At 43.9% G+C, this 288,358-nt stretch overlaps 3 protein-coding genes across 13 annotated transcripts; 1 reads left to right on the top strand and 2 right to left on the bottom strand.

Moving 5' to 3' along the window:
• Positions 1 to 68,283: 68,283 nt before the first annotated feature.
• CDCA2 (cell division cycle associated 2) lies at positions 68,284 to 96,378 on the bottom strand. 7 transcript variants are annotated; one of them, XM_028708243.2, is made up of 16 exons: positions 95,998 to 96,378; positions 95,610 to 95,736; positions 92,246 to 92,713; positions 83,885 to 84,012; positions 82,887 to 83,001; positions 81,599 to 81,780; positions 80,226 to 80,310; positions 78,922 to 79,109; positions 78,667 to 78,742; positions 78,318 to 78,436; positions 77,415 to 77,478; positions 76,624 to 76,694; positions 76,041 to 76,151; positions 73,594 to 73,774; positions 71,356 to 72,182; positions 68,284 to 69,048 (listed from the first exon to the last, which is right to left on the bottom strand). In XM_028708243.2, exons 3-15 carry the CDS (start codon positions 92,634 to 92,636, stop codon positions 71,383 to 71,385), a joined length of 2,511 nt encoding a protein of 836 aa, XP_028564076.2. In that variant the 5' UTR covers positions 92,637 to 92,713; positions 95,610 to 95,736; positions 95,998 to 96,378; the 3' UTR covers positions 68,284 to 69,048; positions 71,356 to 71,382. The 7 variants fall into 7 exon arrangements, with proteins under 7 accessions (XP_028564076.2, XP_028564078.2, XP_077775813.1 ...); XM_028708245.2 differs by having other exon boundaries at positions 95,610 to 95,695; XM_077919687.1 differs by having other exon boundaries at positions 95,563 to 95,736; positions 95,998 to 96,377.
• A 287-nt stretch (positions 96,379 to 96,665) lies between these two features.
• KCTD9 (potassium channel tetramerization domain containing 9) lies at positions 96,666 to 116,961 on the top strand. Of its 3 annotated transcripts, XM_028708252.2 has the most exons (12): positions 96,666 to 96,818; positions 101,485 to 101,606; positions 103,697 to 103,740; positions 103,838 to 103,934; positions 104,497 to 104,555; positions 106,104 to 106,232; positions 108,801 to 108,868; positions 109,319 to 109,414; positions 110,595 to 110,744; positions 111,596 to 111,701; positions 112,582 to 112,715; positions 113,678 to 116,961. In XM_028708252.2, exons 1-12 carry the CDS (start codon positions 96,771 to 96,773, stop codon positions 113,792 to 113,794), a joined length of 1,170 nt encoding a protein of 389 aa, XP_028564085.1. In that variant the 5' UTR covers positions 96,666 to 96,770; the 3' UTR covers positions 113,795 to 116,961. The 3 variants fall into 3 exon arrangements, with proteins under 3 accessions (XP_028564085.1, XP_028564086.1, XP_028564087.1); XM_028708253.2 differs by lacking the exon at positions 106,104 to 106,232; XM_028708254.2 differs by lacking the exon at positions 110,595 to 110,744.
• An 8,861-nt stretch (positions 116,962 to 125,822) lies between these two features.
• On the bottom strand, positions 125,823 to 267,219 carry DOCK5 (dedicator of cytokinesis 5). 3 transcript variants are annotated; one of them, XM_028708237.2, is made up of 52 exons: positions 266,922 to 267,216; positions 232,160 to 232,243; positions 229,628 to 229,668; positions 223,793 to 223,848; positions 221,834 to 221,930; positions 215,868 to 216,016; positions 211,801 to 211,936; positions 210,844 to 211,001; positions 209,263 to 209,344; positions 205,697 to 205,826; positions 202,502 to 202,574; positions 200,651 to 200,793; positions 200,333 to 200,458; positions 199,139 to 199,263; positions 198,311 to 198,409; positions 196,787 to 196,859; positions 195,503 to 195,606; positions 194,771 to 194,957; positions 193,378 to 193,475; positions 192,265 to 192,354; positions 190,687 to 190,787; positions 188,802 to 188,936; positions 187,042 to 187,153; positions 185,498 to 185,568; positions 183,573 to 183,679; positions 180,089 to 180,225; positions 178,669 to 178,764; positions 176,767 to 176,865; positions 160,877 to 160,971; positions 159,214 to 159,292; positions 157,365 to 157,465; positions 155,461 to 155,519; positions 154,474 to 154,628; positions 152,299 to 152,384; positions 151,504 to 151,660; positions 151,382 to 151,422; positions 151,144 to 151,234; positions 149,722 to 149,841; positions 149,018 to 149,107; positions 147,979 to 148,083; positions 147,294 to 147,435; positions 146,944 to 147,025; positions 146,203 to 146,287; positions 145,234 to 145,320; positions 143,416 to 143,592; positions 139,590 to 139,673; positions 138,443 to 138,580; positions 137,073 to 137,239; positions 135,900 to 136,077; positions 134,130 to 134,268; positions 133,174 to 133,277; positions 125,823 to 131,350 (listed from the first exon to the last, which is right to left on the bottom strand). In XM_028708237.2, the coding sequence occupies exons 1-52, from the start codon at positions 266,962 to 266,964 to the stop codon at positions 131,249 to 131,251; spliced, it is 5,616 nt and encodes a 1,871-aa protein (XP_028564070.2). In that variant the 5' UTR covers positions 266,965 to 267,216; the 3' UTR covers positions 125,823 to 131,248. The 3 variants fall into 3 exon arrangements, 2 of the variants coding, with proteins under 2 accessions (XP_028564070.2, XP_077775789.1); XM_077919663.1 differs by lacking the exons at positions 125,823 to 131,350; positions 133,174 to 133,277; positions 134,130 to 134,268; ... (12 more) ...; positions 151,144 to 151,234; positions 151,382 to 151,422 and having other exon boundaries at positions 151,522 to 151,660; positions 152,291 to 152,384; positions 266,922 to 267,219; XR_013390903.1 differs by lacking the exons at positions 125,823 to 131,350; positions 133,174 to 133,277; positions 134,130 to 134,268; ... (14 more) ...; positions 151,504 to 151,660; positions 152,299 to 152,384 and having other exon boundaries at positions 154,568 to 154,628; positions 157,353 to 157,465; positions 266,922 to 267,219.
• Between the last annotated feature and the right edge of the window lie 21,139 nt (positions 267,220 to 288,358).

Genomic DNA, 288,358 nt, shown 5'->3' with positions numbered 1-288,358 from the left:
ACGACCAAGAAATATTAAATAAAGGTGCAGAAGTATTAAAGGATTGTTTTGATATAAAATTAAATCAAGAAACAGACTTAAATAGTATATGGGATGCAAGTAAATCAGTAATGAGAGGTTTCTTTATTCAGCAAAATGCTTATCAGAAGAAGAGAAGAGAGGAAAAGAAATTAGAAATAATGACTGAACTGGTTAAAAATGAGTGAGGATTGGTGAAGAGTCCAAAGTAAGAATCAGTAAAACAGAAATCAGGAAATAGAATGGAAAATTAAAATCTTGAAGCAAAAACAATTAAAATTTGCAAATAAAGCTAGAAAATTACTAACTGGGCAACTAAAGAAACAGCAAAAGACGAGTATAATAAACAAATGAATATTGACAGAAAGATGACAGATAATTCAAAAGAAATAAGAGACCAATTTGTAAGCTTTTATACAGAACTGCATTGATCAAAACAAGGAAATATAGAAGAAATGGGAAACATATTTAAAGGAAGTAACTTTATTTAAGATTCAAAGGGGTGGTGGAATTCAGCCTAAATAGACCTGTAACAATGATGGAATTACAACAAGTGATCAACCAGATGAAATTAGGTAAAACACAAGGTCAGGATGGATTACCAGCAAAGTATCAGGACTGTTTAATGCAACCATTAAAAGATACCATGAGTAGGATATTAAAAACTGGAAACATACCAGATACATGGAAGAATGTATATATTACACTGATCCCAAAACAGGACAGTGATTTGACTTTAGTGAAAAATTATAAGCCAATCTCCCTCTTAAGGTAAAGGTAAAGGACCCCTGATCATTAGTTCCAGTCGCGGATGACTCTGGGGTTGCGGCGCTCATCTCGCTTTACTGGCCAAGGGAGCCGATGTTTGTCCACAGACAGTTTTTCCAGGTCATGTGGTTAGCATGACCAAGCCACTTCTGGCGAAACCAGAGAAGCGCATGGAAACGCTGTTTACCTTCCTGCCGGAGCAGTACCTATTTATCTACTTGCACTTTGATGTGCTTTCAAACTGCTAGGTGGGCAGGAGCTGGGACTGAGCAACAGGAGCTCACCCCGTCACGGGGATTTGAACCGCCGACCTTCCGATCAGCAAGCCCTAGGCTCAGTGGTTTAGACCACAGCGCCACCCGCGTCCCTAATCTCCCTCTTAAATAATGACTGTTAACTCTATGCATTAATATTAGTGAATTGGCTTTAAAATATTTTGAAGGATTTAATTCATGAGGACCAAGCTGGTTTTCTTCCAGATAGTCAAATGAAGGACAATGTAAAAAATATAATTGATATAATTGAATACCTGAAGGTTAGAAATGAGAAACAAGCCGCGCTAATATTTTTGGTGATGCCAAAAGGAAGGTCATAGACACATTCTTGCTGATGGAACCCCACTTTTGAAACCCAGTTTTTATTTCAAACAGGGCTTTTTCTGTTTTGAAATGAAAATTTCTAGTTATCGTTAGAGCTTTTAGAAAGCCCATTCTAATACCTTCCACCTTTGAAACATTTCTTGTGGAGAAGCTACTAGGTAAAAGGTAAAGGTACCCCTGCCCGTACGGGCCAGTCTTGCCAGACTCTAGGGTTGTGCGCCCATCTCACTGTATAGGCCGGGAGCCAGCGCTGTCCGGAGACACTTCCGGGTCATGTGGCCAGCGTGACAAAGCTGCATCTGGCGAGCCAGAGCCGCACACGGAAACGCCATTTACCTTCCCGCCAGTAAGCGGTCCCTATTTATCTACTTGCACCCGGGGGTGCTTTCGAACTGCTAGGTTGGCAGGCGCTGGGACTGAGCAACAGGAGCGCACCCCACCGCAGGGATTCGAACCGCCGACCTTTCGATCGGCAAGTCCTAGGCGCTGAGGCTTTAACCCACAGCGCCACCCGCGTCCCAAGAAGCTACTAAGCTACTACTACTAAGCTACTAAGACCTCAATCAATAATTAAAGGAAACAGCTAGAACTTAGTAAGAAGCATACAACGTGTCAGTTAGAACTGGGTTTTGGCTAACTGGGTTGTTTTCATTAAAAATAAAAAGAACAGCTCAGTTCTTTCCAAGTCCAATTCTTGGACTTTGTCATGCTTTGAGTCAACACAATGGACAGGAATCCCTCCTGCAATCCCCCGTAAGTCCCCATATCTTCTTCATGCACCCCCGCCTAAGAGCCTCCATCTCTTCCCCAAGCCAGCCAAACCTCAGATGGCTGCAGTGGTGGAGGCACTGGGAAGACTTGGAATGAGAAGGCATCAGGGATCCTGGGAAAGTAAGCTTTCCTAGGGGCCCCAATTGGCGATGTGCTCCACCACAGAGTTATAACCTGTTTCTATAAACACAGTCCAGAATGATGAGCTTTTATAACCATGGAAGTAGAGATGAACAAATCTGTCAGTTTCAGTTGTTCTTAGTTTCTAATTTTCCCAACCTTAAATTCAGTTCTCCATATTTCTGCAGCAATTTGCATTAGGAAAAAAAAATCTCCTGAAAATTCAGGAGCGTCTTAATGTTAATTTTTACTAATAAGCATTTTTAACATGACAAATATAAGTCATGTTATGTTATTTTCAGGAATAGATACATTTTTATGCATACTTTTCGATAATGTTTGCACTTTTGTACATATTATTTGGTTGGAGAACTGAATAACAAAATTCAGAGCATGGCAAATTTTGAAGGATATCTCTGTTTCGGTTTGGGTATTGGTTCATTAAATAATTTTCATAAAAGTGCAGACAAAATTGATTTTCTCTCCTACATCTAAATGGAAGGGAAAGTTCATATATGCACACACACCAGGTACTGAAAAACAGGTATATGGTGTTGCAACGTGATATATGGTAGTGGCAAAAGTGCCAATCCAGGGGACAGGTTCAGACTCCATTCAGCCATAAAGCTCTGGACCAATCACTTTCTTCAAGCTAACCTACCTCATGGGGTTGTTGTGGAGATGAATCAAATGCAGTCCCTCAGCTCCTTGGAGGAAGGGTGGGATATTTTTTAAAAAGTGAAAATAAATCAAGAACAGATGTCGCAGGGTATTTATAAAGTCTCCAAATTTTTGTCCAACTTGAAGCCCTAGTACTTTTATAAGACAATAGTCAGCTTTCTGCAGGCTTCCTTCCCTTATTCTTTCCCCTCCTCTTTACAGATAGAAAGAGAGGAAAGATGGTGGGAGGTGATAGGAGGGAAGAACTGGAAGGAAGGCATTGTTCTATTGCATACATAAATGGATGAGCTATGGAAAGTTTTCAATTAAAAAATGAACAGATTTGTCACTGAAATGTGTGTTCTCGCAAGCAATTCTTGCCTCCCTTAACTAGAAGCAGATGTGCGTAGGAGGCATCTTACAGAAAAGACTCACACACTTTCTGTCCTCCCCTTTTGTAGGGATAATGTAAGGAACAGGCAAGTTCAGGGGCTCAAAAGGAGCATCTCAGGTGCCCTGTCCCAATAGTGTGGCTTGTTCTGAATGCAACAGACTATGCATCACATAGCATTTGCCAGCTGTAGTCACTGCAAAAGACGTGGCACTTTGAAAGAAAAGCTTGAATCAGGTTGATCCCAAACAGAATTGAGAACTTCTCAGGTAGCCCAGTTCAATGTTGTGGCTTTCTTGAAACTCAACAGGCTATGTTTGCTGGGTCCATGGGGCTGTCGAAAATGTTACCTGTAAAGCACTAAAGTGCTCTGGATTCTTCTTTGTGAAAACACAACATCGGAGGGTTGTGTGTGTAAAATTAAAAACTTCAAGTTCCGCAATAAGGGATTATAGGCAAAAGTGAATACTTTTTCCTTGCCCCACAGAAAGCCCCTGGACCTATATGTTTACCATCTGGCAGGCTTAATTATCTGTTCTATCTGTAATTTTCATACACTTTGGCCTAAAGGGGGAAGAGTTAAACCCATTTTCATACTCCCCATATAGTAAATGGGGACACACAATACTTCAAACACCCAAAACACAAATTGGCATAGAGAAAGCACTGAATGATTTGGAAACAGATCAGAATTTGAAAAAATGCACTGATGGAGATATAAGGTGACTCTTAGGGCCTGTGCACAGCCCAAAAAGATATCACATCCATGGAGCCTTGAAATTGCCATTGAGATAAACACAGGTTGTTTAAACAAAACTGGATTAAAGTTAGCCTGTCACCTAATTAAGATCATCTTAGTCAGTTCACTGTATATGTTTTCAGTGAATAATTCAAGGATGGGAAAACTGTTGTCTCTAGATATTGTTTGACTCCAGCTCTCATTAGACCCAGCCAGTATGGCTGATGGTCAGGGATGGTGGAAGCTGTAGACTAAGAATATCTAGAGGGCATAATTTTCCCGGTATTTGACTTATAAGTACTTATATTCATAATATATATTTTTAATAATATTAAAACTTTGCAATTGATTAATCAGGGTATCTATTAGTCATAACAACAACAACAACAACAACAACAACAACAGCAACAACAACAATACCCCGCCACTCTGGGGCAGCCTCCAGCACATATAAAATGCCTGTCGTGGATTAATTAACATAGTGTAGCAGCCCTAAAGTATTTGGAAATACGCTTTCTAAAAATATATTGGATTGTGTTCATATTAGTAGTAGTAGAGTTAGCAGCAGTAGTAAAAAATAAATTTTAAACATTGTGACCCCCACTTTCACCTGTTTTATTTTTAAAACCGAAGGTCACTAACAATAGCTCTCTCCTCCCAAAATATATTTTTACATTAAGGATCTCAAGGCAGTATTCATGAGTCTTCACTAGAATGTCAGAGAATTTCATCAGAAATGGAAATGGAAGCAGAAATTCATACAATTTGCATATTCGTAGGAGCTCAGGAGTGCAAGCAGTATTCACTACCTTTGTTTTTGTTTTTTACTCTGCCAATGTTATGGAAATAATTAAGTTATTTTTTATATCATTTTTGACATTTCCTTGCCATTGAAATGCATTATAATAACAAATTACATAAGTTTCAGCCATAGTGGGTGATGAGACAAGTAGCTTAGCTTTTAGCAGAGGCTGAAAGGTAATGGAATTGAACCAACACTGATTGTGATGAAGCCAGAACGGGATGGAAATCACTACCTCCTTAGAGCTGGATTTGTCACAAGCACACACACAAACCACACACAAACATGCACACTTTATTTTCACTTTATTCTTTAATGTATTTTTAATCTCTGTTGGAAGCCACCCAGAGTGGCGGGGTAGTGTTGTTGTTGTTTTGTTGTTGTTGTTATGACGATGGGCAAGGTACAAATATATTATTATTATTATTATTATTATTATTATTATTATTATTATTATTATTATTATTATTATCATCCTCCACCTGTGAGGCAGGGGTTCAGGAGGGGCGGGCCAGGAACTACCAAGTGAGCTTCACAGCTGAGTGGGGATTTAAATTTAGGTCTCCTGAATCTAACCCCAGGCCCGACATATGCTAGGGATGCTAGAGGATTCCCCCTGTTTTCCTTTAATCCAACTGACCTGATTCACATTTCCTGGAATAATATATAAATTATCTTTCAGTTTTTGCACCTCTCTGAATTTTGTAATACAAATCTTGGTTATAAGGTAAAATGTATTCAAAAGTGAGCATTTCAGGGTGAAAAGTATACAAAATGCATATTTTGTGGTCGGGGGGGAGAAACAAGTTAAAATTGTGTGAATTCCCAGCCAGTGTTTCTTTTTTTAAGTCACAGCTTGATGTGAAAGTTGGGCAAAACAGTCTTATGAATGAACACATGCAAAACTGACACAGAACAGAAACAGGCTGATCGGTCTATCCCTCTTATATGCTTGGCAACAGAGCTGGATGCTGGAGAGACTTACAGCAGGAAATCTGATCTTCTGCCAGCCAAAGAAATACATCTGAAGATTATTTTCTTGCATTTGAGATTTATATCTTTCTCCAGGGATGCCCATTTGCAGCCCATGGACTACAGCTGGATCCTGCCCTGGTTCTGATTGGCCCGACCCCTCCTTTTTGCCCACCACACCAAATCAGATTGAAAGCAGATGGCCTGGCAGTTCTTTTAGCTGTGGGCCATTCCTTGGGTGACCTCAGTCAGTGGGACAAGGATGCTGCCCTCAAAACCAGCACATGAACTGTCGCTTCTGACCTGGCACCATCTCACTGATCTCTCTGAGGGACACTCGACCAGTGCTGTGGAGTCTTCCAGAGAAGGGCGCTGCCCAAACTCCCAACGCAAAATGAGAAAGTGTTCAAAAAGGCATTTGCATTGCTACTAATCCCACCCCATCGTAGCCACACTGAAATCATCCCATCAACATGTAGCCAAGATGGAGAAGGGCCATTTCTCAGTGGTAGAGCATCAGCTTGTCATGCAGAAGATTCCTGGCTCATTCCTAGGCAGCTCCAGGTAAGATCATTGACTGCGTACAGGGAGAGTCACGGCCAGTCAACATCAACAATATTAAGATGGATATACCAACAGCCTGACTCACAACAACCCATAACCAATGGAAAGTAGTCAGTTATTAGCCTCAATTTGCAAATACCTATGAAAGAACTTGCATTAAATCTGCCCAGCGCTGTTCTCCAACTGATCTCTGTGCTCTGCAAGCAGGGGCAGCCCATCCCATTTCACCACCTGAGTTGAAACGGGAAGCTGCTGCTCCCATGCCAAAGCACTGCTTACCAGGGTTGTGATTTTGTTACTCTCCACACTGACTATCCAAATGCCAATGGCCTTAGAAAAAGAACTTGTAATTATGACTGAGAGAGCTGGGGGGGGGTCCTCTTTACTAGCAAGCTCTCTCTTTCTTTTCTTAGATGTTACTAATATTATAAAATAGAGTCAGCTTAATTCCAATCAATGGAAAATGTACTGTACTAGGGTGAGGTGGGGATCCTGGCATTGAGGTACGTAGAGTATACGGGAGACCCTAAAGGGGGGAAGGGGAAGGGGAGACACAGAGACAGACCTGCTAAGGAAGGTGCCAGCAGAGACTGCCTCAGGGAGTCTTTCCTGCTTACTGGACACCAACATGGCTCAGAGAGGTCCAGGTAGCAGTCGTTCAATCTGCCATTCGATGATGTGAGTGCACCATAGAGATAGGAAAAGGTTAAGAGTGATCCTCGCATGAACACATCCTGGCTCTGCTTGCAAAGCAAGTCTTTGTACAGAAAACAGGCACACCCATAGAGATAGGGAAAAGTAAATAGTGATGCTCACATGCACACTTCCTGGCTCTGTTTGCAAAAACCTGGACATTTTGGCAAATTCAAAAAATCTGCTTGGACTGAAATTTCATCCCCGAAAAGAGGACTTGTCTGGGAGAAACCGGATGTATGGCAACCCTGTACTATGTAGGACAAAGGCGCCTGCCCTTTGGAACTCCCATTCCATTCAGGCAAGTGCCATCTTGCTTGTCTTTTCAGCACCTGTCAAAGAAGGTGGGATTTAAAAAAAAAAATCCTAGTTGTGTATTCAATTTATTTTTACATATGACTTTCTTTAGTATTGTTTTCATATATAATGTTTTTCTAATTGTTTTTAATGTTGGTGTTTTTACTGTTAAATTACTTTGAGATATCTGATAGGAAGTGGTTCATAAATGGAATTGAATAAATAATTATGGGGAGAGAAATTGCATTCAAAAACAGACAAAGAGTGAAAATGTTGGTGAAATTCTCAAGGGTGTCTTGGGGAGCACTTTTTAGTGCCCTTTATTTTATCCTACAAATCATTTCACTGGTGGTCTGTACTCTGCATTTTGCAGCCTTCCTGGCTTCCCTTTCTTCAGTTAAGAGCCATGGGGAATAGGAAATAACTCCTCCCAGTGGGGCTTTTCCCGACCAAGAAGTGCAGGCAGCTGGCGAGGCTGCAGGGTAGTGATAAACTGTCTACTGGAGGAAAACACATATACTACTCACAGCCACCCTGCAAGAACAAAGTGAGCTCCACACCCACTAAAATTTCAAGGAAGAAAACAAAAGCTTCTTTTGTAGAAGAAACATTTGAGAAACTGGAGAGCAGATTTCAGCATAGCATGGGCAGGATCTATAGCTGTTCCCATGCTTCCCCTTGTGCAAGAGGCTTCACAGACCCTTGGACTTGGCATCACTTTTCATGCCCAATGTCCTAGCGCCAAGGTGGGGAACTTGCTTAGTATGAGGAACACATTCCATTTTGCGCCATCTTCCATGGGCAGCATATCAGCGGTGGGTGGGACAGAGGCAAAAGTGGGACAGGCAACAAATGTGAATGTCATTTTTGCACAGTAGCCTCACTCACACTCAGACATTCTCCTCTACCCTCCATCTAGACAAGCAAGAAGCACTCTCAGAGTTCAAGAACACTTTCCAGTCTAGTATGAAAGGTGAGTGAGAGGTGAGGCCTGGGAAAAATTCCAAGGGTCAATTAGAGAGTTCTGGAGGGCTGCCTTTCGCCTCTACACCTGAGGTTATCGACTTTCATTGTAGATGATACTGAGCTAGATGGACCAATGCTCTGACCAGGTATAAGGTAGTTTCTTACATTTCATATGTAACCATACCTTGCTTCTTCTATGCTCCAACCACTGGCTGCTGGCCTGGCTCCACCTCCTAGCCTCTCCCAGAGACCTGCATGTTTGAAATTAAGTGTTTGCGACTGCAACTCTGGGCAAGCTCTGACTTTTCACAGGGAAGGGCTGGGAAGAACCATACGAAACCGAGGGCAGGCTCCAGCTGCTGTCCATGAGCTGCCAGTTGGCTGCTGCCACATGAGAAGATACTGTAAGAGATGCAAAGAGAAGTCTCTAAGTTCCAGGATACAGAGAGCGCAAGTATGTATGAGCCATGCATCCTGGCAGAAAAAGCCCTTTCCGTGTGCTGCCAAGAAACTTTAGCTGATGCAGGTGCAAATAGTTTTCCAATTCTGGCTCATTAAAATATGAATTTTGCAAAAGGGGATTCAAGTCAAACATCTGGGAATCTGGGTTTGGGGGTGGGAACACAAAGGCTTCCATGTGCACACGGACACTTGTGTGTGCATGCACATCATGGGCTTTACGTCCAGGTCAAGCTGTCCAGTTTGGAGGGCCCCGGACTTCATCAGCAGTGGTAATTGTGGGAAAGTCTCCGAAGATGCCAAAGCAACAGGAAATGACCCACAGAGTCTGTCAGCACGATCAACTGCTATTTTCATTGTTCCTTGGCAAATTTATACACCGTCAGGAACACCTGGGCTGGCACGCAGCCCAGCTTTGACTAATTGCCAGGGGAGAGGAGCAGTCATTTGTCTTCGGTGGGGTTTCCTACGCTCGCTCTTCAAAACATGTGGTTTCACTTTTCCCCTCTCTCTGCAGGAAATGGCAGGACAGTGAAACGCAGAATAAATGAGTTTGATTCCAAGAGGTTGGCTCCTTGGAGGCCACTCCAAAAATAACTGTCTTGTGAGAGGCTGTTAATAACCGAGACTCTATATACTGTCTTCGGCAAACAACATTTCAAAGGCACACTGTTCCTTTTGCTCCCCAGGCCCCCATGTAAAGCCAAAACAAAGGGGGAGTAACTGAGAGAGATAGCCTAAATTATGAGGATCCTTCATATTTCTTTGGGTAGGGCGCATCACCATTTTTTTTAAAGGTGCATAGTAAAGCCACTTTCGATACAAGCAGAAACTGGACTGTGGTTGCATTTTGCTCTTTTTCCTGTGCATTGCAGCGTGAATTTAATGACAATTCCCATTTCCAAGTTTCTAGTCCTCATGGTTGCAATGCACTACCTGTTAGATGTTGCCTACTGAAACAAACCACAATAAATACTGGCCAAAACATCAGCGATTGGAAAACAGGACTTCAAGTTAGTGCCAAATAGGTTTCTAGAACTTCCTATGTTTCTATTTTAGCTGTAAGCCCCTTTGAGTCCCGGTCAGGGAAAAAGGCAGGATATAAATAAGTATAGGAAGAAGAAGACAGGACCAATTCAGAATGCAGGTGAGGGACTGCATATGCAATAGCTGCTTTTGCACAAATCTTTTCTCTATAAAATAAACAGTTATTGCCAAGCTTTCCCCCTAAGATACTAGTTCATGGCACACAAGTGTTTGGTGTGTGTTTCTTAATGTGCAGCCTGAGGTGGGGGATAAGGGATGATTTTGTGAAATCATCAAAACACTGTTTCCCCCCTTTTGGAGAAACTGAGGGTGGGTCCCAGTGGCTGAGCACCTCCTTTTTACATAGAAAACCCCAGATTCCATCTCTGGCACCTGCAGGTAGGCAGGGAATCTCCCTTGCCTGAAACACTGGAGAGCCCCTGCCAGCCAGTGTAAGCAATGCTGAGCTGGATCATAGATGGCCCAATGGTCTGACTCAGAATAAGGCGGTGTCCTGTGTACGTCTCCTACAGCCTATAAACAGTAGTTAAAGAGGCCATTGACAAAGGTGGGGCTCGTTCTGCCCTCCTCCCGCTCCCCATGTAATTTGAACAGTGGAGCAGACCCAGGACAGCTGTGTCACATGTTCTTCCTGCATGCATAGTTGAGCTCCAGCATATTACTTGGGAGTGTGGGCCGTGTCCCCAGAGAGGCAGGAACATTGACCCTGGAACACTATCGCACTCACTGATGGAAGCCAGCTGTCCCGACCACACAGACCATGCCACTCCCACACTGGTCTTTTTCAGCCCCTGGGTCAGCGTTGGACGACTGTGAGCAGAGCACTCCACATGTCTGGACTTGGAGGAAAGGAATGCCAAAGCTACACTTTCGATCTTAGAAATCCAAACCATATGGGCAGGTCTCTCACCTTTGTTCCATAACATGAACCCCTCTCTCTCTCTCTCTCATTTTCTGTTCTTTTCTTATTTTTCTGTTCTATTTTCTTTCATTTACATATATCATACTTTTCTCTCAACCACGGTTCCCAGGCAGTCTCTCATCCAAGCACTGACCAGACCCAGACCTGCTTAGCTTCAACAAGGTGGTGGCCTCACGGTCCTTCACATCATACCCTGAGACCAAATGGGCTTTGCCAAAATGTTCCCAAAGTTTTACAGGTTACTATGGTCAAAATAGGGACCCGGGTGGCGCTGTGGGTAAAAGCCTCAGCGCCTAGGGCTTGCCGATCGAAAGGTCGGCGGTTCGAATCCCTGCGGCGGGGTGCGCTCCCGTCGTTCGGTCCCAGCGCCTGCCAACCTAGCAGTTCGAAAGCACCCTCGGGTGCAAGTAGATAAATAGGGACCGCTTTCTAGCGGGAAGGTAAACGGCGTTTCCGTGTGCGGCTCTGGCTCGCCAGAGCAGCAATGTCACGCTGGCCACGTGACCCGGAAGTGTCTTCGGACAGCGCTGGCCCCCGGCCTCTTGAGTGAGATGGGCGCACAACCCTAGAGTCTGGCAAGACTGGCCCGTACGGGCAGGGGTACCTTTACCTTTATGGTCAAAATAACTGAGTTCGTCCCACATCTGTGACAAATGTAAGTCATAGAGGAGGCTTAGGAACCCCTGAAATTAGAAAACATCTGGCACATGGCATCTATATCTTCCATCGCAACACAACATGCATCTGTGTAAGGACAGCATGTCCAGAGTTAGTCAGTGTGCCCAGGATCTGCCCAAAACCCTTTGCCACCTAAGGTGAAGGGCAAGAAGACCACCCCCTCCCAGACCCACATGCAGAACCTGACCTGGCTGCCCGCAAATGTCTTATTTCAATATGAAATACATTCCATGGCACACATGAGACAGCAAGCCAGATTAGGGGCCCAGGAGAGGGAATGGCTGAGGGCTCAGGAGAAATAGCCAAAGACTGATCCATTGTCCATGAGCATCTTCTGCCTGAGGGTATGTGAGTGCTTTATGTGGCTGTGACCTAAGTTAGTGGCCATCACCACATCTCATAACAGGGAACTGCATAGTTTTATTTTGCATAGTGCGAAGGTCTAATTCCTTTTGTTTGTTTCAGTGCCCTTGGATCAGCCTTTACCAACATAGTGTCCTTTATATGTCATAGAACTACAACTCCCACCATCCCTGCCCTTTGGCTATGGGGTTGGTAGCAGTTGGAGTCCAAAGCATCTGAAGGGCACCACATTGTGGAAGGCTGAACTGAAGCATCTTAAGCACTTAAAAGGTTCTGTTACAAATTGCACACTTGTTCCCTTCAGTTCTTCCATTCATATGCAGATCAAATCAAAATTCATAAAAAGAATTGATTGATTGATTGATTGATTGATTGAAGGTTTCTTTAATTGTGAAACAGAGCTAAAATGTGTTCTGAAAACAATGAGATTACAGTTTGGAAGAAAAAGATGTAAGCCGGTAGAAAGGATTTTTAAAAAATCCATTTGTCAGTGGTTTTTATTTGCAAAGGCATCATAAGACAGGAATCATGCAAGAGGCTGTGGGGAGGTGGAGCCTGAAATCACCTTCCAAAGGCAAATTGTAAGACAAGACTCAGCACAAATCAATGGCAGATTAGGGCTAATTCACACCAAATGTTTCCATAGACTTATCTGTTTAGCAACAGAGTCGCAATGAAAGTAGGAAATGGCATATGTCCTGTGCAGCTCCCAGCCACTAAGGCTGAGAAAACTTTGCAAATGTCTGAGAGCCAGAATCAAGTGTTTAGGAGGGTGCTACAAATGTTCAAGGCTTTTCTTTTTAAAAAAATAACATTTTAAATTATTTTTCCCATTTATACATACCAAAATAAACTTTTTACTTAATACCATGTAACAATTGACTTCCCTCCTTCCCTTCATGGTTCATTTTACTTATCTATCATTCCTGCATATTTTACTATAGCCAATCTAATTGTTTCTCCATTTTACATCCTTCAAATATTTACCATACTATTGAATTTATCTCAATGCTACCAGCATTTTCAATTGTACACAATTATTTTCTAAATATTCAGCAAAAATCTTCCACTCCTCTTTGTATAAAAATTCTTCTTGTTCACTTATTCAGTAAGTTAAACTTGCTGCTTCTGCAAATTCTGTCATCTTAAGTTGACAATCTTCGATCTCGTTCAATTTCCATCTTTGAGCTAGCAAAATTTGAGCCGCCATGGTTGCATACATAAATACATTTTTCTGACAACTGGAAACTTCAGACTGAAGTATTCCTAACAAAAAGGCCTCATGTTTTTGGGGGAATGTCGTTTTAAACACTTTTAAAAACTCATTGTAGATCATTTCCCAATAGCCTTTAATCTTTTTACATGTCCACCATGTGTGAAAAAATGTTCCTTCTGTTTCTCTGCATTTCCTACACAGATCTGATCCAACTTTGTACATATTTACCAACCTACTCAGGGTTAAATACCATCTATGTTTCATTTTCATATAATTCTCTTTCAAAGTATAACATGTGGAAAATTTCAAATCATTCTCCCAGAGGTTTAGGTCTATGTTATGCCCTATATCCATTGCCCAGTGTATCACTGAAGCTTTGACTAACTCATCTTTCATTTCCCATTCTAATAATAAGTTATACATTTTTGACAATAATTTATCCCTATTCCATAATAATTCTCTTTCAAACTTTTGAGCTTTGATCTGGAAACCCATTTTTTAAATCTAATTTAAATGTATCATATATATGATGATCCTGTAACCAATTCAGAGTTTGGCTCCTTACTTCTTCCATTGGTTTCAATCTAGGTTCACTCCCTGTAAATTCCAACAGAACTCTGTATGTAGCCCATTGTCTATTCCATGAGATAATGGAATCCTATCTAAAGGACTCTACTGTATTTAAAGTACCTGAAGAAAAACGGAAGACCTTAAATATACCTATATCTTTGTTGGAGCTTCAGTTGGCGATAAACCAGAGGAAGATGGGTAAGGCACCGGGACCAGATGGAAATACTGCAATATATTATAAAAAGTTTCAAAATGTACTGATTGAACCACTCAATGACATTATGAACAGTATTTTGAAGGCCAGAGTGGTTCCAGGTTCATGGAAAGACACATTTATTACCCTGATTCCTAAACAAGACTGTGATTTAAGAATTACAGGCCCATTTCATTACTTAATTGTGGCTATAAACTATTTGCCACAATTTTAGCTAACAGATTGGAAAAAGTTTTGTGTGAGTCTACTCATAGGAACCAAGTGGGTTTTCCACCAGGTCAACAAATGAAAGATAATATAAGGAATGTAATTAATTTGATTGAATATCTAGAAGTAAGAAATGAGAAACAAGCAGTTCTAATTTTTCTGGCTGTTGAGAAAGCTTTTGATAATATTTCTTGGTCATTTATGATCAAGGTATTAGGAAAGATGGAGATAGGTACTGCTTTCTTAGCATGAATTAAAGCAATATATACCGAGCAGTTTGCAAGAATATTAGTAAATAATACATCTCTCAGACCAATGGCAAATAAGAAAGGGAACTAGACAAGGTTGCCCTCTATCCACATTATTGTTTTCTTATGACGTTGGAAATACTATTGCAGAATATAAGGGAAAACAAGGATATGAAAGGTATAGAAGTAGGGCGTAGAACTTATAAATCAAAGGCTTTTGCAGATGATGTGGTTCTAACAGTGGAACAACCTAAAGTAAGTGTTCCCAAGGTTTTAGAAGAAATTAAAGAGTTTGGAGAAGCGGCAGGTTTTAAAATAAATGTAGAAAAGACTAAAATGTTGGTTAAAAGCATGGATGAGCAGTCAAAAGAGATTTTGGAAAGGTTGTCTGGCCTAAAAATAGGTAAAAAAGTGAAACATTTGAGAATTTAGCTGACAATGAGAAATCTCAACTTATTTCAAAATAATTATACTAAACTATGGAAAGCGATTAAAAAAGAGATGGAGATATGGGGAAGAATGAAGCTTTCCCTATTAGGTAGAATTTCAGCCATTAAAATGAATGTATTATCTAAGATGTTGTTTTTATTCCAATCGATCTGATTTGTCAGCAACTTAAGCTGCCTCAGAGAATTGAAAAAAATATATTTCTAAATTTATCTGGCAGAGGGGAAAGCCAAGGATTAAATATAAAATTTTGATTGATAAAAAAAATAAAGAGGAGGCTTTGCACTGCCAGACTTATGAGGCAGCTTGCTTATGTTGGTTAAAATAATGGATTGTATTGGAAAATGCATCTATTTTATATTTGGATGACCATGATTTAAAGTTTGGCTGGTATCCATGTCTTTAGTATGGGAAAGCAAAAACATATAAAAGTTTTGCAAACCACACCATCAGGAGAAATCTGTATAGGGTTTGGGAGTAGCACAAAAACTTGTTGGAAAGGAAAAACCCCTTATGGCTATCCCCCATTGAAGCAATCACAATCAAGAGACAAATGTTCAAGGTTTTAGCTCTGGCTGGAATTGACACCATTGGAATCAGCTGCCACCATCCTATTTGAAAGTGTTTACGAAACATATTTCCAGGGACTTTGGCTACCCTAAACAACCTTATCATTCATTCATTCATTCATAAGCTCATTCATTCATTTGTGGCATTTATATCCCACCCTTTAGCCAAAAAGGATCTCAGAGTGACTTGCTAAAATCATAACAAGACGTTACACATGTGTGGGAGGGGAAAAGAAGCTCAAGGTGGAGTTCTTCAAGTTACAGATCTTAATATTGCAGTTGTGAGCAGCAAATCATATTTGGTTGGTGAACTGTTTAATCAAATCTGGAGAACCTGGAAATTCAGAGGAAAGCTGCATTTCGACCTGCAGGTTATTTTGGGTGACGTGAACTGAACTGAATTTCTTCTCCATCCCTAGGCAGCATTGAAATGGCAGTTTATTCCCTTTCACTGCCCCAACTGGTTAATTGCCACATTATATTTTAGCTTTCCAGAAATCTTGTGAAAGATAGCAGAAGTTTAGCTCTCATTTCCATTTCCATTGCTTCCAGGAAAAAAAATATGTTTCAGCCCCATTAACCCCAAAAATCGTGTGAGTAAAGTGACAAAATTTGAGGTGGTATACAAGCATATAGTTATTTCCTGCCATTTTCATGGGTGAATCATGAAGAAACAGAAGAATGCATGTATGGAGGGGGGGCAGCAACATTGTTCAATTATGTTTGTTGTGACACGACACACACACTGGTGTGAAGGAAATTTAGCACAAAGTGCCAGAATATTGGTCAAAAAGTCACAGTTCCATTGCTGTGATTTTTAAACTTTGCTGCAGTGTGGAAGTAATGTTAGAAAATGGGTCGAAAGCACTAGCATTATAATAAGAAAAACTTTATGTGAATGGACAAAATTATGGAATGAAAGGTTAAAATTTACGGCCTGCACTGCGTTAAAAGAAAATGTTATGAAAATGGTATATAGGTGGTATATCACTCCAGTAAAGTTAGCAAGAATGTATAAAGTGTGTAATAAATGTTGGAAATGTAAAGAAAAAGAAGGAACATTTTATCATATGTGGTGGGAATGTAAAAAGGTGAGAGGCTTTCGGGAAATGATATATAATGAAATGAAAAAAATGTTGAAATATACATTTGTTAAGAAGCCAGAGGCATTTTTGTTAGGAATGGTAGGAAATGAAATAAATAGAAAAGATTGTAAACTTTTTCTATATGCAGTAACAGCGGCAAGGATATTACTGGCTCAAAAATGGAAACAAGAAGAATTACCAACAATGGAAGAATGGAGAATGAAATTAATGGACTATGCAGAACTTGATAAATTAACAGGAAGGATCTGAAATCTACGGGACCACAGGTTCACCGAGAATTTGTAAGAATTTGCAAGATGCTCTGTGAAGGAATAATATTAGAAATATTGTAAAAAAGGGAGTAGGGAGGGGGAAAGTTTTCTATTAAAAGGCAATATTAATTGAGGAAATGCGTAAGAAAGAATTAAAAAATGGAGGATTCGCAGAAGAGCTGAGGAAAGTCTAAAAGAATGTTTCTGTGAAAAATTTTGTTATGTGTTTTTATAATTTTGTATTGTAAAATGAATAAAAATATTTATTTAAAAAAAGCATTATAATAAGAAAAACTTACGCAATCTTCCCTGCATCTGATTGCATCCCTCCTAAACATATGAACAAGTGAAAGTGGAACTGTGCCACACTGGCCCTGCATCTGTTGATTATTTAGCAGGAGATCTGCAAAGGTGCACTGAACCATGTACAGGTGTGTGCAAAAGTACTGTATTGGCCTGAATATAAGCCTGACTTTCCCCCCAAATTCTGTGAAAAGTTAAAGTGCGGTTTACATTCGCAACCTTATGGTATGCAGCCAGGAGCGCAGGGCAAACAGCGCCAGGAGCGCGGGAAAGCGGCGTCCGCCCCATGCGTGCGTAGTTCCCCGTCCTCTTCCCCAAGGCTGGGAAGGGAGAGAGCAAGGAGGGGAGCAGTTTATATTCGGGTATTTTATCTCCCCCCCCCCTCCATTTTTAAAGGTGCGGCTTATATTTGGGCCAATACGGCACCTCTTTGCAGATGTCACAATGCATGCGTGTACATCCAAGGGCCAGGCCAGCAGTGCATGTCACATGACAGGAGTGGAAGCAGCATCATGATCCTGCTCCTCCTCTTCTCCAGGCATTATGTGCACCCATGGAGGTCTCAGAAGAGCTACTGTCAACTCAGCCAGCGACAGCAACAATTTGATGCCTCTGTGTACCAGGCCTGCATGCCCAGGGAGAGATGGGAGAGAACACGGAGCAATGGATCCAAACTACAAGAAAGAAGATTCCACCTCAACATTAGGAAGAACTTCCTGACAGTAAGAGCTGTTCGACAGTGGAATTTGCTGCCAAGGAGTGTGGTGGAGTCTCCGTCTTTGGAGGTCTTTAAGCAGAGGCTTGACAACCATATGTCAGGAGTGCTCTGGTGGTGTTTCCTGCTTGGCAGGGGGTTGGACTCGATGGCCCTGGTGGTCTCTTCCAACTCTATGATTCTATGAACTTTGATTTCAGTTCACATTTAAAGCTGAACTTAGTAATTCACACTTTCCAAAACACTATGCAAACTGAAACACAGCCATCCTTTTAAATTCAGTCCTCCGGTCAGGTAAGGTGTAGAAAATGGCATGTACTGAGGTAAAATGTGCATATGTTAGCATACAATTACATACAAAAATGTATTATCTCTTGGAAAACAGACCTGCAAAACTATGTATATAAGCAAAATTGCATGCAAACGTGTGTAGTGGGAGACACCTACACACAAAATGGTGAAGAATCTTCATGAGGACTTTAAAAAAAAGAAATTCAGAAACTTGGAAAAACTTGGAAATGTGGACAAATGAATTTAAGGCTCAAGAAAGGAGAACCTGAGAGAACCTGAAATTGACAGATTCACCCATTCCTATGTGAAATGCCACAATCCCAACAGATGAAAAGGGGGCGGATGCTGCAGCTAGCAGGAGATATGACAATGCAACCACAATCATAGAATCATAAAACTGGTTTTAAACTTATTTTTACATTTATGGGGCCATTGGCCTAGTTGTCTAGTCAATGAACAACAATTTAGCCACAAAGTGAAAACACAAATCAAATAATACAATAAGATATCAGATAGAATAAAATAAATGCAGCCTCAAAAAGATAGAAGAAATACATTAAAAGGGCTACAGTAAATCATATGAGAGTTCAAATGTTTGGTCAAAATAGAATCCAATGTGCAGAGCAGAAACTAAAATCAAAATCAAATATCAGCTTAAAATGAAACTTACAGCACCATCCTAACCAAGTCTACTCAGAAGTAAATTCTATTGATTTCAATGAGACTTACTTCCAGCCAAGGATAGCAAGATCTGTCAATTTCATTTTCTTACCTTTTCAGTCTTAAGTTCAGACCGCCACATTTCCACATGAATGGGGGGCGGATTGACGTTCCCATGCAAATTCATCAACAAATTTATCCCAATATACACATGTGGTTATGCAATTTTGCTTCATATACACATTTTTGGCTAACCAATTTCCCCTGGAACAATACATTATTTTCATGAATAGATGCATTTTAATGCACACTTTCCCCCACTACAAAGGGTGGCTGTGTTTCAGTTGCTCATATTGTGTCAGAAAGTGTGTATTAGTCTAAATAATATACAAAAATGAATTATATTAGGAGAAATTGCTAGACAGATTTAGATATAGATGATATAGATATGGATGATACAGATACACACACACAGAGAGAGAGAGAGAAAAGTGTGGATTTTAAAAAATGGATGCAGAAACTGTGGGGGGATAAATCTGAGACCCACATGTGGATTAATTAGCAAAAGAACCAGTGGGACACCCAGATTCAAAACGCAGGGCTTTAAACGCAGCAGGAGAAAGCCCCCAGCAAAGTTTAAAATAGTCACAGATTTAAGCAGCAGTACAGCATAGGAATACAAATTGTTAGAGCCCTTTTCATATTTTCATATTCATTTAATCCACTTATAGCTCTTGCCCCTCTCTCTAACTCCTCCAGCAATGAACAAACCACATACTGTTAAGTAAGTTTAGAATGCTTTGCTTACAAAATCCAAAGGTCTGATACATGTGTTATTCAATGCAGCAGCCAGGAAAACTCAGGTAGAATACTCTTAGATACAAAATGAAGAAAGATGGTTTCAAACACGTAGTCTGGTTTTAGATTGATTATATGACACGTAGAGATGGTGAGGAAAAAAGTTTCACCTCCTCCGTCACTGGAGGTGAGGGGGCATGACATAACTGAGTCCAGGAACACAGCTCTGTAGTCTTAACACCTCCATGCACTAACTAGCACTCATGCATAGTTATGTTTACTGCAATTTCCTGCAGAAATGTGGCAAACTTAACTTCAGATTGGAAAAATGAGAAGCTGGGAGAAACTGAAATTGGCAAATTTGTCCATCACTAACTGTAAACGATAAAGTTGTGGGCATATTAAACACACATCAGTCTCTGGATAATTAATCACTCTTGTACATCACTTACTGCATGTGACTGACAAAAAAAACTTGTTTTGCATATTGCAATTCAAGTTTCTGGATTTTTGCTTTCAATACTTGCCACAGTTTGTAAAAAAATAAAACTAAAATAGAATGGTGAAGAAAAGATCAATTGTTCAAGCGCCATTCCAAAACTACATTTCCCTCTTTTATTTTAAAATCAAAAGTGCAAATTTACAAACCTGAATTACTTTGCAAATTCTGTTTTGGCTCTGCAAAAAAAAAAAACCACCTCGTGTCTTGCAGAAATCAAGGGTGGAGAACCCCCCTTAATCCTTTGCTCCTCCTAAAGTCCCAGGCTTGGACTGGAGATTTTGAAAGTCTATGAGAAAGAACAGAAGAAATGGTGCAATCACCTGCATTATAGCTATATCTCCGCTGAGACATACAGCTTTGACATTGCAAGACTTTGCAGTAAAAGATCGCCTCTTTACGAGAACCACCTGTCTAAAATGACAGCTTGTTCCTTTAACTTCAGAACATATTTTTAAGGTTAACATACCTCTAAAAATAAAAAATAAAAATAAATAAATGGGGGGAACAGCCATCCCTTCCCCTTCCCCAATCCTTAACAACAACGACTAAGATGCAGTTTCCATGCACCAAGCCTGTTTCAAATATACTTTTATTCCTCCATTCCACCAATTCTGCTCTTTCACTTAATTGTGCAATATTTTAAGATTTCAGATTGGATTCATTTATGGCAGTGGTATGGCTTATATCAAGATATTTCCAAAGGCGGCTACCTGATCTTGGGTTGGGGGGGGGGAGCAGCAGGAGGAAGCATGGGCCGGATGTGTGAGGGGAGACCAAAAAACCCCCCACCTAGTTGCAGTATTCCTGGCCTTCAACAAAAACCAGGAGACAGAATGCAAAGCATGAGACAATGCTGGCTGGCTGCAGAGCCCAGCAGAGGCCTTGAATGGGACTTGACTCTCAAGGAGCATGCAAAGGTACAGAAAACTTAGCAACCCTCTGCAGGGCAGAGAGAGGCAGTGGCTGAAGTGTCTGAGGGTTGAGCTGTGCAAGCGGCATGTTCTGCCCTACATGCCATATCCACACCATACATTCAAAACACTATCACACCACTTTCACAGACATGGCTTCCCCCAAAGAACTATAGTTTACCAAGGGTGCTGAGAGTTTTTAGGGGACTCCTATTTCCCTTACAGAGCTACAATTCTGAGAATGGTTGAACAATCAATCCTCACCAGGAACTCTGAGAATCATAGCTCTGTGAGGTCTGCTAACAACTTCAGGCACAGTTCCCAAGACTTTGCGGGGCAGGGAGCCAAGACTCTTAATGTGGCATAATATGGTTTGGATGTTTTTAAATACCTGTTTTTAACTGTATTTTATTGATTATTTTAATAGGGTGTGTGTGTGTGTGTGTGTGTGTGTGTGTGTGCGTGTGTGTGTGTGTGTGTGTGTGTAAACCACTTAGAAGTTTTATTACAACCCAGCAGTAAATATAAAAATATAAATGCATAATAAATAAATAAATGAAATAAATAATAGTGTTTGAAATGCCTGGTATGGATGTGTCCACGCTCTCTTAAGCTGCCGTCAGGTGCCCTGGAGGATGCAGTCGTGTCTCCAGTGTTGAAGGAAGGGGTAATTGGCTTCGATATGTGGAAGGTGGGGAGGGGGATCACCACCTTGTCCTTCACTTCAGCAATGAACCCTGGGAACTGTAGTTTGTTCAGCTGCTGACCCCACAGAGCTACAATTCTCAGCACAATTAACAAACTAGAGTTCCCAGGATTCTCTGTGACAGTTAATGTGGCATAAGAGTGCTTTAAATGCATCATGTGGCTGTGATCTCACTCAGCTGGTATGCAGAGATCACCAACAATTTCCTGAAGGGAAGTTCTGCAACACCGAGCACTGCCTCACAGTGACGTAGCGTGGGGGTGCAGGGGGGGCCGGCCGCACCGGCCGCAACATCTGGGGTTAGGGCAAATCCACAGGTTAGGGGGCGCAAATCCACGGGTTAGGGGGCGCAAATCCACGGGTTAGGGGGCGCAAATTACTTGCCTTGCCCCGGGTGCTGACAACCCACGCTACGCCACTGCTGCCTCATGGTGGAACTTTCTCCACTTGCATTTCACCCAGACTGTAAGCAGCCATGTGGCTGAAGCTCCCAAGACAATTTCCTTTATATAAAAACTGCCGGAGGGGGCATGTTTGGATCAGGGTTCTGATGTGAGGAGAATGGGTTGTTTTAATTTGCGTATAATTATAAACTGGTGGTTGTTGTTGGTTGTTGTTGTTGTTGTTAGTTTCTATTGATTTATTGGTTTATTTATAGCAGGGGTCAGCAAAAATTTTCAGCAGGGGGCCGGTCCACTGTCTGTCAGACCTTGTGGGGGGCCGGACTGTATTTTGGAGGGGGGGGGGGAATGAATGAAATCCTATGCCCCACAAATAATCCAGAGATAAAAGGACACATTCTACTCATGTAAAAACACGCTGATTCTCCTACCGTCCATGGGCCGGATTTAGAAGGCAAGTGGGCCGCATCCGGCCCCCGGGCCTTAGTTTGCCTACCCATGATTTATAGCCTGTATAAGATCTGTTCTTTAATGTCTGATATTTTATTATGTTTTTGTAAGTGCTATAAGCCACCCAGAGGGGCTGGGGAAACCCAGTCAGATGTGTGGGATATAAAAAAAGTTGTTACCATTGCTGCTGCTGCTGCTGCTGCTATCACCCCAACTGTGGCCCTGCTCTAGATTGCTCCCTACCAGAGCTGCTATTAGCAACCCAAGACTGGAGCAGTTTATGCACTGAGTATAAGGGGGAGATGAGCTGCAGTGGCGTAGCGTGGGGGGTGCAGGGGGGGCCGGCCGCACCGGGCACAACATCTGGGGTTAGGGCAAATCCACAGGTTAGGGGGCGCAAATCCACGGGTTAGGGGGCGCAAATCCACGGGTTAGGGGGCGCAAATTACTTGCCTTGCCCTGGGTGCTGACAACCCACGCTACGCCACTGATGAGCTGGACTGGCCACCTACCGGTAATTCACTGTCTGCAATGCATGAATCACTGCTAAAGACTCTCTGACTGTTGCCATCGAACCTCAGTTTAAAAACCTCCAATGAAGGAGGGTCCATCATGTTTCAAGGTTGTCCATTCCACTGTCGAACAACTTTTCCTCTCAGAAAGTTCTTCCTGATGTTTAATCAGAATCTGTTTTCATGTAATTTGAATCTCTTGGTCCGGGTCCTTCCCTCTGGAGCTGGAGAAAACAAGCTTGCTCCATCTCCCTATGACAGTCATTCAGACACTGTATTTGAAGAGGTCTGTCTCCTCTCAGTCTCCTCTTCTCCAGGCTAAACATCCCCAACTCCCATCTTGATTTCTAGACCCACGATCCTCTCGATCGCCCTCGACCACACGTTATGATTATGTTTAGCAGCAGTAGTAGCAGCAGCAGCAGCACTGTTGGGCTTGAATGTAGAATTTGTACCATACTGGTTATAGAAAATCCTTTTTGTTGGGATTTGTTGGGACTTTGAGATTTCTGTTGAAATGTGAAGCAGAATTATATTAACTAAGCGAAATCTGCTTGATTTCCTCCCATCCAATGATTTAAAAATGTTCTGGGAAGCATATTCCAACCAAAGGCCATATTCCACACAACTTCCAGGGGCCACAGGGGGGGACCAGAGGCAAAAGGGGACAGAACAATTAATATGATTGATTGATTGATTGATTGATTGATTGATTGGCTGATTGATTTACTTTTATGCTGCTTTACTGCTTTGTGCAGTAGGCGGGTTTCTGCACACACATTCACACAGACCCTTCTCAATCCTCCGTCTAGGCAAGCAAGGAGCACTATCAGAGTCTGAGGACCCATTCCAGCCAGGCAAAAACACTCAAGCCGGGTGAAAAGCAGGGCCAGCCATTGTGTGGCCTGAGAAGGGTCTTGAGGGCCAGATGGATAGGCCTGGAGGGCTGCACTTGGCCCCCAGGCCTGAGGTTCCCCAGGCTTGCTTTAAAACATGTGGAAGGATTGGTTTTATGCAACAGAAGAGGGAGGGAAAGGGGGGAGGGAAGCAACATTTGGGTTTGATTTGGGTTCATTTGCAGGCCCAAGCCGAACAGGACTGTAACTCTACCCCGACTCACCTTCCTTCGCCTTTTCTGCAGCAAAAGGTGAAGAATGCAACGGATCGTTTTACACTGCACAGCCCCCGCAGTCCTACCAACCACGCCGATAAGTGTTTGGTCTTGGCTCCTCTCTTTCCTATGTCTGAGCTGTTTTGACATGTTTATTTGTTTAATTTGTTTATTTTGACTAGCTCTGATGATAATTGGCAGCAAGGCGCAAAATTTACATCAGACACTGTCTTCGTCTTGTCGGTTACAATCATGCGAAAGGCATGCAAAGGCAACTCTTTGCGGCAAAGTGACAATACTTAGAGCAGCCTCTGCCTGGCTGGATGGCAGCATCCCGATTAGCTGGGGGGGGGGGGAGAAGGCCAGGGGGCAGGCTAACAGCCAGGCAAGGGGTGAGAATCAGATTTGGCTGGCAATTGATCCAATGGGGGGAGTTTGAAATAAAAGGAATGCATGAATTTGTACATTTGCTTGCTTGCTTGTTTTGCACTCAGCATACTGCTAACGTTTTCAAAAAATTGATCAAACAGAAATTCATCTTAAACTTTCGTTTATTCTTTGCATGATCCTCCTACAACAGCAGTCATGTAGTACCCTGCCTACATGTAATTGCCCTTCGCTGCAAGGCGGGATAGGAGCACAAGGAAGCTGCCCAACACTGAATCATACTGCTGGTCCACCTGGCTCAGTATTGCGCACGCTGCATGGCAGCCACGCTCCAGGGATTGAGGCAATTCCCCAGCCCTAGCTGAAGATGGAAGCATAGAATCTTAGAGTTGGAAGGGACCCCAGTGGTCATCTAGTCCAACCCCCTGCAATGCAGGAATCTCAGCTAAAGTGTCCATGACCTCTGTTTAAAAACCTCCAAGGAAGGAGAGTCCACCACCTCACAAGGAAGTCTGTTCCACTGCTGAACAGCTCTTACTGTCAGAAAGTTCTTCCTGGTGTTTAGTGGGAATCTCCTTTCTTGTAACTTGAAGCCATTGGTTCGAATCCTACCCTCCAGAGCAGGAGAAAACAAGCTTGCTTCCTCTTCCATGTGACAGCCCTTAAGATACAGTGGTACCTCGGGTTAAGAACTTAATTTGTTCTGGAGGTAACCGTTCTTAACCTGAAACTGTTCTTAACCTGAGGTACCACTTTAGCTAATGGGGCCTGCCGCTGCCGCCACGCCACCGGAGCACGATTTCTGTTCTCATCCTGAAGCAAAGTTCTTAACCCGAGGTACTATTTCTGGGTTGGCAGAGTCTGTAACCTGAAGCATCTGTAAACTGAAGCCTCTGTAACCCAAGGAACCACTGTATTTGAAGATGGCTATCATATCTCCTCTCCGTCTCCTCTTTTCCAGGCTAAACATACCCAGCTCCTTCAAGTGTTCCTTGTAAAGTTAGTTTCCAGATCCTTGATCATCTTGGTTGCCCTCCTCTGCACACCTTCCAGCTTGTCAACATCCTTCTTACATTGTGGTAATAAGACCTGGGACCCTTAGCATGCAAAGCAGATGCTTTGCCACTGAGCTATGGTTTTTCCTCTTATCTCGATCAATTAATAGCTCAAACTCACATGACTCTTAGGTCAATTAAAACTGCATGTATTTCTTCTGGTGTAAAAGTTCTGCACTAGGTGGGTGGTATTGGTTTGTTTTCCTTCTTGCTGCTTTCATTACATACTTTGTGTTCCCATTTTGTACTTTTTATGTTGTGAAGCACCCTGTGAACTTCAGGTAAAGGGCAGTATACACATTTAATAAATAAAATCAGAAATGATTGTTCTGAAGTGAGAAGCATGCTCTTCTCGTTTCATTCTGTTTTATCTTTTGTTTAAATCAGGGATGGGGAATCTGACCCTTCACCTGTTGCTGGTGGGCTCCAACTCCCATCATGACCAGTGATCAAGGATAATGGGAATGGTGGTCCTACAACGTTTGGAGGGCAACAGGGTCGCCATCTCTGGTTTAGATTATATACAATGTGGCATTTCATGTATCACCGTGTGTGTGTGTGTGTGTGTGTGTGTGTGTGTGTGTGAATGGGAATTGCCTCTTCCAAACAGTATATAAAGATAGACAGGCAGACATAAGCAGGCAGAGAGAGATAGGCACTTAAGTGGTCAATCAAATGTACCTGATTGATCAAAACTATTAATTTGTCAATTTGTTAATATAACCGATTACAGTGGAAATGCGTGCAAATTAATTGGCTAACCCTATACATTTGAATTAATCAAATAAAATTTCTTTTTAACTAAGTTCTTGAAAACACAGCTATTATGCCTGGTGCAAAATAAATAAACAAAAAGGCCTTGTATTTCACTTCCTTAAGAGCATTTTCATTGCTTCTGTTTCCAGGGCAACTCCGAATCCTTCTCCAGGTCAAGGTGCGTAGTACCCAAGTTCTAACATCTGTCATCTATGCTCTGGTAACCTCTAGGTTAGATTACGGCAACACATTATACATGGCCCTGCCTCTGAAGACAATCTGGAAACTTCAGCTGGTGCAGAATTCAGCGGTTAGGTTGCTCACCGGGGCAAGACAGTTTGAGCATAGAACGCAAATTCTGACCTGATTGCACTGGCTGCCTATTAGTTTGTGGGCCAGCACAGAGTGTTGGCTTTGACCTTTAAAGCCTTAAGCATCTCAGGACCACAATGCCTCAAGGACTGCCTCTCCGGATATGAACTGGCCCAGAGCCTGTGACCTTCATCTGAGGCCCTTTTTGCGTGTCCCTTCCACAAGAATTCCAGGGGGCAGCAACATTAGAACAGGCCCTTTCTGTGGTGGCTCCCTGGTTATGGAATGCTCTCCCAGGGAGGCTCACCTGGCGCCAATATTACAACTCTTTAGGCACCAGGCAAAAATGTTCCTCTTCTCCCAGGACTTTGGCTAATTAGACAATCAACAGCCTTTTAAATTTGGGGAGTGGGTATTTTGTTTGTCTGTTACTAGGTTATGTATTCTTGTGTTTTTATATTGTAAACTGCCCTGTAATGCTTGGATGAAGAGCAGTTTAGAAATTTAATAAATGAAATATAAATAAACTTATATTGCAAAACTGAAAGAAGTGCAAATTTTGAAGGGGGGCTGTATTTTGGTTTGGGATTTGGGAAGCTGCAAACGAGGTAAATTCACCTTGGGAAGGACTTGAGTCATTCTGCTTTGGAACTCCCTGCCTATTGACATTAGGCAAATGCCATCCACACACTCCTTTAGATAAAACAAAAAAAATTCCTTCCAGTAGCACCTTAAAGACCAACTAAGTTAGTTCTTGGTATGAGCTTTCGTGTGCATGCACACTTCTTCAGATACACTGAAACAGAAGTTGCCAGATCCTTCTCCTTTAGATACTTACTGAAAATTCTTCTGTTTCAGTGAGCCTATCCAGCAACATGATTTGGTTACATCTCTTCACAAATTTGTTCCAAATGTTTTACTGTTCTTGGATGTTTTAACAGTTTTTTAATGTTCAAAACACATTTTTATTGTTAATTATTACTGAAGCGTTTGGTGCCCTGGGCTCTTTTGGAAGGAAGGATGCAATATTATTTTAATTAATTAATTGAAACTTTATCAAATTTCTCCCACATCACTACTCATCAAAACCGAATGAAATGCACTTTTGAAAAAAAGGAAATCAAAGGTTCAGAAAAGAGCCACTAAAGTGATCAAGCGGTTGGCACAACTCCTCCATAGCTCAGTTGATAGGGGATGAGACTTACAATCTCAGGCTCGTGGGTTCAAGCCCCACATTGGGTGAAAGATTCATGCATTGCAGAGGGTTGGACTAGATGACCCTCCTTGTCCCTTCCAGCTCTGCAATTCTGTGATGCTACGAAAGGTTACAACTTGTGGGACTTTTCAGTCCAAAGAAAAGGTGTAGAAGTGGACATGATAGAGGTGTATAAGATTATGTATGGTGTGGGGAAAGTGGATAGTTTTTCTCCCTTTCTGTTAATACTAGAAACTAGTGTTATCTAATGATGGAAGATTCAGTGCAGACAAAAAGAAACACAGCACTTAGTTAAACTATGGAACTTGCACCAACGGCCAACAACTTGAAAGAGGATTAGACAAATTCACGGAGAAGAGGCTGTCAGTGTTACCAGCTATGATGGCTATGGTCTTCCTCCATTGAATAGTTGGAGTTTTTCACAGCAGGTCTCTAACTTGCAAGTGCAATGGAGTCAAATTTCTCATGTTCCATTCTCCCCACTGATTCATTCAGCGGAGGTTCAAACAGAGGTGCCTGAGCTCATACAACTGCGTGCACAATAGCCTTCAACACCAGCGGGAAGAATTCTGGTTGCTCGGGTTCTCACGGGTGGGAAGAACCTGCCCATCTTGTCCAGGTGTATAAGCAGCTGCACCTTTTCCAATGCTTCTCTTAGTGCACAGAGGCTAGAGATGATGCCACAGGGATTCTGGTTGTTCACTTGATAACTCGGTTGAGTTTAAAAAGGGGGGGTTATAAATTATTTGTGTTGCCCAGTTACTCTGGAGGAGACCACACACTGAGTGCATCAGGTAAATAATAATGATTAATTATACAAGATGCCTTTTTAGGTAAGCCACATAAACGATGCTCCTCAAATTTCAGAGGTAGGTGGGGAAAAATCATGTCATTGTGGCCCATATGTCAGCTAAATCAATTCTGAAAGTGAAATAAATTTGCACTTAAAGGTGTGGGCTCCCAAATTTGTTGTGTGTAGGACAAATGTTTAAAAGCCTGTTGTTAACAGGGATTTCAGATGGAATGGGAGGAAGAGATTAATGGGTAGTTGTAAATTTGTGGGGTTGCATGCATACATGAGGATGTGTCTCCCCCCCTCACCCTCCACAAGGGACTGGATAGCGGAATGGATGGTGTCATATTGGCTACCCTTGTTCTGATGGGACACATTACATCAGGGGTAGAAAACCTGTGACGCTCCAGGCATTGTTAGACTCTGACTCCCACCAGCCATGGCTGCATGGCCAGTGCAGAGGAGATGGGAGTTGTTTCCAGAACACCCAACAATATCTGGACAGTGCTATGTTCTAATGGATCTCTTTACATCGGGGTAGATATCCAGTGGTTGTCCAGATATTATCAGTCTCCTGCTGCCATCAGACCTCGATGGCATAACCAATGGTCAGTGGTGATGGGAGCTGTAATCCAACAACTTTTGGACCACAGTTCTGCCACCCCAATTTGTGTGCATATGCATGCACCTCCGTTGTGTCCCTGACAAAATGTACCCCCAAGATGTTTAATTAATATTTAACTATCTATATCTTGGTCTGAACAGTCTTTGTGAGTTTCTCCTCTCCCCACCGCCAGTCCCCATTAAACGCCGCTTTTTAAATGTTTGGCTTACAGTCAGTTAACAGTGTTGCTATAAACTGACAAAAAAGCTACAAAATTTCCAAGCCATCCCACTTGCGAGGCGAGCTCTTCTGATGTGATATTGCAGTCCATATGGTCCACAGCATCACACTTTTCATCAGCACCTAGGTAAACGGCAACGCTCACAACCCCTCCTTCTGTGCATGTAGACCATACAGCATGTGCCTGGGAAATCTGGGTGATTTTCTTCCTCTTATCTGCCATATGATCTCTTCTGCTTAGCCAGTTTCCTCACCAACCACCACCGTGGGCACCACTCTCTGCACTTCTTGGCATCCTCCGCCTCTGCGTCACCTCCACACTTCAGTTTCCTGAACTGCAAAGCCTTCTGGATGCAGGCAATGTTGTAAGGTATGGAACCAAGGAGACAATATCAAGGGCTACAATTTCACCCTTGTTTCCGAGCTGCCGGTTCCCTCTATAACCGGAGTCTAGTGGCCGCTGAACGATTCAGGAGGCAGAGCCTGGCTATGCCTGGTGACTCAGGGTGGAGCCTGGTGGACACGAGACCCTAAGCTTTCATGAAATCAAGCAGAATATATCCTGGTCTTGGCTCCAGTCCAGTCTTCATTCCAAGGGCCACAGTCCCCTCCAGGCAACTATCTGGGGGCCGCGTGCCAGTGGTGGGTGTAGCCAGAGGCAAAAGTAGGCAGAGCAGTACATGTAAAAATTGTATTTGTACCATGGGCTAGTTTCTACACACACTCTCACACCTCTCTCTTTCCTCCATCAAAGGAAGCAAAAGGCATTATCAGAGTTCAAGGAAACATTCTAGCCAGGCAAAATCACTCGGAGCATGAAGTAGGGGGTCTGGGAGAGCAGGTGTCGCCTGGGAGGGTGTGGCTGGGAAGGGGAGGTGGTCTTAGGAGGGTCCGGAGGGTCCGTCAGAGAAGCTATAATTCTGCCATTTTTTCCAGAAGGTGTACACTAAAGGTGAACGAATGCCTCAATCCTTAGACCAAATTGGGGAAAAAACTGGGAGCTGCCCTCTAGCTCCACCCTGGGGCTGCCCGCTCTGACTCGGAGAGCATCGCCACAGCCCCTTCCCCCGATGCCGAATGTTGCATTTCAAGAACTGAAAACTCCAGCTTCATTTCAGATGTTGTTAGGGCTAAGCTGGCCCAATCATCTGTTTCCACATCTTGTGCACCCATAAATGGATTTCAATACACACGTTTTTGTATCCTTTTTGAGATGTAAAAGTGACCGTAAGAGATGCTGTGGTTTTGTTTTGCTATTCATTCTTCATTGTAAAAGCTTTGAAAGTATTCTTTGAAGTTTGGCATGAATTTTACCTGCATTCTGAACACTCCAAATGACAATATCCGGAGGGGTTGTTTTTGTTGTTGTTGGGGTGTTGGGGGAGGGGTAGTTGGCTGCAGTTTGCTGCTGGAATCTGTGTATGTACCACTGCCCTGTGTCGTGAGCAATTGAACCTCAGGCCCTGGACTGTCTGGCCATTGGATCCTCTTAGACAAGAATGAGTGTTAAAAGGGGCTTCCCGTTCCAGATGAGCCTTGCTTGAGTAGCCCAGAGAGAGAATCAGACCCAGGGAAAACAGGATGTGCATGCATTGCATTGCTTCCCACTGAATGTGCACTTGCACCCTCTGAAAACAATACGAATCAGCTAACTACAAGTAGGTATATGGGATTGCTGGTCCTCTCCATCAGCTGGACTTAAAACTTAGCTCCATCAGCAATAATAATAATAATAATAATAATAATAATAATAATAATAATAAACCAATTGGACTAGGTTGCCCCAGCCACTCTGGGCAGCTTCCAACAACACGTTGTAACACAAGAAAACCTCAGACATTAATAACCTCCCTGTATTGGGCTGCCTTCAGATGTCTTCTAAAAGTCAGATAGATGTTTATTTCCTTGACATCTGATGGGAGAGCATTCCACAGGGCGGGTGCCACTACCGAGAAGGCTCTCTGCCTGGTTCCCTGTAACTTCACTTCTTGTAATGAGGGAACTGCTAGAAGGCCCTCGGAGCTGGACCTCAGTGTTTGGGCAGAACGATGGGGGTGGAGACGCTCCTTCAGGTATACAGGGCTGAAGCCCTTTAGGGCAGAGCTTTCCAAACTTTTCATGCTGGTGACACACTTTTTAGACACATATCATTTTGTGATGCAGTAATTCAGTTTTACTAGCAAACCAGGGGTTAAACTAACCCCTTTCCAAATAGAAAGAAAACCTACCCAAGTGATGCTGACACCAAAACCCCAAACTAAGGCCCTGGGGCCGGATCCGGCCCAATTGCCTTCTCAATCCAGCCCACGGATGGTCTGGGAATCAGCGTGTTTTTACATTCGTAGAATGTGTCCTTTTATTTAAAATGCATCTCTGGGTTATTTGTGGGGCATAGGACTTGTGGGGCACAGCCCATCTGAGTCCTTGAACTATTTTCTTTCCAGTTGGTCAATGCAAGAACTCCAACATTCGCCCAGGTTTTCTAAGATCAAGTGCCAGAGGCCTAGTTTCAGTAAACAGCCAGGGACTTGAACCAACATACCCCTTTTACTCATCACCCACCAAAAGCTACACTGAAGTATCAGTTAGGATTTCCCCCCTCAACTTCATTGGTTTTGGATGTTGATGTGCTATGGTGATGGACACACACATAGCTTTTCCGACTTCTGTCTAGATAAGCAAGAAGCATTATCAGAGTCAAACGCCACTCAGGCAACACACTCAAAGAGTGCACAGAGAAGTGTCGGGGGGCTGGGGGGCTGGGGAGAGGCATAGTCCCAGGGGACAAAGACGCCTGGGGAGCGCATCTGCCACAGCCCTCTGTCCCCCAGGCCTAAGGTTCCCCACCCCACCTTATGCACAGTGCCTTGTCACACAAGCCACACCTGCTCGGATTCACTCTTCCACACAACTATTAAAGGTTGGGCAACGTGTCCTCTTTTTCACCCGACTGCCAGAATCTGTCCTAGTTATCAACTTTTAAAACATTTGTAATCTTGGCTTGTTTTTTAAAGCTTACGTGAATATGTCACTTGGACACTGTCTATTTGAACAACAGATCTCTTTGTACCTAGCTAACATCACTACAAACTGTTTATGGTGGGAAAACTCATGGAAGACTGTGCCTTTAAATAAGGTCCTTTCCACCCAAGTTTGTCCTTAGTGGTGAGAATGGAAGGTGCCTTGTGTAGCTCTCTGTTGCCATCTTGTGGCTAAAAGCTGCACTAACCCCAGCATAGGAAACACCGACGGTCCGTTATTAGGCTATAGCAGTTTGTGTTTCAAACGCATGCTATGTACTAAGCAGCTTTTCTGGTGCCATTATTAGACCTTCTTCATCAGTTAGTGTTGCATTTACTCATTTCCATGTAGGAAATAACAGGTCAGCTGCGTGTGCAATTACATACTTGTGTCTGCATAGCAAAATATATTCTTGTGTGTGAGGCACAGTTTTTGAAAAACGTAATGTGTGAAGCAGCCCCATGCAAAACAAGGAAAGGATAATGGTTCTTAAAAGGTGGTGTTCCCCCACACCCAGAGAGCATGGTGTAGAGAAAGTGTACACAGTAAGCTGGGAATCCCCCCCCCCCATAAGACTACAATTCTGGGTCATCCAATGGACTGAAGCGTTGGAAGATTTGGGAGAGACAAAAGGAAGTACTTTTTCCACACAATGCACAGTTGATCTATGGAATTTGCTCTCAGCAATTGTAGCACTGACCACCAATTTCAATGGCTTTAAAAGAAAAAATCATGGAGGTTAAAACAATATGCCTTTGAATACTTCAGGTGAGGAGAGTGCTGCTGTCCGCAAGTTCTGCTTGTGGGTTCCCCAAGGGCACCTGGTTGGCCACTGTGAAAACAGGATGCTAGACTAGATGGCCCACCCGCCTGATTTAGCCGGGCTCATTGTATGTTCTTCACTGGAGCTCCTGTTGTATCCATGATCTTAAACCAGGTACTCAAGCCACAGTCTGAAGAGATGGAATGACACATATCAAATAGCTCATATCAAATCTTAATCTGATCCAAATTTTGAGTATTGCCATTAAATAAAGTTAGGAGGCCAGACTACTGCTTCAAGATTGAAACTGGGCAAATGGTGTGTGTAATGCATATGATTTAATTTCAATGTGGTTTGAAATGACTTGGGAAGGACTTGAGTTGGAGAACACAAGGAGACTGAGGCCATGTGGAGAGTACATGCACAAACACTTGGCGTTGTCCGCAACAAGGTCATCCCCTTTGCACAAGGACTTCTGTTGGTGTAACAGACCTTTCCCTTCTTTCCCTTCCCTCCCCCCACATGCTCCCAAATTTTGCTCTGGGGTTTCCCCCTAACTCTCCATAGCAGGGCGAAGGAGGATGTGTTGGATACAAGCCTTGGCATCTTAGAGCCCACGCTTTGCATGAAGAAGGTGCCCGGTCTGATTTGTGGCCTTTCCAGTTAAAAGATCTTAGGCACCAGGTGACAGGAAATACTTGCCTTTGTTTGAGACCCCAGAGAACTTCTGCCAAGTAGTACCAGTGTAAGTGTACAAATAGCCTGACTCCAGATTCTCCCAGGATCCCTTATTAAAAATTGGGGTTACATTGGCCACAAATGAGCACCAGCACCTCCTTTTTCTACCTTCCAAAAAGAAAACACTGGGGACATTACATGTTTTATTAGCAGACCAGCAATTTCACATTTAGAATTCATTGGTTGATGACATCCAGACCTAGTGATTTGCTATTTTTTTGTTAAATTCTTCGGATTCCTTTCCTGAAAATGTCAGTTCCACAAATATCTGCCCCTCGTTTAACATGGAGAAGACCAATGAAAATAATGCATTCAGCTTTTCTGCAATCCCCCTTTCCTCCTTTAGCATACCTTTATGTCTCTAGTGCTAGACTTCCTTGGCAGTTGTCTACTTACATGAGGAAAGACCATCGCTCCATGACAGAACATCTGGAGAACCACTGCTGGTCAGTGTAAACAATATTGAGCTAGATGGACCAGTGGTCTGAGCTGGTATAAGGTAGCTTCTTATGTTCATCTGCATGTTGTATAGCATTGTGGCCGCTGTTTCCAGTTGGTACCCCAAAACTGATGTGAGACATAAGATTATATCCTGGGTTGCCTCCTTTCTTGTTGGTTCCAGGACCCACTGTTCTAAGGCACAGAGTTCCTTTTCATGGCAAGAACAGACATCTACACAGCCAATGTAAGGGTCATTGAAGTCACCCATGTCACACCTTCTCTTTGCCTCTGACCCTGGAGTGAGCATATTACACACACAACTGCTAACCACTCTAATCTTATTCTCCAGGGCACCAGGTTGGCTAACCCTGATATGTGGTGTTGCATAGTTTTTAGAGGGGGAATGAGAGCCTGTGACCCTCCTGATGCTGTCGAACTACAATTCCCATCAGCCCCAGCTAGAACAGCCAAAGATCCAAGATGATAGACGCAGTGTCTAGAGGGCCACAGGTTTCTTACCTATGTTTTATGAGTGAGGTGGGGAGCCTGTTTCAGCCCGCATTCCTATCCAGACATCCCTCCAAGGGCCACATGCCAGTCGCGGGTGGAGCCAGAGGCAAAGGTGGGTGGAGCAGCAGATCTAAATTCTAGCTCTGTACAGCAGGCGACTTCCTACACACACTCTCTCCCTCCTCTCTGTCTTCTGTCCAGTCAAGGAAGAAGCATCATCAAAGTTGGAGGACACATTCCAGCCAAGCAAAACACTTGGGGTGTAAAGCAGGGTCAGGGGAGAGTGTGGCCATGGAGACTTACAAGGGCCAGATGCAGATGTCTGGAGGGCCACATTTGGGCCCCAAGGCTGATATTTCCCACCCCCATTTCAAAAGTATGGGGGGGGAATCCAATGGAAAATGCAACAAAAAGCAGAAGGAAAGCCTTTTCTGTCCCATTGCTTACCTCCCCCCCCCCATGCCTACCTCTTTTTCCCCCTGCATTGCATCATTTTAAAAACTAACAATAAAGGATTGAGCAGAGCTCACCCAGTAACTCCCCCCTCCTCCATTTTCTTTTAACGTACTGTAATTTCTCAGGGAAACACTTTGTGAAAAGTAAGCCATATATCGCAGCCCAGGAATATGTAACCCTCTTTCCCGCAGCCATGCAAAACATCTGTGACCTTGTGCAAAGGTCATCTGTGTAGTCATGTTTCTCTTTACTTTTAAAGAAATGTCAGGCCATTTTTTACACAAGACTTATGACAGGGTGCTGTTTATTGTATCACAAAGCCACTATAACTCCGCCATAAGGAAACGGCTATTATTTGGAGAATATATATCTTTCTGACTAGCAGTAAAGATGAAAATTAAGAAGAGTCTTTTTCACCGAGGTCAAGAGTGTCTCCTTTAATAATTCTGACATCTTCTGCGGAGCTACAAGCAGATTTGTTCCTCTGGGCCCTGGTCAAACCAATTAAAACTTCAGGACTCTTAGCAATAAGGGATGGGTCCCAATCAAATCCCTGACATTAAACTGTGACCTGCACAAACTTTCCAAGGTTTCAAATAAGAAAGCAGATCTAAGCTGCCTAGCCAATGTTGGGTGGTTGAAGTTTCCAGGACAAAAAACAGGTATCTGAATTCCTCTAAATGTTAAGATGAAGATGACATCCCTCTTGCACTCATGTCTAAATGTCAGGTCTTAACGTTCACATGACTGTTATCCAAATAAAACTGGGTTTGGATCAAATGCAGGTCATGTTGAATGCAGAATAAAAATCTGGATCCATAGGCGACTATCATTGATTAGCTTTGATCTAGAAAGACAAATGTTTGGCACTTGAAGTCTGCCACCAAATATTCAGCTGGCTCTTTCAAATCACTGTTGGATTATTTGCTTCTGTGCTTTACCATCAATAATTCACTGATGAAAGTAGGGAATCTCGTTATAACAGGATGCCCATAGATCCAGCGAGTCCAATAATTTCCAGAGCAGAGATGGGGAACTTCTCTATCTGGCCCTTGGGACTCTCCCCAGGCTACACACCCTCCTAAGCTGTGGCCCTGCTATGCACCTTCCTTGAGTGGCTGGACTGTGTCCTTGAACTTTGTTAATGCTCCTTGCTTGCCTGGATGGAGGATAGAGAGGGATGTGCGTGAGTGTGAGTAGAAACTAGCCTACTGTACAAAGGTAAAATCTGAATTCATCAATCTGCCCACTTTTGCCTCTGGCTCCTCCCACCACGTGCATGTGGGGGCCCCAGAAATTTGTTCAGAAGGGAATGTGTCTGTTAGGCTGGAAAAGCTTCTTCAGCCCTAATCTGCATTGGCTCTCCAGTATTTCAGGCAGGCGTCTTTCCCACCCCCAGCAGCAGATGTGGGGATTGAACCTGGGACCTTCTGCTTGATAGGCTGCTGCTCCAAGACTGAGCTAGACCTTCCTCCTGCTGAGCTGCTCCCCTTTGGTGACAGAGCTGCTAGGAAGGAGAGGCTGACTCCCAGGGCTTGATTGCCCTGCATTTGAATCCTCCTGAATTTTGGTTCAGCCAGAGTCCCCATCATGCATTATGCACATGAAATGAGCTCCATGGCTGGGCTGGCTGGTGCTGATGGGAGCTGTAGTCCAAAGCCTTTGGAAGGCACCAGGTTGGGGAAAGCTGCATTATTCATTTTCTTCAAAGGACCTTGCAGGGAGTCCCTTTGGGTCATGACATGTATTACTTCACACATGTCAACATGTGGCACCTGGGGCCCCTCCTACTGATTCCCCAGGACCCCTGTCCCAAAGTCCTGCCCTGTTGCTGCCTCCTTGCAGGGCCATTCTACATTTTCTACATTTTTCCACAATGTAACTCAATGTAGTGTACAAGGGTTTCTGGAACAGTCACTTTCCAGGCCACATCTGGACCTGCTTAGTTTCAGCAAGGTGACTGCATCGTCTGCCTTTAAACCACCTGTGGCTAACCAATGGGCCTCCAGATGTTGAACTCCAGCTCCCATTATCCCTGGCTGTTTGCCACATTGGCTAAGCCTAATGGGAGCTGGAGTCTAACAACATCTGGAGGTCCACAGGTTTGCTACCACTCCTTTAAAGCATAGGCATGGCTTGTTCTTAGCTGGTTCTGGCCAGACAGCTGGGTAAGCACTTGCCATAGACGCTTTAGAGAAAGGATCTCCTGCTTTGGCAGTGCATGAACTAGATTATCCATTGGGCGAATTCCAGCCCTGTGATTCTATTACACCTAATAATGTTGGCACATTTCTATAATTTAGCTTTCATATCTGCGTGTGTGAAGATGGAAGACTAGAGTGCAGCTAGCATATGCTATGCTCTCCATTGAGGGCAATTATTAATTTCCCAATGGACATCCTTTTTTTTTTTTTTTTTTTACAGCGAATGACAGAGTGTGGGTTTCTTTATTTGGGGGTTGGGGGGAGAGAGCCAGTTATTGCTCATTCCTTTTATTTAAGGCACAAGTTGATGTCTTTATCAAAACACACCTGCTGTTTCAGGAATTGCCCAATGCCTGGCAGAAGCTAGCCACAGGAGACTCAAAGTGGGCCAGGCAGGATGGTGGGGGATTCAGAATGAGGAAGGATGGTTTGACTTCATGGAGGAGAGTCCACTGTTTGAAGGGCTTCACAGCCAAGTTCAGTTTAAAGATAAAGAATCCTAAGAAAGGAGATCAGAGGTCTTGGTGTTGGAGTGGCCATAACAGCCCTCTTGGATCAGGCGAGTGGCCCATCTAGTCCATCATCCTGTTCTCACAGTGGCCAACCAGGTGCCTGTGAGAAGATGCCTGTCCATCAGCCAGTTATTAGGCAAATGAGGTCATAATCTCAGGTGGTGGCTGTTCATTCAACAACACCCTCCAGGGTGAAGAACAGAGCTGGATATGCCACATGACTTGTCCTGAGTCCCACATGACTTGTCCTAGCCTCATCACCATCCTCCATCAGTCCCATTGCTTGGGATTCAGCTACCAGTCCTGTCAGCTTCTGTAGATGGAATTGGAAAGGAGCACCATCATGCTCTTTGCCTTGGGCAGCAAAATGTGTTGGACAAGCCTTGCCATCAACAGTTAGCATCTGGACAGCAGACTATGCAGAGACACAGTCTGATCACCATCTTCCCCACCCTGCATTGTCTTTTATTTAAATTATAATTATAATTTCTAAATTTGCATCTATACAGATCGATCAACAAATGCAAAATGTTTGCAAATCTCTGCTATGTTTTGTTCTGTTTTTTGACAATGCATACCGTATGTGGCACCCAACACATGAGTGTCTATCTTTTAGACAGAATGGCTGGTCCTTTGGGAAAGTGATGGCAAAACGTGCTGGAAAGTGTGGGATGAATGAACGATTAACAGGAATATGCGTAAACGCCCCACAAGCAAATCAGGACTAATGTAGGATATAGAATCATAGAATCTTAAAGTTGGAAGGGACCCCAGTGGTCATCTAATCCAACCCCCTGCAAAGCAGGAATCTCAGCTAAAGCGTCCATGACAGGCGGACATCCAACCTCTGTTTAAAAACCTCCAAGAAAGGCGAGCCCACCTCCTGAAGGAGTCTGTTCCACTGCTGAACAGCTCTTACTGTCAGAAAGTTCTTCCTGAAGTTTAGTCAGAATCTCCTTTCTTGTAACTTGAAGCCATCGGTTCAAGTCTTACCCTCCAGAGCGGGAGAAAACAAGCTTGCTTCCTCTTCCATGTGACAGCCCTTAATATATTTGAAGATGGCTATTATATCTCCTCTCAGTCTCCTCTTTTCCAGGCTAAACATACCCAGCTCCTTCAAGCGTTCCTCGTAAGGTTAGTTTCCAGATCCTTGATCACCTTGGTTGCCCTCCTCTGCACACCTTCCAGCTTGTCAACATCCTTCTTAAATTTTGGTGCCCAGAATTGGACAGAGGATTCCAGGTGTGCTCTGACCAAGGCAGAATAGAGTGATACTATTACTTCCTTTGATTTGGACACTATACTTCTGTTGATGCAGCCTAGAATAGTGTTAGCTATTTTTGCTGCTGCATCACACTGCTGACTCATGTTTAAGCTTGTGGTCCACCAAGACCCCAAGATACTTTTCACATCCCTAGTTCCTTTTCACTCCTAGATCCTTTTCCTTTTATATGCTCATTGTCATATAAATGTCTTGTGAACAAATCAGAACAAATTTTCAATAAGGGCCACCCATGACATAAACTTTCTGCAAATCAGGATGAATGCTGAATAAGCAGGTCCTCATTAGGAGCCCTTATACAAGTCCAGAAGCTTCTTTCTCCTCTTGTATTTTTAAGCGGCATCTCACTGCATAAAAGGTCAGAGCAGCCACTAGCAGAAGTTAATTTGAGGCACCATATAGCAGTGGAAACAGAAAAGGAGGGGGAGACAATTTGGGGATCTTCATCCAATTTTCCAACCCAAATTAGATTAAGAACTTTCATAATTAGTTTTTACTCCAGAGACCTCTAAGAAGAAATTAAGGAACTGGAAGAGTCACAAACTGCTTTCCCTTTTTCATTAATATTTTCTCCCAAATGCAGGCCAAATAAATCTAGCACAAGACAGAAGAATCTTTTAAACCAATGGACTGGATAGTGTTTGGTTTAATTCACACCACCCATTCTGCACTCATTGTTCCTCTTTCACCTTTAGTTATCATGTGTGGTTTTTTTGCCAAAAAAACCCCTTTTCTTTCTAAAAATCAGAGCTATTTTTCTAGAAAAAGAGGTGCCGGAACTCACCATGAACACCTCCCTTGTTCTCTTAGAATGGCAATGGCACCCACCTGAGAGGTGCTGGAACTAAGTTATGGTGAGTTCACCCTGGGGTGGGGGGAAGCCCCACTAAAGATGAACCATGGCTGGTTAGTTGGGTGTCTTCTGTTGCTGCTTGGGGATGATCCACACCTCAAAATCCCGGTGCAGCCTACACCAACCTTTCCCAAGCTAGCACCTTCCAGATAGTGTTAGATTACAACTCCTATCAGCCCCAGTCAGCATGGTGAATGGTCCAGGATGATGGGAGATGTAGTCCAAAATATCTGGAATTTTCAAAATTGGAGAAGGTTGGCCTATACCACAGTTGGGGACCCTTGGCCCTCCAGATGTTGTTTTCTCTAACTCCCATCAGCCATAGCCAGGGGTGACAGGAGTACGGCAACATCAGGAGGGCAACAGGTTTTCCATCCCTAGCTTGCAGTGTTACTATTTAGTGGCCTATTTATTTCACTTGGAAGGCCTTGCAGACCCTCCAGTATTTCACTGATAAAAATAGGGACACACTTCTAATACTCCTATGGCCAAAACCTCTATTACATATTGCTGAAGCCTCTGCTTCAGAGATGGGGAACTTGTGCCCCTCCAAATGTTGCTGGGCTGTGCATGTAGAGCACAGGTGGAAAACCCTTGTTTAAGCTGAGGGCCACATTCCTTTCTAGTCTAGATGAACCAATGGTCTGACTCTGTTAGGCACCTTCCTGTGTATCTTCCTGTTCCACTGCCCTCTGCGGCCTGGTTTTCCTGGGTGGTGATGATGAAACTCCAAGAAAACAGTTGGATTCATAGAGTCAAGATGGAGATACAGCATCTATTCAGCAAGTTCAGAGCAAGGAGGTTTCTTGCCCTCTTCTATATTCTGTTGAGACTCATTTGCTTCAGCTAAATAAGCCACTCAGATCTCTGTGTGAGGGGGAAGAGGCCCAACATCTGCTTTTACAACTGAAAAACAGAGTTATAGTTTAAAAACCTACCGCCTCCTTACACACAACCCCCTGACCCTGGCATCAATGGGACTACTCATGATTAAATGATTTCAGGGCTGCAGTCAGCATATTGGAAGGACACACAGACACACACATTTCACTGGTGAGAATGACTAAGTTCCTGTCAGTTTCCAAAAGCAACAAACAAACAGAAGAATGCAAAAGAAAAGAAGAGGAAAGTTTGCTGCAACAGATTAAAGTCCACCTGCTGGAGGCAGGAAATGAATTAGATTCTTCTCTTGGAAAAGGTTCTTTTACAGAAGGGTTGATGATGTCATACATTTCCTCTGTCTGCTTTACAGTAGCAAATCTAGCTCACCCCTCCAGCTTAGAGTCTGGGCCTTTTTCTGTTCTTTTTTCCCCCAAAATTTTCAGGCGTCAAATAAGAAAAAAGAAAGCAAAGCAAAGCAAAGAAAAACTTCCCTCTCCCCCTTTTGTGGATCCGTGTGTTATAGTTATTCTTCCTGCATCTCCTTTATAATTCCATTTTTTACTAATCCTTGGTTATTTCTTATTTCAATTTCTAGTTACAAGTTTCACATCAATCCTGCTAATTAATTTAGTTGGTTACAATAATTTTTCAAATACATTATATACTTTCCCCATTCTTTATTAAAAGTTAACTCTTCCTGGTTTCTAATTCTTCCTGTGAGTTTTGCCATTTTGGCACAGTCCATTAATTTTATCTGCCACTCTTCCTTGGTCGGGACTGTGTCTTCTTTCCATCTCTGGGCTAGTAGCATCCAGGCAACAGTGGGCGCATACATAAGGAGTTATTTCTGATCTGTCAGTATCTCCGCACCTAATATTCCTATACATTTTCTTCAAAAAATATATTTTTGGCATTTTTTAAAGAATTTTAAGTCACTTCCCAGAAGGCTTTTACACCTCCAGCACATGTAATAAAAGGTGCTCTCTTTCTCCTTACCTTTCCAGCATATATTTGATTTTGATTTATACACTTTAGCTAATATACTAGGAGTTAAATACCATCAATACATCATTTTCATATCCTTTTCTTTCCAAGTATAGAATGCTGTAAATTTTAAATCTACAGTCCATAACCTCTCCCACGCTGCCGTTTCTATGTTAAAGTCTCTTGCCCAGCGTATCATCACTGATTTGACCTGCTCATCTTTTCTTTGCCATTCCAATAATAGTTTGTACATTTTGGAAATTAATTTATTTTTATTTTCTAGAAACTCTTTTTCAAACTGGGAGGTTTTATTCAAAAGACATTCTTTTTATCCAACTTAAATACTTCATTAAGGTTACTAGTCCTCTTATATCTTCAAACCTCCTTAATTTAACTTTTTGATGTACTTCCATTAATACATTTTTATAAGTTGTTTCTCGTATTTCTTGTTTTCACGATATTGCCTCTGTTGGGGAGAGTCACCATATTATTTTTTTGTTCTAATAAGTTTTTATATTTATCCCATACTTCATATACCGTTTTCCTTATAACATGATTCAAAAAGCCTTTATGGGCTTTAATCTTGTCATATTACAAATATGTGTGCCAATCAAATCTATTATCTTGTCCTTCTAGATCCAAAACATCAGTATTTTCTAACATTTTCCATTCTTTTAACTAGCAGACAGGGTGCCTCATAATATAATCTCAAGTCTGGCAGGGGAAATCTGCCTCTCTCTTTAGATCTATCTATCTATCATCTATCAACAATTCATATTTTATTCTTTGTTTCTTTCATTGCCAAACCTATGCAAATTCCACAGTGACCCCATCATGCTCAGTCTATAGAGTGGTGCATGAAACACGTCACAGAGGCAACAGGGAGATTTTATACCCATGAGAAATGTGAGGGCTACATCAGAGGCCGAGAAGCAAGGCGGTGGTTGATGTCCCAGAACAGATCAAAGCAAAACTTGAACGAACTTGTTAACTGATGCCATTACTTTCTAATGTTGTATGCTTAGTAGGCTACCTTTTATGCAGAGAAACTAAGAATTTTAGATCATTACCTGACATTTTCAGATGATAAAATTAAAATTCTTTTTTTTTATGTGCTCTTCATTCAAACATAGATTTGCAAATCTAAATATTGTCCTATCACAAAAAATTGAATTCTTCATACCCCGAAACACATTGTTAAGACAACTCTGTGAAGAAATTTGCAAAAATTTAGTTTCACCCCTTAAAATGGCATGCCCTGTTAGGGAGTGTTTCTTTTTTCGTTTGTTCTGCATTTTGCAGCCTTCCTTAGTGCCATTATTTCAGTTAAAGATTTAGGGATGACATCATGAGGTAATTCTGCCTCTTGGGGCTTTTTCAGATCAGGAATCACAGGCAGCCAAGGAGGCTGCGGGAGAGAAGAACACAGACACGCCACCCTTGGCCACTTTGCAACAGTTAAGTTCAGCTCAAGATGCTGCAGTGAAGGAAATTCTGACGAAATTATCAAGACATGCTCGGGAAAAATCTCAAGTGCCCAGAGAATGAGGTGGGGCTGGGGAAATGGAAACCTTTTTCACACAGTCTGCATCTCTGTTGGAATTGTTTTTAGACGTTTAAATGGCTTTTTCCACTTGTGTGTGTGCTGCCCTGGGCTCCTTTGGGAGGAAGGGCAGGATATAAATTTAATAAATAAAACAATAAATAAAGCTTGTGAGAAACTGTGAGACAGGTTTTGGCACAGAATGACTTCTAGTAATACACAAAGTAGGTCCCATAAGCCTGGCGCCGATAAATAGTGAAAACATTCTCCAAATTTAGCCAGACTCGCAACATCCACACACAAGCGGAGAGTATCGACTAGCTTGCGAAACCTCAAGGTTTGCAGAAATACAACAACAAACATCCCTTGAGAACTTTCCCCCAGTCCATGAGGGGACATAAAAGCCCTGTGAGAACTGAGCATGCTCAGTGTCCATAACAGCGATGAGTGTCCGTTGGGGACTGAGGGTGGGGGAACAGAAGTGAATATCCTCAAGAAGAGAGTGTGACTAGCTGGCTGGGACCCTAGGCAGGCCCTCACCACTCTGCAACAATTCATTGCAGTGTCTCACTTGTAATGTTGCTACAGGTTATTTTAATTCTATTGAACATCAGCAATAGCTTATCCTGCATGGACCAAGAATGTTGCAAAGAAAGAGCTGCACACAGCACGATTCCTTGTTTGCTAGAACAGATTACAGCCCCACAAAGAAGCGCCTGCTTCCCTCCATTTAACAAGCCATTTTTCCTTAATAAACCATCCCTAGCATTAAATTTCAGGCCCAGTGTTTGTGTGGATATACGGGCTATTTCCAAGCCCAGCCATTACCAGTGAATGCGGTGACATTAATATGAGTAAATGCAGGAAAAAGGATGAAATAAAACATATCCTATTGAAGGAAATGAGAGCTCCTTAAGAAAGGAAAACACACATAGGAAAGATGTGGGCATATCAGAATACAAATGGGACACAGGGGAGCTCCAAATTCCAGAAGCATGATGTTATTGAAGTGTTTGATACCAGAATAAGCACCTGCAGATATGAATTACATCCTTGTTCAGGACTGGAGTCCTGACATCTCAGGAACTGCTTATGTTATATTTCAGACCCCGCTGCCAAGTGCACTGGGATCAAATAAATCAATCAAAGTTACAATAGGCGCTATCGGACGGACTCACAAATCCTAGAATGAGCCACCTTTGTCCTAAACAATGGTGGGCAGATCTGTGGATATGGGGATGCTGTCAGATACTGTAGCACAGCAGTGGCCAACATGGTGCCCTCCAGATGCTGTTGAACTACCCTAGCTGCAGTCTAGGGGTCACCATGTGGGCTGTACAGGGATGTGCAAGGCACACACACCCCAACCTAGTGGGAAGCTTTAAACAGCATTATCTGAACATGCTTGGAAGACTCTTGAAAATGGCTTATCCTCATAAAAGGTTCCTGATTTTGGGGGGGGGGGTGGATGCTCCTAAGCACGTTTGGTCAAATTTATCTCTGGGGAACTTTGGGCTATGAAGAAAGTTGGGCAAAGACTTGCACAAGCGGTGCAAATCTTGCTTCAAGTGAACACATAATCATGCCTATTATGTGGTACTGTTGCTGCAAAGATGGACTATTGCCAAACAGTCCTTTTTGTCCCTCTCCCTACAACTGATGCCTGAAGCTTCCATCTCCCGAGGCAACCACTGAGTTTGCAATGTTTGTTTAGATTAAGCATAGCATTAGTCAAACCAATACCCAGGCTAATGCGTTGTTTCCATTTTGAACTTCATACTTGCTATTCCTCCACACACACACACACACACACACACACACACACACACAAATATATATATATATGTTATATTAGAATGTTGGGTTATTTTGATTGTTGTTAGCCGCCCTGAGCCCAGCTTCGGCTGGGGAGGGCGGGATATAAATAAAAAATTTTATTATTATTATTGTTGTTGTTGTTGTTGTTGTTGTTGTTGTTGTTATTATTATTATTATTATTATTATTATATCTGAACTTATTTGTTAAGTAAGATACTTGATGGTCAAGCAAAAATCACATATTCTGATTGTGGGAAATTTGTGATAGGCAGAGTTGTGAGATTTGCAATGGTTGCCCGAAAGCTGAGGAGAAATTTTTAATATGGAAAATTGCAAAAATTTAATTAGATGATTTAATTTTTTCTGTGGTTGAGGTGATCATGGTGGTTGAAACAACAACAAACAATACTACTTTTGAATAACTGCTTGGTTGAATTTCTGGGTTATACTGGTATCTGCACATGCTCAAGGGATGGTTAACCTCCCAGGTGGCCTAGACTATACTTCTGGTTGTCAAAGAGCAGGAATAGCAGAGGAGAAACAGGCTGAAGTCACCCTGTGGGAGTCTAGGATTTCAGATGGCTGTTTCTGTACTCTAGTGGACTAAGGCAGTGTGAATCCCAAGCCCTTGCCCTAAGTGGGTGGCAGCAAAAAGAAAGGACCAGGAGGCGTTCTCTAGGGAGAGATTTACAAAGTGTGAGAGCCACTACCAATAAGTCCACTTACCCCCTTTTAGGGGTGGGACGGCTTTGTGGGACGACCAGAGTCTCTCCCCCCCCCCCCCGATGATGCAGGACTGTGTGTCGGGGACCTGTTGCTGTCCAAGCGTGAGCCTTGGCTTGAAATCCTGCTCTGCATCAGTCTGCTGAACTGGCCAATGGCGGGGCAGGGCTCTCTGGGGGCAGGATTGAGGGAACACTCAGGCTTCCCTCAGGTCTGGCCCTGGGGGATTTAAATTCAGCCCCACACCAGTCCCTGGCACCCAGCTCTCCCTCGTCGGATCAACCCACCCACCCACTCCTGTAATTTTGCATTTGCTCATTGAATTGATATTGCCAAGGCTGCAGCAGTCGCTGTATTTTCAGGGCCAGGTAGGAATTTGCCTATCAGGCAAATTCACTATGACCTGGAGGTTTTGCCTACCTCGTAGCAGTTGTCACAACTTCAGCAGTTTAGGCATTGGGTAACCTTAGTCTTGATTTGATCTCATCCAACTGTGTGGTCTTGTTTATCTGGTAGATCATCTGAGCGGGGGTGGGTGGGGGGCATGGCCTGGGCCTGCAAGGCATTGAGAGTTGGCACTGGAACTGGGGACGCTCCTCTCACTCACTATTATGTGGGTGGCAGGGAGTCATTTCCTAGTCTTTCCATTTCAGCTTGATGATTCCATAAGACTTTGAATTTAAAATGGTTGTCATTTTCTGAACTCTTTAAGCAAGATGATTCATCTTGTTATTAGTATTTCAAGATGATTGGAATTTTAAAAATGATTATTTAACATAGCTTGGATGCAAAATTAAAATCAGAAGTAGCAAACCATCTAAAGGTAAAGGACCCCTGAGAGTTAAGTCCAGTCGCGAACGACTCTGGGGTTGCGGCGCTCATCTTGCTTTACTCGCCGAGGGAGCTGACATTTGTCCACAATTGCCCAGACTGGCACCATCAAGGCAATGCTATCTGCGCTTCAATCTGCAGTTCTATAACCCTTGGAACTGAGGTGGAAGGATTTCCAATTTCAAGTATCTTAGTTTCTCATTTTCCCAATCTTAAATTCAGTTCTCTTAAATTCAAAATTACAGTTCATTAACCAATGCTTACAAGAATGCATTTATTAGGGGGAAAGGTGCATAAAAATGAAGATATTACTGAAAATAAGATCTTTGTTTTCATGCAAACCTTCCTGTAATAAATGTATTTTATGTAACACTTTTCTCTTTTTTAAAAAGTGCATTTTTGTAAGAACTAGTTGGTTGGAGAGCTGTATCACAAAATTCCAATAAGTGCTAATTACAAAGGATAGTTATGTTTCTATTCCCATATTGTTTCAGAAAGTGTAGGTTTGAGATACAGTGGTACTTCTGGTTACATGCACTTCAGGTTACAGACTCTGCTAACCCAGAAATAGTACCTCGAGTTAAGAACTTTGCTTCAGGATGAGAACAGAAATCGTGCTCTGGCGGCGCAGCAGCAGCAGGAGGCCCCATTAGCTAAAGTGGTGCTTCAGGTTAAGAATAGTTTCAGGCTAAGAAGAGACCTCCAGAACGGATTGTTCTTAACCCGAGGTACCACTGTATTCAACTTTAAATGAGTACTGAATCAAATTTCTCCCCCATCATTACCTAGGGATAAGTCTTAATGGGACTCCAAGAAGACATTGACAGGATTGCTATGCTGGCTGGCGCTGGTGGGGAGTTGGAAGTCCCAAACACTGGGAGGGCACCAGGTTGGGAGAGGTCTACATTTAGCTACCTTTTCCTTTCAATGGATACAACTGTTCTGCAGCCACAAAGAGATGCAAGCAAGAAATCACTCCTTCCAGGGGAGCAGATGAGGAAGCCTTGGTCAGTGAGAGAAAACTCAGTACATACACTGACAATCTGAAACCAGTAGCAAGTCACTGGATTCGGCCTCTGACGCTCAACAGGATTGTAAGGTATCCTCCAGTACGTGCATGAGGTTGGCAGGGTTCACCCTTGCAGGTTCTACTGTGTCTTTAGCTAGACCTCCAAAGCCCTTTCTTATCCTCTGCCTCTGGACCCAGGTCCAAAATGGTGCACCCACTGGCAGAACTGGTGACCTACTGAATAGGGTTGCCATATGTCCAGTTTTCCCCAGAAACGACTTCTTCAGGCTTAAAATTTATGTCCAGGCGGTGCATGAGCACTCACCTCCCCATTGGTAGCAATGGCTCTTGGCGCACAAGTGATCATCTGTCCATCAGCATCCTCTCAGCCCCATCCCCACCATCCTCCAAGCCCTGTCCTTGGCACATGAGCGCTTGCCTGCCCATCACCAAGGGGGCTTAGCACTGCGCTTCCCCGAGCAGGAAAGTTTAACGCAGCTGGCTTGCTGGGCCTCAGTGCACAGTCCTCCTTCTCTGCTGGCTGGCCCTCCTCCCTCCTCAAGCCTTCACAGCTTGTTCTTCATTGTATATAAAGGTTGAAAGGGAGGGAGGGAGGGAAAAAAGAGGGGGTTTTTGTGTGTGTAAAATGGGTTATGGGCAGCCACCACTGAGTTGATTTAAAATGGGAGTCAGCATAGCAATCTGTAGTTAAAAGTAGAGGTCAGCAAATATGTCCTCTTTTTTGCTCTTCAAAATATGGTAACCCTACTACTGAACCCCTTGCACTCCTACAACATTGAGAACAACTGTGACACACACAAAAAAGTAATGTTCAGTGCTAATCATATTCAGAGTTGACCCATTGATTTTATTGGGTCTACTGTGACGGGCACCGCCCAGTGTTTTAATCACACATTATGCTCTTGAAAGCAATTCACCAGTTGGTGGGTTGATCTTCTGTTTTGCTAATAGCTACCGGCAAGCATGCAGCTGTTAATAGCGATATTACAATTTCTCTGTCATTTTGAAATCATTCTGGTAGGATAACCAGTGGGTCCATTGATCTCATATCCTGTTTTACTTCTTTTTTTCACGGAGCCCCAATATGTTGTGATTTTCAGACAGGTCCAGAACATATGAAGCATACAAGCTCCATTAGAGTTACACCTGCAACATTTTTCTTCAGCCTGGTTTAACTTGGAGTCTTGTTGCTGTTGCTGGCCAGACATCTCTTTCGTTAAGCAGTTAATGATGAGTTAATGGCTCAAAATGAGCAGCTGGTGTTTTCTCAGTGGGATCTCATGTTTGGGAGAGATCTAGCTGGAAAGTGAAGTCCATCAGCTTTGAGAAGCTGACTCATCCTTCCCACCCCCAGTTAAAAAGTGGGAGCTGATCTAAGGTCTGCATATGTTTGTTTGAACTAGTTTGGGGGCAGGGACAGTGAGCTAAGGCTGAAAGCATCTTGGCTGTCTCTTTAGGGCAAGCATAGCCAGGGTGTGTGTATGCTCCACATGTGTTTTGACTACAATCCCCATCAACCTTAGTTGCATGGTCAATGGTGAGGGGAACTGTGGTCCACAACATCTGGAGGGCTTTAGGGAACAAAAGTGATGAAATGAACCTGCTAACTGATGGGAGCATTGGTGCTCTTTGCTTATTCTCTACTTCTACAGAGCCGGAAGGGATCTTGGAAGTCATCTAGGCCAACCCCCTGCTTCTTACAAGAGCTGCAATGCAACATACAGGTGCAGCATCTATGCCAGATGGTCCTCCAGCTTCTGTGTGCAAATGGCCAGTGAAGGAGAGCCCTCCACCATCATCCACATGCACATCCTGGCAGTCTGTTCCACAGCTGAACAGCCCTTACCATTAGGACTCTCCTTCCCTGCAATTCTGAAAATTGTAAATATATCAGATATTGTACTGTCATGTTCTCTCCTCCAAAAGGAAAGGAAACCCTAGTACTCTTGCTACCCTGGAACATGCAGTGAGGGCTCTAGCTGGGCTTTACCCAGGCAACTGATTAGCTGTAGTGGGAAAGAGGCTTCTGGTCTATTCTTATGAAACCTTAGGCCCCATCTGCACTATATGTACATTTGGAGCAGTATCACACCACTTTAAACAGTCGTGCCCCCCCCCCCAAATAATCCTGTTAAGTGTCATTTGTGAAGAATGCAGAAAGTTGATGGGTGACTCCCTAATTCCCTCATAGAGTTATAATTCCAAGAGTTCCTTGGGAAGGCAGATTGGTTGTTAAACCACTCTGGGAATTGTAAGGTTTTCAACCTTTGTGAGTCCATGACCAACCACATTCTTTCTGCGGCTCCCCTGTGGGATACAGGGGACTCCCCACTTACACAAGAGTTCCATTGTGGGCCACCACGTGCATCACTGGGACGCTCCCCTTCCTTTCTTGGTTTTGAAGGTTGCTGAGGAGCTCTGTCTTGCTAAGCTCTAACCCCTGACTGGCTTCACTGAATGAATGACACCATCAGTCACAACCATCAATTTCAATGGGCCTACACTGAGTAAGATTAACTCTGGATACAACCCAATATAAATGAGTTTTATCCTACTCAGGGAAGAGCCACTGGAGGCCAATGACCCCTGAGTCAGCCACATCCATCAGTTTCAGCAGGTCTCCTCTTAGATTTTACTATTACAGTTTATTGCCCATCTATTACCCACCTATTTTAATGGGTTTCCCCATTGCCTACAATCCAAGAATAATGAAGATGAAGATGGGCTTTGCCTAGCAAAGTCCTACACAAGAGTAGAACCCACTGGGGTCAACAGGTTGAGGCTGCCCCACTTCCTTCCAATGGGTCTCCAGCCAAGTAGGGCTTGCACTGGCCACAGTCCTGGCAGGAAGACGTTGTCTTGCTGGGTTCAACCATTCCCTCACTCTTACCACACAGGCCCCATGAACCTTCCACTTCCCTCCTCTCCTCTTCCTCCTCGCAGGCTCCCCTCATGTCCCTCATGTCCCCCCTCAGCAGCTGGGATCATAGAGATGGGCTGCAGAGGCGCAAACCTGGGCAGCATTCTTTTGAAAGTGAGCAGCGTCACATAGCACAGTCATACATCAAAAAGTAAAGAAGTGCATCTCATTTGTCTGTTTGAGTAGGAAGCTTCCAGTTTTGTGTTGGAAGCCATGTTTTTTCCATCAGAGGTGGGAAGGGAGGAGGGCGGGACATGGGCCAGCGCTGCTCACGGTGCCACTGTCCATCATTCAAGTCACTCCAGGGTGCCACGGCACACTGGTTGAAAACCCAGAATTTAGGGGAATAGGGGTCTTCTAACAACTCTCAGCACTTTAAGTCAAAATCTTAATGGAGGAAAAGGCTTAAGCAGAGATAGGAAAATGGTGGCTTCCAAGATATTACTGGAGTACAGCTACCATCATCCCTAACCATTGGTAATGCTGGCCGAGGCTGATGGGAGTTGCCTAATTAAACAATTGGAATCTAGAAACACGTCCTTAATCATAAACTATAAATCATCCAATGGTAGATCCCAATCTATGTTCTACCCAACTCCGCTCCAACACATGTAGCGAAAGTCTTTGTGTCATAGTTCCAGCTTTAAATTTTCATGTTAATACAGTATTTCATCAGGGGAAGATGTAGTGTGCAATTTTTCAAATTAGCAAAAAGAAACCCCATGTTTTCTTTCCTGTGGAAGCGTTTCACAAATGAGGAGGTGACGTAAGCAAGTTCCAGAACATTTTTCATACATTAGCAGTTCCATAAATCCACTCCAGTCCATTGCTCCTTTGCAGATCTATTTCCACCTCCCTGCTCCAGTTTAAGGGTTTGCAGGGAGAGGAGAGAGGAACTGACACAAAATAAAGAGTAAATTCCATGTTCCCAATGAATGAACGCAGTGTAATTGTGATTTTGTTAACCATCAGTCCAGTGGCGTAGCGTGGGGGGTGCAGGGGGGGCCGGCCGCACCGGGCGCAACATCTGGGGTTAGGGCAAATCCACAGGTTAGGGGGCGCAAATCCACGGGTTAGGGGGCGCAAATCCACGGGTTAGGGGGCGCAAATTACTTGCCTTGCCCCAGGTGCTGACAACCCACGCTACGCCACTGCATCAGTCTGTCCAACATTACACACCTTCTGGTGTCAGCCTTACAATTCTATTTCATTTTCACAAGATGCGAGAAGAGGGGGAAACAGTGATGACAACCAAACGAGTTCAAGTTTCCTTTTGAGAGAGAGAGAGAGAGAGAGAGAGAGAGAGAGAGAGAGAGAGAGAGAAATACATCTTCAGCTGCAGTAATGTGAAAGGCTAAATGTGGACAGAATAGTAATATGTAAGCAGTTCCTAAGTTTTCTGAGGGGAATACTTAACAGCAGAAGTATGTTTCCTCAGGAGGACTTCTCCACCATTTGGTCCAATTTCCTACTCTGAGAACTGAACCAGTTCATGATGTAATGCTCAGGGGAAAACATTCCTCTCGAAAGTGTGTCTTCCTAGGGAGAAGGCTGCAGAAAACATCTTAATATTGCTTAAAGGGCTCTGGGTATTTGCTAGCCTGCTGCTTTGCATTTTAGAGCATGCAGTTTTCACTTAGATTTCAGTCAGTGATCTCTCCTGAGTTTTCACAGAGCTGATTTGTCCCTTTTTATCTTCTTTTTCTGGACTTAGTACAAGCCAAATCTATGGTTAAAACATAGAATAAAAGATATGGGTAAGGGTGGGAGAATATGTCGATTCTGGTTTCTCTCAGTTTCTCATTTTCCCCCACTCTTCAGCTCTCCACAATTCTCATAAGAAATTGTCAGCATGCTTACCCTGCCCAAAAAAGTATGAGAACCAAACCACAGCCAACCATCAAAATTTGCACTCCTCTGAATTTTCCAGTGCAGTTCTCTAGCCCAGGAATGTGCACAAAAATACAAATGCTAGGGTAAAGTATGCACATAAATATATTTATTAGTGAAAATAGCATATATATGCATCTCTTTAGTGAAGACAACATATAAAAATGCGCAATCCTTTCTACAGCATCTCACATCCATCTTTGGATATAGAGCTACCTCTTCAAATACTCTGTTTGCTTCCTTCATCCACATAAGCCCTGTTGTTAGTTTTAGATTGTTCACCCATCACATAGGTGGTCATCCCCACTGCTTTATTCCACTATATTAGAAGGAATTACTTTGCAAAAAAATTGAAAAAAGAAGTTCCATATTAGGGGGGAAAATGCACTAAAATGATGATGAATTTTCACATTACTGCTTTTTTAATTGCAAAGTGATATGGAAATATGGACAACTGAACTTAAGATTGGAAAAGTGAGAAACTGAGTGAAATTAATATATCTGCCCATCCCTGTCTATAATGCATATGGGCAGCAGCTCAGCTGATAAACATTAATGAAATCAACAAGTACCACGCCCCAACTCCCCTCAGTTTTGGCCAAATCAGGACCTCTGCCACGACCATTTCCAAAGCGACATACAAAACCAAAAAACCCCAGCAGCTCTGGTTGCTATCACAAAAAACAACAACAGCAACCTGCCCCACTATACTTGAAGCTTTGCCAACGAGACAGTCACTGTTACTTTCGTCACACCAGTAAGTGAGATGGATTTGAAGCTTGCAAACCCTTTCAGTTGTCAACTCCTGTGCTAGACAGGCATTTTAAAGTTTTAAGCAATACTCTGAGAAGCCAACCAGCCCTTAGCCAACATTTTTCACCAGGATCCCAAGATAGTCAAAGGGAGAACAGTTATAAATAAAAAGAAAAATAGACAACCTTAGGAGAATTTTAATTTTTCTAGTAGTCATTCTTTTCATCTAGTATTATCTCATTTTCTTCTCCTATGTTGTTTTGGTTTTTAAAACCCTGTGGACTAAAGATGCCTTTTTCTGTCCTCTTAAACAGCCTTTTATGAAGCAAAGGTCTTCCAAATGACAAGAGTGACCAGGTGAGAAGGATGTGTCTCCTGTACCTCAAATACAGGTATAGCTTATTGCACAGGGATGGATTGCGAATAGTTGTTTGTTAAAACTCCTTCCTCCACACAACTGTTCATAATATCATATAGCATAGAACATGCTCACCATAGCCTTCAACCCAAAGATTTCAAAGGTAATGACTTTAAGAGGTAGAGCAGGAGTGTGCCCCACCACTCTCCACATGGTTAGGGGGTTTAGGCTCTCCCTACCACTACAACCACCCATATGGTTGACTGCTTGTATAAGCTAAGCAGCTCCTGATTCCCTGAATTGGTTGGGGCTGGTGGGTGGCGCTGTGGGTTAAACCACAGAGCCTAGGGCTTGCCAATCAGAAGGTCAGCGGTTTGAATCCCTGCAACGGGGTAAGCTCCCGTTGCTCGGTCCCTGCTCCTGCCAACCTAGCAGTTCGAAAGCACCTCAAAGTGCAAGTAGATAAATAGGTACCGCTCCGGCGGGAAGGTAAATGGTGTTTCCATGCGCTGCTCTGGTTTGCCAGAAGCAGCTCAGTCATGCTGGCCACATGACCCAGAAGCTGCACGCCAGCTCCCTCGGCCAGTAAAGTGAGATGAGCGCCGCAACCCCAGAGTTGTCCACAACTGCACCTAATGGTCAGGGGTCCCTTTACCTTTACCGCTACAACGACCCATATGGTTGACTGCTTGTATAAGCTAAGCAGCTCCTGATTCCCTAAATTGGCTGGGGCTGGGGCTGGAGGAAACAAACCACAGCCCACCAGAATGAAAGAACTACATGGTGCCAAATTCTAAGGTCACTTTTTCTTCGTTATAGCCATTATAGCAGCTATAAACAGAACCACAGCAGCACCTGCTGACATGAAATAAGCATGACAATGTCAGTTGAAGAGAAGGGGGGGGGATTGCAAATTATCAAGGTATCCGCAGCTATAAAGGGAGGTATTTTGACAGCAAGAAAGAGGAGCAGGTAACAGCACTCCCCCTCTCAGGTGCCCAGTGCCTGCCACCCTGAGATGACTGCCTCAATGCACCTCATGAGAGGGCTGATCCTGTGATGCTTAACATTAGTCAACAGAGAAGTCCAGACTATTGATGCTGCCACACAGAATGCCCTGCTCCTAGTGGTCAGATACTGTACAAGACTTCCAGGAGGTCAAGATGGTGTACAACATGGATAGGCAAACTAAGGCCCGGGGGCCGGATCCAGCCCAATCACCTTCTAAATCTGGCCCACAGATGGTCTGGGAATCAGCATTTTTTTATATGAGTAGAATGTGTGCTTTTATTTAAAATGCATCTCTGGGTTATTTTGGGGGCATAGGAATTCATTCATTCCCCCCCAAATATATATATATATTCCGGCCCCCCACAAGTTCTGAGGGACAGTGGACCAGCCCCCTGCTGAAAAAGTTTGCTGACCCCTGGTGTACAAGGTTCTCTTCTCCTCATAATCTCTACAACCCTGTGAGGTGGGTTAGGGGGGTTAGGCTGTGAGGCAGTGAGGCAGTGACTCGCCCAAGGCCATTAAGTGGGCTTCATGGCTAAATGGCGATTTGAACCCTGGGCTCCCAGGTCCTAGTCCAATACAGACTCCTCAAGTGTCCCTATTTTCCAGGGACAGTCCTGATTTACAGAATCTGCCCTGGTTTCTGATTTGATCCCGGAATGTCCCACTTTTCCTTAGGATGTCTCCATTTTCATCAGAGAAATGTTGAACATTGTAAATACTACACCTCACTGGCTCTCAGTTGTAGAACATTCTGACAATAATTCAACGGATTATAGGATACCAACTCCCTGCAGTCCCCAAAGTAACCTTGTTCTGTTACAATATTATTAAATGCATTGATTGCATCTAGAATCATGCATTGTCTTGTACTAGAAAGCTTTGGAGACTGTAGATTGGTGGTGATAGGAAGAAAAACTACACTGTTAATTATTATTTTTTACAATTGAACAAGAAGCTATTATTCATCTCAAAAGTGGTCACTCTTTATTACTTTCTGAAATAAGAATTTTCATGATATTCTTAACCATGTGTTTTCTTCAACAGTGTTAAGAATTCATTTTTGTTCTCTTTATCTGGAAGCTATATTTAAATAAGAACACTTATGTTGCTGTAGTGACCTTGTAAACTGAACTCATCTAGTGATAAAGGAAATGGAAAATAGGAGCAATTTGCACAAATACTCATCCGTTTTAACAAGATTTGACCAGACAAGGGGGCTGATGAATTCCATCTAGGCTTCTCATATGTCATGAAAATTCCTGACATGTCCTCATTTTGAAGTGTAAAAATGGTGTCAGGGGGGAATTTTGCCAAATGTATTTTACCTGGGTGTCTGGCAACGCCAAAAAAGCTTAACAATTTTGCGGGTGTCAGCAATTTTACTTTTTGAAATCTGGCAACCCTAATTCCATCTCTTGTGTCTTTTCACCCTGACTGATCCAACAGGCCAAGTTCCTTTTTTTCTGTTGAATTTTATTGGTGAAATCATTTAGGATTTTTCATATTTTATTCATTCAAGCGGATCTTTCATAGAAGACAGATTGCTATTTTTTCCACCCTATTTTTTTGGCACAGTAACCATTTTGACAGTTAATGGATTCCCCTCTTTCTTACATTACCTAAAGGCCTTTGAGGCTTTGTGCCAATAAATTTAAACATTATTATCAATAAATACAGTTGTTATGCAATAAAACCTGATGTTGCATTACGTGATGCTTCTTTTTGAGACTGAAAAGTACAAGTGTTCACTAAATTGATTTATAGTGGCAGAAAACAGCAGTTACAACCATCATAAGGAGGGTATTTAAAACCAAACATTTGTGGGATTGGAAAACAGTCCAGGGAAAGCTTCTGTCAAAGGGCTTACTGCAAAGTTTGACTAAATTAAATGTGGTCTGCAGTTTTTAGCAGTATAGCAGAGTCCCTAAAATTTTAATCTTTGATTCTCCGCTTGATTTTATCACCCATCAGGGAGCAGCATTAAAAATGTATTTTGGCAAAGAGATGCCATTGGATGGGAGGCGCCCATTTTAGGAAGGGGGACAAAGATTATTACACAGTTTGAAAGCATTCTGAATGTAGGCAGTAGCATAACTAAAGTAGCTCTACCTTATCTTTAAAAAAATTTCACCTGCATGTTCTAAATATATTAAGCCTACCCACCTTTCCATGTTTACTTTGGCTTTAACATCCCAACTGCACATGGGGCTAAAAAATTGTCAACCCAAAACCTAGCTTGAGTGCTGAGCTGTAACTACTGCCAGTTTTGAGTGGAGCGCACATCCAGGTTTTGGGAATACGCTGTGTTTGTTTTGGCAACGATGCAGGGTAGAACAGTTTCCATTCCATCCGAACAGTCAAACGGTTTTGAAATATGGCACAATAAAAGCCATTCATTATATCTGTCTCCTCTGCCTTCCAAAAACAAAAAAATGACTGACCAGTTCCAAATCTGTGCAGGGGGCAGGAAGTTGAGAGTCAAGAGGTCATTGGAAATAACCCAAAACTAACACCAAGTTTTTGTAGGTTTCAGTTAGGGAATATGTTCCATGCCTTCATTTCCATCACACACTGGGTCCCTCTCCCCAACCCCACTCTCCAAAGACTGGTTCAAGTAGTTAATTGCTCGGTTATGCACAATTTACAAGGCTTAATTACAAAACTAATACATTAGACTTCTTGTCTAAGTGTCAAATACAAAGTTATGCCCTCCCTTAATGCCCAAAGTGCAATCAAATCCTTCTTTGTGCTTTGTAGTAATTGCAAATTTCACTATCTGGAAGGATGGAGAGTTGCATACAGGGCTTGTCTTGGCACCTGGCATCCTCAGGTAGTTCCCTGAAGCCACAGTATCCCAGCAGGTGTTTGCCTTGGTCATCCTCTCAGGTACTCCAGTGACCAAGTAAATTTACCAGGTCGTCACAGAGTGATGCTATGGTGGAGATGCACTGATGGGCTTCTGGGAAATATGAATAGCATCTCCGAACTGCTGTCACAGTTCTCCTGAGAGCACTGCCACTCTATCCGAGCCATTGCTGCCTACTGCTAGATAAGCCTCCCAGGGTTCACAGTGTTCAGGGGAGATAAAGGGCACTATGCCAAGCCCTTCCTTCCAAATCTACAGTCAGGTCTGGTTGTGCGCCCCACCCCGCCCTGCCTAAATACTCTAACCAGGGGGTGCTAACCTTCTTGGACCCATGGGCACATTTGCAAACCAGAGGTACTGTTGTGGATAGTATGCCTATAGAACCGGAAACCAAGCACAGCACCAACCTATTATATTGGGTAAAACAAAGCACTTATTTCAAGCTGGGACAGCAGATTCTGAAGGTGTTAGGGAAGACCTCTGCGGCCACGGGAACATGTGTGCCTGGTAATACCCCATAGCTAATGATTTACACACATTTGCGTAATTTATCTCAGTAGGCATGGAGAGGGCAGTTTTGAAGGACAAATACCCTGTCCTCATGTAGTTCATCTGTATTGAACATACACAAACCCATCATCCAGTTGGGAGCAGGTTCCACATCTACCCAGATCAAACAGTCACTACCTCTGCTGAGTTTCAGAAGAAAATGGGGGAAATCATGTTCTTTAACCCATGCATATTTTTTAAGCTAGAAAGTAAACCACAGGGCTGTTGGTAGAGCAGCTGGTGCAAAATATAGTAGGTAGTGAGCTGATAGCAGATGGCTGACAGCATGTGACACCTCCGCTGAAACATCTGCATTGGTTGCCCGTATACTATCAGGGTAGGTTCCAGGTTCCTGCATTGCAAAGCCCTGAACAGGTCCAGGATATCTTAAGGATCACCTGAGTCTTCATATCCCAGCTCAGTCATTGAAGATCATCTAAAGAGCACTGTCAGTTGTCCCCTGTGTTTCAGAAGTCTGACTAGCTTCAACTAGAAGTCACATATTTAGGATCACAAGTATCATGATGTGGAATACTCTTCCAGCAGAGATTCAGCAGATATCCTTGCTGCTAACTTTCAGGCACCTCATGAAGATTTTTTTTATGCTGACAGGCAAATTCAGTTGTTTAAAAGAGCCACTCAATTTAATGATCATTTTGTATTGCTTTTATTGTATCTCCGACTTCATTGCACTTGTACACCATCTCAATATCTTACATGGGAGGGAAGTTTACAACTGTTTTTTTATAAATTTGCCTGGCTTTAAATGAGTACATAGAGGATAAGGCTATCAATGGCTAGTAGCCACAATGGCTCAGTTCTACCTTCACGGTCGGGGGCAGACTGCCTCTGAATACCAGTTGCAAGGAATCAGAAGTGGAGAAACTGCTATTGCACTCAGTTCATTCTTGCAGGCTTTCCAAATGCATCTGGGTGGCCACTGTGAGAAAGCACAGAGGAACATCTTCTGTAGGCATCCAACCTAAAGCAGCAACAGCTATTTTGAGTTATTTAGACATAGGCACCAGCTCTGGGGGGGCCAATGCTCTTTGGGGCCCCTCAATTTTTTTTTGAGGGGGCCACACCCCATTGTTGAGGCTGAACGCAGATCCAGGAACAAAGCAACATGAGGACATTGTACATTGCACATGCAATGTCTGGACGTTGTGTCGGGCCCACTCAATGTTCTTTCGAAGATGGTGGCCCTGTATTTAGAGGATTGCTTATTATGGTTGAACAACCTGGCCAATGCAATAGCTCTGAGATGCAACCTGAACTTCTGTTTCAGCAGCAGTGGGAAACCTTTTGACTCCATGGCAGTGGCGTAGCGTGGGGGGTGCAGGGGGGCCGGCCGCACCGGGCGCAACATCTGGGGTTAGGGCAAATCCACAGGTTAGGGGGCGCAAATCCACGGGTTAGGGGGCGCAAATCCACGGGTTAGGGGGCGCCTTGCCCCGGGTGCTGACAACCCACGCTACGCCACTGCTCCATGGGCCAGATCCTTATCAAGATCAGCCTTGTGGGTCAAATTTGACAGGTGAGCTGTCTTCACAATGATCTCATGGGCAGCGAGGCACTGCTAAAATAGAAGCAAAAACATCCTGATTAGGGATTTACCCTGAATTCTGCTGAACTGAGCAGGAATTAACTCCCTCCTCCTTTACTGGTGTGGGGCGGGGGGGGGGCGTGTTAAATACAGCTGCATTGGATGCACACTCCAGTAACCTCCAGGGAACTGGCCTGTGCAATCAACAGCCAATTACCGGTAAACCTTACCCCTTTCCATCAGCTGACCTCATCTGCCTAATGGAGTGATGTCAGTCAGTGTGGCTTTATTAATTTAAAAAATGGCCTCACAGACCAACCTGGAACGCCTGGTGGTTCAAGATGTCTGTGGGTAAACTGTTCTCACCCCTGTTTCAGCCTTGGTAGTTAAGCGCCCACAGCCTGCACCTCAGCCTTGCACATATCATGGAGCCCTTTCCTCTTCCCCTCTACACCAGCTACAGGTGATTTGTTAAAGGAGTGAATTTTACAGTTGCTTCACACAAGGCAACCCGTTCAGTGATATGTCCAGTGTAAGAAATCTGCATGGAATCAGCAGCAATTTATCACACAAGGATATGCAGGTTTTCAAACTTGCAGTCAACAGGCAGCGTGAAATGGGACAACAGAGCATTTCTGGCCCTGAAAACATACAAGGAATCTGCTGTATTAAAGTGAGCTGTATTGTCACCACTTTGTACAACTGTTTGATGGTACTGAAAATGTCAAATATCCCATTAAAAAAGCCAAACCCTGATCTAATTTTAACGCATATAGAGTTATTTTGGCAGACAAGAGGCAAGCTACAGGACAGCTATAAAAACAGCACAATGCTGGTTAATACTAAGGGGTTAGTCCCTACAAAGACAGTCAAACATTGCAACAAGATCAGTCTTTCCCTCCCTCTGATCACATTGCCAGAATTCTGCAGCTGCCTGGGAATTTGCAAGAAAATCAGTGAGCTATTTATTTTTTTTATCATCAGGGAAAAAGAACTCTGTTGAGAGAAACCACAGCTCAGTGATAGAGCACATGATTTGTATGCAGAAGTTCTCAGGCTCAATTCTCAGTATCTCTATTTTAAAAAATAGCAGGTAGCAAATGATGGAGACAGCAGCAGCTTCCCAGCATCTCAGGTGACGTGGCCAATACTGTCAGATAGAAAAACAGACTGATTTGGTTTTAGGAAGCTTCCTATCCAAGCCCTTTAACTGGAAATGGCAGGCACTGAGTCTGGTACCTTCTGTACTGAACTATGACACCCCCTACCCTTTAAAAAAATGCAAACTGCAATCAGTATGAGCTTGTGCTCCCATTGAGAAATGCTGGTTAAATTGTTTCAAGTTCTTCACAACCGTTATCAAAGCAGTTTAACACAAAAGCTCAGCCTGTCCACTCTCTTAAAACAAAAGGCACTGCACACAAGTCTTTCATATTAAAGTCTTTTTAATATATATATATATATATATATATATATATATATATATGCAGGTTTTGGTGTCCTCGGGTGTCTTCCCGTGTAAAAGTTGGGGTGTCTAGGCGACGTTTCGACGAGGTCTCACTCGTCATCTTCAGGCTGGTGCTTTCGGCTTCTTGTTACTGGAACAGAGCAGGATCTCAGTGTTTGAGTTCCTATAAATACTGTTGAGGAGGTGTGGTGTATAGCCTCCAATGTTCTGGGCCGAGAGGAAGTTCCCAGGCTAGTGTGCCTTTTCTTCTTTTGTTCCTTAATTGCTTGAGGGATATCTTGAGTGATTTCTTGAGTGATATCCTGAGTACCACTTAGGTGGGTCATTAGGTGTGGATTAGTTGCTAAAGCCTTTGTGTCTTGACCTCTTGAACTTTGTGAAGAGTTTTTCTGAGAAGATGGCTGTACTGCACTTAGTTGTGCTCTGGCTTGGCTTCGTGTATAGGGGCGAGCTGTGGTTTTGTGGCCTGTGCCAGCCAGATCTGTGTAGGGATTGCAGGGGGGTGCAGCATCCGGAGGTGCCACCATGGTTTGGCTACTGGATGGTGTCTGTAATTTATCTGTGGAGAGGGTCTGGGTTTGGGTCTGGTGTGGTTGATTGGTGATGGCGTTCTGTGTGCCTCTGGATCTGGTGTCAGTTTTTGTGGGGAGGGCTAATTTCCAGATGTCTGGCAAGCGGGATGTGTCGTCACGCTTGTTCATGTTGTGAGGGTGTTTCTCTATCTCGATGGCTTCCATGATTATTCTCTTGTGGTGATGTTCCATGTTAGAGAGCAATTTGGAATCTGCAAAATTAATTTCGTGTCCTGTTTCTTTCATGTGTTGGAAAAGAGAGGAAGTTTTTTCTTCTTTTTTGACGGCATTCTTGTGTTCTGCGATACGTGCATTTATTCGTCTGTTTGTTTGTCCAATGTACGTGGCTGGGCAGACTTTGCAGGGTATTTCATAGACCCCTTGGTTTTCCAACTGGATTTTATCCTTGGGGTTTCTGAGGATATTGGCTATCTTTTGGTTGGCGCAAAAGGCTGTTTTGATATTGTGTTTATGGAGGATTTTGCTAATTTTATCTGTAGTGCCCTTGATATAAGGAAGGAGGGCCATGCCATTGTTTTCTTCTGTGTCTTGGTTTTTGGGGGGTGTTTCTTTTTGGATTAGCTTCGTAACCCTGTTTTGCTGGTATCCATTGGCAATTAACACATTTGAGAGATTCTGTAACTCAGTTGTCAAGTGGTCTTTGTCAGCCAGGCGTTTGGTTCTGGAGATGAGAGTCTTGGCTACGGAGTTTATTTGTGCAGGGTGGTGGTGTGATTGTGCATGTAAGTAGCGGTTGGTGTGTGTTTTTTTCCGGTAGATAGTGTGTCCTAGGGAGCCATCAGGTTTTTTGTAGATTAGGACGTCAAGGAAGGGAAGTTGGTTGTTGGCTTCTATTTCCATAGTGAATTGTATTTTGGGGTGTAGGCTGTTGAGATGTGTGAGGAAGCTGTCCAGTTTTTCCTTCCCGTGTGGCCAAATTACAAAGGTGTCGTCAACATATCTGAGCCAAAGTTTGGGTTTGTGTTCTGACTTGTCTAAAGCATTGGTTTCAAAGTGTTCCATGTACAGGTTTGCGATGACCGGTGAGAGGGGTGATCCCATAGGTGCTCCTTCTATCTGTTTGTATCTTTGTCCATTGTGGATGAAGTACGTGTTGGTTAGGCAGTGGTTGGTCAGGTCCAAGATGTATTCGGGGGGATTGTATTTGTTTTGAATGGCTGTCAAGGCTTCATTAATGGGCACTTGTGTGAAGAGAGATACAACATCGAAGCTCACAAGTAGGTCATTGGGATGTAGGTTTTGCTTCTTTATTGTTTCTATGAACTGGAAGGAGTTTGGAACGTGTGAAGAGATGGATTCTGCATAGGGCTGAAGTTGCTTGGCGAGAAATTTAGCGAGATTTTGTAGAGGTGAGCCTATGGAGCTGACTATTGGTCTGAGTGGTGTTCCCTCTTTGTGTATCTTGGGGAGGCCGTAGAGTTTGGGGCATCTGGATGATTTTTCTCTGGGGATGATTCTTAGCTGGATTTCTTCACTGATAGGAGAGGCTTTTATTTTGGATTTGGTGGTTTTTTCCAGATAGGTGGTGGGATCTGTTTTTATAGGTTGGTAGGTAGGGTCTTGGAGTAGATTTGATAGTTTTGCTTGGTAGTCCGATGTGTTCATCACAACAGTGGCATTACCTTTGTCTGCTGGGAGAATGATTATGTTGTTGTCTTTCCTCAGGTTGGTGAGTGCTTTCTGTTCTTCTTTGTGTAAATTGCTTCTGGGTGGTTTGCTGGAGCAGAGGATGTTGGTGACTTCAAGTCTGATTTTATTGGCTTCATCTGGGTTGATTTTGGTTAGGCTAGCTTCGACTCCGCATATGATGTTTTCCGTGGGGATGCGTCTCGGGGCGACTGCAAAGTTGAAACCTTTGGAGAGTACTTTGGTTTCAGTTGAGGTGAGGATCCTGTCTGATATGTTATGTACTGTTTGTTTCATGGGTTGTTGTGGAGGGTGGCTGGGCTTCTGGCGTTTCTCTAGTTTGTGGAGTTTGTTGGTGTGTGTGTCTGTCTTATGTGAGGTCTCCGTTTCAGCTCTCCAGACGGCTAGTTGTTTGCATTTGTCCCAGAGTGCAGGGTGGATTTTGTTACAGAGTTTGAGGTGAAGAGTGAGCAGATCTTTGTTGGTTTGGTTTAGTAGGTATCTTTTCTTGTGTAGTTCGTTTCTGATTAGGGATAGTTCAGTTCGTTTCAGGATCCTTTCGGTAGCTGGGGTTTTAGAGTGGAATTTAAGTTGGAAGCATGTGGGAATTAAGTTGTTGTCTCGGCAGTTGCGTAGGAACAAGAGATCACATAAGATGGTGGCTCTTCGGATTTCTAGTTTCTCGTAGGTTCTTGTCAGCTGGAAGGTTTCCTCCCCGTAGAGGTGAGATATTTGCTTTCGTAGATTTTCACGGGTACAGGAGACAGCAGCAGCTTCCTAGCATCTCAGGTGACGTGGCCAATACTGTCAGATAGAAAAACAGACTGATTTGGTTTTAGGAAGCTTCCTATCCAAGCCCTTTAACTGGAAATGGCAGGCACTGAGTCTGGTACCTTCTGTACTGAACTATGACACCCCCTACCCTTTAAAAAAATGCAAACTGCAATCAGTATGAGCTTGTGCTCCCATTGAGAAATGCTGGTTAAATTGTTTCAAGTTCTTCACAACCGTTATCAAAGCAGTTTAACACAAAAGCTCAGCCTGTCCACTCTCTTAAAACAAAAGGCACTGCACACAAGTCTTTCATATTAAAGTCTTTTTAATATATATATATATATATATATATATATGCAGGTTTTGGTGTCCTCGGGTGTCTTCCCGTGTAAAAGTTGGGGTGTCTAGGCGACGTTTCGACGAGGTCTCACTCGTCATCTTCAGGCTGGTGCTTTCGGCTTCTTGTTACTGGAACAGAGCAGGATCTCAGTGTTTGAGTTCCTATAAATACTGTTGAGGAGGTGTGGTGTATAGCCTCCAATGTTCTGGGCCGAGAGGAAGTTCCCAGGCTAGTGTGCCTTTTCTTCTTTTGTTCCTTAATTGCTTGAGGGATATCTTGAGTGATTTCTTGAGTGATATCCTGAGTACCACTTAGGTGGGTCATTAGGTGTGGATTAGTTGCTAAAGCCTTTGTGTCTTGACCTCTTGAACTTTGTGAAGAGTTTTTCTGAGAAGATGGCTGTACTGCACTTAGTTGTGCTCTGGCTTGGCTTCGTGTATAGGGGCGAGCTGTGGTTTTGTGGCCTGTGCCAGCCAGACCAAGGGGTCTATGAAATACCCTGCAAAGTCTGCCCAGCCACGTACATTGGACAAACAAACAGACGAATAAATGCACGTATCGCAGAACACAAGAATGCCGTCAAAAAAGAAGAAAAAACTTCCTCTCTTTTCCAACACATGAAAGAAACAGGACACGAAATTAATTTTGCAGATTCCAAATTGCTCTCTAACATGGAACATCACCACAAGAGAATAATCATGGAAGCCATCGAGATAGAGAAACACCCTCACAACATGAACAAGCGTGACGACACATCCCGCTTGCCAGACATCTGGAAATTAGCCCTCCCCACAAAAACTGACACCAGATCCAGAGGCACACAGAACGCCATCACCAATCAACCACACCAGACCCAAACCCAGACCCTCTCCACAGATAAATTACAGACACCATCCAGTAGCCAAACCATGGTGGCACCTCCGGATGCTGCACCCCCCTGCAATCCCTACACAGATCTGGCTGGCACAGGCCACAAAACCACAGCTCGCCCCTATACACGAAGCCAAGCCAGAGCACAACTAAGTGCAGTACAGCCATCTTCTCAGAAAAACTCTTCACAAAGTTCAAGAGGTCAAGACACAAAGGCTTTAGCAACTAATCCACACCTAATGACCCACCTAAGTGGTACTCAGGATATCACTCAAGAAATCACTCAAGATATCCCTCAAGCAATTAAGGAACAAAAGAAGAAAAGGCACACTAGCCTGGGAACTTCCTCTCGGCCCAGAACATTGGAGGCTATACACCACACCTCCTCAACAGTATTTATAGCAACTCAAACACTGAGATCCTGCTCTGTTCCAGTAACAAGAAGCCGAAAGCACCAGCCTGAAGATGACGAGTGAGACCTCGTCGAAACGTCGCCTAGACACCCCAACTTTTACACGGGAAGACACCCGAGGACACCAAAACCTGCATTCCTGTACCCGTGAAAATCTACGAAAGCATATATATATATATATATATATATATATATATATATATATATACACACACACACACCTATGTAGCAATTACAAAATACATGAATTTAGGATTTAATTCAGGGGTGTGTGTGCCTGTGTGAAGTGGATCCAATATTCCTGCACCCACCCTCCAAACCACTTTGACAGGTCGGATGGGTGGGAGATGCTCACTGCCAATCATCTGACATCAGGTGATTCAACTTCAAAGGAGGAATTGAGCATACACCTTTAATGCACTTCTGACTTACATTCCAGCTGCAATCCTGAATTTGGCATGTATTTCTGTTGCTGTAGTGTAAGGGTTTAGTTTTCCCACCCAGGTGTCATATGACATCATGTGACAGAGAAGCAAAGCCACATGGCAAGCCAAACAGGGCTGCTTAAAAAGTGTGCATGCACACAAAAGCTTATACCCAGAACAAACTTAGTTGGTCTCTAAGGTGCTGGACTATTTATTTCGACTGAGTCAGACCAACACAGCTACCTACCTGAATCTAGAGCTGATTATGCCCATGAGCCAGAGCTTCCCCAGCAATTTAATTGTAAGCCAGGAAGAACTTAACACCTCTCTGTCCATAAGGACTGTCTCACAATTTATAATTTAACACACAATCCGGGGGGGGGGGGGCTGTTTACTGTAACGTGAATACATGGATTGTAAAGTACTTGTGGCATAGCGAAAACAGGCTGCGGTTCACATAATGCACACATTTTCTTCTACGAAGACATCACTTCCATGTAGAAAAATAGCTGTGCAGAAAAGGTGGCGAGCGAAGCAGCCCTTTCAGTGTTGGACTAGAGCTCATCCTGGCAACTGTTTCAGATTTTCCAAACAGGAGGCAAGTGAGCCCCAGCTCTGCACTCCAACTGGTTGCATGATAGCCACTTTAGCCGAGAACTGTGCCAAAGCTACAAAGTATACTTTTCTTCACTCCTCAAAAGAACAGTGTTTTGCAGAGGCGTGTGGTCACTGGATGAAGTGTTTTACTTTACACACCGTTCAGAAGTGAGGAGCCCCTTGCCAATTCCTCTTTCCTCTCAAGTACAATGGTCCCAAATACCTCTTTCCCCTATAAGTGCTGAACGAGTCTCAGTTCACTCACTATTTACACTTCCAAGTCCTCAATTTAGATTCAGCCCTGGCTCAGGTTTCAGCTCCTAGCTTTGGATTACTGGAGTTGCAGCAACTACATGCTTGCTCTTAAAAAATTCCCATGAGCAACTTTAACCCTCTTCTGCATAAGCAACCAATTCCTATTAGCATCTGTAACCCAATCCATCACAGAGTAAAATCTGCCTGTTCCTCTCACCCCTCAAATGTTCTTTCTACTTACAAATAGGAAACCGGGGAGAAAAGCAACAGTGTCTATAAAACTGAAGCACACAAAGACAGAATGGCAAGGTACTGCAGAACGCCAGATAATAAAAAGACTGGAAAGCAAAACCATTTTAAAAGATGAAATTTATTTACCGGTAATTCTTATCCCATAGTATTAATAAAATGCTCTAGATTGGGTTTTTTGTCTTGATGTTTTTGTAAGCTAACCTCCACTTCACACAACCAATTAAAGTAAACTGAAACTGCAACCACCTTAAAAAAAAAACAGTCCTGAACAGGCAAAAATCAAAGGAGGGATATAAGAAATCTCTCAAGGCTTTAAGAAATAATTATGTCTGCACTGCTATGACATTTCTGAGCCTCTAGAACCCTAGGCAAACAGTTTCTTGGGCCACAGCTTGAGAGAGATCTGCTATGCCTCATACTCCTGATCTTATCACATGCAAACGGGCATTCAAAGTCACTCTTCTTCCATGGATCTGGAGAAACCAGAAGTTCCCATGAGGCTGAAGTTGGTTCAGGAACAGACAACACATTTTACCTCATCCTTCTGCTGAAATGTATTTGGCATCTTATGACAGAATTGCAATACCCCTACATTAATCAGTGGGAGAAAAATTGTGCACCTGGATGGTACAGAGGATTGGGGGTTGAGAATCGGGAAGGAGTGGAAAGGAATTGTCATGGATAATCAAATTACTCCCAGACTCAAATGTTATCCCATATTCATAGACAAGAAGCATCTATCCTTACCTTTTACAGGATATCCACTACATTTTGCACTACAACAGCCATGGGGTAAGAACAAGATTGAGGTTCCAATGTATTTTAATGACACATTATGAAAATAAAAACTTTACTTCTACAAAAATTTGTTGCACACTTCAAACATAATAAAATCATTTGAGGTGCACATTTTTCTACTTCATGTTTGCGAACAGGAATCAATTTCTACCAAGCCTTTTAAAGTCAAAAATTTAAGCTTATATAGGTTTATATTCTTAATTGTAATAATAATGTACAATACAAGAAGAGACACTCCTATGCATAGGTAAAAACACACACAACAGCACAATAAAGAATTCTTAATATTTTGAAGCATTTCATTCTATTTTACAACAAATTCCAATCTATAGCAAAATACAATCCTCCACACAGAAATAACTTTGTCAGGTTTATGTATGGAAAATGAGAAGCATCTGTACAAGACCACATGGGAAGAACAAGAACTGTGACACTGTTCCATGGAAACTACATGAAATAGTGACAGAGGGAATTAAACCATGTACTTATATTTCTCCCATGGAAACCAAAGGGGCTTGAACAGACTTCAAACCGGTTGGATTAGACAATGTAGCAAATTAGTTACAACTAATTTCCATTAATTTTAAAAGAACTAAAGTGAATACTAATTTAAAATGGATCAGGCCCATAGCATTTTATTTTTTAAAATGTTTCTGACGTGTCTTAAAGATCGAGCTATATAGTACACAAAACAAAAGGCGATCTTATAAAATATGCTCATTTGTAAGTTATGCCATACTGCCCTCTTCTGATACACACAGGATACGGTCTCTGAAAAGAGAAAATGTGATACATTATCATTACTTTGTTTCTAGAAAGAAACATGATGCCCATTTAAAAGTTTTAAAATGCTACAGAAGAATAAAATATACGGAATGAAAATTTGGAAAAACCAAGGAGTCAAGCCATTAGAAAGGGCAATGGGATTCAACTATATAGGATGCTGAGTCTTTTCAGCTTTCTTGTTATCCTTGGCTAGCAGGGGTTACAGGGACCTATTCTCTCTTGTCAGATGATGTCACAAAAACCATTAAGGCAAAAGACACAAAACTGACTAACGCACTCCTAGACAATGATGAAACTGACAAGCAGAGGGTCCTTATGAAGGACTGGACATCAGCACTCCTGGTAAAAGTGAAGGTATTTGCAGAGCTATTCGCTGACAGCACAAATACTGCTTGGAGAGCACTGTAATTATGTCGGGAGAGATCAGATTATGAATGGAGCAAGGTTTGGAAGAAACTTCCTGTGAAGTCAGTATCTGTTTGAATTCAAGAGGCCACACTTAAGGTTTTATTTAGATGGCAATGGAAAGCTTTCCCACTTGGTGAGCATGGGACTCTTTTATATCTATTGTGTGAGGAGTGTGCCTTAGGAAGGATCCATCCAAAATGGAATAAATGAAAAAGGCTTGGGATATAGTGTTCTCTGAGTATTTAACAAAACATAGGAATGTGGTTAGAGGACAGGTTAAACATGATCAATTTGTTATCACCCAATTTCCTTTTATCAGACAAATAATGGGTCCAACAGTTAAAGTGGTGCTGTAGAGGGGAAAATCTTTGGGAAAAGACAGGAGTTAAACTCTACACAAATCTGGAGCGGAGCCCCTAAGACAGTTGGATGGCACATTGTACGCCTCCTTCCGGTAGCTACTGCAGCCATTTGCCAAAAGGCCTAGGAGACGCTCCTGGAGCATAGATGGCCACAAGATTGAGCAGGTCTCCTGCTTCAAATACCTGGGGGGTAGTCTTCCATTTTGGGGACTATGCTGCTGAAATTGCTCAGAGAAGTTCATCAGAAATTCTTGTTTTTTAAAAAAACAAGAGGTGGTCATTATATACCAGCATCGCTTAAATTATTTGAAGCCAAGCCAATAGCATAACTTCTCTATGGTGCCCAGTTGGGTCCCTTTTCCAATTCTGCACCACTAGAACTTGTGCAATCCAAATCTCTAAGGTCAGTCCTTCAAGTCCCAAAATGAGTTTCTAATGCTACTCTGAGACTAGAGACAGGCTTCACAAAAGTGGAGGCTAGGGTGTGGGTGACCATACTCAATTATTGGCTTAAACTATCTTTTCCTGTGGCCTTGCCCCACTAACTATGAACGATGACTTTCAATCCACGTGGAAACAGGCAGCGGCAACTAAAATCTTTTATATATCAACCTTTTATGCTCTTCCACACCCGCCCAATGCTCCTATCCCTTTTTATAGTTTCTTTTAGCTGCTTCTAAATTCTTATAGACTTTTATATTCACCTTCTGTTTTAATACCTTTTACCTTTCCAAAATGCTTTTCAGATTTTAAATGACTGTATCCCACCCTTTTATGCTGGTCAATGACCGCAATACAGATTTGGATTGTAAATACAATGAAGCTTAAGTTCACTAGCCCTCCCAATGCCTTCTTAGCCTACAACTCAGTCCACTAATGCTTGGCAGTAACCTCAATTAAACACAGCAGGAGTAAACATGCATAGGATTGCACTGTAAATGTCATAAATGAAACTATGTTGGTTTCAACGCTTCCATCATCGTCTACCATCACTAGCCAAGGAGGTCAGCTTTCTGGCTGTGCTCCAGTGTGCAGTCTGAAATTTAGGGATTCCAAAAGCCAACAGTGGGTGGGGTTTACAAGCTTTATGCTGTCATAAACCATCTCTTTATATTTCCAATTACTTCTGAAAAGAACCTCCATCATTTGAATTTCCCTATTTTTGATTTTACATCAACCCACCTCCCTCAAAGTTCTCTATCATATTGTTTTTTAATTGTATTTATATTAGGTTCATTTATAGTAATTTATCAAATTATAATTTGAACTATATGGAAAGCTAATTGTAATGCACTATAAAAAATAAAAGCAAGAAAATACAATTAAATATAATATAGCATCTAGCATAGTGCATTAGAATTGCTACAACAGGCAGAAAAATTGGTAAGTGGTCCACGAAGACCATCAGCAGTTTTCAAGTGGTCCATGGGCAAAAAGTTTGGGAACCACTGATGTAAATCAACCAGCACATATAAACACTGTTTTAGCTTATATTCACTGAAGTGAAATCATAAATGTTCACCTTTCTAAAGGCACTTTAGTTTGACTCTCAAATAATTTTCTGATTTATGAGATCCTTTTGGTAGCAGCGATCACTTTTGTAGCCAAGGCTTCTTCTTCTGTTTCTCTGGTTGTGCAAGGTGGCATTTTGGTTTTCTTCAAGACTTGGCACACTGATGCTCTTCCTCCTGGATTCAGAAGGGCCCACTGCAACAGGGGTTTTCTTCTGCCCTTCCTTCATTGGCAAGAGCATTTGGTCCCTAGTCCCTTGCTTTGGAGGAAGTGGCTCCACTTCTGGACAACGGGAGGTGGACTTTCGTTTCTGGGCTTTGCCAGCAGAACCCAATATAGCTTGGCCTAGGACATTATCACCAGGCATCTGAATCCAGGCAAGCCCATCATTTTCCGCATCTTTAAGCAGTCTCATGCTACGTCTCACCCTTTTTTTATTACTTCTGGTTACACTCCTGAAAGATTCCTCTATAGAACACTGTAAATTATCTAGGAGTTCAGAGTCATTTACTGTCCAAGGAGGCAGTTTGTTCACATTATCTCTAGGAACACTGGGATTGTTTCCAGGTGCTTTAGACTCAAAATCCTCAACACTTGGAGAATAGCAGCTCTTTGGTTTCTCAGGAGAGCTCTTTTCAAGTGGGTTCCAAGGAAGAGTATCTTTCGTATCATTTGTAGCCGTGTCAAGAAGCTGCGATGATGAGCTAGATACATTATCAGGTAAAGCATCTTCCGTCACAATATTGAGGCTGGAATGCAGACAGCTGTTGTCCTTACTACTACTATCTTGCATGTTAGGTTGGTTTTCTGCATTCAGGACACTAGAGCTGGAATCATCTAAGATAAATAAAGTTTCAATTAGAGAAGAAACTTGTTTCTGTTTTAATCATCAGGTGTAAGGCAAAGACATAATATCAAACGGCTAAGAATACATAAAGTACGGTTTAGGGATGGTTTGGCATGAGAAATCACAGGCATGGCTTTGCACTGCCTCTGGAGGTGACTGCACAAAACCATGCAGTTTTAAACCATGGACAGCACAAACAGTAGCTCTGCATGATGTCTGAACAGTAAAGCGCTTTTCACAGGTCTTACTATTTTGAAGTCAGTGATATGCATTTTGTTCTAATGTTCATGAAATGAAGTACTAACAAGTATTTTTTCAATGCGTTATTTCTATCATGCAACAGCAAGTTATCACTCTGCTTTATAAAACATTTTTAAAAGAAAAGCCTGACTAGCTTTTCAGGTACCTTTTAACTGAATAACTTTTCAAAGAAATGCCTGCAGCAAATGATATTATAGTCTGAAGTCTTGTTTATTCTGTTATATTTTTCTCCAAGAAAATCCTAAATAGGATTAGCCTAAATAGAACCCAGTAAGGCAGATATGTCTGTACAATATAAATAATGTGATCCCATTGAAATCCCAAGATGAAATTTTGCAGGTAGCTCTTAGAAATATTAAATAATCAACACAATTTTTGAACTTTCTAAACATATTTTTAAATCACTTTTTAAAATTTTCAATTTTGTAACTTACATTTAAAATTTAAAGTAAGTCCATCATGTTACATATCATCCCAATCCAATCCATATCATATTAAAGCCCATGAAGTTCTGAAGAGATTGGTGTTTTTAGTTTTGATGTATCTCAATTCTGGGCGGAGCTTTAAGGTTTTGTGTAGTGTGGTAAAGCCAAAGTTGTCAATTTTTTGACATTTCAAAACCTCATTAACTCACAAAAAGGATGTGATAAAAAATAAAAATTTTAGATTTAAATTAGTTCTGATCATTCAACAAGTGTACAAAATATTAAGAAAATTGGACGACATGAGATAAAAAAGTTGGATCACTTGATATGGAATGACCCGAAAGTAAAACAGTGGCCAATTTGTGTAGGATTTATTTTTGGTCTTCCAAAAGACTTCCAACTTCTCTCCTGAAATATTCTCTTTGACCAATTTCTCTGCTTACCCTACCTCTTACTTAGCTGCTTTGATGCCACAGAAAAGGGCCAGGCTATTAAATGCTAAATGAGACTTTAGATTCAAATGTCAAGGTCTGCTAGCAATTTTTGGCCTAGCCATTAAGAAGATTTTAAGTGACACCTTCAGCAGACTGAGCCGTTTCAGAACCTGCTGATGGAGACAAAAAACCCTGCTGTCAGCATGCAAAACTAATTAAAATGAACTCTAAATCAGCTACTAATTACAGAAAACAGAAAAGCAAACAACAGTTTTACATACCGAAGATAGAAACTTCTGACTTTGGTGTGCTTTGATAAGATGACATAAAAGAGAAATCTTCTGTCATCTCTGGAATTGGGCTCAAGAGAGGTTTCTTTGAAACAGTTTGTCGCTCCCCATACAATGCTTTTTCCTTCTTTTTCCTTCTTCTCCTCTTTCCAAAAACCTTGCTTCTGACAGCCTGGTGATATTTAGAAGACACAATGGAACACTCCTTCTCCTGACAAATAATCAGTCACCTTTAACTTTACTTTAAGGGACGTGGGTGGCGCTGTGGTCTAAACCCATGAGTCTCCTGGGCTTGCCGATCAGAAGGTTGGCAGTTTGAATCCCCGAGACGGGGTGAGCTCCAATTGCTCTGTCCCAGCTCCTGCCAACCTAGCAGTTTGAAAGTGCCGGGAAGGTAAACAGTGTTTCCGTGTGCTGCGCTGGTTTTGGTATTCCGTTGCGCCAGAATCGGCTTAGTCATGCTGGCCACATGACCCGGAAAAACTGTCTGAGGACAAATGCAAACTCCCTCGGCCTATAAAGCGAGAAGAGCTCCGCAACCCCAGAGTCGTCTGCGACTGGACTTAAGTGTCAGGGGTCCTTTACCTTTTAGCGTACTAGTGAGAACTACACTGAATAAGGGTCAACAACACAGCACCCATGAAAATAAAATAAATAACTACCCTTGGAAAGTGAACAATTCTGCTAGAAGCTAGGCTTCTAATTTTTTTGCTGGGCCACATGTAGGCTGAGCAAACTCCCTTTCCAACATTAATCCTGATTGGATACCAGCTTCCCTCCCTTCCATTCAGAAAGGGTACAGGAGAGAAGAGGGGGACAGTGGCTAAAACATTTTCTTGTTTTCTTTGTGTGTGTAGGACAGGGGTCGGCAACCCGTGGCTCCGGAGCCACATGTGGCTCTTTTACACCTTTGCCGTGGCTCCGGGGCGGATACTAGAGCTACCCATGTACCCCCAGCAGCCAAAACAAAATGCCACAAAATGAGTGAATGATTTCCCCCCCAAAAAATTTACACAACAAACATAAAAAGAATAAATTGATCTTACATTACATATACATTACATTGTCGCTGCAAGAAGCCACATTACAGGGAACCAAGCAGGGGCAGAGGCGAGGGAGCGTCCCTCAATTTCCTGCTGGAGTGAGAGGCGTAGAAAGTACCCGGCCATCCCGTGAAGTCTTTTGCGGCGGTTGCCAGAAAATGCCTGTGAAAACGCAGCCTGCCGGGACTCGGTCCCTGAGCGCCGTGTCGGTCAGACAGGACTTTTTGCGCCCGCTTACGAAGCTGCCACATGTCGGACTCTCCCTCGCCCGCTTTGACAGGCGCCTTCGGCCAGCTCGAACCCGCCCCCCAGACCCGCCTCCTCCAATCGGCCCCTCCGGCGGTGGCTCGCGCGCCGGGCACTTCTTAGGTTAAAACCTTATTTTATTTTTTTAATGGTAGCACCTTATCCCTTTTGGTTTCTCCATTGCATTTCCTTCCCCTGACAGACAAAATCCTCTCCCTCTGAGGCATCCGCGTATCCCCCTCGGCACCCCCACCCCCCCAGCTCCATTACTACTACTACCTCTGTGAATTTCTTTAAGACCGTCCAACTTGTCGCCTGTGTGAGGGAGTTCCATGGTTCAATTGTGCGCTGGGTGAAAAATTCCTCTCTTTCCTCTGCCCTGAATCTTTGAACATTCGGCTTCTTGGGATGTCCACAAGTTCTGATGGTCCACAAGAGAGGGGGGAAAGCTTTTCTCTACCCTCTTTCTCCATTCCATGCATAATTTGCCAACTTTCCATCATGTCGCCTCTTCTCTAAACTAAGATTACCAGTTTGTTTTTTCAATGAATCCGGGGACACTTTTCAACTTCCTACTAAATAGATTTTGTCAGGGGACTGATTTGTAAATCTGGGGACTGTCGCAGGGAAACGGGGACGTCTGGTAACCTTCCTCAAAACTAAAAAGTCCCAAATGCTGCAACCTTTCTTCGCAGGGGAGTCCCCGGGATTCCAGTGCTATTTTTCTAGAGAAAGCGGTGCCCAAACTTGCCCTGAATGCCTCCCTTGTTCTCTTAGACTGGCAATGGCACCCACCTGAGAGGGTGGGGAGGAAAACCCTGCCTGGATCATTTCAATTGCTCTTTTCTGAAGTCCAGTTTGTTTTCTACTGTTTTGTAAGTTTTGCGGCTCCCAGTTTTTTTTTCCTTTGGAAACGGGTCCAAGTGGCTCTTTTTGTCTTAAAGGTTGCAGACCCCTGGTGTAGGAGAATACTGAGAAACACTGGGTTCACGCCTTCACAGCTGGGCTAGGATTCCACCAATGCAAGGAATGCTGCTTATAGGACACAATTACAGTAAGTGGCTTAAAAGTCTGTTTTTAAAAACCAACAATCTGTACCCTATTTTTAAAGCATATGGGAGCGGTTAGTTTTAAACCTGTGTAACTTACTGTTCTCTTTTCAGCCGATTTTGTTGCTGCTTCTGCCTTTTGGAACTTGGTGGATTTTGGAAGGGGTTTTTTTGTAGGGTTTAGAGCCATTTCTTCTGCTTTGTTGATAGACTGGAAGGAAACACCAATTTTAAAAAGTCAAGAGGCTGCTATACTACAAAAATTACATAGGGCAATGTGTATTTAAAAAATGCAAAGTAGTATTATGCGGCTACAAAACTTAAAAGAAAATTTTCATTTCACTGATAATTTTCTCTGCCAGTTTTTTTTAATTATGCAAGAGATAATAATTTATTACAAATTCTAAAAGTAACTAGCATGTACAAAATAGCTGATGGACTGAAAAACATTTCTCTGTAAATTCACAGGTGTGAGTATATCAAATCTAAACAAAGTGTCTTACACATATTTCTCTATGTATACATTTCTAAACTGTTCAACATTAAAATATACCTGAGTGATGTATGATATACAACAAATTATGAAATCATCAAGCACATAATAAAAAAAGCAATATATTCACTTACTGCAATGTTAATTCTTAAGAAAGAGTAACTCTGTGCTGATAAAGGAATAAACCCACCTTCCTTTTAGCAGATGACCTGGTGGTTCTAGTGGAAGTTGCCTGGAATGCCGGAGAACTATTTTTTGTTTCTAAAAATGAGAAAAAGACTCAAATTACATCTGCAGGCTTGACCCTATAGCTCAGCCACACTGATAGCTTGCTGCATATGCAGCAATGGGCTCCTTCCAAAAGTTTTAACCAGTAATTCAAACCTTTTCCGTTAGAATCCTTCCAGTGCTCATGCATTTATTATACACAAGGACTATGTTCTTAGGCATTTATTTTCTACTGAAAATATCCCAAGTCTATATCAACATGGTAATATACACTCAGGAAGTGTTGCATTTAATATTGGTGGGTCAGAACTAACTGGTAATCTCCAGTGTTTATCAGACTCAAGAGCAGATCAAATGAAATCAATTAATTTCAGTGGATCCATTCTGAGAATGACTTAGTTGGATATTCCCAATAATCTGGCAGCCTCACATTGTTTTTTAGTTTACCATTTATTGTCAAGACTGTCATGGTGTGGAAAATGCTTCACCCTAGTTGTGTCCCACACATCAGTAATATCTGTAAATGGAAACCTCACGAACCTATCAAATTACATAATTCCTTCACACAACAGTATTGCTCCTCTCCGTGAGCCAGCAACATGGGATGAGGTTCATATTTAACATTCTGCTGTAACACAAAACCACAGAGTGGCAACTCTTAAATTGCAGTGGTAATGTGTAATACATCAATTTGGTGAATTATCTCATGATGGTGAATAATTCAACTGTAAGAATACAGGAACAGAACTTCACCTTCCAGATCAGAGTTTACAGCATATTCAGAAGTGGATACACCAGGTGATTGTTGAAGAAGCTCCTGTAGTACAAAAGTAAAATTACAAACATGCTTTACAATAAAATGCAAATGTATACAGTGCTAAATATGGCAAGAGAAGGGTTAATCCAGACAGATATCTGGCACAACACAAAATTCTAAGACAGTCTCATTCAGACTTCATGTCAAACAATGGCTTGCACTAATGGTAGTGTAGAATTCAAATTATGGTTTGAGCATTCAAATGATCAGGTAAGTCATGGTCTAGAGTTGCTTGTTCACTTTTGAACCAAGTCTACTCAGCTCTAAAATGCAAGGGCTTTTGAAGTGCAGCAATTGCTGTAGCTATGTTTCCTCAATTCTGACAACAGATGAAACATGCTTTCAGATTCCGATATGCCAGCTGACTGCAAGCCCTGGTTTGTCAATCACACAAAACATAGTTAACCTTCATAAAACATGGCTTGGCATATTGTCCAATGCCCTACCTTCTGAAATCACCCCAATGTGAAATCAGGAGGTGCTCAAAGGATACAATAATTTCTAGTGAACATTAACTACAAGAAAGAAGATTCCACCTAAACATTAGGAAGAACTTCCTGACAGTAAGAGCTGTTCGACAGTGGAATTTGCTGCCAAGGAGTGTGGTGGAGTCTCCTTCTTTGGAGGTCTTTAAGCAGAGGCTTGACAACCATATGTCAGGAGTGCTCTGATGGTGTTTCCTGCTTGGCAGGGGGTTGGACTCGATGGCCCTTGTGGTCTCTTCCAACTCTATGATTCTATGATTCTATGATTCTATGATTCTAACTGAGTAAATTTATGATTAGGGAAAATCCAAGCACATAAACTGAAGAACTCATAACAGTGTGAAGCCAACTTACATCAACATAATCAAAGTTTGGCTGGGACGAGGGCTGCTTGTCAGGACTTATGATAGAACTCTTTTCTCTTGAACCTGATGCACTGAACATGGCTTCTCTTCGTCTACGTAACGGACGATCTACAGAAAGGTGTCAAATACGTCAGATTCTAGATCATTGCTGCATACCTTCATTTCAGCTATTGGTCTGGTACTTCTTTCTGTAATATTACTTGTACAAGATGAACGTTCAAGCTGTGTTGACAGATTCCTAAATAGTTTCATGCAACCAAGTTCAATTCATGTCTAAGGACTTAGGAATAAGTTTGAGTTCACGGTAGAGGGGTGGGAAGAGAGAAAGCATTTCAAACCTGTTTGCAGTGTTTCAAAGTTTTTGCAATCTGGTAGCACTTCACTTCCTTCCTCCGTCCTTTTATCAAGATGTCCCTATAAAAGAGTAGTGTTATCAATCTTCAGCTGCTGAATGGGTTTTCGTAGGTGGTCTGTTCTGTTTATTTAAATCTAAACAAATGTTGTCTTTCAAATATGTTTAGGTTTTCCCAATTTTAATGATTTTGCTACACACACAAAGCTTATACTACACAAATGATGGCCATATAACCAACCTTCATGTCTTCTGTGAACGTAGTTACTGGCGTTTTCTTCAAAGCAGAATGAAGAGAATTAGAAGGCAATTGTTCTTTTCGTTTGGGAGTGATGGGTGGCTTGTTTCCATCAAATATTTCCAAGCTCCGTTTTTCTGCAAATCTAACTTTCTTACAGCTTTGATTAGATGTAGCATTGCTGCTTAATTCTGCACAGGTAGTTTAAAAAAAAGTGGGGGGGAGACGAGTAAGCTATAAACTATTTGTATTGCTAAAATATATTCAATAATTCTATTGTGTACATGTGTATGTGGCCATGTGAAAAATTCTCTCTAGGATATACTAGTAGAACATTGGGTGGGGGGAAAGAGAGCATGTTTCTTACAAATCTACTAATATCACATTTGAGTCAACAGCAACACTGAAGTAGTATTTTCATGAAAGGCTACCCAACCCACACCAAAGGATCTTTCTTCACAGCAGTGAAATTAACAAGTCTGATTTTGGTTCAGGGGGACGATATAGATCCAATTCTATGCTTGCCAGAAAGACTTTCCAAGGGATGTGTGGCAGCATTAAGCCAATGATTTTTCAAGGCCTTCCTGTACTATGTACAATATTGCTAAAATATTGTGAGCATTTGTTAAGTGCTAAAATTGCCTACAATTTTCTTGTGTACTTCCCTATTTTATAAAGGATTAAGCCTGCAATCCTATACATATAAGTGTCACTGAACTAAATGAGACTTTCTTTCCATGCACAAGGGAGCAAGGAAAGATAACTGAGTTTTATTTTATCAAGAACCACCATATTTTTATTTTTATGTGAAAACAATACTTAGTGACTTGTGATTTTAGCTGGACTAATTTTAGTTTTCAACTACCAACACTGTATCAAACCATCACAAAACAGATGGGAATCATATGTAAAAACACCCCCCAAGTGGCTTTTTGTTCCTTCCCAGAATTTTTATAAAACCATCTATTTGATAAGCATAGTTGTTAAGCATCATTTCCTGGTAAGGTACACTACTATCTTTCAGAACGTCGCTTAATACACTTACTTGCATATTTGATCAGAAATAACAGTTTTAGATTACAATTTAAGAATTACACCCCACCCTTCTTTTTTATGATTATAATTATGATTAATCAGGGCAGCTTAAAGTAAGCTATTAAACCTTCCACTGCACTATTGCTATTGTCTTGTACAATATATATCAAAGTTACGATTTTAGTTCTATTTTCAAACATCACATTCAAAAAGAAAACACTTACACGTTTTTGTTTTAATAAAGCCTTAATAACATAGATGTTAGTACTCACCACACACAGCCTTTGACTTATCTGGAGTTGTTTCCAAAGGGATGCATCCAGATTCCCTAGTATCTGCCTGCAAGACTGGAATAACCTAGGAACAGCAGGGGATATTTGAAATGTCAATTTTTAAAGGACACATCACTTAGTTTACACAAGCCTCATAGTGTAAACTTGGTTTACCATGCCTCATACTTGGCATTGTTTAGGAATTCTAAGAAACCAAAATCAGGCTTCCCGTTCTGGTCTGTGGCAATGGCAACGCCCCTCCCACTTGTGGGAGAGATTCTGGCGGAGATGGAGGGGAGTAACCTGAGGCAGAGTTGCTTTCTGGACCCCCTCAAGGGTATCAAGAGGAAAGAAAAACGGGGCCACAGTCGGGAAAAGGTTGAGAAACATTGTAGATGACCAAATACTGACAACATTCAAAAGCTTGGGATACAAGCCGCCTAGAGTGGCTGGGGAAACTCAGCCAGATGGGCGGGGTATAAATAAATTATCATCATCATCATCATCATTATACATGCATACCAAAAAATGCCTTAGAAGGAAAATGGGGGTGAAATGGAGGTGGGACACAGACCATGGAGACTGCTGAGGCATCAACCAAACCACTGGTTTTGTCCAAGCGTGAACTAGTTTTCAGCAAAACACATCAAAAGCTGGAAGAGGAGTTATGGAGAAGGCATCATTACCTCCACTCCTGTGAAGAATAATGTGCCTTTTATCTAGCTTCAGTAGGGGAGAGGAGCCAGATCTTGCTGCTTTTGTGGAGTCCACAAAAGGAAAAATGCAGAATTTTCATCCTCTCTGGCAAAATTCCACGAGAGAAACAGATTATATCTGCTACAGCGGCAAAACCCATGGGACAGAGAAGGTTCCCCAAAATACAGGGTCTCAGAAGCTTCTTCACAGCAAACAAAGAAAACTCTCTCTTTGGCTTTCAGAAGGTAAGAGACAATGCAATTTTTACAAAGCAGCTATCATCTTCTCTGCTCTGAGGAAAAATTGTGGTAGAATGGGTTGGAAGAAAACAAGATCTTTTTCTGGCTGGTTTATATTGTGGCTTTCACGCCACCAGAAATTCCAAGTTCAGATAATTGGAATTGAAGCTATCAGTATACAAGTTGAAAAAGAACTTCAGACATAAATGTTTCTAAAAACATCTGGACACTACTCCAAAATATTTTCTTCTCTTGTCAGTAGAAGTTCAAAAAAAATACTTACTTCCTAGTATTTTATGGGAAATATTGTGAATAGCCTGATGCTCTTGATAGTGCTTTCAATTTTATTTATCTCGAACGAGAGACATAGCTAGAGAGGGAATTTAATGTCACCAGTTTCAACACACACACAAACAGAGAGAGAAAGAGAAAGAATACCTTAGAAACAGCAGTAGTGCTGATGCGATGTTTCTGTAATGAAGATACAGTACTGTCAACTTGAATATCAGCTGGGGTTCTTCCTCTACATACAGATTTCCAGTGTCGATTTCCCTCAAAATCCTTACATTCTGATAGGCCCACTTTAGATTGCTCATGAAGACTTGTTTCAGTTTTCATAGCTGCATTTAATTCATTTATATTATTTATTTAAAAGCGTTTCTTTACTGTTTTCCAGGTATATATCATATTTTTCCATGTATAACACGCTCCCGTGTATAAGATGCCCCCTATTCTTGGGGACTCAAAATTAAGAAAATACACTCAGCACTATCTGTGTATAGGATGACCCCAATTTTTAAACATTAACATAAAACCCTAGTCTTATAAATGAAAAACTACAGTAACCTCTCAAAGTGGTTTACAAGATTTCTGGCAGTTATTTCAAGCAGATGAGATAAAATATTGATGAAGACACTAGATACATCCTACTGAAAACTATCTAAAAAGTACCATATTAGCCTGAATATAAACCTCATTTTTTTTTTTCAAATTCTGACCATGAAAAGCTAAAGTGTGACTTAAATTTGTGACCTTACAAAAATTGGCTTTTATAATATCGCTGCTGAAACACATACGGTAAAAAGGGGGGGGGGGGAGCAATGTTTTATTGCCGATTTGTGAGCTTGATACTGTTCATTTGCCATTTACGGGTGTGAGCGCCTGTGAAATTGTAGCAATTGAAGAGCAATTTGCGGTTTTAGTGACCGTACAGTAACTTTTGCAGACTTGCAAGATCAAAGGCTTAAATTGGCTTGGAGTTACAATTACAGTGGTACCTCGGGCTGAGTACTTAATTCGTTCCGTAGGTCCGTTCTTAACCTGAAGCACCACTTTAGCTAATGGGGCCTCCTGCTGCTGCCACGCCACCGGAGCACAATTTCTGTTCTCATCCTGAAGCAAATTTCTTAACCTGAAGCACTATTTCTGGGTTAGCAGAGTCTGTAACCTGAAGCGTATGTAACCCGAGGTACCACTGTATACCAACCACAGTGATTTTCAGCCTGTAACCCAATTTTAAGGGAGCGGCTTATATTCAGGTATTGTCTTTTTTTCTTTTTCCCCCTTTAATTTTTAAGGTGTGGCTTATTTGCAGGTGCGACTTATATTCAGGCCAATATGGTATTCAGTTTGAATTACGGAATTTAAGTTGCTTTCTTGGACTTGTTTGTTACATTCAATAGCAAATATACATAATATAGGCTGAGCTTCGATTTTCCTTACTTACAGCTGCCAGTTATATGGATTGCACTCTCCTTGGATTCCTCAAGTGGTTTAAAGGAAAACTGGAAGGCAGCTATCTTGTCCTTTAGCCAAGTGTTTCGACATTGAAGAGGACTAGCCTGTTCAAAGATACCAGAAAAAAATCCAAACAATTTCACCATAAAAACAAATGACTGTCTCACAGAACAGCTTTGCTTTTCTTCCATATCAATCATAAAGGAAATGTCAAGTTTAATTGCACCTAAATTATATTTCCTACACTGATTACCAGTTCTGACAATCCAAAGGTTTTTATCATGTTGCACATGAAGTGTACTTTGCACATTGTTTTCATTGTACTTGTTTTATAATTTTTAAAGTGAATGTAAGTATTTTAAGAAATGGTTATTCAATTATGGCTTCCACCTGAAGAAGGGTGTGTGTGTCTTATTTGTAACCACCCATGCAATTTAACCCAATTTCCTCTGTCACCCCCTCTAAAAAACAAAAAACAAAAAAACAAAACTAATTTAGAAAGGCAAATCATAATTTAATTTTGTTGTGCTTCATTATATCTGACCTGGATATGGTCACTTTTTGTTCTCAGATTTTAAAAATCTGTTTGTTTAAACCCATAGGCCACAACAATTCAGTAACATACTTAAAAAATAATAAACATGATTTCCGTACAGGAACACTGACCCTCCCTATGCATTAGTGCCTCCAAGACTCAAGGTGACAGTGAGGAGTCCAAGCTCAACTTGGACCTGGGAAGGAGGCAGAGGCAGGATGGGTGCTGAGCAAAAGTTTGAACTGATTATCAAAGCTATGCTTTTGGCCCCTGCTATGGGCATCCATCAAAACTCTATAAAACCCAGCACCCTCTTTGTTTGGTCCCAGAGGCAACATCTACTTCACAACCATTGAGTCTGTAAGGCAGACTTTAGAAATGGATGTGCATTCTTTGCAAACATCTGCAATTAACTGCCTCCATGTCCACATTACAAATTACAACACACCTACCAGAGTATCTTGCTTCTTTATTCTCTTTTGGTGAGCAATGTATTGGATAAGAGAATTATTTTCTGGAGAACCACGCACTCCAATCGTAGACCGCCGTCTAAATTTTTTTAACAGGTTTTCTGAGTCCCCTAAAACAAAATGCAATCTATATTGAACATTCAATGAATAGAGAAGGAAGCGCAAGTGTCAAGTCAGTGGTTCCCACATCTTTCTGTTCCATAGATCACATAAAAATTGCTGAGGGTCTTGGCAGACAAATTCATGCCCCCCCCCCCGCTGCATTAATTTTAATTCCCTATCTTACTTGGTGTCTCTCAACAATATCATGTCAGGGCTGTTGAAGAGGAATGGCCTCTATTGCTTCAAGGGGTGGTCATTCAAGGGAGCACCATGCACCTGATTCTATGCAGAGGTAAGCCTCACCAAAATCAGTGGTAGACATGCATAGGGCTGCAGTCTTGGAAGCTTGATCCCATGCACCTTGGATCAAAAGGTAGTCTGTATTTTATACAGTACTTACTTGCAAGCATTGTGGTTCACAGCCTGGAAAGCTTTATTGGTTTTATCCCTACTTACCTGGTGTCTCTCAACAATACCACTCACATTGAGAATTTCCAGGCTGTTGAGGAGGAAAGGAGGCTTCTACTTCTGGGGTGGGGGACATGAAGGATGGAGGGAAGGAAAGGAAGCGTGACGGGTATTAAGAGGGGAATGACAGCACTTGTGATAGAAACGAAGGTCTGTCAAGCCCTCACTTGTCTGACTGGCTCCACACCTGGACAGACCCTTGGCATGCATGCACAAACAGCCAGAGAAAGCACAGGAAAGGCCCTCAGAACTGACATCAATCCTGACAAGAACACTGGCTACCTGCCTTCTGTATCTGGGTAAAATACAGCGAAAGGACAACAGAAATGCTGATTGCTTTGCTATATGGAAGAGAAACAACATATAGTGCAAAGCCCAGGCTTTGATAACAATAGAGCAGCACAGCCACTGTCTCTTCAAAGACACGTCACCAGTATAAAGCTCACAAACCACTGCTTTGGGAACCTCTGCTCCAAGTCTCTCCAAGCAACAATGCCAGTGTACTGTACCTTCATTTCCAGAGCCTCTTAAAAGTTGAAGACTGCCTTATTTACAAGTAAGCAAACATTTTACGCCTTTACATCATCTTTCAAAAAATAAAATAAAAAACCCAAGTTTCTTTATTTATATCTCTACTGAAAAAACAATAGATAAAATAACACATTACAGGGGAAAAAATGCAAATTTTTACTGGCCTTGGCAGCCATAACAAAACCTGTGATTCTAGATTCAGGTAGGTAGCCATGTTGGTCTGACGCTGTTGAAATAAAAAATAAATAAATTGTCCAGTAGCACCTTATAGACCAACTAAGTTTGTTCAGGTATAAGCTTTCGTGTGCATGCACAGTTCCGATTAACCTGCGATTATCACTGATACTGCTCTTTTTCTGAAGGGGAGGGGTCTTTCCTATGGTATCACCTTGTGTTTGGAGTACTTCCATAACTCTGTTGTGGGAGAAAATTTCAGTGCAATTACAGGAGTAGGTATCACCTGCAACTGGTAGTGGGAAAGGGGCTTGACCCTGCTCCAAGGTTTAGTGCGGAAGAGCAGCAAGAGAATCTTTGAGCACATTGGCTCAAATTATTTGTTATTTTTTTTTATAAATTTTTTTATTGCGTTTCTTTCCATAATTTTATAGGTTACAAACAAATAACATAATTGCAAGAAACAAATTTTCCCTTTTTTTAACAACAAAAACAAACAAAAACAACTTGGACTTCCCCACCCCTTCCGATTCTGCGTTATTTACATTAACAATGTCAGCATTTTGTTACCTTATTTCATGCCTTATTGTAACTTTCCAATGTTATGTACCCAAATTCGATATATTGTATCTCATATTCGATGCCTTTAAAATAAACATAACATGTTCGATTCAAATTGTCTCCTTTTCTCTTTTATCACTTATTTTACAATTTACTTAATCATAATTGCAGAAGCATAACTTTTCCTAATCATGCACTATCTTAAGATTCATACAGCTTGTAGTATTTTTGCAAATAGTCTTTAAATTTTTTCCAGTCCTCCTCAATTGTTTCTTTATCCAAATCTCGGATTCTGCCGGTCAGTTCAGCTAATTCCATGTAGTCCATCAACTGCGTCTGCCATTCTTCCAGCGTGGGTAAATCTTGTGTCTTCCAGTTCTTTGCAATGAGAATTCTTGCTGCTGTAGTAGCATACATAAACAACGTTCTGTCTTTCTTTAGCACTTTCTGGTCCACCATGCCCAGCAGGAAGGCCTCTGGTTTCTTAGGGAAGGTATACCTAAATACCTTTTTCAATTCATTATAAATCATTTCCCAGAAAGCCTTCACTTTTGGGCAGGTCCACCAGAGATGATAAAATGTACCTTCTGCCTCCTTACATTTCCAACATTTATTGTCAGACAGGTGATGTATCTTAGCTAACTTGACTGGGGTCATGTACCACCGGTATATCATTTTCATAATGTTTTCCTTCAAGGCACTGCATGCCGTGAATTTCATTCCGGTGTTCCATAACCTCTCCCAGTCTTCAAACATAATATTATGTCCAACATCCTGTGCCCATTTTATCATAGCAGATTTAACCAACTCGTCCTGTGTGTTCCACATAAGCAGCAAGTTATACATTCTAGACAAAATCTTGGTCTTTGGTTCTAGCAATTCTGTCTCTAGTTTCGATTTCTCCTCCTGGAAACCAACTTTTTTATCCATTTTAAAAACCTCTTGCATTTGAGCATAATGTAACCAATCTCGCACCTTGTTTTTTAGTTTATCCTGGCTCTGCAACTTCCAACTGTCTCCAATTTTTTCAATTAATTCCCAATATTTCGGCCAATAAGCCTCCATATTGGGTCTTTTTCCAGCCTTGGCCTCCACCGGTGACACCCACCTCGGTGTTTTACTCTCTAATAAGTCTTTGTATTTCGTCCAGACTGCAAAAATTGCTTTTCTGACAATATGGCTTTTAAACAATTTGTGAACTTTAACCTTGTCATACCATAGGTATGCGTGCCAACCAAAAGCATTATCAAAACCTTCCAGATCTAGGACATCAGTGTTTTCTAGCAAAAACCAATCTTTCAGCCAGCAGAAGGCTGCAGCTTCATAATACAATCTCATGTCCGGCAGGGCAAACCCCCCTCTTTCTTTTGAATCTGTTAATATTTTATACTTTATTCGGGGCTTTTTGCCCTGCCAGACAAACCTAGATATATCCTTCTGCCATTTTCCAAAACATTCCACTCTGTCCACGATCTGTAGGGTTTGAAACAAAAATAACATTTTCGGCAACACATTCATTTTTATTGCTGCAATCCTTCCCAACAAGGAAAGTTTCAATCTTGACCAAATTTCTAAATCCTTTTTAACTTCCGACCAACATTTTTCATAGTTGTCCTTAAATAAATTCAAATTTTTGGAAGACAAATAGATCCCTAGGTATTTCACTTTTTTTACCACATTCAGTTCTGTTTCTCTCTGAAACCCCTCTGTTTCTGTAAGTGTCAAATTCTTGGTCAAAACCTTGGTTTTTTGCTTGTTCAACTTAAATCCCGCCACCCGACCAAACTCAGATATAAGTTCAAGAGCTCTTTTTGTACTGGATTCTGGCTCCTGCAGTGTCAAAACTAGATCATCTGCAAAGGCTTTCAATTTGTATTGTTTCACTCCGACCTCTATCCCTTGTACCAACCGGTCCTTCCTTATCATATTCAATAGCACCTCCAGGACTGAAATGAATAAAAGAGGGGATAGAGGGCACCCTTGTCGTGTCCCTTTTTCAATTTTAAACTCCTCCGTCACCACATTGTTCACTATTAATTTAGCCTTTTGCTCTGAATAAATTGCTCGTAACCCATTTTCAAACCCTCGCCCCACTCCCATCCCTTCCAAGTTTTTCTTCATGAACCTCCAAGATATGTTGTCAAATGCTTTCTCCGCATCAATAAAAATTAACACCGCCCTTGTGTTCATGTTGGTTTGTAAAAGTTCCAAGATATCAATGATGTTTCTGGTATTCTCATATAAATGTCTACCAGGGAGAAAGCCTGCTTGGTCTTTGTGAATTACTTCATTTAAGACTTTTTTAAGTCTGCTTGCCAAAATGTCTGCAAATATTTTGTAATCCACATTCAGGAGTGAGATGGGGCGATAGTTCTTGAGCTGAGTCTTTTCAGATTCTGTCTTAGGTATCAATGTGATGAAGGCTTCTTTCCACGTTTCTGGTGCCCTCTTCCCATCCAAAATCTGGTTGCATACCTCCAACAAAGGTTGTATCAAATAATCCTTCAAAGTCTTGTAGTATTTGGAGGTAAGCCCGTCCGGGCCTGGAGATTTGCCTAGTTGCATGTTCTGAATGGCACCTTCAATTTCCTGAGTAGTTATTATAGAGTTCAAGATTGATCTTTTATCTTGAGTTATTCTTGATAATCCATTTATCTTTAAAAATTGGTCTATCTCAGATTCTTTCTGAGGCCCCTGTGTGTAGAGTTCTTTGAAATATCTGTGGAAGCACTTCCTAATTTCTTCTGGTTTCTGTACCATCCTTCCTTCAATCTCTAGATTTGTTATCGTATTTAGCTTTTGTCTTTTTTTCAGCTGCCAGGCTAGCAGCTTTCCGCATTTGTTTGCTGATTCAAAAGATCTTTGCTTCATCTGTTTTATTTTCCATTCAATCTCCTGGTTAGTCAATTTTGAATATTCTGCTTGATGGAATTTAATTTCTCTCAGCAGTTCCTTTGACTTTGGTTTGGTTCTCAATTTTTCCTCTCCCTGGCGTATTTTCTCCAATATTTTATCTTTCTTTCCATTCCAGAGCTTCTTCTTAATTGTATTCTGTTGTATCAGAAACCCTCTCATAACAGCTTTGCTTGCGTCCCAGATTGTTCTTTTTTCTACTGTAGTGTTCAGATTTATCTCAAAGTAATCCTTTAGTGTTTTTTGGGCCTTCTTCACGATCTCTTGATCTCTTAATAGTGTGTCATTCATTCTCCATCTGAAGGAACCGGGTTGAGTTAGTCTGAGTTCTATTTTCAGAGCGTTGTGGTCGGAGCATGTTTTTGGGCAGATTTCCACCTTTTTGGTCTTGGGTGCCAGCCCCCTGGAGGTCCAAATTTGGTCGATCCTTGACCAGGACAGGTGGGCCTCAGAGAAGAAAGTGCCTTCTTTACCTAGGGGGTTCTTTGTCCTCCAAATATCAATCAAATCCAGATTGTCAGTCATTTCAAAAAAAGTTTTAGGCAGTCTGCCGTCTGATGTTAAATTTTGGTTGTAAGACTTATCCATATGTGTAGACACCACTCCATTCATGTCTCCCATCATTATGATGTTAGCATAGTCCAGATAGTCCAACAAAGTCTCATGCAGCTTCTTGAAAAATTCCGATTTCCCGTCATTTGGAGCATAAATTCCTAATAACAATATTTTTTCTCCTTGAGTCTGAATTTCAATTGCCAAAATTCTTCCATGTTCATCTTTAAATAGAAATTTAGGTGACAGGCTCTCCTTAGCGTAGATCACCACTCCTCTTTTCTTCACCTTATCTGAAGAGATAAACTCTTGGCCTAGTCTTTTGTTAACCAAAACTTTCCTGTGGAGCCTGGTTACATGGGTTTCTTGTAAACAAATAATGTCCAATTGCTCTTTCTTCAATATATGAAATAGCCTCCTTCTTTTCTCCGGGGAATTTCCACCATTTATATTCCAACTTAGTAGCTGCAGAGACATCCTGAACTATTCTGTTACACCTAGAGCGGTGTGTCTTCTTTTTCCTCTGGTTCCGAGGGTATAGGCGTCCCTCCGCCTGCTGGCAGAATGGGTCCTGGTTTAGGTAGAGGCCAATGGGCTGCTGCTTCTTTTTGGAGATCTTCTCCGTGGTCGTGCTGGAACTTTTGTAGGTCCTCTGGCGTTCTTATTTTAACCTTCTTCTGTTTGTAAGTAAATGATAGTCCTTGTGGAAATTCCCACCTATAAGGAATTGTGTTGAGTCTCAACAGCTTGGCCAATTCTGAATAGGTGGTTCTCAAATCCAATAACTGTTTAGGGATGTCTCGGTAAATTTCCACCCTTTTCTCTTGTATCTCAATTGAGTTATTAAAATGTAGGCCTAATATTTTGTCTCTCTCTTCTCTTGATCTCAAAGCTATTAAGCAGTCTCTTGATCTATCTTTTCTTACCAATCTTCCCAATCGAAAAGCCGATACTATTTTAAAGTCACTATCTTCTTTTAGGCCCCAAAACTTTGAAAACTCTGTTGTCAAAAATCCAATCAAATCTCCTTGTTCGATTTCTGGCACCGCCCTCAGCCTGAGGTTGGTCTGGCGATTTTTCAATTCCACCAAGGAAAGGTAGGTTTGTTGGTCCCCTACCTGTTTGTGCAGAGGCTTGACTTCTGCTTTCACTTCCTCAACCTCTTTTTTAGCTGCTGTTGCAATTTGAACAGCTTCCCCTGCCAATTTACGATTCTCTTCTGTTGCTCCTTGCAATTTTTCAATTGCTTGGGTATGTTGGGAAACCTGATCTGTCAGTTTTTGGATCGAGGATGTAGCTTGGTCAATTTTTATTGATTGATTATCAATTTTTTGGTTTAATGCTGATAATTGTTCCAAAACTTGTTTCAGTACTGCCTCTGATCCTCCTGATGCCATATCTTCCTCCTCAGATTTTTCAGGCTTTTCACTTTCTACTTTTTGTATTGCAAGCACAGCTGGAACTGATAGTCTGCGTCCCTGAGTTAAAGTTGTTTGCAAAAGCTGTGCCTGCTTTTTCGCTTTTTCTTTTTCCTTAGCTTCCTTAGCTTTGGCTGCTCTTGTCTTTCCTGTGCCACTCATCAGTCAATGTTCAAGGTCAAATGTTGTAGTCCCATGGGAAAGACAAGCCCAAATTTAAAAACAATCTGGAGAGAGAAGGTAAACAGAAAAAACTTTTCCCAGGCCTTTGTTATCCCAATATCCTCTAGGGGGAGTGCCACCAAAATTTAGTAAGAAGAAGGTAACTTTTCCGCCATTAAAGTCCCTTTTGTTCCATTTTTGAAGACAGTTTTAAAAACAAGTTAGTTCCAAAACACTAAGAAGAGAGTCCTGCAGAGCACTTTAAAACACTTAACAAAGTTCCAGCAAGGTGCCTGCAATTGTATCCATTCAAACTAAGTAAGCTCAAAAGTTGCACTTCAGTTACAAAAGTATCTGGAAGTTTGTTACAGTTCCGCAGTTAAGCAACTTCACCCGGCCACCCAAAGATTTGGGGTTAGAGTCTTCCCTCACCCCTTGGGAGACCGCTCCAAGTCAGTTTTTAAACGATATTTTTGACTGTATCTTTAGCTGTATTTTTCCTTTAAAGATAGAGTTCAAATGTGCACGAAAGTCCCACTTTAAAGCCTTAAGGCTTCCCTGTTCGCAGCGCTTTCCGCTCTTTGAACAGTCTGCTTTGATCTTGAAAGCAGTGCCGGAAGACGGACTTCCTCTTTCTCGTCTCCCGGTTTCAGCCGAATTTCTTCAAATTATTTCAACAAATCTTAAATCCTTACTCACGGGTTTGCAGTTTCAAGCTGGTATTTTTGGAAGAAAGGTCAGCGCTCATCCGTGACAGCCGCGCGGCTTCGCCTCCGCAGAAAGAGCGATGAACTCACAGCACCGCTCCCCCTCCTTCACTCCGGAGCCCCTTACGGGGTCCCTTCTGCGAATTTGGGGTCGCTCCAGGTGCCCGCCGAGTCCCACGGCCACGAACTCACTCTGTCCGTGGTTTATCTTGATGGGTTGCCGCTGCGCCGTAGCGAAACAACCCTTTTCTGCGGTGCCCCTCTTCAGAGCTCGAAGAGGTCCGCCATCACGGTTTCGCGCCGCCTCCGGAAGTCGGCTCAAATTATTTGTTAGATAATGAGCTAAATCATGCTCATCATGGCAGAGAAGGACGCCCACCATGAGATAACAAGTTTGTTTATAGACTCCTGGCACATGTGTGCATGCATGCATACATGAACAGTTTCAAAGAATTTTTGTGACAAATGCCTGTCACCTGAACCTTTTCAGACCCAGTACCCATCCTTCAACCTAGACATGCATTTATGGATCAATTTTTTTACCTTACCTTATAACTGAATGGTAGCAGTGCTGCTGTTGCAACCAACCTTAGAGCAGATCATGGCAAAAACTGGGTCCTGACCCAACAGAAGACGACCGATGTCCTAACAATTCATGCCTACCATTTACATATTTATTGTAGCGTAAATGATTCAGAATGCTACATGCACAAGGAACATTGCATAAAAATATTTCTGACCTCCTCAATCCTTACCTTTATTTTGTTTCGTAAATGACTTTGGTGTGATTCCAAAATCAGCTGCTGTAAGAGCAGAAAAGTCTACAGGAGGTGAAGCATAGCTGCTTGATATTCCATAAGTTGAATCAAAACCATTCTTGTTTGGTGTCAAATAGTCTGTATCCCCCAAGGTGGTGGGGTGATCCTCTACCAGATGGCTTCCTGCATTGCTGTACATGGTAGACATGTCGACTGTTAGAGCATCTGATGAACAACTGTCTGCCTTCTTTGTACTGTCAATGCAGTTTTCAAGCCCCAAATGTAGGTTGGTTTGCACATTAGAACATTCAGAAAGCACCTTCCTATTACTCCGAGTTTCCATTGGAAATGTCTTAACGGCCTTTGATTTATAAGTGATGCAAATCATTCCTTTGCTGGGAACACAGATTCTGTCTCCAAACCACAACCTCTGCACCAAGATACCATTGCAAAGCCGGAGCTCTCCTGTTTTTGAGACAAAAGCAAGATATTAGCCAATTCCATGCTGGAATGAGGACTCAAAATAGTGTCTGATGTGAGAGAGGGCTCAGAGACTGGGGTGGCGGATGAGATTCAGACCTTGATGAGGAACCCCCTACAACAACAGATGTCTCTAGCACAGGGGTGTCAAACTCAAATTCATCGGGGGCCGCATCAGCAGTTTGGTCACCCTCAAAGGGCCGGTTCTATCTGTAGGACTATGTAAAGGACATGTAAAGTGGAGGTTTCCTGTGCAAAACGGGCGGCGCAGCTAGAGGGCAGACGTTCTCTGGCCTGTAGGCTGCCGTGCATGCGCTGAAGAGGTGGCTTTCTTGTGTCAAAAAAAAAAAAAAAAAAAGCGAGAATAAAAGGTGAAGGCTGGCGGCCGGTGGCGGCTACACGGGCCACATGACGAGGTCTGGCGGGCTGGATTCGGCTCGCGGGCCTTGTGTTTGACACCTGTGCTCTAGCAGAACAGCCTCATTCAGTGCCCCAACCCAGTCAAACAAGTGCCTGTTTGCTTGCCCAATCCCAGGACTCTTAACTGCTTGTCAAGCACCTGCCCCACTCTTCAAAAGGAAGGCCCAGCTGTGAGTGTGCCATGTGTTGGATGCTTAGCCATGTATCTTACCTAGTATTTACCTGCTAAATCTTGTAATGTAGTTTGCCTTATATAGCAATCTGATGTGAGCATTAAAGACTTTGGTAGAACAAGAACTGGAGTTCTTTGTCTGGTGTGTAGGGGTTCAGGATACAGATACATGCATGCCTCTTCAAAAGCCAGTCCAGAATTTAAGGCTTACCCCCAACCAAATGTGAAAAGAATAGTGGCCTTTATAAATTAAAGCTGTGAATATATGCACACTTCTCTGGGAGTAAGCCCCATTGAATGCATAGAGCTCAGAACTAAAACACACATTCAAGGCACACAATCACAATTCCACATGCATATTACTTACACAGAAATAAATCCCACTGACAACCATAAGGTTTACTTCAGAGTGAAGATGCAACCTGCTGGCTTACTTTTCTGGGTGCAAACCCCATTTGAATACTGTGGTACTTACTTCAGAGCAATTACATGCTAACCCTTCATCCCCAAGAAGTGTGGAAAGAAAACCAGCTTCTAATGCATCTGTTAAAAGCTGCAGTCCTGGGAGTAAGCCCCACTGAGTTTTCTGAATGCTTTAGTTCATAATAAACCTATGCAGGGCTTATAATACATAACTGCAACCCTTGAATTTTGTTTCCTTGCCAGTAAATTCTACTGAAGATAATGGAAAAATATAGTCAGAAAAATATAGTTATAGATGGGGGGGACCCACTAAACCCTAGAAATAAATGGTAGGATTTTGATGATTTGGGATATGAAGGGAGAAATGCAAACTGAAGAGGAATTCCTGGGCTAGCCTAGCCAAAACCTGGCCAAGCTAGGGCCATTAAGAAACAAAACACGGCCACTGAAAATGCAAGAGAACTGTCCCCTGTCCCCCCAAAGTAAGAACAGAGACAGGGGTTGGGAAGGTTGCCAGGGTAACTGTGTGTTTGAGGTGACAGGAAAAGGGAGCTTGGTAGCAAGGGGTTCTGGGAAGGAGAAAGAAGGGCTGGGATCCATATCTATGCAGAGATGCTGCACTGCTGTGGGGTACCAGCCCCTCTTGAAATGCAAACCAAAGATGTAAATAGGTGAATAAACCATATTTCTTAAAGCTACAACAGTCTCTGCCTCAAACTAGGACCAGAGACTCTGGGTGAATGCCTAGAACCCCATGGGCTCTTGCCATCATGCGGCGGAGGCACATAACTTTTGTAACAGTATATTGTTGAATGCCACCCTAATCTCCAAGTAGTGCAAGATTCCAGGCGCTTACCCAGGATTTGATTTCCTCAGAATGAGGGACAGTGAAGACTGTGGTGTCTTTAGGATATATGGTTTATTTACGCACACAGGCGGCAACAATTTTGCATCTGAGTTCTGTTCCTAGCACCCACGTGCACCAACAGTGTGCATATAAGTGGAGCACAGAACAGTGTCCCCTGCCCCGTTCTGCCGCCTTCTAGGTCCAAACGGACCCACCCATCAGCCATCATGCCTCAGTTGGATGTGCCTAAATGTTTGATGCCTGTACTGTATATACAACCTGAGCCTCCACTGTATATATAACCTGAGCATTAACACCCTGAGAGGGTCTTGCTTCTCTCATAGCCGCAGCCTTGGATTCCAGCAGAAATCAGGCATGGTGTTGTGTCCCAGCCTTGCTTCTAGCTTCTACCACCTACACACCTCAATTCTGGCCTTTACTCTTTCTAGCCACCAGCGAGTTGAGGTAGGGTTTATTACCTTAATAAACCACACATGAGAGGGCCATTACCTCCCCAGGAAACTAGAACTGAATCCGTCCTGGATCCAGGAATCAGAAGGGGACTCGGACACACTGCCTGTCTCCCCACAGTCATAACCAGTGCTTTTCTTCTAGAAAATACGGCGCCGGTACTGCATACCACTGAGTACCCCCAGAAAGGGAAAACTGATCATAACTAGAACTACATATACATATCATAGAATCATAGAATCATAGAGTTGGAATAGACCACAAGGGCCATCGAGTCCAACCCCCTGCCAAGCAGGAAACACCATCAGAGCACTCCTGACATATGGCTGTCAAGCCTCTGCTTAAAGACCTCCAAAGAAGGAGACTCCACCACACTCCTTGGCAGCATATTCCACTGTCGAACAGCTCTTACTGTCAGGAAGTTCTTCCTAATGTTGAGGTGGAATCTTCTTTCTTGTAGTTTGGATCCATTGCTCCGTGTTCGCTTCTCTATATACATACCATGGATCCGCCAAGAAGCAATACTTCAGGACTATTTTGTTTCTTACCAGATCCCAGAGATCCACCAACCACAGCTTCGAATTAAAGAATCGGGAGCCAGGGAATTTTGTTTGTTGGGAGTCTCCCAGGTCTCCTGCACAGAAATCAACTCCTGGTTGCCCCCTTCGCTTGGAGCTATAGAATAGGGGGCAGAAAGTGGGGAGTAGAGAGACTCGTTTAGCTGCTGCCACTGAAACAATTTGGGAATGACACATCGACTGCAATCACCCAGTAGATCCCGATCACCCCAGTAGATCTCGAGCTCCCCCCCCACCCCGCCAAAATTCAAAACTACTCAAGGAGCTCCATTTGAGGCACCATAGCAGAGACGCGTTGCTCCAGATTAATTAATTGGGAGAGTTAATAAGGGGCCCCTGCATTTCCCGGTCCCTTTACCTCCACTTCCCCTCAACTGCTGACCCAGTTCCAGGCAGGCCGAGCTGCCTCAGTGGCGCCTCAGCGGCTCCCCAACGACCGACCTGCTCTTGCCTCGCGCGCCCCATTCAAACCGACGACCAGGGCGAACCACGTATCCCTCCGCCGTCACCACACACTCTCCGGCTCCTTTTCTCTCCCGTCTCGGGTTGCAGCCGCGCTCCAGCCTCAGGCGAGAGGACCTAAAGAGCTGTCTGAGGGTCTTCTCAGCCCACGCAGGACAGAAACCGGCCGCATCTCTGGAACTATTTTCCGCCCCCCCCTCTCCTGCCGCACGGCGGAAGCTTTAAACGCTTAGTAAAGTTAATGGTGGAAAACTAGACACGGCCGTGTTTGCACACCACGTGGTACTAGCTTTGCCAATCAGGAGCCACGTTCGCATCTCCTGTATATGAAAAGCTAAAAATCTGAGGCCTCCTGCTCAGGGCGTGGTGCCCCGCCCCTCTCGTCCTCTCCCGCCTTTGATAGGTTCCTACTTGAGACTCCGCCCCGCTCGTTCTGAGGAGAGCAGCCGGGTGCCTTTGCCCAGACGAGAAGATCCGCCCATCGCGTCGGCTTTGGTTCCCATTGGATGAAAGGAGGGGAAGACAGGGGGGGGAATTAAGAATGAGTGGCGTGGATTGGTGGGTGGGCGTGCCAGTTGGAGAAGGGCTGCTTCCGGGTTTGTCGCTCGGCTGGCAAGAAGTCCCGGGCGCGGCTTCAGGCGCCTCAGTCCCTCCGGGGTGGGGGAGGCGATGAAGAGAGTCACCCTGTTTGTTAATGGCAGCCCCAGGAATGGAAAGGTGAGTGAGGCGCTTTGGTGAGAAGGGGCGTGAATAATGAGGAGATTGACTTTAATTTCCACCCTCCCAGTCATGATACAAAGCGGGGCAAGAGGCACGTAAAGCGACAGAGCCAAGTCTCTGCTCCCAAGCAGCTTACAATCGAGAACGGGCAGTGAAGTGGCTAGATCTCAAGGTCTGATTAGAAGTTTTCGGGTTTGGGGTCCCCTCCCCCCTTTCCCTACTGTCCTATACCAGTTTACCTAGGAGTAAGCCCCATGTAGACTTTCAGTTTTAGTCATCTGATTTATATGGCACCCTTTAGAAACGTTTCTAGGGCGAATTTACCCCCCGCCCCAAGATAATATACACAGATTAAAATTATACTGAACAGCAGCATTTATTTATTAAAAAATAATAGAGGTCACTGAGCAGGTAGATTCCAGCAGTGGAGTGCCACTTCTGAGAAGACATCTTGGTGATCCTCTTTCTTAGAACGTCACAGGGAATAAGTAAATCTTTTTTTAAAAAAAAAAAGTTAAGGAATTTATGCCCTGCCTATTTAACTATAAAAGCCTTAAAGCAAGAAGGCTCACCATATATATTTACTGATTAAATGAAATTAATCATGTAATTATATTCAGTAAAATCAATCACCCAAGATTGATCAGCTTGGAAAACTGGCAACAACTCTGTTTGACCCAAATATTTAAAATGAGTATTTGTTTAAGCAAGGCACATGTGTATTAGAATGTAATTTTATTTTATAGTGTATATTTTTAAAACTCTGAATCTTATTTTGAAAAGAATTAGGCTACCTTGTTCTAGACATTTGATTTTATTGATAATATACACATTAATATATAATATACACATACACAAATTTATGTAAATTGTTTTGAGAATTTTATTATTTAAGGGATATCCAAATAAAATAAATGCAATAAATATATGTGGGGGAGACAAAGGAAAGAGTGAGTGGGTGGGTAGGAAGTAGATAATAATTACTGTGGAAAAACAAGCTGGCAGAACGGATTAGACTTTGCTGGGTTGTGGAAAGAGAGCAGTAACGTTACCAGGTGAAAGTGCCTAGGGAAGCTGTTGGATTTGAGACTCATAAAAGCCCTGCTGGGTCAGACCAAAGGCCTGTCTAGTCCAGCATCCTGCTTTGCACAGTGGCCACACAGATGTGTAGCAACCCCACCAGCACCTGGAATGGAGAGCTCACCCAAAGTTGCTGAGCTGCTTTTGGGAGATAGCCCTGCAGCCCCCCCCCCCCATGCTGCCAGGTGCACCCTCTCACACTCTGCCTCCAAAGGCTTGCACAGCTGTTTGTTGCAGCAGCCCTTGCTTTAGCTGACCGGAGGACTCTCAAGGAGAGGAGGCTGAGGAAACACTCCACAAAGGAGGGTGTTCAAAAATGGGTGAGAGGCTGCCAGCTATGCAGGCAAGGGGTGCCACAGAAAGAACTTGGTTGGTTGAAAACTTCTGCCCTAAAGCAAAAAGGTTTCACCTGGTACCTAAGAGTGTGTCAGAAATTAACAACAGCTTAATATATAATAATTTATTATTTAGACCCCACCCATCTGGCTGGGTTTCCCCAGCCACTCTGGGCGGCTCCCAACAGAATATTAAAAACACGATAAAACATCAAACATTAAAAACTTCCCTAAACAGGGCTTCCTTCAGTAGTGATTCTGGGTGGAGGGCAGGGATTTCTACATTACCCCCAAGTATGGTGATGGGTTGCAAGTTGTGTCCAAAACAAAAGGTTGAGTAGCTTATTGCCCATCATAATTAAAAATAATAACACTAATAACATGACATCCTTCCAGTAATTACTGCCATCCTTTCTGAACTGGATGTATGCAAACAGCTGAATTTTCCAGTTTTCTTTTTTTCATGTTTGTAAATTTCACTCGGAGGTTTGTTTGTCTCTGAGACCTGTTCTTTTAAAAAATCCTTGATAACTGTACATGTAAATTGGTTCTGAAGACATAGCCATTAGCTGTAGACATAGCCGTTAAAAGCTCTAGGTGGCTTTGGAATTTAGTGAAACATATGTAAACATGGCATTCCAAAAATGGTTTTATTTATTGCCTTTGGAAATACTGAACAAGTTTAGAGATGGAGCAGATGAGTCATACAGTGCGGAAAATTGTTATTTGAAGTAGTTGTCTGTGAAACTAGTAAATACAGTAAAAATAGACGTTGACTGTGTCTCATGGTTTGTAAGGGGAGAGCTAAACCACAAGTCACAGTTAAGATGGCATGCTCAGCCAAACCTTGACTTAGCTAAGCATGGCTTGGCAGTGGATAGGACCAGGGGGGAGCAAAGCAGCTGTGAGTTTTTCTCTGACCCCACTTGCTTGCATGGTCTGGCAAAGGCATAGTTCGACTGACCATGTCATGTGAATCAGATCAGTCAGTATTGAATTTGTAACTTTTTTTGCAGGCAACTATACCCAAGAAAATCACATGCATAAAACTCTTGTTCTCTTAGTAAGCTAAAATTAGTATGCAGTGCCTTCATTCTTTTTGTTTAATGTTTTTAATACTGTATAAGGAAGTGTACACTATGGAAATGTATCTGGAAACATTTACAAAGGTCTTCCTAAAAAAAGCTCAGGGTGTCCTGGCTTTTACTTTTTGAAATATATCAGTACTATAATACAAAGCGGACTTTGTTTTTGTTGTTTTGTCTTAAGCAGTGCAGAAAGTTTGGCTATTGAGCAGAGGCTCAGGTGACTTTTGACATGTTAAAATCTACAATGGCACACACTGTTTTGTTGACTAAACTGAAGACAACCATGGAAAACCTGGTCTATTTTAGGGTTTTGGGTGGGAAAGTCTAAAAATCTTTCTAATTCAACATTTTCCAGAAAAGCCACTTTGCTGCCTTTCATTTACAGCACTGGCTTTCATACATCCACAGAGGGACAGAGTAGAAATAGCAGCATTAAGCATAAATTTAGCAGGTGCTCTTCCTGTTGCTGTTTCTGCTCATAATCAACAACAGGCAGCCGAGCTCTGATTAGGAACTAGTACAGGAACCATAAATAATAAACTGTGTGTGTTTGGGGCAAAGCATCTTTCCCCCCTTTTCATTCACCGGTACCCCATGCACCTGTAGCGTGTGTTTTGTGAAGCTGCTGACTATTCAAGATCTTGTTTGAGTTATGAATCTGTGCTTTAGCTCAGTGTTTCCCAACCGGTGTTCCGCGGCACACCAGTGTGCCGTGAGACCTTGCCTGGTGTGCCGTGGGAGGGAGGACGCCTTTTGGAGGACGCCCCGTGCTTCGCGCAGCTGTCCGCAAGCCTTGGGCGCCTGGGGGAACTCCCCCCCCCGGCGCGCAAGGCTTGCGGGCGGCAGCCTGCAGCGGGGAGCGCGGGGCGCCCTTTGGAGGACGCCCCGTGCTTCGCGCAGCTGTCCGCAAGCCTTGGGCGCCTGGGGGAACTCCCCCCCGGCGCGCAAGGCTTGCGGGCGGCAGCGCGGGGCGCCCTTTGGAGGACGCCCCGTGCTTCGCGCAGCTGTCCGCAAGCCTTGGGCGCCTGGGGGAACTCCCCCCCCCCCCGGCGCGCAAGGCTTGCGGCGGCAGCCTGCAGCGCGGGGCGTCCTTTGGAGGACGCCCCGTGCTTCGCACAGCTGTCCGCAAGCCTTGGGCGCCTGGGGGAACTCCCCCCCGCGTGCACGGCTTGCGGGCGGCAGCCAGCAGCGCGGAGCACGGGGCGCCCTCCGTAGGAGGCTGCGGAGGGTGGCACGGAGCTGCCCGCGCTCCAGGGCTTCTTGCAGCTCCGCGCCACCCCCGGATCCCGGTGCGAAGCCGCGCGGGGCTGCGGAGGGTGGCACGGAGCTGCCTGCGCTCCAGGGCTTCTTGCAGCTCCGCGCCACCCCCCGGATCCCGGCGCGAAGCCGCGCGGGGCTCCGGAGGGTGGCGCGGAGCTACCTGGGCTCCAGGGCTTCCTGCAGCTCTGCACCACCCTCTGGATCCTGGCGCGAAGCCGCGCGGGGCTCCGGAGGGTGGTGCGAAGCTGCCTGCGCTCCAGGGCTTCTTGCAGCTCCGCGCCACCCCCCGGATCCCAGCGCGAAGCCGCACGGGGCTCTGGAGGGTAGCGCAGAGCTGCCTGCATCCCGAAGCCTGGTGCGCGCTGAAGAGCGCCCCCGGGCTTCACGCACCTCTCCGCAAGCCTGGGGAGACCAGTGTGGCTCCCTAGGCTTGCGGATATCAGGCTGTTCTGGGGGCTAGGGTCGGGGGAAGCTTGGGCTTCCCCCGCGCCTGCCCCGTGCCTGGGGAGGGGAAATTTTTTTTTTTCTTTATTCTCCCCCCAAAAAATTAGGTGCGTCTTATGGGGCGGTGCGTCCTATGGGGCGAAAAATATGGTAGTCAATATAGGCACAGAGTTAAATTTTTTAACATTTTCTAATGGTGGTGTGCCTCGAGATTTTTTTCATGAAACAAGTGTGCCTTTGCCCAAAAAAGGTTGGGAAACACTGCTTTAGCTGAATGAAAACACATGACAGCTGCATTTGAATGTGCCATAATTCAAATGGTGGTGAGGTTTCTGGCATTTCCCCATCTATGTCTGCTATTCAGGTTGGACAAGGAATGTAGGTTCATAAAACAAAAGTTGGGGCCCTAAAACATTAAGCACTGTTGGGCTAAATACTCACCTTCTCTTTTTATAGGTTGTGGCTGTTTATGGGACACTGTCTGATTTGCTGTCTGTAGCCAGTAATAAGCTTGGAATAAAAGCAACCAGCGTGTACAATGGGAGAGGTGGGCTCATTGACGACATTGCTTTGATAAGGTAAGTTGGGCATGGATTTAATGTTCACATGATTGGAACTTTATTGCAGAAACTAAAAGGAACCAACAGCTGCTTGGAGGGAAGGGGGTGACTGTCAACTGTCTGTTAGGATACAGTGACCTCATTTCACTGGAATGTGCCATTGCTTTCTGACCTTCCAAAAGTGGGGTAGCTGCTCATGAGGACCAGTTCAAAACTGCTGGCTAAACTACACCTTGGTTTTGGGGAGCATGTTGTGGATTCCCTCCTTTTCCCTCCTCCATTTCCCGGTTTGGAGGAATCGGAGTTTGTCGTAAAGAGCACAATCTGCCTGTATACCAGAAATAAGCATCCATTTTAAAACAGTTTTCAGTTCTAGTAGGGTGGTGAGCCAGGGTTTGTAGTAATCATAGTTTGCCTGATTCAGAGATTATTGTGGACTCTGATTCAGCGTTCGAAATTACCAGGCACTAAGTGCATTTTGCAACTGGATGGAGATGTGCAGGCACTTAGCACCTCCACTTGCCTGGCTGCAGCCAGCTGGTCTGCCGGGCACTGCGGAAGCAAAAGGCACCAGGTGATTCACCCAGCAGCAAACTGTGTCTCTTTATATATAATTATTAATATTTGCTGTCGGACAAATCACCTGGTCTGTGGAGTAGTGTGGCAGCAAAAAAAAAAAAAGGCACACAGACATTTTTTGGCTCCCACAACCCAGGAGCCACATGGCTCCTTGCTTTCTAACACTGCTCTGATATAATTATTACCTTAAATAGTTATTGTTATGTATCGGTTTTGTCTGATGCCTTCAGAGGCTGGAATTAATTTGTTGGGAAATAGACCTCAAACAAATTCTCATTCAGATTTTCTTGCAAAAATCTGCATCTAACTTGAACTTTCTCCAGTGCCTCCAATTGTGAGTGTTGTTGCATTTGTTTGGTGACAGGATCAAAATGAGGTGTATAAGTATTGGATTGCAAAATTGAACACTTAACTGTTTACTGAAAGTTAGCTTTTAGAAAATACATTCTGCTATCAGTTTTTGAAGACAATTGAAACAACTATTCCATATTTGGCATTAACAAAATATTACTCTGCTCATAGAGTAATTGTGGCTTGTATTTCACCAGTGACTATGACGTGGCTGGGTGTGCCCAAAAAACTTTTCCTGTGAGCCCAGAAAGCCTTCCTTGTTTGTGGGAAGTAGTTACTTCAGACACACATGCAAAGGAGAGGGAAGAGCTTAAAATACTTGAGGGTGGGATCAGAAGGGGATGCTAGGTTTCTAAGAGAGGGTCTACACATTCAGAAAAGCATCATGGTACAACCCTCTTAGGACAATGCCCGAATGCAGGTAGGAAATAGCATGCCGAAATGCTCCCCTGCATACCTGGTAGGTTAGCTCATATGCACAGTGAGTTTTTGATGGAACGCATTCAGACATGCAGTCCTCTGCCTGCATTCTGTAGTACAGTGGTGCCCTGCAAGACAAATGCCTCGCAAGACGAAAAACTCGCTAGACGAAAGGGTTTTCCGTTTTTTGAGTCATTCCGCAAGACGAATTTCCCTATGGGCTTGCTTCGCAAGACGAAACGTCTTGCGAGTTTGTTTTCTTTTTCTTAAAGCCGCTAAGCCGCTAATAGCCATGCTTCGCAAGACGAAAAAACCACAAGACAAAGAGACTCACGGAACGGATTAATTTCGTCTTGCGAGGCACCACTGTAACACAGTCTTAGAAGGGCTTAACCAAATTATTCATTCATTCCTTTATTTCATAAAATTTATATACCATTTGATCGTAGAAAACCTCAAAGCAATGTACAAAAAATATTATTACATAAAATTATCTCTAAAATATTTACAACCATACTTTAAAGCATGCATAATTTAAAACATGATGGTGATTGTTTTCCACCCTCAATTATTTACTGCCTCTCTGGCACCCAGCCAATTATCCTGGAACAGTTCCTTAGCTTTTAACGCCCCTTAGTTTAAATTTAAAACCTTGGAGATTGAAGTTATGCTGCTGGTCACTATTGCCCTAAACCGAGTTATATACCGTCTCCTTGGACATGGAAACATTTGACTCTCTTTCTCTCTTCCCATTTCAGGGATGATGATGTCCTCTTTGTATGTGAAGGGGAGCCGTTCATTGGTAAGAATCCAGAATTTTGCTCTGTTGCATTTTGTCTTGTGAAATGGACAAGTTCACGGCGGCACTAAAAGTGTTCATGTACATTCCGTGCTTACAGATCCCCAGAATGATGTAAACCCTCCTGAAGCATTAACAGGCTCTCACTCAGACTGGATAACTCTCAATGTTGGAGGGCGGTACTTCACAACTACCCGGTAAGAGCCTGTCACTTTATTGCCACAAGGTGATTTATATTTGCAAAACGCTGCAACGAACTCAGTGAGTCAGCAGACAAAATCATTACCAACATTGCAGAAAATTACTCCATCCCACTAAAACACAGGCTCCAAATTCTAGGCCGTACCTCTCGGCTCCAACCCTCTACAGTCGAATGCCCTTTTAAAGTAAATAAATTGTGCTTGTTGGTTTTCTAAATGATGATTTTGCTGTTGGAGCAAAGGGAAGGAATGGCATAGGGAAAAGAGGAAGGCCATTGGTCCATCTGCCTCATGGTTGTCTGCACGGACTGGCAATGGCTCTCCAGGGCTTCAGCCCTCCCTGGGGATGTGGGGAAGTGAATCTGGGGCACATGACGTGCAAAGCATAAGCTCATCCACTGAGCTCCAGCCCTCTTCCACAAGGTTTACAGTTAAAAGTACCAAACACAGAGGGAAATATCTCTGCAAAACAAAACAAAAACCTACGCAAAACCTGAACAGCATTCTAAAAATCAAAGCCTTGAAATTATTTGTTAATACTTCTGCTTTTCCCCCCTAGGACCACATTAGTTAGTAAAGAACCTGATAGCATGCTGGCTCGCATGTTTAAAGATAAAGGTCAGTATGGACTAAAATTATTCTAAGTCAACCCCCCATTTTTTACGCTTTGTTATGGGAGCATCTCTCAAAGCAGACAAATAGTTTATCGAAAGGTGCATTGCATAGCTTCATTGGCAGCTGCCCCATTGTATGACAAGTTGGTTGTTTCTGCAAGCAAATACGCTTTGTGTCTTCTTGTTGGATTATTGTTCATGTGGTGTGATTGTCCATTTTTGCTTCTTCCCTGTATGAGTGAGAAGAAGAACCTAAGAAGCCAGATTCAAACCTGGCTTCCTCTAACAAATGAACTTGATTTTTTCCCTGTACAGCAGCAGAAAAAGATGCCTAATTAATCTGTCTTACAATACAGAGGAATAATCAGGATTGCAATCTTAATTATGCTTTAAATCACTGGCATGAATTCAGGTTGGCAAGACAAAGGTTAATTGCCCCCCTTGAGTCATTGTGACATCAATTGATTGACAAGTGGGCAGTCCCACCCACCCTTTAAAAATGGCCCACAGGGGCTGTGGAAGCTCAGGATCCGGCCCACCAGGTGGATTCTGTTTCACACCCCTGTACTATAGGAAAGCTCAGAGCAGTATTTGAAGTTAGCCCAGGCGCAGGGTAGAGGGCCTTCTCGGTAGTGGCCCCCTCCCTGTGCAACACCCTCCCTTCAGATGTCGAGGAGATAAACAACTATCTGACTTAGAAGACATCTGAAGGCAGTCCTGTTTTAGGAAAGTTTTTAAGGACTGATGTTTTTACTATGTTGCTAGATATGTTGTAAGCCGCCCGGAATGGCTAGGGAAACCCAGCCAGGTTGGTGGGGTTTTATTTATTTATTTATTTAGCAACTGGTGCAGGTCCCATTGTGACCCTGTGGAGATCTCTGGATGCCAGGCTGGCAACTGGGGAAAGCAGAATGTCACTTAGAGAAGTGTCTGAAATATTTTCCTTGAAGCTTGAATTAGTTTTATTCTGGATTGTTTTATTTGATGTTTTAGTGTGTTGTAAACCGTGTTGTGATTTTTTCTTTAAAATATAAAGTGGTATCAAAATGGAATTAATAATAATAATAATAATAATAATAATAATAATAATAATAATAATAATATCACATTGGGCAAGGGGGAATGGCGCCTAGACATTCCATTGTGGCAACATTAGCCCAGGTTTAATGTGCCGTTTGCCAATTAGATCATATAGCTGAGTTTCTAACACGGGGTCAGAGACTTCTCTGGAACCCTTAGTCCAGAATTTGAACTCTGGTCTAGCTGAAAGGCCATGACTGTAATCTGTAGCTCACCAATTCTCTTTTAAGTAGGATGGAACTGTTAGAACAGCCCCTATATTTGGTCTTTGGCTTGCTTTTTCCTTTATAACATTTTGAGTTGAAACTCTTAAGAGGACTTTTGAAAATTGCTCCCTCTCCCAAGCTGTCTGTTTTTAAATAACTTCCTTGAGCTAGTGCACAACTGGGTTATTACAATAATAAATCTGATTTTTGAAGGCTTTCTCTTTTTGTGCACTGAATTTTTGTGTGATACTTCCTGTTGGAAACAGATGCCTGGGGGAATAAGCGAGATCACCGGGGAGCCTTCCTAGTCGACCGTAGTCCTGAGTACTTTGAACCAATTTTGAACTTTTTGCGTCATGGACAGCTTATTGTAAATGAAGGCATTAATTTGTTAGGTATGTATTATTGGGGTAGCAGTCATGTTATCATTCTGTTGTTGTTTGCTGCCAAACTCTTGTTCTTAGATGATCCTAAAGAGGGTAGTGGATGGTGCTGTCAAAAAGCTAATTGTTGCTTAGTTTGGTTTTCCTTAGCAGGGGTGGGGAGGAGCGCATCCTGCAGACTTAAGAGCCAAACCTGTATGGGATTCAGAAGATTGATTATTGAAGTATTAAAACAAAATGGAACTAAAATAAATTGCAGCTGAGAGAGGTGGACTCTAGCTTGGGACATATCCAGCTAAGATCTACTCAGAGGAGATCCATTGAAATTAGTAGACCAAAGTTAGCTGTGCCTACCTATTGTTAGTGGGTCTACTCTGTGTAGGACTAGCATATTAGAATTTGAACATCCTGCCACTGAGGGAAGGGTTGCTTGTCCTCTTTTCCCCTCGCACTGTTTTCACACTCAAAATGCCACTCCTGAAGCTGTTAAATCATTTGGGTGGGAGTGCAGAGGTCTCTTTCCCAGTGGTCTCCTGGCAGCTTTGGAGAAGAAAAGGAAGAAAGCCAATCTTCTTTCTTTCTTTCTTTTTTGAAGGAAAATAATGATAGAAAAAAGGGGTCAAGTCTTCTTCCCTGACCTAATTCAGGGCCACTTTGGGTAATTCTTAGCTTTAAAAAAGAAGAAACATGTCAGAATATATTATCGTAGAGCTCACACTTTACATCCTAGCTCTTAATTGATTGGAACTAGAGAAACTATTAACTAACACGGAATACATTCTCAGTATAGCATGTCAAAACTCCCCTTGGCTCAAGTGGAACAAATACTTCACCCTAAATATATTGGTTGCTGTCAGCTTATTAAAGGCTGGAATAATCGCCATTTTATTAATCAGAAGTGTGTGAGAGTAATTTGGGGACATTGCATCCTGTGCTCTTAAATTTTATTCACCTCTTTGCATCCCCCATGGAAAAAACAGTACTTGTTTTGGAAGCATACGCTTCCGAAATTGGATAACCATGGGGCCCTTTTGGCTGGAAATCTAATTCTCCTTTCCTCCGTCCCCAATTACATCCAATATAAGATGTGTACGACCGACAGTTTTATTGGTGTGTGCTGCTCATAGGAGAGAGTTTACAACTTTTAAGCAACCTCGTTCTCTTCCCAAGAGAAGAGGTAACCTCAACCGGTATGAAGCTGAAACACGCAGTCTGAGTTGCTGCACTCACAGGACTGGACTTGGCCCTGTGCACATGTAATAGTCCAGTGCTTTGGCTGCAGAGAGACCTGAGTTCAAATCCTCCCCCAGCCATGAAGCTATTCTGTGCCATTATGAGCTCAACAGAAGAAAGGGGGATAGAATTGTGAATAATAATAATGTTGATCTAATCAGGATTTCACCTAATCACAGTTAATGAACCTTTGCAGGATTTTGTGTGCTCGCTGTCTCTCACTCACTCACTCATACCCCAATGCTGCCCAGGTTTAACCCCCTTATAATTTCAGTTAGTACTGATTAGAAATACTGTAGGGTTTTGGTTGTTTCTTTACCTTTTACTACTTATGACACTTCTTTTAAGAGTAATAGTTAAAATAACAACTTAAAAACACCTGCCGCACACCAAGGGTGGTGGGTATGGGTGTTTTATAAGTTAACGCTAACCATGGTGTGCTGTTGACCAGTTTTGAAACTGTCTTCAAACCCATATTTCAAGTCCTGCTTAACTGCAACTATGGTTAATTCTCATAATGGTTAAAATGGGTAGAAACATCTTCCCACCGGTGCAAGGGTTCCGTTACTGGATGCTGTGCAGCGTGCATGTTAGTGGGAGCCCACGTGCTGATCAAGTGGGGAGTTGCTTGTACTGACATAAGCCAGTTAGAGCATTCACTTTGGGGTAGAAGAATTTGTGCACAATCTTGTGACTGGCTCCTGTAACCCCGTTTAAGGGTCCAGGATGCTGAGCATGTCTGAAACTACATGATATGTCATTTCTGTGCAGCTTTTCACCATTGTTTTTTTAGCTGTTTTTATTACACAACCTTGGTTGTTGAACGCCTTGGTACTCGTATGTTTTGGCTCCCGAACGGCATGAACTTGGAAGTGAGTGTTCTGGTTTGCAACCGTTCTTTAGAAGCTGAATGTCCAGTGAGGCTTTTGCAGCTTCTGATTGGCTGCAGGACCTTCCTGCAGCCAATCAGAAGCCACACCTTGGTTTCTGAATGTTTTGGAAGTTGGACGGACTTCCAGAGCGGATTCCGTTTGACTTCCGAGGTACCACTGTATTGCATAGATTGCCTTGAGACATACACAGTGGTACCTCAGGTTACATACGCTTCAGATTACAGACCAGAAATATTACCTTGGATTAAGAACTTTGCTTCAGGATGAGAACAGAAATCGTGCGGCAGCAGGAGGCCCCATTAGCTAAAGTGGTGCTTCAGGTTAAGAACAGACCTCCAGAACGAATTAAGTTCTTAACTCGAGGTACCACTGCATGTGGAAGGTAATTAATTAAGAATAATGATAATTGTAATTTATAGCAAGGATACATTCATGTTCTTTTCTCTTGTGCTAGGGGTCTTAGAAGAAGCCAGGTTTTTTGGGGTTGACTCACTGATTGAACACCTAGAAGCAGCTATTAAGGTAATTACAGTTTTTGCAACCACCTCATTTTCTTGCCCAATAAAAATGTCAGTGATATTGTGCTGAACTTTCTATTCATGTCTACTCAGAAGCAAGCGTTATTAAGACTGGAGTTTAACTGGAGCACATCTCACTGAAAACAACTGAAATTCTGAGTAGACACATAGGATTGCACTGTAAGGGGGGTTTCTACCCTTCTACACTCAGATAATTTGCTTATTAGATCAATGTTGAAATAACTATGTAGTATGTTAGATTAATATGGGCATTTATTATTATTATTTTTGATCTTGGATTACAAAACAGATGTAAAAATAAATGTGCTAAATCACAATCCATATGCATCAGAAATTTTCTCCCAGTTCAGAATTTTTCCAAAATCCCAACATCACTGAAAACTCAACTAGCAGTTGAATGTCATCTCTTGCTGCTCTTCTTCTTTCCCTACAGAATTCACAACCAGCTGAAGATCATTCGCCAATCTCCCGAAAGGAATTTGTTAGGTTCCTACTTGCGACTTCAACCAAATCTGAGCTACGCTGTCAGGTATCAAGAACAAAGATTGTTCTTTGTTAGTTAGGGTTATTCTATAGGTTATCATACAACTCCTAAGGCAAAGTGGGGGATCTGTTTCAGCCTGAAGGTCAGGGCCAGAACTGGCCTATCTTTTGTGGGACATTTCAGGCCAATGGGCAGAGCCCACCCACCGGTCAAGTTTCAAGCTGCTAGGTGGCGCAGGAAGCTTTTGATGTGGAGCAGAATTTAAAAATGTGTCCCCATGTTTCTATCTGAGATGGTATAAGAGCCTGCTGGATGGCGCGTCTAGTCCAGCCTCCTGTTCTGGCAGTGGCCAACCAGGTGGCTCTGGAAAGCCCTGAGTGAAATAGCACTCACTCACTTTGGATTCCCAGCAACTGACATCCAGAGGCATATTGCTTTTGACACTGGATCTAGAAGAAAGCCATCATGAGTAATAGCCGTTGGTGGCCTCCATGAATTTTACATTCTTTCATTTCACTTTTGGACATTTCATACCGGTAGAAAGACTGGCACAGGTAGGAGTGGTCTGTGCAAGAATCCCTCTGTAAGAAATGCTAGTTTTTTAATTGAAGGAATTATTTTGTATTTTTACATGGGGAGCATGACAAATGGTGTTCCGTCATCCACCGTTTAATGTGGTATGGTCTACTCTCCAACCACATTCTACTGAATGTATAAATGAAGGCTGTGACTACTACCTACTGTTCCAGTAACTTAATGAAAACCTGATGAAACAAACAAGCAAACAAACAAAAATCATGATCCAGCCATATCCCACAATGAATTGGAATAATTTGATCTTTTGCCAGTGGGGAGACTCTTTGGAAATTCCCCCCATCTTTCTACAAAGCAGATAATTTGTCTGTTCTCTTGATCAGTATAATGCCATGATTAATTCATGTTCAGTGATGCTCTTTTTTGTTCATGGCCATGCAACAGCCAGTATTGTTAACCGGGTATTTCCAAAATTAAATCCCATCTCATCCCCACACACAGTCTGTGGCTTAAGGCTCTGGACACGTTTCTTAGTGCCAGTGCTGCATCTACAGTGTGGGGGTACCACCATCCTCCCCAATGGGCTTCGTTGTAAGGGGTTATTGAGATCATGTAGGCAAAATTTGTTGAGTGCTCTGAAGTGCTATACAGGCAGCAAGTCTTTCCCCCCTCCCTTCTCCCAATTTTTCAGGGTTTAAATTTCAGCGGGGCAGATCTCTCTCGTTTAGATCTCCGATATATCAACTTCAAGATGGCCAACTTGAGCCGATGCAACCTGGCCCATGCCAACCTGTGCTGTGCAAACCTTGAACGAGCAGATCTCTCTGGATCAGTTCTAGATGTGAGTGTTGTTTTGAGTGGGGCTAAAAACCAGCATACATTAGTCTCTAGAACAAAGTGGGTACATTTATGCAGCTGGCCTGATTAACTGAATAAGGTTTCTTTAATAGCATGACAACTTTGCCCTGAGTCTAGGAGTGGCGGACCTCAGGGCTGGAGGCCAAATACAGCCCTCCAGTCCTTCCTAGCAAATCCTTGGGGCTCCTGCAGGCCACACTCCCTTGCCAGCCACACCCCTTGCCCAGTACTTCGTCCTATTTGCATGGCAGGAATGTGTCCTTGAGCTCTGATAATGCCTCTTGCCTGCCTGGAGGATAGAGAGGGATGCATGAGTATGTATGGAAACTAGCCTAAGGATAACAGCTGCATTAGTTTTCCTGAAACCCCGGAGAGCTGTTGCCAGTCAGTATAGACCATAATGAGCTAGATGAACCGGTGGTCTGGCTTGGTATAAGGGCAGCTTCCTGATTTCCTAGAATGCCCATCCTATACATTCTTCAATACCTCCACCACCTGGATTCACCTGCAACAAAATACACAAGAGGCAGCGGAGCTGGAACAGAAGTGTCCTTGAACCTTTGCTTGAAGAGAATTGCAGGGATTTTTACCCATCCACTGGGACAGGACCAAAACCAGTGCTTTTGGAATACTAGAGGGTAGATGTAGGAAAGACTTTCGGAAAATAAGAGCATTGTGACAATTAATAGGCTACCAATGGGGGCTGTGGAATTTCCATAAGCAAAGGCTGGTCAGGCATGTCTCAAACATAGAATATTCACATCTGGACCAGTTAATACGTTGCACATCTTCTGACTCTGATTCATTTTAGCTCTCCCTCTCTCTCTCCATCAGTGTGCCAACCTCCAAGGAGTAAAGATGCTTTGTTCTAATGCAGAAGGAGCATCCCTGAAAGGGTGCAATTTTGAGGACCCCTCTGGCCTTAAAGCTAACCTAGAAGGTAAAAACAAAAACTTGGTGCCTTTCCGTTTTTATATGACACATGCTGTAGTGACAGGGAAATACTGAAATAGCTTGGAGGATTACAGGCATCTCCCCACTTATGTGGGGGTTACATTCAGATGCCCTGCATGCATAAGTGAAATTGCATAATATGGGGAGCATTCTTTAAATGCCCTCTCTGACACTCGCTCTTCAATTCATACAAAAAAGACTGTATCCAAGAGTATCCACAACTAGAATTGAAGCTCTGGGGCCGGCAGGAGGCTGGAGGACGCATGGGAAAGTGGCTGTGGCTGCTGCTGCCCTACCCTGCAAATCAGCTTTTAGGTGGGGAGGCTGAGCAGTGTAAACAAATCCCCACTGTGCCTCTGGCCTCTTTGGGGTTTCCTCCTCCCTCACTGACGTCCTCTTTGGGCTCCAGGGAATGTCTCCTCATGAGCCACAAGGACTCAGTTCTCCTGCCCTTTCCAGGTTGGATTGTATTATTTAAATATTTCCCAGCTCCATGAGTATATGCAGTCACACACGAGTCATTCGTGTGTAAGTGTGGGGGGACGGGACACCTGTACTAAAGCCAAAATGAGCTCATCTGCTGAACTTACAGTCTCCATATTACTCATGGATAATTCTGAAGATGGATTGCTTCATAAGTGTGTTGGTTTGGAGTGGGGAGGCATAGACGATGGCACCTCCATACCAGGCAGCTGACGATGGGAAAGAGCCTTGTCTGAGACCTTTAACTGCATTTCCTTAAGAAACCAGAGCATCAAGCTGCAGAACCAGTGTCGTGGTTCTCAATAAGAAGGTCAAGAGCAGACGATGAGAATGAACTCGTTCACATTTTTAAACTGGACTTAAAATGTTATTTCCTACTTCAGGTGCTAACTTGAAAGGAGTTGATATGGAAGGTAGTCAGATGACTGGAATAAATCTGAGAGTTGCAACTCTGAAAAATGCAAAGCTAAAGAACTGCAACCTGAGAGGAGCAACTCTTGCAGGAACTGACTTGGAGGTAAGCTACATTTTCAGCTTTTGATCAACAGCTGAGCATTTATAGGGTTTCTATTAACACTTTTCACAAATCTCAGGTGGCTTTTCATTTAAAAGGGTTCTCAATGCTACTGAATACACTTTTGTATCTTTCCATGGCTAGCTACCTTTTGGTTCACTGTTGTCTCCAACAGCCTTGCATTTGTAATAAATTATCAAAATGTTTGCCCATGAAGGTGACTCAGAAACTACAATTAATCCAGAATGCGGCAGCTAGACTGGTGACTGGGAACGGTCGATGGATCTATATAACACCGGTCCTGAAAAGCCTTTAATTGGCCTCAGCCCTGCATACTTGAAGGAGCATCTCCACCCCAATTGTTCAGCCCAGACACTGAGGTCCAGCACTGAGGGCCTTCTGGTGGTTCCTTCACTGTGAGAAGTGAGGTTACAGGGAACCAAGCAGAGGGCCTTCTTGACAGTGGCACCCACCCTGTGGAACCCTCTTCCTTCACTTTTAGAAGACATCTGAAGGCAACCCTGTATAGGGAAGTTTTTAAATGTTTAATTTTTTATTATGTTTTTATATATATTGGAAGCCACCCAGAGTGGCTGGGGCGCAGATAGGTGGGGTGCAATTATTATTATTATTATTATTATTATTATTATTATTATTATTATTATTTTATTAATAATAATAATATAAAAACACAATTAACAACTAAAAGGAGCGTCCTCTTTAATATCAAAATAAACATTGCACATAAAAAGCAGCTACAAAACAAAGAAAATTCACAAGCATAGTAAACGAATGTATAAAATATCCTCTGAGCATCAGGAAGTAAAATGCTGCAAATGGAAATCAACTAAGGTGAATAAATTCAACCTAACTTAACAAGATGGAAGCTGTTAGCTTTGTGTGTGCGTGTTTTAAACATATAAAAAGAGGAGACTTTAGTTACCAACGTCTCTCTGCCATTTCAGAATTGTGACCTGTCGGGCTGTGACCTGCAAGAAGCCAATCTGAGAGGGTCAAACGTGAAAGGAGCCATCTTCGAAGAGATGCTGACACCGCTACACATGTCTCAGAGTGTCAGATAGGCTGTCCAGAAGAATGGGAGCTTCTTGCTGCAGATCACCTTCGTTCCACCCTTTATCCTTAATAACGTAGGAGCAACAATTCTTCCATGGCTTTGAGTTTCTCTGTGGTTGACTAAGGAACTGCCTCAGATCACACATATGTGGGAATTTCCCTTTCATAGGCGTAGAAGTAGCTGTTGAACCAAACCAGGAAAGTTGGAGGGCTTTGGAAGCAGAGATGTTGCTGTTTGCTCTGAATACGTTGGCACTTGTGCACCACCTCACTCACTCCAGAATGCATTTTAAGAGATTTGTTAATTTATTAAAGCACAATATATGCAATTTATATTTATTAAATGTCTAGTAGCAGTCATACACAGTAGCCAAAAAATGAGGTTTTGATTTGTTCATGTTGCATATTAAATAGCCCACTTGCCCCCTTTCAGGTACCACTTTTGTTGTGACCAAATAGGTCCTTTTAATCTGTTTAGGTGTTTAGCATAAATAAGACCCAGTACACTCCAGGGAAGGTGCAAGTAAACCTCAGACAACCAATGTTGGATTTTGTCTGTAACATTGCATTATTGATTAACAAACGTGACAAGACAGGGAACATGCACTCAATCATACACACATCCATACTCCCCACTCTTCACTGGATTGATCAGACCCAGTAAGAGTCACGGGTGGCAAACGACAGCTGTCAATGCACACAACGTGAGGCTGGAGGGCTTTGATATACACCTTGTTCGTTCATCTGATGCCTGGCAACTCCTGATGCTTACACAACTCCTTGTCGTTGGCATGTTTTCGGCATCGCACATCCTTGTCCTTGACAACATCTCATCCTTGTCCTTAGCATCGTCTCATAACTCTTATCTTATCTGACTGTTTTATAAAGCTGTGCATATACCAAGCTGCCTTGTGCTGTTCCGTTCCCGCACACACTGTTTTTGCCAAAACATCAAGATGTTTTCCACATTCCATTAGCACTTATACAACACAGTTCATGAGCAGTTCACTGACAGTTCAAAGACACTGCATCCATTTTGTGGTGGTGTTCCGCCTTTCAGGCCCACGCAAACTATACCATTCGCTACACTCTCAATGTCATCTTTGTAGAACAAGAATGGCTGCTAACTAGAGTATCTACATGTAAGATAGGCTTCACTCCTGTGAGCTCAGATTAATTCATTCAGTGTTTCGAAATAATGAATGATGAAGGGCCATCTTGCCCCCATCCCTTAACTGAGAGTGGTGGGTGTAGCAAGAACTTCCTTCCATGGTGCAGACTCATTCATCAGTCACATTTGGAACCAGCAGCAGGTGAGAGAAGTTGTGGGCTCTGGTCTGAACATCCCCTGCTGCTTATTATAGCACACTTTGGAATTGGATACACTCAGGGTAGAGGCTGTCAGCCCCAGATCCCAGAGGTTTATCCATTAGGAACATAGGAACCTGTTGATAATATGGTAGACCCATTAGTCCATCTATCTCTGTAATGTCTGCATATGTCATATATGATACCAGGTGTGGGGCAGATGGGTGTGGTTTGGAGAAAACTGCTTTGCGGTTCAAATTGGGACCAATGCTGGGCTGAATTTTGACCACAGGCCCAGCTGCTCCCCAGAGTTTCAGACAGGGGATTGAACCTGGTACCTTTTGTAGGCAAACCACGTGCTCTGTCACTAGGCTATTACAAATGTAGCTGCTTCAAATGTTATGGAAGATAATTGCATAGTTTGTAAGTTACAGCTGGCTGGGTGTGTCTTGAAACCTGTAACAGGCCAGTACCTTTGCAGACTTCTACCACTATGATGAATGTACAGTGGTACCTCAGGTTAAGTACTTAATTCGTTCCGGAGGTCCGTTCTTAACCTGAAGCACCACTTTAGCTAATGGGGCCTCCCACTGCCGCCACACGATTTCTGTTCTCATCCTGAAGCAAAGTTCTTAACCCGAGGTACTATTTCTGGGTTAGCAGAGTCTGTAACCTGAAGTGTATGTAACCTGAAGCGTATGTAACCCGAGGTACCACTGTATCTCATTTCTGTCTGGCCCATTTTTACCTCCTTTCCTGTTAGTTTTTTCCAGGCCAAATAGAAAGTTGGATGGGGAAGCTAAGCTGCCTAATCCCAACTTCTGCTGTTGCTCAGAAGTCTCTTAGCAGGGGCTGATCAGAAACAGTGCAGCCTAAAATACCTCTTGCCAAAGATGCCGCAGAAAAGAGGTCCAGGCATCTGTACAACAAGCAGAACCTTGGGATCAGAGTTGCTCCCAGTTGCTCTTTCCCTGTTGTCCATTTCCCAGGAACTTTTCCATGTGTCTGCATCAAGAGATAGAAACAACCATAGCAATGCTCCACTGGAGCAACAAGGTTGTTTTTTGTTTTGTAACGCAGGAATGGTGAGACTCCCAATTTCCATCAGCTCCAGCCAGCATGGCCAGGAGCGATGGGACTCGGGATCCAGCAAAATCTGGAGGTAAAAGGTTCCTCATCCCTGCTTTGATAAAATGTAGGCACATACCGTAATGAGATTTACAATTCCCGTCTGCCCCCAGCAGCAACTGAAGTGAGACACACAGGGTCTTCAAGTTCTCCACTATTGCTCCTAGAGGAGGGGTAGCCATTGCACTGCTCTCCAGATCTTTTGGACTAAAACTCTCCTCATCCCTGACCAATGCCCATGCTGGCTGGGCCTAATGGGAGTTGAAATCTGCAACAGTTGGAGGCCAGCAGGTTGGCTTTCCCTGTGCTGCAGTTACATGTTCCAACTGTAACCTATGCAACTATCTAGCTCATTTATGAAAGTGGGGAGCTAAGGCATCATCCTTTGTGGGGGACCAAAATAGCTCTGGTTAAACCGGCATGGCAAATGTTGCAGAGCCCTTTCTCCTTCCTCATTGAGCTACTTGGGCTGAGGGAAGTTGTGGTCCAAAATACCTGGAGGACAGCAGGTTGGCAAAGTGTCTTGTACCAACAAGGACATCATGGACTGTAGGCAGCATGAGTACTGAGCAATTCTTCCCACCAACATGACTTTATCCTAATGAGACTTTGTTCCACTGTAATGACAATGCAAAAGCTTTTTCTCTGTATGTCTTTGTGTTATCTGTACCTACAATTAGTACAGGCACATGTAGAAACTTTCAATACCAAATAAAAGCTGGGTGCCAGCAAAAATGGATACCTCAGATGCTGACTTCTATGCAATTCAGAAGACAGAAATCAAAGGGGTGGATGCTGCCCAAAGGAGGTGGTGATCAACAACATTCATCTCTCTCCTCGGTGAGACTAAACAACTGTGCAGACCAGTGTTTGTATAATGAAGACGGCATGGTAGGAAGCTCATTCATTCCGTGTGGGAATGCTTCTGTCCACCATGTGATACAAATACTCACAAATGCACACTTCTTCACAAGTGAAAATGTCATATGCTGTTTTCTGACATGGTGACTCTCCCAGCAGGAAATAGCGTGTCTGAAACACCTGTAATGAATTTTAAGTTAATGTACCCACCCAAGCAAACAGACTCCAAGTGAACTCTAGTTTTAATGGTGAACTGGTTTCATAGATGAGGGTTTGAAGTTTCGCTTTAATGTGATAACTTGAACTTCATGCTGTAAGTGTAATGAAACCTTTGGCCTTCATTTTTGAAATTCATTTCCTTCTGCCGTTCACAAATAAAGTGCAACCACTCTTTGCTGTTTCACACAGTTGCAGTTTCAACTTCAGTAGATTATTTGCTTCTCCTCAATTCCACTCTTAACCAGGGAAATTGGGACCTTCAGTCACCTGGACGAGGTATGACAGGTAGAGTGCAAGTACATTGATGTGGGGTTGGGGCACCATGATACGTCTACTGCAGGAACATGAAGCAATATTCTTCTGTACCGATCTGGATTCTAAATCTAAGAACAGGAGTGGGGAACCTGGGCCCCTGCCCAGATGTTGCTATGCTTCAGTTCCCATCATCCTTGGCCTTGTTGACTGGGGCTGATGGGAGTTAGTGCCCATCAACATCTGGAGACACACAAATGATTGAGAATATTGAAGAACACCATGGGTGATTTCAACCAAGTATTGGCACAGAGGTTGGAGCAGAGCTATTTCATAGAAAGTGATGCTTGTTTCAGGGTGCCAAGCCAAGGACTTCCACATGGTCTTTCAGGTCTGAAGAAATCAGTTTAGCTTCTCCCCTCCCACCTTGTGTCTTAACATGTTTGTGTCAGGCAGTAGCAGTAAGATGACGTGCTGGAGAATTCTATTTTCCTAACTGTATAAATGATACTCATTTTGCTGAAGTCAAATTTCTTGAGAAATCACAGCATGGTTCACTTGCATAGAAAAGACCTCCGGTGCTGCAGGTGAGGCGCATCTGGCCTTGTCAGAGAGTGTGGGTCACACACTGCTGTACAGCTGCACCAATAAAGAATATTCAAAGCTTGCAAGAGTCCTGCCCCTGAATTGGAAAAACGAACCATGCAATGTCATTAACACTGGGAATCTTGATTTGTTATCTAAGCAAGGGACATCTAGTGTGGCAAGGTAGAAAGCCATATGAATGTGCCTCTGGCTCATGTGCCCACCCCCTGGTGCACATGCATGCACTCCTCCAGCACTGTTCGCTCATGCAATGCCACTGGCCCTGGTGCCTCTTCAGCTTCTGACACCTCCTCTTCTCCCTCTTTGTTGTCCCACCACCACTCCCAGGGCTCTGACCTTTCTTCTCTTGGTGGTTCCCCACCTGGTTCCTCCCACCGTTTCTTCATATCCAAACAGTCTATGACAAGTACTATTGTGCCAAAGTGGTTTTGCTTGGGATAGAGAATACAGAACAGGGGTGTGTGTGGATTTTAAGGAATCTCTGAAATTATATACAATAACCTGTGTGGAACATAGGAAGCTGCTTCATAGCATGTCAGACATGCGGTCCATCAAGCTCAGAATTGTCTACCAAGACTGGCAGCATCTCTATTAAGGTTTCAGGCAGGAGTCTTTGATCCGGGGACCTGCATGCAAAGCAGGTGCTCTAGTACTGAAGGGCATAGGGAGCACTACAGCAGGCTTCCTCAGCCTCGGCCCTCCAGATGTTTTTGGCCGACAACTCCCATGATCCCTAGCTAGCAGGACCAGTGGTCAGGGATGATGGGAGTTGTTGTCTCAAAACACCTGGAGGGCCGAGTTTGAGGAAGCCTGCACTACAGGAAGGGGAAATTGGAGCCATACCATGCCCTGTCATGCCTGCAAAAGTCCACCCACTTACTCAGCCAGTTTTTCAGTGTATAACGTGGCAATGATGACTTAATTTCTGATCATTTCACCTGCCTTGGAACATCCAGCCACCTTCCCCATTAACAATTGCTAATAAAAGTGCAGATCAGCTTGATTCCTGGCCATCTCTGCAGGAGGTTCACAAATATTCCTTCCCTCCAAGGCTGTTGCAACCGAGGAGACAAAAGCATCTAATCCTTGATTATTTTTAGCTTTAGCAAATGCTTTAGTTCACTAATATGCAGGGAAAGTGGGGAAGAGAATGTGAATAAGGTAACAGAAAGCTGTGTACACAGGAATGTATCCCATGTAAGCTCCTGTACACCATTTTTATACAGCTGTCTAATATTTGAGCAACCTTCTAATAGCTGAGGGTCAATAGAATCACCAGATACTGTTATTGTTGTTGTTGTTATATCCTGCCCAACTGGCTGGGTTGCTCCAGCTACTCCCCTTTCCTCCTCCCCTGCCCATTATAACTGCCACTCAGCAGCTTCTAGTCCTGAATAGATTCAGTTTGGATCACATTTAATGTGAACTCACCCAATCCATACTTCCTGAAAAAATATGCAAACCAAAATACAGCTATCCTTCAGAATTTGCTTTCTCTGAATTTCTCAATTCAATTCTCCAACCCAAAATTGTGTTAAAATTATATATATGGAGAAAATGTGAATGAATATATATATAGTGGTGAAAATTACACGTTGCTTTGCATTGCTTTCTTTGCAAAACACTGTACATTAGGCAAAACTGCACACAAAAACATACAGTGGTGTACACTAAGATGCTGAAGACTTTTTATGAATACTTTTTAAAAAGTGCTAACTCATGTGGAAATGTGCAGAACTGAATTTAAGATTGGAACAATGACAAATTAAGAAAAACTTGTCTATAAAACTATAGTAATACAGTCCTGCAAATAGGGAGATTATTAGCCCTGAGTGCTCACTGGAAGGACAGATCCTGAAGCTGAGACTCCAAGACTTTGGCCAGCTCATGAGAAGACTCCCTGGAAAAGACCCTGATGCTGGGAAAGATGGAGGGCACAAGGAGAAGGGGATGACCAAGGACGAGATGGTGGGACAGTGTTCTTGAAGCTACCAGCATGAGTTTGACCAAACTACGGGAGGCAGTGGAAGACAGGAGGGCCTGGCATGCTCTGGTCCAGGGGGTCACGAAGAGTCAGACACGACTAAACGACAATTCTTAATTCTGTAGTGATCTGCTGCTCAAAAGACCCAGATTGAACTTTGTGTTGTTTTTAGCGGCAGAAGAGATTGATATCCAAGACCTGAATAGGCCACCCTATGCTTTTTAGAGTTCACCAGTCTTCACTGTCACAGGCACTTGCAGTTAGGAAATCAGAAGCCAAATTAAATCTAAAAGCTTGTTCCAAATAAGAATATTTCAAAGCCATTAAAATTAGACAAAAGATTTCAATTCCTCCCTGCCCTCCCGGAAAATAGCAGAGTCACCTGGATCTTAATCTGCTTGTTTTTAATTTCCTCTTTCTAAAAAAGACCTGTTGCTACCTCTGAGGCTTTCAAAGGGAGGAAGATCAGCTGTGTTTATCCATTAGAGAGGAAGGCGCTCCAATTCCTTCCTTCCTTCCTCCCTCTCACTCATTATGACTTAAGACTGCAATTACAGTCAGCATGAGAGAGAGGGTTTGCGTGGTCACCTGGAGGAGATGCTTCAGTGGGGAAAATGGGCATCTATAAAAGGTGAGAAAGTACGACTCAAAGGAGGTGCCAGAGGCAAATGCTCTTCCTTTCCTTTCTTCTGCTGTCAATCAGGTAATGTACTTAAACAATAATTGCAGTGCATTTTGCATGCACAGGACTATTCTAGGTAGATTATTCCATTTTTAATTTAATTTTTATTTTGGATTTTTGCAGAATGGAGAAGATTGGGATGCTGTTTGCCAGTTCCTTCCTGCTCTGCCCAGCACTGGTCCTACGGCCTTCAACCTGGAGGAAAAAGGGATGCTGGAAATCTGATAGAATCCTTCCAAGAGGTAAACATGCTTCAGAAATGTGCATTACCGGTTGAAGATAAGGTCAGGTCCTCCGTAACTGTTTTGTTGTGTGTTTTCATGTGTGCACATGTAAAATGCATGCAAAATGAACACGTAAATCAGAATTCTGCACCCTGGTCACAGAAATTCTGCAGCAACAAAAAGCCAAATTCTGCAAGCTAAATAAAGCTACAGTCAGATACATACTTCTCTGGGAGTAAATCCTATAGAACTCAGTGGGATTAAGTGTTTATAAGATGTCTACATATAATTTCTGGGTGGATTAGTGTAGGATTGTGCTGTAAAATTATGCACCCCAAGAAAACTGCCATGATTGTTCTTACCCAACTGAAGCCAATAAAGCTCAGTGGACATGCATAGGATTGTGCTGTTGATATATATTAGATCCATACTTTGTCATTGCTAGAGTACACCTACTGACATCAATGAGACTTGTCAGTCATGACTTATTAGTAGTGGTTAGAGTATTGGACTAGAACCTAGCAGACCAGGATTCAAATTCCCACTTAATCCTGAAGCTAAGTGGGTGACCTTGGGCCCAGGAGTGCCAACTTGGTCCTATGGGTGCCCGGGGCTGTGGGTGCCATGCAGTGCCACCACTAGCTGCTTTTCCATCCCCTGAAGGTGGTGGCAAATAGAGAATGGTCCCCAGCAAAGAGCCCTAGAACTGTGTGCTGTGATGCTCTGAGACTCCCTGCCTGGGGCTCCTGCTAGCTGGGGATGATGGGAGTTGGAGTCCATCTGGATGGCTGCAGGTTCCCCACCCTTGGAGCGGACGATACTGGCTCACACAGAGTCCAGGGCCCCCAACAAGAAAGCTCCCATGAGGTCCTGCTCCAGGAGATTGCCCCTCCCCATGTTCCATTCCATTCCTTTTCCTTTTCTGCAACACAGATCACAAATGAGCTGGGTAAACTTGGAAAGCTGCAGTATTTTGATTGTAATGTGCCGCATCAGCGCCCAATATTCAGAAGCCTAAAAGCTGCCCTTGTAAGTATATTTCCCCCTCCTTTTCTCTCTTTCCCAGGGGTGCTGACTGCTAGTACTGACAAACGATTTCTCTTGCTAGCTAATCCTAACACCAACGCTAATAATGGGTTGTCTCCAGGGCTAGACATACTTAGAATAGACTCAATGAAATTAATGGACACGGCTTAGTTCCATTGGGTTACATCCAATACTAGTCCTACTCAGAGTAGAGCCTTTGAAGTAAATGGCCATGGTTACTTAGGTTCTTTCATTTCAATGGGTCTGTTCTAAGTAGAACATATTTGGTTGCAACCCATTAATTCCAATGGATCTACTTTGAGTAGAGCATATTTGGCTGCAACCCAATGCAAAAAAGCAATTAAAATAAATAAATGATGCAGCCTGGAGTTTAAAAGCCTGTCTTGTCCGTGAACTCTTGTTTTGCTTTGTATCTATGTACTTAAACCTTGATACTGAATTTGTATGTGTTGGTTTTTGTTATTTTTGAATTTACTAAATTTTCATTGTGGAAAAGCGGGCTATAAATAAACTTAATCCACCTAATCTGTAAATTTATACATTGAAGATCTTCCTAGTCTGCACAATGAATTTTTAAAAAAATTAAAGCATTTTTACTGTAATACAAATAATGCAGTACAATAATCATGTAACAAGATAGGTAAACCTCGAAACAATTAAATAAAAGAAAACAGAGGGGGTAAAAGAAAGAAAAAGCACAGACAAGTTGACAAATAACCTAAAGATTGGACAGGGAGAAGGGACAGAGGGATATCTGGAGGAGCAGAATGCAAACCTGCATTTTGAGTTTGTTGCTGAATAGAGTCTTTCCAGAGGCTCATACAAGAAGATGAAAGAAGCTGTTTCTCTTTGGCGTCATTGATGAGAGATAGAAGAACCAAGCTGCAGCAATAGCTTTGGCAGAGTCTGTAGCAAGCTGGATGGCGTGAGTCAGTTTCTCAAAGCAAAGCTGTGCACCAAAAGTGCCTATCAGCCCTCAAGGTTAAAGTCTGAGGCCAACAGCCCATTACTCCTACTGTAAATACAAGATGTTTGTGGTAAGGGAGCCTAAGGGCACACTGGGTGCTTGCAAGTCTTATAAAATCTAGAAAACAAATAAGGTATCAACAGAGTGCTGGGCTATGATCTGGGAGACCAGGGTTCAAATCCCCAATCAGCCATGAAGCTCCCTGGGTGACTTTGGGCGAGACACTGGCTCTCGGCCAAGCCTACCTCACAGGGTCATTGTGGGGATTAAATGTGCGTGTGTACACTGCATATACACCACCTTGAACTCCTTGGAAGAAAAGGTGGTATAGAAATGAATTCAGTATGACCATTATAATGTGAGGCGGGAACTGCCTTATCTTTTAATATCTGTAGTGTGTTTAAAAATGATGTGTGTTGCTGGGCTACCTAGCCTAGTAATTAGAGCAAGGAGCAGACAATAGGGTCTTTGGGGTATCCAGTAAATGGAGGCCAACAGGCTCTTAAAGTAAGGTTACCAGACGTCCCCGTTTCCAGGGGACAGTCCCCGGATTTACAAATCAGTCCCCTGACAAATTCCTATCATTCCTACTGAAGTTGAAGTGTGTTCCCGGATTCATTGGAAAAAAAATCTGGTCACCTTATCTTAAAGGAACAGGCAGAAGCTTTTATTACTTTAAGCAGAAACAAGATAAGCACAATAAGCAATAAGCAAAATAAGCAGTCTAACGTCTATGTTCCATACTCACTAACAAGTGGCACTTAAGATACAAGATCAAAAGGATATTAGGGACATAACAGCAAAGGTGAAGTTCATGGTTCATCTCATTTGCTGCGGAGTCCCTGGGAGAGGCAGATTCTTCGCTCAGTTGACAGGACCGACACTGACATTGACTGGTAGGACTTAGTGTGAAGACTCAGAAAGCTGCTGTTACCCAGCCCTTATATAGGGGCTTGTAAGCATGATCTAATAGCCAGTGTGCTCATTAAGTTCTGTCTTATCTCTGCAGTTGGCAGTGTGTCCATCCTCCCTCTATTCCCAGCGATGAATCAAAGTTAATTATCAGTTCCATCTTGGCTGGGCCAAGAGGAACATGTCCACTAGTTAACTCCTCTTCTCAGTTTGGCTGTCTAGACCTTCTGATGGGTGCCAAGTCTTAATTATTTTGACAGATGCAAGGTGTTAATCATACTGACAGATATATAGCTTTGATTATATTGACATATTTATAGCTGCAGCTAGCTCATTATAACTGCTCATTATAAGTTATATATAACAAAGCTGCGTTGAAACCAGGAAGCAACAGCCATATCTGGCCTGGCAATCCATGATGGTGATAGCTTTACTATTCAAGATGATCTGAACATTTTTATAAGTTGCTTAAAAGAAAAGCAGTTGTAAACTTATTGTGTCACACAGGCACGTCTGACTGAAGGAGAGAACGGGCCAAAGAAGATTTAGATATACAGAAGAGTCTTCACCAAGAAAAGATGAAATCACCAGATCTGTGGGCTTCACTCTGTTGCAGAACATGCAGAAGTATCAAACCGGGGTCCTGGGAGTGGGGGAAAGCACACCTATCAACATTAATGGAGCCACTGCATTGCTGAAGCCCCAATTAAAAATTAAAAAACCTTAATTGCTTGACAATAGCCTCATATGGCACATTGTTTCACACTGATAGGATGCAAAAAGAAAAGTGTGTTTTTGCTGGTTGGATTACTTTAACTACTGTAGCTTCCAAAAAAGCTTCTAGATTTTCTGGGGGGGAAACAATCCTGAACAGACTTTTGCAAACATACATAAAACTATTCACTTTTCTTTTGTGTCTTATTGCTGTTTTGATTTAAGAGCCACACTCAGCAATGGGTGAGTGTTCAAGGTGAGTGTATCTTCTCAGATTAAACACAACAAGCCAACCATATCTGATAGAACTTGGTTGCCAAAACCTCTCACCATCCTACTCATCCTCCTCTGACTTGCAAGTGATTCTGGTAATAATAATCTGGCATAAAAAGGAAGAAACAGCAACCCATGCAGAAGTAAAAGGGGGTGCTGCTAGGCCATTTTTATTGTGTGGGGGGGGGGGACAGTAGATGGGGCAGGGAGGAGTCTGCTAAGAAACAGAGGGTGCTTCCAGATAACCTGTTTACTGGGCATGCATACTTATTTTCTGAAGGGAAATTAGACAACTTTGGCTATTTATTGAGCATTCATTCTGATTTGTTGACAGTGAGGTTAGATGAAGCCAAAGCAGGTGTTCTCTTTCTCCCTTTCTTCCGGTCTCCTTATATGAAAATGTTCAATCTTTTGCAGAGGCAGGTTTGTTGCATATAACCTCCCAATCAGCAATAATTATGGAGCCTGAATTTGCCAGTATGTGATTGAATTCCACCCTTACAAAGTAACAGTCTGGAAGCTGCCATAGACCGCTGCAGCTTTCAGACATATAAGGATGCAATTTCTTCTAGAAAAATATATTATTTTCAAAACTGATGTGGAAAACTAATAACCTGCCCTAGGCTTGGGGATACTTAGGGGGGGGGGATCTACCTGTTAATTTCCTCTCTTGCCCTTGGCATGCACTGCAAACGGGGGAAAGGACCAAGTGAAAAGCAATGCACTGATTTCACCTGTGATTGCTTCCTCCTTCAAATGAATTCTGGAGCATGCCCCCTGGCAGAGGACTGGCTCCACATGTCTATGCTTCCAACCATCCAACAAAAAGTACAAAGGAAAGAGAGACAACACTTCAACATATAGATAATCATGGTTTTCTCTTTTAATATTTTCATTTACAGTTATAAAAATAAATAAGGCAGGTCAGTCTGGTGCAATAATTCCTGTACTGAAAATAAAGTTTTAACTTAACAATACTTCAACAGGTGTGATGATGTGGGGCATGGTGGGTGGGCAAACAAAAATGGGAACGGCATTTAGCAGTCATTAACAAATCTTTGGGTGTACCCTTTGCACAATAAAACATCTCTCAAAGGAAGTCCTCTCAACTCAAGTTGGCCTTCATACAGACTGCTTAAAAGGCATAACAGTTTGCTGGTGTACATATAACCGTGCAGAGAGAGAAACCACCTTTAGCAATAACACGATCATTCTGCAGTGTGGAATGCAAGATGTGCCACCTGCTGCTTTCCCAAAGATTCCCTCCACTACGTTAACACAGCAAAACCTAACTCACAGAAGATAATAAAACAGAGCCAACCCTGACGTGCCCAAAACTCCAAGTGCACCCCTGGAGAGCACTGCCTATTTATTGATACCCTGCACTTATTCCACGATGGGCCTGGAGTACATTAGGTTCCCAGGTGGTCTTCAATTCAGACCCAAACTTGATGCATCATCTTCAGAGCACAAGCCCTGCTTTATTCTTTTCATCATGCTCTCTATCACACATGAGAGGCTAGTCAGCAGGCAGTGCTGTGGTGAAACTGATGCAGGTGATGCATCAACACTGTTTTCTTTAGCTTGTGTTTCTTTTTAGAGGGACAGAGATTGAGTGAATTGGTTCAATGGAGTAATGGTTTAATGGGTTCTTTGTTTTTAATGCTCTTAAAAACAAAGGAGCTACGTGGTTCCTAAAAGAGGAGAGAAGGAAAACAGGCACAACGGATAAAAGATTCCAAGTAAGTTCATGAGAATGCAGAGAAGAGGGCTGCATCTTTGAGTCTGGGCTACAGTTTGATAAGGACATGTTTTGTGTGCTGAAGACCCCAAGTTCAATTCCCAGCATATCCAGTTAAGGTGGTGAGGGGGACACACACACCCTGGTTTGTTCCCTGGAGAGCCACTGTTGTTGCAGGCAAATACTGAGCTACAAAGACCAATTGACTGATTCAGTATAATGCAGTTTTGTGTGTGAAATGTTACAGTTTGGGATTAAGTATAGAATCCTGAGACTGAAAAAGATGCAGACTAAAAGTTGCCACAGAGGACAAACCTTAAACCATGCAAGGCAATATTGCACATTTAATGAAATGGAACCTTGCAGACAAAAATTGCTTTTCAAAGCTAGCAGTAAATTTCAGTTGGTGACGGTGGCTCAGGACTCTGAGCTTTTTCTGCCTTGTCCAGGGAAGACTGGAAGACAGCAATCAATAGGATCCAGGTTTCCAATTCAAGAACTATATATATCTAGGCACATTAACACAGGGTTGGCGCCATCTGTCATGCACCCTAAAAGGGGGAGTGAAACATGGCCAGGATGTCCCCAGGAAGATGCACCAAGCTTTCCCCATGGGGCTGGGGAGGGGGGCTCTTAAGATACTTCCATGTAACCAGCACAGCTGGAGCCTTATGCAGTGTGCCTTTGAAAACATCCAACACTTGCTTTGTGATGAGAATCTGCTATGAACCCTCCCATCCCCCAGCCAGCATATGCAATCTGTTTCCTGAAGGCACCTGGGCAGTAAAAGGAAGGCAGAAGTTGGAGAAATTCGCTGGGAAAAGATTAGATGTGGCAAGCTCAGTCAGTGAGGAGAAGAAGAAGATGCAAAAAGATTGCCACCTTATGGCCTTGGAAGGGTAACAGCTTTGCAGAATACACCAGCTGCATTTGCACCTGATGCGAGAAGCAGCCTGCTTATACTTTAGGCACAGTAAAAAGAAAAGATCCAGTTATGCAAATGGATAGTAAAGGTAAAGGTACCCCTGCCCGTACGGCCCAGTCTTGACAGACTCTAGGGTTGTGCGCCCATCTCACTCAAGAGGCCGGGGGACAGCGCTGTCCGGAGACACTTCCGGGTCACGTGGCCAGCGTGACAAAGCTGCATCTGGCGAGCCAGCGCAGCACACGGAAACGCCATTTACCTTCCCGCCAGTAAGCGGTCCCTATTTATCTACTTGCACCCGGGGGTGCTTTCGAACTGCTAGGTTGGCAGGCGCTGGGACCGAGCAACGGGAGCGCACCCCGCCGCGGGGATTCGAACCGCCGACCTGACGATCGGCAAGTCCTAGGCACTGAGGCTTTTACACACAGCGCCACCCGCGTCCCTTGCAAATGGATGCAGGTGCCCAATTTACATATCAGGTATAAATCTTAATCTGGTGACTGAATAGAGAATCAGACTTACATGAGGCATTATACCTGGTCAAACCTCAAGCTCGGTTGGACAATTGGTCCATCTGGCCTTTGGCATCATCTATCCTGATTAACAGCTGAGTCTCAAGCAGCAATTCTTCCAGTCACCTTCCAAATGTATTTTTAAAAAAGCTGAAGAGATACTGCGGAGAAAACCTGGGACCTCATGCTTGCAAGGTGTGTCACTGAGCTATGGCTCCTTTGCCCGGTTGCTGTGGTTCTTAAAAGAGGGAAGCTCTTTGGAGGAAAGGCAGAATGAAGGCTACATCTTTAAAAATGGAAAAATCATTATGTCCCCACCTCAGCTGTGTAGCCACTTTTCCCAGGGTGGATACATGGACTTGAGCCACTGAAGCTGAAGCAAATGCAAAGTGGCTTTTTGTGTTTGCGAGGAGAGATGCTGAACACAGTACACCAAGTTAGTCTTTAGAAGCAGAGCCTCTTAACTAACTGCTGGTGGTTTCTTGAACACACAATACAAAACTTAGGAATGAAAACTGATGCTGTAAACACACAAGCACACACCACTCCTTCCCAATTTGGATCCAAAACCCAATCATCATGCTTTTAGTGTCTGGAGTGACATCTGACAGTTCCAATTTGTTAATTACATGGATGTGCCCCCTGATCAATCAAGGGCACACATCTGTGGTCTTCTATCACAGACATTTTGAATTCTTACTCTTCCCTTAATTATTTTATACAATCTCTTCTTTGAAGGGCAAAGTGCAATCTTGGGCTTGACTATATGAGAAAGCCTTATGTCATATTCCTGGAAGTGGGAACTACACAGAGATCAATGCAACCAAATGATTAGGAGATCAGATTAAGGCTGCCCAAATGCACATAAAATAGAAAATGATCACTTACACCTTTGTTTACCCTGTGACTACAGGGTAAAGCTAAAGTGGATGAACATTAAAACTTTATTTGGACTTTCAATTCCTTCACACAATTAGAACTGCACAAGGGAGAAGAGACGGGGGCTGGTGACTGACCCTTCCCCCTCCAACCTGCCCTGCACTCACTCCAATCAGTGCAAGGAGATCTGCGCCAGCAGTGGGAAGAGGACTTACCCTCACTGCCGTCTTCAGCACTTCCCTTTGGTTCTCTCCCCTGGAGAAGACAAGGAGCAACAAGCTGTAAGCCATCTAGCCAGGTGAGAGGACCTCTTCCCTCCAAACTGTGTTTGCTGAGGCTCCTTGGAATGAAAGAAGACCTGCATAAGCAGGTAGGATTTTATTGTTAATTTTCTTTTTGCTCTGTACTTACTTGTTTACATCAACATTATTTCTTTTGTAATATTGAATTTATTCTGTGTTTGCTAAATTTATGGTTTTTGCCCTATTTTAATTTATTGATGTTTTGTAAACAGACTTCTCTCCTTCACCCCAATGCTTTGTTCTTGAACGTTTATTGCAAGCCACTTTGGGCAAAGCTCACTGTGGAAATGGAGCATGCAAATAAACTCAATCAATCAATCAATCAATCAATCAATCAACCCCCATGTATTGGAAGAGCCTGCAGTGGAGAGCTTGCTATATCCCGTGTGGTTTAGGATCTTGCTTGTCATGAATGGTCACCCTCCAGCACAGGATGTGAAAGAGAGAAGTAGTGTTAGCCAGCACCTACTCAACTCACCCTCTTGTAATTCTAGTTGCCGGGGGGAACGGAAAGTCTGAATATGACTAAACCAACAATTTGGATTAGTTCTGGAATATATCTGAGTCTCTCTCTCTCTCTCCCTCTCGGGTTAGGCGATGAGCCTCTGGTACAAAACATGGAAACACGGAAGCATTATTTTACAAAGTCAAAACAAAAAACCCATGAGTGTAAATACATTACAGGCCTAGACACGTGGCTATACATACATTTGCAGCTTAGCAAAGAGTTCAGTTGCTAACAGGTCTTCGTTTACAAATCTTGCTTTGGGAGACCAGGAAGCACCATTGTCCACAATCTGTCCTCTGAATTCTCAAGGATAATTACATCTTCAAGCCAGTCTTAAAGGCAACAAGCTATTCGACAGAGAAACCAAAAAATGTACACCAACAATTTCAGTAAAAGTAAGAAAAGAAGTTGTAGTAGTGTACTTAACCCTGTTTGTGTGCAAAAACTGGATATGTTAAGACAAAATGAGGAACTGACAGTATAAATGACAGCACTGGCAAAGTCCTGAGAGAAAGAAATACAGAGAATTTCTGCTCTATACCAGAACTGTACATAGTGGAACAAAATGGGTCATGGGGATGGTGCCCTCTCTTCATCGACAAGAATCTTCTGAATAATATCCATGTACTTGGCCAAGTAAAGCATCTAGGAAAGGCCACTTGAACTTGTGGAGCTTGTGTGGAAGGCTGCAGCTTGCTCTGTGGATACACCTGTCTGTTCCAGCATCGTCTTTGCCTGGGTGCAGATGAACTCCTCATGAGAATCCATTGCAGCCTTGATGGACGTCAAAGGACGCCTTCCATGCTACAGTGCTTCCCTCTTGCTTTAAAGAGGATTAGACAAAGTCACGGAAGAGAAGGCTGGCTGTAAGCGGCTGTGTTTTATCCTCCACTGCTGGAGGCAGCAGGATTCTTAAAACAGGTTGCAGGAAATCTCAGGGGGTGGGGAGAAGATGCTGTTGCACTCAGGCCCTGGCTGTGGGGTTCCCACAGGCAACTGGCTGGCCACTGTGAGAACAGGATGCTTTGGCCTGGTACTGCAGGGATCTTCTTATAATCTGTTTAAATCACCAATAAAGTGCAGAACTCCACAAAGGAAAGCAGCTTTAGCACAGCTGCTGCCTTACAGGCATCAGAAGAAGAGGGTTGGAACAGACAGATTATTGGCCGGCTGAACCTGTCCAAGCTCAGAAGCAGGCTGAAGGCCAACATGTTAATGCTTGGAGCCTTGATGTGCAATTGGGAAAATCAGAAGCTTGGGAATCAAAGAGCAAATCACTGACACAGATTAAACGGCTTATTTTTGTATGGCTGAAGAGGGTGCAGCTGTTTGTCCGGAAAGAGAAGAAAAACATATACATGAAGCAAGACAGCAGACATTTCATTCAAGGGTGGGTGGGGGGGTCTGGCCTGGAGTTTTCATTGCAGTCCTGGATCTGAAGAAATGACACTGGATTTCCTTGCTTTTGGAGGGGGAGGGGGAGGCCTGACTTCCCGCCTGTTGGGCAAAGGTGGAGCGACCTGTAACCACACAAACACACACATAGATTGGCAAGTAAACAACAAGCAAAGCCATTCTCTGTATTGCTTCCCAAGGTTAATAGGACCCTGCTGGATGTCAGGAACTTCTGGATTTGCATGCAGCTGCCCCATGTGGTGAAATCATTGAACTGCAGCCAGCAGCCTTCTTGGTAAAGAGCCTTCGGGACTGACTCCATCCACCCAGTCTGGCCAGCCACTGGATCCTTCTAGGAAGGAAGCAGGGGGGGCCAACTTGAATAAAAAATGGGGGGGGCAGATAAGCCCTGCCCCCACATAATCAATCACATGACAGAGTGCACCTACACCATTTGAATGGCAATAGCCATTAACTTTTTTGGGGCCCCGCCCCCTCAAATATTTTATTGGGGGGGACCTAAGGGACCTCAGAGCCTCTAGGAGCTGGCTGCTATGGCAGGAAAGAATATCAAGGGCTTCCTGTTCCAGCTTGAGCTATGCTAAGATATTTGCCCAAACACACAAAGGGTTAAACTGTGGACACATGTCCCACCCCCAACTGCTCTTCAGTTCTTCATGCAGTTAGACTGAGTTTGAAAAAGAGTTTTAAACATGTTCAATACAACGCACTTAGAAAGCTCCCCTCAAACAGGAGCCCTGGCTCATCAAGGTTTCCAGTCACAGGGAGAGGTTCCAAGTGTGTTCAATTAAATGTGCTTTAAAACTCTTTCCAGACTTTGATGTTTATTGTGCACAAGGGTTTCAGGAGCAGCTAGTGCACCAGGAAGCATTGGGAGCTGGAGCTTATGTTCATTACCCTCCTTCAGGTAAATGACTATTGTCTGCACCGACTGACAGCAGCTTTCCAGGGTCTCAGGTAGAGGTTTTTCCTCATTAGCTACTATCTCAGGAACTTGTGCTGCTTCAGATATTGTTAGGTTGCATCTCCCACCACACTGCCTGTTGGCATGCAAGGGGGATAAGGCTATCAATGGTTACTAGTCATGATAGCTATCTATTACCTCCAGGATCAGAGGCAGTTTGACCCTGGATACTAGTTGCTGTGGAATGTAAGAGTCCTGCTGGGTTAGACCACAGGCCCGTCTGTCCAGCATCCTCTTCTCCCAGGGTCCAGCCAGATGCCCATATGGGCAGCCTGCAAACAGGTCCTGAGTGCAACAGCTCTCTCCTCACTTAGGATTCCCAGCAACCGGTATCCTGAGACATACTGCCTCTGATGCCAGAGGGAGAACATGTCCTTAACGAATTCGCCCAATCCACTTTTACAGCTGCCCAAGGGGGTGGCTATCACTACTTCTTATGGGAGTGAATTCTATAGCTGGACTGCACTGTGCAAAGAAGTACTTCCTTTGGCCTGTCCTGACTCTTCCAACATTCAGCTTCACTGGATGTCTAACACTGGATGAAGAAGAGCAGAAGAAGAAGAGGGGTACTGCACAGGTGCCCTTGCTTGTGGATTTCCCAGAGGAGTCTGGCTGGCCATAGTGAGAACAGAAACCTGGACTAAACTGGTGGGATGGGAGTGGGGGAGAGACTCAATACAAGGCTGCAATTTTCAGCAGCAACCCCACATCTCCGCAACATTCAGTGCCCAGTGAGAGCAGATATTCCCTAGGCAAAAAAGAAAAAGAGAGAACTGTATACTACCATCCCCTTTCTGAGTAGAATATTTCCAACCACTCTGGTGGTTCCAGGAAATGAGCCAATGGCCTCGCCAAAGACACCTTTCCATGCAGTACCACCCTAAGAAGCCCCTGGGGAAATTGGCACTGCTGCCACTATATCACATAACTCAATCCAAAGTATGTCACTTTCCATTTCCTTACCTCTGCGGAGTTCCTTGAGCTGCTATTGCATTTGGGTGGAGGTGGGGGTGGAGTGCTCTGCAAGTTAAGAGTCGCTAATCCATCTGCCTGCAAAGAAGGAAAGCCTAGAGACAGAGAGAAGAAAAAGACAGGCGGGTTTAAAAAAAGGCAGTGGGCGAAAGACAGGAAACTGCCTTGTGCTTTCACACACACACACACACACACACACACACACACACACACACTAGCAGGTGATTCTGGACAGATGTGTCAATTTGGAATCCCACTTGCAATTCCCCAGCCCTAAATGTCTCAGAAGTTTTGTCTGTGCTCGTCAAATGAATTTAAGCGCATGTGAAAAATGCACACCTGGGACAATGGGAAAGGAAATCCAGAATGACACCAGAAATGTCCAGTGGGGGTTCCTTTCTCATTGGACTTCATCCCTCACAGTTTCCTGAACTCTAACGCCTAGTGATGGAATGAGAATGTCATCCAAACTTCAGAAAGAAATTATGAACTGAATCAAGTCTGGGCTGGCCTTTTGAGTTTATGGTTCATTTTAAGAACATTGGGATTAGGAAGGGCTGGGGGGGGTCCCTCTTCTATTTAGCTTTGGAAGACCTAGGTTTGCTGGTGGGGGAGGAAGCAGTTTCTAGCCCTCGTGGCTAGAGAAACATGTTTGAATTGGTGATAGTAAAACCATGCCAAAGTGATTCCCCGTGTTGAGCAACTTGGTCTGCAGACAGGGATGGGGAACATGTAGCCCTCCATGTGTGGCTGGACTGCAATTCCTATAATCTTGGACTACTGGCCATGCTGGCTGGAGCTGATGGGAGATGGAGTCCAACATCTCGGGGGCCACAGGTTCCCCATCTCTGGTACAAAGAGAAGAAATGTGTAAACCCCTTGAGGGGGGAAGCTCACTTTACCAACACTCTGCAAAATAAAACACAGATGCGATCTGCACAACGTACTTTGGGTTCTTGGCGTTTTGGGAGTCGTTGGCAGTGGGCTGAGAGGTGTGGCCTGATGCAGTGATGAGCCCTGAAGTAGCGACAGTCTGCTCTCCCCCAGCTGGAGACTCTTCGGCCTTGGTGCTTTTCCTGATGCATTCTGCAGTGGCGGAAACAGACCAAACAAGCAAGCAAACAAAAATTGTTGAAGGTGCTGGTGGCGACACTATGGGCATCATGATGTTAGCTACTCCCTGTCAGGAAGGTTTTGCAATGGTCTAGGAAGGCTCAGTGCACAAAAACGGGCTACTGAGGGGCAATATATCTTCAATAGGCTAAGGATTTGCAGCCTATTAATCAGGGATGGGGAAAGCTTTTTAGGCCAAAGTCCACATTCCCTTCTGGGCAATGTGTCATTGGTGGGTGAGGTTCAGTGTCAAAAAGTTGGTGCGGCAACTTCTTTAAATTTTTACATTTGTAGGGTAGACCAGTGTTTCTCAAAAGTGGGTCTCCAGTTTTTGTTGGACAACAACTCCCATCATTCCTAGCTAGGAGAACCAATGGTCATGAATGACAAGTTTGAGAAACACTGGTCTAGACATATTAAAGTGAGAGGTTTCTATACCCACCATCCTCTACCCAAGTAAGCAAGAAGGACTATCATAGTTCAAGGACACATTCCCATCAGGCAAAAGCACTTGAGTGGGACACAGAACAGGCCTGGTGAAGGAGTGGGGGTGATCTGGGGAGAGTCCTAAGGGCCAGACAGAAATGCCCCCACACCTGAAGTTGCCCACCTGCCATCCTACAGTATATTCTGTAGACAGTAACAAGTCTTCAGAACATTCAAAGCCAGGCAAATGAGGAACTAGGAACAAGGGAGCTATGGTCCTACAGATTTTTTGGACTCCAACTCCCAGAGGCCCCAGCCAGCTTGACTCATGATCAGGGATGATGAGAGTTGTAGTCCGGAATCATCTGGAAGGGCCACAGGTTCTCCATCCTTGGACAGCACCAAAGGGGAGAAACACAGAGAAACCACAAAAATACAGAGTATGACTTTTAACAAAAGTTTACATGGTTTTTCTTTTAACTCAGTGATATGACAGAGAGCAGCTCTGCATGCTGTAGGAAGTAAGGAGTGGGTGTTTGTCATGGGTAACTCATAAATGGGCAAAACTATATACTTCTAAGTGGGTACCACTTGTGCAGCTTCCCACATGGAAGGTGTGAAATTTCATCTTAATCTCAGAAGCTGGAAAGGCAGAGGTGTGATTCATTTGCACCTGCCTTTTGGGCACTTCCTGTCACACCCAAAAGTTACAGCCAGAGAGCTGGATTCTGATTGGGATTTGCACATCAGAGAGAAGGATGCTAACTTGTCCATCTCCCTGATGTACCAGAGTTCTGTGTGCAGAGATTTTTATTATTGTGCTTTTGTATAGAAGAACATTCAAGCATGCAAATTTCCCATCTGCAGGCTAAAGTGGTATAGTGCAATGTTAGTGAGAACTGAGCCTGAGTTAAGACTGCTGAAATGGTAATGGCGCTGCCTGATACTTAAGAGTGGTATCTGAGCGCAGGTCATGGTAATGTAATTTGCAGCCGTGTGCTCAGAGTGGCCAACACAATGTAACCAAATGGAAAGCCTTCCTTAATGTGATCATCAAATCTTCCACTATCTGAGCCTCTCCTGGTTTTTAACCATGACATAAGCAGCATGCACAGCTAACAGAAAATGACAGAAGCTCCCAGGGGGAATTTCATCATAATTATCACTCATTTATTTACCATGTTGGAAGTCAGCTCAGCCTCTGGCTCCTTCTCTGCAATGACCTGAGATTTGCTGAGGCTCCAGTCCTTCCGCCTGAATTTATTAGTCCGGTTCTCGCCATCATCCTTGGCCGGGAGCTCCTCCATCCTGGAGGATGTCAAATTCCTCCTTTCCACCAATGGTTCAAGAATAGATCTGTAGCCCATATAGGAAAAACAAGCACAGACTATCCCATCTCCTCTTGTCAGCCTGAGAAAACATCACAACTGTCCCCTGGAGACATGAAGCACTGGCAGTTTTGCCCTCCTACAGCCTAGACGGCGGCAGATTTGCCAAAGTTCCTTTCAAGGACAGAGGCTGTTCTTGCAACCACTTACAGCAAAAGTTGCTAATGTGGTGCCCATGGGTTTAATGGGACCCTTGAGGTCTTCCCCTGGTGCCCATCAACTATCTGACTCCCCGCCAATTCAATGCACTCTTTGTCACGAGGTGGCGAGAGGAAGGCAGCCGTTTAGGGAAGTTTTTAATATTTGATGTTTTATTGTATTTTTAACATTTTGTTAAAAGGTGGCTGGAGAAACTCAGCCAGATGGGCGGGGTATAGATAATAAATAATAATTAATATTTATCTATTTCTCCCTCTTAAAATATAGAACTGACAGACGAAGTTTGGAAGAGTGTAGCTCTTCCCTGCTTCCTTTTCCTTTGCTCTTCAATGCTCTAATTCTGTTGAATCCTACTTTAATGAAGATCCCTTGGGAAAGTGAATTGTGTGTGTGCACACTATATTCCCGTCTCTCGGGGGGCTGATCCTGGGAAAGGGGTGAAAGAAGTGACCTGAGAGGTGGTACCCATGGTAGTCCTAGAAAATCCAAATTTGCCCATGAGCCTAAACTTGTTGGTGAACCCTGATTTAGTGTACTAAACAGCATCTCAAGTGTTCTTCTGTCAAAAGATAGGAGAACACTTATTTTATCCTCTTATGAGGTGGTTTCCTGGTCGTCTTAGAGACCTTTTTGAGTTTCTTCCTTGAGGATAATAATAAATATATTACTAAATAGGTGAGTAAATATCTCACCACTGTTTATTCCAAGCTGGTCATTAATAAAAAATTACAATTCTGAAGCTGTTAATTTTGTATTTTATCTAATAAATACTAGATTGGATTGATTTCCTACACGTTCACTCACCCATCTGATCCTGGTCTGGAGGAAGTACTGTCTGATGAGGTAGAGGATGTTGATCCCACAGAGGAAGTCACAGAGGTAACCGAGAGCCTCCTCAAAGTGGAGGACATGATGTAGGGCAAAACCACTGACCCAGACCTGCTCTGCTTTCTCTCCGTCAGCGAAGAAGGCTGTGGTTGGAATATAAAGAGGAAAAGTGCTAACTGGGCTTTGGAAAGGAGGGAGGAAGGTGTCCTCCTGGCTCAGTGCCCTAAATCCACCTCTGTTGGAAAAGCAAGTCAAGTCCTAAGCACAGGAGAGAACTTAATTGCTCTTTTTGTGCTTGGGGCTAACTGGTATGAAAAGAGCGTTTAAACATTCTGCCTTGCTTGCCAGGCAAGACCTGCTCAGGCCGACTCTGGAATGCTCTTGTGGGAAAATCATCAATTTCCTGCAAGACTTTGTGCAAGCATCTTGAGCCTTAGCTGCCCTGTGCTCCTGTAGGAGGAAGGGTGGAATATAAACATGGTAAGTAGCTCTGCTTGAAAGGCCAGCTCCATTGGGCCTCCTATTCCTTGACTGTCGTTTGGTCACAGCTATTCCTTAGGCTGCCTCAGGGGGAGAGATGAGAAGCAGGGCCCTTCCACCAGCATGACTGAAAGACCAGCTCAACCAAGCACTTCCTGTCCCTGAACTATTTCCATTCCAGCTGGTTATTATAAGAACAACTATTTGACTTTTCAACATTGATGTCTGAGTTTGGTTTTTTCCTTTTCCCTCTCTGGCCCTTTCCCCTTGTGTTTCATGTCTTTTAGATGGAAAGCCTGCAGGCATGGGGTTGTCTTATTTTGACTGGTTGTGTGTTACCAGCCCTGCAAGCCTTTTTTGGCTAGAGAATGGGGTGCAAATTTTCTAAAAATAAATAGTTAATAAAAATAATAAAGAAATAAAATAATCCTGTTTTGGAATTACAGTGGTACCTCAGGTTACAGATGCTTCAGGTTACATATGCTTCAGGTTACACACTCCGCTAACCCAGAAATAGTACCTCAGGTTAAGAACTTTGCTTCAGGATGAGAAAAAGAAATCGTGCGGTGGCGGTGGCGCAGTGGCAGCAGGAGGCCCTATTAGCTAAAGTGGTGCTTCAGGTTAAGAACAGTTTCAGGTTAAGAACAGACCTCCGGAACGAATTAAGTTCTTAACCTGAGGTACCACTGTACAGCTTATTTGCACATCCCTCCAGTGGTAACTGAGCTATCTGGCTGAAGGCCTTTCAGCTGCACTTTTCTATAACTAAATTAAAAACAAACTGGTAGCTAGGCACTGGGATGGTGACTGCTTTCCAGGCAGACAGGTTTAAAGGTTGCCTTAATAAAACAGGATGAAACAGTTACCAGAGTTATCACACCATAGAGCTTCTCCACTTTCTCCCTCAGCTCCTTGAAGCAGGAGGTCAGTCTGTCATGAAGAGGCTTCAGCTGTTCTGTCAGCTTCTTCCCATGAATCCGAATCCCTTCAGCCAGCAAAGGCATCTGAAAGAGGGAACCAACACATTGGATGCCCACATTTTGATGTCAGGAAGGCCACTCTCATTTCTCAGCCCATACCTTTAAGCATATACCGAGTCAGCCCATTAGACTGGCAGTGACTCTCTAAGGTCTTCTCCAGCCTTAGGAAGCCTGGGCTGTAGATCAGTGGTAGAACACTTGCTTTACCTGCAGAAGGTCTCAAATTCAATTCTAGATGTCTGCAAGTGGGACAGGTGTCCCCAGCCTGAAATCTTGGGACAGCCAGTGCCAGGCAGTGTAGACAACCCTGAGCCAGATGGCCTGACTCAGTCTAAGACAGCTTCCTATGTTCCCAAGGTCCCAGGTTCAATCCCTGACATCTTCAGGTGGGGCTGGGAAAGAACTCTGTCTGAAACTTTGGAGAACCCCTACCAGTCAGTCCTGACCTGGGGTGAAGAACCTTTTTCTTATAAAGGGCCACTGATCTCCAGGGAGGACTGCAGAGCTTTCCCTCTCTTTGTGCCCCTACATCCCTTCTTTTTATCTTACACACACACACTTGCGCAAAGCAGAAGAGGAAGAGATTCCATGAAGGCCCAGACAACAAGTGTGTAGGAGAACCAAATTTTGCTTAAAGGTAAAGGTAAAGGGACCCCTGACCATTAGGTCCATTCGTGACAGACTCTGGGGTTGCGGCGCTCATCTCGCTTTATTGGCCAAGGGAGCCGGCGTACAGCTTCCAGGTCATGTGGCCAGCATGACTAAGCCGCTTCTGGCGAACCAGAGCAGCACATGGAAACGCCGTTTACCTTCCCGCCGGAGCGGTACCTATTTATCTTCTTGCACTTTGACATGCTTTCAAACTACTAGGTTGGCAGAAATTTTGCTTAGGACTGCATAAAATCAGGCCTAGGGGATTATGCAGCCCTTGGGCTGAAGAGACTCCACCCGATACATAGACAATACTGAGCTAGACAGAGCAATGTCCATGACTTGCTATAAAGCAGCTCCCTCACTGCTTCCCAGCAGGTACCTGTAAAGCAATCAGTTGCTTGAGCAGTTCAATCTTATCTTGATCTTCAGGGTGTTCTTGAATATATTTCTCTGTGAAAAAGGCCTGAAGGGAGAAAAACAAAGAACAATTGAGATGTGAATCTTAATCTTTTTTCCTTGGTTTAAGGCAACAGGCTTTCAAACTTTTTGAGTCCATGGCTCCACTGACCAACTACATTCTTTCTGCAGCAACCCTGTGGGGAAACACGCTCCAAGCCTCAGAAGCCCGGATATGTCACCCCTTGCCCGTAGAGTGGGCAGCCCCATACCTCTTAGAACACCCTCCCTGTGCAGTGTTCCCTCAGCCTCCTCTCCTCTCCCCTCTCATTGGGCAGCACCCTTCCCCCTGCCCCAGAGAGAGCTGCCTCCTCACCCCACCCCACAGGGGCCTGGAAAGAGGATGCTGCATAAAGAAATAAGTTGCATGCCTTCATAGGGATCTCATCCCCAGTTATCACTAATAGAAAAGCATTAGTTTTTGGAAATGTGATTTTAAGAACTCCATTGAGCTCATCATAGACCATCTCCCAGTATCTTGGGGCATGTTTGCAGTGCGACCACATATGTATGAAAGTTCCCTCAACCTCCAAACATTTGCAATACAGTTTGGACCGACTTTTGTACATTTTAACAAGTATACTGGGCATCAAATACCACCTGTAAAGCATTTTTTGTATATTTTCCTTTATCAAATAGCAAGCCAAGAAGTTGATATTTTTGTTCCATACTTTTGTCTCCCAAACTGAAATTTCAATGTTGTGTCCAATGTCTATAGCCCAGTGTCTCATTACGGCCTTGACTATTTCGTTTTTGGTTTCCCATTCTAGTAAAATTGTATAAAGTTTGGATATTATTATTTTTTGTTTCCCAATTTCGTTTCCACAGATTCTGATCCTCATTTCAAAAATCACTTTTTCTTTATCTTTTCTGAAAACCTCATTTAATTGAAAATATTGAAACCAATCTGAGATCCAGTTTTATACCTCTTCTTTAATTAGTTATATAGTGCCCTCTCTAAGCTCAAGGAGGTCCTTGTTTGTACCCGTTCTTATTCATGTTTAATTTTTTTTAACTGCCACTGCCCTAATGGGGGATATCCACCTTTCTAGGTGGTCTTCATATCTTGCCCAAACACTGTATAGGTTCTTTCTTATCACGTGGTTGTGGAATCACTTTAGTTTAGTTATAATATAGGTAAGCAAGCCATCCATACACCATATGAAATCCTTCTAAGTCCAGAGTATTTACGTTTTTCAGGTCCACCCAATCTTTCATCCAACACAAGCAAACTGCCTCATAGTACACTTTCAGGTCTGGGAGCCTAACCCCCTCTTATTTACATCTATCAAGATTTTGCATTTCATAGAATCATAGAGTTGGAATAGACCACAAGGGCCATCGAGTCCAACCCCCTGCCAAGCAGGAAACACCATCAGAGCACTCCTGACATATGGTTGTCAAGCCTCTGCTTAATGTCAAGCCTCTGCCTCTGAGGCTTTCCCCGCTCTACTAGGGAAGGGCTTATTGCTTGAACACAGAGCTTGAACACGGAGAGGCAGCCTGCAGACATGCTTAGAGAAATGTGTCCAGAGGAAGTGTGGTAACAACAGGGATCCACATGCATTTGCATTAGCAAAAGGATCGAAACTAGTTCTACTAGTGCCTTCTGTTGCTCCACCCATCAGTATTTCCCTGCTTTTTCCAACCCTCTTGGTACAGGGTTATTGCAAGCCAATCTAGAACAAAGTCCAGGAAGATCTAAAGTGATTTCTCACAGAGTTACCAGGGTCCCACAGCAAGAAGCAGCAGCTTAGCTCTTACTCCAAATGTACCCCTTTGAGTCCTCTTAGATATGGGGAAAATTTGCAATTTTCTCCTAGATAGAACAGTAAAGTATAATGTTTTGGGGCAATGTTGTCAAGGGCAATGTTACCTGCAAGATTCCACTGACTATAAACCCAAATTGGGGGCACCACAATGAACAATCCATCTTTAGACATGCATGTGATGAAAAAACTGGCCTTTTGCTATCGTTTAATGGTGAGCAAGGAGGGTGATCTGCTCCAGAGGTTGATTCCTTGTCCCCAACATTAAACAAAGGGTTTAGATTATGATGATTATGGCAGCCCACAAAAACCACACTCCCTCCACAGAGCGAGCTGAGAATAGGAAACTGTGAGCAAACACCCTGACGACTTCCAGATGTGGCCACAGCATTTCAAAGCCTTAACGGCTTTTCCACTTCTGCAAATCTAACTTCCATGCCTAAAATAGAGTAGAGACAGCTCAAAATACTCCTTGGTTGAAAATGGATTTTAATCCCATTTTAAGCATCTGAAGACTGTGTCTTGCAGCATTCTTATCCGAGGACATCTGTACTGACTCCAGCACATTGTAACTAGAAATAGCTATAGCTCTCATTGGGGACTATGGACTTTCACAATCTATGGAGCACCATCACTGCTACTTTTGATCCCTACAGTGGTACCTTGGGTAACAAGCACCTTGGGTGACAAACACTTCGGGTTACAGACTCCACTAACCCGGAAGTAGTACCTTGGATTAAGAACTTTACCTCAGGATGAGAACAGAAAAGGTGCACACTTTACCCTAGTATGTGCATTTTTATACACATTGCCTGGAGATCAGCACTGCAAAAACTGAAAAAGTGCAAGTCAAATGCAGCTATAATATAAGAGAGAACAGGAAAGTGCAAATTAGGTAAGTTTGCATTTGAATTCTAACTGAATTAAATTTCTTCACCATCCTACCCATGACTAATCTCTACACCTTTGTAGCTTCCATTATTTTTAGTTCTTGCCAGAATATTCAGAAAAACCTACAATACTCTATACTTATAGCCCACTAAGTTATTTTTATACTAAAGTACATGAGCTCTTTTGCTCTTCAAAGTGTAAATCTCATCCCTTGATTCTCACTCTAAGTTTTTTGGTAGTTTACACCATGGTCCCTTTCGAGTTAAATAGCTTTTTATCTTTTCTGCATTACTCTAATCATTCCCTCAATTTTCAGATGTTCCGGTTGTAAGTACCATTACTTATATAGCCAAAGGGCAAAAGGTGAAGTAATCCCAAGGTGTGCAGAAACACACAAAAAAACACTTTAGGAAAGCACTTATAAAGGGGAGCAGAAGACAAACAACCCAAAGAGGACTAAAGATGCTTAGTAGCCACATAATGTTGTTTGTTAGGTGTGGGGTTTTTTTTTGGGGGGGGGGTGGCATTGCAAAATGTGGGGAGAATTGAATGCAGCAGCTAGAATTCTGAACAGCAACATTCTATACTGCAACATTGTTGTTGTTACCCACAATAAGTGTGCATAGACCAAAAATACTATTTCTTCTCTCTGTTTCTTCTTCTTTCAATCAGACAGCGACATGGACAGATTCACCCATTCCTGCTGCAAGGAGTGGGCAATTTTGGTTTCTCTCACCTTCTCATTTTTAAAAATCTTAAATTCGGTTCCCCACATTTTCACACCTCTTTACTAGTCAAATGAAAGTCTTTATGAATATGCACCAGCATTTTAATGCAAATTTCTTCTTGCATATTTGTATGCAATCTTCCCTGCTGCACATTTCGGCAAAGCAAATCTCTCTGGATTAATGTGGTTTTGTAGACATTAACTGGGTGAAGAACTGCACTGCAAATTTTGGGAAGGTGCAAATTTTGAAGGATAGCTGTGTTTCAGTTTGTGCATTGTTTCAGAAACTGCAAGCTAGGTATGTTGGCTTTTAAATGCAAAATGCACTTCACACTAATCTCTACTCTGCAGCGACAGCTGACCTTCTCATAATTGGTGTATCCACCCATGACGGCCGGATCGACAATGCCATTCAAGAGCATAGAGAGAGGGTGAACAGGCAGGGTGCGGTCCCAGGCATGCTGCTGAACACAGTTGCTGATTTTCTCATTCGTCAGCTCCATCGTTTCAATGGCATTCTCCAAGGGACTTATTTCCTCCTGAGAAATGCAAATATAGGAGAGTTAAGGCCACATCTAAAAGGAACTCTTCAGTGCAGGTCAATGTGTGCCCAACTTTCCAGATCCATATAATACGCAATGACTTTTTCCTGAGTGGTGTTGTCCGCACTATGCACCATAACTGAACCTCTTTGACATGATACAGTGATCCATACAGGAAATCATCCCAAAGTAAAAGCTGCAAAAATTATCACATGGAAAAAGAGGGCAGTAATTTCAAGCCCAGTCTTTGGCATGGGGTTTTTGTTTTGTTTTGCACTTGTCACAAAAGGTTTCGATATCAGGAGAGGAAACACCTAATAATGTGAAACTTAGGCAGCATAGTTTCAGCTTACGGACTGTATCATCTCAGGAGGACATGCATGCACTGGTTCTTAAATGCGGTGGAAGGGTGGGACACAGGGTTGACACCGTTCCCAGCCCTGTTCCCTCACTCAAAGTGGTAGCCAGAATGCCAGATTATGGAGATGTAAATTCAAGTCCATTCTTAGACATGAAGCCCACAGGGTGATCTAGGGGCAGGCATGCTCTCTTTCTGCAATTCTCTTCTCTTTATCAGAGCCTACCTCACAGACTTGTTGCATTACTAAAAATGAGGGGGGGACCACTTTGAAGAGCAGCGCACAGGAGGTTCTGCTCCTAGTGCAGAGCTTTTTGCTGCATTCTGCATTCTGAAAGATATGGCTTTGATTTTCAGGACCACTAATCCTATGAAATCCTAGGTACAAAAATTGAACAAAGGTCCTGCAGAATGTATTAGAAATCTGATGTGGCAATTCTCTGCAGGCCACCTTATTTCCCTCACTTATTGAGTAGGATGGAACAATTGATCCATCATGACCATGATAAACTTTATGTATACACAGAAGACAGGGCTGACCCTGAGGTGGACCCTAAAATGGCACTCCTCCTTCCCATCAGAGAAGAAGGGGTAAGGGTAAGAAGATCTACATCAGGAGCAGGGGGGAAAAGACACTGGGATCTGCTGCCCCTGGGGATCCTGCTCCTTAGGCGGTCACCTCACTTTGCCTCATGGGTGGCCTGGCCCCTGATAGGGGAGATTAGTTAAACATACAACCAGGGAGAGGGGAGTTCCTTGTAATTTTCAGGGCAGCTGCCTAAGTTGCTGAGGACAATGACATAAACAGCAGGAACAAATGACAGGGGGCCTGATCTAGACCAAGACCACAGTGGGAGTGGGACAAAAGATTTAAGTCATCTAAATCTCCATGCCAGGGTTCCCATTCAGATCCAACTCACTCACCCCTTTCTGTGCCTACAATTTACTTTCAAAAAATTTGACTGCAATTGCCAGTTGTGTGAATAGTTTGGCCCTTGGATGAAGAGGGATGGAATCTTCCCTTCAGTTGCCGGTTGTGTCAACTGTCTATTCAGATCTGGAGTGCCAGGATGGCACAATGGCTTAGTGCTGGACTTGGTGCCTGGGAAACTAAGAGCCTGGGCCAATCATTAAGCTTTCCATCCTTACCCACTTCACTTAATTGCCACAAAGAGGATGGTGGTGGGGAGAAATCATGTGTGCTACCCTGAACCCCATGAAGAGGAAGGATAAAAATGCAGTGAGGGGGGAAATTAACACGCATCCTCTCAAAAGCTCACCACTGCAACCTGTTTGACTTCAAACCACTTGAGGATTCCTGGGAAGGAATAGGCAGTTGTGTAGGTGGTCCTCTCGATCCACATAGTCTGGAAAAAAGCGAAAGTCAAAGTGGAGGCAGTTACAACTTCTAGCTGGGTTTTTATGGAAAGGAATGTAGCTCAGGGGTAGAACATGCAGTTTGCATTCAAAGCACTCTAGGTTCAATCCCTGGCATCTCCAGGTGGGCCTGGAAACGACTTCTGACTTGGAGAGTCATTTGTAAGCACTGTGGACTTGGGGTGGACAACCTTTATTCTGTTGGGGGCTGTATGCTGGCTGTGAGTGTGGCGAGAGGTGGGTCCAGCTATCCCTTTCCTTCCCTCCTCTCTGTGCTATCCTTATTCTTCTCTTTCCGTCTCTCTCCATCCAGCAAACTGCTGGGGAAGGGACAGGTGGCTTTTGCCAGAGGTCTTTAGTTGATCACTTGCATAGGGCTTTGGAAGATGACATTAAGCTGAGAGCCACAGGCAAACCAGGGTTGCAGCTGGCCACCCCTGGCGAAGACAACACTGAGCTAGATGGACTCAGCATGGTCTGCCAAAGAATCACAAAATTTTAGAGTTGGAAGGGACTGTGAGGATCATCTAGTTCCACCCCCTGCAATGCAATGCTGAATATGCAGCTGTCTCATACGGGGACTGAATTGCAACCTTAGCATTATCAGTACCATGCTCCACACTTTCGCTTGCCCCATGCCTAGAAACCATGGGTCCAAACTTCTTTTCCATTTGCCCCACCACTTCCCCTGAGAAAACCCAGAGTTTTCCTCAGAAAAACTGACAGACGTTTGTTCTGATTCAGCAGTAAGCAGTGGGTTTTCCCAGGGAAAGCAGTGGGGAAAGTGGAGGTGTAGATGAGAACTGCAAGGTAGCAAAACCCAGAGAAAGAAGTAGAACCTCAAAGATTGCTCCAAAGGATGAAGGACTTACTGCAAATTCATTCTCAGGATCTTTTTCTCCTTTTCTGAATGGCCGGGAGTATCTGAATTGTTGCACTTCATTGGATCTATAGAAGCTAAAGCAGTAAACAAGCAGATCAGCTCAAATCAAACCACAAGCTGCATTTCTAGTCACCATCCAAAATCAGGCGGTCTGACACTATTATTTATTTTCATTATTGTAACAATTTATTTCTACATTATTATTCTGTTTATTTATATCCAGCCTTTTTCCGTGACAGGGACTCAAGACAGTTTACAGCATAAAATAAAAACAGTTAATAGCAACAACTTGGTACCAGGTTACCTCCAGGAACCTTATATACTCCTGCTGGGTCACTTCAATCATCATGAAGAACACTCTTAGCTGTGCCATATGCTCCAAAGTTTCACCTTATGTCCACTAAGATCAGGGTGTTTGCTGTGATAGCACCAGAGCAGGTCTGGATTAGCCCTAAAGCAGTGGTGCATTTGAACCAGGATTGGGGGAATGGAGGCATATAGCTCCACAGGTAAGAAGAGGAATGAAGAGAGGTTGGTGCAACTGGAGCTTTACACAGCATCACAATATGGCACGGGTCTTCTAAACCTGACACAAAAGTAAGTATTGAGCTGTTGCTGTACTTCAGAAAGAAATCAAAGTACAGGCAAGTCAACCCGTGACTGGAGCCCAGTAATAGTACTTGTTTCTAGATGTGCAGAAAGGGTTGATTAGTCAGGAAAAAGTGGTTACTTTAGAATCTGCTCTGGAACAGGCTTGTCCTTGTAGTTTGGTGGGAGGTTCATTACAGGTTTAACTATGAAGCACTGGACATCTGTGTGGTGTGCGTTAAGGAAAAGAAATAAGAGGAAATGTTTGCAGAGAGCATCGAGGTCAGATATCCAAATCATGCCCTAGCTTAATATCCATGTCGGGGGTGGAGAACCTCTTGCAGGCCAAGACTGCAAGGGTGTGTACAAATGATTGCTGCATTTTCAGCTGCTAATGTGTACCTAGCCTAAGACTCCTACCTAACTCCTACCCCTACCCACTGCTTTATATTGTCCAGCTTAGTCTCTAACCAGACTCCCCACAAAAGATACACTGCTTAAGAGACGTTTTGATCTCTTCTGTGGGTGGAGCAGTGCTGCTCAGCTTCTCAGCATTTGGAAACTGGGTCAGTAATTTCAGGTTGAAGTCTTCCCTCCTTTCATATTCCTTGCCACGGTAGATGAAGATCTTGTTCTGTGACAAGGATCAGACAGGAAATACAGCAGTGCTATTAAAGTTGCTAGTCTGGACAGGCCCTAAATTGAGAACAGAACATACCTGGCAAGCCAACAAAATGGACACAAACATAAGCAAGTCCACAGCCTGTCAATACTGCGGAAGGTCCAGATTTAAAGGAATTATTCATAGAGCATGGCCTATTTCAGTTGCTCCAATTTAAAAGAAGGGACCTTGGATCCAGCCCCCATCCCTACATCACCACTGGAACGCTCCTTTTCAGGGTCCCTCCACCAGCTAATGGTATCAAAAAGCTACCAGTAGTAGATCTACTTCTACAGATATATCTGCAGGCATAGCAGAAGCCTTTGTTGTGGACATGCCATTCCACTGGTGAAGTTCTTCTCTGTCAGGGAGATGCACCCCCCTCAATTCCAATTCCTTCCAGCCAGTGGACCTGAGGGTTAAGTCTGCTCTACTCATTGTAATCTAGTTTGCAGTCAGCAATTCAGATATCTGACATATTTTAAAGGGTTAATGAGACCCCCATATCATTCTTACCCGCAGAAAGGAGGGGAATCCATGGCCAAAATACCCAACAGCAAAATACTCTGGTTGGGGTCTCATTGCCTTCATGATGTTCTCATAGAATGTGGCCCGTTTTTTCTGTGTATTAAAAAGAAGAAGGGTGGGTGGGCGCTGTTATACAAAAAAGTAACCTGATCAAGGGAAAGTGTTCAACCACATTTCAAGTTTAAAAAGCCACAGTCCACAAAGCTGGAAAGATCACCTGCTCCTCTATGAAGCTGCCTGTCTTAACATAATCACAGGGACTACTGGCATGAACATTTAGGAGGGTGGCAACCAAGGTAAAGTTAACGGTATCCCAACTTTGAAATACTCTCCATTGGGTTGTCTGCCTGGCACCTAGTTTAACGACTTTGAGGGGCTAGGTTAAGGCATTTCATTCATTCACCCAACTTTTAGTGATTAAGAGATATATGCTGCATGCTATTCTGCTCTTTCTTATAAATTTATGGAATTAAAAAACACAAAAACCCAAACCCATCAAAACTGGTTAAGCAAATCGGACTAATTCTCAAAATGCCAGGTGCCAAAATGCACAGTATTCACAGCAGGGGTGAGAAACCTCTGGTCCAGGGTACAAATTTGGCTCTCCAATACTCTTTGTCTGGTCCTTTGGACTTTCCTCAGGCCACACCCCTTTAGAGGTCTCATCCTCTTTCCAGATGTGTTGCACACCCTTCTTTAGTATTTTCCTTTGGCTGGAATGTATCCAAATGCCTCTTGCTATTGTGCGGCCCTCAGAGGCTTGCCCAGAAGGGAACGCAGCCCTGAGTCTCAAAAAGGTTTGCCATCCCCATGCTAAAGAATGAAATGTGTGTGCGCACAAGCATTTTAGCTCTCTCTCTCTCTTAAAGCCTCAAGTACACTGACGCTTCCTGTGCCCTTAATCTGCAGCTGTTGTACTCAGTCAGGAGTACAAGAACTCTCCCAGATCTCCACCCCCCCCCCCAAAAAAAAATAACCCGCAGCAATCCTCCCAACCCAGCAGAGGACAAAAACCCAGCCATCTTACCAAGAGATTGCCAAGGCCCTCATAATCGAAAACTTTGTTCTCATACATGTCAGCAAGTTCCTTGCTTAGCTGGATTGCTTTCTCCCACATCTTCAGGAAAGATTTTTTTAAAAAATGAGAAGAAAGATTTATTAGCATAGATGATACCCAATGGACCAAACTTAATTCTTAGAAGTTAGGCTTCTAACAGATGCCAAGGATGCTAATAAGAACTAAAACCATAACACACACACCTTTGCCGTTGTTTTATTGATTGTAGTTTAGAAATTATTTATTGAAATTGTTAAGAGTGAATTTCTGTTTAATTTTTATATGCTGATATTATTATTCTATACTATTCTAGTGATTGTTGAATGTTACATTTTTTATGTAGGATGCTTATTTTAAAGTTATGTTTTATTATCACGTTTTTGTATTGCATTGATTGTTATAAGATGTACATTCCTTGTTTCTGCAGCTTGTAAACCGCCTTGAGTATTGTAAGATAGAAAGACGGTATACAAATTAAAAATGATGATGATGATATATGTGTGAACATCTATCTATCTGGCTTTTGGGTGGTTTGCACACAAGAGGCAAGTCATAGAAAGGTGAGAGTCACATCCATCATTTTGCACTTCTTGAGCCACACCCACCACTACCATGAGGCCAATTAGAAAACTGTCCTGGAAATTGTCTGCCTCATCCTGCTGTGACAGACTCACCTTGCCTTTGTCAAAGAACACAATGATTTCTTGGTAGAGTTTCTCTTTCAATTCCTGCTGCGAATAGACATAGTAACTGTCCCTCTGAAGCAGATGTGGAGCACATGGCTTATCAGACCACTAGGATAAAGGAAACAAATCAAAGAGTTAACATAGTCATTTTTCCTTTAATGGTTCCGAGGAGAGTACCTGAGGGAGGATATGACAGCACTCTTTAAAATACCAAGAGGCATGTCATACAAGGCTTGTTCAAAAGTTACACTGAACACAGGTACAAGCTGTTGCTACCAATGTACAACTGTTGTTGTTTTTTGTGTGAAAGGGTGTACAGTTTATAAATTCAGCTGTTATGTATGCAGACTGTACACTTGCTGAATGTAATGCTTGAAGGAGTTGGATATGTTTAGCCTGGAAAAGAGAAGACTGAGAGGAGATATGATAGCCATCTTCAAATATCTCAAGGAAGAGGGAACAAGCTTGTTTTCTCCTCTTCTTGAGGGTAGGATTCATACCAATGACCTCAAGTTACAGGAACGGAGATTCCAAATAACATACAGGAAAAGCTGACAGTAGGAGTTGTTCAACAGGGGAAGAGTCTCTCTCGGGAGCTTGTGGACTCTCCTGTCCTAGGAGGTTTTAAAGCAGAGGTTTGATGACCATCTGTCATGGATGCTTGAGCTGAGATTCTTGCATTGCAGGGGGTTGGACTAGATGACCTTTGGGTCCCTTCCAACTCTACAATTCTGTGATTCTATGAACGTTACATGTAAATAACTGTGCAAGTGTACAGCTCTAAAGTTGTGTATACAGGTTGTACACTTGTTAAATAGGAGGGCAGAGTTCTTATTTGCTGCCCCAGAAAGCAGAACTAGATCTAAAGGGTTTAAATTACAGGGCAGTAGACTTGAACATTAGAAGAACATTTTGGTGGTTGGTACACTTTGACAATGGAAACAATTAATGGATGTCTTCAGCAGAGCTATTGGGGATGCTGAATCTCTGGATCTTCTGCACTGTGAAAGGGGCAAGGCTGGGTGGTCAGCAAGACCCTGCCTAATCATTCTTCTTGGGAAGCAATTCCACAACATGATTCTTCTAAGCAATGAGAAGTTCCCTTCTGAAAGCTATAGATATAGCCGTATCTCTAAAACATTCCATTCATTGACACACATCCCACATAGAAACCCCAGACAAGATGAGGGTATTTGGGGGGAACTCACTGCTTCAGCAAGGAGGTGGGGTTCAATGGATTGGGTTACACTTCCCTTAAGGATCAAGTTTCCAATTTAGGGTGCTTTTAAGATCTCACTATTACTTGCGGCACCCAGGTGTCTTTGGACAGAGGTAGCTGGATTATGCATGCTAAAAATCCTGACTTGGCTACTGCTTACAATGCCACCCTTTAGCACTTAAGACACTTACCTGGAGCAACTCTGCATGAAGGAGAAGTGTGTATGCTGCCTCGGTGTAGTTTTCAGAGCCTGTGTGTAGGTCCCGGAGTTTATACAAGTATCTAGAAAGGGAAGAGAAAACAGATTATCATGGAATTACTTGCACAGAAGCTGTTCAAATATCATTTAATTCAGCCTGTTGATCTAAGGCAGAATTCTCTACACAATGATGCCTCATACCAAAAAGCAGTAAAGGTAACATGGCCTACCTGATGTAGATATCCTCTCTCTTCTTTTCTTTATAAAAATTCTACAAAAGTAAAAAAGTATGGCTGTGAATAACTGAACTGATTTTTACAAATAAGAATAATGCAAACCAAAAGGTGTATACCAGCACATTGACAGTGCAGCTCATGCGGTTTTCTTTACTCCCGTCATGCATGATGGCCCGGTAATCCAAGAGGTTTTCTAGCAGGCTGCTAACCAAGAGAGCAAAGACTTCGCCTGAGCTCGAGAGGTATTTGTGCTTCCGACAGTGCTCCAACAGGCTGCAGGGTCATGTGTGTGGTACAAGGGAAGTGGGAGACAAAGAGAGAGAAAATCAGAAGTTTATAATTAAGTTTTACAACAAATAAATAAAACATTATGGGTTTTATCCAATGCTGGTTATACCCTGAGTAGACCTTGAAATTAATAGAAATGGCTAACTTGGCTCCTTTACTTTCAAAGGGCCCAGCCTACTCTGAGTAGAGGTTAGTTGGATTCAATCCTATGTTGTGTTAGGGCCAAAGTTGCATTAGTGGAAGTCTGCACTGGAAGCCTTCCAGTCATGCAACTTTTGGATCCAAACAATTGAAGCACAAAAAGAAAATATCACATCTTAGTGGAACTTTATTATTGTTAATAATACCAATGGCAGACACCGCAACTGCAGAATATTTTCAAAAAATATCAATGAAAAAGCAGCTTTTAAAGCTCTTTAAAAGTTTTTTTAAATAATAAAAAAACTTTTTAAAACATTCACAGTCATTGATCTCAGGGTCTCCAGGAACAGTGCCTTTCAGCCATGAAATGCTAGGGTAAATACGGAAATACCTCCTGAAGGTTAATACCGAGGGAGACAGAGTCACCTCACCAGGGAGAAAAGGGGTTCTAGAAAGGCAAGCAAAAACACTCACACACTTACAGTTTCTCCAGCAAAATCTTGTATTGTTCATCCCCACGACCACCTTCAACTTCCTGATCCAGTTTTGTTATCAGCTCATTTTCAAACTACAAGTTGACAGACAAAAAAGCAAAAACACGAAAAGAGAGAAGGATCTATTGTTGTTCTACTGCAGGAGTGGACAGAGGATAGATTGAGATCTACTAGCCGATTGCTGGGTGATTTGCAAGATATTGGCAAGGATTTCTGACTCCGAAATGTTTAACAATAGTAGCAGCAAAATGCCTTGTTTTCACCTCAATTAGGCAACTGAAATAAAGAAAGCTAACTTGTGTGTGAAAAAAGGCCTACAAGTTCAGTTCTGTTCAGGTGACGGTGAAGGGACCCTGACCATTAGGTCCACTCGTGACCGACTCTGGGGTTGCGGTGCTCATCTCGCTTTATTGGCTGAGGGAGCTGGCGTAAAGCTTCCGGGTCATGTGGCCTGCATGACTTCTGGTGAACCAGAGCAGCGCATGGAAACGCCGTTTACCTTCCCACCGGAGCGGTACCTATTTATCTACTTGCACTTTGATGTGCTTTAGAACTGCTAGGTTGGCAGGAGCAGGGACCGAGCAACGGGAGCTCACCCTGTGGCAGGGATTTGAACCACCGACCTTCTGATCGGCAAGCCCTAGGCTCTGTGGTTTAAGCCACAGCGCCACCCGCATCCCTAATCTGTTCAGGTACTGAAACCAAATATCTAGGCTCGGAATGTGGCTCAAAAGGCATCCTGTTCTTTACTTCTAACAGGATGCCAGATGCAAACTGACTCAGTTGGATTTTGGGTTCTAGTAGAAAATGAAGCAAATCTGACAAGCCAGAAATCTGCCAATCCTGTTCCAACTCACACTTTTGCAACTAACAAACAATGGCAAATATGGCAGGCATTTCTGAACTTCCTACATTAAAATAGGTTTGCCCAGCAAGAATATTTCCAAATAATTCAATCAAAACACAAAATTATGCGTATTAAGGTATGTGTGATGCGAAACATTAACATTACAAAGAATAATTCTGTTTTGTCTGTCTGTTATGATTATTCCCAATATAATTTCCAACCCATTCTCATCTCTCTTTGCTCTGAAGTAGAACCACACACTTCCTGCTGGTCCCCATGCGATTTTAGACCAGGAAGATGGACGTTAAAGCTGGATCTGTGCCACAACTGAGGGTGAACTATGATGCCATCATACAGAATGGACCCTATGACGTCATCCCAGTATGTTGCCAGGTATGCAAGGAGACCTAAAAAAGGTAAAGGTAAAGGTACCCCTGCCTGTTCGGGCCAGTCTTGCCAGACTCTAGGGTTGTGCGCTCATCTCACTCTATAGGCCGGGAGCCAGCGCTGTCCGCTGACACTTCCGGGTCATGTGGCCAGCGTGACAAGCTGCATCTGGCAAGCCAGCGCAGCACACGGAAACGCCGTTTACCTTCCCGCTGGTAAGCGGTCCCTATTTATCTACTTGCACCCGGAGGTGCTTTCGAACTGCTAGGTTGGCAGGCGCTGGGACCGAAAGACAGGAGCGCACCTCGCCGCGGGGATTCGAACCGCCAACCATGCGATCGGCAAGTCCTAGGCGCTGAGGTTTTACCCACAGCGCCACCCGCGTCCCTTGCAAGGAGACCTAGAGCCTCTCAAAAGAGAAATGACTGGGACATACCAAGATGAGAGTGGAGGAGGTCCTGCAGAGACCACAAGATGATCCCAGCCACCTAGTCACTGCTGGGAGAGTTGGGCACCCCTAAATACAATATCATCTACTCTTGCCAACAAGCTCACTGTGTAACTTCTTTACACATATCAAACAAGTAAGGGACTAAAGAAGTCAAAGTAGAGAGCACTGGGCTAGATAGACAAAGTATTATGATCTGCCTTAGAGAACTTCCTATTTACTGAAATCCCTGCTAGGAACCTACAAGGGGAAACTCTTTCTTTCCTCTCCTCAATAATCCCACTTAGATCAACCTTCTGCTAGAAACCAGGCAGCCACCCAGTTGAGACAACCAGCTGAACCGTGGTTTGATGCTGGTTTGTTTATCAACTCTATCCTTTGTTGTAGATACTCTGCTTCAAAGTGCCCAAACCCAAATTCTCAATTTTCCATTGCCTCCACCTTCCCTTATTTTGCTTCCCCCTTACAAGCTGGTCCATACCATATGGAAGTTTCTGCTCCCACTGAAGTTAAATTCACATTGCATCATGTCAAAAAATATAGGGATGGTTGCTTTTCGCAATTCGGGTTCAGGTGTCAAGGTCACCTCCAGGATCGAGCCTACCATAGAGGGGATGAACTTGATCTTGTGAGGCCCTGAAAACAGAAAAAGGGGATTAGGGGCATAGCAGATGGCTGCTTTGCCTGCTACAGGTCTCCAGGGCAAACATGGGCAGCTGCTTCCCAACCACTAATCGTCTCCTAGTCTTTCATATGCAAAACACACAATGGAAGCATCTGCTGCTTGACCACTCCCTTTCCACCTCCCCTAGTTCCTGCAGGGGACTCTAGGATTAAATGCTTCTCTGACACAGATGCACAAGATGGGTGGGTGGGAGAAGGGGAAGGGGAAACACTAGGGGACACTGACCCCTGGAGACTGGATTACTTCTACAATTGCATTGATGTCAGAATTTGTTAACTGAGCTTTATTTCAATTATTTGGAGAAGTGCTGCAACTCAGTGGTACAGGATCTGCTTTGTCTTCAGAAGGCCCCATGGTCAATCTTTGGCACCTCCAGGTAGAGCTGGGAAGGGATTCCTTGCATGAAATCCTGGAGAGAGGATGCCAGTCTTATAAGGATATGAGAAGAGCCTGCTGGATCAGGCCAATGGCCCATCTAGTCCAGTATCCTGTTCTTACATTGGCCAACCAGATGCCTGGGAGAAACCCTCAAAGCAGTATTTGAGCACAAAGCAGTATCTCCCCGCCTGTGATGTGCAACAACTAGAAGCATTGCTGCCTCCCAATTGTAGAGTCACAGCACAGCCATCCTGCTCTGTAGCCTTCAGCAGCCCTCTCCTCCATGAATCTGTCTAAATTGTCCATGTGGATAATACTGAAAAAACCTCTGCAAACTCTCTGCAGTTGGTCTCTGAGATTCTCAGAGCTGCTTCTCCAGGTCCTTAGGTGATGCATGAAACTTACCTAGATTGTACCACATGTCCCTTATTTTGAAGCCAATGTCCTTCCTCATGTCCCCATATCTACAAGGAAAGTGTGTGTGAAAGAATGAAGGAAACATCCAGGGAAAATCAGTCAATTAATATATATTCAGAGAGCACATCATGACAGCTTCATTCTCCTGCGCTGAGGAAAGCCATGCCATAGTATGCTGTCTGAACTCATGCTTGTGCTATAGCTCTCTCCAGACTACTACTATTAATAGACTTATTATTACTACCACTACCACTAGAATTATTACCCCTCCCCTTCACAATAAGGCAGGTTACACCAGTATAAAATACAGTTTCAAAAACAGTTTGAAACAAATTGCAATCACAGCTACAGTGCTTTTACTTGTTGCTTTTACTTGTTGTTAAAAAAAGGGTGAGTAGAAAGAGAGCAGAAAGATAAAAGGAGAAACACTCCACACATCTGATGGAGGCAGATTCTAAGGGATAAGCTTGATATGATGCCAAGAGTCTCACTTGATAGAGACAAAGAATAATTAATAGGAAAGGTGCGGATGGTGGAGCAAGATACTTCCATTAGGACTGTGGTGCATGTGGTGTTTAATCTCTTCCTTGCCTGCTGTGGCTCTGAGACACCCCACTCCCACCCTATATAGCTTTCCTGACCACACCATCTAGTTATTCCCTGATATTTGAAAGCTCGCCCTGCAATAATTAGATAATCTTAAAGTGTCACGAGACACTTTGCTGTATCTTGTATTGATTATTATTTTTTTAAGCTAAAAGTGAACCCCAGGTAGCAGTTTGGAGTTAAAGGTAGGACTCCAGTTGTTGTTGGTCCCAACTCAGTCTCAGCTAGAATGGTCGATGGTCAGGCATGATGGGAGGTGTTGCTCAGGAACATCTGAAGAACCACAGGTACTCCAGCCCCACTTTAATCAATCTTCTCCTTCCTAGTCCCCTCCACATGTTTTGGGCAGCTTGCATCATCCCTGACAATGGTGTGTGCTGCCTGGGGCTGGTGGGAACAGGACCTTCAACACACCTAGAGGGCACCAGGTTGGGGAAGGTGGAGTTAATCAAATACGCCCCCCCCCCCCATTTTTGGATCAATTCAGATATGTACTATCTGCAGACAAGCCATTTCTAAAAACAAACAAACACTGTTTTTACTTGTAAAAACTGCAAGTGGCAGGTGGCATTTTAGAAGAAATATTACCCCTACTTCTACAAACACAGGAAGAGAATGCCTCTTCTAAGATGGCACTTGCTGCAGCATAGGCAGACACCAAAAGCAATGTGAGCATGTGTTTTTTCTTCAAAACTATTGCAGTCATATGCAAATGTAGACAGATTTAATCAGTGGTGGCTGGTTCATTAGCGGAAATGGGGCAGTGCCCCATCAACCTCAGCCTGTTCTCAGCCAGCTCCCTGCCTGTCTTCCTACTGCCAACCAGATAGCGGGTGGCCCTGCCTGGCAGCTTGCTCCTCATTCTCAGTTTTGCCCATTGTAAAACTCAGAAGGGAGGAGAATGGGGACCAAATGACACTGCCTATCAGTGGCCCAGGCTCCACCTACTGTTGGTCTCCCTGTCCTAAAAGTCCTAGTGAGCACCGGTCACTACTGGATTTAATTTTTAAAACTGATTTGATCAAGTAAGATTTGTGTATCCTGGATCCAGAGAGAGAGGAGCGGTAGAAAGTGGAAGGCAATTGCCATAAAGCCCGAAGGCATGACTTGTGCTTATAAAAACCACAGCGGATACACATTGGAGAGTGACAACTGGACAAAGCTCCCTGGGACATATTCGCCACACGTTTACAGATACCTCTGTCTCCTTCAATACATGCAGCTGAAAGTGCAAAATGTGTCCCCAGTAAGTTGAACAGTGGGGAGAAACTCACATGAAAACTTACTTCTTGACTATCTTGCTCCGTTTAGCCTGGGAGAAGCTCTCCAACTGGAGAGATTCGTGGGTAAGAAAGGCCACTGCCAAGTGAAAGTAATTATTCCACAGCTGTGGAGGAGAGGAAGAACATGGTTGAAAGACTGCACAGGACAGATGTCACAAGTCTCAGACCTTGAGCAGGGATGAGGAAACTGTCAGGGCAGCCATATGCCGCTTAAGCACAGCTCCCATCATTCCCAACCAGCGGTCATGCTGTTTGAGTATATTGGTTTATAGCTGGTTGCGAGTGTGTAGGGATAATGTGTAGGGATAATGTAAGGATATGCTTGAGTGGAACTGAGCAGCATTTTAGTTGTAATTAAATTGTGTTTATTGTTGTGTAGGGGCTTGGAAATATAAAGGGATTGGCTTGTTCAGCTGAGTGATTGGTGGGCCAAAAAGAGCAAGTTATTTTTTTCCTTTTGCCTAGTTGTTAATGGCATTATTTTAAAAAGTTGATATTTCAGTTGTTATTCTTTTGTGGATTTGTTATTTACATTGTGCTAAAATGTGGGGCTTCCACTGTATTTCTTTAGAATCAATTCTCATGTATATTCAGAGGTGGATTTAGGGCAGTGCGACTGGTTTCCCCACACAGGGCGCAGGGGCCATGGGGCGCCTTCCCGTCTCCTTCCTAAAGCCTAGTTAGCACTTACCCAGCTTTGGGAAAGAGGCAGGGGGGCTCTAGCACCCTGCCAGAGCCTCACACCTCCTTCCCCAAGCATGGTGCTTCCCTTAGTTTTGGAGAGGGGAGGGCTGGAGGGCATCAGATTTTGGCCTTGCACAGGGGGCCATATTACCAAGGTCCGGCCTTGTGTATATTGATTTTTTCCTGATGTTTAGAGGATACTCCATTTAGCTGTTATTGAGTTAAGAGTCAGTGTGGTGTAGTGGTTAGATTGCTGGACCTGTGAGAAAAGAGTTGAAATCTCCACTTGGTCATAAAGCTCACTAGGTGGCCTTGGACCAGTCGCTGTCTCTCAGCTTAACCTACCACACGGGACTGTTCTGCTAATAATATGAGGAGGGGTGGAGCCCCTTGGAGGAAAGAAGGGGTATAAATGTGGTAATAATAAATAAAATAATCATGGTTTTCCATTATGCGGACTTTTCCTGGTATTTTTTTATATTAGATCTTTAAATTTATGAAGTTTTAAAATAGGTTATATCCTGCTTTAAACACACACACACACACACACACACACACACACACACACAGATGTATATGCATAGAAACTGTCTAAATAAATACAATATAAAAATACACATTTTGCTATGTTTTTGAGCTGAAAACTGTATCACAAAAGTTAGAGGTATGAAATCAGAACTAGAATTGTAGAGTTGAAAGGGACCACAAGGGTCATCCAGTCCAGTGTTTCCCAACCTTGGGTATTCAGCTGTTTTCGGACTACAATTCCCATCATCCCTGACCACTTGCTAGCTAGGGATGATGGGAGACCCAAGGTTAGTCTAACTCCCTGCAATGCAGGAATATTTTGCCCAATGTGGGGTTGAACCCACAACCCTATGATTAGGGTACCAGCTGTTCAAAGTCATGTATTGGTCTGGTAGGTGTGAATTAGGTCAGTCCCATTTAAAGATCTGGACAAATCAAAGTTTTCCTCCATCCCTACCTTCAGGCAGGTGTTTCTTTCTGAGCCAAACAGCTAAATATCATCCAACCTTTCAACCTTGGCACCTTTTTTTGATTGAGAATCCAATTTCAAATGGCCATCGCCAACATCTTTTACAAGAGGTGTTTGCAGGTTCAGACTTTTAGCATTCATGATCAAAGCAGGACTGCATTTCATCCTTACCTGTAGTTCAAAGCTTGCCTGATCGAGAAAGAAACGGTTGAGCACAGACGTGTATTGGTTTATAGCTCGGAGGAAAATCCTGGAAAAGTAAAGTCCGTACAGATGAGAAAATGTCAAAAAGAGAGGCTCAAATCTCTCGCCCATCCTGGTAAAAAAAATAATAGGTGGTGGCCCACATGGCACTTGCAAGATATTTGATGTGATTTGCCTCACACATTTTCCCAAGTAATGGTGTCAACCAGTCATTTTTATTTATTTATTAAAGGATTCATATACTCTTATAAAATAGCAGTGTAGCATGCACAACCTGCTCACACTGCTCACCAACCCCACCTACCCCCCACCCTCCAGCTGAATGTCTAATCCCCCTGCGGCAATTCCACCTCCACCACCAAGTGCGGCAACCCTCTCTACACACTCCATAATCACCATGGGTCAACGTGTAGTTTTTGTGTGAGGTAAAACTTTGATACCTGGGACACTCAGGCAGATGAACATGTAACAAAGATTTATTATGTAGAACAAAGCTGGAAAAACAAATGCTGAGATAAAGTTATTTCAGGGAACAGTTAACTTACTAATAATTATACCAAATCTAGTGGATATTACAGGCTTCTAAATAAGGTAGTAAATGCACAACTTCTTTTAAACTTCAGTTGCTTATTTCAAGTTATTACACGTCAGATGTTACGGGTTTCTAGACTAGATCTAGACTAGACTAGACTCTGCATATTTCCAGTTATTTCACTTCAGTTTTTAACTTAGTTGTTGTGTAGATGTTACAGCATAATACGTTGGTTCTTAAAGAAGGTGGAACCTCCAGTCTGTTCCCCAAACTCTTCTCACTCCCACTCCTGAGGTTCCTCTAGAAGTATAACAGACCCAGGATCTCCCCCCCCCCCCTTGTGACTGGATTTGGATTCTTCTCTTCCTAGAAGATCTCTCTCCTCCTGAATGACATGAGACCCAAGGAGACGGTGTCCTCACAGCTTCTCCTTCTCCAACTCAGCCCCCCAGTTCACTCCTCTCTGAATACTCTCCCAAGACACCACACAATGTCTTCCTATCTAAGCTATGAGGCCCCTTTCTCTAGCTGGAGATATTTTCCACAGAGTGGCTGTCGCACACAGACCAGAACTGACTATCCCTGACTCTCCTTCTCTCTCTTAATCCACCTCCCCATCTAAATCCTCTCTCACAAACGGCTCCTTTTATTCTCTCTCCCAAAGCGCTGGCTCCACCCCCCTCTTGGTAGCCAATCAGAGAGAGGCTCCAGCCCTCTGGTGGAATTCCGAGCCACTGCATCACCAGACTCTGGCCTGGCTCAGCTGTCCGTCACACCATCTTCCAGTGGGGATAATCATGCTGCTTTTCACCTCACCTCACCCCCACCCCACTGGCTCACAGCTCCTTCAAGCCCCACATATACTCACAGCTCTCCTGTGCCCCTCCATCCCTGCCTTACTCAAACCTCTGTGAGATATATGAGAGTATTCTTAAGTTCAGGTTAAATCTTTAAGCATTTCTAACATGGCTTCTATGAATGTGAAAAAAGTCACAGCTTTATGCGCTGCGCTAAACGAATGAATTAAAGCCCCATTTTCCCATCTTGGGGGGGGGGGGGGGACGACGTCTAAATCAAGTATGGGAACAGACTTTTTACCTGCTCTGTGTCATGGTCATGACCATCCAGTCATTTGCATAGACATTCTTGCCAATCAGATCCTTAAACATGATGAAGGTTTCCATCAAGAAATCCTATAAAGCAAAGAAAACAATAAAAAAAGAATAGAGTTATATAAGCCCAGCATCTATACCAGCGGACAAATTCCTGTACATCTCAAAAGAACGGAGAGGAGTCCAAATCCAGGAAAAGACATCGTGATAGCAAATCTAGGGAAAGATGTCCTGTAAATCTCTAGGTTTTATTCCACAGACCTGTCTTTCGGTCGAAAATAACAAAATTACTTTTTAATAGTAGTGACATGCTTGTTGTTATGATGGGCTGGTCAATGTGCAGGAAAAAGAGCTTGTGTACTTCAAGGTCCCCCAAGGAGTGTGTGGGCTTTGTGGATACATTTATGTGTACTTAGGTAGTGGGGCCTACAGCAAAATGTTGCAGCATGGAGTGCTTCTGTTCAGTATTCTGGTCAGCTGCCCATGCTCTTATACAGGATAGTCCATTTTATTTCTCAACCTCAAGAACCTCAGAACAGCCGGACTTCCGGGTTGGCGCCATCGCCGAATGGCGGACTCCCTCCGAGCTCCGGAGGGAGCCTGCTCGGCAGGGGTTGGGTCCTCCCGCGCCGGCGACGCGGGGACCCTCAAAAACCATGGGCGCTGAAACCCATGGACATGGTGACTCGGCTGGCACCTTTTAAGCCCCCCCTCGACCCGCGAAGGAGCCTTTTTAAAGGCTACGGAACGGGTGACAGGGGGGGTGTGGTGCTTTGAGTACTCCGCTTCCCCTGCCGAGCGAAGCCGCATGCCATTCGACGGAGAGCACTGACTTCTTCCATTGGAAATTCGGACTTAAAGTATAACCCGTGAGTAATTGGAACTTGGATTAAAAAGGACAAAATTTATAAAAAATTTGGAACGAGCGGGGAGGGCGTAAAAAGGAAGTCAGCCCCCCCCCCCTGTTGTAGAGGAGTTAAAGCAAAGGACTTAACATCTAAGATCGAGTGCAACCCTATTTTGAAAAAGTTATTAAATTTCGCGATGGAAAATTATAAGACTGAGCTGGAGGAGAATAGTGGAAGTGAATTAAAAAGCAACCCCCCCACGGAACCTGGGAGCGTTTTAGCTAGAGCGCCCGGAAAAGACAAGGAGAGGTTTTGACAGCTGTCAAAGAGCTGTCAAAGCAGAAGAACAAAAAAGAACTTTGTTGCAAGGACTTTACCGGTTACATTTGTTATAATTTGGATTTAGAATGTTTAAAACAAGGAATACTAAGTTACTATGATTGCTGGTTGTGATCTGGAAGGGAACTGAGTTATTGCAATTCACCTAGAGGAGCTGAGGGATATTACAAGTTGTCAGCACTGAATTTGAACAGAACTCTTTATCTCCTGGGAAACTGCAGAAATGGAACACTATTTTGGCTACAGAGGCTTACACATGTAAAGCAGACAATGGACTTATCTACCGAAGAATGGAAGGGATTTGGCATCATGTTTGGTTCCTGAATAACAGAGCCTTTGCAGAGGAATTTAGAGACTTTTTGAATTGGAACATCTGTGCAGGAAAATTGGAAAAGAAAAGGAGGGGAAAAAGAGGAGACAGATCAACAAGAACAACAAGAACAATCGACAACTGGATAAAGCTGGAAGCGGGAACATTTGGAACATCCAGAAAAAGTATAAAGAAGTAAAACTGGAGTTTTCACTCCCAAGTATAAAAAAGTCTGGATGGGAAAAATGGGCCCTTTTGAGATAGACTCCTTCCAAGATTGGATATACAAAATTAAAAATGACTGGTAAAGGACTATGGTTTAAAAAAAAAAAATGTGGGAGCTACAGGAAGACATCAGATTCGAGAAATATTGGGGACGCAACCGGGGAAAGGGGGAGGGAAATTTGGAATCCAAAGGGTGTAAAACTACATTTTATTTTATTATATTTTAATCTATTATGTATATTAAAGGGGAGAACGCGTGGAAGGGACTAAGTCGATTTTAGGAGGTGGGCTAATATTTTTAAATTGGGATAATGACACTAAGTTTAAAATCTGGGATAAGAAATTGCTGAACTTATTTGTAAGAATTGGAATGCAAGAGGGGGAGGGGAGGGGAAGTCCTGGAAAGATGATATGGAAAATAAGACTCTAAATTGGGATGTTTTGTTTTTGATATTGTTATAATTGGAAATGCCTAATAAATATTATTTAAAAAAAAAAAGAACCTCAGAACAGCCAGTCCCTCTCAGCCAAAACTACACAAGAGTGTTGTGAGGGTAAAGGGAATGGGACCCTATACCCTCAGCAATTTGCCACAAAAGAAGATTTTTTAAAAGTCAAAGATTTTGCACTGCAAACTAAACTGGATTTCATGCCCTTAGGAAAGGTGACTGTCTTCAAAATAAGTTCTGCTTAGAGTAGCCTCACTGAAATGAATGAACCTAAGTTAGTCATGTCCATTAATTGCAAGGGGCCTATTCTGAGTATGACTAACACTGGATACTACCCAGAGACTCCAACAGTAGTAGGGACACTCCCTGTAGTAAACTGTCAATTTTGAAATAAGTCAAAAGAGAGCTGGCTGCCTTTGCCTACTCTGTGCCAACACAGGAAGATCACAAAAAGTCTCCATTGCGCTCCTTAAGATCCCCAGAGCAAGGGCACACCAAGCAGGATGCCTGTAAAAAAGGGAGGGTTGTCTCCCAACACTGCCAAGCGCCACACATTTGCAAAGGTCACACAGCTGTGTTCCAGCATGCTCCCTGGGCACCATCAACACCAAACATGGGACCAGGAAGGTGCCCGCCTCCTGCCAAGCAATTTCCCAATATTCCTTGGTCCGAGAACCAAGGAGGAAAGAGGAAATTGCTGCCTTATCTGTGGCACTGCACATCTGTGGGTCAAAACTCTTCAGTCAGGTCAGAGTCAAACATCTGCACTGCCACTGGGAAACTGTGGCGCATTGGGGGAAAATTTGCTTGGTTTTAAAACGCAGCAGAAGTGGGGCTGTGCATTGGTCCATAACAGGAGAACCTCAGCCAATTCCCCAGCCCTGACTCCTCTCCCCTTGGGTATGTGGGCACAGGCACCTGGGCAGGCACCATGCCAGGCCATTAGAGGAATGTCAGGCCTGTGTGTGCCTCCCTTAGATGTGTGCATCTAGCCAGCACAATCTGAGAGCTTATATTCCTTGACTGGAGAGAAGGACTGCATGGGAAGGCAAGAGGCCCCCACAAGCCCCTCACCCCCAATTCTCTCAAACAGCCTGGCATATGTATATGGAGTGAGCATGTGGGGGCGGGAAGAGAAAGGTTCTACTAGGCCCTATAGCATAGGGGTGTGTGTGTGTGTGTGTGTGTGTGTGTGTGTGTGTGTGCATGCATTGGGGGGGGGGGATGCAGTTTCTACCTGACCTTCAGGAATCAAGACATGAGAGCCATCTTCAGAAATCTAAAGGGCTGTCACATGAAAGATGGAGCAAACTTGCTTTCTCCTGCTCTGGAGGGTAAGAACCAAAACAATGGATTCAAGTACAGGAAAGGTGATTCCGACTAAACATCAGGAAGAACTCTTTGACAGCAAGAGCTGTCTGACAGTGGAACAGACTCCCTCACTGGATGTTTTTAAGCAGAGGTTGGATGGCCCTCTGTCACGGATGCATTACCTGAGATTCCTGCATTGCAGAGGGTTGGGCTAGATGACCCTCAGGGTCCCTTCCAACTCTACAACTCTATGATCATCCCTCCTCCCCAAGCTACACCATTCACAGGTTCTGAACTGCACCCTCCTCCAGTCCTTTTGCCTGGCTGGGAAAAGTCCTTGAACTGTGACAATGCTTTCTGCTTGCCTGGATGGCGGATGGGGAGTATTCAGTGCAGAAACCTTGCACTTTTGCAGCACTGCAATGTAGCCTACTGTTCAAAGGGTCACACCAGCAGTTTTTTCCACACACCCCCCACCCCCCGGCTGCACTCACAACTGCATTCAGCCCCTGGAAAGCTGCCTATGAGAGAATGCAGCAACTCTGATGGAGAAAAGTGCCTTTGTATACAGGGTACCTGTGTGTGGCTGGACTGAGCACACAGTGTCTGCTGTCAACATGCAGATCAACCAAAGGCCAGTCAACACAGTATGTTAAAAACATGACTAGATCCAACGCATTGGTTGGCTCATTTTTAAAGAGCAGCCCAACAATAAGGCTGCTGTCAGTGTTTGAGAGAGACAGGGGGAGACAGTGGCTGGGAACTGTTTCTAAGACCACGAGTGGTTTATTCTATTTAATTCTGTTTGAATATCTTACATTTGTTTATTTTTTTGTTACTGTAGTCATGCTGATTTACCTTATGATTGGATCATGACATTGTTGTTCTTTGGACCTGTTTACATGATTTTGCATACTGTTTTTCTCTGCTTATTACTTTGTTCCCCACTCTAGTATTGAAAATATTCAGTAAAGAGCAAGCTATAAATACTGTAAATAAACAATAAATAAGCAAGAGCGTAGATCCCAAGACAAGACACAGGGATCCTCATAAGGTGGTCATTCATTAAAAAGGTATATGGCTGGGATCAAAGCACTGCGACAGAACTGGAAAAGGAAATTGTTTCAGAAGGATTAATGGCTGCTTGCTAAGGGAAGTATTGCTAAGCCTTATCAAATCAATGCTTGATGTACAGAATTCCAGCTGACACAGGGCAACACAGAGATAAGAATTAACAGACTAATAATTCCAGTTACAGATAGGTAGCCGTGTTGGTCTGCCATAGTCAAAACAAAGAAATTCCTTCCAGTAGTGTTGGTCTTTAAGGTGCTACTGGAAGGAATTTTTTTTGTTCAGACTAATAATGTTAACCCGAAGACGTAGGGGACCCATGTCTGGACTAGAAGGCCTACAAGTGAATGGTTGTTAATTTTATATAGGAATGAAATTTTCCCAGAGATTTTTTTTAAAAAAACCTGTGTGTATATTGACTTGGTTACTATTATTTTACTGTGTCCAAGCTTGATTTGGAGAGTCAGCAAAGTGCATCTTGTCTTCCTGATAGAGTGAATTTCTTTCCCTGTCACATTGCCAGCAAAACAGCTTTTTTCAGAAAGCTGAGCTCAAAGCAACTAACAAAATCAAACGTTAAAAGCAAGTGTAAAAACAAGATTAGAATCTACACAAAATGCTCAATAACATATAGAAAGAATAGATCCAGTTCAGCCCCACTAAAAGATAAGCAGAAAAGGAAGGTCAAGAGGCCTGGTGATGGTGACACTCATGCTTGCCTGGGGAGAGAATTCACAAAGAGGGAGCCACCACTGAGAAGACCTGTTCTTGTGTTGTTACCCTCTGGGCCTCCCTTGGAGGCAGCACACAGATTAGGGCTTCAGCTGATTAATGAAGGATCTTGGTTAATGTGAGGAGAGCCAATCCTTGGGGTACTTGGTTCCTGAGTTGCATAATGTTTTATAGGTCAAAGCCAGCTTTGAATTTGGCTCAGAAACTAAATGGTTACTAGTGCTGTCTTCAAATGCAGCCCCGCATAAAACACATTGCAGTAATCTAATCTGGAGGCTGCCAGAATGCAGACAACAGAAATTAGGCTATTCCTGTCCATATAGGGTCACAGCTGAGCCATTAGTCAAAGTGGATGGAAAGCACTCCATACCACCAAAGCAATCCGAGTCTTAACTAACAGTAATCCCGAAGTGCCCCCAGTACACACACACCTATTCCTTCATAAGCTATTATTATTGTTTTTATTATTGCTAAAAATGGATTGTGAACGAAGTAGACTGGACCTGGTGCCTGCCAGATGTTTTGGACTCAAAACGTTTCTTTCGAAATGACCAACATTTAGTGGCTTGAGTTCAACTTTCCCCAACCTGATCCTCTCCAGTTGGACTCCAACTGCCACCAGCCCCAGCTAGCAGGGATGATGGGAGTTGGAGTCCAAATCATCTGGAGGGCACCAGGTTCCAGAAATCTGCTCTAGAATCATCACAGCTATTTAAGTCATGACTGGAGAAAGTACAGGCCACATGGCTGATTTAATGAACCATTCCCAGGTTCAAGACATGCCATGTATTGATGCTTCCAAAATGGTGACATCAATCAATGATCCTTCAGCCTTTCTTCAAAAGAAAATTGACCCAAGGAACTAAAGATTTATCACCTTGCTTAAGTGCAAAAGGATGAGCTAGACATTGGCCTCTCTGATCATGCTAACCCCTCACTGATAAAAGACAGCTGCTTGAAAAAGGTAGCTCTGCAAAACTTGCTTGGAGAGAATTTCTTAATCTGTAGTCACAATCCTATGCACACTGGCGAGGGAATAAGTCCCACTGGAGTGAGTGAGGTTTTCCTGCCCAGGAAACATGGGGTTGTAGCCAACTGATTTCTACTCAGAGTAGACTCATTGAAATTAATGGCCTAACTGAACCAGATTTCAATGAGTCTACTCTGAGTAGGACTGGAATCAGATACAACCCATGGGTAGGATCTGGATGTTACGCTGTTGATTTTTGTCTGTTCACCTGATCAGCACATGTGCACAAACACCACACAGCTCAAGCATTCAGGAATTCCTGCTTCCTGCAGATGGCAACATTTCTCAGCAGATCTAGGGTGCTGGAATCAAAGGAACAACTGCCAAATGTTAACAGCTCCTCTTGACCAATATGCAATTGTTATAAATATCCATTAAGGAACTACCCTCGCCCCAACAGAACAAATGTAATCTGAGCTATTGCTAAAAGAAAGAGGCATATAAACATTTTAAGCAACTAAGAACATTCCAAGAAGAAAAGTGACTAATGGAAACAGAGAGAGGTGTGGCAAGTGTGACAACCTAGGTACAAATTTTGGTTGTCAGTCAAGACTGAAGCCTTGCAGGGGGTCTTCAGCTGAAGATGCAAGAAATGGCAGAAGGGGATTTAGGCTTCACACCAGTACCCTGCTCTGGCTAAATAAGGAACTACAGGGAGAAAAGCAACATCAGCCAAGGAAACCTCCTTCTATCAATGGTCAGCACAGGTCAGATGACATACTTGACCAGTGAATGAAGGCTTCTGGGAAAGATTTGCTTGCTAGTCTGAGCAACAGGGAGACCTGCTTTGGTTGCAAATTAATCTGCACACTCTGGCCAGGTCTGGAAGCAGGGCTATAAAAACAGTAATTCCAAAAGTGACTCTGCATTTGTCCTTGGTTGATTCCCCACCCTTCCCTTATTACTCCATTTTTCTTAAAAAATAAAATCCTAACCTGTGTGGGAATAATGGGTGGGTGACCTGGAATTAGAATCATAGAATCATTGCGTTGGAAGGGACCCTGAGGATCATCTAGTCCAACCCCTGCAATGCAGGAATATGCAGCTGTCCCTTATGGGGATCATACCTGCAACCTTGGCTTTGTCACCACCAGGCTCTATCCAACTGAGCTATGGACATGTGTGACTCATACCTTTTATAAAATTGAGATTTGTAATTGGATTTTGTTGGTAACATGACCTGTATCTTGATTGTGGCAACTGTATGTTACTGCCACTGTGAGAAGTAATTTGCATCAAGTTACTTTTCTTTTTTGGGACATGGGTCGCGCTGTGGGTTAAACCACAGAGCTTAGGACTTGCTGATCAGAAGGTCGGCGGTTCAAATCCCCCCGATGGGGTGAGCTCCCATTGCTCAGTCCCTGCTCCTGCCAACCTAGCAGTTCGAAAGCACGTCAAAGTGCAAGTAGATAAATAGGTACCACTCCGGCAGGAACATAAATGGCGTTTCCGTGTGCTGCTCTGGTTCGCCAGAAGCGGCTTAGTCATGCTGGCGACATGAACCGGAAGCTGTACGCTGGCTCCCTTGGCCAATAAAGCAAGATGAGCACCGCAAACCCAGAGTCGGCCACGACTGGACCTAATGGTCAGGGGTCCCTTTACCTTTACCTTTTACTTTTCTTTTTACACCTTACAGCTTGACTATAATAATAATAATAATATTTATTACGGCCATAGGCCCATACAAGTAAAAACAACACATAAATAACAGCTTGTGTACGTGGGAGAAAAAGAAAAAAAAAAAAAAACAGCCGCTAAAACACCACAATAACACTAAAATACTATAAAATAGAATGGCATACTACGCCTTAGTTAGCTTGTAGTGCTCCTTGGCGTCGCTTTTGGGTAAGGACAGCGACCAGGAACCTTGCCACTTTCAGGGTCGTATGAGTATCCTTATCCTGCAAGATTTGGGCAAGGTGGAATTTTGGTGGGGTACCCTCTAGTTTCTGTATGATTGATCCCAACAAATTTGCCCGTGGCACATTGAACAGGGGGCAAGTGAACATGATGTGCTGGAGCGACTCCGGCGTCTCCTTATCGCATTCGCACGTGGCGGGAGCTTGGCCCTTTGAGAATCTATGTCTCAGGACGTTGGAGGGAAAAACGTTGAACCTCGCTTTGGTGAAGGCCAGTCTATGGGCAACAGTCGAAAGGGAGGAGAGGTATGATGGAACGCAGTAAGTTAAAGTGATACCAATGTTCTGGGGCGAACAAACACCTCCCCCCAGCATATAGTTTCGCTGTAGATCGATGTCATCCAGTCTTTGGCGGATCAGTCTTTGAGCAGTAATTTGGTCTAGTTTTAGGGAATCTGAAGGAGAGATTCCGTAACTCAGGAGTTTGGCATGAATTCTACTAGTCCAAAGGCTAGAGAATTCATCTCGCCATAAGCATTGGACAAGGTAGTGGTTTGGTAATCTATGCCACAATGATAACCAATAATTGAAGACTTGCTTCCACAGGCAAGTTTCTAAGGATGCGATCTTCAGTTCTAGTCGCATGGCTGCGTTACTTACGCACAGGGGGAGCATTAGGAGCCGACGCAGGAATTGATTTTGCAGTGTCTCAAGAGGAGCAAGGTCTGTCATCACGGCCCAAAGCGGGGCAGCATAGGCCAGCACGGCAACCACTTTTGCCTTGAACACCTTTAGGGCCGAGGGAACATGCAAAGCTCCATCCGAAAAAAAGAATCGGAGGAGCGCATATGACAGAGTTTTGGCCTTGTTAAGTAGGTGTTGAATTTGGGCTTTCCACCCCAAATTGTGTTGAAAAATAACTCCTAGGTATTGAAATTTTAGGACTTGCTCAATTTTTGCTCCGCCAAGCTTCCATTCGTATAATCTCCGGCTTCTGGAGAAAATCAGGATCTTGGATTTAGCATGGTTGATGGTTAATTGGTTGAGTTGACAATACGTGGCAAAGATCTTCAAAGCTCTGGTTAGTCCAACACGTGTATAAGATAGAATTACCGCGTCGTCCGCATATAAAAGGAGAGGGCAGCGGTAGTCCGCAAGTCTAGGCGCGTGTGTACTTGGAGATGAGTTAACTAGGGATGCTCGCATGTCGCTGATGAATAGGTTGAATAGACAGGGAGCCAATATACATCCTTGGCGCACTCCCTTGTTTATTGGTATCGAATTAGTGAGGTCGCCCGCAGGAGTAAGTCTCACTCTAGCAAGGTTACCTTCGTGGAGCTGACTTATAAGCCATAGGAGTCTTCTATCAATGCCCTGTTTCGCAAGTTTCTCCCATAGAATATTTCTAGGAACGCTGTCAAAGGCTGCCTTTAGGTCTAAGAAGGCAGCACAGAGGTAGCCCCGGGGGGGAGAGGAGTACTTTCGTGCCAGATGGTAAAGAACTATCGCATGATCGGTTGTAGAGCGTTTAATTCTGAACCCTGCTTGTTCGTGGCCAATCTGGTTAGTCTCATCTACCCATCGCAATAGTTTAGTCAGCAAAAAGCTGGCATAAATTTTCCCTATGATCGAAAGGAGGCTGATGTTACGGTAGTTTTCCGGCTCCATTGGAGAACCTTTTTTATGAATTGGTACTATAATGGCCTCCTTCCATATTTTGGGGATGAGGCCAGAAGCGTTGATTGCATCGAAGGTTTTGGCCGAGATGCCAGCCCACCATTTTGGGTGTAGTTTAATGGCTTCAGCAGGGATCAGATCGGGCCCTGGGGCTTTACCCGGTTTCAGCTGAGCTATTAGCTTGGCTATTTCGTCAGGATCAGTGGAGGGCCAAATAGGTAGGTGGGTAAACAGATGCGTCAGGTGGTCGGAGGGAGCATCTGCCTGTGAGAAGCATTTCTTCAGGAACAGTTCCCATGTCGGTGCAGGGATGACTGCCCTTGGGTATTTCCTCACCCTTCTGTTGATCAAAGACCAGAATTCCCTGGATCTGTGTGATTTTGAAGCAGTAATCAAAGCCTGCCATCGATTGTGTTGCCACTCACGTTTGGCAATTTTCTGCGTGCGTTTGTAAACTAGCTTGGCTTGTGCATAACTAGCTGGCAGAGTAACTGCATCAGAGGTCTTATATACATTATATATAGCACGGAGGCGCTGTCTTGCTTGTTTACACTGAGAATTATACCAGGGGGCACCGTAAGTATATTCATTTCGATTTAATGTTTTGGGTGGTAGCCTGAAGAAGGACGTAAGATCAGTCGTATGATGGTGGAAGCATTTCAGCACTATGCTATGCTCGTCTGAGGCAGAGCCTATGTTGGGATGGGGCCCGAGGATTACTTTTTGAAAGAATTCCTGGTACCTTTGAGCCTGGGTCTCCGACCATTTGATTCCTCTTACTTGGAGAGATTCGTTGGTTACCATCTGGGTCGCATGTCTATGAGCCTCCGACTGCCAGTTCAGGGAGAGCTTGGCTACAAGGGGAAGATGATCACTAGATTGTATATTCTCAATCTTAAAGGTGGAAATGCACTTAAGTAGATCCCTGGAGACCAACAGGTAATCGAGGACGCTGTTTGATTTAACGCTCAGGTGGGTAAAATCCCCAGGAATGTCAGGGAGGCATGTGCCATTTAAAGGGACCAGATTTAAACGGATGGCCATTTGATAGAGGAGTACTCCAGCCTCATTTGCTCTGTGGTCTTTAGAAGTTCTCCTCATGATATGTTCCAGATCATAATTATCAAGGTTTGGAGTAACCCACCATTTGGCTTTGGTCAGCGAGTCCCAGTTTGCTGCTGTGCGGGCGTTGAAATCGCCACCTATTATGGCCGGGGTATTAGGAAACTTAACGTAGCATGAGAGCAGATGCTCTTCTAGCGAGCCCCATTTAGAGCCCAGTTCGGGGGAAGAACCCCCAGGTGGCAAGTAGACATTTGTAACTAGAAGTGAGATCTTTTCCCCCGCAATGAGCCCGGTAAGGGCGTAAGGAGGCAAGGCCTGCACTAGGGTAAGTTTAGAATGAAGGTTGAGGGAGATGCCTATTATTAGGCCCCCTTTAGGGCGGCCTCCTTTCAGGGAGGGGCAGGCAGGGAGTTCTAGAAGCTCAAAGCCATTTAGGACAATTTTCTCTACTTCCCACGATTCTTGGAACAAGATGATATGAAACAGGTTAATATACTCCAAGAATTCTGGATCAAGTTTTTTCCCCCTCCAGCCCGCAATGTTCCAGCTGAGGACTGATAGGGGGGAGTTCCTGTTGTGTCCAATTCGCTGTCATTTCAGGGAGAGATGTGTGTCCTTAGGGGGCAGGGCAGACCCCACAAAAAAGTCAGTTATTTTACTTTGCACGGCTGGCACCTGCTGAGGGTACCTTGTCTTGAAGTTGGTAGTGAGGTGTTCTGACTGGTGTAACAGGACGGGTCTCCTGCTGGCTGACCCAAGGGCGGACACTTCAGTGGGAAACTCCACAGGATTTGCTGAGACTGCCCCACCGCGAGGTCTAAAGATCGCCGATGAGACCATTTGATTTATATGTCCGGTCGGGTCTTCAATCAAATCCGGGCCATTTTTTGATGTAGGTGGAACACTCCCCTGGCCTGATGCTAGCGAAGATATTGGTGATGCTTGGGGTACTGGTACCGTTTGTATGTCGGGTCTATGCCGCTCAGGGGAATATGAGGACTCCAGTTCCGGCATTGATGGATTAGTTGGTAAGGAATTGTTTTGGTGGACGGAACTCTGGGCTACACTCTTCAGCGGGGAACTCTTGGAGGGCGAGTCAAAGTTCATCAGGAGTAGAGATGAGGGGCCTACTTGTGAGACAAAACCAGGGTCTGCCAAGCATCTGTGGGCTTTGCCCTCAAGTGGGGGAGGCATGGGTTTAGGAACTGGACTAAGGTAAGGAAGACTTCCTGCTTCTTTAAAACACGGCTCCGAAGAGCTGGCAGGATTATCCAGAGAAGTGAGCAGGACTTTTCCGTTCTTCTGGACATGTATGAGCTGATGATTAAGTACTTCTAGTCTATCAATTATTTCTTGTTGTTCCCTCGGTGGGAGGTCGCCAAAGGTGGCTAAAAGCTCTCTTTCCTCCGGCGGGGTCAGAAGATTACTTGCACCAGTGAGTTTCTTTAGAGCTCGTGGGGGCGTAGAGTAAATCCGGTTTCGGTGCGGATGGATGTCCTCCGGGAGAGGAGGCTCGATGTCCCGGGGTACTCCCGACCTCTCCGACAGAGTCCGCTCCTTGCCGTGACCGGCGAGTAGAAGGGGGTGGATCTTACTATCCATAAAAACTCTTGTTGGGGTGATATCGTACCTAGCCAAGAGTGATTTCTGCCTGATGATAGCTGAAGGGATCCTTGGAGAGTAAAACGCAAGCATCACTTTCTGTGGCCTGAAGTGCTGGTTCAAAGGTAATACTGCAATGAGATCACATTGTGTGGTTTCTATGTTTAGGAGATTGCTTAGATGCTTTTTGACCCCATCCAGAGTGAGCCACTTTGCTGACCCTGCCCCAATGTTTAGGCAGATTTTCTTAGGTTGCAGGGATAATGCTTGATGTTTCAGTGCAGGATTTGGTCTATATTTAGGAATCACACTTCCTTTTTTGGTTGAGGGTAAGGTTCTCCGGAACTTCAATTCCCCCGTATCTACAGATGGCTTAGGCTTTAACCAGAGGTTATCAATTTTCTGTTCGAGGTTACATAGCTGGGAGGATAGCACATCAATCTTCTTGAATATGCAATTTAGGGTTCTGACCACAAGATGGAGATGTTCATGTTGTTCTTGTCTTGCGCAGTCCTCGGTTCCGGTGACCTGTACCACCTTCAGTGGGACACTCCTTCCTCCTCCATTTGTAGTTTTAATCTGAGGTGAAAATAATTCCTCTGGTGTTGACGTTGTATCTGGGGACATTAGAGGGTAGAAACGGTTCTGGGTTTTCACCCTATAGCAGTGTTCTGTGGGGTCACTCCATTTGCCAGACACGGGGGGGTCGGTTTTTGTTTGTTTGGCTCTTGGGGAGGGCAAAGCCTCGTCACAGTCTCTTAGGCGTTTGCCTTGACCCATCGTTATGAGTCGTTTAAAATGAGTCGTTTAAAATGGATCGTTAAAAATAGCAGTGGTTAAAAGGTAATGAAAAGTAATAGAAATAGCAATACAGCTGAATGTGAGCTGGCGGGAGACCAGTGAGTCGAAGGCTGCTTCCGAGGCTGCCGGAGAATACAATTATCTGCTCATTAAAGCTGATTTACGATGCAGGCTTCACAGTTATCAGCAATGTGAACTCCTAGCATGGACTCCAACACCCTGGTACAATCTTCAGCAAGAACTTGAAAGGCTGGGAGCCACAACACAAATTTAAGGAGGATTCAAGATGAGCTCCGGCAAATGCGTCTTACCTCATCGCCATCTTGGGACCCTGAGGATCATCTAGTCCAACCCCTGCAATGCAGGAATATGCAGCTGTCCCTTATGGGGATCATACCTGCAACCTTGGCTTTGTCACCACCAGGCTCTATCCAACTGAGCTATGGACATGTGTGACTCATACCTTTTATAAAATTGAGATTTGTAATTGGATTTTGTTGGTAACATGACCTGTATCTTGATTGTGGCAACTGTATGTTACTGCCACTGTGAGAAGTAATTTGCATCAAGTTACTTTTCTTTTTTGGGACATGGGTCGCGCTGTGGGTTAAACCACAGAGCTTAGGACTTGCTGATCAGAAGGTCGGCGGTTCAAATCCCCCCGATGGGGTGAGCTCCCATTGCTCAGTCCCTGCTCCTGCCAACCTAGCAGTTCGAAAGCACGTCAAAGTGCAAGTAGATAAATAGGTACCACTCCGGCAGGAACATAAATGGCGTTTCCGTGTGCTGCTCTGGTTCGCCAGAAGCGGCTTAGTCATGCTGGCGACATGAACCGGAAGCTGTACGCTGGCTCCCTTGGCCAATAAAGCAAGATGAGCACCGCAAACCCAGAGTCGGCCACGACTGGACCTAATGGTCAGGGGTCCCTTTACCTTTACCTTTTACTTTTCTTTTTACACCTTACAGCTTGACTTGATTGCAAGTCCTGGGGCTACTAAAAAGATTTCAATTGTTAAGGCTGTGTGAGATTTAGTATGAAACTGGCTTACAGTGTGGTATAGTAGTTCTTCAACGAGGACCAGGATTCCAGTCCCTACTTAGCCATGATCTCACTGGGCGACCTTGGCTCAGTCTCTCAGCCTAACCGACTGCATGGGGTTGTTGGGATGGTAAAACAGGGAGGTGGAGAACAGCATATACCACTTTGAGCTCCTTGGAAGAAAGGTGGGGTATAAATTCAATGCTAAACAAATAAAAAGGGCTCCAACGAATTTTTAAAACTGGTTTCTTGGCCAAAATACTTATATATGGTATATACAGTCATGCTGGCTGTGTCTGATGGGAGTGGTAGTGCAAAACAGCTGGAGGGCACCAAGTTGGGGAAGAGCGATATAAGGCAACTTTTAATAGTGCCTGATGGGAAAGTGAACCCAAACATTGCAGTTGACTTGAAGGGCAAATGTTGGGAGCCAAACTCATCAGATATATTTGTAAATGGTTGCAATAAAACACTCCTCGGCAGCCTTTGAGTTTTCCCAAGTGAGCTTCCCACACGGTTTTCTAAGACCTTCTACGCTAAAGGAGCTTTTGAGTAACTCGAGCTGAATGCGGAAATTCTGAAATGAAAACCTCAACAGACACAGCTTTTAAGATCTGAATGGCCTGGGGATTTGGTTGCAAACGGATCACATGGCCTTACAGTAATAAACACACAACTTCATTTTCTGGAAGCCAACCCTGATGGCTCAAAATTTGCCAGCTTCCCATCAGACCAAATAAAGTCAGAGCCCTTCGAGCTCTTGGCAGAGCTCCACGGTGGAAGAGACAGAACGCCACTCCCAGTTTCTGCCCCCACCCAGTGAACATAAACATATGCCAGTCTCCAAACTGCTCTCCTTACTGGTTTTTCCATGCCACAGTGCTCAGGCCCTGAGCCAGCCAAAGACTGAATGAAAGATACCCCAAAGGATCAGGAGGCAGGAAAGGAAGACCAGTATTAAACCAGAGAATGAAATCAGTCATATTTGCGTATTGCATTTTGCAGAGTTTATTTTGTTTCTGCTAGTTGTGCGAGAGGAGCTAGGAACACAAGAAGCTGCCTTCCTTATACAGGCTATTTATCCATCTAGCTCAGCACTGTCTGCTCTGACTGGCAGCATCTGTCTAAGGTCTTTCCAATCAGGGCTGAGTCTGGTATCTTCTGCTATTGCCCGCCCCGTTCTTGGCCTTTGGAAATCTTATTCAGCTATGCCTCCTGGTTCCTGCAATTTCAACAGGTGTGACTCACATACTTTCAAAGCCTATTTACATAACTTTAACGGATTAGAAACCTGACTTTAATCTTTTTCTATTTGTTTAAAGAAACCTGGGATTCTTAAGCAGTTAAACTCAACCAACCACCACACCGTGTATCTCTTAGAAAATATGCACCTCTGATCACAACTCAGGGCACAGCACAAAGGAAAAGGACCCAGCTTTCAAAAGACAAAGAATAGAGACCCACTACGCATGAGCTTCGTAACATCCTCCTCCCACATCAAAATGCAGTCAGACTTACAATAAGATCTTGTCTGGTTTTGAACGTGCTGATGTAGTGGGTATAATGGGAGTCGTCCATTTGTCTCAGGATGGCCGTCATGCAGGCGACAAAGCTACCCTGCAAACAAAAACAAACCCTTTGTCAAATGAGCACATGTGAGCAGATGAAGTGACTGAAAAGGGTATGAGGTTCTGTTTGTGGGCTTCACAAAAGCGTCAAGTTGCTGGGTAAGATGGAGCTTTCATTTGATCCAGCAGGGCTCTTTTTAAGAAGTGAAGCGATACAAGTCAGTTCTCAAAGCTGACTGGGGGGAAAGATGGGGTGGGGGGAGAAAATGCAAACCACTCACCACCCCAAACGCTTGGTCAACATCGGCCTTCACCACCCTGGGGCCCTATAGATGTTTGGACGAGAATTCTCCATCAACTTTGGCCAGCACTGTGCTAGATGAGAGTTGAAGCTCAAACGTCTGTATGGGGCCTGGCTGGTGAAGCTGCTCTGCGGACATACAGAACGTCCCCAGCAGTTTCTGTTCTGCCAAAGCTTACTTTTGTAGCCACTTTTAGGTTTGTTGGTTTTTTCAGCATGTGTTGTAACTTTGCTTCTTGAAAACTCAAAACTGTTGTCCAGGCCCCACAACTGTGTTATGAGAAGTTACCTGAGACATTTGGTCTCTTGGAAATCCAGCAACTTACCATATTTTTCGCTCTATAGGGCGCACCGGACCATAGGGCGCACCTAGTTTTTTTTGGGGGGGAAATAAAGAAAAAAAAATTTATTCCCCCCCCCCCAGCCCCCAGAGGCCTTCGCTCCCGGAGCTTGCCGGGCTGGGGGCGGGAGAAGCCCGAGCTTCCCCCGACCCCAGAACGAGTCTGGGAGCGGGGGCGAGGTTGTGCGCAACCTCGCCTTCGCTCCCGGAGCTTGCTGCTATCCGCAAGCCTTCTGAGCCCAGCGGGAACTCCCGCCGGGCTCCGGAGGCTTGCGGATAGCTGCCCAAAGCCTGGGGTGCGCAGCGCTGCACTCCCTGGGATTCGGGCTGCAGGCTGCTATCCGCAAGCCTTCAGAGCCTGGTGGGCACTCAGATAACTTCCTTTTTCTGCCTCATCCAAGCAGTGTAACCACTATTCCTTTAACTTTGAACTTGCAAACTATGCTTCCAACGGTGTCTCTTGGAACATTCAGTGCCTTTGCTATCTTCTTGTATCCTTCTCCTTGTTTGTGAAGGGCGATGATCTCTTCTCTTACCTTTTTGGACCATTCTCTTGACTTAGCCATATTTCTAACATGCAGCCAAGTCTGACACTTAGCAAACCCCTAGCCACCTCAGGTATTTCATGTGTTCCAGCTCAAGCACATCAGGTGTGCTTGAGAAAACACCTGTTGTATTTCTGCTGTTGTGAGAAATTCTATTCAGGGGGTTGAATAATAGTGAGACTGGAGAAGCCAGCCTAAGTTGCATTTTCAGCTGAATTTGGAGAAACCATGCATTGTGTTGAACTATCTCAATTGCTTTTGTTTGATTTGCTCCTGGCAAACATCTGAAAGTCTGTAAATTTTGATAATAAACCTGATTTGGAATGGGGGTTGAATGATTTCAGTTGCAACAATATATGCCACAGGAAACTCTATCAGAAAGGGAAGAAGGGCAGGGGGAGTGTGAGCCCAAGGTGTGTTTGGCTATCACGTCTGAACCAGCGATGGCCAACATGCATGATTTTCAGTGCTGTAATATGATGGGTTCATCAGAAAAGAAGCACAGGTGTGGGCCCACCATCACTACATCACAACAGGACAGTCACACATTGAGTAAAAGGTCTGCCCAGCAGTGTAGGCTCCAGACTGCTGAAGTTTCAAAACAAGGGACGTGCACATCAAAACAAAAGAAAACAAAAGCCACAGAGTCAAAAGAACTGCTCTCACAATGTGAGGAGACTGTCTGCTCATTCCAATCACTGTCCGGTTTATTCTCCTCAGCAGGCGCTCCATAATCAGCTGGATGTGGGCTGCCGTGGGTCCCTGAGGATATTAAACAAGCACAAACTGTTTAGACAGAATCTTGGCACAACAACTTCCACAGGGATTCTCCTTGCAGAGAAACAGACTGGCTGGACATTCATCACAAGAGGTTCTAGAGAAGTCTTCAGCCACCAGAAGAGATGGATGAATCAGACAATTTCATTCAGTTTCTCAATTTGGGATTTATTCATTCTTTTCAAAAGTCCTCATTCATCAACAGTTTAGTGACAGTTTCTCCAAATATACACATTTTTTGCATGTGTTTTTGCCCAATGCACACATATTTGCAAGCAAATCCCCCAAATTCAACACATTTCATATGTTATTCATTTCCACCAGTGTATGTACCAAGCATATGCACCTTCCCCTAATAGAAAAACTTCCATACATGTTACTTGGTTGAAGAACTATACTGCAAAATCCAGAGAAGTGCAAAATTCAAAGGACAGGTGTGCTTCGGTTCACACAGTGTATTGGAATGTGCAAATCAGGCAGATTCACATGAAAATCATAACTGAGTATCTCCCACATCCCTAAGGAACAAGACAAACAACCTTTGCTCCTGTCTTCTCTCTTATCCTCTCTCCTGTGACTTACCTGAAATGGGACTGAGGGAGAGTCCAGATCACACTGACAAAGGAATTTAACTTTTTTTTAAAGCCACATCTACACTGTATATTTAAAACACTATTATATCACTTTAAACAGCCATGGCCCTCTCACCCCAAAGAGTTATGGGAAGACTAGTTTGTTAAGGGTGCCAAGAATTGTTAGGAGACACCCTCCCCCATCACCCTCACAGAGCTACAGTTCCCAGAGTACTTTAACAATCAATCATTTTTCCACAGGGAACTCTAGGAATTGTAGCTCTGAGAGGGGAAAAGGGGGTTTCCTAACATCTCTCAGCATCCTTAATGAACTATACTTCCAGCATTCTTTGGGGGAAGCCATAACTGTTAAAGTGATACAACAGCACCTGAAATATATAGTGCTGACGGGTCGGTCCTTGATTGCTACAGTTTAATCTCATTTTTCACATTGCGTGTGTTGGCCTAATCCAGTGATGGGGAACCTCTTGCACAGGGGCCTAAATCGGCCCACCAGATGACTTAAGCAAGATCCTGTTCCCTCTCCATAGTCTGAGTTGACTTCTCTTCCCTGTGATCTTCTGCCCTCCCCTGCTGCACTGTTCAGCCATTCAGTGATTATAGCTAAGCTGCATAGAACAGCCTGTTCTATTAAGTTGTGGGCTCCTTCAGTATTGCTTTGGAACAATATTCCTTCTTCTGAAAAATAAAGAAATCATAGTCATTCAGATACTCACCACCTCCTTCCGATCCAAAACCTCCAGGATATTGCTAAGGAGCTGTGAACAAGCTTCATGATCAGGTTTGTTGGAATTATCATCCAGCTGACCACTTAACTGGTCCACAAGCAAAGGCAGGAGAACATCTCGGCATTCTGTGAAACACAATAGGGAAATATAATAGAGGATCCACACATCAGGTGGTGTGTGCTTGAACTTATGAATGCATTAACCTTCCAGAAATACATACATTTGTTGAGAAACATAAAAGGGACTTTATGGGTTATATCACATCAACTTCTACCGAGAATAGATCCATTTAAATTGAGTTAGTCTTGCCCATTAATTGAGCATTAATTTCAGTGGCTCAACTCTTGAGTTTAACCAATGCTGGATGCAACCCTACGCTAACATTGACCCGCTCCGAGTCCACTCCAGAAAGTCTAAGAAATGCAAGACAATTTGATATAGTCTATTATGCATCACACCTCATCACACACACACCTTGTCACTCATTATAAAAAGCCCTCATGCTGGACAAATTACATTTCTTTTTTTGATGGAGTTACACACTTGGTAGATCAGGGAAATGCTGTGGATATAGTGAATTTTGATTTCAGCAAGGCTTTTGACAGTCGCCCATGATATTCTTATGAAGAAACTGGTAAAATGTGAGTTGAATGAGGTAACATTTAGGTGGATTTGTAGCTGGCTGGCTGACCAAACGCCCAAAGTACTTATTAATGGTATCTCGTCATCCTGGGGAAAAGTTGGCAAGTGGGGTGCTGCAGGGTTCTGTCCTGGGCCCGTTGTTGTTCAATGTCTTCATAAAAGACTTGGATTAAAGAATTGAGGGGATGCTCATCGAATTTGCAGATGACTCCAAACTGGGAGGGGTAGATAATGCTACAGAAGACAGAATCGGGATTCAAAATGACCTTAACATATTGGAAACATGGGGCCAAACTAACAATTTCAATAGGGACAAATGTAAGATTCTGTGGTTAAGTGGGAAGAAGCAGATGCACAAATATAAGATGGGGAACACCTGGCTTACTAGCAGTACATATGTAAAGGATCTTGGGGTCTTAGTGGACCACAAGCTTAACACAAGTTAACAGTGTGATGCAGCAGCAAAAAAGCTAGTGCTGCAACAACAGAAGTCTAATGTCCAAATCAAGGGAAGTAATAGTGCCACTCTATTCTGCCTTGGTCAGACCACACCTGGAATACTGTGTCTAATTCTGGGCACCATAATCGATGAAGGATGTTGACAAGCTGGAATGTGTGCAGAGGAGGGCAACCAAGATGATCAAGGGTCTGGAAACTAAGCCTTATGAGGAGCGTTTGAAGCAGATGGGTATGTTGAGACTGGAAAAGAGGAGATATGATAGCCATCTATCTGGCAAATGGAAGAAGCTTGTTTTCTCCTGCTCTGGAGGGTGTAGGACTTGATCCAATGGATTCATGTTACAAGAAAGGAGAGTCCGACTAAACATCAGGAAGAACTTTCTGACAGTAAGAGCTGTTCAGCAGTGGAATGGTCTCTCTCGGCCCTCCTTCCTTGGAGGTTTATAAGCAGAGGTAGGATAGCCATCTGTCATGAATGCCTTAGCCAAGATTCCTGCATAGCAGGGGGTTGGACTAGATGAACCTTGGGTCCCCTCCAACTCAACAATTCTATGATTCGATGAGATGTTTTAGACCACAAACCCCAACATCCCCAGCCAGTATGGCCAACGGCTAACAGGATCTGTAGGGCATCAGATTGGGGAAGGCTGCTTTATAACAATTACATAACCAGTGCAGTGCATCAGCATCTGCATAACTCAGCCCAGTTTTCACAAATTTCTACTCAGTGCCTTGAGCTGTTCTGCATAGGATCTGCTAGCTTTTGCGTAACTGCAATGTGTCAATATTTACCAAAGTGTGGTTTTGACTACTTGCCTACATTTCAGAACTTTATAGGTCTATTCTGTTTTTGATAGGCTAAGAGTTAATTCGTGATCTGAAATGGCTCTGAGTTTTGCAAAGCTATTGCTCAAACCAATAGTCTACTCACAAATCTGAGTTTACTCAAAGACGACTCAAAAGCGATACAGTTTCTATGAGCAAAAATTCCTGCAATTCCTGGCTAATGGAAACTTGCCCTCTAACTGTCTCCATTATCACACGACTCATGCAAACAGACCACTGCCATGAGCCATTCAGATATAGCAGATGTGATTCATAACCTAATCATCAGTTAAAATAGAGCCTTCATTAACAAAATAAGAAACCAGAACACCAAACTACACAGGATACATTAATTCTGTATAAACAAAAAATCCAAATGGCAGAATATAAATGCTACAAATGTACCATTAAATATGAGCAACAGAGCATTTTGAAATAAAACAATGTGTGACAATTTACTATTGTTTGCGAGAATACTAGTCAGGCTGCAACAGGAAATATTTTTCTTTTTCATCAATTTACCAGCGCTGAACCATCAAAATGCTTTGTTTTCAGGCAAGCAAATGAGATAAACTTTATTAGCTGGGAGGCATAAGCCAGCATTGTGGTCTGCTCTGCAAGGCAAAGCAAACAGATGCAAGGTCACCCCAGGTGCTGCAAGGGAAAGGTTAATCTTGTTCCAATTAGATGTTATCAGGGAGAGGGCATTGCAACACCAAGGGCAATCAGATCACCAAGAAAAAACTCACCCTGTCCCCTAGTGTGGTTGGTGCCCATTGGGACTGGTGGGGCTTCAGAAGGCACAGAGCCCAACAGAAGGTGGAGAGCCAGTAGGTCAGAGCCAATGACAGGAAGAGCCAACCAAGGCCACATCTAAGGCTACATCGAAATGCATTCATCCTAACCCTTACTTGAGCATCTCAACACTGCATAACCTGCCAACCAGCTGAACATCAGAAATGAAAATGTATCAACAAAATGGCAAGAGGGCTGAAGGCAGGAGGGGAACCAGGTAGGGCAGGGAATACAAGGCTGTACTCTTTTACTGTCACAATGTGCAAACCCCAATAAACTATAGATAAAAAGTGCCATGATATCACATGGAGCTCCTGGGGACTGAACCTTCTGCATGCAAAGCAGATGCTCTACTTTCCCTCCAAGGAGTTCTGCAATGCTCCCTACATGTACTGGTCCCCTGGGTCTCAATATGTTAGCCAAAAAAACCTAAAAACTTCTTATGTGGCATCTATACTGTTGTTTCCAGAACCAAGTGAAGGCTGTTCTACATACCCAGGCTTTCCAGACAGATAGGGAGACACATAAATGCTTAGTGCTTTTCAGTATCTTTTGCATTGTTATCTTCTACTATGAGCTTTAATCTGTTTTTATTCCCCCCCCCCCGGCTTTATATTGTAAGTTTTATGTCCCTTTTTTTACACCTCTTTGTTTTTATTTGTGATATGCCCAGAAAACTGCATAGAAATGTTGCAGATAAAAATAAAGAAGTACCTGAAAACTGGGTGGGAAGTGAGAAAAAGAGACTCACCAGATTGACGGAATAGATCACTGTCCACAACCTTCGTCATGCAGTTGAGCTTCTGTCTGACAAGCTGGTTATCTGGGATGCTTTGGATGAACTTGCTAAAGAGGACACTGGGAAGCGGGGGGGGGGGGGGAGAGAGAACAGTTTTGGTCCTATTAACATTATAAGCACTCTCTTCAGCTGCAGATTTGCTTATTTATTACAGTGGTGCCTCGCAAGACGAAATTAATTCGTTCCGCGAGTTTTGTCGTCTTGCGATTTTTTTCGTCTTGCGAAGCACGGCGTCGGAAAAGTTTTGGAAAAGCTTCAAAAATCACCAAAGTCTTCAAAAACCTCAAAAAAGGCTATCACATCACGTGCTATGAGTTGCTCCTCGAAGTCAAGTTGCAACTGTATTAACGGTGTTAAGAAAAAGGAAACAAACTTGCAAGACGTTTCCGTCTTGCAAAGCAAGCCCATAGGGAAAATCGTCTTGCGAAGCAGCTCAAAAAACCCTTTCGTCTAGCGAGTTTTTTTGTCTTGCGAGGCATTCGTCTTGCGAGGTACCACTGTACAAGGATTTCTATCACATCCGTCAAACCATCTCCTGGTGGTCTTGCATAAATGAAAATCAGAACACACAGTAAAGACAATTTTAAACCAACATACATGTAATAAAAGCAGCAAGATGGTCTCAGATTAAGATTTTTGTGTGCCGTTTGTTTTGTTTTTAGAAAAATATTTAGACATTCTGACAAGTAACAGAAAATATTGTGATGCACAGATTTACAAAGAAAAAAGAAAGCACATGGTTTTACATTTCCCTCTCTTTTAAGTACATGGTGTTTTTACAACGTCCTGGACAGTGTACATGATTCTCCATTTATGTGATGCTTGGGGAAGCATCAGAAGGGAGAAGAGGGGAATGGGCTCTGCTGCCTTGCATAGCTCCTGCCCTTTTCTGATGACCACAAATGCAAAATTAGGCAGCATAAAGCCACACATGTAAAACTGCATCTATGTCACAGAGTACATTCAACCCATGGCAATTATGGTTGCTGAAGAGCTATAGCTTAGTGGTAAGTGCTTTGAACACAGAAGGTTCGGGGTTCCATCTCCAGCATTTTCAGTGAGATAAGAAAACTGGGAAAAGCTGGATTAGATGGACCAATAGTCTGACTCACTACAAGAAAGCAAAGAGTGAAGGAACAAGCAGGTGCTGCAACATTATGTTGCAGTGTATTGTCCTCCCCCTAAAAGGAGTGCTCTTGTTCAGGATTCCACACAGCCATCCCACCAATTAAGGCACCCCACTATTTCCTACCTGTTCTGTTGCCCCCCCCTTCAACATACACTCAATATTGCATGGCCAAGGGGCCATTTTGTTTCAGTGGGATGGTTTGTTTCCAGAGTGGCTGGAGCAACCCAGTCAGATGGGTGGGGTATGTTAATGAGGAGGATTCCTTACTAATTTACTAAAACATGGGGGGACCGGACATGTCTTTTAAAACATTTCTTGTGCTTTTGCAAGCCTGCATCCTTCTACCACAAATATGCAAATATCTCTTCCTTCTCAGGGGCACCATTTTAACTCTCCCATTGCCACTCACCACAGGTGTTCACCATTGGCGGGAGTGAGTGTCTGAAGGCAAATCCCCATGAGAATTCTATCCTGCATAATTCCAGCTACAGAGTGCTATGAAGTTAATCCTATAAGGGCTCATTAACAACAGAACAGGGCCAAAAACTGCTTCATCAACACACACACTCTTTGGTTTTTAGAAAGTTTCTTGACAACTTTGATGGATTTCCCATCCAATAGATTTTTTTTTTTTTTTTTAAATCCTATAATGCATGGCTATCACTTTGTCCATCTGCAACTACTAATCCATCTTGTTTGGCCTACAGCAGGAAGAGGAAAAGAGGAAAAGAAAATGTTTTATAGCTACCTGAGTTCAACAGGATCAAATACCAGTTTCACATCATTGATGATGTTCGGTAAATACTTCAAGGCAGCACCCTGCAAGATACAAGAAGGAAGTGGGGAAAGAAAGTTAATCCCTTCACTCTAAAAACTAGACACAGGAACGCGGGAAGCTGCCCTACACTGAGTCTGACCATTGATCTATCTTGCTCAGTCTTACCTACACTGACTCAAGTGTCTCTCCAGGGTTTCAGACAGGCCCCTTTCCCCAAGTCCTACCTGCAGACGCCAGGGACAAAACCTGGAGCCTTCTTCATGCAAAGCAGATGCTCTAACCCTGAGCTACACCTCTTTCCCATTCTCCAGGTCTTAATGTGGACCACAAGGCAGTTTTCCCTATGCCACCACCCCTGATGTCATGCATGATGTCAGTTGTGGGCAAGTAAAGACAGCTCTGCAAATGTGCTCCCAACAAGTGTCTGCCTGCATTCTGAGAAGTGAGCATGCTCAGTTCTCATTCAGCTGTTTGGGGCCTTGCTGATGCCTTCTCTCTTGTGTAGAGATGGTGTCATTTTGGCTAAAGCATGGGCAGCTCTCACTATTATCCCAGGAAGCATTTAAAAATCGTTCCTCAGCGTGAACCAAGAAATAGCCTGCCTACACAATATAACTCATCCTCCTTTCCAGACATTCCACTCAGTTCCCCTTCTCTTACCTTGTTTCCAGGAACTCAATTCCATTACCCCTTCTACCCAGTTTCTAGTTTTCCCCCTTTTTCATCGATCAGTTAGTTTTCCATGGGCACTCAGCATGTTCAGTACTGCCAAGGCTGGCTTTTTTTTTGGGGGGGGGGAGTACCCCTTAAATTTTTATTTCCTTAAACTTCTGAAAATGTCACATTTATTCAGAAGCTGCTGCTATCTTCCCTGTCCTGTATGAATATTGCTCCATTTTGGTTCCACAAGCAATGCATCTTGATAAACTGAATCAGATTAAGTGTATTGTTCTTTACCTATAAAAGCCCTAAACAATTTGGGACTTGTTTATGTACAGAAATGTCTCTACCCATGACGATCTGCTGGAGAGGCCATGCTGGTGGTCCCAAATGGAAAATAAATACGTGGGTTACTTAGACTGATGCCAACAGTGTATAGCTTCTGGTAGCAGCAGAAAAACAGCCTTTTTGTTCAGTTTTCTTTAGTAAAGTAGTCTTAATGATCTGTATAGTGCAAATTCACTGATAATTGAACATCATATGTTTGATGCAATCTGCCATTGCATCTTGCAACAAAGAGTGGGATGTAAATTGAAAAAATAAACATGTTTTCAAAATAGAGGGGACGGGGGAGAGAGAAAAACTGAATCAGAATACAGCAGGGGGGGCTAACCTGTGGCCATCCAGATTTTGTTGGACTACAACTCCCATCATAATTGTCCATGCGCCATGCTGGCTGGGGCTGATGGGAGTTGTAGTTCAGCAACACTGGGATGGCCACAGGTGAGCCACTCCTGGAATGCAGGAACTGAAGCCACGCCCGTTTCAGAGAATGGCAACAGACTCCGGCTAACCTTGATCTTGACAGCCTCCTCCAGAGGCCTGTCCATGAGGATGTTAAAAGAGAGGAACAACTTGCGGATGGCATTGTTAAACTCATCTCCATCTTCGCTTTTCCCGTAAAACCTAAAAGAGAGAGAAAGAAAATTGCCCTACTTATTCAATTGCTGATTATAGTTAAAAAATAACATTACAACAAAAGTGTCTCTTTCTATACATAATGTGCTTTTAGGCTGCAGACCTATGCAACCTTACATGACAGTAAGCCCCACTGAACACCACAGGATTTACTTCTGAGTAAACACGCAAACCACACTGTGCTGTTAGCTGTTAATTAGGATTACTGCCTAAGAGAAGCACAAGAGGGAAGTAGAGAAATATGATTCTATATTTAGTGTTGGTTTGAAGCAAAGAGCTTCTTATTTCCACTCACTTGACTTTGAACACAACTGGGCTTTCCTGAAATATGGCAATGATTCTCTGGAAATAAATTATGCATAAATAACATGGGGAATTCCTGTAAGCTCAGCTGTGTTGTTCCAGAAAGAAATCTCTGTGTGCTGTTCCTTGAACATTAAAACATAGAATCTCTTGGAATAATTACATTTCTTGATTAATAAAGGCAAATGGAGTATATACCAAGCAACTCAGTTCTTCAGCAACTATGACTTTATATGCTCAGAATAAAATCTTGAGCCTGAAATAGATGTTTGATGGCCGAGAACCTTTTTTTTAAAAAAAAAAAGTTAGCAGGCCTTGTGGCTGTGTAACTTATTTATTTTTTATTAAGGTGGGTTAGGGATGCTAAGCTTGCAGAGGTAACAAGCAGCCTAACTGAAGGCAATAACAGAATCCAAATAGTAACAGGATAATAAGATCCTAATAATTACAGAGAGGCTAATAACGTGCCTAGGTGCACAGAGAGTCAGCGTGTTGTAGCAATTATATTGACTTTCCCCCTTGGACTCAGAATTGGAAGTGGCACCATGATGGTTTGCTTTTTTAAAAACGTTTTACTGATGAAGTCAGTGCAGCATCCCCACTTGCGTTCACAGGTTACAAGCAAGTAAGGCACAGCATAGCTAGGCTTAGCTAAGATGTTGTTCCAACACTTGACACACACACACCCCGCACTCTCCTTCTGAAGAGAAGGGCAGGCACAGCTGATTTACGCAGTTGACACCCCAGGACTGAGCAAGCACACAGGGGCTGAGCATCACAATTGCGCAGCCCAACCTACTCACAGGGTTCTTGTGAGGATAAAATGGGGAGAGGAAGACGCATTATTCCACCTCAAGCTCCTTGGAGGAAAGGTGGAGCACACATTTATGAATAGTAGTAGCTGAACTGGAGAAGAACAAATTACGCCCACGTTTGCCAGTCATTAAGGGATGCGGGTGGCGCTGTGGTCTAAACCACTGAGCCTCTTGGGCTTGCCGATTGGAAGGTTGGCAGTTTGAATCCCCGCGATGGGGTGAGTTCCCGTTGTTCGGTCCCTGCTCCTGCCAACCTAGCAGTTTGAAAGCATGCCAAAAAGTGCAAGTAGATAAATAGGTACCGCTCTGGCGGGAAGGTAAACGGTGTTTCCATGCGCTGCTCTGGTTTGCCAGAAGTGGCTTAGTCATGCTGGCCACATGACCCGGAAGCTGTCTGCGGACAAATGCCTGCTCCCTCGGCCTGTAAAGCGAGATGAGTGCCGCAACCCCAGAGTTGTCTGCGACTGGACCTAACGGTCAGGGGTACCTTTACCTTTACCTTTCCAGCCATTGCTTACCCTAGGTACAGGACTCGCGATTGAACTATGAACCGGAACAGGTACTTCAAGGCTTTTAGAGCGGCAAAGAGCAATTCTGTCTTGCTGGAGTCATCTGCATTTCCGACGTAATAGTTTAGAACCTTGGTAAGTTTTCTGGGGCAAGAGAAAATAAGTAAGTGGGGGGCTACGTAGGGGTGGACAGATCTGTCAGTTTAGGTTTCTCCCCCCCCCAAAAAAAATTATTAAATTCAGTTCTCTACATTTCTGCACTAATTTGTGCAGACCTTAAAACAAAAAAGTCCCCATGACAATGTCCAGTCCTTGCAATGCACTTTTTCCTCATAAATACAATTCTGCAAACATTCCACTGTAATAAAATTCAAATTGCATTGCATTTCCACTGATAAAGGCATCTTCATGTGCACCTACTGCTAATATATACATTTTTGTACACATTGGTTGGGGAACTGCATTGCAAATCCCCGTTCTTCCATCAGCCTCCAGGTGGCAAGTGAGTGTGAGAGTTTCACGTGGCCTTCCATTCACACACAGACTAGCTTAGTGCCAGCAATATTGTTGCATCAGGTGTCTTCAGGCCCTGGGTTGTGTCCAATGCCATTCCTACTCAGAACAGACCCACTGAGGTTAATGAAACTAAGTCTTGACCATTAACATCAATTGGTCTATTCTGAATAGAACAAGTATTGCTAAGCCACTGAGTAAGTAACCTTATTTAGTCATTATATTTTCAACATGATTAAAACTGCATGTAGAAAGCATGAATGGGGCCACATATACTAGTGTCCTACCCCCCACTGTCCATGGACTAGGGCCATGAAGACGCATAGGCTGTTCCTGTGAGCGGGAACCAATAGGCCAGGGGTGGGAATCCTTAGCCTTAGGGACTGAATGTGGCTCTCACTTCCCCCTACTTTACACTCCACACACACACACACCCGCTGCCGCCTGACTTATATGTGACTTTGAACTCTAATAATGCCTTTTGCTTGTCTGGATGAAGGCTAGAGAGGGATGTGTGTGAACAGGTGTGGGAAACCTTTGGCCCTCCCAATGTTGCTGAACTGCAACATCCATTCTCTTTGGAATTGGCCGTGATTTCTGGAGCTGATGGGAGATGTGGTTCAGGAACATCCTTCCACCTGGTGCAGAGAACTATCCTATGTTTACTCCTCTGCCCAGTTTCACCTCTACCCCTGCTCATCACCGGCATGGGACTCTTCAAAAGTTGTCCAGAAGGGAAGGTGGCAAACAACTGAACAAATAAATATTGAGGTCCCCAAGCCATTTCCTTCATATCAAGGACCCAACTGCAATATACATTTTAAACAGCCATGGCTTTCAGAAAAGAATGCTGCTAAGTGTAGTTTGCTAAGAGAGTTTTTAGGAGCTCCCTCTGTTCCACAGAGCTACAATTCCTAAGATTCCCTGGGAAGAGAGACTGATTGTTAAACCACTCTGGAAGCTGTAGCTCTATAAGAGGAATAGGGGGTCCCCTAAGAACTCCCAGCACCCTAAAACTATACTTCCCAAGATTCTTTCGTGGAAGTTATGGCTGTTTCAAGTGGTATGATACTGATATACATGTACAGTGCAGATGGTGTCAAGGATTTCCACCTGCCTCCAGTAGGCTAAATGCAACTATAACACCCACCCCCACTGAATGTACTAACACATGAGGTTTAAATTCATAACCCTCTTCTTCCAAATAAAGGCTCACTATGCTGGATTATAGATTAGGAACTTGTTTTAATCAGAAATCTTGCTACCTTAACGCGTCAAGAGCAGAGAAAAACCACACAACTGAACCAAGTGACAAGCATGTAATAAGCCATCTCATGACAAAAATGCACAAGTCAGCAATGTAACAAAAGTGTATACTTACACATAGGCCAAGGTGGCACTGAAGTGTTTGTAAATGTAAGTTTCGAGTACTGGGTTAAAATGCTGGAATTTGATGTCTCCAATCAGTGAAATAATAAATACCTATTTAAAGAGGAAATATGCAAGATGTAAACAGCATGACATGGTTGGACTTTTGTTTTCAGTTTTCAACCATGTTGCGCTTTTGCAGCTAAAGCAGCAACAACAGGAGGGACTGCCAACCTTCCTAAAAGGAAGGTTTTTAAACACCTGTCAAGGATTATTTAGCAGTGATTCCTGGATTGCAGTGTGTTAGGCTATATTACCCCTGAGGTCCCTTCCAACTCTACCTCTACCTCTCCCTTCTGTGAGTTTGACTTTAACTCTGGCAGCAGTTTGAACACTGCCCACTGTATTTCCCATCGCATCTGGTGACTTTGTCATTTCTTTCTCAGGACTCACACATTCACGCTTCTCTGCAGAAAATGGAAGCATTTTAGAACAGGTGATCCATTCTTCTTTTTTCCAGTCACAATCATGAAGACTAGGAATCTCCTTTTAAAAAGTATTTAAATCCTAATAATTCTGTTGCTTATGCAATAAACACCAGCTGAAAACAATTTATGGCCCTGAGCTACTGGTTATCTTCCTCATTAATTCTTATAATAAATTCACCCGCTCAGCAACAACTTCCTGAAGCTTGAAACCATAAAAGCTATCATAAAAGTCTTTCAAATATTTGTTTTAGAAGGAGAAGAGACTCAGGAACTTGAACCCAAATCTAACTGGAAATAAAGGTTGTTCCGTAATGTAAAAAAAAAAAGGGGGGGTCCCTCCCAGCCTTTGGACCATCCCAGGTGAGCCGAATTTGTCAGATGGGAAGCCCTGCCCACTTGTCAATCACCGAAAGTTACTATGATGTCAGGTGAAGCTGAGCTTTGAAGCCCTGGTTATTGGGGACTGTCCAAAATGGCCTGGTGGGCTTAAATGGGAAAGGCTGCTGGGCCAAGCCTGGCCTGCAGGCCAGAGACTACCCACACTCTAAAAATAAGCAGCAGCAGCAACAACTCTACATTTGGGGGCAGTTGTTTACACATCTGCCTGTCACTGGGAAGAAACTGTAACCAGCCTGATCTGGAATTGTAACCAGCTTTCTTTTTGGTGACAGGGTTAATGAAGAGCTAAGGAGGGATAAAACGGGACACGGGCGGCGCTGTGGGTAAAACCTCAGCGCCTAGGGCTTGCCGATTGCATGGTCGGTGGTTCGAATCCCCACGGCGGGGTGAGCTCCTGTCTTTCGGTCCCAGCTCCTGCCCACCTAGTAGTTCGAAAGCACCCCTAAGTGCAAGTAGATAAATAGGGACCGCTTTATAGCGGGAAGGTAAACGGCGTTTCCGTGTGCTGCGCTGGTGCTGGCTCGCCAGAGCAGCTTCGTCACGCTGGCCACGTGACCCGGAAGTGTCTCCGGACAGCGCTGGCCCCCAGCCTCTTAAGTAAGATGGGTGCACAACCCTAGAGTCGGACACGACTGGCCCATACGGGCAGGGGTACCTTTACCTTTACCTTTTTTAAGGAGGGATAAACGGTCAGCAAAACTTACTAGTGCATCAAAAACAAGGAAGTCATAGGTTTCATTGTCAGACATCTCCATCATTATGCTGAAAAGTGCATCAAGTGTATCTTGTAAGAACTAGAGATGGAGGAGAAACAGAAATGGGTTGTGATTAATAAGGCTGTTGTGTTATAGCTCCATTCCCTTTTATCTCCAGGTCTTTTAGCAACAGAGTTACTCAAAGTCATACGGATTAGCATGACAGGAAATGGTTCATTGCCAGAGTCCCTCCTTCTGCAAACAGGGAGGGGCACTATTCAAGCATGCTGGAAGAAATGGGCAAATCTAGGGCAAATCTACTGCTGCAGGTTTGAGGCTGGTCCTCAGCATGAAGTGTTAAGTCTACCCCACAATTCTGTATTTCAGCCCTGCAAACAGATATTTTTAAAAATTGAAAAATTCATAGTTGGGCAGTTGAGTATTTGTTTCTCTCAACACTGCACAAAACTGGATGATTTGATTATAAAATTGCAAAAAGACACATAGGCCTCATCTGCACTATGCCTTTAAAGTTCAATTATACCACTTTAAACATCCATGCCTACTCCTGCCGGAGAATCCTGGGAACTTGTTATGGTTTCTGAAATTTGTTAGGAAACCCCTATTTTCCTAATGGAGCTACAATTCCCAGAGTTGACTGGGAGGAGGGATTGACTGTTAAATCCCTCTGAAAGTTGCTACTCTGTGAGTGCAATATGGGTTTTCTAACAATGCCAAACATCCTTAATGAATGACAATTCCCAGGATAGTTTAGTGGACACCAACAGCTGTTAAAGAGGTATTGTAGTGCTATAAATGTATAGTGCAGATATGGTGATAGATGAAAACAGTATAAAACATAATATGGACACTAACCATGCTAACTGTGCTGCTGCTGTAGCAACACTATGACAGATAATCTGGTGAGTTGCTCACCTCAACTTCTTTGAAATCTTGCCTGATGCTAACTAGGTCAGCTCTTTAAAATTATCAGCTCCCTGATCCAGCACATCAATAAGAACAAAATTTAAGCAGACATTCTGTTCTAATGAAACTCTCCAGGTGATAAGATAGATGCATGCACAAATTGTTTGCAAGCCTGTACGCTCAATCTTGTTATACCTTGACGATTTCTCCTCCTTCCACCTCCATCAGCTTCTTCAAGTTGTGTCCTATGTTTTGGGAGTTTGAACGCCAATTCAGCAACCCCAGTAGGTCAACTGACAAGGGCAAAATGAGGGTGGGGGAGTAAGATCACTATAAGCAATACAGCTCATTTCCTTTAGTGGTCACAGTACAAGACAAATATGGAAGCAATGTTTTATTTCTGGCATCAAACGATATGAAAAACAACTTCTCTGCACCTTGGCTGCATACTCTTTGGCATCCTGTTTCAACCTTAGTTCGCTCTGCCTGCCTCCCTGCTCATTTACTGAGCCGGCAGCAACCACATGATGGCAGATTTGATGTGTTTGATCAGCTTTGTTAGAAAGTGGTGGTGGGGAAAATTTACAGCACAATTCTACACTTGTTTACACAGAAGTAAGCCCTACCAAGCCATTTTTCAGCATCCTGTAAATCACAGCTTCAGTTATTTTGAAAAGCAAGTTTCTAATCCTTAAGGGCTGTGAAGATGGGCATGGAAGCAAATGGGCACTGCCAGGCAAAGTCTCAGGAGCCAGTAGGAAGGTCAAGCACATTTCCCAAAGTTGGGGGAAATCTTCAGTGCACTGCAAGTGTGGGGGTTTTTTACTCCTCCCCACAACTGTAAAAAAGCAAAGTAACAGAGCAGTCCTACTACAGAAAGCCAGCATAATTTACGCCAGTGTAATTTATGCTTATTCCAAATTCTATTCAGGAGGAATTTGACTTGCACCACCCTCTTCATCTGCTTAAGTTCCACTGGACTGCTAGATCACGTGGCTGAGCTGAAAGGGATTTGGAATAGGCGTAAGACTCTGCTGGCATCCCATCCCCCAGAACATGTGCTGGTGTGAATTACACCGACTTAAGGTATGCCAAAAAGGGACGCGGGTGGCGCTGTGGGTAAAACCTCAGTGACTAGGACTTGCCAATCGCATGGTCAGCGGTTCGAATCCCCGTGGCGGGGTGCGCTCCCGTTGCTCGGTCCCAGCACCTGCGAACCTAGCAGTTCGAAAGCACGTGCAAGTAGATAAATAGGGACCGCTTACTAGCGGGAAGGTAAACGGCGTTTCCGTGTGCTGCGCTGGCTCGCCAGAGCAGCTTCGTCATGCTGGCCACGTGACCCGGAAGTGTCTTCAGACAGTGCTGGCTCCCGGCCTCTAGAGTGAGATGAGTGCACAACCCTAGAGTCTGTCAAGACTGGGCCGTACGGGCAGGGGTACATTTACCTTTTACCTTAAGGTATGCCAACTGAGCCCGGACTGAGGGGTTCACAGTAGCATATCTCAGGTCCAGCTAGGCTGAGGAATTTAGGCCAGTGTAACCTCGGCTAAGGCAGGAAAGCTTGGATTGTACCAGCAGTTAAACATACCATTCTGTGTCAGCTTTGTGGAGCAGATGAGAGTTGCAATCTGAAAGCTATCCTTGGTACTGTCTTTGGTTGGGGCAAAGTTGGCTACATGATGTTTGGCTGGAAGACCATCTCTGTCCTCCATCTCCACTTTGGTGCCAGGCAGAGTTAGGTAAAACTTAGCATCTTCCATTTTCTTGTTTTCACCCTACGAATAACATAGAGAATATAACTTCAGACATCTATACTGCTGTAATATTAGCTATAACCCATCCAGATTCTATACTTTCTTCCTATACATTGGTGAGCTAGTTAGGGCAGGAAAAAACAGGCTGGATTTGAACATCATGCTAAACCATAGTTAAGTGTTATAGGAATGATCCTAGCCTCTCTCCACCATAAGACTTCCTCTCACCTCTCTCAGCTTAGATAAACCATAGTTTGTCATGTCCAAACCTATTGTGTCATCTTGATTACTCTTTCCTTGAAATCAGTCATGTTAACAGGGGTCAAAGTTCAGGGTTTAGATGAAATGTTAATCTGTGGCTAATCTAAATCAAGCCCTTCCAGTGCCCTCTTCAAATCCACATCTGAGAAGGAAGAAGCACACGAGCCCAGGGTTCACCACAGCTCATTCTTGTCACACTAAACTATGGGTTAGTGTGATGTCTGGACAGAGCCACTGTGTAAGGAAGAAATTCTGACAGGTTCAACAATATCACCAAGGTTTAAAAAAGAAAAAGAAAGGAGTACCTTGTAGACTATTAAGTTATGTCTGCCATCCTGCAGAGTGGTACCGTCTGCATTCATCAGCTTCACAAAAGCCATTCCAAAAGCCTTTTCCGATTTATCTCGCGCTGAAGCAGAAGGAAGGAAGGAAGGAGAACATATTGCTTGCTGGTCTCAGCTGAAGTGCACCCAGAAGCCACTGCAAGTGCTGGACTGACCTGGGAGACCCAGGTTCAAATCCCCTCTAGATCATGAAGCTCACTGGGTGACCTTCCTCTCAGCCTAACCTATTTCACAGGGTTATCGTGGGGATTAAATGGGAGCAGCATCTTGAGCTCCTTGGAGAAAAACGTGGTATATCAATGCAGTAAAATTAATTAATTAAATAAGGACTTTTCTGTGCAAAACCCCCCCCCCCGGCTGAATCATATCAATTCCAATGATAATCATTACAGTAATAACCATCTCAACGTTTATATTGAGTTGAAACAGTTAAAATTTCAGCAGTTTTTTCTGGGGCAGCGGAGGATGGCAATTTTTAGGCAATTTTAATGGTTTCAAGAGGAGGTGGTAAAATTCACCACCAATATGGGTGAGGGGAAGGATACCTTTAGCAGCAGCAATAATGGCAAAAGTTCCCACCTTGGTGGCCCAGTTACCATTTTCTTCTCCCAAGTGCCCCATCATTCAGGGCATATTGGGGGAATTACCCCCCAGGAGTGGTGCTTTTTTTAATTCATGAAGTCATCACTGCTTAGGGTGGGCCACCCTGCCATAAACCTGAACAATTTCACACTCACCCACCCTAGATAAAAGATATGTTAAATCCTTCCTGATTTGGAAAGGGGGGGCATCAGAAAAAGGCTGACCAGCCCTATTCCACATGCTGGTTCCCCATTAGAGCATGCACACTGCAAGCCACTTCTTTCTTTTACACCCACCTCAATGGGTTCAAGGGACATTTTTACCCTTCTGTGTTTAAGAGACAGCAGGGGCGCCATGGGGCGGGCAAGGGGCCACCAACATTTTCAAGGAGGGGCCGGGCCCCCTCAATATTGTGTGACGATATGTGCACATCACTCGCGCCTACCGTGTGACATGTCCGGGTCACTCGTGCATGCTGCGTGACACGCTCACGTCACGCATGCAAGCTGTGTGGCGTGTTGCATGGCCAGCACACATAACGTGAGCACATCGCTGGGCGTGCACACGTGACATAAGCATGTTGCGTAGCGCTGGCTCCCTCAATCGCGGGGGCAAGCCAGCATGCCTGAGAGACAGGCAGTTGCTCATCTCCCAAGTACTCACATTCCTGTGATGATCGGTGACGAAATGTAAACCTTAAGTGGTAGCGGCTGACCTCTTTTATTTCTATGGACACCTGCATGAATGACAGCTCGTTATAAAATATGCACATCAGAAACCAAGTTTACAGAACAAATATGGGATTCCTCTGTCCATTAAAAGGATTTACTGATTCCACCTGCAAACCTTCCCATTCATTGTGACCCCCACCTTAGAGTATTTGGGAATACCCAACAAGATTGACAGGAGGATTCCATAAAACTAGCAATTTATTGCTGATTGAAACCCTCCACCCATATGTTTCTAAGTAAGATATAATGTAGCCTAGTTTACTTGTCCAAAATCACGTCATTAATCACAGTCTCTGTAACGCCATCTAGGATTAGCTTTTTCTTCCATTACAAAACATTTTAGACATCAATGGAAATAAATATGATTTTAAGGGGGGTGATTGGTCTGTTATTTCCATCTTAAACATAAACACTTTATGATTTTAAAACACATTATGCAAATTCTAAGTCTTGAAATGTGTATAAAGATTGAGTTTCAGTTTCCTTGGCAAGATGTTTTACTCAACCACGTTCAGAATCTGCATTCTGCTTTTAGTCAAGAATGGCCAGCCCAGAGTATTATTTAAGTTCAGTTCCTAGCAAGTTCTAATATGAATTTTAATAATAATAGTAACAACAACAACAATAATGATGATGATGATGTATTATTTATACCCCGCCCATTCGGTTGGGTCTCCCCATCCACAATTCATTCAATTGAGTTAAAAAGAATCAGAACTCACAGCTTCCTATTCAGTCCCATGTATGCCTTGGGTTATATATCTGCCGCTCTGGGCTGGTCTCTTATCATCGGGCAGATCACAACAGGTTTTACCTGTTGTATACAACATGGCAGCTTTTTAGCTGGTGTGCAAGTGACACCCGCTCTTTAAGAATCTTAACTATTGGGATTTACACACCATATTCCCCACTCTGAAGACAAAATATACAAATGCCACTTTTAGACTTCTTTCTTACTTGGGATTTCTAGGTGGTATGGGCGATACCTGCCACAAATCATTGCTGCATTGAGTGCTCCTGTTCTGAGTTCTAGCTGGCCAGCCATTTTCTTTTCTGGGATATGAAGTCAACCTTCTGGTGCTAGCCTTGCTGCAGCTCAGCTAGGTGGGTCTGAGTCAGGAAAGGGTGGCAGTAAGGCTCTGTGGATTCCAGAGTGCCACACTGGCCATTGTAGCCAATATGGCACTCCTGCTGGTATATCTGCCTGCTCCTGGCCAGGTGTGCTGCAGCAATACCAATGTCTTGAGGGTGACTCCTGGCTCCACCCCACCAACCCAGCATTTACTGCTGCAAAGCTGGTGGCTTCCCAAGCCTGCCTATGCCTTTTTCTTACGACTTGGTGGTGCCAATTTGGCTACCCAAAGGACCACACACAGGGAATTGAGTTCATTTTTAGCAGTGAATTACAAGTTTGCAGCTCAGGGGAAAGAACTCTAGCAATGGTGCACAATCTCACCTTGACAGTTTCATACCAGCAAGGCTGCTTGACTTGGTAGTAGACAACTGATTTGTATTCAGAGATACCTTCATAACCAGCACCTGGATGGATAGCTTTCTTTGGATGACACGAGAAACAAATTAAAAAGCAGAACCAAATCAAAGAACGTGACAATCTTTGAAGGGAATGGCCATTTTTAAACCCGGATATAAGGAAACTCTTCACTACGTTTAGATAATTTGCACAGATAGGTGAAATGCTTCAGGGACAGTGAAGGGCCCTAAACACACCATGAAGAAGTGATGGAAGCCTTGGCACCAGCTTTTTCTGTGCGCCACATGTTTTGAACCACAACTCCCATAATACCTGACCATTGTCCATGCTGGTTGAAGTTGGAGTCCCAGCATCACAAATTTCCCATCCCTGATTCAGTTGACAAAACTCCCCCTCTATGAATTTGTTTAATCCTTTCTTGTAGTGACCATCACCACATCTCATAGCAGCAAATCCCGTAAGTTAACTATGCACTGTTTGAAACTGTATTTTCTACTGGAGAAAGGCTGTAGCTCAGTGGCAGAGCAGCTGCCTTTTATGCAGAAGGTCTCAAGTTCAATCACCAGTTAGGACTAGGAGAGACTCTTCTGCCTGGAACCCTGAAGAGTCACTATCAGTCACGGGAGACACTAGTGACATTAGATGGACCAATGGCATAAGGCAGCTTCCTAGTGGGCAAACTTTCCATGGGCAAAAGCCTCTCATTTAATCACTCTTCACAGCTGTTTAGGGGGAGAAATAGTAGAGGTTTTCATCATGATTCTGCCTCCCACCTACCAAGCCCCTTCCTACCTCTAAGAGATTGCCATCTTCATCATGCACAGACATAGTGACCTCGACATTCTTGGGGGTCTTCTTCTTCCCTTTGTCAAATTCCCCATGCATCAGGGTCACATAGATATCATTCCGAACTTCACCTGCAACCATCAAGACTATAGTAAAGTTTCTTTGTCCAGGTTGGAAGTTAGAACAAAGCCTGATTATTTCTGAAATTCAACAGCAAATGATTCTTCTTGTCTGGAGGGCATCTGCCCATGGTTTACACTTTTAGAAACCAGATAAAACCCCCTGCCCACACATGACCATGTCTATCGTGGGCAGGGAACCTCAGGCTTGGAAGCTGAATGCGGCCCTCTAGGCCACTCTGTCTGGCCCTCATGACTCTCTGCAACACACACCCCTTCCAAGCCCTGCTCTGCACTCTCTGCAAGCGTCTTTGTCTGATAGTAATGTGATCTTGAACTCTTATACTATGACCTGTTTGTCTGAATAGAGGCCAGGTGGCTAGGAACCTCTGGGTGGAATGTATTCTACTGTACAAACACAAGAGTCACAGCCACTGCTGTGCCCACTTTCGGCTCTGACTCACCCATCACTGGTATGTGGCCCCTAGTAGGTTGTCTCTGAGGCAATGGGGCCGTTCGGCTGAAAAAGGTTTCCTATCCATGATGGGATATAATACTGTGGAATGTAGGGGCAAGAAACTGTCAATTTCTTCCTACCCTCTGTAACCAGTTATTTTATCCTATCTGTAGAACGGGGAGCCTGTGGCCTTCCAGATATTCATGCAATCATAGACTTGGAGGTCCAATCCAATGCAGGAATCACAGCTGAGGAATCCCTGACAGATAGACATCCACCCTTTGTTTAAAAACCTCCTGTCTCCCCCACTTTCTGAGGTAGTCCATTCCAGTGTCAAAAAGTTCTTCCTAATGTTTAGCCAGAAAACAGCAGCAATTTCCATCAGCATCAAGCAATAGCCATGCTAGTTTGGAGTCCAACAACATTTTGTAAAACTTTGAATTTTATAAATTTTGTACACAGTATTGTGTATTTTATTATTGTGAGCCACTCTGAGGCTTAAATAAATAAACAACATCTGGAGGTGCACAGATTCCCTTCCACTGCCATGTCAATTGATCCTCTTATTCCATGACTGCTCTGTTTTCTTGGAAGCTATCACCATTAACATGGAACTACACACACCAGGCAATATAATCTCTGGGAATCCCATTTTGCGGGCCACAGCCGTAGATCTGTCAATGAGATGAGAAAAGTCCTTCTGAACCTGAGCTAAATCACCAGGCAGCAGTTTCAGAGAAACCCAGAGGCCTATGAAAGAAAAGAAACATTAATATATAAATACCATTGGGGAATGTTGCAATCTGAGCAGACTGGATAAAAATAATAATAAATCATTACTTTCATTGCATCGGGTGGGGGAAAATAGTAAAAATTATACACAGGTCCCATCCCATTATTCGTGCTTAAAAACAACAACACATTTCCACTTCTTTTGTGTACCTTGCCCTTTGTGATTCACTTCCTTGCCAGCAATGACTTTGTTGAAGACAGACGTGAGAGGCTCATTCTCTCCAATCACATGAGAGGTTATTAAAGGTGCCATGATTAACTGCCGCTGTCTGATGTACGTTTCCATGGCAATCCTGAGAATGGGGTGGGAAACAGAAGTTAACTTGCAGCTGCTTCCAAGCACCCTCCGTGTTATAAACAAGACAGGACTCTTCGGGGCAGGGGGTTGTTAACATTTTTTCCCTTTGCCACAATAACTTTTGGTAGAATGTCTGGGGGCCGCATGCCAGGTGTGGGTGTCGCCACCAATGCTCTCACACACATGCACCCAGCGCCCTCTCATCAGCTGAGGGAGTAGAATGCCACTCCCACCCCACTCATCAAACGATGGTGGCTCCCAGCACTCTGTCCACCATTTCCTTTTGGCCTCCACCCTCAAACTCGGTGGAGTCTATGACAGAGTTGTAGAGTTGGAAGGGACCCTGAGGGCCAGCCAATGCAACCCGCTGCAGGGCAGGAATCTCAACACATGGTCTCTCATCTAATCTGAAACCATAATGGACCCTGCTTAGCTTTGCAAATGTGCTAGCTACTCATGGAGGAGAGGCAGAAAGGTGCTCTTGTGGGGGCTAACCATGCCCTGGGACCTTGGCGCTTTTCCAAATCTATACGCAATGCATATTCAGTGAAGATCCTTGGCCAAATATTAAGAGTCATTAGCAGGGTTTCCTCTTCCTCTCTTCCTTTCAACTGATCTATATGGCAACAGCTGGGACAGGTCCAAAGTCTTTACAACAGAACTTCAGACTTACACACACAATAAGCTGGCACACACAAAACAGCAGAGGTTTCAGGTGTTGTTGGATTCCAACTCCCATCAGCCCTAGCAGTCAGCACAATCACGGTCAGAACTGGTGGGAGTTATAGTCCAACAGCATTTGGAGGGCCACACGTTCTCCATTCCTATTTAAGAGATTGGAATCAGCTATAGATTCATCTCCCTCTTTCCACAAGAGGATTTTCCCCCTCAGCTTAGGCCGCACTTAAAGGGTTTTTTGCCACTGGCTTCTGCCATGTCAACAACGAACATGTTCTCCACTCAACTTTGATTCATAACTCATACCTTAAACCCAATTTCTTCAAGACTAAGAGAGGCTCAGAGTTCTGTCTGTGCTGGACCCCAAAGCTGATGTTTTTACCAAGCATGTTTGCTCTATTCTAGGAGAAAACTCTGTTATACACATAAACTAATTGCAACATTTGAGTTATTTTATTCACGATGCTTTACTGTGTTCAACTCTGGAGCAGATAGTAATGATGAAAGCAATAATTATAGTAAGACTGAATATGGTTGAGTGCCTCCCTCTTGAAACCACAGCCAGGAAAGCCATTTGTTTGATTAACGATTTCTGAAATACTTTTCACAGTACAAAGAGGGTTGCCAGCCATTTTATTCTATTGAAATGCTAACTTTTAATCAAGGCCATCTATATATAGCCTGCAAGTTAAAATGCAGAAGCAATACAAATTTGTCAATGTTAGCAGAAATTCTGCATAAAATGATGCCAACTCTGCCTGTGGATCCTGTGTTCAAAGAAAGTGTAACTGTGCATGCAAACTGCAGGTAAACAAGCAATAAGAGAAAGCTATTGTCTCCTTGCTCTGTTTGTGGGTTTCTCAGGCTGGTCACTGTAGGGAGAGGGATGCAAGACTAGGTGAGCCATTGGTCTGATCCAGCAAAGTAATTATGGTGCCTTTAAATGTGCACAGATCTGCTGAATGCAAACACAAACAATGAATCCCCATAAAATGTTGCTTTCAAAACCTTTTCCCAATACTTACTGCTGAAAGGGAATAAAATGTTGCTTCTCTTCATCATCCACCTTTCCATGGATGATGTCAGTAACGTCCATCACTAGGATAAGACAGAAGTTAACCAATTACATCACCATAATAAAAGGGGCTTCAATGAAGAACTCACTAACTATATAAGATTATTTTATGTCAAGCCATTTAACCAGCTTTTCCCAACCTACTGCCCTCCAGCTGTTTGGGACAACAATTGCCATCAGCATCAGCCAAAATATTAGAGGTGAGTAAAAGCAACTTGAATTAGAAAGGCTAACTGTACAGCAGGCCTGGACCTCAAGTAGCCACATATAATGGGTGACCAGAGTCTACAGAAGTCCACTTTTGTTGCCTAATGGGACAGTGAAAGTGATTGTGTGGTGGGTGTTGTCCCATTCCAGGCGAGCCAGAATATGTGGTTCTGGGAGTGACTTACTGGCTATGGCAAGTTGTTACAAGTTGAGAAGGCATGGAATGGAGCGTGCGGGTGTATCTGTAATGAAAGAAGGCGTGTGGCAACTTACCTGTCTATATCGTTGTGATCCTGGCCCTTAAATTATGGAATTCACTCCCACAAGAGGTAGTGATGGCCATCAACGTGGATGGTTTTAAAAGAGGATTAGCCAGATTCGTGAAGTTTAAGGCTATTAGCAACTACTAGTGATGATGGCCAAGTTCTAACTCAACTGTCAGAGGCGGTACAGGTAGTGTTTGACTAAGTTTTACTTAGTCCATTGATTTCAATGGGTTTTCTCTGAGCAAAACTTGGTTACCTACCACCTCTGAATACCAGACACTGGGAATCACAAATGGGGAGAGTGCAGTTACACTCAAGTCCTGCTCGTGGGCTTCCCAGAAGCATCTGGTTGGCCACTGTAAGAACAGGAGACTGGAACAGATGCACTTTTGCACCCGATTGTGCTGGGCTCTTATGATGTTCAAAGAAGCTCATCCTTGACACTCACTGGGCAACTATCGGTCTCTTTCAACCGACCCTACCTCTCTCACCAGGTTGTTGTGAAAGTAAACTGGGAAGGCTTGAGCTCCATGGAGAAAGGGTACAGTATAAAATGTAACAGATTTAAACACTAGCTCTCAGTCCACAGAGAATCAAGCAGGTGCCAATCATCCCTCACTTCCGCTCACCAGACTTTTTAAAATCAACTCATTTTTGTTTCTTTAGCTGGGTGAAATGGAGCCACCAGAAAGGGATGTGAAATTGTGCTATGACAGAACTGGGAAACCACTGCTTCCTTGCAAGCTGACTGCTTTTGGATTGGAGCCCCAACAGCCGGGAACAGTAAGATACATTTCTCAATACATTCATTTTACAAAACGAAGAGCTGGTGTTACTAGGAGTGTTAAAATACAGAGCAAATATGGCAATAACATTTTTAGTACATTACTTAAACCACAAGCTCACTGAACGTGAAATCTTCTTCAGGTTCTGAGCTAACCATCACAACTTTACAGAGAGATCATAGCTAGGAACACAGAATGCTGCCCTATACCGAGTCAGACCACTGGTCAATCTAGTTCAGTATTGTCTACACTGACTATCAGCAGCTCTCCAGAGTTTCCAACAGGGATGTTTCTTGACCCCACCTGAATGTTGAACCTGGAACCTTTTGCATGCAGTGCCCATCAGAGGACCAGATGGTGGTGACACAGAAAGGAGAAGGGGCTACATTAAATGGGCCTGCTTTTTATATGGAAAGTCATTTCCTATGTTTGTAACATTTGTAACTTAAGTGCCATTTTAGCCTACTTTAATATTGCCTCACATCCCCAAGGAATGAAAGGAGATGGGTTCACAAAAACACTTGAAAAATAGGTGGCCCAAGGGGCCATGGCGGAGAGGACCTGTAGGGAACTGAAAATCCATCCCTGAAATGGTTCAGGTCCTACATGACTTTGGAGATTTCATCATAGGTTGCCCCTGGCTTACCATGTTTTTCTGTATATTCATAAGGACTAGAAATTTGCTTTTGTAATGAACAAGCCACTACAAAAGTGGCTCTGACAAATATTATACTTCATAATGAGACTTCATGCTCATCTACTAATCCCACATATCTGTCCAACAGACACAAGTTCTGCTTACAGCCTATAATCAGGGATGGACAAATCTGTCAAATCTTGGTTTCACATTTTCCTAAACTTAAATTCAGTTTGCTTCATTTCCACACAAGCTTTTGATTTATTTATTTTTTAAGTCAACATGAAACTTTGTATGCTTTCGCACACATATTCCTCCCAACATAATTTTTTTTGCAAACAATTTCCCCTAACAATTATGTGTGTGCATTTCCCAACTATATTCCTTTTAAAGGTAAAGGTAAAGGTACCCCTGCCCGTACGGGCCAGTCTTGACAGACTCTAGGGTTGTGCGCCCATCTCACTCAAGAGGCTGGGGGCCAGCGCTGTCCAGAGACACTTCCGGGTCACGTGGCCAGCGTGACATTGCTGCTCTGGCGAGCCAGAGCCGCACACGGAAACACTGTTTACCTTCCGGCTAGTAAGCGGTCCCTATTTATCTACTTGCATCCGGAGGTGCTTTTGAACTGCTAGGTTGGCAGGCGCTGGGACCTAGCAACGGGAGCGCACCCCGCAGCGGGGATTCGAACTGCCGACCTTTCGATCGGCAAGCCCTAGGCGCTGAGGTTTTACCCACAGCGCCACCCGCATTCCTTTTGGTACACATTATTTACATTAGAGAACTGCACTACATTATTCAGAGAAGCACAAATTTAAAAAGATAGCTACACTTCAGTTTGCATATTGATTCAGGAAGTGTTGATTTAATTTCTTGCACATCCCAACTTCTCATTAGGGACAAAATCAGAATTTGAGCTCAGGCCTTGGACTATTGCCCTACCCGTTTCATCCATTTTTTATAGGACTGCCTTGCAAATACAGTGGTACCTCGGTTTATGAACTTCATCTGTTCCGGAAGTCCGTTCTTAAACCAAAACTGTTCTTAAACCGAGGTGCGCTTTCCCTAAGAGGCCTCCCACTGCTGGTGCCCTTCCACCGTTCGGCTTCCGTTCTTAGACCGAGGTAAAGTTCACAAACTGGGACACAACTTCCGGTTTTGCGGAGTTCATAAATTGAATTATTCATAAACAGGACTGTTCTTAAACCAAGGTACCACTGTAAGATCTTTTGAGCTGCTATGGGCCTCCATACCTGCCACTCCAAAGGGTCTCCGGAGTCCACAGGTGTGTTTCTTGCCCTCTTTGAGCTCCATGTGGCCTACTCTCACAATCTGACACACCAAGCTGATTCGAGGCCGTATCAGGTCAGAACTGCTCAGGTCCTGAAAGGGCAACAGAAGTCATTACAGAAGGAAAAGACAGTCAAAATCACCTCAGACTAGTTTGTGAGTGAGAGGGCGGAAAGGAACATGGCTTTGTCAGTCAACCATCCAAAATCCCAGAACAGGGATAGGACTCTCCTCTGGCCACACACCCTCCTGAGCCACACCCCTCAAAAGCCCTGCTTTGCACCTTCCTGGAGTGTTTTTGCTTGCCTGGAATTTCTAAAAACAACAACCATATATTTAATATCAAAACAAATCATAACAATACATTTCCCACAAAATCAAGAAGTACACTACCACTTTGTCCTCTGCCATAATACCGCAGAATGATCATTCCAATCCTCAATCCCCCATCACTGTCGTGTTGGTTCACCTAACTAATGATCTGGTTTACTAGACATCTCTGGTAACGCTTTCTGAATACATGGTGCCCAGATATTTGTTAGACCACCTTCTACCATACCAATCTGCTAATGCACTGAGATTGTTATTGTCTTTCAGTGGTCTCTGGAGAGAGAGAGCCTTTTCTGTGGTAGCCCCACACCCTTGGAATGCACTCCTCAAGGAGGACTGCCTACATACTTCATTATTATCGTTTAGGCACCAGGGGGGGAAATATTCTGTTTTCTCAGATTTTAAGAATTTTCTCAGATTTTAAGAATAGCTAACGTAAACATTCCTTTGACTTTGGATTTTCACCATCTATTTAAGTCAGCTGTTGCTGTTTTAGTTTGTCATTCTAATTTGCTGTGTTAGTTTGTAAGCTTTATGGTTGGTTGGTTGGTTGGTTCCTTTCAAATTGTACTTTTGTTTCTTACTAGCCATACTGGGGGTGTAGCTCTATGTTGAAGGTACAGAATATAAAATACGTAAATAAATAAGTAAAATTTGCACAAATGTACCTATGAGAAAAATGCAGTGGGAAAACACATCTCCTTTGTTTTCATATGATGGGCACAGACATTGCAGCCTCCTTGTCTTAGAAGAGGCATCCCTTCTTCTCTCAACCACAGAGGAAGGAACGCTGCCACTGCATATTAACTACTTACATTAAAACTAATTTCTAAAAAGTAAAATTCTGCCATCACTTGAAATTTGGGGGCCTTTCTAAAAAGCTGGAAGTGTTTTAATGGATCCATCTGCCTGAATAAATTGCCACAACACTGCAGTCCTAATGAAAATAAATTGATATAGTGTTATCAGTGTACCTGGTACTCTATAGAGTAACAAAACCAAAAAGAAAAGTTAATAAAGGAAGGAAGGAAGGCAATGTTGGTGATACTCAGAATACACCCACCAAAATTAATGGAAATTGGGTGAATTCATTTCAATGGGCTTACTCTGAGTAGAACTTAGTGGGATACAACTTGCAGGTTCCTTTCTCCAAAGTGTTTAAAATCTAAATTCTGACAGTAGGGAGGAAAGGACAGCAAATTCCTACTGGGCTGCACCCTTAGTGAGCTTTTAAGTACTTGATACTACAGCTAGGTCAGTGATGTTCCAAGACTTGCTATGCCAGGTAAAAGGATCCTGTAGATAGTAACTCCTCCAAGTGAGAGATCAAATGAAAGTGGTTGAGATGAACCTATAACACAACCCTCCACCACTTCCTTGTTCTGCAGAAAACCTCTCTACTACTCGCCAGGAAGCGAGAGCCAATAATTAACCATTCCACCACTAAATAATGACATCATATTTCCATCTAATGCAAACCTGCCACTGACAGGGAAGTAGAGCAGAGTTATTTCTAGTTTTGAGATTGATGATCCAAGACTGGAAACCAATGCATATAAAATCAGCCTGCATAAAAGACCTCTCACTGCTTAGAGCTTCCGTATTATGTTACAGTTTGGGATTCTGGGCAAGTTGATGGAGAAAAGAAGTTCTGTAAATATGTAAGGTAAAGCTAAATGGACCACTGACCGTTAGGTCCAGTTGTGGCCGACTCTGGGGTTGCGGCGCTCATCTCGCTTTACTGGCCGAGGGAGCCGGTATATAGCTTCTGGGTCATGTGGCCAGCATGACTAAGCCACTTCTGGCGAACCAGAGCAGCGCACGGAAATGCCGTTTACATTCCCGCCGGAGTGGTACCTATTTATCTACTTGCACTTTGACATGCTTTCAAACTGCTAGGTTGGCAGGAGCAGGGACCGAGCAACGGGACCTCACCCCATCGCAGGGATTCGAACCGCTGACCTTCTGATTGGCAAGCCCTAGGCTCTGTGGTTTAACCCACAGCGCCACCCGTAAGAGCAGCCCCCAAATGCCTCTACAAATACATGCCTGCCTTGATAGCATAAAACATGCAAGCTGTCTCTTCACAGCTTGTCATGCCTCTTGACTCCTGACACAGGAAAATAAGCTACAATCCTTATTTCTGATTCTTCAGTAAAAACACCACCCCCTCTTTCAAACTCTATTTCTGCAGCAGAGGCTAGAAACTTAAACAAAAAGATACAAATACATGGGACGTGAACAATTCTATATACTGGCCTGGCTCATACATAATGCCAAGACAGGGTTTATTAAGCCATGGCTTATTTGGTTGTCCAAACCTGGCTCAGAAGCTTAATCATGGTTTATATTATCATGAACAAACCATGTTTGCAAGCCATGATTTGTTGCTGACTCCACCAAAAGATGGTCACCACAGTTTATCAAAATGGACTCTTTAGGCCTGTCGATGCTTCAGAGATCATAGCATCTTCTACGTTTCCATCACAAAGTTGAAATATGTCCCTTTGTCAATGGAACAGAGAGTGTTGATACGGGACAGGACTGAGATTATGGAATTTGATTCCCAGGGAGATACATCTCTTTTATTATTTTTTCAGGATCCAAGCAGGCATGATTGAATTTCCAATGGCATTTCAGTTGCAATAATTTTGTACTTCTTGAAAACATTCCTGTTTTATTTTTGGTTTCATTCTCCTTATTGGGAAAAGTCACTTTTAAGACACTTTTTAAATAAATTGAACAAACAAGCAAAGGATTTACAATCACTATTTTAAAATCAAAGCAGGCAAGACTTGCCTAAGTCACCAGTGATTTTAAGGGTTTAGGGCAACCTTACAAGGCACTTGTAATTCAGGTTTCACAGTTGTTCTTTGGTCAGAAGCTACAGAACCAAAGTAATGTCTGAAAATCCTGCAAAATCAGCAGAGCTTAAGTAATGAAGGTGAGCCAGCATGTCAAAATGACCTTTAAAAAATAAAAACTTGTTTGGCTTTGTATTGTGTTTGCCAGATGGCTTAACAACCTGCATTTAAACAGCAACCAGTCTGATGGCCTCCACTGCTTCCTGCAATGATGTAAAGGCCTATCACAACAAAAGTAATAAAGCAACAGTTATAAGAAGAGTGCCACAAATAACTTAGCTGCAGGCGGGGCAGGGAAGAACAAACTTTCTCAAGCGTAGAGCAACAGGATTTACCGTAAAGACGGCTTGAAGGTTATTAAGTTTTTCAATTTCCTTTGGCATTCCATTACTTCCCCAACGAACCAGGTAGTTTTCACTACAAAAAATAAATAAAACAAACATTGTTATAGCTAGGCTAGGTTAATTAGGTCACATCATCATACTTAATTATGCTAATTAAATCATGAATCACTTTACCCAGTGGCAAAAAAGGGGGGGGAAAGTTCAGAACTTCAGAGAGAAGCAACTGTTGTGTCCAGGTGAAACAAACTTTCAGGTGCTTTGGCATTTCACAGAAAGAAAAACCAGGTAATGATTTTGCTCAGAGTGTTAGGTCAGACATAGGGCCCTCCTGATGTTCTTGGACTGCAACTCCCATCATCACTGACTACTGGACATGCTGATGGGAATTGGAGTCCATCAACTTGTGGGAGGGCCCCAGGTTCCCCATCTAAAGGATTTGCCATATCAGGAGGCAGATGAAGGCAGAAGAGTGGAAACCTAACCCACCAGGAATTTTCCCTGCGCTACCCCACCAAAATTAATGAAGTTGCACAGCGGTTGGACATATGCATAGGATGGCATACCATGATGAGACAATGGACAGTACCATTTCAGACACCAAGTGAGGGAACATTTCCAGAGCTCAGGTTAAAAGGCACCCGCCATGCACCAAAGAGATTTGGGGGAAACCTCAAAGGTTCATTTCTCTTCTTATCAGAAACAGCAGGAGGGTGGAAGCAAGCAGAGCTGAATTTTGCCAGTATGTTCACCTGCCAATTCAGTTGTGAAGGTAGCCTCAATGTGTGGGTAAATGATGTCTTATGAACCTTAATTTATAGTGTCTCCACCCCCATCATTCTACCCGGACACTGAGGTCCAGCACCGAGGGCCTTCTGGCGGTTCCCTCACTGCGAGAAGCCAAGTTACAGGGAACCAGGCAGAGGGCCTTCTCGGTAGTGGCGCCTTCCCTGTGGAACACCCTCGCACCAGATGTCAAAGAGAACAACAACTACCAGGCTTTTAGAAGACATCTTAAGGCAGCCCTGTTTCGGGAAGCTTTTAATGTTTGATGTATTATAGTATTTTAATATTCTTTTGGAAGCCGCCCAGAGTGGCTGGGGAAGCCCAGCCAGATGGGCGGGGTATAAATAATAAATTATTATTATTATTATTATTATTATTATTATTATTAGCATAAGCAACAAGAAACAAATGCTTTTCATTCTAAGAACAAGCAGATACAAGTCTGGACTCACATACTCCCCATCCCTCCCTCCCTCCCTTGCAAGCAGGGGGTAAAGAAGAAAGTTTCTGTGTGTGGTTTTGCCCAGTTATGAGAAACACTGGTTAGGATATCCTGGCTTATGAACAAACTATGGTTTGCAAATGCCACAGTTTATTCTATCTGGGTGAATAGCAAATAGAAGCTTCACATCTCCCCCGCTCACATGTGAAGAGGAAGGGAAGGCAGAAAAGGAGACCAACCCTCCAAATCTAAGAACTATTCTATTGATGCCTAAGTCTGTATCACACTCTTTCTTTTAGTGGCATTCTTTTTCTTGTTTAGAAGAAAGCATCAGAATAACCACATACCTAATGAACTTGGATTGGTCGGGATCATAGAGGCTCATAAGCAGCTCCGCATCCTCACCGATGTTGCAGACGAAGTTCTTGAAATTGACATAAAGACTGTATGTGTGGGTTGTGTTGAAAATAGACTGTCCCCGCAGGTCTACATTCTGCTGCAAAGACTTGATGGAAAGAAGAGATGAACAAGAAAGTGAAACTTTAGAAGGAAGAGGACTGAGCATATGCCACAGTCAATCTGTCTTGAAAACTATCATTTTCTCAGCCCGCATCCAAATAGGACTGTTATAGATAGAGCCAGTGGCACAGCAAAACCGAGAGTGGCGTTTATGTAGAACAAGGACTGCAATTAATTGATTAATTGGTTAGCTCCTAGGGGCTTTTCACAACCACAGGACAAGCTTTTTCCATGACAGAGAACAACATTATCTGGTAAAATCTGTCTTGCAGATGTTAGCAATGTAAGAGTCCTGTTCTTCAAACATTCACTTAGGTCAGCCTTCCCCAATCTGGTGCCCTCCAGATGTTTTAGACTACAACTCACATCACCCTTGGCCACTGGCCACTCTGCCTGGGGCTGATGGGAGCTGTAGTTCAACAACACCTGGAGGGAACTAGGTTGGGGAAGGCAGCCTTATGGCAGTTTTTTCTTTGTTGCTTTGCCAGGGGTCGGGTAGCTACTATGAATCTGAATCTGTCCCCATTCAGATTGGCTCAGAAAGTGATTTGAATGTTTCCTGATTTGCAGGCAGAACTAGGAACATGTCCAAATTAATTTGATATGAGCAGGAGAGAGATCACCCATGTCTAATCTTAATAGGATGCTGAAATTATTCATTGACCTGATACTGTAATGCTGGAAAGGCAGCACACGCCATATTTGCTCACTCAAACCAAAACCGGGCTCATGGTGCTCTCTGCCAAGACACCCCTGCATCTCATTTGTGTCACAGATGCATATACCTTTTCCTCTTGGATCCTTTCATCTATTCGTTTGGATGCCGTCTCGTGTGCCTTAAAGAGCGCAATTGTGCTGGTAGCATCTGGATCCAGGATGTTGCCATTATCATCCCGTACCACCAAGTCCAGCCCCAAGATCCTTGCAGGAAAACAAGCAGTCAATGGTAAGTAAGGGAGATGGATTAACAAGGGGACTCATAGGAACCTGAACCTGAGGTGAGGAATGTGGTCTGCAGGCCTCTCTATCTGGCTCACGGGACTCTCCTGAGGCTAGGTCCCTCCCAAGGATGCCCCCCTCGTTCTCCCTGCTCTGTACCCCCGTCAAGTGTTTTTGCCTTGCTGGAATGTATCCTGGATGCTGTCTCTTGCTTGCTGAGAAGGAGGATGGAGTGATGTTGGGGAGGGGGGCAGTGTAAGCAAATCAACTTAACACAGATGGAGTCCCTAGCGAAGAGAAACACTCTCTGAGGAAACTGAACCAAAACAGTGTATAAATTTGAGGAGAAAGGAGCAGAGCGCTTGTCTTTCTAACTTCAGGCATTGCACATAGCAGGTTCGTTATTGATGGACAGGTGGATGGGCAGGACCTCCTCACAAACGGCAGAGAGAGAGAGTAGGATGCAGCCCCATAAGCAATGGAGAAACCTGAAGTGGTAGCAGCACCGCACATGAAAAGGCAGAGGTGGGCTGTCAGCAGCTGCCTGGTCATGCCACTGGACCTTGCAGCACACATAAGAACCTAGATATATTGCCAGTGGTGGCCGGTGCCCCTTGAGACTGGTGGGGCAGAAGGCAGGGAGGCCAACAGTAGGTGAAGCCGGAGTCAATGACTGGTTACAAGTAAGAGGGCAGGCAAGTGGGGGCAGGCCAAGGTAGGTGAGGCCATGCCCATTCACTCTAATGGACTAGCTTCCCATGCATATTGCTTCCTCCACTTCCCCAAGGTCACCCAAAACTCCTAACATGCCAGCATGGCAGCTGAGGAGTGCAACATGAAAGCGGGGAGGGGGAAACTGAGTGGAGGTATCCCAAATTGATGGAAAGGAGGAAAGACCTTTTGTATCTTGCTACTGCATGAAGTTCTGCATCCAGCTATGCTGCAATGCAGCAGAACGCAGTAAGCAATGTGGCGCACACAGGCACATGTCTGCTTGCAGAGGACCTCCCTGGTGCCAAGAGGGTCACCTCCACCCACTGAAAGTAGGCTCAAAAGAAGCATCCCACAGCGGTCAATAGAACAGGCTGCAGTGTGTGCTCAGTGTGTGCTCAGTTGTGTTGCTTCTGCTGCTTGCCAGTGTGCCCCAGAAGGTTGGTGACCAGACTAAGTAAAAGGGAACAAAAAATGAACAACTATTGCAGGGCAGGTAGAATTAATAAGGTCCATGGCTGAACCACAAGACACAATCAATTAAGGTTCTTTGGCACTGTCTGAGCATCTACTCAAATTTATGACATTTCCCCAATAAAGTTAATTTTTTAGCTTCTTGCTTTCAAGTGGCTTCTTAATTAGTGTATCTGAAAGAGAGGTGACATGATCAATGAGCCATGGAAGCAACCTACAGACAGGACAGAATGTCCAAAGCTTCCTTCAGCTGCAAAGAGAAGGTTACCAATTAACATGCTGAGTGTGCAACGTCTGTCGTGAGTCTCGGGCTCAAACAAGATGCAACAGTGGCAGATATATTTGTCTAAACCGCAACTGAACCAATCGTGTACAGAAAACTGCAACATACTGTGCTGGACCCTTGGTCCATCAGGCTCAGAATTGTGTGCCATGATTAGCAGTGGCTCTCCAGGGTGTCAGCCAGGAATCCCTCCCAGCCCTATGTCTACAGAGCCTGGTGATCAAACCTCCATCTTTTGCATGCAACATTTCTGTACAGTTCTTCCCCATATAAAGATATCGACAGATAAATAGACAGACAGATAGAAGTTTTTGTGTGTGAAGAAGAGTTTGGATTTGATATCCTGCCTTTCACTCCCCTTCAGGAGTCTCAAAGCGGCTAACATTCTCCTTTCCCTCCCCACCCCCCACAACAAACACTCTGTGAGGTGAGTGGGGCTGAGAGACTTCAGAGAAGTGTGACTAGCCCAAGGTCACCCAGCAGCTGCATGTGGAGGAGCGGAGACGCGAACCCGGTTCCCCAGATTACAAGACTACCGCTCTTAACCACTACACCACATTGGCTCTCCCCATGCAAAGAGTGAATCCCGTGTGAATCCTGCAGCCCCTCCCCATGCAAAGAGGCCTTGCATAGGAGCAGAGGAAATGGCCTTAGGACTCATCCACACTTCGTTTCTCCCCTGTGGTAAACAGCAGGTTTTCTTGGGGAAAGCAGCGAGGCAAAAGAAAAACCTACTGGACCCATGCCTAGAAAGCAGGGGACAAGTGGAAGAAAATACAGGACAAATGGAAGTGTGGATGAGCCCTCATGCTGAGTCAGACCACTGGGACCATCCAGTCCTGAACTGCCTGCCTTGACGGGCAGAGGCTCTCCAGCACTTCAGGCCCTTCCTGGAGATTCCAGGGATTAAACCTGGGACCTTCTGCGGACAAAGCAGATGCTTTGCCACCAAGCGGTGGCTCTTCCCAGGCAACGGAACCTGTCTCATATCCTCCACCAACCTCCCCATACTGCAGATATTTTATCTCTCTGCCACTCTCACTTCTAGTACTAGAGTTTCAGAAAGAGAGAGAGAGAAATATCTGAAGTGGGGGAACAGATTGGGGAGTGAGTGGTGACCATGGGGGAGATTCTGCCCCCCACCCACACTGCTTTGCTCTGAAAAGAACACACAACACAAAAATCAATGCCAATACCCTGCCCTAGAAATTGACCAGACCAGAAATTGACCATTCAAAGTCTTTAAAAATTGACCAGACTACACAGAGCCGTAGCTAGCTGATCTTGAGCACCTGGCAGAACCGTCCACATTGCACCCCCTAGCCATGAAAAATGGAGAAAAACAGGGCCCCCGCATATCATATAAAGACCCTCCATTTAAAACCTTTTCTTATGAGGCAATAATCAATATTTTTATTTATAGACATATTTATGGACATATTTTAAAGCCAATTTTGCATGCCCCCTTGCCTCCACCCCTGGTGGGGGCCTCCTTCACCCCCCCTAGCTACAGCCCTGAGACTACGTCGTGTCTTAGGGAGAGCTCATGCTACTAAAACTCACTTCTGCATGGTACCCTCCTGGTTTTTGCTAATTGCTGCTAAACCTTTGGAAGTGGGTTGCACTATTTAAGAAATTTCTGATTTTGATTGTGCCTCCCTTGCAAGCTCCTGCTTTCAGGACTTTTAATCGGGGGTGGGGTAGGATTCAACAGTAGAGCTAGAACGTGTATGTGTGCATGAGAGAGGGGGGGGATCCAGCCCTTTTTGGCTAGGTATAATAACATTTAGCACCACAGCAGTAAATCAATAAATCAATAATAAACACACAGAAGTTGCATGGCACATGCTACACATATATGCACACACATAAAAGACAGGCCAAAACATCGCCATAGAACAGAGCTTAAGAGTTAAAATATTCAGCACCTGTTCTTAAGGCTAGGGCTTAGCATACAAACAAAGCTGTGCTCATTTCCTGGATGTGCTGCTCATCACAGAATCGAGTGTGAAATCAGGTTGCCTGGACATTTCAGCTACAAGAGAATTTTAGAAGAATGCAAATTCTTTAGAAGAATCAAACCTGAGACTCCCCCCCCCCCGAGGTATGCTCCTTCCCCTACTACCTCCTCTGCTCTGTATCCCTGAACGACTTGTATTCAAAAAGTATTGGGGGGGGGGGAGAGAAAGAGAGCACAAAGAGAGCGAAATGGAGAAAATTAAAAACGGCACCTTTACTGCAGAAAGGAAACAGTTTGGCATGTCCAAACAAAACATTATTATCAAGGGTTATCCTGTTTCAAAAAGATGCTTCTTGTGCAAACACAATATCCTAAGCATGCTTCATCACAAGGAAGACCAATGGACAGAGTGACTCCTGAGAGCCATACATAACCAATCCGCTGTCCACATTCAGATCCCTTGCTAGGAGTGAAGCATCACCTACCTGTTGCCATAATCTATTTTGGCTGTGACTTTCTTCTTGAGTTCAGCCAGCTCATCTTTGGGAAGGGTGCCGGAGAGGATCTGGGACCGCCATTCAATTAGGCTATAGGTCATCTGCTGCACTTGGCGAAAGAGAGACTTCTTGTTCTCCTAAAGCAGACAGAAGGAAAGAAAAGGGGATTGGAAGAGATGATACTGGAGACGGGGCCTTTGCAATGGTGGCACCACATCTCAAGTGATGTACATCAGTGCTGGCTTTCAAATGGGCCTTGAAAACTCATTTACTTTGAGCTGTTTTTAGTCGAGATACTGAGCTTAATTTCCAAGCATTGATCATTTATATTTCTGCTGTTCTCTCTCAAGTCGCTTATGCTAGCTTTATAGCAGTGTACTGCTGGATTGTGAAGTGTTTTAAACATCTGTATTAAAGGACGGAATTACATGGAATGGGGTGTTAATAGTTCTGAATTTTATCTTTTGTATATAAGCTGCCTTGGGAGGGTTCTAAGAGATCAGAGACACCAAACAAACAAACAAACAAACAAACAAACAAGAACAATCCTAACTGCCTGTTACTGCTTGCTGGAGAGGGTCAGAATATGACAAAGGTGCCCCTCCGCTAGTGAAGAGGGGGCCACACCACCATTGGCATTGAAAAGCACTGCTGAAAAGCTGGGTTGGTGGGAAGTGTAGCCCTCTGCAACCGGGTGGACCAGGGATGGGACAGAAATGGCTATGGACATGCTGACTCCAGATCTGCTTCATTCCCATGATGGGTCTACTCTGGTCCTCTCAGCTACATCTGCCACAGATTATCCCCCTCCCTCCAACCCCCACAATTGCTTTCAATTAGGGAGATGAAAAATTAACCTGCCAGGTAGAAAAACTCATGGAAATGATCCATCAATGTTATTTCAATAAAGGAAAGGAGAAGACAGTGAATTTACTGTTAATGGTTGCAATCAGGGGAAATTTAAAACCCTGGCTTGGAGGCTAAAAAATGAGCCATGGGTTTTGAGCACGCCATCAACTTAAGATACCAGCTACAGCCACCTGGACCCAGGAATCTTCTCAACCATAGCTCAGATTAATGCAGAATGAATTCATTAACAAAGCTGACTTTGCTGGCAAATTTGTCAGTTGGGGTTTGTTTCAGTGTCTCATTTTTCCAACCTTAAATTCAGTTCTCCACATTTGCACATCACTTTGTGAACTTTTTTTTTAAAAAAAACTCCTCACGAAAATTCATCGGCATGTTACTGAAATTTTTCACCTAATATGCACATTCTTTTTTTAAAAAAACATGTTGACTTATTTTTAATGTATGTTTTTCTGGAATTTTTAATGAATGTTTTAGATTTCCCTCTGTAAACCGCTTAGAGCCTGGATAGGCAAACTAAGGCCCGGGTTTGGGGGCAGATCCAGCCCAATCGCTTTCTAAATCCAGCCCACGCACTGTCCGGGAATCAGCATGTTTTTACATGAGTAGAATGTGTCCTTTTATTTAAAATGCATCTCTGGGTTATTTGTGGGGCATAGGAATTCGTTCTCCCGCCCCTCCAAAAAAATATAGTCTGGCCCCTCCACAAGGGCTGAGGTACAGTGGACCGGCCCCCTGCTGAAAAAGTTTGCAGACCCCTGGCTTAGAGGGGTTTTGTGTTTTGTTTATTGAGTAGGTGACATGCAACTTTTGTAAAAAGTTTAACAACAGTTAGACCCTCCTCCCCTATGCGCAGCCCCAGTCCAATATGAGTTCCTTGCTGTAGCTTTCAGAAGAAGAAAAACTGCATGGTGAGCTCAAGTTCCCAGATCTCCCATGTAACCTCACATTAGGTCTTTAGGAAAGAAATTCATATTTATTTATTTATTTATTTAAAACATTTATAATCTAGACTTGATCATATTAGACATCAGGGCCCTGTACAATTTGAAATCAATTCAATAAACTACACAAAGAAAAATAAATGCACCAAAAGGAACCTTTTCCCACCGCACAAGAATGATGTCTCACCTTGTCTCTCATTGGGGAAATCATGCGTGGTTCTGTAAGGCTTACGCATAATCAAGGTCAAGTGGAAGGACGAAAGAAAGAGACCAATTTAAGGACCATTTGTCTTTCTAATGAGTGTGTCCCAGAGGACACATTGTGCAGCATATCCCAGAGGACACATTGTGCAGTTACTAATTAGTAACTAGGGAAAAACAAACCACTCAGTGTTTTAAATACCCATTTCACACACAAAATTTCCCTTGGCAATGCTTACGAAGGGGTGAACCTGTCAATTTAAGCTTCTCATTTTTCTAATCTCAAATGTTTCAGATCTCCATGTTTCTGCATCAGTTTGGAAGTCCTCATAAAAATCCATCAGCATTGTTGTGTGAATTTATCCAAACATGCACATTTTAGTAATTGATATTGCCAAATATAATGCATTTCTGTATGTTATTTTCATAAGATATCTACTTTTTACATACTTTACCTAGTACATGCATTTCTTTACACTTTAATTGGTTGAAGAATTCAAAGAATCATAGTTGGAAGGGACCCCGAGGGTCATCTAGTCCAACCTCCTGCAATGAAGGAATCTTTTTTGCCCAATCTCAAACCAACAACTTTGAGATTATAGTCTCATGTTCTTCTACAGTAGGTCTTGCCCCTACAAAGCAGTTGCTGAGACTGAAGGTCTTCCCATAGCTGCCTATGTTCCCTCCTTTCCCAGGTCTTTCCCAAGCAATCTGAGACTGTGTTGGTGTGTCTACCTTTGCTCCTCCCATTTAATGACTCTCCCGGTTCTGGAAGTCCAGGAAGGAGGGGAGCTTTTTGCAGTAAGAGAGGGAGACACCCTTGACTCCTCAGCAGCCTGACTCATCTCTGCTTCTTGACCTCTCTCCTCCTCCTCTCCTGCTTCAGTTTCTGCCTCTGATTCTGGACTTATCTCTGGCACACACTCGTATTTCTCACTAAGCTCTGTTACGTCTTCAGCGTCCGACACCTCCTCCTCTTCCCAGTCTTCTCCCTCTGACCACTCATTGTCATCCCAACACCAATCACCAGGCCCTGAGCCTTCTTCCCTTGTGGGTTCCTCAGCTGGTTGCACCCACCATTTTCTGCATCCAACCAGAACAAGAGTGTTGGCCTCCAACATCTGGGGACCCAAGGTTGCACAAAGCTGCTCTAAGGCACCACAAGACCTGGAGGGCCACTACCACCATACAAATATATATACCCTTTGGGTGCCCAAAGAGTCCACTGATGGAAACTTATTCCACAATACTTTGGTTGGTCTTTAAGATGCCACAAGACACTTCTTGTTTCTGAAAGCCCAGCTTCGTGGCAGACTTTGTGACCCATCAGCTGCCAATCGCTGCAGTGGATTCTAAGAGCCACTGCCCCAAGTGATTTGAAGCAAGTAATATGGGGCACTTTCACTTATCTGTGCTTTACTTCCTTCTTCTTATTCCTGTTGTGGGCAAAACACAAACCAGGGGAGGAAAAAACTAATCCACAATACAGATACTTTTTTCTTTCTTTTCAAATTTCTGGCTAAGATGGTCATTCACGGTTTCTGCAGGGAAGTTTACATGAGACACATTTCAGGGAGCTCTGAATGGGTTCCTGCCAGACAGGATATAAAAATACAAGGTGGTTTCTAAGGTGCCTAATCCTTGCATTTAAAATAATCCCCCACTGAGAAAGCCATTCTGTTGAACAAAAACACTGCCAGGTTGGGCCTCAGAGGGGTAGGAATGTTTGCAGATCTCGAAAATGTCTAGAGGGACACGGGTGGCACTGTGGGTTAAACCACAGAGCCTAGGACTTGCCGATCAGAAGGTTGGCGGTTCGAATCCCTGCGACGGGGTGAGCTCCCGTTGCTCGGTCCCTGCTCCTGCCAACCTAGCAGTTCGAAAGCACGTCAAAAAGTGCAATTAGATAAATAGGTACCACTCCGGCGGGAAGGTAAACGGCGTTTCCGTGCGCTGCTCTAGTTTCACCAGAAGTGGCTTAGTCATGCTGGCCACATGACCCGGAAACTGTACGCCGGCTCCCTCGGCCAATAAAGTGAGATGAGTGCCACAACCCCAGAGTCGGCCACGACTGGACCTAATGGTCAGGGGTCCCTTTACCTTTACCTAAAATGTCTAGAGTCTAGACCATGGGTAAGCAAACTAAGGCCCGGGGGCTGGATCCGGCCCAATCGCTTTCTAAATCCGGCCCGCGGATGGTCCGGGAATCAGAGTGTTTTACAAGAGTAGAATGTGTCCTTTTATTTAAAATGCATCTCTGGGTTATTTATGGGACATAGAAATTCGTTTAATCCCCCCCCCCCCGCCCAAAATACAGTCTGCCCCCCCCAACAAGGTCTGAGGGACAGTGGACCAGCCCCCCTGCTGAAAAAGTTTGCTGACCCCTGGTCTAGACTAACAAGATATTATGGTTTTAGGGCAGTGGTTCCCAAACAGGGGTCTGGGAACCCTTGGAGTCCACAGAACAAACACAGGGGGTCTGCAGCCTCATCTCTTGACTCCCACCCCCACACTAAATTTTGTCATTTTTGCATGGTAATTTCACAAATTTTATGGTCTGTTTTAGTGCTGTGCAATTTTTCAATATATTGGCCAAAATTGGTTTTGAAATCACACCATCATAACAATTTTGACCTGGCAATATGCAGCAATATATCGCTCTTCGCATGAGGGAAGGCAGGGCAGCCGATTTGAAGGCACCACCGATATTGCAGTATGGTTTCAGCTGATAATGCTGCTGATCTGAGCTGCCTTCCCTCATGGCGATGGAGAACAGGGCAGCTGATCACCCTCTTGTCAGGACACCATGCCACTACCTTCCCCTGGCCCTGAGGCGGAGCTTTTCTCAGTCCGCAGGAAAGCAGCAGCAGCCACAGAGGACGCGCATTTTCGCTGGCTGCCACCGCTGGCTGCCCCACTGATGGTGGCTTGATGCACCCCACATCCCTACCCCCTCCCACTCAAACCATGCGGTGGAGGTGACTTCACTTCCTCCCCTCCCCTCCCCCCCATCTCTGTAACGGCTTCTTTCCTGATCCCCATGTCTGATCTGACACACCCCACCCATGTGATTGTCATGACTGCTCCTTCCCTCATCCGCATGCCTGGTTAGGGGCTGTCATGGGCCAGGAGTCACCTTCATCTGCTGAGCAGCAGCCTGAAGAAGCAGACGGCGAAGTGACTCGGCTGGTTGGCTGGCTTCTCCCTCCACTGCCAGGGCTGGCAGCAAAGGCAAGGACAGGGGCTAGCCCACATTTTGTTCAAAAAATTCCTTGGCAGAGGTAACTACCATAAAGTTATCAAAACTTTCAAAAGCAGAGGGTCCATGGCTTGGCTTTTGGAAAACAGGGGTTCTTCAGTAATTAGCTAGTTGGGAACCACTGCTTTCGGGGAATAAAGAAAAAGAAAGGATTGGAGGCTAAAAGTAGCAAATGCAATTGAAAACAGTAAGTCACAAACAGAATATGCCTCTCTGGGTTTTTTTTGGGAGGGGGGTTAAGTCCCTAGAGTGGAGGTGAACAAAAGACAAATCATCATCCATTGGTGAACCACTGGATAATGGGAAGAGACCCCTGTTCAATGGAAGAGCACGAGTTTTGCATGCAAGTTCAACTCCCAGCATCTCCAGTTAAAAGTCTGCTGCTTTGTCAAATTACCTGGTGTCATTAATGACAACTTTAATTGGGCTGGCTTAACTGATCGGGGTGAAAGCAAGCCCACCTGGCTGCACTTGGGACTTCCCAATGGGAAACTCTCTTGTACAGCCAATCCCAGCAGGGCTCACTTTCAGCTCTCACTTGTCCCACACCTGATGTCACACGTGGAATGGCCTGGCAGGCAAATTCAGACACCTGCCAGACCTAATTTGGCCCATGAGTCAGGGCTTCCCCACACCTGCCAAAAACCTCCCTGCCCAAGAAGGAGAAGAGAATCGCAACTCACCACATACAGCCTGTGCCAAATCACAGCCCATTCCCTCAAAGTGGAAGTGAGTTCCTGGACCAAAGGCAGCTCACTAGGAATTACTGTCTCATGTTGTCTGCAGAAGGCGGATGGGGAAGAAATATTTAAATGATTACCAAAAAGGTAATGGCCATTAGATCATTTAATATTCTGTCTATGGAGTCTCTACTGGGGTTAGGAAATCAGAGAAAACTTATTCATGTACGTAGCTCACACCCAGATCGTACATTCAAAGCACATTGCTTCCCCAGAGAATCCTGAGGACTGTAGTTTTGTAAGGGTGCTGGGCATTGCTGAACTACGGTTCACAGGATTCTTTGGTGGAAGCCAAGTGCCTTAAAATGTGGCGTGGATGTGATAAAAGGTTAGGCAAGCAAGCAAGGCACAACATGGAGACAGCTTAAGGAAGGGTTGTAGCGAACCAGAAGAGCAGGTACTTTGCATGATAAGGGTCGTGGGTTCAATCCTTGGCATCCCCAAGTGGTGATAGGAAAGACTCCTGCCTGAAAACCCAGAGAGGCCCTGCCAGGAAGTGTAGACAGTGGCTGCCTTGGCATGTGACAATGTCAGTTTTTGGTTTTTTGTGGTTTACCACCAACGAGCAACATGGTCATGCATACTGTCCAATTCCTGCTTCACTCTTCTCCTGATATAAGCAGGACAACAATCCAGAGATCCAAAATGGTCCACAAGCCAAAATCAAAGCTAAAATTTGAGCTTGGCAAGGAATCATGTCTTTCTTGGGGAGCAACAAACCATGAGACCTGCTTCCAATGTAACGAGAAGCCAAGGCTTCCTGGCATGCCAAGTCTGCTTGTGCCAGGAGAAGGAGCAAAGCAGGGGCAACTGGGCAGCATGTATACCAGCCTGCTTCTCATTTATGCTGAGCCATGGTAAGCTCCAGCAGCAGCCTAGATACAACTGTGGCTGTCGTGCACCAGGCAGCATTCGATTCAATGAAATTCATTGCATCCTCAGGCCATCCAGCCTTGCTGAGAGAAGTTGGTAATGAAATAATAGCCAGTACTTCCCTATTAGAAGTAATACTAAAGAAACTGGTCAGATCCTCTCAAAGGTTCCTCTCCAATAAAAACTGTAAGAGCTGCACAGTATATTATCTTATATGATGTTATACACACACACACACACACACACACACACACACACACACTGTTTTTCCTGTTTTCTATATTCCCCTCCCCATTTTCCTAGGAGAATATTTTTACTGCTGTTTTTAATTGGATTTGCAACATTGGCAATGTTAAATAGTATTTAATAAAATAAACCAAACCAAACCACAATAAGCCAGAAACCCTGGTTTATTGTTGCATGCAGACGTTGCCAACAAATATTGAGTCGGAATGACCACTGGCTCGACTTGGTATAATACAATTTTCTACATACTCAGTAATGTGGGGTTTTGAGGAAATTTTCCTAAGCAGAGTGGGACAATATGGATCGAAAACTTTTCTGATGCTCTAGGGAGTGATCTAATTTAGCATGTATAATTTAGCATGTTTAGTTTACTTGTCTGTAGTCAACTGAGGGGTCATCCATCCTTCATCATTGACCCATGATTTTCAGACACGGGTCTGAGGGAAAGTGGCAGGACAAAAGAAAAACTTCTCAGAACTATGCCTGGAAATCATGGGACAAATGGAAGTACTGGATGAGCCCTGAGCTTAAAATCTTTGAAACTGCTGCACTTGCTTAGTAATCAATCAATTGGCAATCAATTCACTGTTACTAATGAACTAATGAAATGGAAAATTTTCTGCCCCACATCACTGTCTTTTCATTATGCCTCAAGCCACACAATGTGGCCTCTTTACACAAAAGCCTGCCGTCGCCACAGGACAGTGTGCTTTCTCCCTGCCGCCATTTTAGGAATTGATCATGTTTCTAGATCTCACAGGGAAAAAAGTCTTGGTGACCTACCCGCCATCTTGCACAGTTGCCTCTTTCAGATGGATGTACGTTGATGGAAAGATGCCCTGAGACAAAGGCAAAAGAATCCTTTTATCAAAAGGGCAAAGAGTTATTCAATCACTGAGTGGCAGAAGAAAAAGCAGTCACCATCACAAACAGGCATAGCAGGGGTTTGGGAACATAAATGTAACAATTCTCTACCATCAAAATAAGTACTCGATTGCACCAACATCTTGGGATTGGTGCATATTCTACAAGTAGTAATTAATAATGTGATAAGATAATAAATCAATCTATTATTATTATTATTATTAACATTTAAAGTGCCTAGATTTATCAACTGCTGCTCACATTTTAATAACCAAGACAAGGCTTGCAATCCAAAAGACCCAACACAAAAGGGGGAGAAATGAAGGGAAGGGAAGGGAAAACAGGTACCCACATATCCTAACCCTATCTACTCCAACCATATCTATTCCAAATTAAATCCCACTGAATTCAGTAGGGTATACTCCCAGGTAAACAGGTTTGGGATTGCAGCCTCTGGGTTGTATCCAATGCTAATTCTACTTAGAGAAGACCCAGAAGTTTATGGACATGACTAACTTAGGTTCTTTAACTTCAAGGGGTTATATGCAACTAAACCCTACTTAGAATAGACCCACTGAAATGAAAGAACCTAAGTTAGACATAACTTCAATATGTCTACTGAGAAGGAGTAGCATTGAACACCATCCAATGGGTCTACTCTGAGTAAAACTTACCTGGCTAATACCTGAAGACACTAGTTCTTATTTCCAAGTGAGCGCAAGACTACAAACCTTCATCAATTAATTTTGAAAGCTGAGTTTACTCTTACACTCTAAAAGTGCACCCTCTCATATGCATTACTGAACCATGCCTGCAGTGTTAATCTAGAAAGGTCTCCAATCGTCAGGCAGCAGCATTAACAAGTGGGACCTACAACAGAAAGTAGTGCTCTTTTTCAGTGTTTTAGTTAGTCAGTCATGCCCACCTTCACAAGATTCCATCTCATTCCTCCCTCCCCCTATTTTTCATCTCCTTCCCAAATATTCAGCACTCTGTGGTCACTGAACATGCTCAGTCCCTGATTGGGCTACTTTTGAGGGTTCCCAAAAGTGGTTTTTTTTAAAATTATTCTAAATATTTTTTTCTACTTTTGGAAGGCTTGGAGCTCCACTGCCGATACCTCCACCTACTAATTTGTGCCCCTTGAACAAGGGTGGTGCAACTTAGGCTAAGGAATGGCACTCACACCCTGTCAAGAGACTGGCTGGATGCTGAGGAGTGGGCACTGGGAGAAGGGGGTTGGAGACTGGCTTGGAAGAAGGGACGAGGGAACTTGGGGAGCCTGTGACAGCTGGGAGAGGAGAATCAGAGGCAGGAGAAGTTGCAGGATTGGAGAGTGAAGAGCAAGAGACGGAAGAGATAGAAGAGCAGAAAGTCACATGTGCCTGCTTGCGCATGGCTTAGAATGGGGAGATACATAAGCCAAGGTGGGGGCAGGGCCTCTGTTGCATTACTGAGTTTACACCTATGGGAGACATTAGTGTACTTTTGACAATGAAGAGTTGATTCCTCTTTCTGGACATTCCTTGCCTATCAGTACACCCTGAACATTGGAACTGGATGAATGATACAAATAAATGTGCTGGTTTGGAGGGGGTGGGGGAAAGAAGCACCTTCCCCATAAAAGTGCTATGGAATTTATGCTCAAACTTCTTCCAGACCTCACTCCTGCATAGATAATAATACAGGTGTCCCACAGGGAATAAGTATCTAAGTTGCCCCTCCCCCCCTTCTCTTAATTAACTTGGCCTTCAATTTATTTTCAATTTTTTTGCCAGTGTTCTGGTCAATGCAATCACAGATAAAGGAATCTCTCCAGTGACTACATAACATCTCCAGATCGATAGTCAATTGCTGAGTTGCGTTTTTTAAAACTTCTTTGGAATGAAGCACTGCTAGATATCCCCCCCCCCCAAAAAAAAATCACCTTCAAACTCAATGGCACCAGGAAATGAGTAACATGTCCATTCCACCACAAAGGGATTTTTAAACAGCTTGTTAGGGCTGGGGAAAAGCTCCAGACCTGGGCAAGAGAATGAACGGACCAAAACATTTCATTTTTTTAAAAGCAAAATGCTTCTCTGTGTTCAAAAACAGCAAAAAAAAATATACAAGAAGACCTAGAACAGCAAAGGGAGGGGTGAGATCTCAACCTCCTTCTCATCATCACTAGTTTGCAAATTGCTAAAACTGTACAATATCAGAAAACTTACAATATCAGAAAAATCATAAAGCACAACAGGAATACATTGAATTGCAATTGGGTTTAACAGAGACAATTCAGATATAACAGCAGTTAAAAATATACATTAAATCTTGATCACTAAAATATAACCTAAAATTGTCATTTAAAACCTTAATCATTTTGGTAGTACAGCCTGTTACCTAAGTTTTATGGCAGTCGCACAGAATTTGACCACCCTTAGCGTATGTTAGACAGTATATTGTGTGTGTGTGTGTGTGTGTGTCAGTGTGTCACTTGGAGACCTTTGGGTGCAGTGCTCTCTCCAGCTGCAATTACCAGCAATTGGTTTTCAGAGATATGCCACCTTCAGCAGTGGACTGAGAACACAGACACTGTGGCTAGCACAAGCAGTCCTCATTTTGCGCAGGGGTTATATTCTGGACCCACACATGCATCAGTGGAGCACACATAGGCCTGCTCCATCCTGTTCTCCCCCTTTTCATGACCTCTTTATGATATTTTGGGGCTACTTCCGGGTTCAGCGCCGTGTGCATGATCACAAGTGATTCAGATACACCTATATCAGTCGTCGCCTGTATATACTGATCAACTTTATAAGTCAATGAATTTGTCTAATCCTCTTCTTAGACACTTGTTTGGTAGAAAAGCAGCAGCATACAAAAAAAAATAGCTAAATATATGCACAAACTCAGTGCAATTCTCAACAACAGGTTACATTTTAAAGCAGGGATTGGCAACCTTTTTTCTTTCGAGGGCTACATTCCCTCTGTGAAAACCAGTCAGGGGCCACATACCAATGGTGGTGATGGTGGGGAGTAAAGACTAAGGTGGGTGGTACTACTCTCTCTTCCCTTTATTTCACTCCTTTTCTCACTCTTTTCCCCATTCCTAGCTACTGCATTAAATTTGCCCAAGCGCCACATGAAACTGGCCAAGGGCCAGAGGCAGCCCTAAGGCCACAGGTTACACCTCCCTGCTTTAAAAGAAGAGTTTTCATTTCTTCCACCATTCCTACTTCCTGATACTCTTGTGGAACTAATTGCTTACCATCCATTAACAGCTCAGACGCCAACAGCATTAAGCACAAATCCCACAGGAAGGAAGCCTTCCCAGACGATAAATGATTTGTGAACTGAAGATCTGAGAAGCACAGAAAGCTTAATCCTACGGCCACTCGCTAGTTTTAAGTTTGATGTTTGCCAATAATTTCCATAGAAGAGGCCCAGGGACACTGCATTTCGCAGAGAATGTCAATAAGCAAACAGTTCCAAAGCAGTTGAAGGCATTGATTATCCCACTTTGACACAGTGGACACACTCCAAGATAGAGAAGCTATCTTGTCAAATGCTGGCCTGCTTTTCATGGAAATTCAAGGGAACCTTTCCAGCCCATACACAGTTTGGATGCAAATCTTAGAAAATGGAATTTTAAAGCAGAAAGCTGTCCCACAATAAAAGACTGCTCCTTTTGCAATCTGGCAACTGAAAAACAAAGACCCAGTACAGTACATTGGGTTGTATCCAGTGCTAGTCCTACTCAAAGCAGACCTACTGGAATTACCTAATAGACAGGTCTAACTTAGGTACATTAAATTTCTATTCTGACTCATTTGTTGAGTAGAACCATTGTCAAGAAGCCAAAAAGTTAAGCTGAGCAAGTTTATGAAAGCAAGAAATATGTGTTCATTCGCCAGTTGCAGAAGAGAGGAGTTAGTACTCTAGAAAGGACATGGGCAAGTTCCATCATCTCTGAACCATTGAACTTGCTGGCTGGGACTGATGGGAGGTGGAGTCAAACAGCATCTGAAGGGCCAAAGGTACCTGTCATAAATGATCACCATGTACCAACCACTGACTGCTAGGGATGAACAGATCAATTTCTTTCCAATCTGTTCTGCCCTGTTTCTTCATTAATCTTCAGGTATCTTTTTTAAAAAAAATCCATATAAACATTTCTATTTTTAAATACATATGAAAATTTTGTCTTAATGTAAGCACTTCTAAGCACATTGGGTTGTAGCCAATGTTAAATATACTCAGAACACACCAAATGAAATTAATACATATGGCTAATGTAGGTCCATTAATTTCAGTGAGTCTACTCTGAGCATAAGCTAGTTGAATACAACCTATTTTATCTTAAAATCTGCAAGTCCTTCCCTCCATCATTTTGGTATGATGTTGAGCCGAGAATTCTATTGCAAAATTCGGAGAAGTGTGAAATCTGACAGAAAAATGCGTTCCATACTTGTGTTGGGAATTAAGTTGATTCCCTTCCAATGTGAACCAAGCAACATTCTTCTTCATCCCTACTGGCTGCACAGGCTTGGTTTTAACATTTTTCAGCTGCAAAAGCAAACAATGCTATCTTACAGGTTATACATTTATCCAACCAGGCCAGCAAGTCTGTGAAAGCCCGATGGTATTTTTTCTTTATCTCCTCATACAGAGTGTATCATAGACTATAATGAATTATATCTTCAATTACATTTTGCTGGCATACACACAACCACCCATCTACTGAAATTATATCTACCACCAAAATACCCACTGGCATGAACTGAAAATGCAATTATGCAAAAGCTTTCCTCAAGGAGCAGAATTCAAGATCTTGGAATGCTGTTGATGGTTGCGATTCCTTTAAAAAATGTTGACATGGCTGCATGACATGGATGTTCTGCATGGCAACCACATCTAACTCATTTTAGTCAAGAAAACAGGGAACCATGAATAAGTGGAAAGCAGGAACGTGGAAGCAGGGCCCACTCCAGACCAACATAACTTCAATTGGTATGCCCTGACAAACTGCCCAGAGGATTTTCTGTATGCCTGTCCAACTGTTTTTCTGGAGGATCCCAAAAACATGCATGCAGAGCTTAAATGCATACGATCTGTTCAGGAGACCAACCGGACAACCGTAAGATGCGGGCGCGGCCCACTGTGTGATCCCACTACATTGCATCCACCCGAAAAGAGCCTTTGTTTCTAATCAAAGGTTTGAAAGTCGGGGTGGACTCCAAGCAACATATCTGCCGTTTGTTCATCATGAAGTAACAAGGTTTTGCTTTGCTTAATCCAACAATGTGAGATTGTTCCATCACAGACTTAATTTATTCTGCATAATCTGTTTTCCTTCTCTGAGTCTTGAAGGCAGCTGAAGAGCTACGTGCGGCTCTGACATTCCACCCACTAACCACTGCAAATTGTGCTTCACTGCGTCCTGCCTCCTTCCAGATTCCACCCAGTGCCTCCCACAGAATATGAAGACTACTTTTGAAACAAGTGGGGGCTTCTAAATTAACACTGAAATTGGGCACCCTAATTCTCACAATGCTCATTTCATCACCCAGTATCAAATATTCATGTTTTTGCTATACGGCTACAAAACAGAAGAGCCCCCACCACTCAGGAAATATTTATTGACCATTGTCATCAAAGTTTGGAAGATATTAGAGAGAAAGGTGACAAAACTTTTACTAAGAGCATTTTCACAACAGATCTGATGCATTTTAATATAAACACATAACTGAATGGGGAAAGATGAAGTACCTTTTTGGATTTATTCCGAAGAGTGTATCCTCTGTACCAATCTGCCAAGAAGAAGGAGACAAAGAAGAAGAAAGATAGAAAATGTGCTTTTATCATCAGAAATCAAATGTTCAAATATAAATGATCCTTATATATAGTGGTCGTCAAACTCCCCTCCCACCAAACCACTTGAAAATGGCTGAGGGTCTTGGCAGACTACGTAATGATTTTTCTGCCTGTTTAGGAACTGTAATGTGCTGTGCATGGGCTCTCGTTAGCTTCCTTTACTCTTTCTTGATGCTTCCTTCATTCCCATGTATTGACTCTCAGTTCCTTTCAAATGCCTTGACTAGCTCTCTTCCCCACTTGTGACCATCTCTCACCATGCCTTCCTCTGAGGAAGGCCCAGCCTTCTCCTCCACCACCACTGTCACTTCCAGGGACCAGACGAATAAAGCTCATGAACTACTGGTGGTCTGTAGACCACTCTTTGGGATCCTCTCATGGTACAAATCAATGTATTGTTACTTGCAAGTAAGCCCTGCCATGTTCAATGGAGCTCATCCCAGGGAATCATGTATAGGAATCATGTACACAAAATAGGTTGCAATCCTGCCTACTCAAAAGTAAGCATCACTGGGGTCAATGGGGCTTACTTCCAAGTAGTTGTATACAGTGGACTTCTCCAACCTGGTGCTCTCCCAGTGATGCTGGACTACAAACAACCAGGGATGATGGGAGTTGTAGTCCAACAACCTGGGCTCCAAGATGGGAAAAGCTGGGGTACAGGACTGAAACCCTAAATGGCACAAGACAGCTGCAATGCTAGACATATCTGCCTCAGAAGCAGGCCCAGCTGAGTTCAGTGAGACCTACTCGCAGGGAAGGATGTTCACAAGATTACAGGCTAAGGGTTCAATTCACCTCCTGAAGAGGTGAATCAGAAAAAGCTATCAGCGTGGATTTATTAGACATTATTGAAACTCAAATAGATTAGTCAGGGCCTCTTGAAATAAATGAAATCCTCACTGAATTGAACAATGTCATAGGATCACTAGCTTGTCCAAACCAGAACCAGCTCACATAAATTATTTTGTTGCTGCTGTTATTTCTAATTATTTTTGTGATTGCTATTATTTTAAATAATAGTTTTTAAGCATTTGTGGAAAACTCTTTTGCTACAGAAAACCTAATAAGGGGTACAATCAATACTGCACATCAATAGGGTCAGGCGAAGTTAGAAATGAATGGAAATAAAATTCAATGACGAAGTCTCTGGGGTACATGTGTGATGTGCATAAATTGAACTAAAATAATATCCACATAGCTAATATGGCATTACATATGGTGACCCATAACCAAATGTCAAACTGTATCTGTAGCCTAGAATAGAAAGGAAAAATAAATCTGTTTAAGAATAATTTTTAAAATCTTTTTTGGAGGGAAAAGAAAAGACACATTCAATTTCCCAGAAAAACAGCGATTTATGTTCTCTCTCCCTCTCTCTTCCCCGCTTGCAAGGTCATCTAATGCTTTGGGCCCTTCTGCATTTCAAATCTTCTACAAAAACACTCCTCTTAAATACACCCATCAGCAACATAATCTCTTTTGACACAAAGGCTCTGTCTCCCTATCTCCAGTGTCAAGGTCAACGCAAAGTGAAAAGAAACCAATTTTCTTGCTGAAGTGCTAAGCAAGCAGCTGGTTTTCCTTGCTAGCATTACCAAAGGAGCTTTGTGTCAGGATGTTTCAGTTTACTGCTGCTAATGGTGATGACGGATGCAGAACTAAACCCTTTCCACTGAGCAAGGCATCACAGGTACAATCCCCAGCAGGGTTTGGAGAGACCTTGGTCTGAAACCCTGGAGAGCGGCTGCCAATCAGTTTGTAGACAATACTGATGCAGGCAATACAATACAATGTTGACCACACGAGCCATGGTGGCCATGCTCCAACTCCACTGCTGGAGGCAGTATCAGTTTCTGAATATCAGCTGCTGGAAACTGCATGTGGAGAGAGTACTGTTGCAATCAGGTCCTGCTTTCAGATGTCCAATGGGCATCTGGCTGACCACTGTGAGAACATGATCTCAGACTAAATGGGCCATTGGCCTGATCCAGCAGGCTCTTCTTATCTTCTTATGATGGATCAATGGCCTGTCTCAGCATAAGCCAGCTTCCTAAATTCCATCCCTGACATCTCAACTAGGGCTGCAAAAGACCGTTTTCTGAAATCCTACAGGACCACTACCAGTCATTCTAGACAACACTGAACTGAGGCACCAACAGACTCTGTATAAGGCCGTTTCCTATCTTCCCATATCTGAACAAACATGGCTGATCCAATATTTTTCAATCTACTTTGGAGCTTGCCAAACACATTTTTTGGAACTAACATAGCAAATCATTTGTATATGCATCAGCCTTTGGGCTTCTTTTTTGCTAGTTTTTAGGGCATTTCCCCAAAGATTAAACTCTTAAATCTGGAGTAAACGGAGAAGGAATATAATCGGGAACCCTCCCATCCTATCCCAGCAATCCAGCGCCTGCTTACCTTCGTACATCTCCAGGATGTGAACTGTATCACCAACCTGCAAGGACAGCTCGACATCTTGGACGGCATCATAATTGTAGATGGCTGAGAAAAGGGGGGGGGGGACAGAACCAAACAGTAAATAATTGGGATCAGGGCTGGCGTCTGTATCCAACATCCTAAGGCTGTTGCCAGGGGAAGTGCTACAAGCCACTATTTAAAAAATTCTCACCCTGTGGCGCTTCAGGGTATTGTGGAAATTTTTAGAGGGCCACCCCTCAACGTACACTGAAAGTTAGCTATGGCTGTTCCTGGACCATATTTATTTAAAAGGATTTCTTAACTGCTTACTGTAAAAACAACAACAACACACAACCTATGCAATATAGAAAAATGATATAAAAACAAATGGGTCCCTTCAGATTTGTGTCTTATTGCATGGGTCTTTCTTATGCAACAATAATAGTGCAGTAATTCTACTTTAGTCTGTCCTGTGATTTTTCTCTCAATGCTACCACATGATTGCTGTCCAGAGAAACGACAGCACAACAAGAATGAAATAAACATAAACCAGAATATTTGTGGTATTAAATAAATACAGGACTTTGGAAGGATATTCACTGACTGGGAATGAAGCAGTGGCACGACGCCCAAAAACTTTTATTGGAAGAGGGATTGCATATGACTATCCTGATAGCCATCATGAGCACAAATCATCATGAATGTGCAATAAGAAGCATAATGGGTTGTCTCCAAAGTTAGTTCTACTCAGATGTGGCTAAGTTACGTCCATTAACTTTATGGGTTTATTCTGAGTAACACTTAGTTTGATACAATCTTCTGAAAACTGAAAAGCAGCATTATAAAACCAGGGACAGGGAGAAAGAGGAATTCAGAAATATCAGGATTCAGTCTTGTGGGTCAGGGAAGGCATAAACAAACAGAGAGATGAATTCACAAGGCATTGGAAGCAACTAATAGATGATGCTTCATATAATGTAGGTATTTTTGTTTGTTCTGATATGCTAGAAGCTTGTAAGTGTATACAGTGATACCTCCGGTTACGAACTTAATTCATTCCAGAGGTCCGTTCTTAACCCAAAACCATTCTTAACGTGAGGCGCGCTTTCACTAATGGGGCCTCCTGCTGCCGCCATGCCGCTGGCACGCGACTTCCGCTTGCATCCTGGGGCAAAGTTCACAACCAGGAGCATCTACTTCTGGGTTAGCAGAGCTCGTTACCCAAAGCATTCATAAGGCGGACGGTACATAATCCGAGGTTCCACTGTATATGTTTGAGCAGTGTTTTATTGTATTTTCTTCACATACTTGTTGGTACATTGTCCTGGACTCATCTCAAGGGAGAGAAAGAAATAAGAAATAAAGAATAATCCCACCTGGTGGATACTAGGGAGAAAGCCCCCTGAAGTCTGGTGCCAGCTAAGCGCTCTGAGCTAAGAACAAAGCAAGGAGACAGAGGGTTGCAGTCAACCAAGTTTTACTCAAGAGTAGACTCTTTGAAATTAATGGACATGACTAAGCTAGGCTCATTCATTTCAGTAGGTCTAACTCTGAGAGAAACTTAGTTGAACACCACCCAGAGCATTTAATCCAGGGCACACAGCTGTTTGTAATCCATCAGGAGCCTAATGAACTCCCCAGATGTTTCCAAGACCTGCTACCGAGAGAAAAAGGAAAACGTTCTGCTGTGAAATAAAACTGGCCTTTTTAAAAAAAGGCTCAAGTGAGCATTTTTGCTCTTAGAGTTGTTATTGTAGGAGGGATTTAAAAGAAAAAAGAAAAATCAGCCTAAAGAGGTAACAGAGTAATTTTTAAAGCCTTGAAAGACCAGGCAGAATCATGAAGCTAAGACTTTGGGCCAGAACCATCTCTCAATCTAGCCACCCTAGACATGTTGTTGGGGTGCGCGCACACACAAACACACTCCCTCAGCCAGCTATGAAAATCATAAGGCCAGTTACACACACACACTCTCTCTCTTAGTCTCACAGGCTTGTTGACAGGATCAAAGTTATGAGTGAGCAATGCATGTGAGGTCCTTGGAGAAGACAGGCCAACGCTCTGACTCTACAAGAGGCAGCGTCCTATCTAGTTCCGTGTTGTCTGCACACTGACTGGCAGTTGCTCTCCAGTCCCAGCACTACAAGGAGATGCCAGAGACTGAACCTAGGACCTTCTGCAGGCAAAGGAGATGCTCTACCACTGAGCCCCTTGGAGACAAGGCAACACTTGCCAAGTTCAAGCCCCTCCTTGGGCACCAACTCTGTGAGCAAACTCAGTCAGGCCAGGTTTTTCCAGCATTCCTGGGGGAAGCCAAGCGCTCTGCACGCCTGGTGTGGGTGTTCCCTCCACTCCGCATGCATAAAGCAGGAATCAGATTGTACAGAAATAATTCTGACTGGCCTCTCCTCATCAGACAGGCTTTGACAATGATATATCCCCATGGGAGAAGAATAAAAACACATGCTTCTGAGGACATTTATGCACCAATCTACAAGAACCAGGTGCATTTATATTGAGGTATATTACTTCCTGGCCTTGAGCCAATATAAACAAATGGACTGTGGTTTACCACACAGGAAACAACACACTCAAGTTTCCTTTCAAATATGGCAACAAACAAGCGGCTTGGATTCTGCCGCTGGATGGGGCCTGAGTCAAAATGCAGTTATTTTAAGTTTCTACACTCCCATTTACTCTATGACCCAACATTGGTCTTAGAAGCGGTTTATACAGGGCATTAGCCACAACCTGTATCTATCTTGTTGTTTCTTATTAAATACTGCATTTTGCATTTTGATGCACTTTCCCCGAAACCAGCTTCAATCCAAATTAAGAAAAATAATGGCCTAACTGTGTTTTTAGCTAGTAATGCACACCCTGTTTCCTTCCAATCATTTTTATGCCTCATAGAATCATAGAGTCATGCATGTGTCTAAAATAACTCCAGTGTTAACAGAATTGTGTAGAATTGCTATCATTTATTATTTTCCCTTCCTTGGTTCTGGATATGCTCAGGGCAGATTCACACGGGAACACAAACAGTGGGGATCGATAAGAGTCATTTTAAAAAAATATATCCAAAAATATATAATAAAAGATAGCTGCACAAGTACAGATGGTTCCCAACACATTTCAAGGAGACCCTTTTATCAAGAAAAATGTCTGTAAAAACAATAGAGAATTACAGTCTAAACAGATACTGGCCTGGGTCACATGTCACATGGAAAGAAGCCAAACTACAGCTGGCTGCAGAGGTGGGGAAGCTCTGCTCCGGGGCTGACTCCAGCCCTCGCCACTTGACCCATGGGACTTTGCGCAGGTTTTGGCCCCACCCCAGGCCAAATCCTGCCCTGGGTGTGCCTCAAACCCTCCTTGAATGGTCTTGCCTGGCTGGTAAGGCCTCTTGCTTACCTGAATGGAGGAGTGTGTGTGTGTGTGTGTGTGTGTGTGTGTGTGTACACAGAGAAACCTCTTTTTTTTGCATCGCTGGAATGTAGGCTACGGTATAAAAAGGCACAAGGCATCTTCATTGTTCTGCCTATTTTTGTCCCTGGCCACAACCATGCCATGCCTCTGCCCCCCCCCCCCCCACAAGCCCCCATCAGTACACTAGCTGGGGCTGAAGGGAGTTCTAGTTCAAAACTTCTGGAGGGCACCAGCTGGTGAAGCCTGCCCCAAAGCAGTGGGTATTCGTCTGCACCAGGAACAGCTCATAAAAAAGTCCCCTGAACTGAACAATGTCCTAATAACCCGTTTTACAAGAATAAAATTATTGGGCTTTTTCATCTGCATATAACACCACATTCATTATTTCATTGCCCACCCTGCTCTCGTTTCAGCAGTGCATGCATAACTCCTTTCTTGTTAATGAAAAGCTGTGAATCTCAGAGGTTGTCATATCCACTTTGAATTGCCCCCCAAAAGCTACATGTTGAAACACAAAAGAAGTTAGATATCTCTTGAAATGTAGCACTTCTTAGTAGGAAACCCTGACAGGGAAGACATGTGGTTTTAATCAAGGCCGAGTTTCTGCAAATCCAGCAAAAATGAAAGGAAAGGAAAATATGTTAACCTGAAAAGAGACTTAGTGGGGACTGGTGCTCCCTGGAACGGGCTGGGCAGCAGGTAGGGAGGGTGACAATAGGCAGAGCCAGAGTCCACTGTGGGCTGAGTCAACAAATTCTGGCTTTGCCACAATCCTCCTCCCTGCTAAGTTCTGCAAGGGTTAAGAAAAGACTTGTAAAATGGGGCTGGTTGGAAGCAAGAAGGCAGGCAGGTGGGGAGTGGCTCAGGGCAGACTGAGATTGATTGATTGATTGATTGATTGATTGATTGACTGAGTTTATTTAAATGCTGCTTTTCCACAATGAGCTGTGCCCGAAGCAGCTTACAGAAAACATTCAAAACATCAAAATATAGGGCTTTGGAGATTCAAATATAAAGCACAGAACATGTCAGTAAATTGAAAAATGAGAAAAAGATCACAACAACAACAATCTAGGCTTAAAGCCTAGAGTTAAAAAACAATAACCTTTCTGGTGCCGGTCTTCCTGCTCTCCAAGGATCTGTAAATGGTCGGGCCCCATTCGCCCTAACAGACCAGCCTCCACTGAAAAAACAGGAACACCCCCCCCCCCCCATCTGCACGATCCATTTAAAAAACACTCTGATACCATTTTACACAGTCTTGGGTTCCCACAAAGAATCCTGGGAAGTGTAGTTTGATAAAGGTGCTGAGAACCATTAGAAAACCCCTATTCCCCTAACAATCAATCCCTCGTCCCAGAGTACTCTGGGAACTGTAGTTCTGCGAAAGGGACAAAGGGGTCTCCCAACAACTCTCAGCATCCTTAGCAGACTACAATTCCCAGCATTCTTTGGCTGAAGCCATGGCTGTTTAAAGCGGCATGATGCTGCTTTAAATGTATGGTGTGGATGTGGCTTTGTAACACTGAACTGGCCGTATGGCAGAAACCAGGCATGTGGAGGCTGGATGAGGGAAGACTGAAATTGGTGGGTGGCTGCCGCCCCATTTGCCCTAATGGATGAGCCTCCCCTGAGATGGGATTCTAAACATATACCCTCTGCAGAGAATCAGATATGATCCAAGATATTGGCTATTTCAGAGGAGAGAAAGCTTAAAGTAAAACAATGGAATTGTAACAGTGGAATTGTAAGCGAAAGAACTGCAAGCTCAGCTCAGGTCCTACAGCAACTTCTTTTGCTCAGCATGTGTTCAGACACACCCTTTTCCAACCCTGGGATATGGAACCTTTGACACGCCAGATATCGGGGGTCAATGGTCGTGGATGCTGGAAGATGCATTCCAGCAATATCTGGAGAGCCACATGTCGTCGTTGCCCCCCCGCCCCCGTTCTAACTGTAGAGATGTTCACACATTGCACTCAACAAGAGCGCACAAACAGTTGCACTGTGCAATTATGGAACTGTAATGTTCAGCGAGTGCACAGTCTGTGTACCCAATAGATGAGCTGTACAAATCAAAAAGTCCACAGTCACACAAATGCTTGGGCATCTGTAGAGGCAACTGTGCCTGTTTCCAGTGTAATGTGTGAGCAATCCATGTACATCCCTCACCCCAATCCATTATTTTGCACCCAGCAAACCTCAGGTTCACAGTAAAACAAAACAGATTAGGAGATCTAGCAGGCCAGTAGCCTGCCTACCCCTAAAAACTAGTTCACTTGTAAAACAGAGGAAGATTCCACATTCCAAAAGTCACTATCTGTGAGCAAACAAAACATAGTTTTGATGCAAGTCATTACTGGGGCAAGACACAAAGCAGTGAAGTTTCATCCATTTGATTGTTCCATGAGAACAGAGAGTCACTGTACATAAAATCCTTAAGGCAGCTAATAGCATGCAAGTTTATGAAAAACAAATTGCCAGGATTTCCCCCCGGGAGCAGCTTCTACTACTGGTGTCTGGTACACACCAGTCTCTTGGCAAATTCAGAGCTCTCTTCAGGTATTAAGCCTGCATGATGTTTTATGTGCATTACTGTATATCAGCTCTCTTGATTTTGTGTGTGAGAGAGAACAGAATTAAAAATGAAGTTTGGGTATTTAAGATCACATTTTTTGTGCCTAATAATAATAATAAGTTCTACCTATGGAATTCAGACAGTTTACAATAAAAAAGTCAAAACACAACACAACTAAATTCAATAGTCACCAACAAAAACTGAAAATAAAAAAATAAAAAAACCTGCAGCAGCATATACAACAAAACTATTCATTAAAAGCTAGGGAAAGTTTTTTAAACATCCTTAAAATCCTGACCTGATGGCACCAGATGCATCTTTCTCTCTGAAGGAAATTCCATAAGATAGGAGCCACCACTGAGAAGGCCCTATCTCTAGCATCTGTCAGCCAAAACTGATCTTAGAAATGGTCACACAATTAAGATCTCTGAAGCTGACTTTAAAACATGGGCCAGTGAATATGGGTGTTGACTGCCCTTCACATGGGAGTAGGCATCTTGGCCAGATTAGAAACATATTATTCAACTAAAAAGGTGTTACTGAACCTAAGGACACTCAGCAAGTGACAGAAGTGGGATATGTACCAGGAAGACCTCACACCTGCCACTCATTCAGTGAGCCACAGGGTTAGGCAAGAAGCTAGCCCAGGAGTAAGCAATGTGACAACTCATAGCCAGTACGACCAATGATCAGGGAAGACAGAAGTTGTGGTGCAAGAATATCAAGCGGGCACCACCTTGGCTATCCCTGTGCAACCCTCTCAGCCTTAAGCCACATCCACACCATATATTTAAAGCACATTTATATCACTTTAAAAGCCATGGTTTCCATCTAAGAATCCTCACAGGGCTACAGTTCCCAGCACCCTTAAATTACAGTTCTCAGGATTCTCTGGGGAAAGGCCTGTGCTTTAAATGTATGGTAAATGTACGGTAAGGATGTGACACAGGTGGCGCTGTGGTCTAAACCACTGAGCCTTGAGTTTGCCAATTGGAAGGTCGGCGGTTCGAATCCCCACGGCGGGGTGAGCTCCCGTTGCTCAGTCCCTGCTCCTGCCAACCTAGCAGCTCGAAAGCACGTCAAAGTGCAAGTAGTTAAATAGGTACCACTCCGGCGGGAAGGTAAACGGCATTTCCATGCGCTGCTCTGGTTCGCCAGAAACAGCTTAGTCATTCTGGCCACATGACCTGGAAAAACTGTCTGCAGACAAACGCCGGCTCCCTCAGCCAGTAAAGTGAGATGAGAGCCGCAACCCCAGAGTCGTTCGCAACTGGACTTAACTGTCAGGGGTCCTTTACCTTTACCTTTTTAAGGATGTGACCTAGCCTTCCAACTGCAATATGGGGATAATTTTGAATGCTGAAATGAGCCTAGCACCCACCGCTGTATGTTAGAAATGTCCACCTGAGAATTTCTGGTTCATATCTGAGCCACTGTGTCACACCATCTCTCCGTTCCACATTTCCCTTAAAGAAAATGCTGTGCACAACTTATTTGGGAGCCTAGATGATTTAATTTGGGGGGGGGGGCTGAGAAACTGGACACTCCCCAAACCTACCAACCCACAATCTTCTTTTTATTCACTTGTTTAGCTTGCAATTTGGGAGCTGGGAGAGCTGCTTTAAGTACATATACAGATTGTAGAATATATAGGCTTTGTGGAATTCCCTGATAGGGAAGGTCAAAGGGACAAACACTGCAGCTGGCCAGCAGTAAAAATTTATGACCTACAGCAACCACTGGGATTGCACAAGGTAAAGGCAGCCAAGGGGCACAGGTAGATTCCTCAGTGGGGTTGAATCAAGGAGGGTCAGTTACCTCTGGCTACACGCAGAGTTTTTAATTTGCAAACAGGAGAGGCACAGGCATAGGGAATCTTTAGCCCTCCAGATGTTGTAGGAGTACAACTCCCATCACCCTAGCAAGCATGGCCAATGGCCAGAAGAGGGTGGCAATTGGTCCCAGTATCTGGAGGGCCAAAGGTTGCCCACACCTGGTGTAAGGTGTTGTAAGTCAACTCAAAATAAGACTGCTCAGTGCTCTGGTTTAAGGCTTTGGCTCAGAGGTAGGGCATCTGCCTCACATGCGTAAGATCCTAAATTCAATCCCTGGCTTCTCCAGGTACAGCTGGGAGAGACCTGTTGGAAATTCTGGAGATACACTGCCAGTCAAAGCCAAAAATACTGAGCTCAATAATCTGACTAAGGTCTCATTCACACCATACATTTAAAGCACTGCGATGGATACCATGGTCGGCGGTATCGAAAGCTGCTGAGAGGTTGCACTCCTAGAAAGTCTTGCAAGATTGTGCTTGGTACGCATGAACACACACACACAAACATCTTTTGGAGCCAGTGAGGCTGTAGGGTATTGGTCTCTCTATTTATGGTGACAACCTTCCCAATGCCTTCCTTAGAGTAGTCCCTAGAGTTGTCCACCTTGCTCCATCTCTATGTTTTAGGTAAACAGAATAAAATAATTCATGAGAAACAAAAGAATTTCATAAAGAAACCACAACAGAATAAGTGGGACCTGCACAAGTGTGGAGTGTTGTTGCAGGATTATTGTCAGCCAGCCAGCCACACCCTCTTTCAGGAAACTGAATTCCACCCCACCAGCTGTCAGTCAGCATTCCATGGCCACTGAGCATGCTCAGTCCTCATAAGGCAGCTTAGGCTTCCCTCCTCCTTAGTTTTTCCATGCAGAAACTGGAGAGTAAAACATCAGAACACCACTCATGGTGCAGAGGCTTCTGGAAATAAAAGCATTCTGGCCAGGCATCAGAAGTACAGCAGGCACAATGTGATGCCTCTGATGGAAGGGAGACCCAGAGCTGGGTTCACCGCACTGAAGGCACCATTCTTTGTTGACATGAGTTGTGCTTCTGGTCCATAGAGGACCACCAAAAATGCTGCCCCAGATAATTATGGTGGCCAGCCTGGGACATCCCAGGCAAGGTGGTCCTTAAAGTATATTTGCAACTGGAGGCATGGTATCTTATTTAGAAAAGGGTTACTCCATTTAGAAGGGGTGGGGAATAAAAGCATGTCAGAATTGAAAATGCCTCTATTATACTTCTGGCACTTTTGGAAGGTTCCATGTGATTGTGTCTTTAAAAATGGAAACTTCCACATTCTCCAGGTTGAAGTGATGCTCCACAGAAAAACAGCCCTGTGACACTTTGAAGCTTATCAGATTTTATTTTTTTGTGGGCATGGGGCCCACAGTGGTGGAGTGTTATCCTGATGGGGCAGTGTGAAGTGTGAATGTACAAGGAACTCCTTTCCACCCCCATTCTTACCTGGTTTTCTACCCAACCAGCCCTCAACAGTCAGGCAGCATTCCATGCCCACTGAGCATGCTCAGTTCTCATTCAGCTGTTCTAGATTCCTTTGTCCCCCATAAGTTCCTCCATCATACCCCAGCGTTCTGCCAAACTTTGGTTTCCCTCCAAGGTGCATGGATCTTGTGCATGGATGGGGCCATTTGGCTACTTAGAGAACTGGGATCACTGTTGGTTGATTATGATACATAGATAAAAAGAGGAAAACCTATAGACCAGGGGTCAGCAACCTTTTTCAGCTGTGGGCCGGTCCACCATCCCTCAGACCATGCGGTGGGCCAGACTATATTTTGAAAAAAATATATGAATGAATTCCTATGCCCCACAAATAACTCAGAGATGCATTTTAAATAAAAGGACACATCCTAAAAAGGTAAAAACATGCTGATTCCTGGACTGTCTGCAGGCCGGATTGAGAAGGTGATTGGGCTGCATCCGGCCCCCAGACCTTAGGTTTCCTACCCCTGCTATAGACTGCTAAAAGGACACAAAATGCAAGAAGTGCTGAATGGCTATGATATTTCTGTGCAAAGTTTGGATGCATATGAGATGAGAACAGTGACTATTCACCAACAGCCATAACTAGGGATAGCACAATCTTCCTAGCTTTATTTCTGATTTATTGGGAAGCCAAGCAATCCATCCAAATGTACACAAAGCAGTTAAATGTCAGCCTCATCCACTGCTTAATTTCAGCTCCCTTCAAGTGCTGGGAACATCATTCAAAATTGCATGGCTTTGTATGTGTGTGTTGTCTTATTTTGTGTCTGACAAATAACCCCTTAGAAGGCTCCCTAGGTCTGGGGCACAGTATCCAAAAACTTTCCTCTGAAGATCAAAAGGCCTTTGTTACCAGCAAAGGACCATCTCCTTGGGCAATTCCTTTGGGGTTGTTTTTCTCTGAACTTCCCCCCTCCCCCAAAGAAAGTCACTCTTGTTTTGGCTGGAGCTTGGCAGTGGCCTGCATAGCAACCCTTTCCCCCAAAGTGGTGTTCAAATGCCAGCTTTAACTACATGGCTGAAAAGTGCATAATTCCCCCTGCCATACAGCAGTTCGTGACTCCTTTGCCTGAAAGATGTAATGAGGTTTGAGCTGCTGAGTGAGAAGGCCATCAATGCAGCCCATTGTTCTGAGAAGAAAGCCCCGGACAGTTCTTTCTCTCTTTCTCTCTCAGGGGCTGACGCCAAAATGCCAGTGGAGAGGCAGGGAGGCTTGCCCAGAAAGGAACTCTTATCACCCTTTGCTTGAAAACTCGGATGGGGTGGCGGCTGTGTGTGAACCAAGTGCAAATAGGATGCACGGTTTGGATGCATTTTACATTGGCACACCAGCCCATTTTTTCTTTTTTCTTTGCTTTAGCCCATGTAGAACAAAACCAACAGCTTTATGTCTCGTTATGTTGTTCTACTTCCAGATGTTTGACCATGCGGCTCATTGTTTTCTTTTTCTTTGCTTGTTGCCCAAAGCACCTAAAATAGGGGGAGGGGTACTAGGTGTTTTTATTTTGATTATGTATTTTGTGTTTTATATTATGATTTTATCCTGTGAACTGCCCTGAGACCTGTCATGTTCTTCCATTAGCCTGGATAGGTCAGTTGGTAGAGCATCGTGCTGCTAACGCCAAGGTTGCAGGTTCGATCCCCGTATGCGACAGCTGCATATTCCTGCATTGCTGGGGGCTGAACTAGATCAGGCATCCCCAAACTCGGCCCTCCTGATGTTTTGGGACTACAACTCCCATCATCCTTAGCTAACAGGACCAGTGGTCAGGGATGATGGGAATTGTAGTCCCAAAACAGCTGGAGGGCTGAGTTTGGGGATGCCTGAACTAGATGGTCCTCAGGGTCCCTTCCAATGCTACAATTCTATGAATCTATTATTCCTCCATTGTAAGAACATAAGAAATGTCTCCTGGATCAGGACAATGGTCCATCTAGTCCATCATCTTGTTCTCACGGTGGCCAAACAAATGCCCGTGGGAAACCAGCAAACAGGACCTGAGTGCAAAAACATCTCCCCTTCTGTTTTTTTTAGCAGCTGGTATTCAGATCCTGAAGCTGAGGCTCCAATACTTTGGCCACCTCATGAGAAGAGAAGACTCCCTGGAAAAGACCCTGATGGATGGCACAAGGAGAAGGGGGTGACAGAGGACGAGATGGTTGGATAGTGTTCTCGAAGCTACCAGCATGAGTTTGACCAAACTGTGGGAGGCAGTGGAAGACAGAAGTGCCTGGCGTGCTCTGGTCCAGGGGGTCACGAAGAGCCGGACACGACTAAACGACTAAACAACAACAACACAGAAGCATTCCAGCCTCCAACTGTAGAGGCAGAGCAGAGCCATCTTGGCTCCTCCTCCTCCGTGTATTTCTCTAGTCCTCTTTTCAAGCTACCTAGGTTGGTGGCCCTCACTGCCTCCTGTGGGAGCAAAATCCATCATTTAACTATGTGCTGTGTGAAGAAGTAATGCCTGCTTTGGGGGGTGCCACAGCTGGCACTCCCCATGAAGAGGAAACTTTCAAGCATGATCTAGGCTTTCAATATCTATTTGAAGTGCCAAGTTAGTGGACGGTTGTGGCATCTATCCAGCCATCCACAAACATGCTCAGTGGCAGCCAGAATCTCTTTTTTAAGTGGTGAACACACTTGTAGGCCCATGCATTCCCACACGCCACATGCAAACTCCAAGATGCAGATACTATGCTTGCAGCCTGCTCCAAGGACCAATCAAAGGGAACTTCTGAAATCCCGCTTGTTCTGCTTCTTTTTGTCAATGCACATTTTAAGCAGCACTGTTCCTCAAACAAAAAAGACCCTTATTTGCTATACCCTTCCCTCCTCCTCATAGCTATGCCAGTGGCAGGGGGGTGGGAGGGGAGAAGCCAAAAAGAGAACTCATTGTCCAGGAGAAAAACAGGCTCCGAGGAGAAGCAGACAATAGCTATTGTAACTTGTGGGTCAACGTGATAGAGTGGTCAAGTGTTGGACTTGAACGGGGGAAATCTCTCTCTCTCTTTTTGAGATGAAGTTCACATTTAGCCATGACTTCTAATGTGTGGCCTTGTCAAGTCATCGACCTCACAGAAGTATACGGCTGGGTAGGAAATTTGATTCAGTTTGGATTGAAAACCAGCTTAATTTGCAGTTTCCCAAACAATGGGAGAACTGAAATGCAGCCAACCTTTCCATTCCACGCTTCTCCAAATTTTGCAGTGCGGTTCCCTAACCAGATGACATAGGAGTCACCTCCAGGGGCCAAGGTCCCTTCGGCCCCCCAATAAAATATCTGAGCCAGCCCCCCCCCCAAGTTAAGGGGAATTCCCATTCAAATAGGGTGCATTTGCCATGTCGTGTGATCAATTATATCATATTTTATTCAAGTTGGCACCCCTGCCAGATGATACGCGCAAAAATGCATACTATACTTGGGGAAGGTGTGCATATAAATACAAACAAAAATGCATTATATTAGGCAAAAATGCGTAAATTAGGAGAAATTCACACCAAAATGCTGATGAACGTTGATGAAGGTTATATTAAAAATGCAATCTGATGTGGAGAAGTGAATTAAAAGACTGTAAAATAAGAAACTGAGAGAAATGGAAATTGAGAGATTCACCCATCCCAGCTGAAGTGAGATATAACATATATATTTAAACTAACAAATTTATGCTTAACGTCTACTGAATTTGTAGTTCACATATATTAATTACAACTTTCCACTTTTGTATAATTTAATATATGCTGAATTCAAATATAATATCTACTGATTTTGACGCATTTCTACTTTCTTAAGGGTTTTTCAAAGAATAAATAAGATATTTAAAATAAATAAAATAAAAATAAAACATCATTGATTATTTTAAGTAGGTTGTACCAAACAAGAGTCATGCTCAGAATAGACTCACTAAAATTAATAAACCTGGCTAAGCTAGGATCATTAGTTTCAATAGGTCTACTCTGGGAAGAACTTAGTTGGCTGGAATCAATAATTTTTACGCAAAACATCAAAATCAGCACATATCAAATTCAAATTAAGTAGAAATTAAATATGAGATCATTATTAAATATTGGTTAAATATTGCACCTAGACATACACACTTCACAAGGTTCATGGCTGGTTTCACTCAGTTTAAGGCGGCATTTTTAACTATTATATCAACATTACTAACCTATATTGGGTTTTATGTCCATTAACCCATCATCCCCCCAAACCCTGGGAGATTATTCACTCAGCATATTCCCAAAATTTATCAGACACTTATAATTTCTCCACAACAGAAAAATAGGCCTTGTAACTTCTGAGAATCTATCCTCCCACAACAGTGCCTTCCAGGTTTTTCTTTTCAGCCTACAACTCCCATCATCGCTCACCACTGACCATGCTGGCTGGGGCCAATGGGAGTTGCAGTCCCCCACACACAGAACCCCAGAGCATGCTGGGAAGCTTCAGTCTCCCTAGTGTAGCCTGTCTTCTTCTGAAATACACCAGCTGAGGGGAGGCTGCTTTATTATCCTAAATTCATTTTATGACACCTTCTTATGGCCTTAGTGCATTTTTAAATATATTTCTAATATGTTTTTAAAATAAAGAGGAGGAGGAGGAAACCAGTTAACATCTATAACACCTGCATTTTACACCTTAAGAAGGAGCACAGCTAGCGCTGCCTAATGAAGTTGTTACTGGAAAACTATGCAATGCACTCTCAAAAGGCAAAGTCAACTGTGAAGGGGAAAATATCCTGCAGCAAAAAAAAGGAGAAATACCTTGTTTCACAAGCCTTGATTAAGGGACAGTTCTGCTTTTATACCAGTTAGCACAAAGAGGAGGGGGAATCAAAAAGGCTGTTTCAGCTCAGTACTTTAAAAAAAAAAGTGCTACAGGTTAAGATCCGACTGCCAGCAATGCTACATTTTGAAGGTTTGCCCAGAAATGGGTCTTGAGGTCCTCATGCTGTTCCTTAATCATATATTGCTCTTATGTAGGACTGCCAACCAGTCAGAATTTTACAGAGCAAGGAGGGAGTTGAGCCCTTGCTCCACATGCCATAAAAGGAGAATGTAAAGCTTGAGAAAAATGTACAGAGTTTTAAAAACAAAAAGTGGGCAATCCTCATCTGTGCATGCCTGGGGTGCACAAATTTTGGCTTACCTTGCACCTTCAAAATGCAGCGCAAGGCCAGGAACTGCTCTCACCTCTAGCCAAGATCAGGCTGGGAATTGTTCCTACAAACATAGGAAACTGCTTTATACAGAGTCAGAACCCACCGGTTCACCTAGCTCAGCATTTTCTGCACTGCCTGACAGTGGCTCTGAGGCATTTCAGGCAGGATTTCCCCCCAGCCCTATCCAGAGATGTCAGGGATTGAACCTGGAACCTTTTGCATGCAGAGAAGTGTTGGGTTCTGCGGTGCTCAGAGGGCCTCAGAAGGACAACACAACTGTCTAAGATCATAAGGAAGTTTGGAGCTTGTCACACTTGATGGGAGGAAGAATGGTACACTTGCCACAACTAATGGCATTGTAAAATCTTTATGCATGGTCTAGATAAGGAAGGTGAAATCCATGGCCAGCATGGTCAATGGTCAGGCATGGTGCGAACTCCAAATGCTCTTGGACACAAAACCCTCAGGACCTGGGGTGGGCATCTACAATTCCTACCTGTGCGCTTCCTCATTCAAATTAATGCACACAAAACCCCAGAGCATGCTGGGAAGTTGCAGTCCCCCTAGTGCAGCCCGCTTCAGAGAGGACACACAGAGCAAGGCCCCTGAGCCTGGACTATCTCCACGTCTGAGAGAGCCAACAGCAAACTGCCCTCTGGAAACCACCTTCTATGACACTGCCCCCCCAGAGCTGCTAGCTTATCCATAAAGAAGTGCCAAGGATCAGCCCTCTGCCATTTTTAATTCTCCACATTGCTCCGACTTCAATAATGGGCATTGTGGGATATTAAAATGGTGGCTCCCTTTCCACATGGCAGGCCACTGTTTAAATTTCCCACAATGTCCCTAAGTGATACTTCCTGAGCCAGCTGCTCACCACTTATTGTAATGGAGCTGTGGTTATAGGGCAGGCATTTGATGTGGGCCCTGTTGAGATGCTGGGGCCCTGGCAACTGCTTCAGGATGCTGTGTGCTGGTGCTCTGCTGGGAGCAGCCCAGATTTCAGGTGTCTGGAGGAAGGCAGAGAAGTTGAACACTTCAAATTAGTTAGCGCTGAGCCAAAACAGGGAAGGGGGCCCATTTTGTGAATCCTCTTAAAGGGCAATGACAATCTTGAAGTGTTGCTTCAAATAAAATAAGCTGCAGCCCAGCATCCTTCTCCGCGACTTAGCAAGCACTTCACCAAGGAAGGAGAGGAGATTGTACTGTGCAATGTTCAGAGTTAAAAATTATTTTTTGAACATAATATTATTGGCACCAAACTTCAACATGGCACTATTTACACCACCAGCAGCCCATCCTTTTCGGCCTGTGAGCCTCGAGTCAAGTCCAGAGCATTAGGAAGAACCACTTGATCACTTGTTTTAGTACAGATGGGGCACACAACTCAACATGCAGCAGCAGCAGCTGGCGCATGGCTCCTTTCATAGAGGAAGACAAATTGGTCGCCACTTGATTAACTTGAGGAAGGAACCAGAGGTAAGAAACTGAACCAGTTTTTCACATACATAGCAGGCAATTTTGAATGTAGGAAGATGCTTCATATTGGGTCAGACCACTGGTCTATCTAACTCAGTACTGTCTCAGCACTGACTGGTGGTAACTGTTCAGGATTTCACACAGGAGTCTCTCCCAGCCTGATCTGGAGATACCAGGGACTGAGCCTTGGACTTTCTGCAGGCAAAGGAGATGCTGTACCACCAAACTACGGCTCCCCCCACCCCACATTGATCCAACACCTGAAGATCTTCCTTCCTTTTTGCAAGCGCTGCAGGAAAAAAATTAGAATTTTCTGTTTGCAATTACACAAGCAAAAACAAAACAAAATCACACCTTTTTGGAAAAAAAAACACTTCCATTTGAGAGATGTAATGGATTTTCCCAAATACGGTTGTACCTTCGAAATCGAACAGAAGCCGTTCCGGAAGTCCGTTTGACTTCCAAAACATTCATCTTCCAAAGTGCGGTTTCTGATGGGCAGCAGAAAGCTCCTGCAGCCAATCAGAAACTGCAGAAGCCCTGTTGGACATTTGGCTTCCAAAAGAACATTTGAAAACCAGAACACTCACTTCTGGTTTTTGATCGTTTGGGAGCCAGAACATTCGACTCCGAAGGCATTCGGGAGCCGAGGTACGACTGTACGTATACAGCACATACCTAAGTGGTGAGTTACAACACAGACCTTTTCAGATAAAAGGCCCATTGAGTTGAACTTACTTTCATGCCTTAATTATATGGAAGGTTTCTCACACATATTTGCTTATTTTGACCTTTATTCTTCTCCTGGTCATCCACACAAGTATGAGGAGCAAGGAGAGTGTGGAGAGAGGGAACATTTCTTTCCCTCTCCCTAAGAATGCGTAACTTGCCTCTGCTGAATGGATTAACACAGGGAGAGCCAATGCCGTGCCCTCCAAATATTGTTGGACTACAGAAACTATCATCCCTGAACACTGGCCACACTGGCTGGGGCTGATGGGAGCTTGGAATCCAGCAATTTCTGGAGGGCACCATGTTGGCTATCCCTGAATTAATGAAAGAGCTTTGCATGCACAAGGTTTCAATCCCTCCCATCCTCAGGAAAAAGCTGGGAAACTGCTGCCTGAAACCCTGGATGTCAGCTGCCAGAGTGTACAATACTGGGCTAAATGGACTCAGCATGAGACAGCTTCCTCTGTTCCTAAATACAGCAGAGATGCCCAACATGGTGCCCTCCAGTTGCTTTTGGGACTAGATCTCCCATCAGCCCCAGGCAGCATGGTCAATGTTCAAGATTGAAGAGAGTTTGAGTCCAACAACTTATGGAGGGTGCCACATTGACTACCCCGATTCCACAGAAATGCAGGACAAGGCGGCACCACAAAAGGGACTTCAGAAAGGGTTTTAGTGGAAGAGCCAATATCCAGCAGCCTAGGAGCTTATAAAGCAGTCTTTCCGGGATGAGACACAAGGAAGAAACAAAATAAGATCATACAGGAATTGAAACAGAGAGGGAAGTACTGAAGCACATTGACAGGAGTTCCCAGGGTACTTTCAGTTCTCTGTGGGCTGCTCTGAGTGGTGATCTATCAGAACCTCAGCTTGGGACATCTTCTTGGCAGTAAAGTGCTCTCAAGGTCTAGACTGGACCTACCCACTCCAGTTGGCTATTGGGTCCTCCTGGGCAGGAAAGGCTCTAAAAGACTTCCTGTTTGGGCAACAAGGTCTTCCTAGCTCTGGTGTGTTTCTGTCCCTCCATCAGCTCTGACACCATTTCTGGCTCCTAGTTCTCTGACTGCTGTTTACAGGCTCATCCCTAATGAGGTAGATAATGAGGTAGATAACAGCAAGTCAATGAAGACACTAAAGTACAGATTCTGAATAACCCAAACTCCTAATTTCTATAGCCAACACGTACAGGAGCCAATTCATTAAGGATGAGATCCAAGCACACCCTCAACATAGTCTCTCTCCGGATGGAGCTGGATTCTGCCCCCAGATGGATCCTGTGTCATTTGCTTCTAAAAAGATAGGCAGAGGCTATTTGCTTGGGGACACCACCCCACCTAAGGCACTGACTTGCTTCACTTAAGATTTAAAAAACAAAAGAGGCTTTCATCTACATTATCACTCTTTTGAAGCAAATAAACATAAGTCAGCCTTGTATTCATGCAGGTGATTTAGGTGGACTAGTGGAAGAGGAGCAGAGTCTCTGGTCTGTGCACAGCATAGAAATGCAGTGAGCTACTGCAGGATGGGAATGTATGGGGTGTTAGGGGAGGGGTAGTACCTCTGGTGGGGGACACGCTGTGCTCCTTGCAGGGTAGTTTATCCACCTTTGGTCCCCACCCTCCATTCAGCTCTCACCTGTGGCGCCTAGAAGCTTTCAGAATGCAACAGTGGCTACACCCTGGGAATGGCTTAGCCTGGCTGGCTAAACCAGGAGAGTAGCTGATGGCTCTCAAACCCTCCGTGAGTTAGGGACTTCCCCTGCATGCGAAGACAGGCTCCAGCAGATTGAGTGGACGAGACCAATAGTATGTCCAACAGTCAAGAAAGCAGTTTCTGCATGTAGTATAGAAGGAAGTGTGGGGCAGATGAGGCTCGTCCACCTGGGAAGGTAGTCCATCTAGGAGAAGGAAAACTCTGACTCTAAACCTATGCTGCCTTGTGGTATATCTTTGAAAAAGAAAAGGCTAAACACTACACAAATCCAGAGTGGAGTCCCTAAGGCAGTTGGGTAGCACCTTTTACACCTCCTTCCAGCAACTCCTTCAGCTTTCATACACACTGCCCAGGCTTGTGCACCAGAGAAGTCACTTTGGTGCTGCTAAAGCAGTGGTTTGACTTCACCCCTGGAGCCTCAATCCATTGTCTCTCAGGACAGATGGATGCCAACAGCTGCAGGAGGGAAGATGCTCTCCATCCCTCTTCTGACAGCCTCCAGGAAAGAAATCAAACGCAGGCTGGAAACTTTGTGGATTTTCTTTTTAAGAATAGGAACACTGCCGGTAAAAATACAACTTCACAGCTAGCACCCCACCCCCCAAAAAACCACCACACGATTGGGTGCCATGACCCATTCATCTAACCTGCCTCACATTTCCCACCCAAAATTCTCCCGCGTGGAATTTCCAGTAATTGCCACCACTGCTTCACGCATAGGTGATAATGGGTGGGGAACCTTTAGCTGTTGTGAATCTGAACATGGCTGCTTAAAGGTGGCGAGGTGCAACCCACAGAAGGGACTGATTATTTAAGGAAGGTGCTGGCTATCATTAGGTCAAAGTTTCTGAACTTAACAATAAACTTCTTTATTCAAATTACACAGCTCTGATCCCAAGAATTCATAGGCAATAAAATCTACGTAGACACTGGGGCTCAGCCAGAGAATTATCTATAGAACAGCAGCAGTTAGTGCCCTTTGCGACTGAAAGGCAGAAAGTAGGAATGCTGACAGAAGGTGAAGCCAGACAGAGCCACCCCCTGACCATAAGAAAGCAGGCAAGGAAGGAAACAGGCAAGTGGGGGAAGGCTAAGCCCCAGTCACCCTAATAAGAGCAGCCCCCAGTGCTACAGAGGTGGTGGTGGTGGATGATGATGTTAAAACCTGTATACCGCCCTTCATCTGAAGAGCTCAAAGCAGTTCACAGCGTAAGAATACAAGATTTAAACACAAAATACATAATAAAAACACAAACATGTTAACCTGCCAAATGCCTGGCTGAAGAGGAACGTTTTCGCCTGAAGGCACCAGGTGAACCTCCCTAGGGAGAGAATTCCACAAATGAGGAGCCACCGCAGAAAAGGTCCATTTTTGTGTTGCCACCTTCCAGACTTCTCATGGAGGAGGCACCCGAAGAAGCGCCTCAGATGATGATTGCAGGGTCTGGGTAGGCTCATAAGGGGAAAGGCTGGTGGATGCTGTCACCCAGAACATCTGGAGGACACCAGTTTGGCAAAGGCTGCCTTAGACAATATTCTACTTCTCCTGCTATTGCACATTCCCTCCACTCTCCTGTCTTGCATCAATGAGGCAACTACTGCACTCTCTATACTGAACACAACACAGGAACTGAGTATAAAAAAGGGGACCTGCCACAAAATGTTGTAGTGTGGCACGCTGCTCTTCAGTATACCTGCCCACTCGGTTCCCCGGGCCCCACCTCATCTTCCATCCCCTCCCGCCTACAGTTAGGGCATTTCTGCACTTACTATAGAATCACAGAAATGTGGATTTGGAGGGGATTCCCAAGGGTCATCTAGTCCAACCCCTTCAATGCAGGAATCCCAGCTAAAGCATCCCTGACAGGTGGCCTCCCAACCACTGTTTAGAAACCTCCAGCAAAGTAGACTCCCAACGCCTTCTGAGAGTCCATTTATCCACCATTTATAGTGGCATGGCTTCTGTCTGATGCAACCTTTGGTCAAATGCCACTTGTATTAGACAAGAGTGAATGTGGGGTTTTCCTTTCAACACTAATGCCAGGTTGTTCTCCAATTTGACAAATGTTCCATAGATGTAGGCAGACCCTACGCACATTCATGTCTTGTAGTCAGTAATGTGCAGAGGGGTAACCCTTTTGCAGCTTTAAAGAAAAGCGCAATGCCTATTAGCCGGAATTCTAATCTTGTGGGAGTATGGGAGATTAGAAGAAGTTCTACATGTTTGCCTGAGCTATGGCAAACCTGGTTACTGTGGTGAAATTCTATCTGCAGCTAATGACTGTTGTTATGGGCAGGACTTGGGTCAGTGCCATTGTGTTTCTCCATCTGCCATCTCTCTCCTCTGAACTGAGTTCACAAACTGACAGCTGGCACCAGTCAGGGGAAGTGGCACAAAACAGATGTCTCTCACACCACACCCACCAACCCCCAACCCCTCCACACAGAAACCGGAAGCATGTTTCTACACATGGCACCCAAATGAAAAGATTGAGGATTCATTCCAAAGATTTCACAAAGTGTGGAGGGGGTTTTTTTGCAATAGAATAAAAAGTGGAGGTTTCTTTTTTAAAGTATTCCAGAACACTAGCTGAATAACTATGGTGTCATGCAGCAGAAAGCCCCCCCCCAAAAAAAAATCCAGAAAAGAACAGTCACTTTACTACTATTAACGGTGGCATACTACAGCCATGCCCACTCGCTGAATCATCATCTTGTCGTGGTGAGTGGGCCTGCATGTTCCAATGACCCTTGTGAGCGAAGCCGTCGGGAATCTCGTACTGCCAGCAGGGTCACCCAAGGCAGTAAGGTCAAAGGGAAGGAGCCAGACAAGGAATGATCCAAGAAGTCCTCAACGGCAGAACAGGCGGATGATAACAAGCGGTATGTTACAAAGGCTGTGAAGGCGGATGAAGGCCGCAGCAGATAGTAATCTACCGGTTTGTTGTGACTACTTCATGCCATCGGAACAGAGCCCTACTGCGAAGACTGTGCGTTGGTCAGCGTGCACTGATCTACACACATAAAACAAATTCACGCACAGGCGTCTTCCAAAAACCCAACCCAAATTTGTTAAAACCGTGTTTATGGAAGACGATCTTACTCGGCTACGAGTGATGGCCAAAGAAGAAGAAGACTATAGCCATGATCTGCCTTCACTGGGGTGTTGGGGGCATTTATTGACTGCTCTTGAGAGTTCTTTTTCCTAAAGATTGCTTGTAGTTCTACAAATCATCGGGTCACCCACCCCCAGAGTGGTTCTGTTTCTCTCTTGTGTGAGTGTGATGCTGCTTGGACTCCATAAGCAACTGTACTCACTGCTTGAACTCCAGAATTAGAAGGAATGAATGACACTTCCACTGGAGAGGTATCTGACCACTCTGGACCTGCTAGAGTGCGAAGCCCTGTGCAGCATTAGTACCACCTGTTCCAAATATATTGATAGTTATATTACCCTAAGGGAGGGAGCAAAGGATACACTGGGGGTAAGAATGTCAGAAACTTCTACTGAAATGGGAAAGTGTACTGTAAATTCAATTAGCTCATATGCCCATCTGCAAACAGGAACAGTAATCAGGCAGGTGAATAACTGTTACTGGCTGTCATTCTCCACCCCTATGGGCTCCCCCAGTCTGCAATACACTGTTGGTCTTTTTTTCAGGATACTACTGATGAAGCTTCTCTCACACACCTGCCCTTGAAGGGAATGAAATGGAATCACATCATAGTGTGATTAATTACATTATCAGATTTGGCCACAGCAAACAGAAAGCTGAATAACACTATTTTTGAGGAACCTGAATTGCGGTTGAATGGAAATGGCGCTGCATGCGGCTGAAACAGGATGGAACAGAAAACAATGCCGGAGTACACCTCTAACTGCTGAAACTCCGCTGCCAGTCTTGCTGTGGCTAGTAGGCCCAGTTCCAAGTCCCAGTATCACCATTGCTGTCCAATGTCCATTCCTCGTCCTGATTTATAGTGCAAATGGAATACAGGATGTGTGGAAATAGTATTTACGGGGCTAACTAGAGATTCCAAAGAGATTGCCTTTCCATTGTTCCAGGAGGGATGCCTTCTCCCACCTGTGCTCTTAGGTGACCATTCCCTCCTTGTTACAGGTGAAGTGGGCAACAACCACAAGAGGAGGCTCTTCAGTCAGGAAGCCCCGTTCAAGGAACACTCTCTCAAGGAGGCTTGCCTGGCACTAACATTCCCAACTGGTAAATACATTTTTATTCCGGCACACTTACGGAGGATTATATGCAAACTGAAGATCTCATTCTTAGTTGCTTTTTTGAGACTACTGGGAAATTATAAGTCTGCATCCCAGAAGAAGCAGAGAAGGCAGTTAAGGCAGGCAGCCTGTAAGAAAACCAAGGCTGAAACGGCATGCTTGGGTTAGTGAAATTATAGGAAGAGTGTGCATGTTATTTTAAAGCAATGCAAACGAGTTTATTTTAGGGCATCCATCATTATGTAATCAGGAGACTGAATAAACCATCAACCCAAAAATAAAATGGCATAGGTGCCTCACAATATATCAGAAGGAAATGTGTCTTTGTCCCAATGGCAATATCTGCCCACCCCCCAAGCATTCAAGCATGGATTAGGGATACAGTATTTTAGTTCTGATCATGATAGACAAGGAAGAGTTATACTTCCTCTCTGCAAGCTTTGCTTCAGAAAAATATCCCCTCTGCCAACCCTGTGCCCCTGTGCAGTATCTACATGCTAACATGTAGTTTAGTCCAAATGGACAGCTTGAAAAACAGATCTTTGTTTGCAGCATGTATGCAGTCATGTCATACTGTCACATTAGAGAACTATATTATTTTCCCCTAAACAGCGAATTACCCAGATGTACTTGGTAGCAGCAGGCTGTTCTATCTTGAATACTGGGTAGATGTGCAATTATTGCTTGAACAAAACTGAGGCTACAATCCTATATGCTCATTAAGCTGGGAGTAAGCTCCACTCAGTGGGTGGCGCTGTGGGTTAAACCACAGAGCCTAGGACTTACCGATCAGAAGGGCGGCGGTTCGAATCCCTGAGACGGGGTGAGCTCCCGTTGCTCGGTCCCTGCTCCTGCCAACCTAGCAGTTCGAAAGCACATCAAAGTGCAAGTAGATAAATAGGTACCGCTCCGACGGGAAGGTAAATGGCATTTCCATGCGCTGCTCTGGTTTGCCAGAAGCGGCTTAGTCATGCTGGCCACATGACCCGGAAGCTGTACGCCGGCTCCCTCGGCCAATAAAGCGAGATGAGCACCGCAACCCCAGAGTCGGCCACGACTGGACCTAATGGTCAGGGGTCCCTTTACCTTTACCTTTTAAGCCCCACTCAAATCAAGGGGGCTTACTTTTGAACAGACATGTACCACATTGCACTGTAAGGCATTTATACTTCTAAATTTAATAACTACAACCAGTATCATGATTTAGGCTAAATCACTGGGTTTTGAACAGTGGGTTAGGATCTGCTATCAGGCTGTGGCCTAAAGTGGGCTACAACAGGTGCACTACCAGCACAAAGATACATGGGGGCGGGGAAGATAAGAAATAGGTTCCCAAATTCATGTTCGGGTTAAAGTGGGTGCTAAGTTAAAACATTTTCTGTTCAAAGTGAAAAGGAAAGAAAAAGCATTACACATTTTCAAATTTGTTTCATCTACATGAAACCCCTGAGACCTCCGGGTATAGGGCGGTATATAAATTCTGTTGTTGTTGTTGTTATTGTTGACAATCTAAACAAAGTCTAGAGAATAAATTAATGTACTAAAAACAGAGAACAGTCCCTCTGGTGTTCTGTGCCAAACAAATCATTTAGAATTAATTGTGTGATGAGTATATTTGATCACAAAAACTCTGTGAAGTTTTATGAGAGCTGATTGCATGAGACAGTACAATCCAATTTAACTGAATATTGCCCAATACAGTACTTGGGCTACACACTGCCAAATCCCTGGAGGCGACCAGCCCACAAATACACAGAGACCTTTGCAAACTCAAACCAACAGCAATGAATGTGTATCTGAAGAAGTGTGCATGCACACGAAAGCTCATACCAAGAACTAACTTAGTTGGTCTTTAAGGTGCTACTGGAAGGAATTTTGTTTTGTTTTGACTATGGCAGACCAACACGGCTACCTATCTGTAACAACAGCAATGAAAGAAGAGTTTAGGGCACGAGGCTCATTGGTCATAATTCTAATGGGGACAATATCAATTGCAGCATTGCATTTAAACAAAATTAACACCTTCACATACACTTAACCTGTTCTGCAGTAACTTTATAAAAATGTCCAGGCAATAGGTTTTCCCACTTCCATTGCTAAAATAAATGTCCTTGACTCTGCTTACATCCTTCTTCAGATACATTACTCTGCAGCTAGCCATATTCCTTGTCCTTGAGAAACAAAGAAAATACTTAAGGGGGGGGGGGGGCTTTATTGCCTGCTCCCACTGCTTAAAGAGCACTCTATTTTAAAAGTCATATATTAAGTTTACTCTCCAATGTTTTATCAGTGGTTTGATGTGTCAATTCTATTTTAATCCCTGGAAAATCAGAAACTGGCATGTAGTTCACCAGTCAAGTAAATCCTTACCCCCCCACACACACATACACCACCGCCCCCCAGTTGCTAGCCCTCATGAGGGGAAGATCCAGGCTCATACCTAGAAAGCTTATACTTACTGGAGCTTTAAGGTGCTACTGGAACATCTTTCAATACAGTCATACCTCGGGATACCTCAGCTTAAATATTTTTGGGTTGCGCTCCGCGGCGACCCAGAAGTAACGGAGAGTGTTACTTCCGGGTTTCGCAGCTCGTGCATGCACAGACGCTCAAAATGACATCGCGCGCATGCGCGGAAGTGGCGAGACGCGACCCGTGCATGCGCAGACGTGCAGTCGCATCTTATGTTCGCTTCAGGATGCAAACGGGGCTCCAGAACGGATTCCATTCGCATCCAGAGGTACCATTGTATTTTTTTTTAATCATTCATCATTGTTATTTATTACGACAGACCAAAACGGCTACATTACCTGAATCCTTTTCAGATGGTTATGTGCATTCCTGCACCAACTTCAAAATGTGCTTATTTGTTTGTAAAAATATTTATATCCCTCCATATTGTAATAAATATATCACAGCAGTTTACAACAATATCAAAACATAAAACCAAACAATAAAATCATAAAGATAAAAACAAGTTAAAAGTAAAATAAATTAAGAACAAACATCAACAGACTATTGTGGGGGATTGCCTGCACAGGCCTGGTGGAAGAGAAAAGTTTACAGCAAGTGTTTCAAAGTTGGTACAGAAAGTGCCTGCTGAATCTCTAGTGGCAGGGTGTTCCACAGGACTGGGCTGATGACACTGAAGGCTCTGTTTCTCATTGTTGTCAAACGGGACTCACCACCTCTGGGAATAACTAAAGATGCTCCTGCAGATGAACTTAGTGATCAAGCTGGAATATAAGGGTTCTGGCAATCCCTGAGGCTTCCCGGACCCAAGTTGTTCAGGACTTTGTAAAACAATACAAGAACCTTGAACCTGCCTGAGTAGCAGATGCTAAGCTAGCCCTGCTGATTGGGGGGGGGGGGCTGGTTATTCTGCTGAGGGGGACCTCTGCCCCAAAGTCCTGTCCTGCCAGAGCCCACCGCTGGTCCTAAGACTCCTACAACAGTAGTTTCAGCAACTCATACTTGCAGCTCACATGCCCCCCAGTGAAGTTACATCCATACAACAAAGCCATCTCTTCCAAATGAGTCATCTCCAACTACTGAAAAAACAAAGTTCAGCATGTGCAGCCTTAACACACCCATTGGAAGGAGGTGGGGCGGTCGCAATTAGATAAGACAATGTTGCATGTCATATGTATGTTGTAAACAAGTTAGGAACTGATACCGAGTCAGTAACACCCACATGCCAACCCTCTGGAATTGACAAGGGTTCAAAGAAAACGAAACTGCTTTTTTCATCAGCCTGGAAGCCTGGGTGCTGTTGGAGGAACTGCTGGAAAAGCAAATTTAACTGCAGGGCTTAACCATTTGCTTTCCTATGCATTTGGAACCACAAGTGACCCCAAATGAGTATAAAGACATGTCAACATTTTCTCTCCAGCCAACGCCACTACTAATAGCCTGATGCAATGTTCAACCATGTTTCAAACCTCCCTTCCACAGCATTTTTTTAAATGAATGTTTTACTAAAAGGGCACTGGGGTTAGTTAGACCCCAATTAAAGTAAATAGCAGGGCAGGGAGACATGGCGTATCCCAGGAAGTGTGGTATAAATGCCCACAACATACCGAAAATGTTTTAACAGCACAATAGGCTGCTTTATGCTTATGCTACAATTAACCGTTCAGTACTTTTGGATTTTATTATTTTTGCATCCAGCGAGTTTTGATCTGAAAGAAAAAGGAAGGTCTCTCAGACCCCATAGGAATTTTCACCACAAAGGATTACAGAACCCAGATAACATCACAGTGCCCCAGGAGGTGCTAATGAACTCCCCCGTGATCCTTGTCAATTTCGGTTATTGACATTCAACATACATATTATCGAATACTTCTTTTTACAAAGGTACCCTGTAATCAAATTGTAAACATAGGAAGCTACCTTATACCAAGTCAGACAGTTGCTCCATCTAGCTCAGTATTGTCTACATGACTGGCAGAAGCTCTCTAGGGTTTTGAGCGGGGGAGGAGAGCATCTGGAGCCCTAGCTGGAGATGCTGTGGACCTTCTGCATGCAGGACACATGCTCTTCCTTTAGGCTACAGCCCTTCCAATTAATAAAATGCTTTTTACCAGCATAGCAGCTTTATGTAGAGGCTATCTGAGCATCTCTCTTGGAAAAGGCTCCATCCATAGAAGTATGAACTTATAAACAAGCTTGGGAAGGGCTATTTGTGTTGCTCCTGGTTTCTGGAGGCTCTTTGTATCTGCAAGGAAGTTGGGCAAGTGCATGTATGATTTTCAATTCTCCATGGTCTTCATTTTACATTCTGTCCTGAAAAACAGATGTACACACACACCACAAAACACCCCCACTGCTCTAGCCCTGTCTGCGTCTGAAGGGTGCACATGTGCAGAATTTTATGTGTGCCACTAAATTACACAGAAGTAGATCCTCAAGGGCATTTCCTTCTGGGCAACCTTCCAATGCCAGTGGTGGATGGCAAAAGCGGGCAGAGAAACAAATGTGAATTTCACATTTTTAAAGTAGGCTCAATTTCACTCTCACTCATACTGTTCTGTCCTCCATCAAGACAAGCATCCATTCCAGGCAGGCAGAAACACACAACAAGAGTTCAAAGTGGAACCAGCGAGATATAAGACCTGGGGAGGGTGCCTTGGCGGCCAGATAGAGGGGGCGAGGGCCACATCTGGCCCCTGGGCCTGAGGTTCTCCAATCCTGCCATGTCAACCTTTGGTTTCTCCCTCTGAGCTTTTTAAAAGGAAATGCCCCAAACGTCAGGCACATATACCCTTCGGACTCAACCCAAGGCACTTTCAAATGTGCTTATTCTGTACTCTTGATATCTGTGCCGAAGTACAAAATACAACGTCGGGTGCTGCTTTACACCAGGCCAGGTCCTTTGTCTGTCTAGACCAGCACTGCCATCTGTCTGACAATGGATCTCCGGGGTCTGAGGCAGAGGTTGGATGGCCATGAATGATCAAGCTGAGATTCCTGCATTGCAGGGGGCTGGACTAAATGACCAACTCTACGATTCTATACATGATGCTCTTAGTAAGGATGCCTGCATTCGGATTAATCACAACGCCTAGAGCATCCATGAATGTGTGAAATCCCACAAACATGCCACGCTTTCCAGTGGAATCAGTTTATATATTCAACATTATATCATCTGGTGATAACTCATCAAGTGATATGGAATGCTCCTAGACTGTTAATATTTTGCAAGTGTGATTCAATCGCATACCAGCAAATTAGGGCTGTGCTAGTAAAGTGAATATGGTGCTATTGTGCAGCAAACCCACTTCAAAAAACAAAACAAAACCCGAAACTGGGTTTTTTGTGGGGAAAGAAAACTGATGTGGGAATAGACTGGAAACTGTGGGAAACAGTGTTGTCAGGAGACATCATATAACCCACCAACAAAATGAAACAAAAGCCAAATGGAGGGTGGGGGACCCCAAAATTGATTCTATCTGGGCATGCTCAGTGGCCAAAGAATGGAAACTGACTGTGGGGCAGGAGTGTGGGGAAAGAGAGAATCGCATGAGGTGCCTGGACCACTGAAAAGCAGCACGGCATGCTGCAACATTTTGTTGCAGGTCCCACTTCTTCTTTCTCAATGGAGATGCTGGAGACTGAACTTGGGAGGTTCTGTAGTGGATGCAAAGGATGCCCGTAGCCTCCCTCAAACTGATAGAGGAGACCACTGCGGTGGGGGGACACCAAGCGACATTAAGGAAGAAGAGACCACACATGGGGAAGTGAGTTATGTGTACATGAAAACATCCATGTATGTATGACTAATGTGAGAAGAGGAACTCGTAGATCAAGATGTGGGAGAACCCAAAGATTCCACAAAAGAGGGTCAGAAGCATGCCTGTGAAGGCAAAAGGAAGGGAAGTGCTTTTAAAAAAAGAATAAAGAATGCTTGGATGCTCAGTCAAGGCACGAAGGATTAGAAGAAGCCTGTTCAGTCCATTATATCCACTTTGATGAAGTACAGTGGTACCTCGGGTTAAGAACTTAATTCATTCTGGTAATATTTCAGGGTTAGCGGAGTCTGTAACCTGAAGCATATGTAACCTGAAGTGTATGTAACCTGAGGTACCACTATATTCCAAGCAGCTTCTGAATCGAAAAATAAAATACACCTAGAGAAGTTAGAAAGAGTAACATCATGGAGGTCTGCACACTATAGCTGTGTTCAGGTGACTGCCTAAATACACAAACTCTGTATCGTAGGTTGGTGGGGCAGACGTCCACACACAACCCCCACCCCAATGTGCCCAGACACATTGCCCCAGACCTTCAGCCCCCGACCTCTCCCCATGCTGAGTGGGAAGGTCTGCAAGAGATATTTTTCTTGCATCCCTCCACTTGATCAGGGACCAGAGTTTGCATAGTCCAGCAAACGTCTGGACACATCTTGTCCACTTATCTGCTTGTCCAAGTTGGTGTCCTGCAACAGAATTCAACATTCTGAGACTCTGTGGCCCTTTTACTTCTTAAATTTTCTAGTTCTTATGGCTGAAGAGATAAGGAACTATAAGGAGAGATGAACTATAAGGAGGAAATATCAGGAACTATAAGGAGAGATGAGCATGAATCACGCCGGTCAGGACATGAAATGTTTTGCATTCTGCACCGTTTGTTGCCATAACCATAATGGCAGCCACAAGCACAGAGACTTATGCCAAACGTCAGTTGTTCAAATTACATAGCCCGTAGCTTTCCTGGGCACTGAGTAGGCCTGGGTGATGTACTAATACATCACCCAGGACTGGTATGATGGCCAGAGTGCAATAGCAGCTTCACCCGGTGGCATACTGCGAGTGAAGCTGCCAGCGCTCCCAAGTCTCTCTGCGCCCAGTGGCAGGGACAAGCAACTCTGGCCCGGGCTTGAAATTGAGTGGATGGGTGAAGGAGCGTGGAGAATCAGGCGGGGTGTGTGTGTGAAGGAGTGGTGAGATCAGCTGGATGCACACCAGAGCTCAGAGGAGAAATCAGAGGGAAAGGGACTGGGGGCTGGGGAGGCTAGTGAGCAATCCAAAGCAGGGAGACAGCACTCATCCTTGCCCGCTCCTAGCTTGCTGTGTGTGTGTGTGTGTGTGTGTGTGTGTGTGTGTGTGTGTGTGTTGCATCCCCATCTCACAGTGTTAGGCTGGTGATACATCCCAATCTGCTCTGGCACCCAAGGTGCAAAGCCCTCCTATGGACAGGGCTGACATGTGCAAAGCAGGCCCAACCAAGTAAGAAGCAAAGAGAGGCAACAGATCTTTTACCTGCAGGGAAGCCAAGTGCAATCCTGCATCGAGGAACTGGTCTTGCAGAGCAAGGATGCACAACAGCACATTTCTAACCGTAAGTCCTACTGAATTCAATGGGGCTTACTCCCAGGTCAGAGAGTACAATTGCAGCCTGAGTACGGTTCCAGCTCATGTCACTTTCACCAGCCCTAAGTATGTTCTGTCCTTTTTCTACATCACCTGCACAAAAGTTTGCATTTAAATACATATTTTGAATATATTGTATTTCAAAACATTGGGTTGTGCCAAAGGCTAATCATTCTAAGAGCAAACCCACTGAATTCAACGGACTTGGCTAATTTACGGTTTACTCTAAGTAGAAGTTAGTTGGATACCACCAACTATGTCAAAATAATAAAACACCTCAATGTTTCTCATTGTATTTTATCTTACAGGCCACATTCTTAAAAACATTATACAGTAGATAGTTTTGAGACAAGAACTGCAACACACCGCTCAGAACAGTGCAGAATCAGACAGACTGCTTTGTTCTAATCTGGGCATTAGTACAATTTGTATCGCAAAGATCAAATTCCTCCAGTGTCCCTAGCAAGGAGAGAAGGTAAAGTCCAGGGGTTTCCAAAGCACAACATCTCACATCATCACAGGGGTAGGAAGACACTGGAATCTTGCTTGGAGTTCAAGTGGGCAGTTAAGGAATTTCACTCTTTTCTGTTCCACCAGAAAGAGAGAGAGTCAGCAATCAGGGACAACCAAAAAGCACCCCTTGACTCAAGTTGATCCTGGCAGGGCAGACAATAGTATGCAGCAAGATTTCTTGCCTTTCTCTTCTCAATGAGAACCTGAACATATGCAGAGTCCTTGGCTGGATCAAGATGGGTGGCCCATCTAGGCCAGCATTCAATTTCCGGCAATGGCCACCCAAACACTTTTGCGAAGCCCATAAGCAGAACATGAAGGCAACACGCCTACTTGCTATAGTTCACCACATGATTTTTCAGAGGTACACTGCCTCTGTCCTTGGAGGTTCTGCTTAGCTTCCATGGACAATAGCCACTGATAGACTTGCCCGCTGTGAATTTGTCTAACTCCCAATCAAAGGCATCAAACTGAATGCCCTACATTGTTCATAAAGATATATTTCTTTATGCCTCAAAGTTCCAGCAACATCCCAGGTCCATCTGTTGCCTACATTCAGGTTGTGAGCACTGCTTGTTATATAGCCAAAATGGTATTATTCACACACAAAAGAGGGAGGCTTCAGTAGACTTCAGGGAACCCAGAAGGTTTGCACAAATAATAATAAAAAACTTATAAGAGGGAGAGGTAACTGTGCAGTTGGGACTAAAAGTTCAGTATTACATTTACTGAATACAGTTGTACCTTGGATCCCAAACACCTTGGAACTCAGACATTTTGAATCCCGAATACCGCAAACCCGGAAGTGACTGTTCCGGTTTGCAAACGTTCTTTTGGAACCCGAATGTCCGACAGGGCTTCCGCGGCTTCTCATTGGCTGCAGGAGTTTCCTGCAGCCAATCAGAAGCTGCGCTTTGGTTTTCGAACGTTTTGGAAGTTGAACGGACTTCCGCAACGGACTCCATTTGACTTACAAGGTATGACTGTACTAAAGTGCTTTAAAGGAGCAAGGACAGGAAGTCAGGGAGGCAATGGAAGGGAATACTATAAGCTGGAATACTGAATAGGGAGACCTTCACGCTGCAACATTTTGTTGCAGCTCCTTGTCTTTTTCTTTTCTTTTAAACTCAGTTATGAATCTTCCCTCCTGTCAATGTTTCTGCCCACCCTCCTGCAACCTGGTGCCCGCCAGACGTTTAGGACCACAACTCCCAGCTTTGCTGGCTGGGGCTGGTGGGAGCTGTAGAAGAGAACACCTGAAAGGCACCAGGATGGGGAAGGCTCCTTCGGCCTCACCTTCTAGGTATGGCGCTCCAACTCACAGGTCTGTTTTGCTTGCCCTTTTCTTCAGCTTTCCTAGCTCAAAGACATCCTTTCTGAGATAAGGTGACCAGAACAGAACTGAAAAGAAACCCATTTATAAAAAGGTTTGGGGAACCTCTAGCCTAGGTGTTGATTGGTAACTAGGCCTCAAACCTAATGGTTTTATGACTTCACTCATATCAAAATAGGTCGGGCCATCCATACTGCATGGGGGTCGGGGAGCTCCTTCTCACCAAGTGCCACCCTGGATTTCTGCCCTGGTGGCACCCTGGTGGGGGCTTAAAAGGCAAAATAAGGCATGTCAAAGGAAAACACAGTGCTGGGAGCATGGAATAAAACTGAAAGTTGAAAGAAAAGGATGCCATTTTGCAGTGACATGAGAGCTTTGGGGGAAGATTGGAAGAGGCATTGGGGAAGAGGTTGCATCAAGGAACCATACATAACTCTCCCCCTCACCCTTTTACAATTATTACAACAACCCTGTGAGGCAGACCAGGCCAGCTTCACCTAGCAAGCTTTGTGGCCAGGCCAGCATTTGAACTCAAGTCTCTCCAGTCTAAATCCAGTGCTCTAACCGCCAAGACCCAGCGAACACAAACAGGACTTGATTTTGGCCAGGACCCCGCTTAGTCCCCCCACCTGTTTTCAGTTAAGCACTCTGCACGAGAACATGTGAAGTGTCTCTGAGCACATACAAAGCGCCTCACTGAGCAACCTAAACCAACTCTTACACCATTGAGAATAGAGGAAAACACTTCTGGGTCACAATGGATTTTTCTTAAGGCAGGAACCTGGGGCTCTCCAGATGCTGTTGGACTGCAACTCCCACCAGTCCCAGCCAGCACAGGGATGATGGGAGTTGGAGTCCAACAACATGTGGAGTGCCGCAGGCATTAGTCTTCACCGGACATAAAAGACCCACCACTAGGCATCACAGCCTGACCGAGGGTTAGTCACAAGACACATAAATATATTGTACAAATCAGTATTTCCCCAGTTGTTGCTGGACTACAACTCCCATCATCCCTAGCTAGCAGGACCAGTGGTCAGGGATGATGGGGGAGGAGCTTAGTCCAACATCAGCTGGAGACCCAAGTTTGAGAAGCACTGGTATAAACAGAGATATACAGAAATGGGCACACAGGTGGATGCCTACTTTTAATGGAGGGGCTGGCGCAGTGCCAATTTTGTTGTGATTGTAAGTTTCTAAGAAATTGTGTGTGTGTGTGTGTGTGTATTTCTACATGTGCTGTATACATTTTTAACTCTATTAATGTTTGATTGTTTTTAATTATTTCTCCCTTATGTTTTTAGCTGCTCTTATTTTATCTGTAAGCTGCTTTGAGGGAAAATGTATTATTATTATTATTATTATTATTATTATTATTATTATTATTATGGCAAGTCCCAGATCTGAAAAAGGTTGCTGGGTGACTGTTCCAAGCAGTGCCATTTTTCTAGAAAAAGAGGTGCCGGAACTCACCATGGAGGCCTCCCTTGTTCTCTTAGAATGGCAATGGCGCCCACCTGAGAGGAGCCAGAACTGAGTTCTGGTGAGTTCCGGCTGAAAAAAGAGCCCTGGTTCCAAGAGAGTTTAACTTGGAAAGGATGACTTCTATGGAAAAGCCCCGTAAGCAGACCATCAAAGCAGAGAGTGACCTTTGTCAGAACATGCAGCCTTTCACACACACCCCACGTCAACTCACACAGAACAGTGCTTCCTTATTCCACATTTACAACCCTCCGCAGCCTGCAGCGTGAATCAGAGGTCCCTTTGGGTGTGGAGCAGAGGGAATCCACCCGCCTCCCTCTCCCCATCCAGGCGGGATGACAGATCAGAAAAAGGTGTTAATGGGTAACCAATCAGCTTAAAGGATCTTGAATGCTCTCCTCCAGAAACTTTCAAAGAAGAAGAGGGGGGGGGTGGAGACTGCAGATAGAAGGAAGAAGAAAGATTTATTCCTCCCGAGTTAAAGAGCTATGGTGGAGTTAACGTTTCCCCTAACGCGCTGCAATCCTAAACACGCTTCCTCCGGGAGTAAGGCCCATTGAACTCAACGGGTGGTGTTTTTGAGCCGACCCGCGCAGGAAAATGTAACCATTCACACAAACGAGGGTGTTATCTGATCTAAGACGGGGGGTGGGGTGGCAGCTCTGCCGTAGGATGGACTTTATCCAGGGCGAGGAGAGCGGGGAATAGTGCTAGGAAGGAAACTCAGCAAGCAAGCAGAGGGTTAATTCCGATGATGCTGGGCGCGTCCCCACGACCCGGGCCAAGGAAGAAGAGGCAGGCGGCACGCGTGTTGTTGCACGTGGGAACCGCAAGTACAGTAAGGGGCGGGGGTGGGGGGAGAGCAATCCCTCTGCCTGCGATCACTCACCGACGCCGTACTTCTCGCGCTTGGTCGGGATCCAGCGGGCCATGCCGGGGCTGGGAGGGATCCCCTCCCCGCTCGCTCTCTGCCTCTTCCCCGCTCGGTGCTTCCAGCCCGCAGGCGGCTCCAGGTCAGCCCCCTCCGGCCTCCGCCGCCGCCGCCGCCGCCATGCTCAGCTCAGGGGCGGGATCCTGCCCGCGGCGCTGCCCTCTCCGCCGCAGAACTGCCCTCCCGGCGCCGCCGCCGTCGACGGAGGAACTTCCCTGCGCTGCTCCGCCCGGGCGGCCCGAGGGTGAAGCAGCAGCAGCAGCAGAGTCAGAGCGCAGGGGCGGGAACTCGCCGCCGCCGCCGGGAGGGATCACCTGCTCCGCCCTGCTGCCCGCCACGGGGAAGGGCTGGCGGCAGACGGGCAGCCTCCACCCTCCCGGGGGCTTCCTCGGGATCCCGGTCATACGCCTGTGCGCTGGGGGAAAGCATCCCGGCACGCAGCTTCGCAAGGGGACTTACTCCCAGGAAAGCGCTGGCGAGGAGAGCAGCCTTACCTGCATTCCGGCAAAGGCTGCGCTTCCAGGGCTTCCAAGGAAGGGAGTTTTGCCTTCCTGTGCAAATGGCAGGGGGGCAAAGGGTGAAAGCCCCCTCCCACCGCCTCCGTCCCCATCTGGATCAGCCTGACTTCGGTTTACTTTTAAAAGAAAAAGGGGAGAAGCCTCATTCATGCAGCCGCTCATGACTTGGATGGGGTCATGTCTAGTTTGGCCCTTAGGATGGCAGCTGTGTGTTATATGTCTTCAGCTCTGTACCAACTTACTTGGGAATATGCCCCATGGAACTCAGTAGGGCTTACTTCTGAGTAGACCTCTACAATGCCATGATTGCACGAATAGATAAGGGTGGGATTGCACTGTTAACCCTCTGCCTGTGTGGGGTAGTTTTGCTTATTCATTCTTTTTATTTGTGCCCATAGCGACTTGCAACAAAGAGGAATGCATTTCAAACACTACAAAAACAAGAATGTGTTTCAAACAAACAAACACTACAAAAACAATCTTATAATAACATGACAATGCAATAGCAACGCGACAACATACAAAAGACCATATTCCAATACATATATAACAAGATTACATAAACAGCATTCAGCATCCAATAGTAAAAATAACAAGGGAGCGTCACAGTTTCACATTCGTCCTAGAAATACTCAGTCCTTCTTAGACAAAGGATTTTAGCTGGAAAAGGTCTCACAGAGCAGCTTGCAAATCGACAGAAATAATGCAGCCCCTTCCCTCAGGCTTACAGTATAAAAAGACCCAGCAAGTAAGGAAAAATGAGTGAGGAGGGAAAAGGAAAACAAGCAAACTGTGAAGGGACGAAGGGCCTAGCCTTGCTGGTGAGAGCAGGAGAGAGAAAGAAGGATAGTTCTGTGTGGTCTACTGCTTCTTTTCCTCTTCTAAAGAGAAGAAAATCCAGCCATAATAATAATAATAATAATAATAATAATAATAATAATAATAATAATAATAATAATAGTACCCCACCCATCTGACTGAGTTACCCCAGCTTTCCTCATTTCGGCTGCCTAAGTTAGGCTAAAGAAGTCATTTTGCAGTTGCAATTTTTAAACAATTGGGAGTCGGAAATCCTTACTGATCTACTGCCAATCACCTAAATATCTACCTGATCTAATTTCTGCACAGCGATTGATATGCACAATCCAACTGTTAAGCTGAGAGGCACAAATTCGAGAGAATAGATTCTTAGAAACCATATACCTTCTAAATAAATGAATTAGAGGGTGGAGGAGCATTTGATTTTAGCAACATGATAGTTGGCATAGGAGAGCAACATATTTTACACTCTCTTCAGTATATTTTGCAATCAGTGGTAGGTTTCTGGCTCTGGCTCTGTGGCAGTGAAGGTGCTATTAGGCGATTGCCCTAAAAAAGCTTTTTTTACCTCTTGAAATATGGCAACGCTATCAATCTCCTGATAGCCCCTCTGCTGCCCCCAAATCAGGATCCACCCTATTTTTGTGTGACTGGTCTTTGTTTGTTAGTTTTAAAACTATGTTAGACTGTATTTTAAACTGTTATAACCTACCCTGGACCTCAGGGTGAAGGGCAGGTAATAAAATAAGGATGATGATGATGATACAACCCAACAAATATCTGGTAAAAGAAGGAGGAAAAAGAAATGGGATCCCAAATGCATGTTTGGGTTAAAGACAGGTTTTGGGTCACAGATAGGGGTGAGAAATTCATTCAGTTTGCATTTAAAGGCGGACCCATCAAATTTTCAAAACAATATGCAAACTGAGACATGGCTCAAAATCTACACTTCTCCAAATTTTGTAATGCAGTTCTGCAGCCAAGTATAATGCTTAAAGGAAAAGGTAAAGGGACCCCTGACCGTAAGGTCCAGTCGCGGACGACTCTGGGGTTGTGGCGCTCATCTTGCTTTATTGGCCGAGGGAGCCAACGTACAGCTTCTGGGTCATGTGGCCAGCAGGACTAAGCCGCTTCTGGCGAACCAGAGCTGTGAACGGAAACGACGTTTACCTTCCCACCAGAGCGGTATCTACTTATCTACTTGCACTTTGACGTGCTTTCGAACTGCTAGGTTGGCAGGAGCAGGGACCGAGCGACGGGACCTCACCCCGTCGTGTGGATTTGAACTGCCGACCTTCTAATCAGCAAGTCCTAGGCTCTCTGGTTTAACCCACAGCGCGACCCGCGTCCCACATATAATGCTTATAAAAATGCATAAGCTAGGGGAAGGTGTGCAGAACAACACCTATAGTTCTGAAAATAGCATACAAAAATTCATTATATGGTGGTAAGTTGCTTGCTGAAATTGTATATTGGTCCAAACTGCACACAGAAATATGTGGTGAAATGCACACTAAACTGCTGGTGTATTTTCATGATGATTTGCTTTTTTGTTTTTGAAAAAAACAGATTGTTACCGAAATGTGAAGAACAGAATTTAAGACTGGAACATTAAGAAGCTTGGACAACTGAAATTCACATCCCAAGAGATGCGTCCATCCCTTGCGATCCCTGCCTTGCTAGCGATGAATAAACATGGGCCAGTGCTTTAAAGAGGAGGGAAATGCTTTACCCAGGAGGACCCATGATGACGACATTCAAGTCATGCCCTAAAATGCGGTCGCCAGCCTTTCTTGCTGCCGCTCTGTTTCCAGGCAGGGTTTAAAATGAAGGGAAAGCCATGGCTTCCTCACAACCAGCAGAAGCTTCCATATCCCACTCACTAAGCGAAACATAGTTGTGCATTTTAGTGAATACAAGTGGAACCTGTAACAAAATGTTGCAGTGTGGAATGTTCCTGTTCAGGGTTACAGCCAGCCTCTCCCAGTCTTCCTCCTGCATTCTTTCCTGTTTTCTTTTAATTCTTGATGTCAGCGAGCATGATGTGCCCACTGAGCATGCTCAGTTGTCCTTGGGCTGGAAGAGTAAAACAAATGATTGTTCCTCTACAGCCTAACGGTACATTCCAGAATTCTGCTGCCTCCTCCTGCTTATCTTGTAGCTCGCTCTTAGACTTAATCAAGACATGTAGAATCAAATTCAAGACACAATCCTGCGATAAAGTTGTACCCCTTCAGGCTGCAGGTGAGGGATGCCAGTTTTGAATGCTACTCAAGAACAATATAAACCTCCCTTCACATTATAAATAGACGCACAAAGCAGGGGACATGCTCCAGCTTAGCTCATTCCTTGCTTGCTACTTTTCTCCTTGCAGAGAAGCTTTCAAAAATGAGCTTCCTAACCTCTACAGCGTCCACATCACCAGGATTTGGCCCCAACTCGCTGCATAAGTAGATCTGGCCTTCCTTCTGAAGAAACACTCTTAGGATTCTTTCAACAAATATGCGCTGCACCTTTAAAGATAGGAGTGCTAACCAACACCTGGTCAGCAGTGTTGGGAAAACGCAGCTCAAGGGTTCCTTGCATGCACAAGGTGTTAGTCACCCTGTTCTGGCTGGGATCCTGCAACGATACGCCCAGTTTCTATTCAAACAGGCCAACTTTTTGCTGCAATTCTGCCTTATGCTTCTTCTCCAAAGCTGCCCTGAGCATACTTTGTGTGCTGGCTGGCTGTACTTGAGTCAAATATACATAAAAGGCTTTCTTTAAAAAGCCGAAAACAAAATGCAGCATGTCCAGACCAGTGTAGTTTAATGAAGAGTTCAAAATAGGTTGCAATTCCTATTTTCCTTCCCTTACTCCTTTGCCAGAGCAAAGTAGGCCGACCAATGAGAAGGACTCTGGCATTGGGTGATGCTGTTCTCCAGCCAAACAAGGGATACAAAAATGCCTATGGGGAAGAGCGCATTGGTAAAGGTCAGCATAAATCACCAATGCTCAGAGATCTGCACTGGTTGCCAATTTGCTACTGAGCCAAGTTCAAGGTGTTTCTTAACAACTTGGGACCAGTTTACCTATGAGATCGCCTTACCCTGTACAGTGGTACCTCGGGTTACATACGCTTCAGGTTTCAGACTCCACTAACCCAGAAATAGTGCTTCAGGTTAAGAACTTTGCTTCAGGTTGAGAACAGAAATCGTGCTCCAGCGGCACGGCGGGAGCAGCAGCAGCAGGAGGCCCCATTATCTAAAGCGGTGCTTCAGGTTAAGAACAGTTTCAGGTTAAGTATGGACCTCCGGAACGAATTAAGTTCTTAACCCGAAGTACCACTGTATTTGCCCACTCAACCACTGTGATCAGTGGAATTGGCACTACTACGGGTGTCACGTAATTCCTGCTCCGCATTTGTAAGTGCTCTATCATTTAGTGTGGCAGCCCTTACACTTTGGAACTCCCCACCTATTGATACCAAGCAGACACCGTCACTGTATTTTTTTCATTGCCTGCTGTAAACATTTTTGTTTAAACAAGCCTGCCTAGATATTTAGAAAGTTGATGCGAGTTTTAAATTAGTTTCAATCTGTGGTTATGTTAACACTTTTTGTAGACTTTAAGTTACTGCTGTAGTGATAATTTTATAGTTTTATCCTTTTTCGTAAACGGTTTTGAGTTGTCGTGCCTTCCAAATCAAGCAGTATATACATTTTATGAGATAAATAAAAAAAGGGAAAGGAAATGCTTACAAAATTTGCACAGGCATGAGAAAATTTGCAGGGAAGCCATGAATTTTAAAGTGGCATGGTAGTGCTTTTTTTGGGGGGGGGTCTGGATTGGACCCGCCAGCTGAAATAAATTCACCACTCCAGTTTAAAAGTGTTCAAGCAAATGGAAAGGCAATTCAGCAGAAAGTAATTTAAAACAAGCAAACAGCTATAGCAGTTGTTCTTTTGTAAGTGAGCATTTTAGAACCATAGACTCAAAAGGTGGTAGAGAGTCTATCTTCAAAAAGACCAAACATCAAAAGCAAAGCCACACACTTTGCTAGAAAATAAATATAAAAGGAGAGTGTTATAATAAAAGTAATCAGTAGATTATGATTTTGTTAGGTCACATCCACAACTGTACCTTTGACACACATTCAGATCTTTCTCCAAACTGCAGTTGCCAAGATTCTTTGGGGGAAGCTACAACTGTTCCAAGTGTCCCTATTTTCCATGGACAGTTCTGAAATTACAAAAGCCACCCCAGCTTCTGATATGATCCTGGAATGCCCCGTTTGCCCTGCCAGTGCTGCCACCACCGAACTGGAGGAGGAGGAGCCAGTGCTTGTTCTCAGTGGTGGCAGTGGCGGCTGTGCAGGAGCCCCCTGTTGCCTCTCCATGGCCACTGCTGCCGGCCTCCTTCCTTGGGCAGCAGCTGCTGGAGAGCAGTTGAGGAGCAGGAGGGGCCACTGCTGCCACCGAGACCCAGCCTCAGCCTCACGTGACGCACCGTCTCTGGGGAGACAGGCAGGGCAGGGCTGTCCTGGGCAGGAAGGAAGGCAGAGCAGAGCACAAACCAAGGCTTTGTGCATCCACATCTAAGCTTGCCCCTTTCTAAAATTTATTTGTTGGTATGTGTTTTTGTAGATCTACCAAAGAAGAAAATGAAATCAGAATCAATGGGTTTTCTCAGGAGGGTGTGTGTGCTGTGTCCTGTTGGTGCAGCCGTGTGGAAGTATTAGTGGAAGTCAGTGCTAAATAAAGTGACCATTCTGCGTCACAACATAATTTAATTTATTTCTATATTGCCCGTCCTCCCATGGGAACCCAGGGCAATGCTCTGCATAAAAATACAATCTATGCAATAAAAACATTCTTTAAAAATACATTTCTAAAGCTAAAATCACAAAGCAATACCAACTGCTGAAATTTCAGTTGACATCCATGCCCCAAAGGCAAACAAATAGGTCTCCAATTTGTGTCTGAACACCGTCATTTTTTTAGACATGAAGATGCACTGCCTCACCTGTGAGGAGAACCTGTGGCCCTCCAGACTAACTCCCACCAGTTCCAGTCAGTATGGTCAATGGCCAAGAATGATGAGAGTCAAGTCCAACAACGTCTAGAGGGCACCAGGTTGGGGAATGCTACTATATAATCTTGGTGTTCATCCCTAGATATGTGGAATGTCAGGATTCCACATGTTCAGCTGTTAACCAAACAAATATTTTCTCTCTCTTTTTAAATGCACAAAAATAAGCCAATTTATGACCAGTGGAGCTTGCAATAATTTTTTGGGCAGCTTGAGGAGTAGCAGAAGAGATGACTCTCATGCCCCCCTGTGGCTGCAGCAGAGAGAGCAGAAACTACTAACAACCCAAATATTCTGAAGGACAGTCAAGTGACAAAGTGGTCTCTAGTCCATGGAAGCTTGCCCTGTAGCCAATGTATTATCATCAACCTTCAGTGAACTCTGGTGGGTTTTTTCCCACTCTTTATTCATCTTTTTTCCACTCTTTATTCATTTCATTCTTATGAAACATGGAATCATAAAAGCCTTATTAGCAGAGGTGGATTAATTATCTCAAAAGCTGAGCGGCTGAGAACATTGGTGGTGGAGGCAACCATGCCAAGGTTAAATCGCAGCTGGAGTTCTTTGCAAGCAGGCCTGGTGTCAGCTTGCGGCACCCTTGAGCAGCTGCTGGCATCTTAGTGCCCTGGCAGGGCCCTAGGAGAGTCAGAGGCTGCAGCTCAGTGGTAGAGCTCCTGGTTTGCATGCGCAAGGTCCCAGGGTCAGTCCCCAGCATCTCCATGTAGAGAGAGAAGACATACCATTAGTTCACCGAGCTCGGTATTAAGTACCCATAAAGCTCAGTATAAGGCTGCTTCCTATATTACCATTGCTGACCCCCTTTAAAAAAACGTTTCCAGTGCTCCCAGTGAGTTCTGGGCAGGTGGAGCTGAGGGATTCACATTTAAATCCCCACCCCAAACCCCTGACTTATCACTCAGAGGCATTGTGGGAAATAAAAATAGTAGTTTGTTCAGATTCAGCTGGTGATGCTCAGCTCTGTTCACTGGCACCCACCGACATAGGAGGGGAGCTGCCACCACCCCAAATCTGAAGGTGAGCTTGCTTACATTCACACTTTGGAATGATACACGTGCAAATGAATGTGGGAAGCATTAAACTTTATTTCTGTGAACTGGGGTTTGGCTTCCAACCCTGAGTCAAATTGTTTTCCAAAGTGCGAAATCACAGTTAAAACCAAATCTTGTGGTTGGTGCACAACCCTAACATAAATGGTTCCTTATGCAGGGGGGCTTCCATGAAATGTTGATGAGAAAATACTGGTGGGTATGTTGCACCCATAGCAGGAGATGATTAGGCAACTGAGGATGCAACTCCAACCCCACTTACCGTACTTGAGATTAAGTCCCATTGAATTCAATATGACTTACTTCCAAGCAGAAACAGTCAGGCTTGCACTGTAAATCATGACAAAATGTCTCTGTTTTTCTGCAGAATTGCTCTGCACAGCTACAGAGGGTCTGAATATGAGTCAGAGATTATAGTTCCTCTCTCTTCCTAGTGAAGACAAATGCCTGATCATACGACAAGCTATGCAAGTGTTGAATTATCTGTGGGCTCTAGTCATTCTTCATGTCTGAAGCAAGGCAGCAGCAGCATGTCGTAAAGAGCCAAAATCTGCAACGAAATGGCAGCTCCCTGCCCATATTTCCTCCTTTATTCCTTTCTGTATCTACATCCCACCCATGAAGAGTTATGACTTTAGTCCAGGCTTGCAGGAAAATAAAGCTTTATTTCATAATAAGGATGAACGTGGCCTGAATATAAATGCATGGAAATACAGAAGCTCCATTAAGTGATGCCATCATGCAATATGATTTAAAATACCAACCAAACAGGTCTAGATGAAGAATGTTTTATGACACAAACTTCAGGTTCTAAGTTTTTGAGGCCAAGGTGGTGCTGCGGTCTAAACCATTGAGCCTAGGGCTTGCCGATCAGAAGGTCGAATCCCCAAGACGGGGTGAGCTCCCGTTGCTCGGTCCCTGCTCCTGCCAACCTAGCAGTTTGAAAGCACGTCAAAGTGCAAGTAGATAAATAGGTACCACTCTGGCGGGAAGGTAAACGGCGTTTCTGTGCACTGCTCTGGTTCGCCAGAAGTGGTTTATTCATGCTGCCCACATGACCCGGAAGCTGTACGCCGGTTCCCTCGGCCAATAAAGCGAGATGAGTGCCGCAACCCCAGAGTCGCTTACGATTGGACCTAATGGTCAGGGGTCCCTTTACCTTTACCCATTACCTTCTAAGGAGGTAGAGGTGTTAGGAACCTTGAGTGGATCGAAACACAGGAAAGAAACACATCTAAGTCAGAAATTAGATCATTTTAACAAAATAAAAAACTTGCTATGAGAAATGTCCTTTTAAACAATTTCTGCTCTCTGGCGCCATCTGCTGTTGCATGTTTAAAACGGATTTGATTCGTTGTCTCTTTACTAATGTAGCTGAATCCCAGGACAAAATAGGCACCTAAAAGGCTCACCCTCCTCAACCTAATTGCACTCACCAATACAACTTAGTCTTTGTTTCAGCTTTATTCATTACTACAAACTCTCATCACTGCAGTTTCCATCTTAGGAAACACTTAAGATATGAGTGACAGGAGGGTCTTTTTCAGGCCATGGGCCAGATCCAGTTACAGCTGCAACTTTTCAACCAACGACTGCAACTATACCTGCATTGGTGTGTTTGGCAGCAGTGACAGTGGTCAGCTGCAGGGAAAGGGAAGCTGGAGTTAGACTCCAATTCCATCTGGCCCATTCAGCATGGCCAGTGGTTGGGGATCATAGGTGTTGTAGTCCAACATCTGGGGTGTCACAGCTTTCCATCCCTAATTTGCTGCAATAGCAAATATCTCCATGGCATTAATTAATTAGCATTTATTTATTATTTGTTTTTATGTATTTAATGACCTAACCTTCGTTATACAATCTTAGAGTGGGGTACATACAAAATCAATATAACATCAGAAAATATAAACTATCAAATTAAAACTGATAAATTTATAAAGCAATTAACTACAGCAGCTAACTTGGGGGGGGGGGGGGGTTACTCATTTCATGTTTATCCTCTTTCCCCAAAGTCACAGCTGCTCGAAGCTGACCCAAAAGTTGGCAGTGCTCTACAGGGTTCAGGTTTATCACCAGTGCAGCTGTTAAAAGTTGTTGCCAAAAGTGTTTCTGTCTCATATTTGATTTAGAGGTCAGGCTTATCCCTCATGAAAGAGTTATTGTTATCCTCAAAATATGTTGGGATTGGCTATAAAAAGACATTGGAAGAAGACTATGTAGCCGTTTTCTTTCTCTTCTATTCTCCATCATCTCCCTTTGAGTGTTACTAACCATTTTAAAAAGTTTAAAAGATATATAAACTGACCTGGGAAAGGGAAAGAGCTGTTTGACTTGACCTTAGAGATGTCACAGGTACTAGCCAATAGCCCAGAGGGAACTCACAACATAAGAAGAGCCTACTGGATCAGGCCAGTGGCCCATTTAGTGCTGCATCCTGTTCTCACAGTGGTAGACCAGATGCCGTAGTGCTCCCCCATCCTGCAGTTTCCAGCAGCTGGTAGTATGAAGAAAACTGCCTCCAACAGTGGAGGCAGAACACACCGTCAGGTGAGCAATGGAAACACTATCTTTGGGGCAGTTGGTGGTGATGGGCTGCATTTCTTCCCATCAGCAATGTACTGAAGACTGCATCTATTCATTTTTGGATGTGGGCAAAAATCAATAATCCAAGAAAGATGCATTTCTTTCTCTCTTACCCTCATTGCATGAGCTAAAACCAATTTTCTTAAAAGGTCCTCATTTTACAGGGGTGGAAGCAACATGGAGAACAAGACATCAGTATTGACTTAGCCAACTGCATTTATCTAATAAATGCCCTCATTATAAAACGTATATTTATTTACTTCTTATTTATGCTGCTTCCTTATTGCCTTCATCTCTCTTTGGGGGGATGAATCTTCTATTGATTGCACATTGAACCTTTTGGCCATCTTTGCAGAGCTCTATGAAGTCAACAGCCCTTCTTGCCAAAGTCTAAGCAGAAACAGATGCATTGGAAACTTCTCAAGAGACATAGCTGTAGAACATGGGTAGGCAAACTAAGGCCCAGGGGCCGGATCCGGCCCAATCGCCTTCTAAATCCGGCCTGCGGACAGTCCGGGAATCAGTATGTTTTTACATGAGTAGAATGTGTCCTTTTATTTTAAATGCACCTCTGGGTTATTTGTGGGGCCTGCCTGGTGTTCTTACATGAGTAGAATGTGTGCTTTTATTTAAAATGCATCTCTGGGTTATTTGTGGGGCATAGGAGTTCGTTCATATATTTGCCCCCAAAAATATAGTCCAGCCCCTCACAAGGTCTGAGGGACACTGGCCCCCTGCTGAAAAAGTTTGCTGACCCCTGCTGTAGAATCAATGTCTTTTACCTACCAAGAACAAGTACTAAGTACAAGATAAGAAGCAGAAATGTCTCGGGCTTAACCAATGCTCCTCCGTCAAGTCTCCATTATAACAGTGCTGGCTTTGACCTTCATAACTTGGGACCAGAGTACACAGAGCTTCACACATCTCCACATGTGCCTGCCCATGTACAGTTGTTACCTCGGAAGTCGAACGGAACCCATTCTGCAAATCTGTTCGACTTCCAAAATGTTTGGAAACCAAAGTGCAGCTTCTGATTGGCTGCAGGAAGCTCCTGCAGCCAATCAGAAGCAGTGGAAGCCGCATCGGATGTTTGGGTTCCAAAGAACGTTTGCAAACCGAAACAGTCACTTCCGGGTTTGTGCCATTTGGGAGCCAAACCGTTCAACTCACAAGGCGTGTGGGATCCAAGGTATGACAGTACTCAGATCCTCATTTGATTTGGCTTCCTCCATCATCTGTGGTACAGAGGTCGGCTAGCAGGTTTTGCAAGTTTGTAAAGAAAAGCTTTTTGTAAACAGCACCAATTGGTTAGTGTCTGAGGAGTCCCATAGAAACTCCCATCCTTCCACCCCCAAAGGACTCTCGCAAATTTTTCATATAAAGACAAGCATGAACATATCAATGAATGTATACATTGATTGTTATTATTTGTTTAAAAGATAGAAAATCACCATGCACCATGGGTTGAGGGGAAGATTAATTGCTGATCCAACATTCACTTGATAGTATGTATGTATGTCAGGAAGAGTTGCCAACTTTTGAACTAGACCCTGCATCTGCCCCTTTAGCAGTCACTTGATCTGGAGTAATTAGCAGGTGATAACATTTAGCTCTAAGCCATGAAAAGCTTCTCTTAGCCTTAAAGGGATAAGAAGGCCAGGCCAGCAACACCACCCCCCCATCCTTCTGATAGCTTGCCAATCCTACTGTCAAGCAGATTTCAAAGCCAGGCCCTACTGCCAAAATGCAGGGGACAATAAACGCATTGTTAGAAGCTACACCAGGCTTCTTAAAATGAATAATATGACACATCAGTTGGAGCTGTTTTTCTAAAGCTTATAGCAGTGCAGGATGTGTGTGCAATTTTCATTAGAATTACGGCTGAGGAAGGAAGGCTTAACTTTCCCTCCCTGCGTGTTGCAGTCCTGATTAAAAAAAGCAACCCTGTCCCTATTATTAAATTGTAAAACAAACCCGGCTACATTTTCTAATGATGCAGCATCACATGTAGTTTGATGGGAAATAGCTCAGTGGGAGAGCATCTGCTTTGCATGCAGAAGCTCCTAGCTTCAGTGCCCAGCACCTCAGGTAGAGATGGAGAGCAGCTGCCAGTGAGTGTGGGAAGTACTGATCTAGATGGATCAGTGGTCCATAAGGCATTTTTGCGTGGCGAGTTCCCGCCCCCCACCAAGGTAAATAAACACACGAGACACCATAATTAAGGTTAATTGGGCGAATTAGGCCACAACTTTATTGAATTCAGGAATGAGAGGCATTGGCTTAGGCATTGGTCCTATCGACTATCCGGCTCCAGCCCATTTGCTGGAGACACGGGGAAGGGTTAACATTAATCGGGGGAGTCTCCCGCCGAGGCACGTCGGCTAGGAGCTCCCCCGGGTCACCGCTCTGGGGCGTGCCTTTGGCCCTCACCTCCATAGGCTTCGGACAGGGCCACGCCCCCCGGAGTCCTTTAACGGACCACCCTTCGCTCACTGGGGGGAGGTGATGGCGTTCCTCCCCCCCCACACATCCTCTTAACCCCATCTTACCAATGCCTACCGCCAATGCAGAAGAGTTGTGACGAGTTGCTACGAGGTAGGCGAAAAACCAAAAGGCTGTAAATGGCCAATTGGGAAAAATTCCTACCATGCCCCTTGCGGCGACAGACCGAAGTCCATAGCAAAGTCAGACCTACCTAAAAACCCCAACTAAAGGGAGGGAGGGTGGGAAAACGTGGGGGCTAGCCGGAGAAGAGAGGGCGAGCCCCCTCCGCTCCGGCCCTAAATAGGGCAAGCCCCGCCCCCCCAGCCAGCCGATTGGCTGGCTGGGAGGCGTGGCGGTCGGGATTCCTCTGTTCTCGCGGAGGCTGAACCCAGCCCCCGCTCACGTGGGGAGGGCGTGATGCCCGCAACCCCACCTCCTGGGGCAGGCCCGGAAGTGGCTTTCTATTGCTGTTGGTTGGGGGTGGGGGTGTTAGGCTGTATGCTGGAGTCCCTTCTAACTTCTGGATCCAGCAAGGGTTAAAATCTAATGGAGGACTCAATTGTTGAAATAGCCAGGTGAGATAATGGGCCCTAAGTATGGGTAACAAAGGAAGTGGCTTTGTGTCAGAGGGCAATGGGTGGGCCCCCTCCCTTATTGAGAAAGACAAAAGCCAGAATTGAATGTGAGAGAGAGCTGTGTTAGAAGCAGGTAGCAGGTTGTTGTTGTTGTTTAGTCGTTTAGTCATGTCCGACTCTTCGTGACCCCATGGACCAGAGCACGCCAGGCACTCCTGTCTTCCACTGCCTCCCGCAGTTTGGTCAGGCTCATGTTTGTAGCTTCAAGAACACTATCCAACCATCTCATCCTCTGTCGTCCCCTTCTCCTTGTGCCCTCCATCTTTCCCAACATCAGGGTCTTTTCCAGGGAGTCTTCTCTTCTCATGAGGTGGCCAAAGTATTGGAGCCTCAACTTCACGATCTGTCCTTCCAGTGAGCACTCAGGGCTGATTTCCTTAAGAATGGATGCGTTTGATCTTCTTGCAGTCCATGGGACTCTCAAGAGTCTCCTCCAGCACCATAATTCAAAAGCATCAATTCTTCGGCGATCAGCCTTCTTTATGGTCCAGCTCTCACTTCCATACATCACTACTGGGAAAACCATGGCTTTAACTATACGGACCTTGGTAGCAGGTTACAGAGATGATTAAATAAAAAGCTTGAGAGGACTGTTCACATTAATTCTCATGGACAATGCAATCCGAGCTACAGGAGGATGTTAACAACATAGGGTTTGGTTAGGGCAAAGTATGTGTCACATCCTGACTAATTCTCACAACACTGTATCTAATGCTCTGATATTGGAGAAACAACTGCACCAAATACAGTGGCAGTATGTGCATTCAAAAGATGTGCATTTCTCAGCCTGCAGGAACAGCATGTCAGTGAACTTTAACTGACAGACATTACTAGCTCTGAAGCCTGAGAATGAGAGACAAGCTTGGTTTCTGCTTCACTCCAAGGCTGTGCCCATGGGAGAAGCAAGACTTTCTGGGGTGTTAATGCTGTAAGCCTCTCCATCATAAGCTCAGGTTGTACTGTATATATATGTAAATAAACCATATATCCTAAAGACACTGCAGTCTCTGCTGTCCCTCATTCTGAGGAAACCAAACCCTGGGTGAATGCCTAGGAACCCTGGAATCTCTCGACTGCTTGAAGATAGAGTTGCATGCCACCCCAATGTTCCTATGACCCTCAAGCCATGGGTGAACAATGGTTTTCAAAGTTTATGCCTTAAGGAATCTCTTTCTGTACTGACTAATCTTCCACAGAAACCCCAATGATTTGGGATAATTCTGGGTCATGCTTATTATTGATTGATTGATTGATTGATTGATTGATTGATTGATTGAATTTATACACCACCCAATACCCGGAGGTCTCATCTCATGGGGTAGACTGGGCAACTTGCAACCTCCATATGTTTTTGAACTACAACTCTATCATGCCATGGTGGCTATGGTGAAGGAAGTCAAAGTCCAACAAGATCTGGAGATCCACACCCCTATTTTATGGAGTGCACCCGATTCCTGCATAATATTGCATAGGCCTACGGAGTCATACAGATGCTTCATATGAATTAGGTTGTTTATTCATTTAGGTATGATGCTTTTGAATTATGGTGCTGGAGGAGACTCTTGAGAGTCCCATAGACTGCAAGAGAGCCAGTGTGATGTAGTGGTTAAGAGCGGTAGACTCATAATCTGGTGAACCGGGTTCGCTTCCCCGCTCTTCCACATGCAGCTGCTGGGTGACCTTGGGCCAGTCACACTTCTCTGAAGTCTCTCAGCCTCACTCACCTCACAGAGTGTTTGTTGTGGGGGAGGAAGGGAAAGGAGAATGTTAGCCGCTTTGAGACTCCTTCGGGTAGTGATAAAGCGGGATATCAAATCCAAACTCTTCTTCTTCTTCTTCTTCTTCTTCTTCTTCTTCTTCTTCTTCTTCATCAAACCTATCCATTCTGAAGGAAATCAGCCCTGAGTGCTCACTGGAAGGACAGATCCTGAAGCTGAGGCTCCAATACTTTGGCCACCTCATGAGAAGAGAAGACTCCCTGGAAAAGACCCTGATGTTGGGAAAGATTGAGGGCAGAAGGAGAAGGGGACGACAGAGGACGAGATGGTGGGACAGTGTTCTCGAAACTGCTAACATGAGTTTGACCAAACTGTGGGAGGCAGAAGACAGGAGTGCCTGGCGTGCTCTGGTCCATGGGGTCACGAAGAGTCGGACACGACTAAATGACTAAACAACAACAGATGAATGGAAAATAGAACAAAAGGGGGCCTGTTTGGTTCAGTTTCCATTTATCCCCCAGAATGTACAAGGGGGCAAATCTGAGTGTCAAGACAAATTAAATATCAATCAACAAAAGTGTAAAACAAATGAGCCATTCAGTAATTAATAATAAAATCAGAGAATCATGAAGTTGAAAGGGACTCTGAGATTCACCTAGTCCAACCCCCTTCAATGCAGGAACAGGCAGTTGTCCCATATGGGGATCAAACCTGCAGCCGTGGCACTATCAGCACCATGCTCTAACCCACTGAGCTATCCAGACAGACAGAATCATAAAATGGAAGAAAAAATATTGTATATGGGCTGAGTATGCAACCCAGAAGACATTCAATGCTATCCTGTGGCTGCATTTTACAAGGCAAAATTGGCAGTGCCGTGCAAGCTCTTTTTAAATGGGTAACACCTGTCTGCATCCTCATTTTTTAAAACAACCTGGAAAAGTCTTTTCTCTCCTAGGCTGATCCTGAACTCCTTTCACTGATAGTTCAGTTGGTTAGAGCAGGGGTCAGCAGACTTTTTCAGCAGGGGGTCAGTCTACTGTCCCTCAGACCTTGTGGGGGGCCGGAATATATTTTGGGGAAAAAATAAAATGATGCAAGAGCACCATGAGCCCCGGTGGCTGCTTACCTGTGTCTTGCGAGCGGCAGGGGCTGGTGGCGGTGGCGGCAGCAGCAGCAGAGGGATGATGAGCAGCACGTTGAAGGGCTCCGGAGAGGGTCTGCTTAAAATGGCAGCTGCTTGAGCGCTGCTGCTTCTGGCACCAACAAAGCCCAGCCCCCTTCCTCCTCTAGGCAGGGCGGGGAGAAGCAAGGAGGAGGGAGGGAGGAGGTGCCACCACCGCCGTGTGAGGGAGAGGGAAGGAGAGGGAAAGAACGTGTGTGCTGGCGATCCACACAGCGATTCCCATACCGTCCGTTGCCCGGATCCAGAAGGCATTTGGACCTGATCCGGCCCACGGACCTTAGTTTGCCGACCCATGGGTTAGAGCAAAGTGCGCCTGATAATGTCAAGGTCAATCCCCTTATGGGCTACCTGCATATTCCTGCAGGGAGCAGGATTAGATACCCCCCCTTCCAACTCTATGATTCTATGGTTAGAGCATGGTTTTTAGAAACGGACTCCCCCCTCATCATGCTACCACTGACGAGGGAGAGGCCTCAGCAAGCCAGCCAGCATAAAGGTCACATGAATTGAACAACAACAACAACAAAATGTTGCAGTATGGAGTGGTTCAGCTCAGGATTCCAGTTCTGCTCCATTCAATTCTTCCTTCCCTCACTGCAATTCCATTCCCCCTGGTGTTACCATGCGCCCTATTGTATAATTTGAAAGGCTGTGCTTGGAGGGCAAACCTCTATTTGAAAGAGTTCTTAGTTTATAGGGTTGACTGGTCTAGGGCCACTTTAATGTAAAGAACCATAAGAGAGAAGAAGGGCATTGAAGCTGCACCTCCACAGTTAACAACACTCACAAAGCAGACTGAGGTCTGTGTCCAGGGTTAGTCATTCTCAGAGTAGACCGACTGAAATGAATGACCCAAAGATACTCATGTCCATTAACTTCATCAAGTCTACTCGGATTAAAACCAGCAGTGGATGCAACTCATTGTTTCTAACTCCCCTCCACCCCCTGCCCTTAGGGTCAATCTACACATTGAGAAATATCACATGGGACAAGCATCCCTATAGTGGGACTGTACCACTTTAGACTGCAAGTGAAAGGATAATTACATTTTTGAAAGCTCATCTGTATATTTGTGCTGTATAAATGCATATACATTGAAGAAGTCCTGACATACTAGCTTTTACATGCAGGGGAAATAAATGGAATAGTAGGAGAGAACTGGACATGAAACCTCCACATCCAGCCTTCAGAGGCAGGTGTCAACTGATGGCTAGTCAAGCCTCAAAGTCCCAGCCTGGTCACAAGTCCCAGGGAAATAAAACTTACTCATGCAGAAAGTCCTACAGAATTTCTCCCAGTGTTATCAGTATGGTCCAAAGGAAATCTGCTGAAAAATACATACATACATACCACATTACTGTACTTTTGCAGCTGGGTTTTGAAGGCAAATAGTTGCATACAGGTAACCCTAGATGGCGCTGTGAGATAACTCTGGACCAGTCATGAGCATACAAAACTGAGAAGGGTCCGGTGGCTCCATAAATGAGGAATCACAAATCCACTTTACTAGACTGCAGATTGCTAGCAGCTCCCTGGACTACTGACCTTTGCTCACTAACCACAGGCACAGATTTAATGGCATTTCTCAAATGGGCTTGATCTCTTTGCTCAATTTGCCTTATGTCCCAGATGTACCTTCAGAAACCACAAACCACGACCCCTGCAAAAATTGCTGAGTCATTAAAAGCAGGCCTCATTGGGTGAATCAGTAAAAAAAAAAAAAAAGAAATACTGGTTTTTTATGGGAGAATTTAATCTCTTAGCAATATATCAGAGACCAGGATTTGTTCCAAATGTTAGGATTCTGCACCGATCCTGTGGGGGGGGGGGAGATGAAGGAGAATGCCTCTAAGCATGTACAGAGTGTCTCTTCCTTACTTGCTGATTCTCCTGTCATCAAGGGCAGAGCTTCCTGGCTAATACTGTGTTAGACTGTCAACTTTCCATCAGCTCCTGTTCTTTTATCAGCAAAAGTTGCTGGGTAGGGCAATCTGAGCTGGGAAAGAATGGCAAGGAAGAAGATTAAGGAGAAACATGCCTCACTTAAGGAAAAGTGATTTACAAAAATGTGTATATTAGGGAAAATAGCATACTTAAAAATAATAATATCTTGATCTGATATAGAAATGTGGAGAACAGAGACTGGAAAACTGACAAACTGAGAGGAATTGAAATTGACAGATCTGGCTGACCTTACTTCCCAGCTGGGAAAAGTTAGGCTCTGCTTTTAAACTCTGGAAGTCAAGTTTTGGCTGAGGGATCTGCCCCCCTCTCTTGCCCCTCAAAAATCCAGTCATGCTGTGATCCCTAAAGCTAATCCCTTTTATCGTGCCTGGAATTTGAAAGAAAGAACCGATCACTAAATCTGAGACTGGAAAACTCTTCCTTTTCTTCCCAAATCTTACAGAGAGAAATCTGAGTGCAGGTTGTCTGTGTCACATGCTTGAACAGCTAAGCCGTTTCTTTTCTGCAGTGTCAAGGTGAATAATGCACACACAAGTTAGATGAGAACAACTGCATTCAGCTACTAGAAAATGAGAGTGACAAGCTTTCTTACGCTCAGACTAAACCTTTTGGGAAGATCCACAATCCTTTTATCTCTGTCATACAATAAGTAAAGGCCCGTAAGGAAACCCTAAAATCCAATTGCAAAGATAACACCTTTATTAGACCACAAAGACATCAAGACAGGTGAAGAGATTTGCGTGTACTATTAAAAGTTAGCATTCTGGTTCAGGTTTTGATCCTCATTCAGATGTTCAGAGGCGAGTGCAGACAAACGAGCACCATCTTGGACTGTGCCCCAACACCAACGGAATCCCAGATCTAGGACTAAGCAGGGGCCATAGGGGTTGATCTGGGATTCAGTCACATTAGGTTAAGGCAGGGCTGCTATTCCTTCTCTTCTTGGTCACTTTGATCCTCAAGAAAAGGCACTGCTTCTGCTGTGTTCTCTGAGCCAAAGGAAGGCCTTCCTTTTCCCACAAACCTCTTAAGTGGAGATACTTATTCTTATCTGCACTGAATTTGAATAGTTCTTACACATTTAACTGTTTTTGTTGTTAATGAGTTTGAGACATTTTGTCTGAATGATGGATTTTTTTTTTTTTTTAAGTTTCAGATCCTGAATTTGTATTAAGCTTTTTAGATAGGAAGCCTGTGTCATTTTTAATATTTGTTTAGTGCCTAGAAAATTGTGAACATAATACAGGCAATGATGCTGCTGATTAGAATTCTGCATCCTTTTACATTTCCATTGTCTCACTTCACAAAATTAATTGTAATCAAAATGGGAGCTTTGCTGACTGGTGCCAAATGTGCTTTAAGTAGTAAGCTCTAGCTTTGCTAGTACAGTAGTACCTCAGGTTACAAACGCTTCAGGTTACAGACTCCGCTAACCTGGAAATAGTACCTCAGGTTAAGAACTTTACCTCAGGATGAGAACAGAAATCGCAAGGCGGTGGCGCAGCGGCACCGGGAGGCCCCATTAGCTAAAATGGTACCTCAGGTTAAGAACGGTTTCAGGTTAAGAATGGACCCCTGGAACGAATTAAGTTCGTAACCCGAGGTACCACTGTATATAGGCTACCTGGGAGTAAGCCGTGTTGAACTCAGTGGTTCTTACCTCAAAGCAGAGATCTATAGGTTTGCACTTTGAAGAGTTTCTGCTTTTAAGGGTTCTGCAAGACACACACCAAAAGTTACCAAAATGTCACCCCAAAGGTATAGTTTTGCATTTGCTTCTTGTCAGTGGAGATATATATATAGAGAGAGAGAGAGAGCGAGAAAGAAAGAGAATCCTAATAGCAAGGACTACTTAAGGTATTGATCAATCAGTTGGTATAATGTTTGCATAACAATTTCTTGTGTCTTTTGCAACTCCCAAGCAACCTCTGCAAATGGAGAGACATTTGCATGGGGAGGTCTGCTTCGGACTCCTGATTTAGCAACAGCCCCACCAGGAAGAGCTGCAAAGTGTTTCTGATGATTACTGTGCATTATATTTGAATCCCACCGTCTCTTCAAGGTGCAGATAAGGGCAATGATCAAGGGCACTGCAACACCTTCTATGCAGTGGTGGAGCTTCATGCTCTGGCACTGGGGGAGGGGCACAGAGAGCAGGTGGGGGCAGGGCTGGCACACGTTCTGGGGGCATGGTATGCCACCTGTGGGGGAGTGGCACCCAGCACGGGCAGGGGGGCAGCCGCAATGGCACCCCATTGGGATTGCGCTGCCGGGGGTGGTGCGCTCCCCCGCACTCCTCTTCCTCCACCATTGCTTCTATGAAGGATGGATAAAATGTATGGGACTTTTTTGGTTTCTTCAAAAGATATCCAAGTGAGGGCATGACAGAGCACTTTAGAATTATGCATGATGTAGAAAAACAAGAGGAGGTTTTTTCCCTTTTAAAAATAAATCACCTAATTCTAGCACCCAGATATATAAAAAGGCACTATATTCAAGGACATAATAAGCATCTGCTTAATCAGACCAGCAGCCTTTTCTCACAGTGGCCAATCAGATGCCCATGGGAAGCCCATGATGGGGACATGAGTGCAATAGTGCTCCCTAGCAATTGGTCTTCAGAAGCATACTGCCTCTGATAATGGAGGAAATATATAAAACTAACAACTCTGAGTCATTGATAAGCTTCTCCTGCATAAATTTTGCCCTGTCCCCTTTTAGAGATGTCTACATTGATGGCCATCTTGTGTTAGGAACGTGCCTGTCTTCCTGAGTCTCCCAAAGCTCAGCTTCACTGGACAACCCTAGGTTCTAATATTATTAAGCCAGAGACAGATTTAATTGTCTTCGACGAAGACCCCCCGATGGTCCCAGCAATTCAGATAACACTGTTGATGTGTGTTAGCATGTTTGGCCAGGGAGTGCCAGGTACAAATCCTCATCTGCTCATAAAGCTCACTTGGGTGACCTTGGACCAGTCACTGCCATTCAGCCTCATCTAGCTTGTTATTGTGGGGATTAAATTGAGGCGGGGAAGAATCATGCATGTCGCCTTGTGCTCCTTGGAGAAAAAAGGTGGGATGCAAATGCAATGAATGAATGAATGAATGAATGAATGAATATTTCCTAATGGAGCCTCTAAGTTTAAAAGCAGGCTACCATTGGCATTGTCAAAAATAGAATGCTGGGCTAGATAGGTCTTTGGTTTAAACCAGTATGGCTCATGAACCTGAGGTGAAGTACAATTTAATTTAATTTAATTTAATTTAATTTAATTTAATTTAATTTTAATTCAGGGGGTGCCATGACACTCTCTTCCGCTGTTGAACAGCTAGCAGACCAGGACA

Source organism: Podarcis muralis, chromosome 15 (assembly GCF_964188315.1).
Source record: "Podarcis muralis chromosome 15, rPodMur119.hap1.1, whole genome shotgun sequence".
NCBI classification, from domain to species: domain Eukaryota; kingdom Metazoa; phylum Chordata; class Lepidosauria; order Squamata; family Lacertidae; genus Podarcis; species Podarcis muralis.
The sequence above is the reverse complement of the archived record's forward strand: the minus strand, read 5'-3'. Positions and strand labels throughout refer to the sequence as shown.

Bases quoted from the DNA above. Each gene is read 5' to 3' on its own strand.
- CDCA2 (XM_028708243.2), bottom strand. From the start codon at position 92,636: ATGATTTGCATCACTTATAAATCAAAGGCCGTTAAGACATTTCCAATG. The intron at 80,311-81,598 runs GTATTCTTTCTC...TGCTGTTCCTAG, and splicing joins GCACTACTGCTGTTTCTAAG to GTTATTCCAGTCTTGCAGGC. The intron at 73,775-76,040 runs GTAAGTTACACA...AAATATCACCAG, and splicing joins AATCGGCTGAAAAGAGAACA to GCTGTCAGAAGCAAGGTTTT.
- KCTD9 (XM_028708252.2), top strand. From the start codon at position 96,771: ATGAAGAGAGTCACCCTGTTTGTTAATGGCAGCCCCAGGAATGGAAAG. The intron at 109,415-110,594 runs GTATCAAGAACA...CCAATTTTTCAG, and splicing joins AATCTGAGCTACGCTGTCAG to GGTTTAAATTTCAGCGGGGC. The intron at 111,702-112,581 runs GTAAAAACAAAA...TTCCTACTTCAG, and splicing joins CCTTAAAGCTAACCTAGAAG to GTGCTAACTTGAAAGGAGTT.
- DOCK5 (XM_028708237.2), bottom strand. From the start codon at position 266,964: ATGGCCCGCTGGATCCCGACCAAGCGCGAGAAGTACGGCGTCG. The intron at 190,788-192,264 runs GTAAGTTTTGCT...CTCTTTAAATAG, and splicing joins TCCTTGTTTTTGATGCACTA to GTATTTATTATTTCACTGAT. The intron at 187,154-188,801 runs GTAAGCAATGGC...TCTCTCTTTTAG, and splicing joins TCGCGAGTCCTGTACCTAGG to GTTTTACGGGAAAAGCGAAG.